Source organism: Phyllostomus discolor, chromosome 3 (genome assembly GCF_004126475.2).
Source record: "Phyllostomus discolor isolate MPI-MPIP mPhyDis1 chromosome 3, mPhyDis1.pri.v3, whole genome shotgun sequence".
NCBI classification, from domain to species: Eukaryota; Metazoa; Chordata; class Mammalia; order Chiroptera; family Phyllostomidae; genus Phyllostomus; species Phyllostomus discolor.
In genome coordinates, this window is record NC_040905.2 from 191379449 (window position 1) to 191621282 (window position 241834).

The following is a 241834-nucleotide window of genomic DNA, read 5'->3' on the forward strand; positions in this document are numbered from 1 at the left end:
ACCTCTTCACCCATTCCCCCACACCTTTCTCCCATCTGACAACCATCAAAACACTCTTTATATCCACGATTCTGTCTCAGTTCTTCCTGTTTGCTTAGTTGGTTTTGTAGATTCAATTGTTGATAGATTTCTATTTATTGCCATTTCATTGTTCATAGTTTTGGTCTTCTTCTTTTTCTTTTTTTTGTCTTTTTTAAAATTTTGTCATATTTTAATTGTTGTTCAAGTACAGTTTTCTGTCCTTTACCCCCATCCCAGCCCACTCCTCAGCCCTCTTCTTCTTTTTCTTAAACAAGTTCCTTTAACGTTTGATATAATAATGGTTTGGTGACAATGAACTCCTTTATTTTTTTCTTATCTGGAAAGCTCTTTATTTGCTTTTTGATTCTAAATGATAGCTTTGCTGAGTAGAACAATCTTGGCTGTAGGTCCCTGCTTTTCATGACTTTTAATGTCTCTTGCCAATCCTTCCTAGCCTGCCAAGTGTCTTTTGAGAAATCAGCTGACAGTCTTATGGGAACTCCTCTGTAGGTAACTAACTTCTTTTCTCTTGCTGCTTTTAAGATTCTGTTTGTCTTTAACCTTTGGCATTTTAATTATGATGTGCCTTGGAGTGGGCCTCTATGCATCCATCTCGTTTGGGACTCTGTGCTTCCTGGGCTTGCATGTCTATTTCCTTCACCAAATTAAGAAAGCTTTCTTTCACTATTTTTTCAAATAGATTTCCATTTTCTTGCTCTTTCTTGTCTCCTTCTGGCACCCCTATGAGGTAAATGTTGGACCTCTTGAAGTTGTCCCAGAGGCTGTTTACACTATCCTCATTTTTTATTCATTTTTCTTATTATTGTTCTGATTGGTTGTCTTTGCTTCCTTATGTTCTAAATCATTCATTTGATTCTCAGTTTCATCCAGTCTACTGTTGATTCCCTGTAAGTTGTTCTTTATTTCAATTAATGTATCCTTCATTTCTGACTGGGTCTTTTTTACGCTGCTGAGGTCCTCACTAAGTTCCTTGAGCATCCTTATAACCAGTGTTTTGAACTCTGCATCTGAAAGATTGCTTATCTGCATTTTGCTTACCTCTTTTTCTGGACGTTTGATCTGTTCTTTCATTTGTGCCATATTTCTTTGTCTCCTCATTTTCGCAGCCTCTATGTATTTGTTTCTGTGTATTAGGTAGAGCTGTTTTGACTCTGTGTCTTGGTAGTGTGGCCTTGGTACTATTGGCAGATCAATGGGAGGGATTTACCTAGGCTAGTCAGCTGCAAAGATCAGCTGTGACCACTTACCACCAACCTCTGCCCTCCGTGGTGGCTCAGCTGTGCAGTGGCAGGTTGGTGGTGCTCAGATGTGGTCTGTAGCTGTCCACTGGATGCACTGCTCCTGCAGTTTCCCAAGTGGTACAGGCCAAGGTCAGCCCCCACCTCTGTTTTGCCCAGGCTGCCCTTCCTGAAGAATAAAGCAATCTGAGATGGCTGCTACTTATGCTGGTCTTGGAGATTCCCAGGTGAAACCAAGCTATGGGCCTGAGGCTCACTGAGGCCAGCTACTGCTTATCTAATAGGGTTTAGGAAGTGGTGCAGCATGAGAGCCAAGACCAGCCATTCATCTGGAAAAGCAGCTTGGGTGGGCCTGTAAATTGGGTGGGCTGGAGTGTCTAGGAATCTCCAAGGGGGATCAGACAGTGTTAGCCAGGTTGATTGAGCCTCAGATGTGACACAGCTTGCTGGCTCAGTCTGGATGGGTGTGGTTTCTTTAATTCCATAGTTGTCAGATTTCCATTCAACTGGATTTCTGATGGTTCTGAGTGATGGTTGTTCTACATTTTAGTTGTAATTTTGGTATGGTTGTGCAAAGAGTGAGCCATGTCTGCCTATACCACCACCTTGACCAGAAGAGGGAATTAGGGATTGATTATGCAAAGCACCTAATATAGTTCTTGGTTCTCTTTCAATTTATGCCTCCCTATGTTTCTAAAAGGATTTAAAGTGGCTTAAAAGTTACCTACATTGAGTAAATAAATCTAAAATAAAGAGGTAATAATTTCAGAACAAAGGAAAAACAAGCATAATAAAAAAATAGAGTAAGCAAGGAGTTAGTTACAGAATTTTGCACACAATAGGCACAAAATAAAATGGTGATAATGTCACATGGTAGTTTATACTAATATTCATCACCATTGCTGCTGTCATCATCTCTGCCTGGAGAAGTCCATTCATCCCTCAAATCCCCATATGGGGACTAACACTACCAGACAGTTAAAACAGTGTGGCAATGGTACATGAATAGACAAACCAATGGAACAGAATAGAATGTCCATAAGAGATTTTAGTATATGATAAAGTTACAAGATTTGGAAAACCTCACATACAAGTGTAGAAACTAAAGCAATGAGAAGTTAAATAAATTTCCAAGTTCACCCATGTAGTGAATTCTACAACTGGGATTTGAATGCAGGCATTCTGATTCCAGAGTCCATTTTATTAACCATTAAATTATAATAATGAGTTAAGAAAAACAATATTCAGACCTATTAGTATGCTATGCTACCTTTGGGGTAAGAAGAAGGGAGAAAGGAAAAGATATTTATGTTTGCTCATGTATGCACACAAAAATTCCTCAAGGACACACAGGAAACTAACAGCAGTAGTTACCTTTGGAGAACATGGGGATGGGTGAAGAGTAATGGGGCTAGGGGAGGTATATAGTATATTTAGAAAATTAATTTTAAATATTTGCATATGTATTAGAACTATATGAACATATAACCTGATCCAAAATTAAAATAAATACAATAACAGAAAGAAAATTCTCTCCTTGGGCAAGCCCTTCCTGACTCCCCTCACAGGCAGCACTCCTCTTCTATCTTCCTTTATCACCTGTGCATACACTTTTCTCTGGTACATGTCATGTTGCACTGCTCTCATTTATGCTCTCACTCACCTGCTCACCTTTCTCCCAGCCTTTTGAAGGCAGGGCTGTTTCTCTCATTCTGCATCCCCAGCACCTAGTGCAGTCCGTGATGTGTGGTGCAGCCAGGACATGGGGAAGTGAAAGTGGGAAAGGAGAAGAAGGGGAGCAGATCAACTACGTTTGTGGGACCAGCACTGTGGAAAGGGGAATCAACTGGGGCCTTCATGTAACAATGGGAATTTGAAGAGGAAGTGAGAAGAGAGGAAAATACAGCAACCCTTGCAGAAAAGGTGTACCCAACCCAGCTAAGGCAAAGGGGTAAAAAGGGTACTGTGGGCCAGCGCTAATCAGGGGAAATGAGCTAGGGGAATCCCTACACGGAGCAGAGGTGAGAGCTGAGACTGACCCTGGAAGACCAGGAAATGGAACACAAGACTGAAACCACAGAAGCAGGACTGAGACTCCAGAAGTGAGGTTGCCCAGCCACCAGAGATTCAGCTGTAGACTCTCCTCCCCTCTGATGACTCAAAGTAGGGCAGAGGGCATGTGAAAAGATTAACACTGGAAGAGACTTTCAACTTGCATATGTCCACCACACCTTCGGTCTATTGCTTTCTGTTCATTTAAACTCGGCAAACACTCATCTGAGGGCTGAAGGGAGATCCACACTGGGTAAGGGATGTATTTTCCCCAGCAGAGTAAATCTCAGATTCCACAGGCAGGGAAACTGGCCCACTCCAGTGAGACCACACACACACTACCACCTCCCACCCCCTACAAGACTGGGTTTCTGTGGCTAATTGTGCACATCCTTACACTATGATCCACAGTAATATATTTCATTATTTTGATTGTGTTCATCATCAAAACTGTACAAATTCAATAGTCCTTATTTTAGAGATATACAAGTACACTGGAATAGGTATAAATGAAGTGAAACAATATTTTAAATTTGCTGCAAAAGAATAACAAAGTAACATGTAAAAATGAGAAGCTTGGATTGTCTAAACAGTAGCTCTTAGGAAGAGAATGTGCTTTATGTTAAGGGTGCTTCCCTCTAAGAGTCAAGCCAGTTAAATGAAATAAGTAAAATCCTGGCTAAGTATAGCAAATATTTGTAGAAGCAAATTTTATATCATTGCCTCACCCCTAAGTGACATTTGCAAATATTGCAAAGCAATGAAAAGAGGTCATTAGGAAGGAACTAGAAACACCTTCCAATGTTATGGAAAAAAATTCTGACATCTTAATTATATTCTGCCACCTAGTGTCAAAGGAAATTTAACATACTTGCTCAGCCAGGCGCCAAGAGCAGAGAGGGCTGCCCTCCAACACCTGGACATCAGGGCGTGGCCTGACCCCTTAGGGACAGCCTGACCCCCGCAGTGTGTGATGCAGGGCGCCCTCTCGGCTTCCGTTCACAGCTCTAGGAGGCTCTGCAAAGGTGGTCAACAGCCCAAGCCGCAGTGCGCAGTGCAGCCAGCGGCAGACACACGTTACCTGGAGCGGGGAGGTCCAGCCTCTGCCACTCAACACAGTCCCCTGGCCCCGTTGCCATTGCTTGCCCGTTGCTAAGGGCTTCAAGGAGAAACAAACAGCAGGACTGAAAAGACAGGCTCAACCTGGGCATTTTAATCCCGAAGTTCCACAGGAGAAGGAAGAGTAACAACTGTTACATTCTAAATGGGATAGCTTTTACTCTCCAATCTTTGAGATCACACAAGGTGATGGACACAAAAATTCCTATTGATTCCCAAATACGAACTGAAAGAGTGGATTTTTAAAAGTGCTTTCAGGTCCAATTGCACAAGGCCTCTGCGGCATTTCTTGTCCAGGGAGCTGCTCGTCTGAATGAAGGGGAGCCCCATAATGCACTGGAAGGCAGGTAGGTGGTGGGGGCGGAGCCAGGCCCTGAGGTAGAACCGCGGAGGCCATCCGGGCACGGAGGACCCTAGGGTTTCTATGCAAGTATCAGAAGCGCAGTGATTCCTCAGAGGCCTTCAGGTTCTCCTCTGTCATCCTGTCAGCTGTCTCATTTCATTGTGGAAGACCATTGGTATAACAGTAGCATTTAAGAAGAAACTTGATAGTGTGCATAAACTCTTCATGGACAAGATTAGAGAATATACATTTAAGCAACTGGCATCTTGAGGACCTTTTCATAATGGCCCATAGGATCAGCAAGAGCTGGAGAAGGAGGTGTCTAGGGATGAATAGATAGATATACGTCAAGTCAGATGTAAACGCCTTCCCTAACTTCAAATTTGAGGATCCCAAATTTGAAAGCAGTGAAAAACCCCAGTCCTAAAGAAACACCATAAAATCAATCTGATTACTTGTTGTGTCCGGATTATTTGTACAACTAGTTAGCATCAGACTAAACTTATATTTCACAATTGTAAAAGAAAAGTGCATTTAAAGTTATTTCTCTTAGATTTATTTCTATCTCCCCTCTCACCCCCTCCAAAGGATTTAAGAGAGTTAAAATAAGAACATATATAATGAAATTTCAAATTATAGTTTAAAGCAGAAACTAAGACCATGAAAAAGCAGAACACAAACATAATAGCTATGAGGAAAAACAGCTGAGCTACAGTTCAGTGATAACAATCATCTTGGGAGAATTTGCTACCAAAATATTGATATTCTAGGACCTTGCTACTCAAACTGTGGTTCCAACACCAACAATATCAGCATCATCTGGGAGCTTCTCAGAAATGCAGATTTTCAGGCCCTAACCCAGGCCTACTGGATCAGAATGTGTATTTTAACAAGATTCCCAGGTGACTTGTGTGTACGTAAGGTTTGAGAAGCACTCACCTAGCTCCGCCCCCTCCCTCCCCCGAGCCCAAAGAAGACAAGATTCAGGAACTCTGGGGTGGAGCTCAGCAGCCTGTAGTGTTTAAGCACCTGCAGTTGATTCTTATTAGAAAAGTTAGGAAATGACTATAGGTGAATATCAATCACAGTTTTGTGCCTCCTAGTATACAGAGTAAAATCAGAGAAAAGTAAGCATAATTAGTTCCTAAGTGGGAAGCCGTGCATTTTAAGAAATTTTTCCTGTGGAGCCTTACAAATGAAGCACATAATGACCCAGTGGAAAATGTTCTGACTTTTTTTTGTACCGAATGTTGCAACAAATATAATTTGGTAAATTTCTTATACCTTTAATAAAATCTAAAATTTAGCATCAGAGACCATTGTTAAGAGATGGGACTTAGCTAATAGTCTAAGTCGGGGGTGAGCAAATTACCACCCTGCTTGGTAAATACAGTTTTACTGGAGCCAAGCCATGGTCATCCATTTACATATTGTCCATGGGTGCATTCATACTATAATGGCAGACACAAGTAGTTGCAGCAGATCCCATATGGTCTTCAAAGTCTAACATATTTATATCTGCCCTTTACAGAAAACATTTGCCAACCCATGCTCCATATGAATTACCCAGGGGACAGCATCTCCCAGTGGCCTTCTGGTAGGAATTAGAGATTGATTGCACAGTAATGATGGTGTAAGAATTTATTTTGGGGGTTAGTGGTTGGTAAACTGGCACTGAAAAAAATGATCTGACTTGTTATGTTTGCCAAGTTACATGGTATAAACCAGAGTTTCTCGTCCTCAGCTGGTTTGGGCTTGATCTTTGCTATGAGGTGCTGTCCCTTGCACTACAGGATATCAAGCAGCATCTCTGGCTTCTGCCCACTAGGTGTCAGTAGCAAACCCCCAGTTGTGACAAAGTAGGTCTCTAGAGATTGGCAAATGTCTCCTAGGGGGCAGAATCACCCTCACTGAGAACCTCTGGGGTAAATACTCCTGCTATGACAATTTCAAGCTACGAACTTGACATTATTGACCATGGATGTAGGAAATGATGTACACAGTTTCAAGCCAGAGGAAACCATCACCAGCATACCACTGCGTTAGAGCATACTTGCATAGGTATTAATGTTGCTGCCCTGTTTTATTTATTTTTCTTTTTAATTGTTCTAATATAGTTGTCCCAATTTCCCCTGCTGCCGTATTTTAAAAACTGAGATACCTAGTAAGGATCTCCATCGGAACCAAAAGTTACCCCTTCTCCAGGGATGAACCCACTGGCAAAATTGTTTTGCTTTGTTTTGTTTTCCTTCAGGAAGCAGTTTGGATCCCTCCAGACAAAGTTATGTTCCACAAAGCATGCTTGAAATTATTCTGAACCAGAAAATATAGAAAGCAGATGTTACCAGTCTCCCCAATGGTTATTAAAAACTCTCAATAATATGTCAAGCCCATTTGTTTATTTTTTTCTTTTGTTTCCCTTGCCTGAGGAGATAGATCAGAAACAAATATTGCTATAAGCAATGTCTGAGATTTTACTGCCTATGTTTTCTTCTAGGAATTTTATGGTTTGGGTCTAACATTTAAGTCCTTCATCCACTTTGAATTTATTACTGTGTGTGGCATAAGAAGGTGGTCTAATTTCATGTTTCTGCATGTATTTGTCCAATTTTCACAGTACCATTTCTTGATTAAATTATCTTTAGCCTATTGTCTGTGCTTGTTTCCTCTGTTGAATATCAATTGACTATAAATCTGTGGGTTTATTTCTTAGCTCTCTATTCTGTTCCATTGATTGATGTGTCTGCTTTCATGCCAGTTCCATGCTGTTTTGATTACTATGGCCCTATAGTATAGTTTGATATTAGGTAACATGATTCCTTCAACATTATTCTTTTTTCTCAAGATTGCTGTTGCTATTCAGGACCCTTTGTGGCCCCACATACATTTTTGAAATATTTGGTCTGGTTCTATGAAATACATCATTGATATATTGATAGGAATTGTGTTGAATCTATAAATTGCTTTGGGTAGTATGGACATTTTAATGATGTTAATTCTTCCTATCCACAAACAGAGTATTTTGTGGAATTGCTTCCACTTATTTGTATCTTCCTCAATTTCTTCCCTCACTGCCTTACAATTCTCTGAGTGCAGGTCTTTTACATCCTTGGTTAAATTTATAGGTATGTTATTCTTTTTGAAGCAATTGTGAATGGAATTGTTTTCTTAACTTCTCTTTTGATAGCTCATTATTGGCATATAAAAATGCAACTGCTTTCTGGATATTGATTTTGTACCCTATACTTTACTGAATTCATTTCTCAGTTCTAGTAGTTTCTTGGTAAAACCTTTAGTGTTCTCTATGTACAGTATCATGTCATCTACAAATAAAGACAGTTTTACTTCTTCCTTTCCAATCTGGATGCCTTTTAAATATTTCTTCTTCTTGTCTGATCGCTGTGGTTAGGACTTCCAGTACTTCGTTAAATAAGAGCGGTGAAAGTGGACATCCCTGCCTTATTCCCAATCTTAAGGGGAACACTTGTGGTTTTTTCCCATTGAGTATGATGCTGACAGTGGATTTGTCATATATGACCTTTATTATGTTTAGGTATGTTCCCTCTATTCCCACTTTGCTGAGAGTTTTTTTTATCATACATTGGCGCTGGATTTTATATCAAATGCATTTTCTGCATCTTTTGATAATGATCATGTGGGGGGTTTTTTCAACAATTTTTTTAATCATTGTTCAAATACAGTTTTCTCCTTTTTACTCCCAATCCAATCCCCCCTCCCACCCTCCCCACTTCCCTCCCATTACTACCCTCCCCTTAGTTTATGACCATGTGTCCTTTAAGTTTGTTCCTGTGAACCCTTCCCACTGTCCCCTTAAATTCCCTCTTCTCTCCCCTCTGGTCACCATCAGCCTGTCCTCTATTTCAGTGTCTTTGGTTATATTTTGCTTGTTTCTTTGTTTTGTTATTTAGGTTCCTGTTAAAGGTGAGATCATATGGTGTTTGTCTTTCACTGCCTGGCATGTGGTTTTTATCCTTCATTTTTGTTTACATGGTGAGTCACACTTGTTGATTTGTGAATATTGTACCAACCTCACATTCCCAGAATAAATCTTACTTGATCATGGAATATAATCTTTTTGATATATTGCTGTGTTTGGTTTGCTAATATTTTGTTGAGGATTTTAGCATCTATGTTCATCAGGAATATTGACTTATAATTTTCCTTTTTTTTTTTTTGAAGTGTCTATATCTGGTTTTGGAATTAGGATAATACTGGGTTCATAAAGTGAGCTCGGGAATCTTCCCTCCTCTTGAATTTGGACAACAGTGTGGTGATTGGGGGTGGGAGGGGTATAGGGTAGATAAGTAAATAGTAATGGAAAAAATACAATAAAAAAGAAAAAGTATATATCAGTAAATCACATGGCTTCCCAGTGGATTTGGCAGGATGAATTAGCCCCAAGAAAACAGAAAGGCTAAACTTGTTACATGGATTTGGGTTCTGCTATATTGTAATTGGTGTTTTTATTTTGTTATTTATTTAAATCAATTGACTTTGAGAAATGTCTGCCAATGATAATGACATTAGCTTTGTAATTCTTTGCATCAAAAGCACTGATGATGGTTAATTACTCAGACAATTATCGAGGTCATTCTTAGGCCATGACATTAAAATCAAATCATCAGCACCCAAGAGGACACTAACCCTCTAGTTGTGGAAGGGCAGGCATCCATTTTTATTTACTGATTCAAATTATTAGGAATAAGACTATTTCTATCAATACTGAATGCTTGAGGAGTATTAAAATGCAGATTTTGTAGATTCATCAATAACGTAATGTCTATATTGAGCTCTTAATACTTGGCAGACCGATGGAAGGTCAATAAAGGCTGCAGTTACATTATTCTTGCCAGATTTCTGTACAAGTATCATTCTGTACATTGATCGATGTTACCACTTCTGGGATTTCCTTTCCCCTTCCTAGCTGTGGCCTCCCCAGCTTCCCTAGATGATTAAAGAGACTGAAGACAGTTTGGCTCACAGAATTGTACGAATTTTATCAACTTTTGTGAGAGCCCCTGGTGTCATGTGATTGGCAATGTAACCGAACAGACCCATCTCTAAATTCAAGATGCATGCACACGCCTGCATTCACACATAAAATACACACACACACACACACACACTGAACCATCTACAAATTTTAATTGCACCTCTAAGCTGGAGCTACCACTTTGTGAAGGTCTCATCCGATTATTCCATCTTTTTTTTGGATCTTGGCATCTTGTAACTTTGTTAACACCTGCTCACAAACATTGAGAAAGTGTCTCTGTGGGTCTAGCGGCTCCTGACATCTTGGCATCAAGGTATTGCTTACATATATTTGTCTTTTCCTATAGCAAGCAACAATGCATAAGATGTATCACAAAATCTATATATCAACTTTGGGAAAACTGAAGAATTCCAACTTGAATAAGACAGTACAACTAAAAAAGAGAGAATTTCTCCTTATAAGATGACCTTATGCAGTGATTTTGCATATCCACATAGGACATAGAGCTGCAAACGCACTGTGCATTAGAATATAATCGCAACCTCTGCCTCTGAGGGTGGGTGAGTGCAACTCACCCCAAATCCATTAGAAATCACCTTTGTATCTTCTCTCCAAGAAATAATGTAGAAAATATGCCTAAAACCCATTCACTCTACATATAAAATTCTGTCCTGGAAACCCAAACAAGCACTTTCTTGAGGCTGGTACAAAGACTGAAGGAAAATACAACAAACCGCCATAAATAAAAATGCAAATTGAAAGGCTACAAGGCTTCCCTTTATTAAAAAAACAACTGACTTTTGTTTTCAACATACCTAAATTGAATTGTACTTGAGAAGCTAATAATGAAAAATGTTTTGTAAAGAAGTCACCAACAATAACAGATATCACCTCACACCTGCCAAAATGTCTATCATTAATAAATCAACAAACAAGTGCTGGCCAGAATGCAGACAAAAGGGAACCCTAGTGCACCCAATTTTGGAAATGCAGACTAGTGCAGCCACTGTGGAAAACAGCATGGAGTTTCCTCACAAAATTAACAATGGAATTGCCTTTTGACTCAGTGGTTCCACTGCTGTGAATATAACCTAAGACTCTGAAACACTAATGCAAAAGAACATAGGCACCCCATGTTCATAGCAGCATTATTACAATAGCCAAGTGCTGGAAACAGCCTTAGTGCCCATCAGTAGACAAGTGGATTAAAAAAAAAACCCCAACTGTGGTAAATTTATACAACAGAATACTGGTTGAAAGAAGGTAAAGGGATTAGTCAAAGAACATAGATGGGTGATCCATGGACATGAACAGCGGTGAGGGAACTGACTGTGGGAGTAGGCGTGGGCTGGGTGCAGGGGGGCAAAGGGGAAAAATTAGGACAACTATAATAGCATAAACAATAAAATATTTATTTTAAAAAAACAGCCCTAGCTGGTGTAGCTCAGTGGATTGAGTGCGGGCTGCGAACCAAAGTGTCACAGGTTCGATTCCCAGTCAGGGCACATGCCTGGGTTGCAGGCCATGACCCCCAGCAACTGCACATTGATGTTTCTCTCTCTCTCTCTCTCTCTCTCTCTATCTCCCTCCCTTCCCTCTCTAAAAATAAATAAATAAAATCTTAAAAAATATACAGCATAATAAAATCTTTATCTAGGGCTTTGATATGAATTTGAGGCAAGTCATTAGCAGACCTTACCCAAAAAAGTAACATAAGATCTACAAAATCTGAGGGAGTTGGGAGAAATGATTCTTGTAGACAACAGTTGAAATCTTTACTTCCATTGTTTTCATAATTATTTTTATTATAGATGCTCATGCCCAAATTCAATGTCTTCTAGAACTTATAATACTCAGGTGTTTTTTTTTTAATGGTTGTATCAATAGTTGTACCACAGTTGGGGTATCAATAAGGATAGGATAGGTTGTATGGTGGTAACAACCCCAAAATTTCAGTGACTCAGTAAACATTTATTTCTCAGTCACATGACCAAAGTAGGCTGGCAGTGGGGGTTCAGGCATCATAATCACTCAGATGATGGAGGTCTCACCCCAACAAGTGTTTCACCATCTCCACAGTCAAAGGAAAGCAGCATGCAAATTGCACACAACCTCTTGAAGATTCTGTCCAGGAGTCTCCTGTGTCACTTCCATTTGCATTCCATTTGTCAAAGCAAATCACGTGGTCACGTTCAATGTCAAGGAGAGTAACGACAGAAAGGAGAACTGGAATAATGGTAAGCAGCCCTAATGACTAACACAATGACAGGATGTATCTTAAGATATAAACATCATGATACCTTGAGTCACCTCCCAGTACTTCCCCTCTCTAGCTGTGAAGAATTCCATATATATATTTTTATATATATATAATATATAGTATATATTATATACTAATATATACTAATATACTAATATATATTAGATATATTATATATGGCAGACATATAGACTTTAGATGCCATAAATCCTCATAAGCCTCACCAAAAGAACAATTCGGGTGACATTGGGCACGTTCAGGGTGGTATGGCCATAGACAAAAGAACAAGTCAAATGTGCTGCCAACAGATAAAAGTTGAGTCCCAGTTAAATATTCTAAGGGGAGTTTATTACTCAGGATTCTTCAGGGTCCCAGAGACAGAAATCCCACTCAAAATAGCATAGGCAAAAATGTTGTAACTAAATTCAAAAAGATCTATGGTCTACGAGGCCTCAAAGTGAGACTGGATTAGGGGCTTAAATATTGTTAGCCCTCCTTGTCTCTGTTTTTTATCTCCGCTGCTCTCTGCTTTGTCAGCATCTCTTTCTCAACCTGCCTTCTCCAAGCAGGGGAAGGGAAGGGACCCCAGGGAGCTCTAAGCTTACAACCAGAAAGGAACTGAGAGCTCTCACTCACCAGCTCTACTTAGGAAGATCCTAGGAAAATCACTGAAGTTGCAGCACAACCAGGATTGTGCTTTACACAGATTGCTGTGGCTGCTGTTTGGACAGCAAATTGGATAGAAGCAAAACTGGAAGCACCACTTGACCCCGTTGGTCAGTTCCTTAATGAAATTCTCTCCTTTCTTGCTTTCTGTGACACCAAAACATTAGGGGTCTCTCTGAGAGTGGTTAATAAGCCCTTCAAGTTCATTTCTGTTGTTCCTACAAATCACCTATTGGGTTCTTCATTAACTACAAACAAGGGGACAATAATCCGGAGTCTTACTCTTCTGATCCTGAGGCTGGAACTCAGGTGGAAAATTTCTGTGACTGATTCTGAGATATCTTTACTCCCCATACTTAAACCCAAACCATATAATTTCAAGTTCTCTCCTGAGCCTGCTACTACTACTCTGCTCAAAAACATCCACAGCTCCTTAGATTCATTGATTTAAACACAGACTTCTCCGGTCCTCCACAATACTGCCTCAGTATATTTTTCCAAGCACTTTTTCTATTTTTGTTACCCAAATATAGGTGGACACCTTTTTATAAAACACTAAAAATATTCAAAAGTGTATAGAGAAACATGGAGTAGCCTCCCCTTTGTTCAGCCTCCCCACTGTCCTCTCCAGAGGTGACTAGTCTCACCAGTTTGCAGGTATCCTTCCAGTCCCCTTTCAATGCAATTATCATATGAAAACGTGGAAGCCTGTTTGTATAAATGTAACAGGAATCATGTAATATGTATTGTTTGAGCATTTGCCAAGTAGTATAATGTAACTGGTATTATTACTTAACAATATGCCTTAACTATTCATTTCAACACACATAGCTCTGCCTCATTTTTTTCTAAGGATAAACTGGTATTCCTAAAATAAACAATTTACAATGCATTCACAGGTTCACAAACTTCTTTATATGCAATTCCAGATTCTAAAACATTCTGAACACTCAAAGTTCTTGGAAAGTTTGCAGCAAACTCACTTGGCGATAAAACGTGACCTGAACTGACCTAAATCTTTTCAGAGTCTTAATTTACTGCACTTGGTGAATATTCATAATTTTTATTGCAGAGTAATGCATTTAACCAAGTAAATGCATTTTCATTGCAGAAATAATAATGTATTTAACCAAGGAGTGTGACTCCAGACCCCACTAGTGATGTTGCATAATAAACAAAAAATTCTGAATTATGAAACATCTCTGCCCCCAAATTTTCAAACAAATGATTGTGACCCTATAGTTTCAGGGTTTGGGTCAGCGTGTGTGTGTGTGTGTGTGTGTTTGCAGTTTCTTAAGATAAATTTATGAGATACATAAAAATTATCACTAATAATAACATTTATTGTGCACATATCATATACCAAACACTGTTTCAATGTTTTCTGTAAACTACTTCATGTGACCCTCACAACAGTACTATTAATATTGTTATGATCTACATTTTACAGATAAGGAAAACCGAGTAACAGAGAGGCTAAGTAATTTGTATAACTTCTACAGTTAGCAAGTCATGCAGCCAAAATTGATTCAGAACCAGTTTGGCCCCAGAACCTGTGCACTCAATGCATCGTGCTGCTCTGCCTTTAAGCCCTCTGAAAACAACACAGCAAACACCTAATCAGATCTAAAGATTCTGCCCCATTTGCTTGACATCATTTTAAAAAAATAAATATCGGACTTCCGGCAAGATGGAGGAATAGGTGGACGCACCACACCTCCTCATACAACCAAGATTAGAAAACCAATAATTTACAACAATAATTTACTATCAGAATAACACCCAGATCCGGCAGAGGATTTATCTGAATGGAAGTCGGGCAGCCAAGAAGTTGAAGTAGACGCGTTCATCCGGACTGGTAGGAGAAGACGAGCCGGCGGGCGCGGGGCTGGCTCGGGTTGGCGGCGCGCGGAGGTCGGGGAAGGTTTGGCGCGACATCGGCGCAAAAGCCATCCGGGGGCGCAAGAGCGCAGCGATGATCCCTGAGTACGCAAGCTGTGGCTGGCAGACCCAGAGGGGTAGCGATTGTGGGCCAGGGCAGAACTCGCGGCCCGGAAGCCCAGACAAGGGTCTGAGTCCAGGGGAACGGAACTACCGCCATTGTTTTCTCCCGCCCCACTCCCGCTCCCGCCCCGCCCCCACATATAACGTCACAATCTAGCGACTGGGGTGCCCAGCCCCGGTGAGCACGTAAGGCTCCGCCCCCCACCGTAACAAGAGCAACCAAACCGAAAAAAAAAAGGAGACACAGGGGAAAAAAAAAAACAAAACCATGTTTTCAACAGAGCAGATCAGTCCCCCAGGACTCATCCTTTTGAGCGACCAAGAATTAGCCAATCTATCAGATGCGCAGTTCAAAACACTGGTGGTCAGAAAGCTCACGGAACTGGTGGATTTTGGACGAAATTTAGATGAAAGAATGCAGATTACCATAAAACAGATGCAGGAAGACACGCGGAGGAGAGCCAATAGTGAAAGGAAGGAATATGAGTCTCAAAACAATACAGTGGACCAGAAGGAAGATAGAATCAACCAAGCAGGAAAGCATGATGAAATAAGAATTCAAAAAATTGAGGAAAAGATTAAGAGCATCCAAGACACCTTTAAACGTTCCAATATCCGAATTATAGGGGTACCAGAATCGGAAGGGGAAAAGCAACAGATTGAGCACATATTTGAACAAATAATAAAGGAGAACTTCCCCAATCTGGCAAAGGGAACAGTCTTCCAAGAAATCCAAGAAGCTCAGAGAGCCCCAAAGAAGTTGGACCCAAGAAGAAACACACCAAGGCACATCATAATTACATTAGCCAAGGTAAAAACGAAGGAGAGAATCCTAGAAGCAGCAAGAGGTAAGGGGACAGTCACCTACAAAGGAGTTCCCATCAGACTGTCAGCTGATTTCTCCAAAGAGACCTTACAGGCAAGAAGGGGCTGGAAAGAAATATTCCAAGTCATGAAAGACAAGGACCTACATCCCAGATTGCTCTATCCAGCAAAGCTCTCATTTAGAATGGAAGGGCAGATAAAGTGCTTCTCAGATAAGGTCAAGTTAAAGGAGTTCATCATCACCAAGCCCTTATTTTATGAAATGCTAAAGGGACTTATCTAAGAAAAGAAGATAAAGAAAAGACATGTATAGTAAAAGGACAGCAAACTCACAAATATCAACAACCACACCTAAAGCAAAACTAAAAGAAACTAAGTAAACCATTAGAACAGGAACAGAACCACAGAAATGGAGGGCACATGGAGGCTTAGCAGCAGGGGGGTGGGAGGAGGAGAGAGGGGAAAAAGGTATAGAGAATAAGTAGCATAGAATGTAGGTTGAAAATAGATAGGGGGAGGGCAAGAATAGTATGGGAAATGTAGAAACTAAAGAACTCATAAGTATGACACATGGACATGAACTAAAGGGGGAAATGTGGGTGGGAGGGGGGTACAGGGTGGAGGGGAGAGAAGGGGGGAAATGGGACAACTGTAATAGCATAATCAATAAAATATATTAATAAATAAATAAATAAATAAATAAAACCTTACAGATGTAAGTGAAACCACGGTGTACGCCAGTCCACTCCCACTCCTCTCCTCCCCAGAGGTACCACTGTCTTTAATTTGGTGTTCATCGTTGTTTGCATGATTTTATACTTTTACATAACAAGGTATTGTATTGTTTTTCAAGTTTTAAATATTACATATAGCAGGGAGGGAGACGGAACTGAAAAAAGGCTCATAGGACTTCAGATTACTAATATTTCATTTCTTAAACTGGATAGTTAGTGTATGAGTTCATTTATTTCATTGTCACTCTACACATGCATTTGCATTTTATATTTTATATGTATGATGATTTTTAAAGTTTTAAAGGTTAGTATTAATATAAATAATATTATACTATTAAATATTGTACCCAGTTATTCAAGCAAACACTAATCTAGTGTTGTTGTGAAGGTATTTTTTATACGTGATCAATATGGATAATCAGTTGACTTTATATAAAGGAGATCATCCTGCATCATCTGGGTGAGTCCTAGCCAATCAGTTGAAAGGCGTTAAGAACACAGCTGAGATTTCCCTGAGGAAAAAAGACATTCCACAGAATACAGCATTCCGTCCCTGCCCCCAGAGATTCCAGCCTGCCCTTCTTGTCAGCCTGCCCTGCACATTTCAGACTTATCTAGCCAGGCTTCATGATCATTTAAGCCAATTCCTTGCAACAAATGTTTTTACACACACACACATACCTGTCCTACTGGACACATATCCTACTGTATAACCTAATGGTCTGTTTCTCTGGTGGAACCATGACTGATCTAGGAAATAAAGGCCAAAAACTCCCCAAACTTGTTGGAAAACATTAAGCCACAAATCCAAGAATGTCAACAAACCCCAAATAGCATAAACAACAACAAAACATACTTAACAGAGTTCAGAACCAAGCACCAGGAAGCACTCTCTCGACTCCGATGCAGAGGGCATTCTAAACGGACTGTAGGGCTTGGAGCGGCAAGCCGCCTGCCTGAAGTCAGTCCAGGCCCTATGGGTAAGTAGCAGGTACTTCCCCAAAATGGCAGGAAATTTAGATGTTGAAGTTTCAAAGAAGCATTCCGGGCCAAGATGGAGGCATAGGTGGATGCATCGTACCTCCATGCACAACCCAGATTGGAACAACAACAATTTAGAGATAGAATAACACCCAGAACTGACAGAAAATTTATCTGAATGGAAGTCAGACAGCTAAGAAGTTGAAATAGACCTGTTCATCCAGACCGGTAGGAGGGGCAGAGGCGAGCAGCCAGGCGTGGGTCACAGCACAGAGAATAGAGAGAGTTGGGCGCATAAGGCATCCAGGGGCACGTAAGGCATCCGGGGCACAAGAAGGCAGCAGGTGGACCCTGAGTACACAAGCAGCAGCTGGCAGACCCAGTGCGGCAGCGATTGTGGAGCAGGGCAGAATGCACAACCCAGGATCCCAGGGAAGGGACTGAGGTCCAAAGGAGAATGGAGCAACTGCCACTGTTCCCTCTCGACCCCGCCCCCACATACAACGTCACAATCTAGCGACTGGGGCACCTAGCCCTGGTGAACACCTAAGGCTCCGCCCCTCACTGTAAGAGGAGTGACCAGACCAAAAAAAAAAAAGAAAAAAAGGAGAGATGGCTCAAACAGAAGAACAAATCAATGCCCCAGAACTCATCTTTTTAAGCAACCGAGAGATAGCCAACCTATCAGATGCACAATTCAAAACACTGGTGATCAGGAAGCTCACAGAATTGGTTGATTTTGGTCACAAATTAGAAGAACATATGCAGGTTACCATAAAAGAAATGAAGGAAAATGCATGGGGAACCAATAGTGATGAGAAGGAAACTGGGACTCAAAACAATAGAGTGGACCAGAAGGAAGAAAGAAACAACCAAACAGGAAAGAATGGAGAAATAAGAATTCAGAAAAAAATGAGGAGAAGCTTAGGAACCTCCAGGACATCTTTAAACATTCCAACATCCGAATTATAGGGGTACCAGAAGGAGAAGAGGAAGAGCAACAGATTGAAAATGTATTTGAACAAATAATAAAGGAGAACTTCCCCATCTGGCAAAGGAAACAGACTTCCAGGAAACCCAGGAAGCTCAGAGAGTCCCAAAGAAGTTAGACCCAAGAAAAAACACACCAAGGCACATCATAATTACATTAACCAAGGTAAAAATGAAGGAGAGAATCCTAGAAGCAGCAAGAGATAAAGGGACAGTAACCTACAAAGGAGTTCCCATCAGACTGTCAGCAGATTTCTCAAAAGAGACCTTACAGGCAAGAAGGGGCTGGAAAGAAGTATTCCAAGTCATGAAAGACATGGACCTATATCCCAGATTACTCTATCCAGCAAAGCTTTCATTTGGAATGGAAGGGCAGATAAAGTGCTTCTCAGATAAGGTCAAGTTAAAGGAGTTCATCATCACCAAGCCCTTATTTTATGAACTGTTAAAGGAACTTATCTAAGAAAAGAAGATTTAAAAAACATGTATAGTAAAATGACAGCAAACTCACAATTATTAACAACCACACCTAAAGCAAAACCAAAAGAAACTAAGCAAACAACTAGAACAGGAACAGAACCACAGAAATGGAGATCACATGGAGGGTTAGCAACAGGGGAGTAGGAGGAGGGGAGAGGGGGAAAAGGTACAGAGAATAAGTAACATAGATTATAGGTAGAAAATAGAGAGCGGGGAGGGCAAGAATAGTACCGGGAAATGTAGAAGCTAAAGAACTGATAAATATGACACATGGTCATGAACTAAAGGGGGGGAATGTGGGTGGGAGAGGGTATACAGGGTGGAGGGGTGTGAAAGGGGGAAATGGGACAACTATAATAGCATAATCAATAAGATATATTTTTTAAAAAAGAAGCATACCTTAGGATGGGAATCAAGGGCAGAAAGTGGTATTAAGTGCCAAGATACAATGCACCCCCGCAATACTGGCCCCCAGAACTTAACCTACCCACACAGTCGCTGTGAGAGCTGGCCAAATACTGCTCTCCTTCTGCCCACAAGCTGCCCACAGGCCTACTTTGTGGCAAAGAATAGAGAAAGCCTGCATTCCCAGTGACCCTAATTCAGAAACAGAGAAGAAAGGTGCAGAGCCACCCGGCTCAGTCCCTTTGCCCAAGCTCACCAATCATATAAATCACCCCTCCTCTCTCAAGAAGCATGAGAAGAGGAATGGAGAGAAATATTCCACCTTGATTGTGGAGTAGAAATTTCTTCCCCTCTATAGAAACATGGGGAGTGAACGATAAATTGATCCCATCTCTCAACTAGATCGTAAATTTCTTAGAGTCAGGAAGCTGACATCATCAACTTCTGCATCTATCACAGTCGAGAGCAGAGAGCTGGACATATAACAGACAGCGAGCTAACACATATGGACTGGACCATTCTACACTTAGTGCGTGTGTGCGTTTTGAAAACTGAACACACTTTTAATACAGTCTGATTTTATCGAATATTTGAACAGTGACCTACAGTTTATAAAACATTTCCATATGCACGATCTCATCTGGGGTCAGGGAGCAGCATTACAAAGGAGGAAAACGAGGCTCCAAGGGGTGACACAAGCTGCTCCAAATCACACAGCGAAGAAGAACCAGAGCTGGGGCTCAGATCCACGTGATCTGTCTCAGACCCAGTTCAGTCTTGGTCATCACACCCTGCCTGCCTCACTGGCACTGTATATTTGTTAAGCATTCTACCTCCTCAAAGCAGAGAAGGCTGTTGCGCAGGAAGTCGGATGCAGCAGCTGCATCCCCGGCTGTCTGAAAAGCCTCCGCCAGGTTTGGCAACAGCTGTCTCAGCTTGACATCTCACTGGGTTCCTGCCAGAGCCCCACCTTGGGGAATGACAAGTTTAATGAAGAAAAATCCAACCTTCCGCCCCAACTCCCAGCTTTGCCAATGCAACTGACATCTGACAGGCTTGGAGGTCCTCACTGCAGGGAACGGGGTGACCCCAGCCTCTCAGTTCAAAGATTACATGTTTGGCAGCTTCCTCCGCAATTGGCTGGCAACAGTTGTGCCCTCTCCAGATCTCACTTCCCGGTCCCAATGCTAATTTAGATGCAGTTCAAACACTTTCTAAATATTTCCTATATGCCGGGCAGTGGGGATATCTAAAAAGATGAGTACCACGCCATTCCTGCTTTTGGGGGCACTCGAAGTCCTAGAGACGATTCAGGAACGTGACACTGCCCGGATTTCTATGGAGACAATACCCACTGCAACACCAAATGGGTCCCTTTGGAAAAGAAAAACTCTAATGAGACTGCTCAAAAAATTAAACACCATGTTTATTTCCTTTGGCAGGAGCAACAAATTTAAATGCCAGCGATAATTTCAGAAGGGCAAACGGGATTCCAGAGCTGTGGAAAGGGCACTTTGAAGTTAGTGTCTGAGAACCAGAGTCTCCTTTTCTTTAATCTTAAAAAATATGTGTGACAGTGATCGGCCTGAGCAAAGGCCGCATGAAAGCACACGGTGTCTCAGGGGCAAAACAAGCAGAGCCACCTCTTTGGAGGACAGGGTCCAGGAAGTGAGATTAGAAGAAAAGGTGGCGAAGAGGCAATATCACGCCAATAATGTTTAGAATATACAGGGTCCTGCAGAAGGAAGGCCTGCTTAAGTGTGGTTGGTAGGGTAATAATATGGGTGTGTAATTTATAGTTTTAACTTGAACATTCCACCTAAAATGGCATATGGTGAGCTTGAGTATGATATTGTTATGTTACAGAATTACATGCATATAATTTTGTAATAAATGATTTTGTAATTTTAAGAAAAGGGTGTTATTTGTGCTGGGCCCTGTATTTCAAATGGAGCCCTAGAAGATTTGTAAGTTGGGCTCGGGTTTGCATGATGGTACATGTGGCCTGGACAGATAATATTAGCACCCAGGAGAGGAACCGCCCTGGGGCCAGTCAGAGGGAGTATACAATGCCCCAAGGGAGAGGTGATGAGGGCCTGAACCAAGGAGGTGGGAATGGAAATGGGATGAACTGGAAAGACCGTTCCGAAGTGGCATCGTCAGGTCTGGGTCGGAGAGAGGTATAAGATATCCAGTTATGTGACTGGACACTGAGGAGGCTCTGAACTGAGACAGGAAACCCAGAAGAAGAGGTGGAGAAGGAGAAGCTTCAAGGAGAAGTCACTGAGTTTGGTTTAGGCCAGACGTGCTCACTGTGATGTACATGCAACATCCCAGTGAAGACACCCGGTGGGCAGAGAGAAAGTGTGGCCCAGGAAAGCGGAGCAGGTTGGCTGGTTTAAGTCGTGGGAATAGACCAGCCTACTAGGAAGAGCCCATAGAGAGAAGGAAAGCAGGTGAAGGACAGGGCCCTCGGGAACACTGACATTTAAGAGCCAGGCCAGGAATCAAAAGTAGGAAACAGAGAGCAGTGGATAGACAAGCTGACCCAGGAGACAGCAAGGGCAGAGAAGAAAAGGTGAGCAATGGTAGCACCTGCTGCAGAGAGGTCACAGGGGGTTAGACCTACGATAGGACCTCTGGATTCCCCCTGACATCGAAAGGTCATCAAATTTAGAAGAGGGAAAAAGGGGAATAGGTAAAATAAGGTTGGCAAATGTGGATCATTATTAAAGCTGAGCCATGGATACAATAGTGTTTATTATAATATCTCTACTTGTGTATATGTTTGAAATTTTTTTCCAAATAAAAAGTTGAAAAATTCAAAACAAATGAACATATTAAAAGAATGAAAATCAGATGTCATTATTTGCTTCTAAGATTAGGAACTCAGTTGAATGTGGAGTAAGTAGCAAATGGGAAACGAAGAATTGGGGCCAGCTGGTATCACATATCCCATTTTGAGCTTTGCTGGCCATGTGATATAATGTTGGGGAGGAAGTGGGCCCTGTGTCTGTATCATCCATTCAGTGTCACTACAGGGAACAGATGACACTCAAATTGGGATGATTCCCCAGGGGTTTAATGAGGGAATGTTTATGGTGTGAGAGCAGGGTGTGGGAGAGCATGGGAACACTGCAGCAGCCCTGGTGCCCCGCCCTTTGTCACACAGTCTGGGCGGAGCGCAGCAGTGAGCACGTACTTCTCACGGGCACGTGGGCTGACGAGAGCTCCTCTGGCTCAGTGTAGGGCTCTGCTTCAAGCTGCTGCCCAGCTGGGCTTGGCTCCCGGCTGCAGACTGCGCTCTGGTCTCTTCCAGATGGGTTCATCCCGGGGCCCAGAAGGACAAGGCAGCAGTGCCCAAGGAAAGTTCATCTTGTGGAGATGGCAGATGCACAAAAAGGCACACAGAGACCCGATGCTTCCAAAGGCCTGAGCTTGAAACTGGCAGAAACAGTTGGTTCTACCCACATTCCATTGACCAAAGCAAGTCATAGAGCCAAGCCCATGGGGAGGGGAAATACACCCCTCTTTTTATGGGAACAACTACAAAGTCACATCCAGGCAAATGGCATGGATACCAGGAGGGGCAAGGAATGGAAGCCAATAATCCAAACTATCCAACACTCAACAGTCAAGGGAGGGAGCTTGGCCACACTCAGAAAGAGGCCCGAGGAAAGGGCACCCCCTGGAGAGGAGCTCTGACCTGCCATCAGAGAACCTGAGGAGCTCCCACAGGGAGGGGGCCAGGGGACTGAACATCCTGACCTCCCTGGGTCCTGCCCCAACATTTCACCTGCTGGACCCAGATGGAAAGAAAGCAAAGGAGCCCTCTGATAGGGTCCAAACAGGTCCACCTCCCAGGGCAAGTAGCAACATGGAGAAGAGTGAGAGCAAGTCTGGAGGGACAAAAATAGGACATGGGCACAGCACTGGCCAGCCACTAGAAGACGACAAAGCGAAGTTGGGGTGTGGGCAGGCTAGGAGAGGCTCAGCATGCAAACAAACCCTCCTCTTCCTCCAGTACAGCCCAAGAAAATGGGGGACCTGAGGGCTCAGAAATTGCAGGAGATTCTCTCAGGGACCTGCACTATCACCCTGGGCATCTGATCCAGGGGGATGGGCAGGCACCAAGCCCTAAGAGAGAGGGTTTTTTTTTTTCCTCCTACAAGGAAGAGACACAGCTGGAGGTGGAAACAGGCAATTAAAACTGATTGTCTGACTCAGCAATAAAATTAGGCTGCGACAGTTAATGATTGTCAAGGGGAGGCAAGCTGCTGGTGAGAGCCCAGATCAGGCAATCAGTGCAGAGAACGGTGCTTGTGCACACCAGAGAGAAGATTCTGGGTCCAAGTGCTCAAGGAAGCCACATCCCAAAGGTGCACCTTTTACTGAGACCAACCAACACTCCCCAGCTAGGCTAGAAAAAAAACTTCTAGTGTTTGTGCTGGTTACATTTCTGGAAACAAATTAGTGTCGAATGGAACCAATGGAATAGTAACAATTGAGAACGTTTTCCAAATGCAATAAATGTATCATAAGCAAAAAGTGTCCTTACCATTGGGAGGTGGGATAATATGAGCCCCTCAAACTAAGGTCTAGGTTTTGCATGTCCAGAGCCCCAGTTCAGGGGCTGGCTTGCTTTATTCAGCCACAAAAAAAAAAAAAAAAAAAAAATTGAAGAAGCGCCACAAGCAGGCATTAGAAAGGCAGGTGCTAGGTTACAGTCATCAAGAGCACGGACTCTGGAGCAAACGGCCTGGATTCACATCCCAGCTCAGCGGCTTTCTCAAACCTTGAGCCCCAGCGAGTTACTTAATCGGTGCCCTGGTTTCTCCATGTGTAAAATGGAGCTGACATAATAATACAGAGTTGTGAATAGAATGGGTTCATAGGGGTCAACACACTTACTAGAGTAAGATCCAGGCAGCACCCCTGCCTTCTGCCCCGGGGGAGAGAGCACTCCAGCATCTCTCTGGAATCTCGCTGCTTTCACCTTGACTCCAGCCCGGCACTGAGCACCTCCAAGCCGAGTTCCGCTCTCACCTAAAGCCGGAAGCCGGGGGAAATGTGTTTTCTCCTGAGTGCCCTGACCATCCCATCCAGCCCTGGCTCAAGGTGGATGAGAACGATTAAAGGAGTGTGCAGGAGTCACTAGCAGCTGAAGGAGCCCAGCATTGTCACGAAAGCGTAACAAACCTAGTGGAATGAGTTTAGCCCAAGGAAAAGGAGGGTGTTGACAGAGGCCGTTAGTGCCCTGTGGCCCAGCAACATCAGGTGCTGAGTCTCCCTGTCCCCCGGAGGCTTTCTCTCCCTGGGCTTTCACGAGGCGGGGTCTCTCTTCCCTTTCTTTCTCCGTATTCAGCTTTCCCTCTATACCTTCTGCCTCAGCTCCCATGCACCCCCCTCCCTCTCTTTTTAAAACCTGCTTCCCTAATCCAGCGGGACTCAGTCCTTAGAAAAAGAGTAAAAGACACAGAATGCGTGCACAGAGGAAGGGCCAGGGAGAAAGCAACTATCTCAAAGTCTGGAAGAAAGGTCTCTCCAGAAACCAGCCCCGATCTTGGACTTCCAGCCTCCATAACTGCAAGAAAATATATCTGTTGTTTAACCCCCAAATGAAATAAAACCTGCTTTACATTGGTCTTTACATGTGTTTTGTTCCTTGGCTGTCTGTGGATCCCTAGTTCTCAGTACACACAATTTTTTTCCCTTTCCATTGCAACACTTGGGATCTATTTCAGCGCTGTCACTAACACACCGCGCGATGTTCGGCAATGCTATCAACAGGAAACACAGACGCTTAACGCGTGCCACTCTTCCGAGTGCACTATATATAAGATTAACTCATCTAGTTGTCAAGGCAACCAACACTGTGGGGACTTTCATTATCATTATCTTTGCCTGCGGTAAAGAAGATACTATTCACCAAATATTTTGGTTTCCCTCCCTGCAGTGCTCCCGCCTGTAGTAGCAAACTTAAACATCCCCTCCCTGTTGGAACGGGGAGTAACCATGGAATTTTTCTTTAGCCAATAAAAGGAGGACAGACATGTCGCATGTCATTTCCCGGAAGAAGCTTTAAGTGCAAGTAGGTGTTCTGCTCGGTTCTCCTTCCCCTGGCCACGGGGTCTGGCGGTGTGCCCGCTAGCAGCTGCTCCGTCAGCCCGGGTCTGAGGGTGAAGACGGCATGGAGCAAAGGGCCACAGCTGACTCACACGGGGTGAATGAGAAAGAAACCGTGGTCTTTGTCATTGAGATTGTTGGAGTTGTTTGTTACTGCAGCGTGACTTAGTCTCTCTTGACAGACAATACTCGATGTCAGGTAAGGAAACGGAGCACGTTTACAGTGTGTCAGGGAATACGGCTCCACAGCTCAGTGTGCTCTTAACCACCCCTGCCTGTTGTCTCAATAAGCCTCAATTCCCAGTTTGCGAGGCAGGGTAATCCGCACTCTGGCTGAAAGCAATGAATGCAATGTTTCTTTCAGGCCCATCATCTGGTTTTTGCTCACTCCATGGCCTGCTTTCTGTTTTTAGCTTTAAACATGCTAGGCATACTTATTTTACAGCTGGTGCTGGTCAAGCTCAAGAACACTGAGGAGTATACGGCTGCCTATGGGTGCTTCCATGATGTTTATAATGAGAGTTCCTCATTATCCGTGTTCCCAGCTCAGGACACCCTGAAGGGAAGAATGCCCAAACTTGCACTTCTCCCCACCAAGCTCCCCCACCTGTGATGTTTGGGGGAAAGGTGACAAGAACGGCTCTTCTCTATTAAGAACCTGCCATGGTCCAACAACCTTGTGCACAGGATTTCAAATTCCTGAAGGCGCACCCTAAAGCAGGGATTATTCCCAGTCTTCTTGAAGAGGAAATTGAGGTCCCATAACACTAAATAAAGTGTCCAAGGTCACATGCCTAGTATGTTGCAGACCCCTGATTCTACTGCAGAGCCGTCTGACCTAAGGCCTGTGTTCTTTCCACCAGGCTGACCGCTGTTGCAAGCACTGCTCCAGTTGGTCTTCTAACGGGTGCATCCTCTTGTCATTTGTGACCTTGAGGGTATCTTTCATCATAGTCTATGCTAACTAATATTCAAAATGCTTCTGAAGAAGGAAGGAAAGAGGTGGTGAGCTGAGCCTAGACAGATTCCTAGGAAAGCCTTAATGTAACAGAAAAAAGAGAGGTTTGACAAGCAAGTCAAACAGCCTAAGCAGTTTGGGGTTTTGTATTTTAATACTAAAGCCAAGCACAGTGCTGGAGAGTCTTTGATTCAAACTTCCAGAGCTCTCAACTAAACCTTAATGAAGCAAACCTCTGAGGGAGGCATCCCAATTAGCCTTATTTTCCAGATGATCTGACCAGGACCACAACGTCCGATTTCCTGTCCCTGATGCTCATCTTGGAACAAAATTATCCCTGTTGAGAAGCTAGGCACCAAATACCACACGTACAAGTAACTGCCCGATTTTTACAGCAGGCTTATGTTGAACCATTAATCATTGCTGTGTTTCAATAAATATTTTTTTTCTGATAATGAGCCAATTTATAATCTAAAGCCAGACATTGTCAGGCCTGGTCTCGTTTCTAGAAAATGTAGTATCATAATTATTATTATCTGGTGTGGCCATCTGGGTCACATTAAAAAAAATAAAAGTCTTTCTTGTGCCTCTGAAAGCTACTTCTTCCAGAATAGTGTGTCCTCCAGACACACCCACCATCCCCTTTCAGCATGGCCTCATGAATAGCAAGCATTACCGTGGCCTTCTCAAAACACTTTCTCCTGCGTGATCCCGTGTTGGAACAAAACCCCTGAATCAGAACCTGCCCTTATGCACGGGGCTGCGTTTACACAGAGCACCCACGGTACGTCGGGCCGAAGGCCGGGCACGGTGAAGGAGGCGAAACTGTGCAGGCCCCCATCCTGCCCTCACCGCTCAGTCTGAAGGGCATGAAACACAAATCAGCCCCATCGTGTGAGATTAACAATCAGAAACCATGTAGGGCATTTGGCTTTCTGGAGAAAAACCAAGGTTCCGTCCACTCTGCCAAGCCTCCTTCTATCCCCTTCGTCGAGGAAACGGTGCTGATAGGAATTGGTCAGATTTACTATTATTTGGACCACAGTGCAGAAAAGTGTTTTTAATGTGAGAAGGAAAGAAACTCAAGAGCACAGACCCCCCTGGGGTTCTCCCTGGCCTCCCTGCAATCTGCTCTCTCCCTAGACTTGAGGCATAAGAGAGGCCTGGGGCTACCTCCGCCTAGGGAGGACCTGCTGTGTCCTGGAGTGGAACCACAGGGGAGCCCAGCGGGAGTCCACCAGGCTGGCAAAAAGTTTTCTTGCTCGTTCACAGGAGATGACATGAAGGAATGAGTGGTTAAGAGAAATTATCCAAAACGTGAGAGAGTCCTCTCAATGCCACACTGTACCATTGTTTTACGGGCCTAGCCCAAATTATTGGATTTCTCAAGAGAAGGTACCATTCCATGACTATGCTATTTACTATTAATTAAGGGGCAGACTCAGTAAGATTGCATGTTCACTTGCAGATGTCTGACTAGCAGAGATGCAGAAGGTTTCTGAGTAGTGGATAAGATAACCCCAAAGGCTGTGGTTTCATTGCCCTGTCGGACAGTAAACCAGTTTTGTTTCTGACCCAGTGATCTCATTCTGATGGGGTCCTACATGAACCCTGTTCCTCAGTGGCTCTTTGAACCAGCTTCACCATCTCTCTGCTTCCCTCACTAATTAATGAGTTCAGTACAAATCCTTGACCCATGTTTATTCCATACTTTCTAAGAGAGTCATGTTTTCAACTTTTGGAACTCCTCTTGTACTTTGACAGAAACCAGATATCAATCTAGTGATAGGGAGAATTCCTTTCCTGGCCTTGACCTCTGGCATTTATGTCCTTCGGGAACCTTAAAAGGATATAGCTGTGGCAGGAAAGAGTTCCAGTATATGGGATTTTAGGTTCTGGTCAAATGCTATCTCCACGTCACGGAACCAAGGCCACAAGCAATAGACTGTAAAAAGCAGAAGTTTAAAATCAAATTATGTGCAACAAAATAAAGTAGTGTTGTTTAGTTACCCAAAATATAGAATAAATATCCACGAGTTTATACTGATATAAATAAATGATTGAATAAATAAATAAAGGGTGGAGAAGAAAAAAATCTCCTGTGCAGAAAAATTCCAAAAAATGTATGCAGTTACTCTGCTCTTAAGGAGGGGGAAGTTATCCTCAAACCTCTTAATTTTGACAAATATGCCAAACCAATGTATAATATTAATAATAGGAAAAACTGACATGGGAACTCCCTGTATTATTTTTAGAATGTTTTGATCAATCCAAATTTGTAAATCCACAGGAGGATGTGAGTCCTGGTAAGCAGCCCCTCATAAGCGGTCCCTTTTTTTATCCTGTTATCATTAATGTGATGTTACTGTGTGGGATAGGTTTCTCACTGCATGGTTTAGGGAACTGTAGATGTGGTGAACCTGTTCAGTTGGATCTGCCTTAATTTTAAAAGGAAGAGACTCCTGTGGTAGGTTGGCATCAATATCTCCACAGTTTTATGACTCAGGATTCAGGATACAGATGAGATGCTTTCTGAGTTTCGTAATACTTGCACATGCCTGTTTTACCAGAGTGCTACACCAGAGGGCAGTATGGGTGCTGTGTTCTGGAGACGCCCTTTTTTCCTAGAGCGTGTAGCTGAGTAATGGGCCTTCTCATGTTTTTCCTGAGTACTGAAAAAGGAAGTTTAGGTGCATTCATTTTCTATCGCTGTCACAAATTACCGCAAACTTAGTAGCTTAAAACCACACCCACTTGTTGGCTTACAGTTCTGTAGGTCAGAAGTCAGTTGCTTTCACAATCACAGATAGGAGGCAACAGTGGGGCGGCTGGTTGGGAGGAGTGATCCAGGAAACTAAGCTTTCTGCATTCCAGCCATAAACTTGGCTGGTGAACTCTCCCATGCTACAGCCACTTGATTCAAGGGAAAAAGAAGGACAGGATTTGAAGTGCTTATAAAGAACTCCAGAGAGCAGCTGAATTGGAATTTTGCTGGGTTCACAAACTTTTCCTGGGTGTCCCTGCAATTTGACTTCAAATTAAAGTTTTATTTCCTGCGTCAGAGTAGTTGGGAATGCATTCAATTCATCGACACACTGAAATTTTTCTAAGTCTCAAAACAACAAACTCCTGACTCTAGAACTTTTCTTCTGTGGTCTAGACTCCCTTGAGGCCATTCGAAGAAACCCAAACACTAATTTCAAAGAATACAAGCAGCCCTAGGTTCATTGCAGCATTATTTACAATGGCCAAGATATGGAAGCAGCCCAAGTGCCCACCAGTAGACGAGTAGGTAGAAAAGTGATGGGACATACATGCAATGGAATATTACTTGGCCATAAAACAGAATGAAATCTTCCCATTTGTAACAGTATGGGTGGACCTAGAGGGTATTATGCTAAGTGAAATAAGTCAGTCAGAGAAAGACAAATACCACACAATCTCACTTGTATGTGGAATGTAATGAACAAAACAAATGAACAAGAAAACAAACAGTCTCACAGATACAGAGAGCAGACTGATGGTTGTCAGAGGGGAAGTGGGTTGAGGGACTGAGTGAAAAAGGTTAAGAGATTAAAAGGCACAAACTGGTATTACAAGATAGTCATGGGAATGTAAAGTACTGCATTAGAAATATAGTCAATAATATTATAATAACTACGTATGGTGCCAAGTGGGTAATGGAAATATCGGGAACGCTTTGTAAGTTATATGAATATTTAATCACTATGCTATACACCTGAGACAAATGTCATAATGTATATCAACTGTAAGTGAAATTTTTTCTTAAAAGAAAAACTAAAAATAAGAAGAAAGTAAGGAAAGAAAAATCAGCCAAAATTCTCCCTCCATGTTTTATGGCTTTGGCAATAGGCCTATAGATTTTACTCCAGCTAAAAGGAGAGCACCCAAGCAGAACCAGGTTTATTTAGTTTTACTGGCCTAGCCTGTAAGACAGAGAGGTTGAAGGCTTCCTTTTTTGACTCTCTCAGACATGCTGCCTCTTCCATTTCAAAGAGTCAAAGCAGCTGAAGGCAGGTCTGGGTTCTGTCTTGGCTAGAGACTTTATTTTTTTGTTTATGAAATGTTGTTAACCAGTTAGGAAGCTTTATTCCTCCCTTGTTAAAGATGTAATGGGTTTTGCTATTCAAATTCCATGAAGAAGTGTGTCCATTTAAGTTGTATCTTTGGTTCCAGGATGTCAAGAGAGGCCGGAAACCTCGACTGACTGCTTGGGATCCAAGTTACCAAGCAGGCACAAGAGAAAGAGCGTGTGAACGGGCTCTTCAAAGAGAAACAGCAAATCTTCCTCTGTCTGCCTCTCCCAGTAATAGTCCCACTTAAAGGATATGGTTGTTAATCTACAACAAGAAGGGGTTGCTAAATCTGCTGGAGGGTGGAGAAGATGAGGGAAAAGGAATTAACCTATAAAAACTTTGTGGGAAAAGGCTTATTACCTTGAGCTGACTTTGAGACATTTCTTTGCCTACTTTTGTGCCGCCAGCTGGCTTCACATGGACCATAAAGTCCCCCAAAATACTTTGGGTAGGATTGTTGTCTGTCTTCATTAATTTACCCTGGTGACTCCAGGTGGGACATCGCTCCATAAGGAGAAGCAGAGTCCCAGCACAGCCATCCAGCCACTCATTGAATTACCAACACACAAATTGTCACAAATATCCATTTACCCACCACTTCCTTTTTGGCAGCCTTCCCTGTGTTTGAGGCTGCACCCGTCTCCCCTGTCAAAGCTGACTTTGTGTTTCTGACTTTTATCAGGGCATTTCCGTTCGGTAGCCGAGCTGTCCCGGACCAATGGTACTGTCTAGTCAATATGCCTCGCACATAGCAAGCACTTAAAATTCATTAACTGAATCCAACATTTCCTCCTTTACTTCCAAATTAACATTTTCTCTCAGCTGGATGGGATTTATTCCCTCTTCAATCCAGAGGCAGTTTTCTCTGACTCTATTCCAGGACTTTCCATATGAGGAGAGAAGACAAGCTAGCCCCTCTTTGGAAGCCATGGTCCCACCTGGGTGTCACAGACTTGTAAAGACCCTGGGCATTCACTGTTCCCACGTTGAAGGTAGCTGTACATTAAGCTGTTGCTTCTCAGTTCCAAATGGACAGTGGGCTTACTTAGGGCCTTTCTGACAAGGAAACTGTCAAAGCTTATGACTATTTTCCTTATTGATACCACAGCCTCCCTTCTTCAAGTTGACACCAGAGAAAACACTTTAAACCTCTGGATACAGGAGGGCCCCGAGAAGGAGAGAGAGGGCAAGAGAAGAAAAAGCAAAGACGGAGGTAGAGTATACTAGGAAAAAAATGGGACTACACTGAGAAATAACCGAAAGCAGAAAAATGCCAGGTATAAAAAAAAATTCTTGGCATTCTTTCCTTTTCAAATTAGAATCACCTAAATGTCCAATATTACAGGAATGATTAGGTAAATTATAATCTATTCATGCACTGGTCTATTTGCAGCAATTAAATGTTTATTTAGGAGAATGCGTCACAGCAAAGAAAAAGTGTGCGTGCAATGAAGTTATAAGCAAAACGACAGAAAATCATATTGTGCTGAAACCTACGTATCAATTTGTGTGTCTGAGGTAAGTGTGGGGTGGGGGCGCAGAGGTCAAGTCAAGGACAGAATCCTGAGGAACACGGACATCTATAGAATGTTCCAGGATGGGGTGCCTTCAAAGAAACAGAAAAGGTAAAGCAAAGAAACCAAGAGACGGAGTAGACTAAGAGAGCATGAGGCCATAGAAGTTGGAAAAAGATGGCATGTCCAAGGCGTCGGGCACTTTATATACATTACTACATTTAGTCCTCACCAAAAGTGGGAGATCTTATTTTAGCCATTTGCAATGAGCAAATTTTGAGCAAAGTTTCAAGGAGAAAGAAATTAGCGACGTTGGCAACATCCCAGGGTAAGAGAGAGAAGGGATTCAAGCTGAAGTCTGCCTCTAAGCAAAGCGCACCCTCTCTGCTTCACCCAGGAGGCTTCCCTGCCAGGTTAGAATACCATCTACAGGTATATGAGGTCTTGGGTTAAGAGAGATCAGTCAGTTGTATTTTCTATTCACTAAGTTCACCGCTGATGCAAGAACAGAGGTGGGAGTGAAGGGTGAGAGAATGGCCCCCCGGGGCGATGGGTTAGCATGGGGACTGCAGACTGCAGTGGGTAAAGAGCGTGTATGGTTGGAGGGAGGCAGTGTGGCCCATCGGAGCACGCATGCAATCTAAAGAGGGCCAGAATGCAGGAACCCCACCCCCTGTTGTCAGATACTCTGATTTGTTTAGAGGCACCAGAAACCTGGATTTAATCTTTTTCTGTCAAATTTTCCATGTTTAAATATTAGGAACTAGATAATGTTTTTAAACACTATACAGACAAATCTGTGGACAAGATTGGGCCCAGGTTTAGATCATTTAGTATTTTTCTGAAGATAGTTTGTCTTCAGGAACTCCACCCCCAGCTGTGCCGATTCGCTGACGAGCCAATCCTCAGGCTAAGAGGAAATCCCTGAGCAGGCTTGGGTAGGGGTGCTTCTCGTTCCATCTTCCTTTCCCAGCTCGTCTCTGTGGGCCCATCACTCAGTTTTCCATGATGAATGGTTTGTTGGGTTCTGTTCCATGGAGTTAAAGGAGCATGGAGTGTCTCTCATCACGGCTCTTCTTTTCTGGGAAAATAAATGGCTAGCTCCCTGGAGTTGGGGATTTTTTTTATGCAATGACTTTCCTCTACGAGATTTATTGCAGCAGCTTTGTGAGAGATTTGTAGTAAGTAGTGTTCTGGCTGTAGGTCTTAAATCCCCAATGCCACAGTCATAACTCTCCAGAAAGGAAATGATAGAAGATCGCAGTGGCTAATATTGCATTATGATGATACTGTCTCGGCTGAAATGATTGCCATCTTGCTGCTGCTGTCTTACTTAGGGAACTCGAGCTGAGCTCTTCCACTGTGCTCGAGATATCTACAGGGTGGGGCAAAAGGAGGTTTACAGTTGTGAGTATGCGAAACCCAGAATTCATTCTTGTATCGTTATTTATTAACTGGTGTATTATTTTCCATACAAACAACTGTGAACCTACCTTTGCCCCAATCTGTATCCTGGGGGTGCGTTGTGAGATCCAGAAGAACCTACAAGCCAGGCAAAGAGAAAAAAATGTTTATTGAGTGTCTTTCACTCCCCTTTTCACTGAGGCTCAAAGAAATTAAATAATTGAACAACAATAAAAAAAAGTCTCTTTTTTGCCCTGGCTGGTGTAGCTCAGTGGATTGAGCATGGGATGTGAACCAAAGAGTCATGGGTTCGATTCCCATTCAGGGCACATGCCTGGATTGCAGGCCCAGGTCCCCAGTAGAGGGTGTGTGAAAGACAACCACAGATTGATGTTTCTCTCCCTCTCCTTCTCCCTCCCTTCCCCTCTCTCTAAAATTAAATAAATAAAATCTTTAATAAAATAAAATGCATTCAACTTCCTTTGAAAACATTTTTTTGAAATGAAATTAAATAATGTTCCAAGGTCTCCAGATGTAAAACCTCTCTGGTTTCAAAGTAGATCTTGTCTACTATGAAAAATGGGACATATTTTTATATATCAGAGGATGTCTAATGAATGAATCAAAGTTGATAGGGCGAATGGTGAAACATCTTTATCACTTTAGGTGCCAGTAAGCCCAGGAGATTAACTTGTCTTTTTAATCTCTTTTAACCTAGAAGAGGATCCTGACATTTTTCACCTCTGCATTGACTTTTTGCAGTGACCCGGATGCTCGTCTTTATTCCACAGTCCGGGTCATCTGGTTGTTTCCTCCTGGTGTCATTCAGTCTGTTTATGACTGTAATATATAAACCTTGTAAAAATACATTTGCAGGTGGACAAAAACCAGAAATGTACTTATTAGGTTAGTGGAACAGTGGGACTACAGGTGATTATTTTATCAAAGTCACCCTTGCTGTATGATCTTTCCATTAACACCATCTCAGAAAGTAAGCTCGTAAGCCAAGGCAGAATGAATATTTTTCTTTTAAGAGCCGTCCTGGAAGCCCACTGAAAAGAAATATTCTGTGTTTTTATAATCAGTAAATTCATTGAATTTCTTGTGTTACTAATATCAAGCCATCATGGGAAGGAACTTCAGCTTCATAATTTTAGGATGGTTAAAATGATCTGGGGAAAATAACAGTAAGTGGAATTAGACAATTAAAGATTTAAAACAGCTTCAGAAAGTTAGAAGTTTGGTTCATGAATGGTCAAACAAATACTTTCATCTAAATTATAGGAACAATTGTCTAAAACAGGGATCAGCAAACAGAGCTGGCCAAGGTTACTTGTTTTTATAAATAAAGTTTTATTGGGACATGGCCCTGCTCATTCGTTTATGTATTGTTTACGGCCAAGTGGTTTCAACAAAGACTGTGTGTCATGCAAATCCTAAAATAGCACTATTTGTTCCAAAAAATAGTTTGTCCATCCCTAGTCTAAAAGTATATATGTATAGGAAAAAGGATTAAATGAGAATATGGAAAAATAAAGTTGACTTATTATTGCAGAGGTATTGTGATTTTTTAATTCATACTTTCAAAATTTACATCATTGTTACAATGTGATTTGTTCATTAACTGAGTATTTTTAAGTAACAATTTTAAGGGAGGAGACGGGTCTTTTGCCCGACTTTGATTGTCCAGATCGAGGCTGGGCTAAGGGGTGGGTCCAGAGGAGGAGGAACAGAGAGCTGACTGGGCCTTCAGTATTCAAATCCTGTGTTGCCAGGGACTTGACATTTCACAGATGGCTATCTTGGGTTTAAACATTCTTCCCCCTAGCCCCACCCTACAAGTCAATTAAGACTTCTTCAGAGAAGAGTGATCTGCCCTGCCCTGCTAGGCTGGAAACAAAGGCCTCAGCTCCTTGAGGGGAATGCGGTCTGTCCTCCTCTCCACTCACTAAGCAACCTGTTGACAAGCTTATAATTACCAGAACTGTGTGCTCTACAATGAATGTTCTTGGGAATTTTAATGATCGACGTGAATGAAGATGCTTCAACATTTGGAAACCTGCTTGAGGAGAATAATTGCTTTAAAGTGTTCCATAAATTGTTGCTAGGAGACCACATCAAGATGGACCTTTTTACTTACAACTTGAAGTTCAACTGGCAGGAAATTCTCCCATTCAAAATATAGATAAGCAAACAGAGCAATTCAGAATCTCCTGGCTGTTAGAGGAAATCTTTCACCTGGAAGAAAATGGAGACCAAGAGGCAGGACAATGCTGATGGCAGTTGTGGACTTGCATCTCAGCTCTCACTAGTTATGTGATCTTGAGCAATTCTTGTAATGTCTTTTAGTCTCAGTTTTATCATCTGAAAAATGGGGCTATCAACACATGGGATTAGAGATCATGAACATATGAATGTACTCAGCACTTAATATTTAATAATTTGTTTAGTTATTGACAATCCCTTGTTCCAAAAGATTTTAAAGTAGCTTACAAAATCATTTTGTCTCTTACTTTCTGTCCCCTTGCCTCGCCCCCCCCTAAAAAATGGTCCCTGACACAAGGACTTGAATATTGGTGGCTTATTTGCAGGCATACCAGGAAGTTCAAGTGAGACAGTGAAGAAAGTAGGACTGGGAAGGAAAAAAAGTCAATAGAAGGTTCATCAATGAGCAAGGAAATCCACTATGAATTAACCTGCTAAGAACTTCCTGGAGGACTGTGTAGAATACATCTCAGAATTCTCCTTCTGAGGGATGGGGAAGCACAGGTTATTCACCCATGGTCTCTCATCTCTCAGTGGTTGAGATTTGTCGCTGGGAGCCATAAATAACCAGCACCTTCACAATGCCCTAAGCAGACTGGTAATTTCCTATCAGTTCCTACCAGAAACCCTAACCCTAACCCTTCCTCTCTCTCTCTCTCTCTAAATAATCAATCAATAAAAAAATTTTTAAAGAATGGTATGACATTGTTACTAATTATGTGGGTCATGTGATAATGGTAAAAAGAATCTGTCTCCTTTAAAGATACATAATTAAATATTAGTAGTAAAATTGTATAATTTCTGGCATTTTTTTAAAAGAACACAGGAGGTAGAGGTGGATGGACAGGCCTGGTCATGAGCTCATTGATCAACACCCAGGGCTCTTAAACTAATGTGTCTACTTTTGTGTATGTTCAAGTTACTCCACAATAAAAAGGTAAAAATACAAAAACAAAGCAGCAACAAAACCCACTGGGGTTTTGTGAGGAAGCTGCTTGTGAGGAAGCTTTGGTTTCCCACCTCTGAAAAGGCTCAGGGTGAGGTCCAGCGTGGAGGGAGCAGGGTGCTGAGATTAACCATTGATATTAGGGATCCAGCTTCCCAACAGGTGTTGCATTGTAATCCAGCCCCTAACACCTGTGATTGATTCCAGACTCCACCCTTTTCACCAATAGGCTAAATTGCCTACCCCTGAAGGGTCACTGGCCTGAGTAAAATCACAGGTACATTCAATAGCTGTATAAGTTGTTGATTTGCATGGTCTAATCATCCTCTGACTCATGGCTGCCCAAGCCCTGGGCACCGTGCCCGTTTCTCCAAGCCCACTGATAGCCTCAGCCTACAATGTCACTGTGTGATAGAGTCATTCTCCTTTTCCCTGCCTCCACCCAGTGCGCCTTCTCTGTCACAATGTGTGTTTGGGGCAGGGGGGCAGTACAGGGGTGGGTAGGACGGTATGTGTGCATGTATGTGTGTGTAAGAGAGAGAGAGACTGCCTTAAACCTAAAAAAGGGAGGTAGTGTGTGGCTTTAGTCCAGATACCAAACTCAACCTCTTCACTGATCTCTCTAAGATATCCTGCAAGCTAAAGCTCCCTTTCATGTAGTATACATCTTACCAAAGCTTTGTGCATCACCACGAAGGGTTACCATGCAGCAGACACCAGTCTGGTGTGGCACTGCGGTTGTACTCTCTTTCCTCCACCTCCCGCCCTCGCCCCTCCTGCCGTCTCTTAGGAGCAACACTATTCCTCTCCTTGTCTCATGCAAAGCAGTTTAGCAGACATTTTTTCTTGATGGAGAGGGCCCCTGGGACTTCACCTTCCACTCTAGATGTCATTTCAAAGTATTTCTTCTAATCAAATAGAGAGCTCTCCCTAAGAGAGTTCTGGTGGCCACGTTTTCTCTACTTCATTTTCTCTGCTTGTCAGTCCCCACACTTGGCAGTGGATCAAGCGGAGAGGGTGACTAAGCGAGCACGGGACGGAGGAGCCTGTCAGTTCATCCCACTGAGTCACCACGCTGCCCAGAACAGTGTCCAGCACACATAATGGCTATTTGATACTGTTTGTGCAGTACAGAGTAGTTTGAGTGATTAACCAGCATCTTTTAGGGGGCAGGGAAAGGATCATACACCGCATTTGGAGAAAGGCAGGGCCCAGGAGGGCCTAGGAAACCCAGATGCCAGGCAAGGGAGGGTGAAGGGAGGCATTTACATGTCCTCCCTCAGGGTAGGTGGTTTCCTGTACCTAGAAAATGTGTCCATATTTCTGCATATTTCCTTGATGGCCTTGTTTTTCATTTTATTGTTTATATTACAACTACATATAGCATCATTGTGTTGTTTTTTTTTTAATTCATTTGTTTTGGAAATATGAGCCTGAGTTATTTAAAGAGGAATTAAGATGTTCTGAACTGATCCAAGCTTATTTGGTCACTCAACAAACGCCAGGACCTTTGGGTAGAAATCAGCTGTCTTAGGCGCTGAAATGTGGGTGGTGACATACATCCTCTACATTACAACCTCTATACCAAGTGAGGTCTTAGACCAAGTGCTGCCAAAACTACAAATGTTTTCCAGCCAAACAAGTACAAGAACAATCCTACAGTCAGTGCTTGAAGTTTTGGGGACCCATCCTCTGCTTTAGGCACTACAAGTAACGTAAGCATAATAGTCTTAAGGTGGACACAGGGTGGCGACAGGACCAGCCAGCCTTCCTAGGGTCAAGTCACAGCCTTCGTGAATGAGAGATACTGAGACCAAAGGAACACTGGACCTCGGTCACTGTGCCAAAAGGCAGACCAATGAACTTGCTGGCTCTGTATGCTCATCCATGCAAGAGCCGTGAGACTTCTGTCTCTCTAACCAGCCATATGTCTTGGACCATGGCTTATTTTTCACCTATTCAAAAATATTTCTAACATTCCTTCTATGAATTTAAAAACTTCAAGTGGAATTTTGATAAGAATATTTGAAGTATTATGTAGTCATCTTTGGGGAGTTAATTCCTGATAAGAGAACTTTTAAAACTAACCACTCTAATCTATAACTCTAATCTATAAGCTCACCTTATACATTAGAGTTCACTTTTAAGTACGTATACTACACCATTTGTACAAAGTATTTGTAAGGTAAATGACCACGCAGACAATGTAACACTAAAAGATAGTACCTATCCCATGGTGGGACGGGAGTTGTAAAGTTGTAAGGAAAAGTAAAAGGCCCCTTTTGGTAGGGGCAGTAGCAGGACTCCAAGTGGGAGAACCTCAGGGACAAGGGGAAGATGTATGGATGGGGCCAGACTCTGCCTGAAGGCCAGCTGACAAGCAGAACTCCTTTGCTTAAATATTACATGGCTCATTTTGTTTTCATATTGGAGGCTGTTCCATCCTCTCTGGATTTGAAAGAACTAATTTCAGCCCTCCTTTTATAACTCCCCTCTTTAGAAGGGACGGTTTAATCTGCTGCTGTCAACACAAATGTGAAAATTAGGAACACATCTGATCGCACCTGTAGTTACCCACTTGCAGCCACAATTAGCCATAAGCACTCTCCAAAAATGGCAAAAGCAGTTAAGCATGCCTGCAATTAAGTAATTGTGGGCATCATTAGTTGCATCATTAGTCACATGAGTAACTTTTATGGTCACCATGGCTACCTTCTGGTACCAAATTACCCATCCAACCAAGGAGCACTGGGGCTGAAAACTGACCCCTCCTTCTCCAATACTGCGAAAACTGTGTGCTTTGTAAAAAAATTACCCCACATAAGTGAATGGGGAATGTTTGCAAATACAAACTGTTTATGTCAAACCAAAAAGAAATGATCACCGTGGGTCCTGTGTATATCCACTCATCATTTTTTTTTTCATTCGACATAGAACAAATCCAAGTTAGCTTCTTTTTTTTTACTTTCTGGGAGAATAACTCACTTGTGGTGTCTTGGTGACAATATAATCTTTCATTTGTATATTCTGTCCAATAACAGCTTATTTTATACCTTAGTTATCATTTCCCAGTTGGAATATCTGCTACAAATTTTCAGCTGGAGAGCTTTCCTTCCTATTTGATTTAAAAAGATTAGATTGTTTTCCCCAGCTAGTTTCAATCTGAAAGGGAAATGGGCCCAGACCTAGAAAGACAGTTCCTGCTTGGAGAAGGATGATATGTGAGCATGTCATTAAGAAATATATTCTTTAATTTTTTTAAAGATTTCATTTATTTATTTTTAGAGAGAGGGGGTGGGAGGGAGAAAGAGAGGAAGAGAAACATCGATGTGAGAGAGAAACATTGATCTCTCATATGCACCCTAAACGGGGACTGAACCCGCAAGCCAGGCATCCAGACATGTGCCCTGACCGGGAATCAAACCAGCAACTTTTGCTTTGCAGGTCGATATCCAACCAACTGAGCCACAGCAGTCAGGGTAAGAAATGTATTCTCAATGAATCACTAGCCTGAGAATGAAACATCATATTCTTCAAAATCCTATGAAATCTATACTCATATAGTAGCACAGAGTAGGCGCTACTGTATTCATATAGTAGCATGTTTGTTATGTATTTACATAATAATTTCAAAATGCTTGATACAACAACAGATTAATCATCCCTCACTAAGTAGCATGTTTCAGATTTACGCATCCCAGAGATAAGTAGTTAGAGCCTACCACTCCCGTGTAAGTGTTTAGAGAGTATGGAATAGATGATTGAATGGCTCATAGTCCATCTCTTGGCCCTCCACCTATTGGCTTCATTTGCCATTTGGAGAGAGGAAAGATTCTGTCAGGTTTTCTGATACTAGTGACTTGGGACAAAGAAGGAAATCTGTCTCTAGAGCAAATGCTGTCCGTCAGAACTTTCTCTGGTAATGGCAATGTTCTATATCTGTGCTGTCCAACATGGCAGTCACTACCCACATATGCCTAGTGTCTGCTCAGAATGGGACTAGGGTAACTGAGGACCTGATTTTAAATCTTATTCAACTTCAATTGATTTAAATTTAAGTAGCTGCATGAGACTAGCAGCTACTGTCTTGTACATTGCAGCTCTAAAGCATATGGCTACAGCCAGAAAAGGGGTCAACGATCAAAAGTATGATAAATGAACAGCAAAGAATTTGAGTCCAGAATCTCAGGCCATGGTTTTAGCTTCACCAGCTCTTAGCTATGTGATCTTAGTTAAAGCACTTGTTTCTTAGCCTAAGTTATGTTTTAAAAGCATCAGCTGATGATGGCAGAGTGGAGATTAGAGAGAAATCAGGGAAAATCACCTTGTCTTCCTGTTACCTGGGTGTCTTCTACTGGGTGTACAGTAGAAGACTGTTTAGGAGAGAACACCAGAAGAGAAGCAAAGTAGGACCCCCTTGACTACAAGTGGCAGAAAAATTCAACCTAAACCTGCTTTAAGCAAAAAGAGATACTATGGGTTCAAATCCTAACCTTTACACCTAGTGCTGGCTTCAGGCAAGTGGATTTGTTGGCACCAAAATGGCACTGGATGTTAGACCAGTGAAGTCAGACCAGGCCTCGATTCAGCAACCTCAGCTGAGCCAAGACTCCAGCCAAGACTCAACCTCAGACTTGAGTCTTGGCTTAGAAAGAATTCAGAGGCAAGACTCCAACAATAAGAGAAAGTTTATTTAGAAAGGCACAGAGGTAGACGAAGTGAGTTGTAGAAGAAACAGGCTTAGGAAACAAGTTACAGAAGCAAAAGAAAGGACCCTTAGAGCTCAGGAGGGAGAGAGAGAGAGAGAAATTTAAAGGTAACACAAGGTGAGGGGGAGAAGAGGGGAACAGGAAAGGTGCAGGCATGCTCGCAAGAGGGAGAGTGAACTAGTTTCTCTATCCTAGGAACTTTTAAGGGTGGGAATTTTAGGAGAGGTCCCAGGAAGCATCTCAATAGAATATTCATCAGCTTTCCAGGTGTGTCTTTTCAGGATCATGGTCTCCACTGATTGTTCAGCGCTTGCCTGGTTTTGCTGCTTTTCTGGGTCTGGAGCTGAAACACAACTGAGGCCTAGATGTTATCTCTAGCGGTTAAAGCTTAAGGGAGTGGTTGTGCAAGGGGCTACAGGGAAGTCACATAAGCCCACTCTCTGGCCCCTTGTTCTTCCTACAAGGGGGTCTATTACATGACTAGTGGCATGCCAGGGGAGGAAAGTTCAGTGTATAGTCAGAACAGCATGACCAGCAAAACAAAAGGTCAGCGGGTCTAAACCATGTGACCCTAGAAATTTGCTAGGGGAGGAAAGGTCACCTTGGGGGTGAAGTCCTTGTTATCCCAGTTTTGCCCATTGCTAGGCACGATTGGCTTTCTGCCTTGGTGACCTTCTGACTTGGCCCATCATCCTTGCTCTGCTCATGCCTGTCTAACTGCCTACCACAGATTCAGGCTTCAGTTGAAATCATCTGGATCTAATTTCCTTCAGTCTCTTGGCTGCACCTTTTGCTATGCTAGTTTCAGCCTTGGAGTGTATGTGGTAGCAATATGGCAGCAGTAGGCCAAGTCCCTATAAGCTCTCAAGTCTACCTTCAGGGTAAGGAGTAAGAATCTCTGCCTCATGTGTCTTACAAAGATCCTTCATTATGACTCATTGACTCCAGGACAACTAACTAGCCATGTGTGAAGTCCAGGTCCCTTTTGTCACACATCCTTGCCTGAGGCAGACACCGGCCCGCAGTGTCCACTGCGTCTTGGATGAGACATGAGATAAATTCACATGGACTATCGAGTTCTGTGGAGGAAAAGGGACAGCCTAGCCACTCTCTCAAAGGAGAGCGCTCCGATTCTTCCTTTCACAGGGTTCTTATTGGCTTTTAAATTGCACAGGAATACAGGTAAAGTTCATTAATCATTATCAGGCAGTAAGGATCAAGCAAATAGATAATGTTCAAAGAGCTAAAAGGGCTCACACTGAGTCAGGGTCTATCACCTAAAAAGTTACAAAACTTAAGGGACTAAACTCATTTCCTGCCTGGGCCTTTATAATCTAATTAAGAGCATCCTCAGCAAAGCAGGCTTCACAGGATTTTATATATCCTTTCTCGGGCCTAATCACCATTTTCCAGTGCAGGGTTGCACTGCCCCTTGTCATTGTTACAGGCTTGAGTCAGGCAGAGGAGACAAGGCAGCTGAGAGATTGGAGACTTCTTGCAGGCAGAATGAGGACTCAGGCTTTGTCAAAGCTGAGGGGCGAGGGGCGATCACCCCCTTTTTCCACAGCCCCCCAAGCCCTTCCCTGGGGCCTCCACATGATCATGCCGGTCTTAGGTGGTTCCCCCCTTGGGGAACCTTACCCATCATTGGCTAACTGATCAAGCAATGGGGGCTAGGCAAGGAGCAGAAGCAGTGCTCCTGACAAGGAGATAAGCTTGTCTCCTTAGTGGCTTCTGGTCCGATGGTCTCTCACTCAGCCTTAGCCATGGGGGGTTACAGCTCCTGAAAGCAGACAGGGCAGTTCCCAACACTTGCCCACACCACAGAGGTGGAGAATTGAGGAGGGAGTTTCCCAGAGGCTGAGCAGAGTACTCCTAGGAGGAGGGTGAATTTTTGTACTGCATCAGAAAATAACAGGTGTCCTCTAGAGCACTCGTGCTGGTCCATGGCCTGTTAGGAACTGGGCCACACAGCAGGAGGAGAGCAGAGGGCTTCACAATACACCTGAGCTCACTGTCTTCCACAAAGCCAGTCCCTGGTGCCCATGTTGGGAACAACTGCCCTAGAGTCCTGCTCCCAGGACTTTGAAAGATTAAAGCTTTGACCCCTTGAGTAATCAAAGTAGCAGTGAATTACTTGGAAGTCTTCTTTTTCTAAGAAGATATATGTGCTAGCTGCAAAAATTATCTTATTTTTAAAGGTTTTATTTATTTATTTTTAGAGAGAAAGGAAGGAAGGGAGACAGAGAGGGAGAGAAGCATTGATGTGTGAGAGAAATATCAATTGGTTGCCTCTCACACACCCCCAGCCAGGGACCTGGTCCACAACCCAGACATGTGCCCTGACCAGGAATTGAACTGACAACCTTTCTATTTGTGGGACAATACCCAATCTACTGAGCCACACCAGTTGGGGCAAATTACCTTATTTTGGAAATGTATCTGACCTTCCACCTTCATATGTAATATTGCCTATACAATAGTTCAGATTTAGTTTTTTCTACCAGCTGGATTCTAGGATTTTATATCCTTTAGGGATTGTGCTAAGAATGGACAATAATTTTTCCAAGATTCAGTTTCTGCTTGATTGAATGACTTGAGTGGCAGAGATCCCAAAGTAATTTATTCATGCTGATAACGCTGTCTGAAGACTCAAAATGATGGGGAACTCAAGAGTTAAAAATGTCTAGCTTTAGTTATAGTTAATAGCCTTAGTGATTAGTGCATGTAGTAAGCGTGAACATCAACTCTTCTGGTTTCAAAAACACATTCTGTGTATTTGTTTTTTTTTACTCTCTAATATACTAGGGGGGAAAGGAAGAATTGGTCAGTAGAAGATCTGTTATTTCTTTATTAATTCAACAACAATTATGCTACTACTATGTACCAGGAATGGTGGTTGGTGCTGAAAGAACCACCGAGATAACCAGATATTATATAAGAGTGCTGTGGGTAGAAAAAGAACTGGGTATTGAGTCAGAAGACCTGAGTTAAGGTTCTGACTTTGACAGTAATTATCACTGTACTTTGGAGACAAAGGCCTTATTCGGAAGATTCTGGAAAAAAATCCCTTGAACTAGAAAACACTGTGATTCTGTGAAAGGTTAGATCTCCATTAGCATGACTAAGGCTTGCTGCCTGACCTTTGAGAACTAAGGGAAAAAACACTCCCTCACCCTCAGAATTCAACATACAAACATCCTCTGGGAATCAAGCTTACAGGATCAAATTAAAGTAGGAGGCACAAAAGCAGCTTTTCATTAACTCTTAGAAATTGTTTTCTCCTTGGGGCCAGCTCATTACAAAAATATCCCAAGGAGCTGGGACACACCTCTACTGCAAAGGGGCTCAAAGAGGGAAGAGCCTTTCACAATGAGCAGAAATTCACCAGCTGGATGCTGCGAGGAAGGACATCCCAGGCCTTTGATAGGCTGGGGAAAGGCAGAACTGGAGCTAGGAGGGCTGACAGCAACAGTGAGGGTCATTTGCTCCTCTGGAACCTCAGCCCTGACAGTGAAGAAGGGATGGTTCCCCAGAAGTAATGTAACTGTGCAGAAACTTCTTTTCTTTAATCTGGCCTTTTTTTTGGATGTTTTTCTTTTGACTCAAACTTGTCTCACCCAGCACCCTGACTCACCCACCTCCCTCACTCTTGCTTAATCATTAAGGCCTCAGAACAATGAGGTTATGATCAGCATCCAGTAGTCTTAGGAAAAAGGTCCAGGTTTATTGACTACAAAGACAGAGTTTTCAATCAAACTAAAGATAACATCTTGGCCTCAGTTGCATTTTAGCTCTGAACCCAGAAAAGTGAAATGATCCCACTGAACAAATCCTTGTGCAATCAGACAGGACTCCATGGTTGATATCAGGACCAAATGTAATAATCAATTAGCACCTTAGTTAATTGATTAGCACCTTAGCTCCTTACCTTAGCATCAACCAATCAGTAGAGCCCACAACCCTAACTCCTTTAGTCACCACAATTAATGGTTTTTTTCCTCCACGTAATCTGTCCCCTGGATGCCATGGGGGAGCCAGGTCTTTGAGCATTAGCTCACCTGTGACTCTGGGCATGGTGCCACTACCTTAATTAATAAATCCTTACTTTCTTGGCTGCAGACTCCTATTCATGTCTCATTGGGCTTTGATACATGCAGGCAAGTGAACCCCTTTATTCTGCCAACAGCAACCACATTTCTCCAGGTTGGCTTTGGATGTCTACACCCTCAAGTTAAAGAACTTGAGTTCCAGAATCCTGTATCCTATGCTTCTCTGAAATCTCTGTGAAACCACCCTGTAAACAAGCTGGAGCAAGTTTTCTGGTCCCCAGTGTTCTTGGCCTACCACGCCTTGGAGAGCCTCCACCCGTACGTGGGACCTGAGTGGAAGAAGGGGGCCCCTGACCTCTCAGCCACAGCCACCAAAGCTAGAGGATGGGAAATGCTAGTTTCTGTGTGGGGGTTCAGAATGAGTCACCCCAAGATTTGCCTCAGTGGTATGCAGATTATTTTAAGGTAAAGGCAAATTTAGCTTCAGGCTCAAGAGAAACTTCTGTCCCCCAATTAATAAAGATTTCTTCATTTGCCATATGTCTTTAGGACGATTTCCAGAGATTTTAATGTTTGGGATTGTTGACAAAATTTCTCAAAGAGATGCAGGAAAAGGAAAGAATTTATTCAGGTGAACAGTTTGCAAAATAGGAAACTGTGTAACAAAAAATGTGCTCCAGTGAGACAAAAGGGAGGCCACATTTTATTGAAAAAGTTCCTGCCCAAGTTCCCAATTGGTCCAATTTTATGCAAATGAGGTTTCCAAATTCACAGTTCTGACTAGTTGGAATCACACAGCTCTCATTCATCTGTGTCCTGTGTTCTGTGTGGTCTTTACAGAACACTTCTGATTGGTCAGTATACATGTAAATGAGTATACATGGTGCAGTTCTGATTGGTTGGGGCACATCTCAGTACACTGATTGATAGGTGAGACCAGGACATCCCTACAGTGGCTGACTCAAACAGCCTGATTAAGCAGGGTGTAGTGTAAGAAGCCAAGAGCCCAAACTGAAGTTCTTCTTGGCATATAGAGTACATGAGGAGCCCTTGTCCACAAATGGTTGCTCTAATCATTATTTATAAAATTTGGGCCCTTGATTGACCATGGGAAGTTCTTCTTAGCAGAGAAATTTCTCCTCGAGGTTCACATCAGATAAGTCTTTCTTCACAGGGATCACTCTGAGGAGTGGGTCCATAAAGCTCCTCACGTTCTAAAAGTAGAACTCCTGACAATTTAAAAGAGAGATTTTGAACATGATCAAAAAATTCTTCTGGCTATTGGGTAATGAATGGATCAAAGGGAGATCAGAGCACAAGCAGGAGATAAATAGAGTTAGAAGATAAATGGAGCTGCCCAAATGATACATAATGGTAACTAAATGGTGACGTGGAGATGGTGAAATGGATAGGGAGCATATATATCTTGTGCTCCTTGTTGCAGTCTCAGCACCTAGCACATTAGAAGATAATAAATATTTGCTGAATGGAAAAATGAATGACAACTGCCAACTTTCAGCTTGGGAATTAAATTTACACACTTTCAAGCTTTCCATCATTGAGTTCTCTTCTACTCTGATTCTGGAAAGACGTGTTTTATTTGAAAGAAAAAGATGAAAAGTTATAGTAGGAGTTCTGGTATATCAAGAAGCTTTTGTGTATGCTCAGACGGGTCATCTCATCTGAGGCAGAAGAGCTTCACAGAAGAGAATATATTTAATCAGGGCCTCAAAGGATAATACTGGAAATGCTATAAAGGAAAAAGATGTGGGGTGGGGAGTGGGGGTTGAGGGGGACAAGTCAGACTCTAATGACTACTTTTTTTTTGAAGAGGAAAGAAACGTTTTAATTAGCAGAAAGCCTCTGGAATATTGGCTGCATTTATAATCCTCATAAATTTATCTTTGTCCTTTCCTCAGTGTCCTTAAATGTAAATGAAGGAGGTGGGTGATATGATCAGTGCAGATCCAGCCAGCTCTAACATTCCAAGAGCTTGTGCACTCGTAAATGGAAGCCTGCAAGGAATAAATTATGAAAGAAACAAAATGCTCTTACTACCAGATGCTAAATTTGAACTGGGACCAATGCATTTGCTTGGAATATCATTTTTTTTCTTTCTTATCCTTGAACTTCACACATGTGGAAGTATAGTTTAAAAGAAAACAGAAAACCATATGATGTTATTGAGCAAATAATCATTATTTTGGTCATTGGCAGAGATTTTGAAAATTCAGCAATACCTAAATGAACAAGCACTTGCAAAATCTACTGCCCTTTTCCTATACTTGTTTGATTCCTAATAATAAGTTCTATTTTCAATTGCATCTTAAACATATTTTGAAAGCCAATGAATCCTTTGAAATCATATGAAATATATGGAATACAATATAGTAAAATACATATATTCTCCAAGTAACACATGCAACTCAAGGACATTCCCTAAACCTTAAAGGCCCAGGGCTCCAGAATAAGTTTATATTGTGATTTACAATTTACAGAGGGCATTTTAAATCTTGTTTAACACTTTTAACTCTGAGTGAAACAAAATTAGCCCCATCTTACATATGAAGAAATTGGACCCAGATTACTACTCATCTCTTTGCAGGAGGACAAGAGAAGGCAATAAGGCTGCTTAACCCACCTCCCAAATCTTCTCAGTATTGGTTTTCCAAGGCAAGGAGGAGGGAAATCAAAGCCCAACCCTTCCCAAGACTGATTCCCTAAGAAGAGACTCCTTCATCCTAAAGAAGTTGAGGCACCAAAGTGTTATTATACCTCTCCTCCACGTCAGGGGATGCAAGAAATTTGCCTTGTTGCTAAGCCCTAGTTCCAGGACGGACAGACTGAAAGTTGCAAAAAGTTACACTCAGATTTGCAGTCTATATTCACATCATTAAGTTTGGTTAGTCCAAAGAGTTGCAATTTCTGAATTTATTTTAAAATGGTGCCAAATTGGGAATGCCTTTGAGCATCTGACAGAATCAAATGTTATGTTCTCTCTAGAGGAAAACACCTTTGTCCTAGGCCATGAAGGATCCCCTGTATAATATTCCAAATATTTGAACAGTACACAGTGAAAAATAATCAAGTACACAAGCAAGGTGCCATGAACAAGAATCTTTAAAAATAGGAGAACAAATAGATAACACCAACAGACTTTCAGATATTTCTGATGTCAGAATTATGAGGCTCAGGCTATACAACAATGATGCCCACTGTTCTTGTTTGAATAGCTGAGTAAATTAATGGAAAAAGTAATCTAGAATATTTGAAAAACAAAAAAAAAAAACACAAGAATGTCCATAATAAAAATTAACCAAAATTAAGTACTCGGTAACAAATTAAGTGTAATTATATACAGAATAAGGGAACTAAAACTAGGACAGAAATCACCAAGCATGTCACGTGAGTGATAACTACGTGGAAAATATGAGCATTAAGATACATGCAGGATAGATACATGGAGGAGATGGTCTGATGTGTGCGCCATTGAAGATCCAGGAGAAAAAGATAAAAAGTTGTTTTGTCTCATATCTTTTTTTTTACCATAAAATTATTTAAACAAACAGAAAAGAAAAAAGTAAAGTATGTTACTATAAACCCCACATACTTGTCACCCAGATTTCATGATTATCAAGATTTTGCCTCACTTTTTTTGCCTCTTTGTTGCTGTATTTTAAAGCCATTCCCAGAGTTTATATTATATTGCCAGAGGCAATATTTGAATACTGAATGGCTGAGAATTTTCCAAAACCAATGAAAGATACCATCCACATAGATTCAAAAGTGTCAACCATTCCTAAGCAGGATAAACAAAAAGAAATCCACATCTGGATACTTCATACAGAAACCACAGAATACCAAGACAAAGAGATAATCTGAGAAGCAACGAGGAGTTTACATAACTTGCTCGAGGCCATGTAGCTCATAAATTACAGTCAAGCCTCTTTTTGGGGTCATTTAGTTCTAAATTCAACACCTTTCCTCCATACCACATTAAGCCTCTCTGCTATAAGCCCCTTGCTCAGGTACCATTCAGAAAGTTGATCTATTTACATCCTCCTTCAGCACTGGGGCAACCAGAATAAATACCCTGTTCTGTTTTTACCTGAGCATTAATTCTAGGCAGGGGCTTTAGAGCTCCGTGATTCTGTGTCTTCGTTTACAGATGAGAAAACTGAGTGCCACGTGATGAGACAGGCTGAGGATCCCACAGCTAACACATCATTGCCAGGATATCCAGGAAGCTTAGGTTTGTGATGGAAACTGCAAACCCTGGCCAGAAATTTCTGGAGAGAGCAGCTAGGGACAACAAGAACATTTTAGAAGATGAGAAAAAATACTCCTTCTGACTGGAGAAGGTTGGGCTGTGTAGCTATTTCTTTCTTTAATTTCCTAATGGGAACAAGGAATTGGACGTGCTTTAAGGAAAGCAGTCAGAGAAGTAAATAAATGCCTTCTCCCTGGGAAGGTGAGAGGCCATCAAAGACTTGGTAGAGTGATTATTTAAACATGCATGCAAGAAAAAAGCCACTAACAGTGGCGGGTTAAAGGAGACGGGAGAGAAGACAATAAAATGACATTTAATTGCAGCCTAGTCCAGACATGGTTAGAAAGTGTGAGCTGTACAGGACATTTTAGTCAAACTGTGTGTGAAAGATCAAGATTCAACGACTGATGAGCTGACGATTCACCAAAAACGTACCGACATTTTAAAAAATAAATTTATTAAACGTTTTTAGAAGATTTCACATACCAGTTTTGCATTTTCATTATGGAAATTTCAGAAAATAGCCCTGGCTGGTGTAGCTCAGTGGATTGAGCGCGGGCTGAGAACCAAAGTGTCCCAGGTTCGATTCCCAGCCAGGGCACATGCCTAGGTTGCAGGCCATAACCCCCAGCAACCTCACATTGATGTTTCTCTCCCTCTCTCTCTCTCTCTCTCTCGCTCTCTCGCTCTCTCGCTCTCTCACTCTCCCTCCCTCCCTTTCCTCCCTAAAAATAAATAAATAAAATATTAAAAAAAAGAAATTTCAGAAAATATTAGAAAATATATAGAATAAAATTAAAAATCATCGATAATTCAGTATCATTGGTAATGTATTATTGTTTTCTCCTCATCATTCTTCCATGTACATAAATATGTTTTTACAACTATAACTGTGATAAATATCCTCATTCGTACATTTCTGAAAGCAATTCTGTTTATTTTCTTGGACCATATTTCTAGAAGTGAGGTTATGAATGTATAAAATAGCAGAATTGTTAAGAGTCTGGGCTTCAAACAGCTTAATTTGAATACCGGCTTGCCTCTTAGGAATTTAGGCTTGTAACTATGGGCTACTTATATAACTTCTCTAGGTCTCAGTTGTCTTGCTCTGTAAAAAAAGAAAAAAATTAAAAACCACCAGTAAAAAAATGAACCCACTTCATAGGTTCATAATAAAAATTAAAAGGATGGAATGAATGTGCAGCTCGTAGGATGCATACAATAAGTAATCAATAAATCATTACTATTGTTGTCTTTGGATAACAAGACTACAGAGGCATTTTGCCTCTTGTAACTGTTTAATAATTTTATACTTTTTTTAAAATTAAAGAGGATCTATTGCTATTACAGAAAAACATTACTCTTTTTAAAGGATAATGAATGATATGTCTTTATTGGGAAATTAAGTCATATTTCCATGTCTTTGTTTTTTCTCTCTCTCTGCAACACAAAAGACCCTAGGAGTCTCTCTGGTTTTAAAAGACTTGTAGGGGAATAATAACAGTTGATGTGTGTTGAGTGCTTACTGTATGCCAGGAACTTTGCAATGGTATGCCAAGGGCGGGACAGTAGGAGTGGCTGTCTCTGGTACAATAGAAAATGCATTGTCTGTAAAGAATCCTTAACAATAATCAAGCCTAGCCTGTCTGTTTTTTATCATCATCATGTGCCTACAATTTTAAATAATGTCAGTGATAAAATGTTCTTCCCTAAAACATCTTTGGTTGGTCTACCTTCAAAATCATTAAGTTTTAATAATATGTATATTTATTACATAGTATGTATATATAAAGTTATAGATGTATAAGTTTATTATATAATATGTATATGTAATACTTATACAATTCAATACTTCAAATTAGCAAATATTTATTACTTACCTCTTAATAAACATTGTATTCTAAATGGAAGTTGATCCAGAGAACCCCTAGTTACACGGTCATGTGTAACCCTGGCACATGCGGACACAGCTTCATGGATTTGCTTCAAGAGCAAGTTCATAATGGTGAGCAATTGTTCAAACTCACTGAAGGCATTGTTCATGTCGCCAGCTGCTGTGGTAGGACAAATCCCTACACTTAACACAGTAAATATAAATAAACCACAATAGTACAGTGGTTCCAAAGATGAAGAAAGAAAACTGAACTCATCTAATGCAATCATTCTATGTGACAATTTTTTTAATTGAAGTTTACAACCTACAACAGTAAAACTGCAAGGTGTAATTGTTTAGGAAGTGTATATTTCAGTTCAAACTGCAGAGGAAGAAAAATAACTTTCCCTTTACCCTCCAAGGTTCTTAGCTGAGACAGTGTATAATACAAACACAGATTAACAGGAGAAAAACAAACAAGTTTAATAAGATGTATGCCCCCTGTAGACACCGGAGACACCCAGGAAAATGAGGAACTCCCTGCAATGGCGCCCAGCCACCACCTTAAATCCCATCTGCAGCTAAAGACAAAAGAAAGACATTGGGGGTTGGGGATCCACTTTGGGGACTTTACTAGGAAAGCACAGTAGACGAAGGTATGGTTTTTATGCAGATTTGTCAGCACCTTCTTCATTGATAAGAGTTTCTAGAAATTTGGTCATCCTCTCTTCCCAGTACAGTGAGAGAGGCGATACAAATGGAGATTTCCCTTGTACGCATGTCTCTTACACAGGGTAACTTCTACTTCATTTTCAGAGCTTGGCCTGTGCCTGCTGTTTCTTTAAAAATAATTAGATTAAATCAATTAATATGCCAAAGAGGTAATAAATTGTGCTGCCCTTCAATACAAAGTGTGCATTTAGTTCTTACAAATTAAATGTATTCTTTTAAATGATTAATTATTTTGAAACTAAACGATAAAGCAAGAAAACGATTATTACTGAAAACAGTTTTATCATCTAGAGGAGTTTAAAAATGATCTGTTCCAGGTGTCAGGCATGACAGGTACACCATTTGTAACCTTGTAAAGTGCTATCCTTCGGTTAATAATCAGGATGCAATGTCACAGATGAGGACACAGGTGCTCAGAGGCTGACGTAATATGCACAAGGTCCCACAGCTAGTAGTTTGCTGAGCTGGTAATCAAGTCTACCCTCGTCTGCTGCCAGAATCCAAGACTGCAACCAGAGTGTCAAGATGTCTGAGATGCAAATAAGAAAGGCAAAGTAAGAAACAAAAGTTGTGGTGCTTCAGGCTTCTTTTGAAAAAGGAGTCTGGCTCCAGGGAAGCTCATTACTTTTGCCATGAACCCTGACTCCTAAGATTGTAAATTATCTCACCAATAGTCTCCCAGGGGCCTTCTGAAAGAGTTCACACACCTCCCCAGAGGAAACCATTCATTTTCTTTTCCCAGGAGAAAAAAGCTCATTAAGCTTCTAAATAAGCCTTTTCTTCCCCTATTACCTGGTTGCTTTAATAGATGTTTAGTTTTTTTTCTAAATAACATTAAAACCATGTAGAGGACCTATTTTCAGAGTTTAGAAGAGGCTGCCATGATAAACCAAATGGGTTTTCTCAATTGGTTGACACCTGAAGGCGTTGGTGATCCCTCCATATTAATGCGCCTTGACATTTACTTCCTGGAGATTCCAACATTTACAGTGTTTTTGGATGCAAAACTGCTTTTAACTCAACTGTGACATTATGCTTTCCTTTTCCTAGAGTCATGATTGAGTTGTGCTTGGCAACACATGAAGAAAATTGCTGATATCAAGAAACAGGGAGGGCTGGGGGGGGCGCTGGGATGGGGGTAAAAGGCAGAAAGCTGTACTTGAACAACAATTAAAAAAAAAAAAAAGAAAGAAGGAAGGAAGGAAGGAAGGAAGGAAGGAAGGAAGAAAGAAAGAAAGAAAGAAAGAAAGAAAGAAAGAAAGAAAGAAAGAAAGAAAGAAAGAAAGAGGGAGGGAAGGAGGGAGGAAGGGAGAAAAGGACTGGTGACAGTACTTCCATGCTAGAAGTGTTGGGATCAGGTTACCAAACTCTTTCCTATGGCCAAATTTCAACAAGAAGTTTGAGTCGAAGACCTCACTACGGAAGTACTTACATCCTAGGAAGGCACTTGTGTAAAAGGAAGAGGGGAAGGAAAAGAAAGGATACAGAATTCGGAGTTAAACATTTGTTTTGGGGGTGTTACATGTCATGAAGGTTCTAATGTTTTCTCTTTTTTAAAAGATTTTATTTATTTATTTTTAGAGAGAGGGGAAGGAAGGGAGAAAGAGAAGGAGAGAAACATTGATGTGTGAGAGATACACGGATCTGTTCCCTCTCACATGCCCACAACCCAGACATGTGCTCTGACCAGCTATCAAACTGGAGACATTTCAGTTTGCAGGCTGTCACTCAGTTCACTGAGCCACACCAGCCAGGGCAGGTTCTCATATTTTCATCTTCATAATGATCTAAATGAGTTTTATTCATCCCTACTTTACAGATGGTAAAACTGTTCTTAGTACAGAGGCTAAGGGCCTTGCCCAAGGTCTCACCGCCAGTAAGTGGCAAAATCATGATGTAAACCCATCTGTTTCAAGTCCAGGGACGTTCCTACTATGCAAAAGCTGCCTCCCACATCACGGCCACTTCTATGCCCACAATGGCAGGATGAAGTTATGAAAAAGAAAGTGCAATGGTTGGGAGCATGGGCTTTAGAGTCAAACACCTTGGGTCTAGAGGCCAGTCTTGCCACTTGATAGCTATGTGATGGTGGGCAAACTATGACCTCATAAAGCAGTGATAGTAACACTCACCATTCATTCCCTCTCCTCTACATCTCCTCCCCCTTACTGTTCAGTGCGGACACATGAACAGTACTAGCTAATGAAACAAAACTGAAAGAACGTGTGTCATTTCTGGGCTGAAGAAGTGCAAAATCCTTGGCTAATTATCCTCTTTTCTTCTTCTCTCTGAGAAGCTGAAGGAGCTCAAGTTATACAGGCTGCAGCTAAAATATCTTGAGTGACAAAAGATATCGAATGACTGTATGGAGCCGATACTACCATCCCACCTCTCTCCAGCCGGTTCGACTCTTGTCTGACACATACTGTGAAGGAGAAATAAACCTTTGTCCTATTAAAACCACTTAGAGTTGAGGATAAATTTGTCGTAGCAGCAATTTTGTTACATCCCATTTCCTTAATCTCTAAAATAGTGATAAAAATGGTTGCCTAATAGAATTATTGTGAGGATAAAGCGAGACTTTTTATAGGCTACACCTGAATATATTGTCAAACTAGCAAAAGGCAGGAGGAAAGAGTTGAATATATGGCAATCTTGGTGAATCGTTGCCTGTTTTCTCCAAAAATAAAGGAAAATGGAGCACATGGTTTTCAAAAGTCCTTGGCCACCAACTGTAATGTTCTGTTACTTCTCACCTCTAGATTTCTCTTCTATCGCTAACCTTGGTTTTTCGATCATTTCACCCGAACTTATTGGTGACCATTTCTGTGTCGAACACTGTGTCAGGAGCTGACCTCAAAGGTGAGTCATAAGAAGGGGCAATATGCATTTTCTCTAAATCCAAAATGAAAATGGGCTATACATTCTCTGGGAATGGAGAGACAATGGCCTGGAGAACCTTGGCAAAGCCCCTCTCCTACTTTTGAAGAAGCCATAAATGAAACTCTATAGGAGGGAGCCTCGGGAGGCTGGTGATAGCTTTGGAGATGGCCCTTGGGGAGGAGAACAGCATGTCATTTTTACTTTAGTACTCTTTTAAATGTCTTTTTACATCCCTGCAACTAGCTGAGGGGGAGTAAAGGAGCAAAGCTGTCAGACCAGCAGCATCTTAATTATGGAGATTAGAAATATTTTATGCAATCGACACAGCCTCTACTAAATTACATAGTATCAGGGAAAATGACTCTGCCTAGCACCAATGAGAAAGGAGCTCTGAGGGGAAGAGCAGGTGGATTTTGACAGTTTGTCCAATAAAATAATAATAGTTGTGTGTGGCGGGGGGGTACTTTAAAAACCAGGCTAATGCTGCAATTTTTATAGTTTGCAACAAATCTCTTAACAAGACTTGAGGGGAGTTGGAAATGACTGTAGCTAAGCTTCACACTGCTAGTCCAGTCAGAACGTGTTGGGAACCGCCCTGACTGGTATCAGAAGCTGAAACCCCTGCCTAGGCTAAGGCTAAGGGAACGCCCTTGGAACCTTAAGCCAGCAAGGAGACAAAAGCTTATCTCCCTGGCAGGAATGCTGCTTCTGCTGCTCTATTCATAACTGAAACCCAAAAAGCTTGGTCGGTTAGCCAAAGACGGGTAAGATTCCCCATGGGGGGAACGGCCTAAACCAGGCACGATCACTTTGGGAGGCCCCCCAAAAGAAGGACTTGGGGGGGCTGCAGCAAAAGGGGGTGATGGACCCTCGCTCCTCAGCTTTGACATAGCCTGAGTTCTCATCGTCTCGGAGAAAATCTCCTTATTGCCTTAGTTCCCGTGCTAAGCCTGAAACAATGACAAGGTGGTGCAGCTCTGTGCTGAAAAGAGCGGATTCCCTGGGTGATCAGGCCTAAGAAAGAACATGTACATTACTGTGAAACCTTCTTTGTTTAGAATGCTCTCAGTTGAATGAGAGGGGTCCAAGGAGGAAGTTTGTTCCTCAAAGTCTTACAGCTCTTTGACCCTGACTCAATAGACCAGCAGAGTTCCTTGTTTTCTATAGTTCCTTACTTCCCCCTGATAAGTACTGTACTTTACCTGAATTATTATGCAAAATGAGCCCAATAAAAGCAGGTATGGATGGTAAATCAGGGCACTCCCCACTAGGGGGGGTGGCCATTTCATCCCTACTTCCCCACAGAAGCTGGTTTGTCTCTGTGCATGTTTTGTTCTCGCGTGTTTTTCGGCGAGCCATCCGCAGCATTCCGTGGTCACTGCTGGCTGGTGACCCACTCGCAACAAGAACGCATGGCCTCCCCTCCCCCTTCCCCTCATTGTGCTCTGCAGCACCACCCTAGGAAACAGCCTATTGGAGTGCTTGGGGAGTGAGTGAGTGGATGGTCAATTTGGGCTTGATTCCCAGGTAATCTGCGTCCTTCACTCAGTTGGAGAAATATCAGTTAGGAACCCCCAAAGTGGTCCCTTGGTATTCTCAAAAAGTTCAATTACCTCCCATGGCCTAGTAATTTCCTGCCAGGCAGAGGAGCATCTGGTCCTGTAAGAATCGAGGCCCACTGAGAGCATCCTGAAGAATGAATGCTTTGAGCAGAATATGGAAGACTGCCATAAATCATACTTAGGCATCATTTTTGTGAATTGAGCAGCAGAGTTGATGAGTGGGGGCAACAGCTTTAGTACCTGCTGTTTTGTTATTTAATCTCTCCTTCCTCTAGACCGCCCTGTAATATATCATTGTAGTGACTTTTTAAAGCAAAAAGCTCCCTTTCTTACCTCTTTGCTCCAAATCCTCTGTTCTTCTTGTGCATAGGAGGTGCGAACTCCAAGGCCTATGCATGCCAAGGATAGTGCAGATGGGAGAAGACGGCTGCTGCCAGAAGAGACTTCAGCGAGTGCTGGGTACTCTGGCAAACTGGAGAGCTTACGGCAAGATCTCCCATCCTACGTGTTCTTTCTACAACGTGACATTGACCTTTCTTCCATTGGGTGTAATAGGTGCTGGCATCCATGGTCCCTTCCCTTGAATGGGGGCAGGCACGGTGGCTGTGGATATAGCAAAAGTTATGCCATCTGCTTTCTGAGGCTGGGTTATAAAAGGTAATGCGGTGCCAGCCTGGGCCATTTGGAATGCGGCCACTATGCCACCAGGAAGCCTAGGTTCCCACAGCAAGGCTCTGTGTAAGTGTTCTGGCCGACAGCCAACAGCCAGCATCCGTCACCAGGCATGGGAGTGAGGAAACTTGGAGATGCCTCCTGCTCCATCCACTGACTACTACCACGCAAGAGCCTCCGAGTGAGACTGCCAACCTCCCTGAGCCTACTCGGTCCCCAGAACTGTGAGAGGCAGTGAAGTGTAGTCGTTGTTTCAAGTCACAGAATGTTAGTTTGATTTGTGATGCAACGCTAGACAACTGGAGCACCCAACAGATCTCATTCATTTCTAAGACCACCTCTTTTCTTAAGTCATTTTACGCCTGAGACTCCACTCCCCCATGTTCACTTATCAAAAACCTACCTGTTGTTTGAGGACCAGCTTGCTACTGCTTCCTTCCCAAAGCCTTTCCTAGTCATCCCATCGAATGGTGATCTGTTCTTTCTCTGTACTCTGGACACTTTGCATAATGTCACTATGATTAGTAAGTCATTTGGGAGACTCCTTTCCCTTACTGTCATTTTTATAAAAGTATTTTAATATGGTTTAAAAAACAGTGCAGGCTTTTGTCAAAACTACCAACAACATAGAAGTCTATTAATTCAGAAAGTGTCTCTCGTCTATCTCGATCTATTGCACCCCAATGCATACCCCCATCCATCTCCTCTCTGAAGGTAACTGCTCTAACAGAGTGCTATGTATTCCTCAAAACCTCTTCTACACCCACACACACAATTCATATAAACAGGATTCCATCTCAGAACTGCTTTGTAAAGGGCTTTTTTCCAGTCGAAGGTGTATTGTAGTTATCTTTCTATGTCAGTTAACACCAATTGACCTCATACTTTTTAATAGCTGTATAGTATTTCCTGTATATTATTTAAGCAACACCTTACTCTAGAAATTTAAGTGTACTCCCATTTTTCCTTATTGAAAACAAGACTGTATTGCTGTTGGATACATATCTAAAAGAAGAATTGCAGTGGTTAATAAAATGTACCTTTTAATTTTTGTTATAAATTCTTAAATTCCTTTTCAGAAAGAGGTAATTATATCCCCATCAATAGTATATGAGAATACTGTGACTTTCTCTGACACTGAATATTATCGAGATTCTACATCTTTGTGAACTAGTTAGAAGAGGAATGAAAGCTCCTGATTTTTTAACTTACAGTTTTGTTATTAGCAAGGTTGAGCTGCATTTCATATTTTGTGAGTCCCTGCATTTCTCCCACTATGGATTTTGTCTGCTATGTTCTTTGCCCATTTTTCTATGGAATTTTTAGTTTCAGTTTTTTTATAGGAGCTTTTTCAATATTATGGATAATAAATGTCTTAGCGCTCAGCTTGTTATAACAAAAGGCCATAGACTGGGTGGCTTATAAACAACATCAATGCATTTCTCACAGTTCTAGAGGTTACAAGTCCAAGGTCAGGGTCCCAGCATGCTTGAGTTCTGGTGAAGGCTCTCTCCTGGTTACAGACTACTGACTTCTCACTGTGTCCTCACATGGTGGAAGGGGCTAGGGGTCTCTCTGGAACCTCTTTTATAGGCACTAATCTCATTCATGTGGTCACCACCCTCATGACCACATACCTCCCAAAGAACCACCTTCTAACATCATCCTTGGGGGTTAGAATTTCAATATATGAATTTTCAGGTGATGTGGGCACCGGCCCGCAGTGTCCATGGCATTATGGATGAGATACGAGACAAATTCACACGGACTACCAAGTTCTATGGAAGAAAAGGGATGGCAGGCTACTCTCTCAAGGGGAGGGTGCCTTGGAGCGGCCTGGCCACTCTCTCAAGAAGAGAGCACGCCGACCCTTTCCTTGACAGGTTTTTATTGGCTTTCAATTTGCACAGGAATACAGGTAAAGCTCATTAATCATTGTCAGGCAGTAAGGATCAAACAATAGATAGCATAAAAAGAACTATGAGGGCTTATTCTGAGTCAGGGTCTCTTAGCTAAAGGGCTACAAAACTTTGGGAAACAAACTCATTTCCTGCTTGGACCCTTGTCATTTAACTGAAAGCATTCTTAGCAAAGCAGGTTTCATAGGATTTTATGTATTCTTTCTTAGGCCTGATTGCCCTAGGAAACCCACCCTTTCCAGCACAGGGCTGCACCGCCATCTATCATTGTTTCGGGCTTAAGTCAGACAGGGGAAGTAAGGCAGCCAAGAGATTAAGAGACCTCTCACAGACAGAATGAGGACTCAGGTTATGTCAAAGCCAAGGAGTGAGGGTCCATCACCCCTTTTTGCTATAGCCCCCCACATCCTTCCCTGGGGCCTGCCTGTGATCGTGCCTGTCTTAGGTTGTTCCCCTCTTGGGGAATCTTACCCGTCATTGGCTGACTGATCAAGCATTGGGGGCCAGGCAGGGTGAAGAAAAAGGAGCAGAAGGAGCACCCCTGCCAGGGAGATAAGCTTTGTCTCCTTAGTGGCTTCTGGTCCGAAGGTTGCTCACTCAGACTTAGCCATGAGGGGGTTACAGCTCCTGAAACTAGGCAGGGCAGTTCCCAACATTCGGGAACACAAACATTGAGACCACAGCAGCAAACCTCTTCTATATTGCTTTGCAAATATTATTTATCTGTTTGTTGGTTGCATTTATTTATGGTACCTTTTGCATCTAGGAGTTTAAAAAGGTTTATGTAATTAATCCTATCCATCTCACTAGAGGGTGTAGTATTTTCCAAAGAAAAGCCTTCCATATTTCCAATATTATATAAATAAATATATGTTTGTGGGGGGCCTCTACCCTCAGGGCCCCCCTGGCCGCCATAGATGAGAATAAGTCTACCAAGACATGATCTGCTTGGGGAGGAAAGGTGGCCAATCTCTCAAACGAGAAGGGCCAGGTGACTGTTCCTCAATGGGCTTTTATTGGGTTCGTTTACACAAGAATTCAGGTAAAGCTCATTAATCATTGCCAGGCAGTAAGGATGAAACAACAGATAAAAAAGAACTCTGAGGGCCTATTTTGAGTCAGGGTCAGATCGCTAAAGAGCTGTTAAATGTTGAGGAACAAACTTACTTCTTGCTTGGACCCTTATCATTTAATTGAGAACATTCTAGACAAAGTAGGTTTCACAGGATTTTACATATTCTTTCTTAGTCCTGATTGCCCAGAGAACCCGCCCTTTCCAGCACAGGGCTGCGCCACCTTCTGTCATTGTTTCAGGCTTAGGTGGAGGAAGGGATGTAAGGCAGCCAAGAGATTAGGAGATTCTCTTGCAGACAATGAGGACTCTGGCTATGTTAAAGCCGAGGGGCGAGGGTCCATCACCCCCTTTTGCTGTAGCCCACAAAGTCCTTCCTTGGGGGTCTCCCATGTGATCGTGCCTGCCTTAGATCATTCCTCCCTTGGGGAATCTTATCCATCATTGGCTAACTGACCAAGCATTGGGGGCCAGGCAGGGTGAAGTAAAAGGAGCAGAAGTGGTGCTCCTGCCAGGGAGATAAGCTTTTGTCTCCTTGGTGGCTTATGGTCTGAGGTCATTCCTCAGCCTTAGCCTTGGTGGAGGTTACACCTTCTGAAACCAGGCAGGGTGGTTCCCAACATATGTTATTCCAGATGTTTTACAGAAAAAGCCAAAATTTAAAAAAGAAATTATCAAATATTTTAGATAACCTTTTCTTTGAGACATTCTTAGGTATTAACAAATCTAAATTCCTAGGAACTTATTGATAAAATTCATTTATTTCTTGAAGAAATATTTATGACACATTCATGGATACCAAACTCTTTTCCAGGCTTTTGAACAAAATGGAACTTGTCTAGTGGAGGTAAGAATATAAGGAATAACTGGCCAAAAAACATCATGTAGCATTTTCATAAATAAAATGAATCAGTCTCTGTGGACCTCTGAGTTTGGATAGTGTGTGGGCTTATTCCTCTCATTACATTTCATCTTTGCTCTAATTCTTTTTCTAAGGTTTTATTTATTTATTTTTAGAGAGGGGAAGGAGGAGAGAAAGAGAAGGGGAAAAACAATCAATGCGTGATTGTCTCTTTCACACCCCCAGCTGGGGACCTGGCACACAACCCAGTCATGTGCCCTGACTGGGAATCGAACCAGTGACTCTTTGGTTCACAGGCCAGCACTCAGTTCACTGAGCCACACTAGCCAGGGCCTTTGCTCTAATTCTTGATTTAAATGTCTTTCCATCTCACTGAAATGTAAACCTCTTAAGGGCAAGGAATGTACCTCATCCATCTCTGAATCCCAGGTATCTGGCTCATTATAATGGCTCAATAACTATCCCTGCATTATAAATTGCCTCTTTCCTTCACAAATGAATATTCGTAGTCCAACCTCCTTTCCTCCCTTCATTACCCCACCACCCCAAAATAAAAACCAACACTAGTTTTATGCTGAAAACAGCTCAAATCCCCAAAGACTGATGTTTGCATATGTGATACTTGATCAAACACACTTATATTTTAAAAATTATTGAATAGCCGTAGATAAAAAAAAATGTCATTCAGAAAAGCAATAGGGGAATGCTATACCCTTCTAAAGACAAATTCTCAGAAAGTATTTTTAGAGAATTTACAAGTCTTCTGAACTTGTAATGAAAATCTAAGTGAAACCATAAACGAAAGCCAGAGTTATCCATTAACACTGGAGAAACATCAGCTTACAAGTGTGGGCAGAAACGAAGAAGCTGCAGAGCTAAGGATTTATGATTCTCACCAGAGTCTTGCTGGGAACAATATTGTCTTGTTCTGTTACACGCCTGAGTTCGGGGAAGCTCTTTCCAGGGGGTTCTAACTGCAGGGCTTAACTGGGTGGCTGAGGTACATTTCCATCTTCTGGAATAGAGACCTGCTCTTGCCTCTCTGGAAATGAATGAACAGTAACAGCCCTTGGTTACAATTAGTTTCCATTCGCTTTTGGAGCATTTCCCAAGGGTGATATGTGAATGCTTGAAGGAGGAAGTTGTGAGGCTGATCTGGAAGCTGGGGCTCCGCTGAGGTAAATGTGCTCTTGTGGGATGTGGCTGCGAGCACAGTATGTGCCCAAATGTAACTAACACAGCAGGAGCACCAAACACCCTCCCTACCCCATTCCCTTTTTAAACTGGAGAACTGTTCTGAGCAGTTATAGACATACTCGTATATAGATGCATTTATATTTATGTTACACAAAATCCTGAAATCATGTGAACAATGAGTCAGGCTTTATCACGGTCATCAGAAAGACTATTATGGCAATGTTTTCTCCCCTCCTCCCCCCTTGGGTGACCAGCACCAAGCCCTCCACCAGAAGCTGGAAATCCTGGAATCCACATGGCAAATTATGCAATACTAGACCACCGGGAAGCATTTCTGGTTGGCTCAGCTGGTGATCCGCTTTTACCCTGCAGCACCAAGATTGATAGACCTTATAATTTTATCCTGGTTAATGCAGATGCTGTTCTTACATAAGTTTTTATTTAAACACACACACACACACACACACACACTCTCTCTCTCTCTCTCTCTCTCTCTCTTTCTCAAAAGAAAAACAAACCTAAGCCTTTCCCAGGTGGTTTGCCTTGATGATAGACACCTCTTGGTGGTGTGATCAGTGCCCTGATCACTGGTAGGAAAAAAACCTCATGATTTCCAAATTTGCAGTAGTTTAATTTCAGTGAATGCTGTGTGTGCTTGTTTACCAGAACGAATGAAAAGGACCAGTAACTTGGCCCCCTCTAAATGACTCCCTTTTATGAGGCTTCTTTGGATATGAGGGAGGATGGGAAAGAGACTCGCTCTTAGAAGGTACAGACCATACATTCAGGAGGGTTAGTTTCTCTCATGCTAATGATGAGGTATAATTTTAAAACATTACATTCGTATGCATACATGGTACACACATACATAATTTGTATATTTGCCAAGCACCGTTACAGAACCTTTGAACCTGGTAGTTCTATTAACCCTTAAAGGGAAAGCTGGAGTTCAGATCACTTTAGCACAATGGAATATGTTCCCTTTCCATTACATTCACCCAGCATCCATGTTTTGGAAAGAGACCTTCAAAAAAGTTAAGTACATTTTTTTTCTGAAGAACTGCCACAGTCTGTTCCATATTTATCTACTTCTGCAGTTTTAATTACAAAATAAGCACTAGCTATTACAAGGAATAACTACAGCAGCCAAAAAGATTTTTATAATCTGAGAGAAATGCTCCCATATTGACTCTGCTAAGAGAAACAACTCCTCTTTCCTTGATTATAAAGAAGGAAGACAGATGGCTTCTTGTTTAAGACTCTAATTTTACTTTCAGCCTCCTCCCTCAGTGAAAAACAAGATGTACTTTGAGGCTTTGAGGGAAAATTTCAAGGGAATGTTTTTTATTCCTGGCTGTATTGAATAATTCAACAAACATTTGAGATTGCTAAGGGAGATAAAAAGGAGAAAATGTTTTCCCCTGTTCTCAGGGAGTTTGCAATCTAATTGTGCAGAAATGGGACTAGAGGCTTTGAAGTTTTATTTTTTCCCTTCTATTTAATGACCTAATGTTGCCGGTAACACACACTGAGGATTCACCACCCCAGCAGTATAACGGACTTTCCAATCAAATTTAAAGAGAACGTAGGGAGAATGCAGAGGAAAAACTAATGATCTCAAGCAGGACTTCTTGAGTGCTTACTGATGTTATTTAATCTTAACAATCTTTCTCGGTCATCCCTATTATTCGTGTTTCACAGAGGAAGAGAATGAGGTTAAGTGATTCATCCAGTCACAGACCTATGAATGACACTGGAACACACCAACTAGGAATTCTTCTATGGCCTTTTCTTTGGCTGTCCCCAGGTTCCTATCTTTATTTGCTTGGGTTCCCTTTCCAAAGCACATTAAAGCCAACTTACTTCTGTGCTATTCCCTCTCCTCCCACTCCCCCGTAGACTTTAGTGATCCTTAAAACTTGTCTTTTATGGTCATGCCTTCTAGAGAGTCTCATTCCCTGGCATTTTTGCAAATTAACCTTTTTTTTCTTTTTTAACTGATTCTGTCTTTGAGACATTCTTCAACAGGATGAAGCATAAAAGGCCTATAACAGTGCTTGGTACCGATCGTTCTCTTATTATTAACCACAGTCTTTAGTTTTACTCCTGTCATCTAATAACTCTTCTCATCTCACACTATTTCCCGAGGACTCCTTTGGGGCTGCAAATTTCTTGAAGGTAGTGACCACGTCTGCTTAACTTGTTGCAACCTTACAGGAACAACGGGGACTCGTAAGAGAGCAGAAACTTGTTTCTTTTGTTCACCTCTTTATTCCCAGTGCCTACAAGTTACTGGAACTTAGTATGCCCTCTGTAAAATTCAAAAGTATGCATGAATTAATATTCTATTATTGTGGACTATCGTCTGTATAAGAAAACTTAGTTCAGATCCAATATGACTCTGAGTTGAGAGACCTGGAAATTTTTATGTCTTTATAGCAATTTTGACCTTGGGGGCACTTCATTAGGCTCTTGGTTCCCTTCAAGGCTCAGTTTTCTCAACAGAAAAATGGGGCCGGCAGCAACAGATGCTTGTTTCTCCTGGTATTCTATCCCACATTCCTTCTTCGGGGAAGGTTTATTGTGAGCGCTTTCCTCTGGATAAAAAGCTGCCGTCGGAGCAGTAAGAAGCCATCGGGGACCTCGCGTTGCGCTCCTAGCGGGGACAGCGAGCAACTCCGCGTGCCTCGCGTGTGTCTCCCGGGTCCGGAAACAACCCGGCCCCATTTACTCTGAGAGCCCGCCCAGCCCTCGGGCGTCTCAGTCCCGGGCGCCCTTCTCGCCCCGAGGCAGCGCTCGGCCTCGGTGCCACCGCTAAAAGGGATCGGCACCGCGCAGGCTCCGACGCGCGCCAAAGGGCCCGGCCTCGTTTTGGCCGCCGCCGCTCGGCCGCCCGCGCGGCGCTGCACTGGGGGCGGGGAGTCTGATGGGAGACGCGCGAGGCGCTGAGGAGGCGGCGGCCCGGGAGAGGGAGCGGGAGAGGGACTGGGCGCGGGAGGCGGGAGGCGGGGGACAGGGGGAGGCGCCGCCGCCGCCCGCCCCTTTCCGCCGGAGAGCAGCTGCAGCAGCAGGAGCGGAGCCGGAGCCGCGCAGCCGCCGCCGCCACCGCCGCCGCCGTGGGATGTGGCCGGCGTCCACCTCGAGCCGCGCCGCCTCCTGAGTGCCCGCCGCCGTCCGAGCCGCTGCCGCCACCGCCGAGCCGTGCGGGGCCAGGCCGCGCCCTCCCCGGGCGCCCGCCGGCTCGCATGCCGAGGGGCTCCGGGGCGTAGCTGCGCGCCCGGCGCCGCCTCCGGGCTCCCCCGGCCCCGCCATGGGCTGCTGCAGCTCCGCCTCCTCCGCCGCGCAGGTGAGGGGCTCCCGCCTCCCGGCCGCCCTCCCGGATGCCTCCCCCGCGCCGCCGCGGCGCCCGCAGCCTCTCGCGGTCCGCGTTCCTCCCTCCAGCCCACCTGCGCTCCGGAGCCCCTGTCTCTGCCGCGCGCCTGTCCCGCAGATGCCCCCCGCGGGCTCCCCGGCTGCCAGCCCGCAGGGCGCCCTCAGCCCCGGGTGTCCCCTTCCCCACGGGGCCTCCTCCTCCCAGTCACACCTGAGCGGCCCGCCCCGCCCGCCTGCAGGTAGAGGCTACACTGGCGCCTCCTCTCTGCCCCAGGTGGCAGCCCCCTTCCCTCGTCTTCCGGGCCTGGCTCCTCTGCGCCCAGCTCGGTGGAGTCCCCTCGCTCCCCACCCGCCGACTCTTTTCTGTGCTCCCAGGAGGGCTGCCCCTACTCGGGGCTCTTCACCCCTCTTCCACCTTTTTCCAGTTTCTGCTCCATTAGATGTCCCTTTTCTCTTGCTCGCCGCCCCCCAGACGGGTTCAGGTGTTTAGGCTGGTCCGGGAGCCCTTCCACGGCCCGCTTCCCAGACCCCATTCGCCTGTCTCCCACCGCATCCCCCCTTTGTGCCTTGACCCCAGGCCCCGCGGCCTCTTTGCACACTGAGGCCCCTGCGGGAGCGCCGGGACCGGGCAGGGAAGGAGATTGGGCACCTGGTGGGTGACGGGAGCGTTACGGAAACTCCCTCTTTGTTGCCAGTGTAACAGGAGGAAGAGGTGCCGAATTTAGTTTTCTGTGGGCACTGGCTGAGTCTTGTCGCTGAGGGCTGAGATGCAGAGATTTCTCCTAGCTTCTACCCTGCCCCCATCCAAATTTTGCCAACCTCCCTCTCTTCTTGCGGATCGGAGCCCTTAACCTGGGTGGAAATGTTTAGACGACTGTATAAGGATCAAATGTAATAGGACTTGACTGCTAGCCACTAATAACTGAGAGGACCTGTTTGTAAATTACCCAATTTAGTGGATTAGTGAGTGTATTTACAAATACGATAAAAAGCAATCAGGAATACTGCATCAAACTGTCTGGTGGGGGTGCATGAAAAATAGGCTCTGACAACGCCTGGGATGTAATCTCACAGTTTCATTAGCGCAGAATTTAACTGTGGTCTTTGATTTGTTTGTTTTAGGGGGAGACAAGGGCTCTTGTTTTTAGAAATGAAGGCTGGTCGGTCCTTAGTGAAGAGAAATTCTAGTTTGGGAGAAAAAAAAATTCCTCCAGAGATCTAGCATCTGTGATAATGCCAGAGTGTTTTGCTGCTGCTAAATGACTATATATAACTCAGTTTTAAATAACCTGCATACTTGTTCTGAAAATCTGAGATCTGTTAGAAAATGACTAGAATTGCAGATGAATGGAGGACATTTATGCCTTATCAACTATCCATCCTATTTTTCCAGTTCTTTTCTTTCTTTTCCTTCCCCTCCCTCCTTCCTTCCTTCCTTCCTCCCTCCCTTCCTTCCTTTCTTCCTTCCTTCCTTCTCTCCTCCCCTCCCTCCCTCCCTCCCTCCTTTCATGTTTGCTTACCCATAGGTTTTTTCCCCCCCTACTAGGATCATAGGCTGATTGGTTTAGTTAAACCTTCTTATATTGTTAAAATAACAAAGAAAACTCTGTGTAGTGGGTAGACCATGGTTTTCATATTAACAAATAAAGGTGTGAAATTACACAATACCTTTCAACTGGGTGGGGATTCTTGGGTGGAGGGGCAATCAAGTTGGGTGTTATTCATCAAATATTTACTTAAATGTTATTGTCACCAAAAAGGTATCTTTTATATTTCCTTCCTTATAGGAACTGGGTAGTTTTACATCCTCTTTTGATGGTAAAATACCTTTAAGACAGGACAGTATTGATAGTTTATGGATAGCTTGTTCGGTCCCTGAACAATAAAATTAGGGAGGGATGGATGCTGCACCAAAGCTGTTCTAATAACAGGTAGTGAGTGAGTCTTGGCATTTGTCTAGCTTCCTATCATACTTTTCAGAATGCTGTCACATACATTCTCTTTGCTTTTTCCTCCTCCCGGAGACCTGTTTCCTTAATGCCATGTTCTGCAGACAAGACACGTGTCATGCACCCCAAGGGGTGCATTTTTTTTTCTGTGAATTCCTGTAACCAACCAGCCCCTGTCACATGTCTTTAAGTTCAGCTTTAGGGACTTGTTTTGTTCAGTGGAGCAGTGAGGAGCAGGTTTTGTGCCAAAGAGATCATTTTTCCCCCTTATTTGAGATTTTGGCATCATTCTTCATTTGTGAAATATTACCAGTCTGCTGACTTTTTAATGCTCCTTTCAGGGGCATCACCAGCTTTAGAATAATACTGCATCTGAACAAAATAGGGAAGCAAGATGAAATCTCAGTTTGCAGCCTCCGCACCACTTTGAACCTCTCTGAGGAGCCTCTATTATAGTCTCAGGCAGAATGTTTCTTTCATCCCTTCTGCTGGATTGTAAGCTTCTTGAGTAGAGGAATTACTTTTGTTTTCTGTATCTTTGTATCCACTGCAGTACCCTCTGTACCTTGTACGTAAAAGTTGCTCAGCAATAGTCAATGAACAGAATTGTATACACATATTTGAACATGTAGCAGCCAAGTAACATTGAATATGAATTCAGCCCTGGTCTCAAGTGTTGTTTCACTTTCATGGGCTGGTTGACTGATTCATCCAGGCATCCTTTTCTAAGCTCAGATATGAGCTGTTTAACTTGAAACTCACCTTATCTTAGTGGTAGTATCAGTTCGCAAAATTGAGCAAGTTTTTCCTTTTCTCCTGGGTGTTTTGCGCAATGCTTATATTTCAGTTGGAACAGTGGCTATACCATCTTGAAAGAGCTTGTCTGCAAGCGCTAATGATAACCTGCGAGGCACATCAAAACACTGTGCTCCGAGGTAATCTGCATTTCAACTTAGCTTTCTCAGTGGTGTTGTCAACAAAGTAAAGCCCTGGCAGGTTTTATCAATGTAAATATAGCGTGTGTTTTTTTCTTTTCCTAGGAGAGATTCGCTTTTGAAATACATTTGTTTTTGCTCATCTCCTGCTTTGTTTTAGACTCTCTTAAGAGAGTTTATGGTCTTCCAAACCGTTTCATCTTTTGTAGTCTGTCCTGGCATTATTTTCATATTCTTGGTAGTATCTAGATATCACAGTTTGTCACCAAAATAATTATCCTATTTTCAGATTTAGATCAAAGGAAAGTGTCACATTCTATACTAACTTGTATTTCATTGCCGAAGGAGTAAATTATTGGCAAAATAATTTGTGCTGTATTCGGTATGTACACCTAAGAATCTTAAGTGTGTCTAATAAGTCAGGGGTCTTTTTTTTTTTAAGAGTTTATTTATTTATTTTTAGACAGAAGGGAAGGGAGGGAGAAAGAGAGGGAGAGAAACATCAATGTGTGGTTGCCTCTCACGTGGCCCTCACTGGGGACCTGGCAACCCAGGCATGTGCCCTGACTGGGAATCAAACCTTGACTCTTTGGTTCAAAGCCCACACTCAATCCACTGAGCTACACCAGCAAAGGCTAATAAGTCAGGGCTCTTATAAGACTCTTAATTATGCTTTGTTTTCTTTTTAGTGACCATTGCAAGTTATTTGCTAATATTAGTACTTGCTCAAAACATGCCAACATATGATAGTTTTGACCTAAATATCTCTTTGAAGGGAACATAAAAGTGACACAGTCTTCTTGTTTTTTTTCAGCATTAATCCTCCCTAAGACTCCTAAAATTTATTCCCAACTCTCCATAATTCGTTTGTTCTCTTATAACCTGACATAATTTCTACTCTTATAATGTTAAACTTCAAAGTTCACTTGTAAATCTTCAGAATTATTAAATGTTCTTTCCCATTGACAGACCAGTTGGAACGAAGGAAGCTTTTGAAAGATTACTTAGCAAATTGCCCTAAGTCTTTCTTGTTAATGGCTAGATGATTATTTCTCACAGCAGTGCTTTGGAGGCCCAGAGATTTTGCAAGTACTCTGAAGTCCTCTGTCCTTCAGTTCTAACCTTAGAAATTGTGAAAAAGATGGAGGACAATCTTTGATTGAACAGACTGCCTCTCTCTGTCTGACTTTAGGAGAAATTGTACTTGTCTACTGTCTTGTCCCAAGGTTTTCACATGGAGAGCTATATATTTAACCGTCTCTTTAAAGGTTCCATATCTTGTCTTGGGAGTAATGAAAAACAATCAAGTGGTTCACAAATACTGGTTAACTTTTGAATATGCTAACTGTTTTTAATAATACTGTAGTCTTCCATCTGCTTTGTGGAATTTGAAGCCAGATGATCAAAATGAAATTGGAAGAGTGTGGCTTGAATTACTAGCAGAAACTAAGTTTTTCCCTTGAAGTACGTCCAGCAGAGTAGATTGGCTCTAACTGGAAAGACAGAGTCATAGCACGAAGACAGTTTTGTTTGGTTGTTTTTTTTTTTTTTTTACTTTTTCAGAATACTGCTGGTAGCAGAGAAGATCAACCCTCAAAATAAGTAAATGAAAGTTAGTGTTAAAATTGTCTGGAAACAATGTACAAATGTATTACTCTTTTTCACAGACCGTTTTCATATTTTAATTTCTACAGTAACTCTGAAGTTGATTTTACTGCCATTTTTATAGCTCAGGAAATCGAGACTTGGAGATTGGGAAACTTGGCTGAAGTCACAGAGCTTCTGAGGGATCCAGACTCCAACTCAGGTCTTTGAATCTGAGCACTGTGCCGCGCTTTGTGTTCATGTGCATGCTTCCGAGCTATTAAATTGCAGCTCCCTTTATCTTTAGATAGGGTCCACTCAATAGAATTTTGGATGAAGGAACTTCCGAGTTAAATTCATGCAACTATTGTGAACTTCTGCAGTTACTTACTACCTAGGGAGCAACATAGTAAAAGTAGTTTAGTTAGAATGTTCCCAGGCTTAACAAATACTATCAAATCCTCTTTGATGTGTTAATTCTATCATTAAAAATGTTACTGACTGCGAGGAAGATAATTACTTATAAAAATATATTCTATATTCTGCTACTGGTGATTGGTTAATAGCTGTTTTCTATTGCCACCCCCTCGACATCATGGGAAAAAAATATTAATTTGATAACGTTGGCTCAGATTTTTGGAATTCTGGGGGGTATTAGAGAAGAACTTGCCCTGCTACCTCACTTTTCTGTTAAGCTAAACTAGACTTGAAGAGATATGAAGTAGTTGAGGCAGCGAGCTAGATACTGTATGAGGCAGCAAGTACTAGCAACCTGGTTACTGTCTTACTCTTGATTTTTCTGTAGTACTGTTAATACTTAATGTCTTAGGCCTTCTCATCTTTGCATTTTTGGCTCCACATTGGCAACACTTGGGAACTCTAAAAACACTGATGCCAATGTCCCACTCCCAGAGGTTCTCATTTCATTGTCCAGGAGTGCTGCCTGGGCATCAGAATTTCTTCCAGTTCCCCTGGTGTAGAAACTGGAAACCTGAATCACGTAGGGAGCTTGCCTTTCATTAGCTCCTATCTAGTCGTGGCATCTCGACTCTTTAACCTGAACAGCACTGCCAGCACTCCATTCCAAGCCTCCGTCCTCTCTGGCCAGAACCTTGCTTACAGGTTCTATTCATTCATGTTCCCTTCTAATTTTTCTTTATACTGCCGTCTTAGTGATCTTTTAAAAATACAGAACTGATTGTGACCTTCTCCTAGTTGCAACTCTTGAGTGGTTTTTGATTGCTCTTGGGACAAAGGCCAGAATCCCAGACCCTAGCCAGCAAGTCCCTGTGTGGGTTGTTCTCTGTCCCTCTCCAGCATCATCTCATGCCACATTTCTCAGTCTTCATGTTTTAACTTCACAGATTCCTCCCTCAGTGGTGTTCCTTCTTTCAGGGCGTTCGCACATGCTGTTCATTTGTCTGGAAGGCCCTGTGCTTTTCTCCCTGCCTTTGGCCACTTAACCCTTTAAGTTCCAGCCTGAAGTTGCTGCTTTGGAAAGACTGCCTTGGCCATTCAATCCAGGCCATGTTTCCTCCTGAAACTCTCAACCACGGCCTTATGTGTTTTCTACTTGAGTAGTTAAAGCTATAAGCAAATAATTGCACAGTTAATGTTAATGTCTAAACAAGGAGTTGGCAAAACTCTATAGCCCATTGGCCAAATCTGGTCAGCTACCTGTTTTTGTATGGCTTGCAAGCTTAGAATGCTAAAAATGGTATCTATATTTTTTAAATGGTTGAAAAAAATCAAAAGAACACTATTGCATGAGAAGTTTATTTCATAAAAATTATATTCAATTTGAATTTTATTGTCTACAAATAAAGTGTTTACTGGGACATATACATTCATTTATATATAAGGGGGGACTGCCCCCCCCCCAATGGAATTATTTTCTGGAGGCCAGGCCTCTTGTAGTACAGGCTTCCCCCAGTAGGTGAGTGCTCTAGGAGCCCATCTGTATCAGTGCACCAGCTTGTGAGAGGCTGTATGCAGCTTCAGTGAATTTTTGGGGGGACTTTCAATGAGTTTGCCCACTTCTTGATGGGTGATTTACGAGCACACCTGCCCACACTGTGCTGAACGTTCAGCAGTTTTTGACCAAAAAACGGCATGACCCCAGTGCCCCACGCTCCGTACTCATTGGATGTCACCCCTAGTGACTTTTTTTGTCTTCCTGGATGAAAAAGTCCTCAAAAGGAAATATTTTGCCGATGTGGAAGAGGTGAAACAAAAAACAGCAGAAGCTCTAAAAGGCATCAAAATCAAGTTCAAAAACTGGTTTCAGCAGTGGAAAAATGTCTCAATAGGTGTATTGCATCAGATGGTGACTACTTTGGTACTTTGAAGGTGACTAAAGCTTAAACATGTAACAATAAATACACGATTTTTTATAAGTATATTCCGGGGGGGTTTGGGCTTCCCCTGGTATTGTCTGTAGCTGCTTTTATGCTACAAAGGCAGAGCCGAGTAGTTAGTTGTGGGAGAGCCCTTATCACCTACAAGCATAACTATTTACGGAAGAAGTTTGCTGACCCCTGGTCTTCTAGACGCAGCTGGTAATGATGGGCCACATCTGCTTTGTTCATTGCTGCTATTCTCTGGGCGTATCTGGTATATGAGTGCTCATGCAGTGTTTGAATAAATTCACATCTAGGGATGGATGCGGATGAACTTTTATCTTAGCAATTCTGCTGTTTTAAAATTTGATACAAAATTTTTTTTGTAGGAAAAATATTTTAGAAGGATCTGAACAGAATTTTTAGCAGCAATCTTAAGCAGCTTCTATGTTGCCGGTGTGTGATGAAGCAGCAGGTATGCTTTCTGAGGTGTTAGTTACCAGGTCAAGGTGGATGGGAGAAAACTAGTCCACTCCCATAATGGGCCCTTTGGATTTATAGTGCTGGTGTTTTTATAGCAGGTGCAGATTGATGGAACTTTATGTGTAGTGTTATAAAGAAAAAGTGTTTAAGCTCAGGAAAAGCTTCACTCGTTAAAGAGGCATTGTTACCTCTACTGCAGGAATTCACTCCATGAAAATGGTTCAAGTTTTCTGGCATGATGATATTTCTTCCCTTTTAGTACTTTTTGTTTTCTCATTTATTTGGAATATAGCGTAGCATAATGTTCCAATACGTTGTATCAAACAGTACTTTCTTAAGAGGTGATTTTTGAAAGAGATTTGCATTTTTTAGAATGTTTAAATATACTCTGGGGTAGGATGTGTTAGTTTTTTTCCCCTCTTGGCGGACTTCTCTGTGATTTCTTATCAGTCGTATTACAGGGTTTATTTAACAGATATTTAATTGTTACTTTATTTTTTTGGTAAAAATAATATTATTCTTACTTTTAGCTACTCTCTGCAACATCCCACAGCGAAATACTTAGACATTAATTTAGTCAGGAAACTCTTGAAAGTTATCTTTATTATAATTTTTAAGGTTGCCAGACAGATATTCTGAAAATTGTTAAACAGAAGTATTTGATTCCTGGATATATTTTTATAATGTAAAATAAGGAAAATAGCAAAAAGATGGAAAAATTGAAAATAGGTGGTTACTTAAGACATTCCAGTAGCAGTAAAGGTGTTAAAGCTTGCTTTTTTTTCTTTTGGTAGAACTGTAATGTTATAAGATTTTGTTCACTATGAACCACTTAGGATGAATTCTTCTGTAAGAAAGAAAACAAAACCCCTTAAATCTAAATAGCTGGAACTTTAAGGAAAATGTATTACTTCATATATGTTGGAGGTAGGGTGAGTTCCAGGTTGGTTAGTTCAGTGGCTTGGTGATGTCAACAAGGACCTGAGTTCTCTTTTTGTCACTTGGAGGTAGGTAGCTGTTCCTCCCTTAGCTCTCGTCATGATCCCATTGGGTTCTTCCATGCTATCTTTCGCTGAGCTGACAAACTCCAGTGGTTTTCCTTTAACTGGAGCTAGGGAGGGCTGCGTACTCATCCCTGAAACAGTTTCTATCGAGGGGGAGGCAAAGGACCTCCTGACTGCCTTAGCCAAACCAGGATTGTCCTTTGAGTCCTGTGGAGGGTAGAGCAACACGGGAACAAAACTAGGATCTGGTGACTGGGTAGGCGGCCAATAGTATCTGCTACATAGTTCTGCCATTTTCTGCTTTAAATCACACTTCTGTAGTGTTCCCTAGCATTTTGCTGATAGCTCCATTATAACACTTGTCACAGTTCGTAGTTGAAAGTCACACAATTATCTTCCTGTTCCCCCTGTGATACTGCTCCAGCCACTGCTGAGCCCTTTCTCTTTCCCCTACCGCCTCTTCCCTTCTCAGGCACGGGTGGCTTCAGGATAAAGAGGAGCATTTAAGGTTGGGATAATGGTTAAGTGGCTAATTAGTATTCCCACACACAGTGGGTCCCAAGAGAACCTTGAGGGGGTCAGTATAACCTTTTCCTCTGGTTCCCTCAGTCCGCCCCCTTTTTTTTTTTTTTTAGGAAAGTCCTCTTCTGACTTTTCCCTTCTGTGTGTATTTATCTTTGTTTGATTGTCATTTTTTCCTTTCATTTTTCCCTTCTTTTCCTTAAAATGTTCTTTTTCCTTCCGTTTTGTCCCACCCTATCTGATACACTTAAGGAGCCATAAACTGCTGAGTGGAATGTACCAGAAGAGAGAAAGCAAAAGAGAGTGCTTTTTTTTTAACCCTCTTCTCATTTATTTTTTTATGTGAGCAATAATAAAGCTGAAGATTCACATCGCCATTTAGAATATCTACAATATAAAGAGCTGTCGGTATAAAAATTGCATTTCTGCAACAAATAGCTAGTTTACGGAAGTGGAAATAGTAAGCTAGTATTTAAATATGTTCAGTCTTGCTGATAACCAGATTAACTCAATTTGAACCACTAAGAGACCCTTTTACATCTGTAACTTTGGTAAAAGTTAACAGAAGGATATTAATTGCTCATGTGGTTTTGACTCAAGTATCCTTTATTGATTTGCTGGATAGATTGGAATGACCCTGTCAGGCTGCTGTCAGCACACATTGAACGCCATAAAAAGTTAGCACCCTTTAGTAATCCCAAAGTGTAGCTATTCCATATGCAAGAGTCTTTCCATATGGCATTACTTGTAATAGCAAAAAAGTTTAATTTTAAACATAATTGTTCCTGGTGTAAAATTTCTTAAAATAAAATTTAATTGAATTTAGCCTATTATATGTGTCTCATTTCGCCATCATCCACAACTGAATGATCCCCCCTTAATGGACCTGCTGTCCTAACAAGAAGTTCATTCCCCACTGCTGCTCTAAAGGGCTCCTGGAATTCAGAGAATTGAACACTATCTTGTACTGTTGTACTGGCAAGAGCTTGGGCTGTATAGCCAGACTCAAAGGTTTTGAACCTCAGCTCTGTCACCAGTTGGGTTATTTGGGCCAAATCCATTAACCTATGGTGCCTCAGTTTCCCCAGCTGTAAAATGGGAACAATGATAAAACCTACCTCATAGGCTTGTAGCACACTGCATAACCCATGAAGATATCTCAGACATTACCATATTAATATAAACTAAATCTTTTGGATGTCCTTATATTCATTAATCCTACCTCCATCCCCCCAAAAATCCCATGTTTGGGATTTGGAAAAGGGACCCTGACTTTTAAATTGTGTCAGGAAGATGAATGCCATGGGTGAAATGAATAGCAATAATAAGAGCAGGCTAAATTAGATGGTTAGGAGTTCAGGGAATGGAGAAACCAAGAAGGATGGACTAGTTGGTGAGCAGCCTTCATGGAAATGACCCTTGATCTGGCCTTGAAGTACGGGGTTTAGAAAGAGTAGGGTAGCGAGGCTTTAGTGGAAACCAGGGAGAAGAGAACATATACCAGTAAAAGGAACAGTTAGAGCAAAGGCAAGGAAGCCTTTAACTTACTGTCAGTTTCAAAGGTAGCCAGAGTAGAGAGAAGTTATTACATGTAGAGAAGGCATGAATATTTGAAGGGGAGGGAAATAGGCTGATGTGGAGGGTGTTTCAGGATGATTTAAGGGAGATTCATCTGACAGTATTGTCTGTGCGGGAAGTGGTAAGAGAAGTGACCTGGGGAGTTCACTGACTGGAACCAAATAGTGTAAATGAGAAACAGAAGAGACATTATGGAGTTGAAATAGGACGGGCTTTTCTGAGTCTGGATATGTGGGATGAGGAGAGGGATAAAACCAGTTTAGAATGTCATAGAATTGGAGAAAGGTATTATAATTGACAGACACAGAAGTTGAGATGGAGACTAGTATCTGGGAAGGAGAAGATGAATTCAGTTTTGTAGAGACTGAGTTTGAGGGGATCTTGACATTAATGTCTCCATGCAACAATTTCCCATAGGCACTTGAAGACCGAGTACTAGATTTCAGAAAATGCTTTGGGTTATGTGCATGGAGGACATGGTTTTGAGGATGGGTGGTCCCTGAGGCAAAAGACAGGGCATGAAATAATGAGAACAGACAACTGGGGAATGAGTGCAGGGAACAGTGGTGACCAGTAGGGCTTCCCTGCACTCACTTCTCTACTTGTCTGCTCTTACATAATTCCATTTTATTCTAGTAACTCACATGGGTGCCGGCGTCATCCCCATTTTACAGATTAGGAAACAGGCTCCAAAAGTGTCTCTAGCTTGCCCAAACTCCCCCAATTAGGGTAAAGCCAGGATAGTTGCAAGTCTGTCATTTCCTGCTACCCTGCAATTTCCCTCTCTCTGCTGTACTGAGAGGTACTACATTTAAGTAGCATATTGAATATGCCTAGATAATCACTTCTCTGTCACTTAAATTAAGAGATTGTGGTTGTAGCATTTACTGTCACTTCAAAGAGTGTATGTGTGAGTGCATGTGGGTATTGTATAGGGGGTTGTTGGTTTTAAATCAGTGCACTTCAAACTCGAGGTCAAAGTGTGGACATTTGGAGCAGAGTCCGTGTAAGTAATGGTTATAAACTTCAGACTCGGGGGACCCTCAACCGCTGTGCATGTCCTCTTGGGCCTTTCTGCATTTTCTTCTAAGAACTGCAGTTTGAACCAGTCTATCATGGCGGTGAGTTTACTCATTGTGACTAGCGTTGTGTCCTTTCCCCTTAACTCAAGTTTCTTGAGACTACAGTTTTAAGTAAAGAATGTATGCGTATATTTAGTCAGTTTTGGAGATCCATGGTCTCTGAAAGGGTTAATATAATTGATACTAACATCATTGAATAATGAATACCAACAAGGCTCTGGAGGGCTGTTAGGGAAGGGAAGGGTGAAGGAAATGGCCACAGTGAAGCTGACTGGCACGAATGATTAGCACGCACATTAGGATTAACTAGGAAGGCAGAGGTTTTTGACCACCCGGGAAAAAAATGGATTTTTTTTTTAAACTGCACTTTAAAAATTCAGCATATTTATAAGCACTTTATTCCTTGCTTGTTAGGCCCTGAAGCTTTTTCACATCCCTTCTGCATGTGATTCTGTGTTTTCGTGACAATTCTAAAAACATCGAGTGTTGTAAAAACAGTCTAAAGGCATCAACTTTTAAGTCTAGCATATTAAATATATTTTGAAACTAGCCATGCATTTACATCAAGAAAAACATTTTGGATTTCAGTTATGAAGGACTAGAAAGAATACTTTCATAAGACACTTCCTTTTAAAATTGAATGCAATACTAGTTTTGATGATAGTTTTTAAAAGTCTACAGTTGATTCTGAGAAAGTAAGCCAAGGTCAAGTGGAGACACGTGCTTCTGTTGTAGTGACCAAGAAACAGAAGCAGGGGGCCTCCAGGGGGGTGGGGGGGGGGGGTTGGCAGGAACAGTTCCCTGGGACCTGCTGCTCACCAGGCTCTGTACTCAGGGGTGGTGGTCTACATGCCATCCTGTTTAAGAGTACAGATGTTCTTATGTAAGATACCTGAATCAGTTTCCCCAAGGAGGTACTCCCAAAGCGCCAGGACTCCCCTCCAGGATGGTCCTCCAAAAAGAGTCTGGGCTCAAGAAAAAGGTGAGAAGTTCCTGCTCATTCCATACCAGTTTCCCGACACCTCGCACTCACCTCCCTTCCTCTTCCAATTTGTAGGGTCACCCTGCCCACTAGCATAGTGAGGGTTCTGCTCCTTACCCTGACCTCCGGGAAACCAATTTAACTTTGCTTAACTGGGCTTCATTGAATTTAAGTTGTCCTTAACTTTTTTTCATTGTATCTTGAACTGTTCTGCAGAGCACATTTTGAGACACAGTGCTTAATATACTCAATTCCATTATTTTAAGCGACAGCAAAAGTGAGTGTGGCAGCAACGCGAATGTTACTGGACCAGGTCACCTGTGGGCAGGAAGCACCGTGCAGACCTGAAACAGCACTTCAGCGTGTTCTTGAACACGTTGGCAAAATGATGTCAATAAATGTCAGGTCGCTTGAGTATATTGTGATCATTTAAAAATGTTTTGTGAACTGTTTCTCAGATTAACAGTTTTGAGGTCTCCACGAAGTCAGGGCAGAGTAAGAGGTTTACAAAAGGATCCTTCTCATTTGAAACTTCAGAATCTGAACTGCTGGGAGGGCAGCTGGGCCAGCAGTGAGTGGGAACCAGCCATCTGTGTTGGGGGGGCGTTTTCCTCCTTCCTCTGGGTCTGCGGTGGAGACACTAGGGGCACTTGTGTTACTGCTTAGCTCTCCAAGTGGCCATTCAGAGGTGGGACCTGCTGAATGAATGCCGACTGTCTTTTGTTGGAGAAAGAATCAAGGACAGAGATGATGTTATTTGGGCTAAGCAAATAATAGATCCCCAAGAAAGGTTTATTGAATAAATGTGGGGGATGGGGTATTCAGAGACTAAAATTTTAGTTTATAATGCTAATGATACTTGTCAAAATGGCTGTTTTGAAACAAAATGTGTCAATGGAGAGCAATAGGGGTGAACCTGAAAGTTAAAATTAGTGACTCTTCCAAATGTTTTAAGTGCATACTGCTGCTTTTGAACCTGACCTTGAGGCGGTAGGAGGGCACTGCTAAGAAAAAAGTACAAGAATCAAGAATGTTGACAGAATAAAGAGAAAAGTGTTGGCCCATTGCATGCTTTGGTTCAGTTCATCAGGCTGCGAAGTACTGGATTCCTCCAGAATGAGGCTTTCCCTCCAGAAGTCTGCACTCTGTTAGGGAGACAGTGCGGAGGGGAGGAGGGGCTTCCACAGAGTGTCAGAGCACACCTGGATCTCTTTCTTAAAGAGCCAAAACTTATACTGGTTTACAGTGTATTAAGCGCTGGTGATTTCTTGGTAGATGCTCAACTAATTTTTAAAACTAAGCTGAAAATAAAGAAACGCCCTAAAGGAACATAGACGTTATTTTGGAGGTGTGATCTGTGTCTATATTTACCTGATGAGGATGGAGTTCAGTAAACTGTAGGGTAAATATACTGTATCTGTAGGCATGACAGTATTTTATTATACCAAGTGAAAGAAAAAAATACTGTCCTTGAGTAGAAACTGATAAAGTTTCAGGAGCCTATAGACAAAGCATATTGACTGTTGAGGCAGTCCCATAGAAAGGGTAGTACCTGTGCTATGTTTAATTTTTTTTTATGTTGAAATGACCACCATTTAAGCAATGTAATTAAGCATTTAAGGTGTAATTTTTGTTCTTTAATGACACAAAATTCTAGAAACTTTAAAGCAGAGCAAGTCAAAAGTATTCTTTTGTTGTTCACAAATGTCTGGTGGCTCTCTTGCTACTCATCTGCCTCTGTGGACTGAGTCACAGGTCTCTGCTTTTTCACCCTGTCAGGAAGCCCAGGTGCTCTTGTCATGCTCCCAGAGTCTCATACCTGACTGGGTACTGTGACCTGTTTAATGTCCTATGGCTACTGAACCACAGGGTCCTAGGTGATTATTTACTTCTTCTCTGACTGCTACATCAGACCACCTCCTTGTTTAGGTGTCTAGGCATGCATTTCTCCCTCTATTCTTTACGTATGTATACCTCATTTGCTTTCAAAAATATTTAAGATGATTTATATTCAAATATAAACGTACTTGAGACTTAAAATGAAAAATGAGAAGCTAAAAGGAGATGGAGGTGGGGGAGAAGGAAGAAGTTTGTGTGTCCTGACATGCTTGAGCTTCCTTACCTATGAGTGTTTCTCACCCTGTTGTACTGTATACTATCACTAATTCAAAGGAGATTATTACATGGAATCCTCTTACAGAGTCCCAAGCAGACAAGGACTTAAGAGGTCTGCCGTACAACCCGCCACTAAGGTATCACATCCAGTAGGTGGATTTTATCTAGGCTCAGCTTAAATACCTCCATCAGCAGAGAACTAACTGCTTGCTGAAACAGTTAAGTCTGTTTTCAGGCAGTTATTAGAAATATTGTTTTTTGCACAGCTGAGCTCTGTGTCTGTATAACTTTATGGTTGGTTCTTATTCTCTACCCATTAGCCAGATAGAAGAACTGAACAACTGAAGAACAGCTGAAATCCACCTGTAGTGCATATCAAGTTTTGTGTGTGGGTACATTTTAAATTTAAAAACTCTTCATTTATACAACCATCTCTAAATGTTATGATTCCAGATCCTGTACTATTCTTCTTATGCTTTGATTTTTAAATTTATTTAATTTTTATTTTTATCCAAGCTATGCCTACGTATATTTTTTAAAGAGTCCGACATTTCTATCAGGATTGTTACTATATTTTTAAGAAATGCCTCTTCCCCATTTGTCCAGAGGAACCTGAAACACTAATTCAAAAGAATGTATGCACCTCTCTGTTCACTGCAGCATTATTTACAATAGCCAAGATGTGGAAACAGCCCAAGTGTCCATCAATAGAATGGTGGATAAAAAGGCATTGGTACGTTTATACAATGGAATACTACTCAACCTTAAAAAAAAGAAGGAAATCTTACCTTTCGCAGGAGTATGGATGGACCTGGAGAACATTAAGCTAAGTGAAATAAGCCAACCAGAGAAAGACAGGTGCCATATGATTTCACTCATATGTGGAATCTAATGAACAAGCAAAGTAGAGACAGACTCAGGTCAGGCTGACAGCTGTTGGGGAGGGGGTGCTGGGTGGGGGATGTGGAGGGATTGGAAAAAAAACTCTCATGGACACAGACAACACTATGGTGATTGCTAGAAGAAGGGGCAATGGGGGGAGGTAGAAGAGGGTATGGGGAGAGTAGATGGTGGTGGATGGACTTGACTTGGGGTGGTGAACACACAGTACAGTATACAGATGATGTGTTATAGAATTGTGTACCAGAAACCTGTATAATTTTGTTAACCAGTCACCCCAATAACTTCAATAGAAAGGGAAAAAAATGTCTCCCCCTGTTTCTTCACTGCCCCCAGGCCATCAGTTTTAAATCTTGGAACTGTAAGTCTTTTGCTTTTCCCCATTGTGTCCAGACATGCTGCCTCCTGATTCTTCCATTTTGGGCATTAATTTTGGCCTCCACTAGGGAAGATAAAGATCTTGCTGTCTTCCAACACTGTTATTTGTCCCTATCCCATGTACATATTTTATGCCCCCCTTATTTTTCTGCTGTGGCTATATCATAATCTTGTTTGGATCAGTGTTCAGTCTTTATGACCATGTAAATGTTCTTGCAGCCGAGTCATGTAATAGTTCATCATTCCTACTTAATCTTTTGTTGCTTTAGTGATAACAGGTACCTGTTTTGCTGTTTACCCATACTGACCTCTAAATGCTTGCCTAGTGTGTGAATTTGAGTCTGATCAGACACCTTTGATACTCTCCATTTCAATTTGTGAGTGCATGCAACATCGGTTTCACTTTCTTGATGGGATCTGCTCCCGTAGGTCTCATCTGGGCTGGCCCCTTTTCAGACAGTTGTCAGTCTGGAATCTCCCTTCACATCATAATGGGCATTCCCTTAGTCTTCATGTTGGACAAGTCCGCAGGCATGTAACTTGTCCGGACCCCCAGGGTGTGAGCTCTTCCTTGGGAGACAGGAGAAGCAGTGTCTTACCTCTCTGTGTTCACAGTACTGCACTGGTCTACCATGTAGAAGACATTCTGTAAATGCTGGAGTAAGCTTGTTTATTTGCAACACTGTAGGGTTCTTTCTGAATTCTCTCACCTATTAGGGTTTCACTGTTTACCGACCAATGTTGAGTCTCATCTTAATACATTTTGGTGATATCTGTAAGGGTATGCTTTCTCCCTTGTGTTGAAAGTGTCAGGATTTACTGAAAAAAGGTTTTTAAGAGAACCTGCTAGTTTTCCAAGCATTATGCTGGGCTTTGGAAAGAATAGCAGCAAATAAGACAGCTCGTGCTCTCCTGGAGCTCACAGCTGAGTCATGTAATAGTTCATCATTCCTACGTAGTCTTTTGTTGCTCTGGAGATAATAGTTGTCTTGTTTTGCTGTTTACCCGTTTTTCTATGTACTTATGACTAACCGACCTCTAAATTCTTGCCTAGCTGTGTGAATTTCTATGAGTCAGCTCAGACACCTGAGATACTCTATCAATTTCCATTTCCGAGTGCGTGCACAGGGAGGGTCACAAGATGCCAACAGCGAGGTTTTGTGCACAACCCATCCCACTGAAGTGTTACAGTGACATTGAGGGCCATCCAGGCGATGCTTCCCTTTTTTCCAAAAATTTTCTCCTAGAACTGCCTCTAGTTCTTCTTTACGTATCATATGTGACACATGCCAATTTTACTGCCACCACCCTAGTTCAAGTCATTGTTGTCTTGGGTTTAGGTGTCTGCAGTCTTTCTTCCACACAGCCGCCTGAGTGACCGAAAAACTAACTCGGATCCCGTCCCCTGTGAGCTCAGAGCCCTCCAGTAACTTTCACCACACTTAAATATGCTTTCTCTCCACCTTAATCTGTCTGTGTTTACCCCCTCACCTCCGCTCCTGCCATTGTTTTCATTCATGATGTTGTGGCGCAGTTCACTGTTCTCAAACATGCTGACGGTCTTCCTTCTTTGTCAGGCCTGTCCTCCCTTTGCCCAGCTCTACCTTCTGATCCGTCAGACCTGCTCCCTCCGTTCTGAATAGCCCTTCTACTCCAAAGCCCTGTCATTTTCCTTTTCTTTACCCGGCTGCATTTTTGGGGGGGTGGTTGATCATCACCTGACATCATTTATGTATTTTTATTGCTTTTCTCCCTTCATAAGTTCCATAAGCACAAGGATTTGTCTCTTGTCGATTTCTGTCTCCCTTCTGTTGGACTGCCTTCTGCCTGGCACCTAGAAGATGGTCAGCCAGTATGTGTTTGTTGAGTGAATAATGCACTATGGAATCAGTTCACATCATTTCTTCTGCCTCCACCTTTTCACGTCAAAGCCGTTCTGTTCAGATAGGCCGGTTTCTTGGCAGAGGCATTCTTCCAGATTTAATTAGGCGCCTCTGGTAGAGTTAAGTGCTTCATCTTTGCAGTGTCTCAAACCTGTAAAACACTAAATTCTATTCTTTGATGCCATCTGTGTAACCAGTAGTTAATTTCCCACATGCTTCTTAGTCCTGTTTGAATAATAGATAAAAGGATCCACTGTGGCTCTGAGTCCTATGGTTTTATAATTCCTGGATTCATTTCTCAGATTTCTGCTGCTATTTTTTTGTTTTGTTTTATGTTTGTTATTTCGTAATCTTGACAGCCTTTCTTTCACCTCTTGGATTCTTCTTGTCAGACCTTGTTAAACTTGTTAATTTTCTATGAAGCATGCATGGTCTGATGGTTTTCTGGAAAGTTCTGACAAATCCTTGATCTCATATTTATGCTATAGCTCCACTGGTCCACTGGTACAGATATTTTTATTCTTTTCTTCTTCTATATTCCCTGGTGTCATTTAAAAAAAAATCTCTAGTTTCAACTGGGCCTGGGAAAGGCTTTGTGAAGGAAAAGGAATGGGATTTGGCTTTGAATCATGAGTAATAACTTCAGTGGGACATAGGTGAAGGGACTGTAGCCTGCAGGGATGGCATGAGCCAAAACATAGAAGCGTCAAATGCAAATGTATTTGGCAGAGTGGTTTGGGATGAATGGAGCATGTTTTATCGATAGTGTGAGATCTGGCTGAAAAGGTAGATTGTAACCTTAAATGCTAGCCTCAAGATTATGGAGGTTCTGTCCTCTGGTCTCATAATATTTTTGTATTTCCAGTACGAGAGTTGTTTTATTCTTTTTTATATTGGCAAGTTGAAGATGAGGGCCTTTTCAATTTTTTTTCCTATCTTTAATAGCACCAATACTGCACTTAAGAGGTGTTAAATGTTGAAATGTGTAAGAAGGTTTTATCTTCCCAGGAATCTGTAAGGCCAGACTTTTTCTTCTGAATTAATCTTAGAGAGAGAGAGAGAGAGAGAGTGTGTGTGTGTGTGTGTGTGTGTGTGTGTGATGCCTCCTATGAGTTTGCATTATGGAGATTCATCTTCTGCCTTTGCATCTCCCACATCACTTTTTCCATTTATATGTGTGATCTTCACAACAAGCAGTGCTGACATTAAGGAGAGGGGCCTGGGAGATCCTTAGCTTCCTCAGTATCTTTATCAAGTCCTCATCCTTTGATAGGAAAGTTAATATTTACACAGTCTTCAGTGCAGTGCCGTGCAGGGGCATCTGCATGTACACCCTCCAATGAGAGAACTACCTCTGTGTCCCTCAAAGAAGAAAACCTAGAGCTACCATTAAGAACAACCTTATGTATTATGTATAACTATCCTGTTTACAGATGAGAAAACCAGTTCATCAGGTTAAGGATCTAAGATTATTTAACTGGCAAGCAAATGAGCCAGAATTGGCACAAAGGTGTTATGTTATCCCTTCATCCTGTATTTTTTAGGTATCCCAAATTCCACTTCAGGTTAATGAATGGTCTATTGGCCAATTAGAGAGAACGCGATTTGTTCAGCTTTGGCTAGTGCTTATGTATTTACCTCCCCAGCTGCTGAGGGATGTAGGCAAATACGGAGCCTCTAGTCTTGTGACACGTGCAAAAAAAATATAATGGAGAAATAAGTATTTTATATACCACATTAAATATTATGTTAAAATAATTTCATTCATCGTGTTTTTTTAATTTTCTTGCCTATATTTTCAAAAGTGATGTAATTCTGAAAAGAGCTTTCTCAACTTGGAGTAAACTATTGCTACTGACTGATAATTTTAATTAGAGTCAACAAAAATTCATTTCTGAGACATACAGTGTTGATACATTGGAGGCAGGGGTGTTGCTCCTTATTGTCACCACGGTTAACATGCTGGCGTGGACTGTGGAGATGAGCGGACTACATTTGGATTTCATTAGTACTCGTCAGCTAGGGCTTTCCTGTTTTGTTTTGCAAGTTCTGATTGAACAGGTGCTCATCGATTTGAAAAATCCATATGTAAACTCAGGATGCTGGGCTCTTACACCGTATCATGGTGGGTGATTTGTGTAAAATCACAACTAAATGAATTTCATTCAAGCCACAGGAAGCTCGAAGATGCGAGTCCACTGCTAAAGTGTTGCGTTCTGCACACACTGTGCCATCCCTCCCTGCAGTCCTGAAACAGCGATAATCCATACCCTCGTGCGTGTCAGCATCACTGTCCATTAACCAGTGCGGTCTTGCTCCAGAGTTACTGTTTTTGTTTTTTCCTCAACAGAATGTGCCCAGTTCTTTTTGCCCTTGGTAATTTAATAACAAACTGCATTTCCTGGCTCTGACTGCCCTTACGCGAGCAGCATTTTTGAGGTGTAAGGAACCCTTAGCCCTGTTGTCTGTCTTCCGCATTTTATCCACGCCCACAGTCTCATGTGAATGAATATGAATGACTATGATAGTTCTCTAAGTTATTTCTTTACACATACAAATACATTTCACAGTGCTAAAGGAATACTGACATAGATGTTAGTGATAAGAATAGTGACTAAAGCTAATAAAAGACAAAGGACGTATCAGTAGGATTTTGCTTATGTTCCTTAGAGCAAACTCTTGTTCATGTATTCAGTAGCTAAACCATTAATTCTCATTTAACTGGGTGTTTCCCTATAAGCGATATGAACCTTCCCCTTCCCCCCTTTCATTCTATGTAGCAGTATTTCTGTTCGGCCAGCATTAGATTCAAAATTCCCTCTGGGCTGTACCCTCAGTTTATTCACCTGGCCTTTGCCCACTGAGCAAGAGCTGTACTGGAGGCAGACTGTTTGAACAAGCATCTTTACTCCTGCCTCACTGCTTTTTCTTATGATACTTGTTTGGAATTTCCTCCCTTCTGTCCAAATCTTGTCCTGATGAACCAGCTCATATCCCTTTCAAGAAGCCCTTCTCTTTAGTCCACACTGATCAGTCCCCTCTCTGAACACTGACACTGAATTACACATTAGCCCGGGTATCCTTATCTAAGTGTTTCATGTTGTCTGCCTATAGAAATACTGCTTTTCTGAAGGCGTAGAGATGAGGTCCTGTCATTCTGGGCACGAAACAAGTCCTCATGGCCAGAATTTAGTAACAGTGACACTTAAGTATCTATCAAGTGTTCAGTTTCCTAAATGTAGGGCTAGATGTGTTACACATATTATCATTAGTCTCATGATGTTACAGATGAGGAATTAGGGACACATTGTTAAGTGAGTGGCCCCAAGATCAGAAAGCTTCTTTGTAGTCGAGCCAGGATTTGTAAACAGGTTTGCCCAGTTTCAAAACCTGTGTTCTCTGTACTGTGCCAAATTCCTTGTACCTCTGGCCCAGACATTTGTGTATGTGTGAACAACTGAAAGAAATAAGTGGAAGTTTTTGTTTCTCCGAACATGACTTTCTTCTTTGATAGACACTTAACTGAGTACTGCTACCCACCTGGCACTGTTGTGGGTCCAGGTTGTGAAGGGTAATAATTTAGCAGTTTCTGTCTTCAAAGCTCTTGAATCTAAATGGGCATCTATATGGCAGGATGAAGTAAGATCTAAAAACGGAAACTAAGTAATTGTGTGGGCCTTTGGAGAAGACTGTCATTTCCAACTGGAGGAATTACTGGTGGTACCAGGAGTTAGCATTTGTTCTCAGTCTTGATGGGATGATAAATGTGGGAAGGAAGATTATAGTCAGGTTTGGACTTTGGAACTTAGAGATTGGGGTTCCTGTTCCTACCCCATCACTTACTAGCCAGGTAACCTTGAGAAAATTAGCTGATAGCTCTGACTTTTTCTTATTTAGTAGCATTTACCCCTGAGGGTTGCAAGAAGACTGTAGGAAAAAATCACACGTAAATCTCTTAGCATTATGCTTAGCACATAATAAGTGCTTAGCAAATGTTAGCCAAAGTAAGTAATTTTAATAATGGGAAAGGTGTGAACAAAGGCTTAGAGACAGCTTGGTGGTGGGTGTTCAGGGTGTAGAAGGGTTTAGTCTCTTTGGGAGTAAGTATGATGGGACATAGTGGGAGCCTCGAAAGGTAGATTGGAAATTACAGCTTCAGCGAATCATTTCACCCTTAGAATATTATTTCCTCTCCATTAGACAATAGATAGAGACATCAGAGTTTTTGTTTTGACAGAAATAATGTGTTATAACATGAATTGTTGGAAAATAACGTACAAGAATGGGGAAAATAGACTAAAGAGGAGTGGAGGGGAACAGGGAGATTGGCTGATGGTGGAGCAGACCGGGGGAGACTTGGTCCGTGCAGGTAGGTGGGGACGGAAGGGCAGCGAGAGAGAGAGAGCTTGCAGGAGCCGAGATGACCTCCTCTCGTGGTAGCTCAAGATCACTGCACCAACACTAAAATGTATGTATGTTTATGGTTTAGATAAAAAAATCTTTGTGTGCTCATTGTAGAGAAAAGTTTAAAGAATAAAATAGTCATTTATAATTCCAGCGTATAGAAAGAACCACTACAGGCTTTAAGTTCCTTCCAAATTTAGAATGTCCTTCATACCCAATATTAGTTGAAATAATGGCTTATTCTAATTTTCATATCAGTGCAAGTCTGTGAATGTGATCACTATTACTTTTTTGAGGTAGTTTTCCTTTATTTGCTCAGGTGTTCATATTTTGTTGTGCTAGATCAGTGGAAGAGTGTGGTTTTGGTTCAGGGTATCCATTTTTTACAATTTGCTTATTGAGAAGAGCTGAATTTCCAGATTTCTGCAGCCCTTCTATATTAATAACTAAATGAAACCAACTTTGTGGAATTGGTTTCTTTATCAATCACCCTAAAATGGCTAAAATTTGTGTGTTTCTAGAATTAGCACCCTCTTTTCATTTTTATTTCAAAATAATTGTCAGAAGAGTTTCAAAGAGTACCGAATGTTCCTGTATTGCCTTAATTCAGCTTTGTCTAAGGCTGGCACCTTATATGTCCACAGTACATTTATCAAAACTAAGAAATGGACATTGGTACAATGCCACTAACTAAACTTCAGTCTTTATTCAGTTTTTCCCAGTTTTTCTGCTACCATCCTTTTTCTATCCCAGGGTCTAGTCCAGGAGTCCACATTGCATTCAGCTGTCTTGCCTCCTTAGTTAAATCCTCAAACCTGTGATAGTTTCTCAGGCATCCTTATAGTTCATTACCCTGTCCCTTCAATAGGGACAAGTACGTGCCTATGCTTTTAAAGTCATGCCGTTATATTGGGTTGGCCAAAAAGTCCATATGGTTTTTTCCATAAAAGACACATTTATCATTTTCACCAAAAACTTTATTGATGTGGATATTTTGAATATGTCAACTATCTGCCTCTATTGGCTTCTAGTGGGTAGCGGCTGGGGTGCTGCTGAACGTCTTCCGATGCACAAGACAGACCCACAGCAAACAACTGTTGGGCCAGAATATCAATATTTCCAAGAAACTTCGCAAACCACTTTTGACATGTTCAGTCAGTCACAGCACCTTCTTCATACACTGCACAAGTCTTTTTTCACATTTCAGTTGAGTTTTTACATTTTTTGAAGTAATAAAGCACAATAGGCCGAAAATATTGCATATCTTCTGTCTTCAATATTAAAATGGCTACACAAAAATTCACCAGTTTTGATTTTTTTGAAAAAGGCATGCTGATATGAGAGGTGTCACAATACAATCTAACGAAATTGTTTAGCGTGAAGTTAAAGACAACTCAGCACTTCTAGGGCCGTGGTACAGAGAAAACTAAACAAACGTTTTGCCAACCCAGTATAATTTGAAGTCCATACATGTGTGGGCCAATGTGAAGTTTAAATTCTTTTTCTTTATTTTGTGAAGTTTAAATTGTTAACAATAATGATATAAACAGGTCTATAATCTTAAAATTTCAAAATTAATTCAAGAATCAGTAAAATAATGAACTTGTTAACTCCCAAAGTGCAAAGTAATGGGCCTGTAGCTAGTCTGAAGCGTTCTTGATGTAATAACAGGTAAGTGGCATTTATGAAGTAACCATACTCTACAACTGTGGGTGTATAGTCCGGATGTTTTGATTCATCATGAGTCTAGGTTTACATCATAGACAAGTAACTCCAGTGTTGATTTCAGGTCTTTCATGAAAGTGAATGTTTTTATAGTGCCAAGGATAGTAAACCTGTTCCAGAGTTGAGTACGTGTCAGATTGCTTTGCGCTTTGTAATTTCATCTTTAGAATCTCATGAAATTGACTTTTTGTTGGTCAAGTTTTGTTTTTAGCTATTGCATTTTGTGAAACTGTGAACCATGCCAGCGGGACAAATACTTGATAATTCAGGCTTGGCCCTGAAGGGTGTACTTCAGAGGCAACCTCAAACACTGGTCGTGTACGTCGTTCTTTCAGAAACTTGTGAGTTTCTTTTGGGGTAGACGTTCTTGTTTCTAAATTCAGTGATTCCATTGCGTGTGGCGGCTGGTAAGTGCTGGGGAAGGAATGCAGTCTCCAGTTGCGTGATTCACGTGTCTGGTTTGAGTTGGAACACTCGTATCTCCGTGGCCGTATCAGCAGAGCTCCCTCCCCGCTGCAGTTTCACTGTAGTGTGTTCAGATGTCTTGTCACTTCATGGAAGAACAATCTCATGAGTCGCCAGGGGGCCTGACAAGTCAAGCCACTCAAAGCTGTTTAATTCCAAGTGTCCTTGATCTGCGGAAGCTGCTCAGTAAATCTCATGAGTAAGTTTGCGGAACCTAGCCATACAACCGCATTAAAATAAATTTCTGTGCACTGCCTCAGCTTCCAAATATGCCTTGAATTTGTGGTGACGAAGGCCATAATCTCAAGAGTTATAATTTGTTGCTGCCTTCATCACATCCTGCTGTGAACCTGATTCATTCATTCATTAAGTAGTTACTGAGCATTTCTATGTGCCAGGAACTATTGTAGGTATTGTAAGTACTGAGAACCAAGCTGTTCTGGTGGACAAGACAGGTACTTAAATAAGTAAAATATACAGGTTAGCAGAGTAAGATATTGCTTCTATGGAGAGACGTACGTTAGTGGCATGTGATCTAGTGTGACTTATCCCTTACACCGGTATCATTCCTCTTTGGCCAGTTGTGTATGAGGTAATGCATTCCAAAGGAACTCGCTGCAGCAGAATAGACTCTGCTGCTGCCGTGGGACTCCTGAGGGCTGACACAACCCCAGGACCAAGCTCACGTCTGCCTCCTTCTTGGATAGGCTAGAGTTTTTCTGTTTCAAAGAGGGTATCTGGTAGAAAAGACCTAAAATTATCTCAATAGTATTTTCAAAAAACATTTGAAAAAAACTCAACCTCTATTCCTTTAAAAAGCTATTTAAAAAGTGGAAACTAAAAACTCCATCTTTAATAAGATCCACTGTCTGGAACCAACAACCAATATCATATTTGACCATGACATGCTAGTGAATTTTCTGTTTATTTTGGTAACACATAAGCAAGACTTTTTATCACCATTAACATTATTTTAGAAGTTCTGAATAGTCCAATTAATCCATAAAACAAAAATAAGTATAATAATCAAAAGGAGGTAAAATACAATGATCAAGAAAATCAACTAAAATTATTAATAAGGGCTGTATATGGTAAATATATATATAAAATCAGTAGCTTTCTAAAGTATCACCAAGAACCAATTAGAAACATATAATGGGAGAAACATCCTATTTACCATAGTAATAACAAATACAAAATACTTAGAATGACCCTAACAAGAAATATGTACAATTGAAATGAAAAACACTATAAAGCTTTTCTTGAGATGTGTAAAATAGAACCTGAATGAACCAGAGGGACATACCTTGTTGCTGGATGTAAAAATTGGAATATTGAGATATCTTTTCTTATTAATTTGTAAATTTAACGTGATCTGAGTAGAAATTACACATATTTTTTCAGAGGCTTTACAAAATGGTTCTAAGCAATAAACATAAGGAGAGACTAGTGTCAGATAAACCAGTGCCACAGCACTCAGGTGTGTAAGGTTCTCACAGTGGTTATAACCGTCGGTGCTGAGGCAGAGTTCTTGGGCTCCAGGCGTGGCACTTGCCAGGAGTGTGACCGTGACCCTGTACTTAATCTCTCCAAGCCTGAGTTTCCTCACCAGTAAAGCATGAGATTAAATGAGATAATGTAAATGAAGAGCTGAGCAAATTTCTGGTACAGGGGAAGTATTCAAAAAAAAATGTTAGCTGCTCTTGTTTTGTTGACACGAGAGTAAAATATGTCAGTTGGAGAGAAGAGTCTAAACATAGACCATAGTATAAGTAAGAATTTATTATATACTAAAGGGGCCATTGTGAATCTACAGACAATTGATTAGGTATTTAGTTAAATTTTTTTGATAATTCATACTATACATCAAAATAAATTCCATTAAACCATGAACAATAAACAGGAAAAAAAACAGTAGTTGACGAGTTTTTAGAACCAGTGAGACATGGACATGGACAGCAGTGTGGCGATTGTGGGGGCAGGGGTGGAGGGGACTAAATGGTAATGGGAAAAAATATGATCAAGATGAAATGAAAACAGGAAAAAAGAAGCAGTGAGAAAAGATCAAAAGTCAAATTTGTTTGGCTATACAAACATTTATTACTGTTTGACAGGAAAACTCACAATTGGATGGCAAACTGAGGTACAAGTAGTGGTACATTAGTAAATGTTTAACCATGAGCTCTGCAAGGGAAGAAAGGCGATGCCCAGATTTGTCACATTGGCAAATTTCCATGGTCTAACTACTTTAGGCTTCCAAGGTAAAGTTGTGAGCAGGAGTTGGGAAGAGATATGCATTGTTGGTTCTCATGAGCTGGTGCCAGCTGGCTGCAGCCTACCACTTACGAAGACGTGGCAGAGCATGCCGAAAACCCACCTGGAAAGCCCAGGCCAGACCACATTCCTGCTTGAAGCCGCCTTCCCTGGGAAGCATCAAATAAGCATAATTGAGCATAAAAATCCACTGTGTTTTATCATGCAGGGTACCTTGAGCTGGACCGGCACCAGCACAAGGGTGCTGGACCTATAAATGGTCTCTGGGGTGGAACACGCCCTGTAAGGCGGCTGGGGCATGCCCTGGGAGCAGCCTCCTTGGGGCCAAATTACTCACTGGCTGAGAACTAAGGGAGAGAGGTGTTGCTAGGCAAACGCTTAGCAAAAAACCAGTTACACCAGAACAGAGGGTGTCTCACCCTTGGTTTCTTCTGAAGCCCATGATACTCTTGGCAGTGGTGTGTGTGTTGCTGTCTTCCTCTGTCTCTGCATACTTGTGTTTTTATCTCTATTTCTTATTTTCCCTTCGAAACTGTTAAATTACTCTCTCTAATAGTTTTCATAAGTGTGGTCACCAGAAAGATCAATCATGGAGGGAGGGGTGATGTGCAAAAATATGAATGCTTGTGTCTGGGCAATGGTAAGGTGGCTGAAGTGATACTTTATAATAGACCAGGAAGCCAAAGATATGTCCCATCATGGCCAGGGATGAGGTTTACATGGTATTGACACGGAGGGAAGCTTCAAGATATGGAGCCTTGGGGTCCTTATCGTGTTTATTGGATTCCATAAGGAACATGTACTCTTATTCCACAGTGGACTACAAGCTGGTCATTTGGTAAGCCAGGGTTACAGGTACCATTTTAGACTGGATTATTTTTCTTGTGACCATGTCTGTAGTTCTAATAGAAGAGTGGTTTGTTATAAGGTCAGTATTGTGCAGGAAGAGATATTTAATTGGGTTACAGAGAAGTGGGGACTTTCTGAGCATGGGGGCAGTATTATTAGAAGTTGTGTAGTTGTTTGAAACCTGTGGTTGAGAATCATTACTTTGGGCAGTCCAGAAAGAACTAATTGGAGTGGGATAGGGATGTAGTTATTTTTAAGGCATTAATGAAAATTAATGTTATAATACGAGAAAAGTAGCTTTAACAGAATCATAGAAGACTGCCTGGGAAAGGTAGGTTGACAGAATTGGATACAAACCAGTCAAGATACAGACAAGGTGTGCATCAACTTGAGACGGCTTTGGAGATGGACAAAAAATGGTTTCTTATGAGTGGGATGCTTTAGTGACTCACTGGGTGTGGAGATTTACAGATGCTAATGTTTTTAGAGTGCTTATTCAAGGTTGGCCCATTAATGGTCATTTTTTTATGGCTGATTTAAAAAAATTTTTTTTAAGATTTTATTTATTTTTAGAGAGAAGGGAAGGAGGGAGAAAGAGTAAGAGAAACATTGATGTGTGAGAGAAACATCAATTGATTCCCTCTTGCATGCCCTCAATGGGGGACCTGGCCCACAGCCCAGGCACGTGCCCTGACTGGTAGTTGACTGGTAATTTCGATTTGCAGACGGATGCTCAATCCACTGAGCCACACCAGCCAGGGCTTCAGCTGATTTTTTTAAAGAGCAAATTTAATATCTGTCATTTACAGGGCTATTAGTTTGATGATTCACTGTTTCTTCTTACTTAATTTGGATGTTTCTCATCTTTGTGTGTGAGTTTTCTCTAATCGTTTTAGAACTTTAGCTGGTTTCATGAATTTAGCTTCTCCTGGAAACCTTTGATGATTGTGGAATCATTAATTGTGTCTTAGGGTTAGAAGGGACTGTAACAGTTTTCTAATCCAACTATCACTTTGATGCTTGAATCCCCTGTATTACTCTTTTCTATTTCAGACTTAAATACTTGACGTCTTAATTTTTAGTAATTGGATTCACTAAAAAGTAGAATTTGGGGGCTTTGTGATAATATAGCAGTCTTGGACCCAGCAATCGTTCAGAGTTAACCTATTGGTCATACTTTGTGGTGGCTGCTGGGCCAGGTAGTTACCTGAGGCAGAAATTTGGCCATCATTCAGCGGCCCTTGCTACAGGGTACTCTGACCTCTAACTTTAAACATTGGCTTGGGGATAAGAATGTAATTGGACTTAGGACCCAGATTCTAGGGCCAGGCTAAGCCCTGGACTTTTCAAGTTCCTAAGGCTTCCTCCTTGTTTCTGATCTAGTCACGGGCAGACAGAGAGTGGTGATTGGTGGTGGTGTGAAACCAGTCTCTTTGCTTCCAAAGCTAGCTGGCTAAGGCCAGTCTATAGGTCCAGGAGCTGCCTGCTCATAAATTATGCTGAAATGCTGGGAGAAATTATCTGAAAAAAATGTAAAGTATACCTCTTTAATATTTTCTCCTTACAGATTTGTAGGCAGAATACTTGGTGTGGTTCAGGCTTCCCCAAGGAAGCCCAGCTGATGGCTGCCAGGAGGCTTTACCAAGTGTCACATATCTTAAAAGCCACCAAGCCCTAGGGCTTTGGAGACTCAGAACTTAATTTTGCTAATACATTTAGAGTGCATCCTTCTGTTAAGAGTAGATTCGTGTAAACCAAAGTCATAAGACCACATGCATTGGCTCAGGAGGCTAACTTATTAAACTGACATACAGACCATAAAATTTTTGTGAGATTAGCTAGTATTAAGTTAAAGCCAAATTATTATTTAAGATTTTTCATATTTATTTCTAATAGAAAAATAGTATGGTTAATTTTTTAAAAATCCAATCCGAATACAGAAATGTGTAAGGAGAAAGTCCTTTCTGATCCCACCTCATGAGGTAACAGTTGTCCACTGCTTAGTCTGTATGTATTCTTCTAGACTCTTGGCACATGCGAGAACCTCTTGGGCTCTATTGCTTTACTTCTGTATAGACCTCTAGTCAGCAACTTGTGGGAAGCCAGAGGAAAGTCAGGAGGCTGCCTAGTGACGTGGAATCGGATAAAGGGGAGTAGGCCGTGTGACTCAGGGGAGCAGCGGTATCCAGACTTGTCTATTCAGCAGTCTGGACTCTGCTGCCTGGAACCATTTCCCAAGACGGTTTGGAAGGGCAGCTATCAGTGTATGTCTCTCACTGTTATTTTTTAGTGTAACTGGCCAAGTACACATCCTGGCACCTAATAGGTCTAAATAAATAGTAGCTGTGCATACACTGCCTTGTCCAGTCCCTTTTTTTCTGACAGGTCCATTTTTTCTGTAGCTGTGTTCATACCACGGTCTAGTTTTGCTTCAGCATGTCTGTCTGTCCTCAGGTCTCTTTAACATGACTTTTCTATCTCTACTTTGTTCCATTTTGTCCTATTTTAGTTCTCCGCGACCTTATTTTTCTTATCTACTGTCCTGCCTACAGAGGGGTGGAACTATTCTGTGAAAACCAGCACTTTGCCTAGTTATTCTTATACTTCTGATTTCTCAGAAAAATGCTTTCTTCCATCCAATTTCTTTATTATTCAGTTTTTTACCTTAGTTAAAACTGTTCTGCTTTTATTTTGTTATATACATAGTGCAGCTGTATTAAAAGGGTTCACATGGAGTCTGTCATGAAATCAGTCGAACACCTCCATGTGTGAAGTGGACGACGTGGAGCCCTTTTAAGTGTTTTGTGTGATTTCTTTTATATATCAACTCGATTGAGATAGTATTCACATACCATGCTGTTCACGCATCTAAAGTGTGTACTAGTCAACGGTTTTTAGTATAGTCACACAATTGTGCAACCGTCACCACAGTCAATTCCAGAACATTTTCTTCATCCCAAAGGGAAATCCCATACCTGTGAGCAGTCATCCCCATTTCCCTCAACTCTCATCTAGCCCTAGACAAGCACTAATCCACTTTCTGGATCCATAGGTTTGTCTATTCTGGATATTTAAATTTTTTATTTATTAATTGATTTTGAGAGAGAGAGAAACATTGATTTTGTTTCCACTTATTTATGCATTCATTGATTGACTCTGGTATGTGCCCTGACCAGGGATCAAACCCACAACCTTGGCATATTGGGACAATGCTCTAACCAATTGAGCTACCCAGCAAGGGCTATTCTGGACATTTTATATAAATTAAATTAAATCTGGTCTATTGTGTCTGTCATCTTTGACTCATAATGTTTTCAAATTTCCTCCAAGTTGAAGTATGTATCATTACTTTGTTCCATTTTATTCCAGTATTTGTATTTCATGATTGGGATATACCACAGTGTATTTATCCATTCATCTATTGGGCATTTGTATATGATTTCTTAATAGCACAGTAGCACTTTAAGTATTATTACTGTTTTTGAAATCCTAACAAGTGTTATATAAAATGCAGATGGATGCTATAGACGGCTGGCAGGAAATACCAGTTTGTTTCTACCTGTTAAATAGGACTGCAGGTGTTCTCTTTAGATATCCACAGTAATAGTTGGGCATTTGGAAATTATCTTTGAAATCAAAGTACAAAATATGTTAATGATATATTATTCTTGGTTATGGCCTACAATTTCCTTGTAAGGAAAATATTAACCATATAAATAAACAGTTTCCAGATAAATAAATCCGCAGAGTGTGCTATAGTGTTTGTGCTGTAATTCTCGTGTCTCTCATTTTCCTTTTGTTCCTCCCCTCTCCCACGCGCATCATCCACAGTGCGCACACAGGGCATGGGAGCCATGGGCAACGCAGCAGAACAGGGTGGCCGTGCTGTCTGGCACCCGGCCACCTGCTGCACGTCTCTGTGTTAGTACTTTTTGGCTGTGTGGCTTGGGCCAGTTACTAAACTCCTTTGTCTCAGTTTCCTCATCAATAAAATGGGAATACGATGGGAATATCAACTGCATAGGCTTGTTGAGAAAATTAAATGGATTAGTGCAGGTGAAGTGTCTGGTACTACATGGAACATGCTCACTAATATTGGCTGTAGTCAGCAGTTAGTGTTACATAGTTACTAAGTTGTGTGCGGCTCACTTGGAAGTCACTAAGGTTAATTTGGTGAGCTACTTAATGAACATTGATCCATGACCTTTTTTACCTTAAATAAATATGCACATTTTTGTCTGTCATTTCACCAGCCTTCATGAGTGAACTCAAATAAATTATGTTTATAAAAGGGAGGAGAAATGTTCGAACCCAGAGATGAGGAAGGTGAACTTAAGAGGAGAACAGTAGGAAGTCGAAGGTAAAATAACTGAACTTCCTAAGTTCCAACATACTTCCTTTCATGTGGTAATAATTATTTTTTGAGTGAATGCATTTTTTTAATAGCTTGTTGGGGATGAGTTTTAGAATTGAAGTTTCCTTCAACTCCCTTTAAAATGTTAAATTTACTGTATTACCATTTGAAAAGTGCTGTTAATGTGTTTCTTACGATTGCCACCATTACCTAGAGAACCATGTACTAGTTAGTATACACTCCTGATTGTATTTCCTCAACAACTCATTTTTCACCTTTCAGACTTATTTTTTTTTTAGAATGTATACAGTATGGGAGCAATTTTAAAGTGTTGGAGATGAATATTTGTAAGAATTCACTTTTTAAGATGCTCATAGAGAATACTGTCACTACTGCCCATTTGGAAAGGGCACTAACAATGGCTTAGGGCCTGATCCTAGCTAGGAGCTTTACTTAAAATAATTTAGTCCTGGAAACAACAGTGCAAACAACAGTGCATGGTGCAGGGATAATCATCTTTACCATACAAGTGGGAAGTCAGGGCAACTGATCGTACTCTTATTTAGAGGAGTAGCCAGCATTCAAACCCAGGTTGTGTTCCCCCCTCTCACCACACCAGGGTATTACCTCTCCAGCTTATTAGAGCGCATTCCTCTCTAATGTTGCCAGTTTTCCTGTGTCCTTCAGGAGAAATCATGTTCCTGCCTAGTTGATCCTCAGCATATAGCTTTCTAGTGAAGTTTGAAGTGTTCTGATCTCCTGTCAACAAATATCAGATAGAATCACTTAAACATTTGCTGGTGGTTTTGAAACTTCAGCTCTCTCTCTCTTTTTAATGATTTTATTTACTTTTAGAGACAGGGGGAGGGAGGGAGAAAGAGGAGAGAAACATGAGTGTGGGAGACACACATCGATTGGCTGCCTCCCACACACCCCCAACCAGGGACATGGCCCGCAACCCAGGCATGTGCCCTGACTGGGAACCGAACCTGAGACTTGTTGGTTCACAGCCCAGCACCCAATCCATTGAGCCACACCAGCCAGGGTGAAACTTCATCTCTTTATACCTGGCATTATACTGAGGAAGTAGGAAAAAAAAATCTGGAAAAATGGGAGCCACTATTTTTTTTCTTTGTTATTTCTTCCATAATTAAATAGCATTATTGGGAATCAAAATTAGGCAAATGCATTACAAGTCAAACTATTTAAACATTGTTAATCATAGTAAAAACATCTATGTACTGTGTTTTAAATAGTTGGATAAACCAGAGCATAAATATTATACCATGTTTTCAGACACAACTTTTTATCATAGCCACTTTTATGTTACTATGCAAAATCTTTATAATTATTTTTATGTTGCTGAATATTTCATTTTCATATTTAACTACTTTCTATTATTGGATAATTTCTAAGTTTTTCTCCTAGTAGCACTGTATTGAACATCTTACATGCAGCTATTTAAATATTTTAGATTCCCTGAGTTTTTGAAATGTATCACCAAATTACTTTCCTAAAGTGTCTAACCAATTTACATTGCCTTCAGTTTCAGCATAGTCTTAACAGGTGTTACCAGCCTTTACTTCTGAATGTGGGAATATCATCCTAACCATGAACGCCCTATGCTCTGGTTTCCAGAAATGTACCGCGAGAGATACATTTACTGCCTGTATTCGTGCTCCCACTGAGTGCATGACCAAATGAATTTTGGAGAGGCTTACAATAGGCTTCAGAGAAGTCCTGCTCGAAAGACTAGACTTTGTTAATCAGCACTTCTAAAACTTATTTAAATCTGGAATTTATTTTTCTTGTAGAACCTATTAACAAACATCTTTGGGAAATGCCATTCTATATAATATCTCTGGGGAAAGGAGCTAGCCTTTGATTCAATAGAATACATATTAGGGAAATGATCTCATGCAGGAGGGACCGTGGGATGTTTTCTCCAATGGTAAAAGACCTAGCCTTGTTCATTCACTCACTAAATAAGTGTACTGTGAGCCTCCTATGTGTCAGACACTGTTCATCTTCTGGGGTTATAGCAGTGAATAAAATGAACAAGGCCCTGCCTCCAAGTAGGGGGTAAGGTGGGGAAATGGATATGACACGTTTAACCGCTTCGGGGAAGATTCCACATACCTGGCTTTGCATGGCATAGGCTTTCAGGTGAAGAATTTTAAAAGCCTACTGTAAACAATGCTGGTTCCTGATTTTAATGAAAAACAGACACATCATCGTTACCTCAAGAAGTTAATAGGCTACTGGGGAAGCAAATAATTATAAAGTGAGAAGATGGTGGTATATGCATAGTGTGCTACAGCAACATAAAGGAAGGACATCTAAGTCATACTTGGGGGGTTCCTAAATTATTTTTTAACTATAATGGGGATTTGGTCACTTAAGTGTTCTTAGGCACTGCCATCGACTGAACATGTGTTTGTTTCTGTGCAAGATTGCTGTGGACTACAATATCTGCATTGGCAAAGACAATATCTGCTTTTGTTTTAAAACATAAATTTCTTGCATTTGTCACTGGTTAGCTGTGTTGTGATCACACACAGTGTAAGCTTCATGTTCCTTCTCCATATGTCAGTATAGTCTTCATAAATCAGTCTTTACCTATTGCATTATGGAAAGGAAGCAAGACTAGGATAAAAATCCTACGTTGGGTACCTGTGAATTTCTGCTTTAAAAAAGTGACTACAGTATGGCAAGAAAAGTCAGTAAATCTATTAGCTATCCGGAAATGGCTGTACTGTAGCAGAAGGAGTTGCAAAGTAGAGCTTGGGCCCCATCCACCTGTCTTTGGTACCATCAAGTACTGAACAAGTTCTGACAGTCGTAGGATGTGATGGGGGAAAATGAAGCCCATAAAAACTGTGTGATTTAAAAAACAAATAGTAATTTAAAATTAAAGACATTGCTCACCACTGATTCAGAAGAAAGACAAGTTAGAAATATTGTCTGAGGGGAACAAGACAAGTCTTGGCCTATATAATTTTGATCGTGTTTCGTTGATGATGGAGGTAAAAGATGCTGTTAGCTCTGTTGCACAACAGGGTGAACTTGTCCTCTGCCCAGTAATTATCATGTGCTCATGTGCAAGAGAGACAGTCACCGAGAAGTCTGATGTAAAGACATCTTTCTGGGAAGCCCACAACGGTTATTTTGGGAGCAGAGGAAGAGTGAAGACATTGACAACTGTCTCCTCATGACCTTTCTGTCACTCCGCAAATCAGCTCTAGGTGCCATTTCCCCTTTTCCCTTAAATGGATGAATGTTTGTGTGATTTAGCATAAAGTTCATGCACTAAGAAAAGCAGGTGGACACAGATGCCTGTATCTTTCCACTCCATGTATCTTATTACCTTTAACTTCCTGCTAAAACCATGCTTTTATTTTTACCTTTCAAATATGAATTGCCATCACCGGGCTTAGCAAATGAAACGGATTACTTCAAGTAGTTTTGCACTCCAAATCCTTGACAGCTTTCCCAAAGGACAGGCAGTGTCTTTCAAAATCCTATTACAAGATTTTATTTGCAGGTGCTTACGAACAGACGGCTGAAAGCCTCCATGTTTTATTGCTACCCAACTTCATCAGGTCTGCTCGCTCTATTGAAAATTGTGGCAAAAATGATACACATCAGCTCTTTTATTCTTTTGCTACTACTCTGCACAAATAAAAGCATATTGGGGAATTTAATGAAGCAGTATGTCCTGGGAGGAAGCTTTGAGGATTTGGAGTGTATGACTATTTGTCTTTAATACTGAAGGTTTTCGTGTAAAACAGATGGGCATGAACAAAATAAGGATCCTGCAGATAGGCCACTGCTTGCCATGTCTGTATTTAAATCACACAAATGTCTGTGTAAGCAGTGACTGCAGATGCATTCAGTGATGACGTTAGAGGATTTCTGAGTGTGCCAAGCAGTAATCGGGACAATAAAAACTATGGCAGAGCCCCTGGAACTGTGAGACTGTTTTGGAGGAAGTCTGTTAACTCAGGAAGTAGGGACGGTAGTAGTCAAGAAAAACATCAGGGAGGGGGGAATTGGATTATTCAACAAATTAATGCACGCTTTCCAAGGACACATGCTGGGGATCTGTGCTGCGTGGGAGGCCACATCTCAGCTTGCTTTGGCCTTTACGTGCAGAGCTGGCTTCTCACTGGGATCCGGGAAAGGCAGCGTGGATCTGCATGGCAGACACCTCAGCTCACACAAAAGATGGCGCTTATATGCCGGTCATTAGGTGTGGGCTTCAGGTTATTGTAATTCCCAGCCAACCAGTTTTAAGTCTCCTGTATTCCTGGCCTGTAGGAGTATAAGCCTGTGTCAGGGATAATCTTGATTCTGCTTAAATTTCTAAGCTTCAATACATCATTATTAGTAATGAGTACTTGCAAACCAATAAAAACACATACGTGTGAACAGTGCTATGGTTGTGAATTTCTGGCCTGCGTGCTATTGGAGTCGACTCTGGTTTGTCCCTTTTTTTTTTCTTTTAACACTGCCTGTACATGAGTTCTCTTGGACCAGCCTCCCAGGTTGCCACTTATTGGCTCGAATGTAGGAGAAGGCACGTCTCTGGCTTACTCTGGGGACATGAGAAGGGAGCCTGTAGTCATTTAGCTCAACAATTCCAAGCTGCAGCAATTCTAGATGTATGTGACCAGTTGATACTTAGTATTGGTAGGACTCTTGCTAATAACATCAGTGTGAAAATACTGTTCTAGTCGCTTAGTAAATACAGCCCTGCGTTAATTGTGTCAGAAAACAAAGGGAGCTGTATTTCCTGTTTCCCAAGACAGAATGCTCCCTTCCTAACTGGAGCAGTCATACGTCTTTAGTACCAAGGAATCTCAATGGATATGACATGAGAAATGACTGATTTTTTTTTTTAACCCAACCCAATGTTCTATTTGTTTACTACTACTGAGCGTTTCTGAATAAGATCATTCTTGTTTGGCAGTCAGGATTTCCCCATCGCAGCTAGCAAGAGTTTTAGTATGTTCTGGGCACAAAACGCATTCTATTTTAGATACCAAAGGATCATTTTTTTAGTGTTTGCTTCAGAAGTTTTACGAGGTAATTTAAACATATCTCACAACTGTTCGCTCAATGGTCCCCCATCTCTATTCCTGCAGTACTTTTTTACACATCGCCGTTTTGGCGTCACTCGTGATCTCATGAAATCTGCCTTTTGTGACAAACTAGAGTTCAGTGAGGGCCGTGGCTTACCTCACCTGGCCTTGAATCTCAGGGACTTTTTATAGCACTTAGTGTTTGAAGAATCAACAGGTCTTATTTGAAGAGCATTGTCTGAAAATCAAGTAACTTCTTTGTTTAATTGACTTCAACTGTTTTGTAGTACATTTCCCATTATTTTCACACCATGGCTACCAAACTCTGGTGTATCAAGGAAAGATTCATAGCATTAGGTAATACTGTTATTAGATTATTATAAGTATCTTTTGGGAAGCTTTGTACCTCTATTTTTTTCAAATTTCTATTTATTGGTTATAGAAATAGAAAGGAGGAGAGAGAAAGAGAAGCATCAATTTGTGCATTCATTGGTTGATTTTTGTATGTGCCCTGACAGGGGATCGAACTCACAATCTTGATTTATCAGGACAATGCTCTAACCAGATGAGCTATGCAGCCAGGACATATGTGTCTGTCCTCTTTGGAGAAGTGTCTATTCAGATCCTTTGTCTATTTTTTAGTTGGACTTTTTATGGCGTTGAGTTTTATAAGTTCTTTATAAATTTTGGGTATTAACCCCTTATCAGATGTATCAGTAAATATGTTCTCCTATTCCATGGGTTGTCTTTTTATTTTGTTGATGGTTTCCTTTGCTGTGCAAAAACTTGTAGTTTGATGTAGTTAATTTTTTTATTTTGTTTTTCTTGCCTGAGGAGATAATATCAGAAAAAAATATTGCTACCAGCGATGTCCAAGATTTTACTGCCTATTTTTCTTCTGGGATTTTATGGTTCAAGTCTAACATTTAAGTCTTCAATCCATTTTGAATTTATTCGTGTGTGTAGTGTAAGAAGGTGGTCTCGTTTCATTTTTCTGCACATGTCTGTTCAATTTTCCCAACATCATTTATTGAATGAACTGTCTTTAATGTATTGTATGTGTTTGCCTCTTCTGTCAAATATTAAGTGACTATAAAGTCATGGGCTTGTTTCTGGGCTCTCTGTTTTGTTCCATTGGTGTATGTGTGTGTGTGTGCGTGTGCATGTGCGTGTGTGTATAAGAAAGAGAGAGGAAGGGGGAGACAGAAACATCAATTGATTGTCCCACTTATTTATGTATTCATTGGTTGATTCTTGTATGTACTTTGACTGGGAATCAAACCCACAACCTTGGTGTATCAGGACAATGCTCTAACCAGATGAGCTATGCAGCCAGGACATATGTGTCTGTTTTTAATGCCAGTGCTATGCTATTTTGATTACTGTGACCTTCTAGTATATTTTTATATTAGGTGGTATGATTCTTCCAACTTTGTTCTTTCCTCAAGATTGCTGTTGCTTATTCAGGGTCTTTTGTGGTTTCATATAAATTTTTAGAATATTCCAGTTCTGTAAAATATGTGATTGGTATCTTGGTAGGAATTGCATTGAATGTATAGATTGCTTTGGGAAGCGTGGACATTTTAATGATGTTAATTCTTTGTATCCATGAACATGGTATATGCTTCCACTTACTTGTATCCTCTTCAGTTTTCTTCTAACTGGATTTTGGACCCTACTCACTTACATATTTGAGACCTAGTAGACTCTTTTTGTCTTAAGTATAGATTATTACTGTTGCCTGTCTGATCTTTTTCTGTCTTCCTAATCCTTCCTGCCCTGCCTGTTTTTGTGAAGTAGAATCACATCTGTTAGACCTCTTCCTGCCTGATTGGTCCCCTGTTTACCCTGTTATTTGATGCTCTCCAGAGATACCTGATCTCACCTAACTAGTTGTAACATACCTTTGTCAACCTTTGTGTGTTACTGTTATCTACAGATACTTTTACTTGGCGACTGTATCTTCATTAGAAATGACGTGGAAAGATAGGGTAAAACTTTATAGGTTTATTTCCTTAAAAACACATGCCCCAAGTAGAGTGTATCAAATTCACTGGAAGGCCTTGGGTTTAACTATTAGGGCTCATAGTAAATGTGGAGACTATGACATAGTTGCCTGTACTTTGACTTCTGTAAGAGATATTATGGAAGTTTGTTTGTTTGGTTTTTTTCTCTCTGCTGTATAAAATGGTGCATATTTCAAAGTAGTGAAGATGTTAAACATTCTTCCTCCTAACCTTAAGGGTATAAGACAAACATGAGGTAGATGTCAGCTGTGTTCTGACTTAGAATTTTTTAAATGTTTTCTGGAGTCTATTACTATATGAAAAATTGTAATTCTGCCTTCTACATTATTAACTTTGTGTAAGTGTACAAAAAGACTGTATAATGTGAATGTCACTATAAACATATTCACACCTTTATTTTTTAAATGAAAACAACTTCATTGTGGAAAATTTTAAACCTCCATTTTACCTATTGTTGGAAATTTTTATTTCTTTGTGTACATCCAAGTTTGTCTGGTATCATATTCTTTCTGCCTGAAGAACTTTCTTTAACAGTTTTTGTAATTTTGGTTTGCTGCTAGTAAATACTATTAGGTTTTGTTTATCTGGAAAAGTCTTCATTTCTCACATACTTTTTCTCTGGGTACAGAATCTGTGTAAATAGTGATTTAAAAAATTCTTTCAGGCCCTGGCTGGTGTGGCTCAGTAGATTGAGCTCCATCCTTCAAACCAAAGGATCGCTGGTTTGATTCCCAATCAGGGCACATGCCTGGGTTGTGGGCCAGGTCCCCAGTAGGGGCAAGCACACATTGATGTTTCCCTCTCTTTCTCCTTCCCTTCCCTTCTCTCTAAAAATAAATAAATAAAATCTTTTCAAAAAATAAAAAATTCTTTCAGTAATTTAAAGATATCATTCCATGTTTTTTTGTGTTTTTTTTGCTTTGTATAGTATCTGACAAGAAGTTTGCTTAATTTGTGTTTCTCTCTATAATGTGTCTTGGTCTCCCCTTTTGCTGCTATCAAGATGATCTCTCTCTCTGCTTTTCCGCAGTTAGAATACATGGAGAGTGTGTGTGTGTGTGTGTGTGTGTGTGTGCTCCTGCATCCATGTGTGTTGATCCTGTTTGTATTAATCCTGGATTCTTTCTGAGCTTCTTGGGTCTCTGCTTTGATTTCTTTTGTTATTTTGGAAAATTCTCAGTCATTATTTCATCTAACATTGTGTCTGTCTTCTCCGTCTGGGATTCCAGTGACACACATGTTAGATGCTTTGGTATGGTCCTATAATTCTTGTATGCTCTGTTCTGGGTTTTAAATTTTCACTTTTTTTTCTTTGTGTTTCACTTTGAATAATTTCTATTGACCTATCCTTGAGTTTATTGATTCTTTCCTTGGCTATGTGTATTCTACTGATGAGCCTGACCATGCATTCTTTACCTCTGTTACCATGTTTTTTAATTTCAGCATTTCCTTAACTCTTCCTTACAGTTTCCAACTTTCTGCCAGGGTTTGAGGACTCAGGTTTCAGAAATAGGTTTGCCAGTTATTTTCTCTGAACTGTGATTTTCTCTTTTACTAACTAAAAAAAATTGGAAATATAGAATAATAACAGAATTGTTTTGAGGATCAAAAAAGTTGGAAATATAGAATAATAACTAACAGAATTGTTTTGAGGATCAAATGAGGTTCCTTGGGCAAGTACCCTCTTCCCCTTCCCTGAATCTCAATGGCTCTTATTGAAAGGCTTGGACTGTGTTATTACTTTGGTCCTATTTAGTTCCTAAATTGTATGATTCTGTGAAGCGAAAGGGGCCTAACACTTATTGACAGCCTATATTAATCTCATGTAGCATTTGATAAGGGGATAAAAATCACATTTAAAAAATGCTTTTGCAAAACATTTTACTTTTGCTAGGTCTATGTGGATTTTAATAAGAAGAAGGAGACAGCACTAAATGCAATTGCCACTTGGTTAAATCTGTTAAGGAATCATTCAGCTTTTTCAACAGTGGGTTTCTTGACTCGTTTGAGAAATTTTATGGTTTGTAAAACATCTCACTTTCTTTCCTGTACCTATAGGATTTTAAATTATTGGGTTGGCACCCAGATTTTTCAATGTGAGAAAAAAAGCTAATGGACCTTTTTGCTCTTTACTGAGTCTTGCAAATGAATGATATTCTCATTGGATTTAGCTTTGCAACCACACTCTTGGGTTCAAATTCTAATTGCACAGCTGTGAACCTTGGGCTGATTATTTACCTTTAGAGCCTGAGTTTTCTGTATCTGTGAAATAGGGTTGATACCTACATCAGAGAGCTGTTTTGAAGGTAGAATCATAATGTATGTAAAACTTTGGGTATAATTCCTAGTTAGTAGCAATCGGTGTATTAAAACAGTAGCTAAAATGAAATTTGCCACCGTTGTTTTTAGTTAAATGTTTAGTTCATATAAGGGGAAAAGCAAGGTTTACATTCTTTTTATTCCTCTTAGTGGAAAGGGTAGTTTAACAATAGGGAGAGGGTTAACCGAAAAGTCAGTGTTGCTGAATGAGAATAACAGCCAAGAATTAGTGCGTCCTGTGTGACAGGTGCTCACATTTAATCCTCAGAGCAGCCCTATGGAGTCAGCTGCCCCTCCTCTAAGGAGCTTTTCTTCGTCTTCGTGAGGGTGGCCACCCCCATCCTTTGTGTTCTCCTCTGCTTTGTCTTCTGCCACTGACTCTTAGATGTAACCCCTACCCCCTCTCCATTTCTCACCCCCACTGACGGGGTCTCCGTCAGTATTTGGCCCAGCAGTGGCCCCACAGTAAGTTGAATTGAATTGCTGAGATGTTGAATCTTTGTGTATTTTCTGGTCAAGGCTGAAATCCCATTTTCTTTATGTTACAGATGAAAATTAAAGCATTAAAGGTCAAATGTTGTCTGAGGCAAAAAAAACCCCACAAAGAAAATAGTTTGGTTAAAGAAAGTGCTCAATCCATAAGTGGCCCTTCGGACCCTCCTCCCCAGTACATACTGTTTGTTAAGAGAAACAAATGTAGTATTTTAAAGGAGCTGTTGCTCTGGAAATTACCTTTGAGTAAATGTAATGCATTTCAAAGAGGTGTCGAAATTCGGTGTTTCTAAGCAGTTTTACTGTAATGGGTATTATTGGATGTAGAAATTATTTAATACAAAGAAACATTCCTTAGTCATACCGTGAGCAACTGTCATCCAAAACACAGCCCATAATATAGGCCTTCTTATTTGAATGACACAGGAAAGAATGCCAAATTATGTTTACAGTTCCTTTTCTTGTCATGACAAAAATTGTCACAAAACTGCATCCCTGACCGTAGATTTTTAGAGTTGGAAGGAACCAACCAGATCCAGTCTAATTCCTTCCTGCCATGCAGAGGTATGAAGCAGTTCCTCTAAAGCCATGCAGCTGACTAATGACAGAGCCGGGCAGAGAACAGAGCCCCTTATCCATTTGCCATAATGTTACGGTCCTCTGGAAAAAAACTGCCTACTCACTCTTGGTTTTTACTGCTAGAGTCTCGGGGTAAGGTTTTTTCCATGACTAACTCATGCTCTTTGGTTTTCTTGTGTGGGCGTCTGGGAGCCAGCTATCAAGGGTGGTGCTTTTTTGTTGTTGTTGTTGAACAATTGAGCCATGTAAGGCACCAAACAAGGAAAAGACATTTGTCTAGTTAGCACTTAAGGGGTCAGGAAGAAGTGGTTGGAGCTCAAACTCGCCACCCTCAATGTTGACGGGCAGGTGTTCAAGGTTGAGTTTCTTAACCTGGAGTCTCAGTTCCCTAAATATTTATGAAAATTATGCAAATATATGCTTACTTCCCAAGAAGTGCATCTGCAGCTTTCATCAAGTTATCAAAGGGTACATCATTAAAAACCATTGTTTTGAGAGAGAGGAAAAGCGAAGCAAACCTGATTAAGGACTGGTTCCCCACTCTTGCACTCTCAATTCAAATTATACTAGAGGACTTCCTCAGCTCCAGCCGCCTCCCTCTTGGGCCCCTTCCTACTGATAGGCCTTCCCCAGATGGCGTCCTGGATCTTGCCGTGGAAGCCACCGGAGGCCCCAACCCTCTTTTTGCAGGACTTCTCCCACAGGTTTCCCAAGCCTACCTTCTCTCTCCCTTCTCTGCTTACTGCTTCCAGGAGAGGGTATGAGAGTCAGGCATTTTTGTTCATTAGAAACCTCGAGTGCTATTTCAGCTACAGTGTGGTTCAAAGGAATGTATGAGCTGATTTAAGAATCTAAGACAGTAGCTGTAAGAAAAATGTCACCCAAATTCCAATCTAATACTTTGCAAATGAACTCTTAGAATTCCTCTAGTTCTTTAGTTCAGCAAACTCTGTGTTTGATATAGAAGCTCTTGACATTTTCCAGGAACAGAATGAAAATTTGTGGATGATGATTTCGGAGTTGCCCAGATCTGTCTATAAAATTGTCTTAATTTAGTTTTTCTCCCTGAATTTTATAAGACTTAGAAAAATCTACCTCTCAATGGGAATTCATTTTAATGGGCTTCCTTCCTAGGAGAGAACATACAGAACGCACATTCTAAATTTTCGAATCTGGCATCTGGACACACGGAGAAAAAGCTACCACTAAGGTTGAACTTGGAAGAATTTGCTCATTTGTTTATTCATATTAAAAACCCCATAATGAGTACCTGTCATGAACCCTCAGGCACTGTGTTAGATGCTGAGAAATGAGAAGTGGTCTCTTTCGAAGCTCATGATCTGCTGACACAGCTCAGCAAATAACCGTTCAGCATGCTGAGTACTCGACTAGAGGTAGCCACACAGCACTGGAATCGGTACTGCGCCTGGCCAGGGAGAGGGGTGGGAGTGAGGGTCAACTTCACAGAACGCTGACAGGTATTGAAGGTGCATCTTCAAGGGTTAATAGAAACTTATCAGGCAAAGAAGGGGTCTAGGTACAAATGGTAGGTTTACTTATGCTATCCTAATTTTAACTGAAGTTAACACTTGCCACTCTCTCATTTTATATTTTTGATTAGAGCTCCAAACGAGAATGGAAGCCACTAGAAGATCGTAGCTGCACAGACATACCGTGGCTGCTGCTTTTTATCCTCTTCTGCATTGGGATGGTAAGGAAACCCCCAGGGGATCAGAACCTGCACTAAGATCCGAGGGAGTGATGGGGAAGTGGTTTAAAGAGGAAGCTTGTTATCTGTCTATTTACTTATTTAGTTTTAATTCCACCTGAATTGCTTCTACAGCTGGAGGTTGTAGAATACCACTGAAGCACGTTATTTTTCTTCCATACAATTTACTAGTACTATCTGGTACCCTCTGATATTTTTTTTATACATCAAAAGAGATCAAAATTTAAGAAGCAGGTAGGACTCATATATCTCTTTGACCATATCATTTCAGAAAGCCAGATCATTTTACATATATCTCTGCAAATTCTGATCTTAAGGGGGTGGTGCACTGGCCGTGGAAGTCAAGAGTCCTGAGTATTTATCCAACCTGGTTACACACACCTGATGGCTATTTTCGTGTCAGTCAGTCTTCCTCTCAGGGGCTCGGTATTCCTTTGCATAAAATTGGAGGTTTTGCTAGCTGGTATCTGCAGTGCTTCCAGGTCGGATATTTTTTTAGTTCTTCCTGGAGGGGGAGGCTGTTCGCTCACTGCCTCTTCCTCGTTCTGCCCACACCGGGCCCCTGCTGCCTGCTGTGTCTACTGTAGTGAGTGGCACCTCTTAGCTGAGATCCAGGAACCTGGTGACTTTCCTAAGGGTGTAGAGGTGTAGGAGTAGAGTCCCAGGTGCAAAGTGGTAGGAGTGTCCTCATCCCAGTTGCCACACCCACTCTGCCCTGCAGGGGTTTCTGATACAGGCTTCCCAGACTTCAGAGTCACTGCCTGGGTGCTGGGCTGGAAACAAGATAGAAAACAGCTGGTGTAGCGCTAACTGGTGTTTACAGCTAGAAAAGACTTGGAAATCCTCACGTGGTCCGTGGCCCTTGTTTTACAGATCAAAAACATCAGATGCAGAGATGGATAGGACCATCCTAAGGCCACGCTGCTAGTTAATGACAGAGCTGGGGACAGAGCCCCAGTCTCATAGCGTCCAGGCTGGTGCTCTTTCTGCTGCCTTGTTTCTTCTTCCTCAGAACTGAGCAGGCAGGATTGTTCTCTTCCATAGTCTTTACAGCGCAAACCAAAATCAGGCTAGCTCAGGCAGCCCTTCTCCATTGTGTGTAGTATGTTTACCCTGCCCCCTTTTCATAACTTTCACAGAGGTTCCTTAGGAAATTCTTAATTCTGTGTCTCTCTCTATAACTGTCCACTGCACAAATGCCATTTGAGAACCACAGAACAGCCCAAACTGTGGCTACGAGGCCTACTGGTAGGTACCGGTTCTGCCCTTGAACCAAGGGAAAGAAAGTAAATTTTAATTAGATATAATGAATTCAGCAAGATAAGGGGTATTCGTTTTAAAGAAAGTAGTTCAGTTTCAGCAAACCCAGGGTATTTGGAAAAGTCATAAGACCACTTCCTAATTCAGGACTTCTAAGATAGTGTTCAAGAGTCTGCTTCGTTTAATGGAGTGGCATCTGAAATGCAGCATGCATGAATATGCACGGAGTGTGAAAAAGTCTGTGCTAACTTTTAGAATTAGTCCGTGACCTGTCCCCACCCCTGAATTTAACTCTGGGACAAAAAGCAGCTGGCCTTTCAAAATTATGTTTATAAAAACATGTAACTGCCACCCAAGATGCTTTTGATTTCCTGTGCTAAAATAGCTCAGGAAAATGCAATTACTAATGTTAATAGACTGACTTGGGAGTAAGGAGATGTTTGCTTACTGAAATGTTTTAATGCAGCGGTAACAAATATAATGTTGATTTCAGTGCGATGATGATTAAGACCCACTGTGTGCACTTTTTAAGTGCAGAAATAGCGTGAATTTGGAATGATGTTTTTAATGGATTACCTTCATGGAGGTGAGCCAACCTCAAATTTTGTCATGTGAAACTAGAGAAATCTCAAAGTTCTATTGCCCACCCTACAGGCACAACAGTAGTTCAAGGTTTGTCTTCTATTTATTTTTGTCTACATATATTCATATATTTCAAAGATTTTTTCCTTTGATTTCATTCTGTTACTACTGTAAAGAGAAATGGTCAATAAACATGGAGCATTAACACATGCTTGAGGCTCTCATACACATATTTACCTCATTCAATTCTCCAAGCAGCCTGTGAGATAGGTTTTGTCCCCAGTGTACAGACAAGGCACGGTGAGGTGAAATACTAGCCTATCTAAGAATGCACTGATGGTCCTAAGTGGCAAAGACAGAGTAGGACCTGGAACTTGCTGCCTGTGTTCTTGTCACATTGTGGCCCAGCAATGCTGCTTTAGTCTTTCTCAGTCATCGTGCAGCCTAACGTTCAACCCAAACCCTTACCCACTCCCTTTACCTGCAGTTCTCTGCCAGTTCTCTGCCAGTTCTCTGCTCACCTCTTGGGAACTCACCTCCAGCTCTGAAATATCTTAAGATCTTGTCTTCTTTTACTCATCCTCTCCATTTAATATTTTTATAAATACATGTTCATTCTTCCATAAATATTTGTACTGCTCTTTTATTTCTCCCCTTACTTCGAGGTTTCTCCATGCTTGAATGGCCCAGAACTTAGGGTATTTTTCCAAGTAAATTGCTATCAGCCTGCTTTAGAGCTATCGCTTTCCACATAAACTTTCATCAATTTTTTGAAATTATTGGGCATATGCTTAATGTGCTGTAAAAAGAATTACATGTAACATTGTGCTTCTAAATTTTTGCTTTTCACTGAAGTTGTAAAAAAGGGTCTTCAACTTTACCTGCACATTAGAATCAGCTGAGAGCTTTTATAAAACACTCGTTTCTGGGTCCCACCCAGAGTGATTCTGACTTAATCTCTGATTCTGTGCTCCGCCAAGGTTGAGACCCACTGTTGTAGGCGCTGGTAGACCACTGAGGAGTTTTGAGCAAGAAATGATGAGATTTAGGTTTAGAAAGATGGCCCTGGTCGTCAGGAGCCATTGTCCCGGAGACAGAGATTTCAGGTGGTCCACTGTGGGAGCTGAGGCAGGAGACCAGATCAGAGGTGAAGACCTGAAATAAGAAGAGGAGGAGAGATTTTGAAAAGTAGAATCTGGCCCTCACTGGTGTGGTTCAATGGGTTGGGCATCACTCCGGGGACCGAAAGGTCGCCAGTTTGATTCCTGGTCAGGGCACGTGCCTGGGCTGCAGGCCAGGTCTCTGGTTGGGGGGCATGCGAGTCTTTATCTCGTACACTGATGTTTCTCTCCCTGTCTTCCCTTCTCTCTAAAAATAAATACACAAATAAATCTTTTTAAAAACTTTAAAAAGTAGGATTTGGTGGCATCAATGTTGCAGGCAAGTGAGGGGTTGATTAAGGGTGACTAAGAGGTGCTCGTGTTAGAAGTTCTGGGTAGGGTTTTCAGTTCAAACCCTACATCATCTCCTCATAGGTTCTAAACTGTGGCCTCTGTGCACCTGAGGAAACAAGGATGGGGTGGATGAACAGTATTGCCGTATTATGCCTTGTATAATGCACTCCTGAATATAATACACACCCATGTTTTGGGCCCAAACTTTCAGGAAAAAAAAATCCTTCGTTTTAATTTTTTAATCCAAGTATTTACTTATTTATATTTAGAGACAAAACTGATTATCATATTCCGTGGTATTATTTGCATACAGATATCATTATTGCTTTCTAGAGTTACACTTTTAACGCATAGGCATAAATAAAAGAATTAAAGACATTTATATAGATACAGAATTAGTACTACCCGTGTATAATGTGCATCCTATTTTTCCCTCTAAAATTTGGGCAAAAAGTGTGCATTATACTTGGCAAAATATGGTACTTTACTAGTAGCCGAGCAGATACCTGATTATATCCTTAGTGCTCCATTGTCAAATGACTTGCGGAATACAGCTTGGGCTAGAGGTCCTGTCTCCATCTTGGATGGTCTGACCTCATTCGGTCTCAGGGAGAAGAACATATGAGAAGAGGAGAGAAGAGAGGTCTACCTGGACCAAATCAGCCCAGATCAACTACTATAAAAAGACAGGAAAGTTTAGGAGTGTCTGCCATGGAAAATGAAAGCTACAAAAACCCCCAGCAACTTACCCTTGATACTGCTGCTTACTGTGTACTGGGTACCTTCTCTGCACTTGACACAGAAACGTATTTAATTTTCATAACTGCTCAATGAAGCAGACATTATCACCATTCCCATTTTACAGATAAGGGAACAGAACCATCAAGATATGTTATAACTTGTCTGTGGCAACGTTGAGCGCAGGAGAGAAAAGGAAGGTGAGGCTCCAAGAGATCTCTTTTTGTTGCCTAGAACTGGGAACAGAAGAAAAAGTTCAGAATGTGGGCCTGTAGCACACACCTCAACTACCAGTAAAGTGCAGTCTAATTGATATTTTAGACTCTGGGCAAATAGTTGAGCATTACCACTTCCTCCAGTAGAGAGTTAGGAATCTAGGGTGATGGCCAGAGCGTGGGTAGAGGAGAACTGAAAAATCCTCTCACTCCGTACCTTACATGTGCGGTCTGGTAAATAGCAACACTTACATGGGAGACAGGGTATATACAGGAAAGGCAAACGGTTGGGCGAAACGAGGGATCGAGAGGATGACGTTGGCACCTAAAATGTATGGGTAAGGATAAGCAGTTGGAAATGCAGGGTTGAAATTTGGAAGAATGGTCTGGACTTGGACTGGATTTTTAGGAGACTTCATTGCATAGTTCTTCCCTTCACACTGCTTTCAAGGACCTTTTTTATTTTATAGCGTGAGCCAAGTTCCTGGAGCACAGTGTTTCTACCTCATTAACTGTTCTTGATAGCAGCGCAGAGTGAGAGACCCAAAGACTCACTGCAGTGTTTTGTCATTCGTGTGATGATGGTCTGTGCTTTGCAGGATGGTAGACTGGGAAGGGAGCGGCACCCCACAAACTGCTTTAAGGTTACCTGATCGAAATGACTACCTACTTCCTGTTAAACCTTCTTATTTTCCCTTTTAAAAAATTGTGGTAAAATCTACCTAACATAAAATTTACTATTTTAACTATTTTTAAGCGTACAGTTTAGTTAAATCCATTTTGCTTTTAGTCTAGTTTATTTTTTCCTCAGTCACCGTAGTGGCCCAAATGGGTTTACACTTACTTCTCTCTTCAGGTATACACTGGAAAAATTTAATCTGTAATGCCTTTCTTTAGAATCGTAAAATTGTGGAAGTGACAAAGGCTTTTGAGATTAATCTAGTCCGATCCTTGTTACAGGTGAGGAAACGGAGGCACAGAAGATTTAAAGTGATTTACGCAGGACCATAAGGAGTATTTGCAGCAGAGCTGGGCCCAGTTCCTAGCGTTCCTTGTGTTAGTTTGTTTAAATTGCTTAAGCTGCTCGTGAAACTGAGCCTCCCTGATTTCACTCCCTCACACCCCGTTATTTTCTTCTGAGACATTTCAGTTCTTCTGGGCTAAACTTTATGTATTATAACCCTTTTGTGCCTTGCCTGACATTGCTTATCAAGTGCTTATTGAGTGGATATTTCCTAGACTTCCAATCATTATTGCCTTCCACTCTCCTCTTTCTTACAGTAATGCATCCTATTTAACTTTACAGAAATCTAGAAGTGTACCAGCACGGCAGAAATTTTAAATTGGCTTTTTTAGTTGGCTTGCATAAACCATAACTCTGCATCAGGTATTCTAATCCTACCCTGTCTGCTGGGCTCAGTGGGAGCAAGCCAAGCGTCGCTCCAGGGTTTGACAAACTGGGTATTCAGGGATTGATGGTAAGCATTGGTTGAGATAAGAGATGTGTGGGGCAGAAGGAGGTATTTGAGAAAAAATAGAATCTGGAGATAAGTCCATTACATCCTGCGAAAGGGCTGTAAGCATGTCTTTTCCCCCATCTTTTTATTTTGAAACACTTTGCCATATTTTATTCCCTCTCCCCCCTTCGTGTTTCTGTTGACTTCCCCCCACCAAAAAAAAAAAAAAAAAAAAAAAAAACTAAACTAAACTAAGGCTTTTGTACAGTAAAGGTTCTAGGTGTGAAATTCAACAAGCTTGTGAAATAAAACATGTCTCTTTTTTTCAACTAATAATGAATGAAACTGAGCAAAGGCTCTTAAGTTGAACCAAACCTTGGGATGTGAAGGGAAAATGAACACAGTTCATTATTTAGCAAATCGTCTTTCTCCCACTTAGCAGCAGGTATTTGTTAGTCGCCAGATCTTGCCCGTGATGCACCATCCCTGTCTACCCTCATCTGATTTGCATCACCTCCTGTTTGTGACCAGGTTTGTCTGCTTCTCCTCTCTGTCTTAAAATAGCCATTGTGAAAGCACTTCAGTGACTAAGTCACTTTAAGATTTTAGCCATGCTTCTCCTTCTTACTAATAGGCTTACTTTTTCTCTAGTGATTGCTCCCTGTTATAGTAATATGAAAGCTTTCCTCACCTCCCTTATCATTAGCTTCATTAATGCGATTTCCTTCTGTTGAATGCCTGCCCCACCCCACCTTCTGTGGAGCTATTAAGTTAGTGAGTGCATTCTGTAAAGTTTCCCACCCTATTCTGATGTCATGTACCACATTTTTTTTTTTTCATCTGAAACTATAGTGCTTCCTGCACTTGGATTTCAGGACTTTTTAAAGAAGAGATTGTGTTTTTAATTACCGTATATTTGGTCTACTTCCCCATTATCAGTGTTTGTACCATGTGGGAAGTCCCTGGGACAACAGGCATGGTTTCTTTCTAGCTTACTGTCATATTCTTTCTCCGTTCTCCCCAAAGCTTCTCACCCTCTCTATTCTGATGCTTTGGAAGCTGCCAAGAAGTTTACACAGGCCCTGTGAGAACGTGTCAGCATCCCGTTTTACTATGTGTCTGTGACATTTATCTATACTCTGCCTGCATCCCAGAGGGATGTGGGGTGACTTATGATGAAGAAAAAAAACACCTAAACCACACGTCCAACAATACTGTTAAAAATAGTCAGAAAAGGAAATCAGAAATTATTTAAAGGAACCTGGAATGCAAAGTACTTATCAAGCATAAGAAGAAAATTTCTATGAAGAGTGAAAGAAGAACATAACCTTTTTAATTATGCGAGGGCTTTGCTGTTTTAGACTAGTGGTGAAAGAGGATTGTAATTGTGATCTAAATATTTCTGTGAAGAAGCAAAATTACTGACACTATTTCTCACTTTTATCCCCCAAGGAATTTTTGTTCTGTAGTCAAGAACTGAAAGGGTTTTTGGTTAGTCCCCGATTACCACTGTCAACCTCTTTACTCTGATTTATTCAGATGTTTCGCTGACAGCTACCGTATATTGATTACCTGCCACGGGCCAGACCAGCTAGGGGCTCGATATGCATCACCACATTCAGTTCTCATCGTTAGACTGTGAAATAGATGCTACAATAGCCCTGCCCTTATTCACAGGAGACACCTTCCAGGACCCCCCAGTGGATGCCTGAGAACGTGGCTAGTACCAAACCCTGTGAACAGTATGTTTTCTTCTATACATACATGACTTTTCACTTAAAGGAGGCCCTTTATAGTTTCTCTCTGTTGTATCTGAATTGCCAGCATCACTACTCTTGCACTTTGGGGCCCTTATTAAATAAAATAAGGGTGACTTGAGCACAAGCACTGTGATACCGTGGCAACTGATCTGATAACCAAGAGAGCTCCTAAGTGACTGACAGGCAGGTAGCTTATACAGCATGGATGCCCTGGACAAAGGCATGATGCACGTCCCAGACAGGGTGGAGCGTGGAGTGAGATTCATCATGCTTCTCAAAACAGCATGCAATTGAAAATATATGGATTGTTTACAGCCATTTAATGTTTTCAGACCATGGTTGACTATGGGTGACTGAAACCTCAGATAAGAAAGTTCAGTATTCTGTGTTAGGTACTAGGAGAAAACAGTCTAAATAGATAGTAGGATCAAGGTCACACAGGCAGGAAGTGGCAGAGTGAGGGTTTGAACCCAGGTCTTTCCGGATTCCCTTTCTATTACCCATGATGCTTCTTGTTAAAGAGCCACATTGGAAAGGTTAGTCATCAAACCTCCTATTAGTTACCTCCACTTACAGGTTTTGCCTAGTTATAGGGTTTCCTATTTTGAGGTTCAAGAATATGCTTAAAATGATGTGTTGACTTGTATGTGTATGTATGTGGAGGGTTAAATTTTTTCTCATGTCTTAGTGTTGGCTTGAAGTTCTGAGATGGGGCTAACTGCCCTGCAGTCTCCTTGGAGAAGTCTGGGGTGGGGGAGAGGGGAGGGCAACAGGGTGAGGATGCAGGAGTGAGTACTGACCATCTGTGCCTAATTTAGCACTCACAGTTAGCTTTGAGGCAGAAAGGGTACTATCATTTATTGAGATAGACACTTTGCCTGTATTATCTCATGTAGTTCACACAGGAGCCTTTGCGGTAAATGGTTTCAGCCCCAATTTGTAGCTGGGTAAACTGAGGCACAGAGAATTAAGCAAGGGTGTCCAAGTTAACACAAGGCAAAATTGAGTCATCCATGTACCATTGATCAGTACCGGTTTATCTGGCCCCAGAGCCCATGGAGCTTCCCTTAACAGCATGTTCTCATTTCAAGCAACAGTAATAGCTACCATTTATTGAGGTCTTCCTTTGAGGAATCTGACCACTTTACTGGATTATTTCATTTAATCCTTATAGACGCCTCATGAGCTACCATTATCTCCATCTTACAGGTCAGTAAACTGAGGCACAGGGAGTTAAAGTAACCGGGCAAGGATCAGAGAGCAAGATAGTAGCAAATCAGCAATAGTACCTACCTGCTGAGTCTACTTTCTTACAAAGTATAGTTTCAAGAAGTTTCTCCCAGCTAGAGGTATACTCTGTACTCTTCCCCCCTCACTTTCCTTACTTGAATTACAGAAATAGGTTATTTTGAAAAGAAAAAAAAGGAGTTTGTTTGCCTTTTTAGGAAAGCGTGTTTAAGAAGGAAATACTTCCTCTGAGGGATTACATAGGAGTATCATTCTTACCACCGTAGGCCTGAGATCAGCCAGGGCCACTTAGTGCTCTCGGGATGCTTGGCCATCCTGGGCCAACACTGTAATCTCTGCCTGTGTGCATTGGCCACTTTGATAAAGGTAGCAAGAACTCAAGCTTGGAAGGACCAAGTTGCAGGAATAGTTCTCAACCCCAGTCTCTCCTCCGACTTTAATCAGTTTATCCGTAGTGATTCACCTTACCACCTGTCCTCAGGCCCACTAACCTGCTTTTGCTGCTTTGTTTTGGTCAGCATGTACCATATTTTGCTGTGTATAATGTGCACTTTTTTGCCCAAATTTTTGAGGGAAAAATAGGGGTGCTCATTATACGTGGGTAGTATCTCAAATACCTTGTATTTGTTCTTGTGTTTTATAATCATTTGTTACATACAATTTCTTGTACCACAATATGTTCAGAAATAAATGCTAAGATTTCTTTATAATATAAAAAACAAGTATCTAAATATAAACACATAAAAAATTGAATTAAACAGTAAAACAAAAGATTTTATTCCCCTGAAAGTTTAGGCCAAAAATGTGGGCATGCATTGTACACAGGAACGCATTACCCACGGCAAAATACCGTACTTGATCTAGCAAGCATGATGTGGTTCTGAAGCATCTACCATTTGCCTTTGGCACTGTGATGAAGCATGCTCCCGTGAAATGGAGTGACCTCTGTGGCACGCAGACCCGGTGCCTCACTGTCCTTGACTGTCCAGCATTAAGAGCAGGGCAGTGCTTCATGGCATCATTCTTTGGCTTGTATACAGCTTTATTGCAGGAAGCACACAGAAGTGTTGTGTGCACTGAAGTGTTCATTCAAAACCCACATACCTATTATTCTTTGAATTTTTTCTTGTGTCCATTGTTACTGTTCATTTAATAGGACTCCTTCAACCAAATAAAACTAAAAAAAAAAAAATGAAGAAAGGTAGGTTTGATTCTATGCTCTGATCTTTACTAGCTTCTGTGGCCTGGGAAAACTTATGTAACCTCCCTGGGCCTCAGTTGCCTCGTCATGAGGATTAGCTATAATGCAGGGTAAGCGCCCAGTACAGAGCCTGGCATAGAGCAGATGTTCCATACAGAGAAGCTGCTGTTATTAGAAAATGCAGAGACGCTCTTATGATGTAACAGCTTAGAGATTTTTTTTTTTTGTTATGGTAGTAAATAGTGTTTCCCTGGGGACTTCTTTGGGCTGCTTATGTGAAAACCAAGGAAAACAGTAGAATAGTGTTTGCAAGAAGGAAAGATAGCTCTTTGTTCCCTTCGACAGACAAAGAAGCTCATTATCGTGTCAAGTGGTGACTGTTGCTATTGAAATGGTTTATTTGTATGTTTTTTTTTCTGTTTTTTTCCCTAGGGATTTATTTGTGGCTTTTCAGTAGCAACAGGTGCAGCAGCGAGACTAGTGTCAGGATACGACAGCTATGGAAATATCTGTGGGCAGAAAAATGCAAAGTTGGAATCAATACCAAACAGTGGCATGGACCACACCCATCGGAAGTGAGTAGAATGTTGCTGAATGACGAACACAATGGAAACTTTGAAGTGGGGGGAGAAAATTCTGCTTTTCGTACTGTTTGTTATAAGGATATCTTACTGAATATTATTTTTATATAACTCCTGGGTTTTTTTTTTTTTCAAACTGTCCACTTGAATCATTGCTGACCTATAAACTCTCCAGGAAAGAAAAGTAGCTGCCATGTTAAAACCTTGAGGTTTTAATGAGTTAAAGGTGTGATTTGAGTGTTGCTCTTGTACTTTGTTTTCCCATTAGCTTTTAGGTTGTGCACTAAGTTTTAACCCAGAAAAATAACATTTTTCTTCCTATGATTATATTTGATGGGAGACAGAGGGATGATAATGGATTTTGAAACATTAAAGTTATAATGAAACATTTTATAATGCATAATTTATAAGTACACATCAATCCAACTTTATAAAAGATGCATTTGCTTTTTCAGACGTTAAAATTTGTTTTGGGCTCTCAAGGTTCATCTTTTGGATTTCATGAAATTCCTGACTTAATTGCCTTTTTTTTCTTCAACAGAGCTATTACTTCATTTTTAATGTCTCTGGGGAAAATATATTTTCTCAGTCATGTTTTATGTATGATCAGTATATTTGTTTAAACGGCCTATTTATGCCCCCATCAAACTTTATTACGCTAGTCTAATAAAGACAGGACTTCAGAATTAACCAAACTAATTTTAAGGTGACAAATTAACCAGTTCAATTAATGAATTTTATAGGAAAGGCGAAGTAGATTTTTTTAAAACATTTTTTATGGCTGTATTTCTATTGTGAAGCATCTCCCAGGATGCAATAACTATATTTATTATTGGATAAATCTGTTGCTTAAATCTGGGCCCCTACTGGAAAGTATAAGATTAATTTAGTAATTTCACAAATGTAAAGTTACCCAAATAGTTAATCACATCTCAGAGAAATTCCTCCATTGAACAAAGAAATAATAAAATTCAAATAGATAAAAATTTAAGTAATAATGAATATGTGTATAGCACAGTGGAGTCAACAAGGCCATGCTCAGCCACCCTGTGTGGTAGGGGTAGTAGAAGCCTGGAGAGATGAAATGACTTTTCAAAGGTCTGGTGGGCAGTGGAATAGCCAACGCAGACCACGAGCTTTTCCCTTGCATGCACCTGCATCCCCTGACGGAAGTGAAAATTGGACTCTTACAGAGTAGTGTGAAGGGTTGTTTCATTTTTCCTTTGTGATTGCCTCATGCAATTAACACAAATTTTAGGTCTCGTACAATATTGTTTCTTATAGCAAGACTACCCATATATTGTTTGCTTTTCTTTTTTATTTTGAAATAATTTTAGACTCACATAGAAGCTGCAAAGAAAAGTGCAGAGTTCCACATATCTTTTTTTGTATCTAGCATCCCTGCTGTCAAATATTGTTTAATCTTTAATGCTGTTGACACGCACCGAACGTAAAGGGTTATCACTTAGATAACTGAGGAGACAGGAGGAACAGGGCTCTGCTCCCGCAGGTCGACTGCTCACGTGAGGTTGTAATTATTTTTATGGCTCCCTTTATAACTTGCTGAAGACTCCAAGCATATTCTCACTGTTCGGTTTGTGTAAATGTCACCCTTCACACGTGACTTAATGGGGGTTTATTTGGTTAATTTTTAATTTCAAATCCTTGGGTTATTCTATGTGCATTTTGACCTCTGACAAAGAGAGTCTGCTATGATTAAAAATAAAAGCGGTTACTGTTCCCTGAATGCTGAGGTTAGTCAAGAGCCATTTGCAGATAGCTTAACTGTGGGGAAATACCATATTTGGCCATGTGTAATGAACACCTATGTGTCTGGACCAAACTTTCAGGGAAAAAAAAACCTTTCATTTTGCTTTTTAAATTCAATTATTTATTTATTTATATTTAGAAACCAAACTGATTATCATATTCTAGGGTATTATTTTGTATACAGATATTGTTATTGCTTTTTAGAGTTATATTTGTAATGCATAAGCATAAATTAAAGAATTAAAAACATTTATATAGATATGGAATTACTACTGCCCATGTATAATATGCATCCTTGTCCTTATTTTTCCCTTAAAAACTTGGACCAAAAAGTGTGCATTATACATGGCAAATACAAGTGTGCATTATATACGGTAGTGTCTGAAGTATAGAGACACCCTAACTCATGTATAGATATTTAAAATTTATTTTTAATCTCTGCTTGCCCCTTCTCTGCATATGAGCATTTTAGTGCTGACCCATCTAAGTATTTCTACTTTAAATGGTAATTTTAATAACCTGAATGGTACATTTTAAACATTTTTCTCAGGTAAGTGTATTTGGATTTGAAAAGAGGCAGAAAATCTTTATTACCTTTACTCCATCCTCATCTTTTTTTCTCTTCAGTGCATTGGTTTTCTCCTTTTTCACTCATTTCCTCACATCTTTAGCTTTATTATGAATATCAGTCCCTTCCATAGCTATAGTATTTTTTACACCTGTTTTGTCTGCTATAACCTCAACTTGACCTTGATCACATTCTCCTATCCCTCATCCTCATCTCAGTACCTAATACTTAACTAGGATCTCCATACATATTTTTTTGAATAAGTTAATGAATGGATCTTTTAAAATCTTAAATACAATTAACTCTTTCTTGCCTTCGTGAATGTTGTTTTCTCTATCAGAAAAAGAATTTCTCCCATTTTTCACATGACTACCTTCTATTCATCCTTCAGTTCTCAGTAGAAATGTTACTTCCAAAAAAAGGTCTTTTTTGATCTCACCAGTTAAATCAAGTATTTAAAAATACTCTTTCAATGGGTCCTGTAATATGTGTAATTATACATTTATTTTGCGATTATTTGTTAAATGTTTGTCTCTCCTAATTTCCGCAAGAAGAAATGAGATCCGTTTTGTTCACTTCTGTAGCCCCAGTATCTAGAACATAGTTGGCACTCAATTCAGTGTTTATTGGATGGGTAAAGAAAGTTATTTCTGATTGAGTGCGGGCTGCGAACCAAAGTGTCGCAGGTTCGATTCCCAGTCAGGGTACATGCCTGGGTTGCAGGCCATGACCCCCAGCAACCACACACTGATGTTTTTCTCTCTCGCTCTTTCTCCCTCCCTTCCCTCTCTAAAAATAAATAAATAAAATCTTAAAAAAAAAGGAAAGTTATTTCCTTTTTAGAATATGTTCTAAGAAGTGAGTTACTGAGGCTGAGGTTCTGAATATTTTAAGATTATTAATGCATATTGTTGAATGGCTTTCCATGAAGACTGTTCCATTAACATTCCCCCAACAGTGTCTGGGATTACTTTATTTTTGTTAGTATTACTAGTCTTTAATTTTTACTAATTTGATCAACTAAAATATGGTGTTTTATAGTTTTAATTTGTGTGCCTTTGATTATTTGTGAGACGCTCTTCTGCTAGCCTGTCTATTCTTGTCTTACCTCTAATCTTCTCTATGCTTTATACTGTGATAAGATTAAGTTCTTTAAAACACTGTATCGTCCTTTTCATGCCCAGGAGCCTTTCTTTTGGTGTAGTTGCCTGTAGCATCAAAAATGAGCCTACTCAGTGCCCACCATTCCAGGCTTCCCACCATCCAGACCCAGGGTACCTATTTGGCCTTCTCTCCCTGCTCCTCAGTGGAGTGGTATTGATATTCAGTTGATTCTCCCTCTGTGTTGTTTCCTCTTCCTCTCTGCCAGTGATTCCTGAAAAACTTTTAAGGTCGTCTCATAACTAACTTCTTTATGAAATATTTCAAAATTAACTTGATCTTGTAGTGGTCTTTTATTTATTATCAGAACATTCATTCCTCTTTCACACTTGTTTTTCTGTTGCCTTTAAATTCTTCTCTAATTATATTCTGTATTTTTACCTGTATTAATTATCAGTAGCTAGGCAACAATATTACCATAAACTTCGCTGCTTCAAACAAGGTGAATGTAGCCCTGACTAGGTAGCTCGGTTAGTTAGAGTGTTGTCCTGACACGCCAAGGTTGTGGATTTGACCCCTGGGCAGGGCACATAGAAGAATCAACCAATGAATGCATGATTAAGTGGAACAAATTGATCTCTCAAATCAATCAATAAACTAAAAAGTAAATAAAAAACAAGATGCAGACACATTTACTGTCTCACAGTTTCTATGATTCAGGAATCTGGACGTGGCTTAATTGCATCTCCTGCTCCAGAGGCTCTCCCTGGCTGTAGTCAAGGTATTACTCAGGGCTGGGCTCTACTGGGAAAGTTCCCCTTCCGAGCTCATGTAGGTGTTGGCAGCACACAGTCCTTGAGGACGGTTGGACTGAGAGCCGTAGTGCTTGACCGGCTGTCAGCTGGAGGACGCCCTCCGTGCATCTTCCATGGGCCTCCCCACATGGCCTGGCCCTCTCCATATGGCGCCTTACTTCAAAGCCAGCCAGGGAGAGCATCTAGAGAGAGTCTGCAAGCAAGATGGAAGTTACAGATTTATATAATGTTTTTAAGGAAGTGCTATCCCATCACCTTTGCCATAGTCTACTGTTGAGAAGCAAGTCATAGGTCCTACCCAAGGTCAAGATGGGGCAATACACAGAGGCATGAATTCTAGGATGTAGGGATAATTGGGGCATTTTAGAGTCTGTCTGACGCACTGGCCAGCTCTGTTTTCCAGGAGCACCATGTTTTATGTAACTCCCAGGTTTGAGCACCCAAAAGTTGCTTCATAAGGGCTTATTGAATTTCAATAAAATAGGAAGGAGTGAAGTCTGGAGAGAAATAAGAAATGGAATGCCTTTGACCTCTTCTAACTAGAAAATTTAAGATGCGAAGATAACTGTAAGAATCCTGTGAGTAGTAAAGAAAAGGCAGCATTTCCTTTTTTTACCATTTTAAGGTGCTCTTTTTCTCCAGATAATATTTTTGACCTGATAATATATTTATGCTGGTAATAAAGATATATGGAAAAAATGGCATATACTGTCTTTTGAGAAAAAGGAAGGCCCCATCTTCATAGATTATGTTCCCAAAGTTGATTTTTAAGTTGGTTGTTTGAGATGTATAAAACTTTTCTGCATAGAAACAATTTAAAAACCTTAGAACTTTTAAAAAAGGTTCTAAGGCTGGCTGGGTTCAGAGTAGCTCATTTATCTTAAAACCATAAAGTGTCAGAGATGAAAGGGGCCTTTAAAACCACCTAGCATGTAGCCTCCTTAAAACATCCTATCAAATATTCGTGAGTGCCTGCTAAAGCCCAGAGAAGAAAATGACGTGTCTCTCTCACAACTGAGCTGTGGTGATTGGTGGTAATGGTACTGTAGGACGTGACTAGGGCTTACAGCCAGTGCTTTTGGTTCTGGGGAATGGGGTGGTAATAACATATTTGGAACCATGATTGACAATTCCAAAAACATCTCTTCTGCCACATTCTAGATCACCTACAATTTTCCAAACTGTAATCTAGCCTTAAAGTGTATGTGTCAATTTGGAGACAGATGATGAAGATGATGATAATTATAGTAGTTGTCCCCAGAGAGGAAGCCCCCCCACCCACCATCTTCCATGTCAATTTTGATAAAGCAGGATTGCGTTTGGTTCTAAGATACCTGAATTAGTAGATAAGGGACTCTGCTAGGGCAGAGCATCCAGCTCTGTTGGTGCCTGGGGAGATGGTGATGATTGGAAGATACTCCAAAAAAATTTTCCCATCGTATCTTAGTTATCAATATTGACTTTTCCATAAAGGTTTTAAAAATATCTCTTGACAAATTTAAGTCTCTTCTTTATCTTTTTGCCTTTTTTTTTCCCTAAGGAATTCAGTTAATGTCCCAATCACTGATAAAGTTCCCCTAAAGTGCCTCTGAGATTTCAGATAATCAGTGGTAACAGGATGTTCAGGCAGTACAGGTAGGTCTGAGGAGGTTGATGGCCTGCAGCGCCTCATCTATAGGGGGCATTTCATTTGAGACCTTTTTCAATTCCCTTCATAACCTCCAGCAGAGGATCTAGTGAAAATCGTAGTGTGAGTTCTACTGCTTTTCTTTAACCGTCTCCTTCCCCAGAAATCCACAGCTTAGCATGTGTGTGATGGAAGGACCTGTAAGGTCCCTGAGCCCCTTCATTTCACGAGCGAAGACACTGGGGTGTAGGAAACCTGAGTGACATGATGAGGACCACACTCTCAGGACGAGCCCCGCCCTCTCCAGGCTCTGACTGGTGCTCTTGGCATTCCGTGCTGCACTGTCGCTGATAAGCTGCACAGAGATCCGCTCTCCCACCTGCTGTCACCTTTGGGGCCTCTCCCTCCCAGCATTTAAAGATGAAAGGGAGTTTGGGGAGAACATGCAGAGAAGAAGGGGCAGGTTATATAAATTAATAAAGTTCTAACTACAGACATTTAGAAAGGAACCAAAGCCCTTAGATATGTGATCTATGAAGGCTTTGAACAGTTGGAAGGCAATCTTTGTTTCTTTTTCTGTCAGATAAAGAATATGAATTTTAATGATGAGATGCATTATTCTCATTTCACATTTGGATTTTTTTTTTACTATTTATGTATTTTAAACATTCAAAAACATGTAGCTTAAACCAATAACGTTACTTCTAGTAAATGACTGATCGTTTAATAGATAATAGTCTTATTTTTTTAAAAAACTCTATTTTTAAATGTTTTTAAAACTTTTATTTGTTAATTATAGTTTGCATTCAGTATTATTTTATATGAGTTTCAGGTGTACAACATAGTGGCTAGGTAATCATATGCATTACAAAGAGTTCCCCTCGATATTTCCAGTACCCATCTGGCATCATACATAGTTATTACAATATTATTGACTGTACTCCCTGTGCTGTACTTTACAGCCCCAGGACTGTTCTGTAACTGCCCATTTGTACTTCTTTATCCTTTCATCTTTTTCACTGAGCCCCCTAACCTGCCTCCTCTCGGGCAACCATCAATTCATTCTCTGTGTTTCTGAGTCTGTTCGAATTGATTTTTTTGCTTGTTTTTGTTCATTAGATTCCACATGTAACTGAAACTATATGGTACTTGACTTTCTCTGACTGACTTATTTCACTTAGCATAATACCCTCTAGGTCCATCCATGCAATTGCGACAGGTAAGATTTTGTTCTTTTTATGGCTGAGTAATATTCCATTGTATATATGTGCCACAGCTTTTTTATCCACGCATCTACTGATGGGCACTTGGGTTGCTTCCATACCTTGGCTGCTGTAAATAATGCTGCAGCGAACATAGGGGTGCATGTATCCTTTCAAACTGTGTTTTGGGAAACCCCATGATTGCTAATTAGTTTATTAACTTTTATAAAGGCTTGTTTAGGGGGTTGGTAGTGATATTATATCAATTTGGAGATTCTGTTCACTATTTAAACTATTGATGAGAAGATTGCCAAGTTTTCTTGCCTACACCATGCAATATAACTGTCTATTTTAGGAAGAATGTTTTCTTGCGTTAAAACACACCTCTTTTGAAGACCTTTTAAAAAATTATCAAATCTTGTTGACTCTGCATACCTGTCCCTGTTTGAAAAAGAAAAAGAAACTAGAAAAGTACAAAGTTTGGTAAAATATTCATTTCAAGAATTCTTCTCCTAAGTAGTATAGCTCTTCATGTTTCCATCACTAAGACTTAATTTCTTTTCCTCCTGATGACAAATCAAATTATTCTTTACTGAATGACTCTTTCACCATTCCTGAAATTTTATTTATTTATCTATCTATTTATTTATTTAGTCCTCAGCAAACATTTATTGAAAATCTGTGTGCAAGACACCTGTAGTAGGTGAAATAAAATAAAATACAACCTAAATGGCTGAGAAAAGAGGTTCGGTTAAAATCATTCATTTATTCACTCATTCTTGAATTATATTCCTTGGTCATCTTCTTCGGGTTAAGCGCTGGCAATTATGCAGTTGAGCAACATGTGCACACTCTTTTATTTTATGGAAATCACAATCAGTGGAGAGAATAGAACTTAATAAGATCGTCTTGCAGTCACAGTGTTATTACAGCTGTCAGGAGTGTTGTGAAGGGAGAGGTATGAAGGCCTGAGAGGCACTAATAGGAAGGCCTGGCCCTGTCTGGGGAGCCATGAAGCGGTAAAAATCATGGTATAGAATTATGTCCATTGACTTGGAGTATCTGCCTAACATTATTAATAGAAAATAGGTTGAAAAGCAGTCCATATCGTGTGGTTTTTATTTACATATATAAGTATGCGTGTGCACAGAAAAGTATAGGATGACAAGAAAATGTTAACAGTGTGGTTAACTGTTGAATTGTGGGTGGTTTTAATTTTCTTTTATACTCATTTCTCTTTGAGTTTTCTACAGTTAATAAATATTACTTGGATAATGAAAAATTTTAAAAGAAAAGAAGGCATTCACAATGTCCTTGAAAGGATTGCATTCTAGTGAGGAAGACAAAATGCACAGATGAAACTATGACAGTGCAAGGTGGGACATCCTATGAATGTGTTGCATATTGAAAGCCAGGCGACTCTGGTTTCCTGGGTTCCTAACAGCAGTCTGGTGGGGAGAGGAAAATAAGGCAGTTTGATGGTAGCGTTGCCATCACCAGTGTTAGTATCTACTGTTGCTGTAACAAATTGCCACAAACTAAGTGGCTTAAAACAACACAGTTTTATGAATCAGAAATCTGTGCATGATATGGCTCATGAGGCCAGTTCCCTCCTCCAGATTTCACAGGGCTGAAATTGAAGTGTCCTTAGGACCGTCTTCCTTACCAGAGGCTCTGGGGATGAATCTTGCACACTTCCTCAGGCTGTTGGCAGAATTCAGTTCCCATGTGGCCGTAGGACTGAGGCCCCTTTTTCGTGCTGTCAGTTAGGGGTTCTCAGCTGCTAGAGGCAGCCTATGTATTCTGCGTGTTATGGTCCTTTTTCTTCAGTCACAGTAGGTCAGATCATTTTCATGCTTCACTGTCTCTGACCTCCTCTTCTTCACAGTAGCATCTTGGTTCTAGATTGTCCATGTGGGTTGAAGAATCTCTTAGGCAATGACTGGGGGTTCGTGGACAGAGTCATTTTAACTAGGGCTTTAAAGCCCCATGTAGGTAGCGGGGTGGTTCAGAGAAGAACTTGCATTCCAGCAGAGGAAAATCAAATGAAATAGGTCTCTTGAAGGAGGGCGCACATAGAGATGATGGAGGGGGACCTGGTGAATGGATGGTCCTGTGGGTTCTGCAGCTGTGGCTCCAAGAGCCCATCTCGAGTGGCGATGGGATTTGATTTGATGCCAAGCTCGGTTCTTGTTGGCTGAAGGACCACATAGGCTGAGTCTACAGATTGGAGTTCTGTCGGTCAGGCTAAAGCTGAATGAAAACTGGTAAAAACAGAAGGAGCTTCTGACTCTGTCTTGTAGAATTGCAGAGGTTTATGAGAGGAGCGGTAGTACATTTATCCATGTACTGCACTAATGCTTGAATTTTACTGAGTGTTTGGGGTATTCAGAGTGGCCCAGTAGATCACTTGCTCATTCCCACACTCAGGGATGAGTCTGAACAAATGGAGACACTCTAAGCCTTTGACTATTTTGGCTTTACTTTGAGGGAAAACACTCTCCCCTATGTCTCCTGTCAAAAAATTCTGATTCCAACATTAACCCACCTCTTGTTGTTTGACTCAACATGGAAAATAGCAGCCTGGATATGTGGACCCATTTTCCCACAAATTTATAAGCACTTGGAAACAGTAACATTTATAATGTTCTAGGTGGAAACGTCTTGTATTATACACAATTTTTCTTAAACTTTTATTTTCTCTCTGGCAAATGTTAGAATTTGTAAGAATGATAGCTAAATTTTCAGAAGGTGAATTTATGGAGTCATCTTTAGAAAAAAAATTTTTTTTTTCAATTTGTAACCATAGCACTCTTTAGCCTAAATTTTTTTAACATCTTTACAAAGGTAACATCTGTATTACAAATGTAGTTCTACCTCTAGAATCATGCTTGCTATGGATGATACTGCTAGCAATTTGAAATCCAACTGCATGCCTTAGAAAATGCAAAAGCTGAAATTTGAAATGTTTTGCAGATTCTGAATAGGAAAGTAAAAAGCTATAAACAGAATTGGATGACAGGCATGTATGTACCAAAGCAAGGATAGGAGGGGTGGTTTTTCTCTGTGTTACCTGCCTCGGTGTATACCCTGGACATAGCTAAGTTAAATGGCTGGTGATGTGTGTTCAGGCCTGAAGTCTCCCTACTTGGTTTGGTTCCCGGTTAACCAGGCTGCTGTAAAGATTCTGAAAAATCTTTTGTCATTGTAAATAAGCTCATAGATTTTGATAATTATTAACTACTTCAACTATGAATTCTTTTTCAGCTATGAATTTTTAGTCACCAGTTGGCCACCTGTTTATGTTACGTAGTTGTGAAAGTTGAGGGCAACTGAGAAGTCAGAGCGTACGCAGTCACCACATAACCACTCTCATTTCTGACGCCAGTCACAGGTTCAGGGGTCCACAAGGCAACCTAGAGGTTCGATAATTTGCCAGAAAATCTCTCAGAATTCATGGAAATCTATTATACTCACAGTTAATGGCTTATTACTAGGAGAGGCTGCAGATTCAAATCAGTCAGTGAAAGAAGTGCATAGGGCAGAGCTTCCGTTGTTTCTTTCCCCAGAGAGTCAGGGCATGTTACCTTCCTGTCATTGATGCGTGACAATACACACGATGTACTGCCAGCTGGTATGCTCGCCCGTACTTCAGTGTTCAGAATTGTGAACCCCTAGGGTTGGGGCTCCAAGACTCAGTCACGGTTCATTGCCCGTTGGTTTATTCAGTCTCCTGCCCCTCTTGTCAAGCTGTTGCCACGTGATCTAAAACTCCCTGTCTGCATGACATCACTGACCTAAGATTGGTCAACCCACACCCTAAATTCTACCTGCTATGGCCTGCCCCCACCCTCAATCACCTTGCCAGTCTCTCTGCTGACCCAAGGCCCTGGCAAATGAACACTCCTGGAAGACGTGGAGATGAACTCCCAGAAGCCCAGGGCAAAGTCCAGACCTCTTGTTGAGCAGTTAAATTCTTTACCCAGCATTTTAAGCATAATGGAAAAATGTTACTGAGATTCACTCATGTTGTTAAATATGTCAGTAAGTTGTTCTTTTTAAGTAACTGAGAAGTGTTGCATTGTGGGACTACCCCATTTTGTTGATCTCTTCACCATTTTTTGGATAGTTGGGTTATTTCCACAGTTAAAATTATTTTTTTTCCTATTATGAAAAAGAGTGCTTTGAAAATTTGTGTGCATGATGTTGTATGGACATATATTTCATTATTTTTAGATAGTTACCTAGGGTTGGGATTGCTGAGTCATATGGTGAGGTTATGTTTAACTTTATAATGAATTGCTGAACTGTTTTCCAAAGTGGCTATACCGCTTTGCATTGCCACAAGGAAAGGAGGAGAGTTAGAGTTAGCTGCTCCATCTTCTCACTACCGTTTTGTATTGTCAGCCTTCTTAGCTTTAACTGTTTTGGTGTGTGCAGTGGTATTTCATTGTCATTTTAAGTCACACGTTTCTGGTGGCCAGTGATGTGAAACACCAAGGCTTGACCGTGTATATATCTTTTGTGAAGTGTTTATTCAGATCTTTACTACTTTTTCAGAAATAAATTAGTATTTGATTGGGAGTAAAAGGGAGAAAACTGTACTTGAACAATGATTAAAATAAAATTTTAAAAAAAGGGGGAATCATCTCTCTCTCTCTCTCTCACACACACACACACACACACACACACACCCCTGTAACTATGTGAAGAGATGGAATTTAAATAAACTTTCTGTGGTAATCAGTTAAAAAAAGAAAGAAAGAAATTAGTATTTGTTTTTAAAGGTTATTGGAGTTCTTCCTACATACTGGATGCAAGACCTTTCTCAGGTATATGTTTTGTAAATATTTTTCAAATATTTCTCTAACCTGTGTTTGCCCCTTCATTTTTGTAATAGTATCTTTTGACATGCAAAAGTTTTTGATTTTGGCGAAGTCTAATTTATCCATTAGATATATTTATGTTTTTTCTTCTTTTAATGATATTATTTGCTCATTTTTAGAGAGAAGGAAGGGTGGGAGAAGGAGTTGGGGGAGAAACAGCAATGTGAGAGAGAAACATCAGTTGGTTGCCTCTTGGATCGGTTGCCTTTTATTTGCTCCCCAACTGGTGACTGAACTGGCAACCCAGGCATGTGCCCTGACTGAGAATCAAACTGGTGACCTTTTGCTTTGCAGGACAACACCCAACCAACTGAGCCACACGCGTCAGGGCTCTTTAGACACATTTAAAACCATGCACACACAAAAATGTATCTTTTTAATGCTTTTTGTGTTCTAGCCAAGAAATTACTGGTGTATTCCAGAGTCTCAAAGATTTTTTTCTGTTTTCTTCTAGAAGTTTTTAGTTAGCTCTTATTTGTATGTCTATGACCCACTTTGATTTCATGTTTGTATATAGAGTGAAGAGATCAAGGTTAATTTTTTTTCTGATACAAAAATTAAATTTTTCATCATTTATTGAAAAGGCTATCTTCCTCATTGAATTACCTTGGCACCTTTGTCAAAATAGATTTCAAGTCTGAGGGCATGAAAGGAAGTTGATGGAATTTCTAGTCATGGCAAAAAATAGTTGATTTAAAATTAAACAAAATAAGGATATCACATGTTCTATACCATTGTTTTAAATAACTAGTTGCAACAAATCATCTAAAAGAGATCAATGAAATGTGTGTAGGTCAGTAGAGAGAAAAATAATACTATTAACCAATTACAAGGGATGATATAACCTATGTGTTTAGGAGACAAAACAAAAACATATCTTGAAATGAGATGCTTAAATCATGGGTTATAAAATGTACACCTAACTGAATTCAGCCATTTATTTTATCAGTAGACGAAATAGAAAAAGCTAATGCTTGTTTTATTAAATAATAAAATCTAACAAGACATGGGGTCAGGTGCAGAGAATTACATATAATATTTTAATAGAAAAAAGGAAAACAAATAATAAGAGATGTATGATCTACTCCTTGCTGAGTAGTCTTACTGTAATAAAGATGGCAATACAAAAAAGTCAATTTATGGATTTAATACAATACCAGTTAGATCCCAATAGGATGTTAAATTGAACTTGACTGACGGCATAAATCACAGAGTAAAGGAGCAGGCAAGAACTTCAGGGGGAAAGCCTTTTTAAAAATTATTCTTGTTCACAGAATAATTTGTGACGATTAGAATTAGGTGCATATATTGTAAGACAATTAAATGGGGGTAAAATATCAGGAGTCATGCCAGGAAGTAGAGAAGAGATTATACCAGAAATCTAGGCTAAATTAGTTATTGAAGTTGAGGACCAAATTAACTGCGAACTTTCTGGCTTTGATAGTAGAAAGAAAAACTGAGTTCCCCAGAGGTTGCAAATCCAAAGACCTCTAGTCAGAGAGTGTAAATCACTTACATGGACTGTCAATAAGACAAACGTTGGGCACTTAGAGCTTTATAGTCCTGGACTGGCTGATTTTTGGCATGTGGATTGATGCATCCAGTGATGCTGATTTTTTGAGAGAAGCTAGAAGAAATCTATTGATGGAGGGAGAGTAGGGGTACACGTGTTTGGGGATGCTATTACAAAACAGCACAGAGCGGGTGACTTATAAACAGAAATTTACTTCTCGTAGTTCTGGAGGTTGAGAGTCCAAGATCAAGGCACCAGCATGATTCCATTCTCATGAGGGTGCTCCTTCTGGTTCAAGCTGGCACTGACTGACTGTGCCCTCATGCGGTGGAAGGGGATGGGGATCTCTCTGGAACCTCTCTCACAGGGCACTAATCTCATTCACGAAGGTTCCACCACAGTCATGGCCAAATCACCCACCAAAGGCCCCTGCTACCACATCTTTGGAAGTTACAATGCAACATACGAATTTAGGGAGGACTCATTCAGACCATGACACCTATTGATCTTCTGTTTTTTAAATATTGGCAATTAGTGTGCCGGCCAAACCAAACATGTAGTGGGGGAGGGGTTACTCATTGCCTGAGTAAGGGTTACGTATCTATACTTGTCACTGTCTAGTGATTTTGTAGTCTAGCGGGGAACAAAAGGAGTTTTGCCATTTAAGACCAAAACCTATTCCAAAGTATATTATTAACAGGACAACCTGAATGTCGATTAATTACAGTGATGGAAACAAAATACAAATAGCAGAATTAAGCTGATAATGGTTTAATGAATGTATGAACAATAAAGTAAAAAAAAACTGAAAGCAGTTGGTGTTTAAATAAAAGACATTGTTGAGTGATGATATGAAGAAGACTACACTTAGATCTATTTTAATCTTGTACCATGCAAAATAAATCCAGATGAGTTAAATATTTTAAAGCAAACGTTATACGGTGCTTACCTTTGTTGTGAAGAGGAGATCATTTATGCATTGTTGAAGCTATAAAGAAATAAAGTAGTACAAGGTGGGTATGTTTGATCAAAAGGCTTCATTCTCTGATATAAAGATAAAAGCAATACAATGGGAATAGTATTTGCATTTTTTCTGTGATGGTAAAATTTGTCATGTAATTGGGGATATATCTATAAGGTTAGATCCAGTAGACAGATAACCAATGGCAGTTTACACTGGAGAAGATAACAACAATAATATGTTTGGCCTAGAGATCTTCACTTGCAAAATGAGCATAATAGTAGTACCTACTTGCTAGGGTTTAGAGAATTTATAAAATAAATAATGCATACTCCTTAACACATTTCCTGGAACCATAAATGTTAACTGCTGTTTATTATAATCATCTTCATTATTGTCATTGTCCAAAATAACTTTCAAAGTTACATATGGAAGCTTCATTCTTTTTTAATCCAGATGGGGCAAACACAGCTATTTTAGCCAATTTTGCATTTGTGTAGTTCACAAAGAACTTTCACAGATTCTGTCCCACTGATTTTCACAATAGCCCTGGGAACTGTGTGAATTTCTTCTCAGTGGGGGCTTTCAGGATTCACTCTTTCATAGTCACAGCTTGGGCTTTGTCATGGCCCTTAATTGTTCCACCTGTAAAATCGGTTCAGACTAATTATGGAGGAATTCCCCATTCTGACCACAGCCCCTCTCCTTCCTGGTCTGTGTTCTTCGCCCACTGGAGCCTTCTCTCACCTCTAGTCCTTTGATGTTTACACTGCCTGAGTGCTCTTCTTTCTCTTCATTTATCCTTATTTTCTCTTGTAATATGATTTTTTCATAATCTTATGACATTATCCAGTGCCTGTCTCTGCCTTATTTTGTCTTTCTCAAAGGTTAAGAAGAAATCTAAGCAAGCCTAAGGATTCAAATTGTACATGTGCCAATAAGCGCATGAAAAGATGCTCAACATTATTAGTCATCAAGGAAATGCAAATCAAAACCACTTCACATGTCTTACTTTACTCTTAGTTTTTATCTCTTTGGAGCCCTCAACAATCTGGTCAAATCTAGGAAGTATGGAGTCTCTCTCTAGAAAACTACATGTGAATTTGTACATGGAATTTTGCTTGCCATTTCAGAAAGGTCACAGATTTTTATCCAGGATAAGAATCTCATTTTATACACTCACTTTGGTAAACTCATGCATTTCACTTACACATTGATAATTCCAATTACACATCCACTAGTATACTTACAATAAAAAAGGCATATAGTTACACATGTTGACAAGGATATAGAGAAATTGGATTCCACATACATTGCTGCTGGGAAATTAAATTGGTGTACCTGGTCCAGGAAACAGACTGGTAGTTCCTTAATATGTTAAACATCATATAACTATATGACCCAACAGTTTTACTCCTTGGTACCTACCCAAAAGAAATAAAAACACACATCCATACAACGACTTGTGTGCAAATGCTCACAGTGGCATTATTCATAATCACCAAAAGGGAAAACAATATAAATGTGTACCAAATGATGGATAGATAAACAAAAGTGGTATATCCACATAATGGAATATTATTCAGTCATGAAAAGGAATGAAGTACTGATGAATGGAGTACAACCTACATGAACCTTGAAAACATTATGCTAAGTAAAGGAAGCTGGTTACAAAAGACCACATATATAACTCCATTTATGTGAACTGTCCAGAGTAGGCAAATCTGTAGAAGCAGAAAATAGATTAGTGGTTGCGTAGGGCTGGGGATTAGGGAATGAGGGGTGACTGCTAATGGGTATGAAGTTTCTTTTTGGGCTAACTAAATGTTCTAAAATTAGATTATGGTAATAGATGAACAACTTGGTAAAATGTACTTTAAAACATTGAGTTGTAGAAAACACTGAATTGTACAGTTTATAGGTGAATTTTAGAGTGTATAAATTACATATCAGTATAGCTGCTGAACTAAAAAGAAAAGCAAATTTCTGAGCATTGGCTCTTAGCAGATATTTCTCAGGATCAGTATTGGAACATGTTGATTTTGGGATGACTTCCTTTGAGTATGTTAGATTGACAGTGGACTTGGGTTAGGAGTGTTCTTTCAGTTAACTAGGTTAAATAGAAAGCTTTTTCTTTTTTGTAGCTCTTGTGAAATATTTCTGAAAGGTGTGTTAATTTGCTCTCTTGTCTCAGTTTAGTCTGAGAAACACAATGATATCTGACACTTGGTTACCATTCTGGCAGTTACTTCTCCCTTTATAGTATATGTATAAGGAGCAGAGAGTTGCAGTAGCTGCCTAGGAGAATCACTTTTGCCCCACACATTTCCAGTTTCACGCCTTTGTTTCCTGATGTTAGCATCTGTTTTGGCTCTTTGCATATCTTACTTTACTCTCAGTTTTTATCTCTTTGGGGCCCTCAACAATCTGGTCAAAGCTACGAAGTGTAGAGTCTCTCTCTAGAAAACTACATGTGAATTTGTACATGGAATTTTGCTTGCAATTTCAGAAGGGTCACAGATTTTTACACAGGATAAGAATTTATACACTCACCTTGGTAAACTCATGCATTGCACTTACACATTGATAATTCCAAAGTCTCTGTCTCCTGCTGGAACACTACAGCCAGCTGTCTAAGTCCACTTAGACACTCCACAGACACCCCGGATCAAACTGTCTAAAATCGGAACGTGACCTTTACCCCTTTATACTCGACTCTTCCTCCCGAGTCCCCTGTCTTACTGAACGCAACAGGAGTCCACATCAGAATAGAATGCCCTCGCCTCCCTGGTCTAAATCAGATGCTAAGTTATCATTCTTAATTTATTCTTTTTCTTTCACATATAATTAGCCATCAGGTTTTAAAACTGTGCCTAAATGCTTTTGACATTTCCTTTTCATTCCCATTCCACTCTAGTCTAAGTCATCATTCCTGGGTAGAGATTCAGCAGCCTCCTGAGCGATATCTCCTTAGTTTCTTGCTTATCTTTAATTCAGTCTCCACATTGCAGCTGGTGAACTCTCAGTGGCTTCCCAGTGTCTTTGGGATGAACCTTCTAACATCTTTAATATTGCTTACTAGGCCCTACATCATGTGGCTCCAGCTTGCCTGTCCAGCCATCTGTGTCCTTCATCACAGTTCATCTCAACTGTCCTGACAGTTTTCATTTTCTCCGTTATGCTATGCTCTCACTTTGTAAGCCATTGCGTGCTCTGTGCCCTCCCGGCTCCCGCCTCCATTCCTCCACACCCACTAATTCTTACTCATCCTCTAGGCCCTGGCTTTAGATTTAACTTCTGTATTCCTATCCTGACTCTCCATGCATGGGGCCCTTTGATGCATCTTTGGCTGTCCTCTTTTCTCTGCTGTTTCATTTCCATGCTCTTTTATAATTGCCTCACTACTTTCCAGACGGTAAATGCTGGGAAGGGAGACACTTGTTTGTGTTGGTCTTATTTATCATGATATCGTTAGTGTTTATTTAGCCCTGCACCTGGCAGAGACGTTAATAAATTTCTCTTGGATGAATGAAAGTTATTTCATTCTACCTAATATATCTTCTTCCTTACCTCCCCTCTGCCTCTACCTCACTTGGCAAAATCCTACACAATTACCATCCCTTTATTAATTCAACAAATAGGAAAGGAGCTTCTTCCTTATTCCAGGCACTATTTTAGGATCTGGGAACGTAGTGATGAATTAGGCAGTCAAATACCTCTGCCTTCAGGGAGCTGGCTCTACCTGTGGAGACAGATAATAAACAGATAAATTGAGTAGATTGTGCAGCGTGGTAGTGAGTGTAAGTGCCGAGGAGAAACAAATAAAGCAGGAAAGATGGATAAGGCACATCAGAAGGGGGAGTTGGCATTTTAGATAGGGAGGCTGTGGAAGGCTTTGTTGACAAGATGACTTTCGAGTGAAGACGGGAAGCAAGGGAGGGAGCTAACAATTGCTGCGCTGCTTCTCCCGAGAAAGAACATTCCGGGCAGGTGAAAGTGCGAAGTCCCCAAGGTGAGAGTGTGCCAGAGTGTTTGAGGAGCAGAAAGGAGAGACCAATGGCAGGTGAGGTCAGAGGGTAGACATTGTCTGAGTGTAGGTGTCTTGATCTGACCCCTGGGCTTCCTTCACGGGTTTGTTTTTAGCTCTCAGTGCTATGGATTTACTGGAAAAGGCTATAAAAGTTTCTCTTCTTAGCAGTTACCTGTCAATCAAGGACTATACAAGGGCTAAGGTAGAAAGGAGGCAGCTGTGATGTTTAGAGTTCAGTTGCTTCATTGGAAGTTGGGGAGGTGCGTGTTTAGGTATTGTTGAACAGCTGCTACCTCTGTCCCAGGATATTTCGGCGTTTTCCTCATTGGGATCAGGGAGGCAGTGGGAAAGTGGGACATCACTGTCATCAACCTCAAAGGCCTGGTTTCTCGCGCCTGATTTCACCTCAGTCCTTTTCTTCCAGTCTCAGAGCTTTTGAATATTGTAGAACGCTCTCAGCCACTATTGAGAGTTGTGATTTTTAAGATAGATTGTTGCTGTCAACTTGTTTCTCTCTCTCCCCTTAGCTTCGTTCCAGAAAGGTGAGGGCTGACAGTTTTAGTTGATTACACTTTGCATTTGGTCTGGTCACTTTGGGTTTTATCGACGTTAGTGTGCCGGCCCCGTCGTGGGGGCCTCTTCCCACCCCCAGGGCATGACCGGAGTTGTCCTGCTGGCACCCACAGAGGAAGCGGGAGGCCTTCTCCTGGCGCAATTCCATGTGGGTGGTGTGCAGGTCCCGACTGTCTACGGTCTATATTTAGCAACAGCAGAAAAAAGCCTCTGTTAGGCTGTCGTGTTTTTCCTTTTGGAATGATTAGTGAATCATACCATCCTCTGTACAAAGGAGCTATAAATTGTAAATTGATAGGAGGCAATAATTGGAAAAATGGTCAGACTCCATCTTTATTCCTCTCTGGGGAATGCACCGGGGAGGAATCACTGGAGCAGAAGGCGACAGAGGGGTTTTGCGGCCTGCTTCCCCGCTGTAGTACTTCTGTCCTGATTAGAGAGGAGAGAAGCCAAATGCGGCAGGAGGCAGCCTGCACCCCTAGTACCTGCTTGCCACCTTTTGCTCTAAAGAGCCCTGCCACAGAGAGTTGCCATGGCAGCAGGAGGCAATTTAATGGCAAAGGCTTGTCTCTGGAGCAGCGTGGTTGGTGTTCCAGCCTTCCCCTCTCTGGCCCTCAACCCGAGGGGCTGGCTCTCCCAGGCCATCACTGTGCCACGGCCATTTGAAAGTATGTTGCCTAATGGAATAGAGCTGTGAGATCCTTCAGGTTCCTTCCATGCCCTGCTCCTCCTTGGCACACGGCCTTTTGAAGTGCCATCCCAGAGTCCGCCAGAGTCCACCGTTTCATATTATTTGCAGTTCCTTAAATAATGCTCTTTCACAATTCTGTACTTTTCTTAAAGATTTTATTTTTTTTTTTAGAGAGAGGGTAAGGAAGGGAGAAAGAGAGGGAGAGAAACATTGATGCGTGGGAGAAACATCTATTGGTTGCCTCTCGCATGCCTGTGACTTGGGACCTAGCCCACAGCCCAGGCATGTGCCCTGACAGGGAATCAAACCAGCAACCTTTTGGTTCACAGGCCAGCACTCAGTCCCCTGAGCCACACCAGCCAGGGTGATTCTGTGCCTTTATACATGGAGTTTCCTCTGCCCAGGATGCTCCCTTCCCCATCTGTCTAGAAAAATTCCTGCTCACTTTGAAAATGTGGCTTAGGTACTGCCTCCTGCTCTGTGAGGCTTCCTCTAACCCCTTATCCTCTGTGGTCTCAGCCTTGCCACACAGCGCACAATTTTGAAATGACTGTCTTTGTCTTTTCCTCTCTAGACTGTCAGTTACTTGCATTCAAGAACTGTTTTTATTTTTTTAATGAATTTCACATCCCCAGGGCCTCGCCCAGGAGTGGGCCCACAGTAAAAACTTGGCGATGTTTGTTGAACGGCTGATTGTCATATCGTCCTATTCAGTCCTTATCGTGGGGTGTTGCCTACCACACAGAGGACAGCACTGTCACGCCAGGAAGGGCTTCATCTGCCCTGGAGTCCCAGAGGACTGACCCAGTTTAATCAGCTGACTCGATGGCTCTGTAACCAGCTCTCCATTACATTTATTCTCACTTTCGTGTTGGAGCTGGAATGAATGGCCGTGGTGGGAAGGCAACACTTGGGAGTCAGTCTCCCTGGGGTGCAAGTCAGTCGCCCAATTTGTGAGTCTGTTCCCTCTTGTTGAGTTAGGAGGTGTGAAGACAGCGCCTAAGATGCTTTGGGACCCAGACTAAATTCTTAATAAATCTTACTTTCTTTACCTTGCCTTATATTCCATGAAGGAAGTGAAAGCAAGATAGGAGTTTAAACTCATTTCTAGTTTTGAACCTTTTCTTGTATCTTTATCTACATCAGATCATTCAATGTTAACTTTTTTCCATTTTTTAAATTTTTATTGTTGTTCAAGTACAGTTGTCTGTCTTTTCCCCCTACTTCTCCCCGCCACCCCAGCCACCCCCACCTCCCTCCCCTGATTCCAGGTCAAAACACTTGGTTTTGTCCATGTGTCCTTTATAGTTGTTTCTGAAAACCCTTATCTTCTTTTAAAGATTTTATTTATTTGTTTGTTTGTTTATTTATTTTAGAGAAAGGGAAGGGAGGGAGAAAGAAAGGGAAAGAAACATCAATGTGCTGAATCACTGCCTCTCACAGGCCCCCATTTGGGGAGCTGGCCTGTAACCCAGGCATGTGCTCTGACTGGGAATTGAGCCTTTCACTTTGCAGGATGACACCCAGCCCACTGAGCTACACCAGGGCCAGTGTTATCTTCTTGCTCAGAGCACAACTTTAAAGGTCACCCCTTTCTGCGCCCTCCTGTCCGTTTTCCTGAGCTCCTGTGCTTTAGTGCCCTTTCTTTGCCTCATGGCCCTGCTTTCATCTTTGGTTATCTGTCCCCTGGAGTTCTCTGTGTAGATTGACATTGTATTTAGATATCGCTCCTGTCCTGCCTTTTGGGGGATGACTTGTTACTGTTTTTCAAAAATTTCAATTTGAAACGAATTTACCTTTTTCTCCCATTCAGTAATTCCCAGAAACCACCTCTACTGCAATGTTTTCTTTGCTCCACGAGTTTTCCTTTTTTGTTTGTTTTCTTTTTCATTTTGTCTTTTTTATTATTTTGTCTGTAATATAGGTATTTATAAGCCTTAGCTTCGGTCTTCTATAGTGTTTGCTTTACAGTTTAGTCCAAGCATATTTTTCTTCATTACCCTAACTTTTAAGATCAAAGCTAGCGTAGGCTGTTTTGGAATTCTCTTTGCAAATGTTGTTGATATCATGTGATCATGCCGTGTGCGTGTTGTATACTCCAGTGCCTGCAGGTGTCAACCTGTTTACTTGGTGGAATATTTTTCTGTTGTTTCTCTTCCTTCTTTAATTCTCACTTTGGGTATTTTATTCATTCCAACTCCTAAAGGATGTGAAACATCAACAAAGTTGTTTTTATTAATAGATGTAGTAAGAGATTTAGTGAGGATAGCAATACAAATTTACTTTACCTTAGGTTTTTGGGTTGCCTCTGACCGTGGGGCCCCACCCTGCAAGGATAGGGCACAGGGGCCAAGGCATGTCATCCGAGTTCCTCAAGGTACTGTTTCAGAACTCATATGCCCCATCCCTTTCCCAGCTGTCTGCCTGGTGGCACAAGGAAAGTAGGCTGCAGGTTTTAAGAAACCTGTCTAGAATGTTTTATGGCCTCTCACCAGCTGTCTGTCACCCTCTCAGTTGAAAAACACTCATTCATAGACTTGTTAGTTATAATAATCTGGTCTGCCAGTGCCATGCTTATTTTAGAATTGGGTTTTTGTTTCATTTCAAAAAAAAATAAAATTGCCACAAATAGTTCATTTCATTTGAAATGAAAACTGAACCTAAGGATTTATTTGCCTGGGTACGTGCATTTTCAAAACAAAATGCAAGAAAGTGAGATTTTAGTCAATCATAAATTTGTCTGTTTGATGCAAGCACTTTTCCTCCTCTGAAATATTCAGTTAAATACTAACTAGTTGAACTATAACTACTTATGAACATGTTGCCCTGGATTGGATAAACTTCGTAACGCTGGACACAATATGCAAAGATAATACAGAACAGTTAAGATTATCGTGTTTGTAGGAAATAATTTGGGAATCGGGCAGACTGGAGGCAGAATGAAACTGAGAATCAGAAAGACTCGACTTGAATTTGTGCTTTGGCACCAACTAGCCTTCTTGGCCTATGTAGTTAATCCCTCGAGGTCTCGGTTTTATCTTCCCTGGAATGGTGATGGCCTCACTCTCATAAAGTTGTTGTGAGGATCAAATAAACCCGTGAATGTGACAGTTCCCAGCACCCAAACATCCAGTCAGTGTTGATAGAATCTGAATCTGACACCTATAAATTATTTAAAACATCGTGTGGGCGGGCGCACGCCTGTGTTGTATGAATGTGCCTGGGAATACGTGCGATGTGTGAGGAATTGGGTGATGGTTCTGAGTGTAATGGTTTATGTCTATGAGTGTATTTCCTGAGGATACCATTTAAGATGGGTTTTTTTTCCAGTTCTGCTGAAATAGATTCTCACAAACCACAAACAGGCTGAAACCTGAGCGATGTCAGTTTTACAGTGTCACAGCCACTGCAGAATTCTCTCCTGCTGTGCCATTCTCCTCATGCCAGATCAGTTCTGGGGGCACCCTTCCTCCTTGTCCAGGCTAGTGAGCTGTCAGTCATGAGCACTCCTACACAGATATTTCTTCCAAACAAAAGCTGAACATTAGTATTTAGCCCTGTTTCATGTCCATATCAGAAAGTGTTGAATTTAGTGCCCTACTATCAAATGTAGAGTGTATGAAAGTTAGTTTCCTTAATGGTATACATCACTGAATGCATACATAACTGACTGTTAGGTGCATTATGTACATTACCAATAACCTGACAAAAAACTATAAAATTGGTGATATGCAGTTTTACATATAAGGAAACTGAGGCTCAGGAGGATACATGTATTTCCCAGAGTCAGACAACTAGTAAGAAAGCGAACCAGAAAGCAAGTCCAGATTGGTCTGACCCCTGTGAGGTCTAAGGCTGCCTGCCACCCAGTCACTATGACAAATCAAAGAAGTTGCAAAGGTAGTGAGAGCACTTTTGGCTTTGGTTTGGGCAGAGCCTGCAGGACTGTCAGGCACAGCATCTGTTCTCAGTGAAAGGCACTGTTTCTGATCCAGCTGCAAGGTCCTGGCAGCCTCTGGCTTTCTCTTCTTTGCCTCAGACCCGCTGTTCTATTGCCGTGTGGGTTTTCCAGGTATTTCTCAAGGCGTTGCTCATCACTTAGAACTGTGCACTTAACTCCTCTTCCTCACCCCAGTTCCACTGCCCCCGTCTACCTTCCCCTACAGAAATATAAAACGGGGCTGTCTTGAGGATAAATGTGTAAATGTGTGTACAGGGTTTAATACAGTGCCTAGTACATAGTAAGTACTCCATAAATGTTGGCTACCATTATCATCATCATTATTATTATTAGTGGTGGTGGTGGTATATGATTCAAAAGTTTTATGACACCTTCATCAAGGATCTGAGTGTGTCCTGGCCAGGGGCTGGCTTTGTATGGTTACACACAGGGTCCCAGGCATGGGCGTGCTCAATAAGATGGACGGGACAGCTGGAGGGAGAGTCAGTAAGGGGGCCATGACTCCCACAGACAGGCTGACAGCATTTTCTGTGTGCTCTAGCCCCCCCGTCATCAGCCCAGAAGCGGTCTGTGAATCCCACTTGTGGACCACATTTTTCTGCCTGACTTCTTTCCTTGCCTTTTATCTATGCAGACATTAATGGTATTGAAGTCTCTAACAGGGCTACAAAAAAATTTTTTTTTTAGTTTGGTGGTTTGTAGCTTATACTTGCACTTCACCCCGAGTCCCTGGTCCCCTGCTCCACCAAAGTGTGCAATGCTAAGTGTTATTCTACCTGCAAAGGCCGCCCTAGCCTACCCCACCCCCACCAACACACACATACTGTTTTTTTCTGTTTAATTTTTTCCAGTATCCCTTTATATTGTTTGTCCCTGCACATGGATTGTATTGACTTTATATTTTTAATTAAATTTATTGGGGTGACATTGGTTAAATAAAATTAAGTAGGTTTCAATTGATTTTATATCACTATTTTTGCTTTCCAGTTTTCTCACCTAATTCTTATATTTTGCTGTATTTTCTCATTTGAACTGTAATTTGTATAGAAACAGAGTTTAACAGTGCGAGGAAGGCGGTTGGCGGATGAAAGATTCCATGGACCCAGTAGACTGGAACCCAGGGCTGGGGTTCTTTAACTGTTATCTCGCATTTCTATCTGTACTCCCTGTCTTAATCAATATTAGACTTGGCTGATCTCAGTGAAGAATGTTTGGCTCCTACTTTCTCTTTCAGCAAACGGCAACATCTGCAATCTGATACCTCTTCAACTTCATCACATTAAAAAACTGTTTCAGTGTCATTTCTACTTAATCTTGCCTTTTCTAAAATACAAATGTACAGTATACAAAAGGGATAATTTACAGTTTGGGGGTTATTTTGTTTATATGAAGTGGGCCATTTTAATAAGTAATATTTATTATAGTTATCAATTCCAAAGTAATTTTCATTTTTTTCTAGATGATAAGAATTCTGAAAAATAAAAGAAAATTAAAATTACTTTATTCTAATACTCATAAATGACTATAGTTAAAATGTTGGTATATTTCCCTCTAGTCTTCATTCAACTTTATTTACTTAATAATGCATTTTTATAATTATATATTCCTTAGCCAAAGTTTTATATATTCATTTTTATAATTAGACAGTTTATATAATTATATATTCATTAACTGAAGTTTGCATATAAACTACAATTTAATAAAGCAGTATTGGGATTTTCCAGTAATTTTTAATGCAAAAAAACCCCTAAAATCAATTATTTAAAAAAATGGCAAAGTACATAATTTCTAATTGTAAAATCACATGACAAAAATGTAAATATTATAAAAATAATGAAAAATGTGAATCCTACAGTTTATTTATTTCTGCTTTTAACAGTATATTTATAAGCAATTATTCTTTTTCAAATTTTTTTATCCTCACCTGAGAACATTTTTTTCATTGCTTTTAGAGAGAGGAAGGGAACAAGAAAAAAAGGAAAGGAAAGGGGGGTAGAGAGAGAGTTAGTTTCAGAGAAACATTGATGTGAAAATCATTGATTGGTTGCCTCTCATTTGTGCCCCTGCTGGGGACCGAACCCTGAACCTAGGTATGTGCCCTGACCAGGAATCAAACCTGCCACTTTTCGGTTTATGGGACAGTGCTCCAACCAACTGAGCCACACAGGCCAGGGCTAAGAAATTATTCTTTTAAAAAAATTATCTGTGACTACATTTGCGAAATGTTTGCACATCTATGATTAAATTTGTGAAGGAGTGCGGAATAGATGTTCTTTGCTTACATGCAGTGAACCAGAATGTGTTCTGCAAAATAGCATCTCAATATTTTTCTCCATGCTTTAGGTATGTATTCTTCTTGGATCCGTGCAATCTGGACGTGATAAACCGGAAGATCAAGTCTGAAGCACTGTGTGTAGCAGCATGTCCGAGGCAGGAACTGAAAACCCTGAGTGATGTTCAGAAGTTTGCAGAGATGAATGGTGAGACTGGGGGCTGTTTGAGTCAGTGCCCCAGACACTGTCTCGCTGTGAAATTTCATGTGTTTGCATTCCAGTACAGATTTGACCTGGTGTTAAAAAGAAATCATCAAAGAACCTTAGAAAGAAAACGAGACTGGAAAGTACTTTTGGACTTCCTTGATAAAAAACAAATGTTATAGTCACCTAGGGTGCTTGTTAAAACTCCAGACCCTGAGCCCCACCCAGGGAAATTCCGACTAAGTAGGTCTTTGGACTCTGGAAATTTATATTTTTAACAGATGTCTCAGGCGATTTTTATGTGTCCTGTTTGAGTATTTGGGAATTACTAGACTACTCCAGGTAAAATTGGGAGGGGTGGTATTTCTTAAAAGAATTTCAATTAGTATATTTATTTTTACCTCTGGATAACAATGTAATATATGTCTTTTATAGGAAATTTGAGAAGTTCACCAAAAAATGAAGTAAAAACCAAGGTTCCACCATTTTTCAGTGTGTTGATGTATATAATTTTGTGTTTTGCCTTTTTAATTTAACATTATGTCTTAACCACTTTTCTAAAAAATGAAGTCTTGAAAAACTTTGAGGTTAAACATGGGGAATTTGCTGAGAAAACCAACAGTCAGTTTCCTGAACGGAACTCTTGGGTTTCTAACCCCCAGGTGCCATCCTCAGCTCCGTGTGAGTCCCCCAAGTCTTCTTCCAAAGATTTTTCAAACCTCTTTGGGCAGAGGGCCCCATTATTCGTGGCCCCCAAAGCCTGTGTTTGTGAACTTCTCAAGGTGTTACGTTTGTATTTTGTGTGTAGGAATCCTCAGAGCTGCCTCAGTCCTGCCCAGATGCAGATGAGTGTTAGTTTCTTTGAACAAGGGTTGTCCCCTGTCTACTGTGTCAGCACCCTGCGTGTGCCCGGTCTCGTTTGAACGAGGGTTGACTCAGCTATAACTTCTAGCTGGGTGGAGAAGCAGCTTAGGGGCATAGCTGTACCCACACCAACATGGCTCCGAAGTCTTTCTGATGGGGTGCTAGCCTCTGAGGACAGAAACACCACAGACTGGAGGTATTCCTGTCCACAGCTAAATGATGGTGGGAAGAGCATGGGATTTGTTTGGATCTGAATTCTAACTCTGCTTCTGCCACTGACTGGCTCTGTAACGAAGGGCAGCAAGTAGAGCCTCACCTGATAGAATGTGGATTTAAAATAATTCCCCTGTCATAGAGTGTTGTGAGGATTAAGTGAGATGATGAGTGAAGAGTATTGGATACTTACTGGATACTTGTGGGCACTGAATAAAGAGGTATCGACTACCCTTTAAGATCTCATTTTCTATTCCCACACAGTATCCTCCGATGTGTCGATGTGCTGAGTCTGATATCAGAACTATTGGCCTTGTATTACCAGGTTTCTTAGGGAGGGATGAGTTATTTAAGGGTTTTCCTAAAACCTTAGACAGTGTAAGCACATGCCGTGTACTCTGGGAGGTAGTGTCACTGAGCAGTTAGAGTATGGCCTCTAGAGCTAGATTATCTGGGCTCACACGTTGGTCCTTCCACTTAGTAGCTGTGAGACCCTAGACAAGTTACTTGATCGCTCCATGCCTCACTTTCTCCATCTATGAAATAGGGATAATGTATGTACCTAAACTACCTCATAGCATTGTTATGGAGAGTTAATGCAGGAAAATGATTAGATCAGCGTCTGGCAAAAAAGTACATTGCTTTTAAAAAAAAGTGTTGGCTGCTGTTGTTGAAATATTTTTATTATTCCACCAGTGGAATGTAATGGTCTTCCTATCTATCTCCAGTTTCTCTCTACTTCTAGCTCTCTTACATACTGTTGCCATATTACTATTCCTAGAGCTTCAATCATGTTAATCCCTTGCTCAGAAATCAGTGGTAAAAGTAATAAAATGAAAGTTTATGTGTCTTACCCTGGCATCTAAAGCTATGATGTAGTGTTGAACTATCTTCTAACACAGGGGTCCCCAACCCTTGGGCCACGGCAGGAGATGAGCGGCAGGCGAGTGTATTTACAGCCACTTCCCATTGCTCACGTTGCCCCCTGAGCAGCTTCGGGACACAGCTGTACACACAGCAGCATGGCTCCTGCCAGGTCAGCAGGGGCATTAGGTTCTCACAGGAGCTCGAACCCTACTGTGAACTGCGCATGTGAAGGATCTAGCCTGCGGGGCCCCTTATAAGCACCTAATGCCTGATGATCTGAGGTGGAGCTGAGGTGGTGATGCCAGGGCTGGAAAGCACCTGCAAATACAGATTATCATCAGCAGAGAGGTTTGACCACAGAGACCATAATAAATCAATTACTTGCAGACTCGTTATCAAAACCCTATTAGTCGGTGACAAGTAACAACTGACCTGCATCTGGTGGTAGGCTATAAAGCCATCCCCCACCACCCCGCCTGCGTCTGTGGAAAAAAATTGTCTTCCCTGAAACCAGTCCCTGGTGCCAGAAAGGTTGAGGGCTGCTATTGTAACATGTTCTCTTGAACCTACTGGATCTGAGTCTTGGACCCTGAACCTGGCATGTCATCTGGAAGGCCCAAAGGGAGCTAGTTCCTTGTTGGCTGTGTTTCCTACTGTGTGGATTCATAGGGAAGAAATGCCCTTGTTGCCTGTCAGCATCCTTCTGAGCAATATGATACTGAGTGTGGCCTAGTAAGGTCCTGTTAGAAGACCCTCCTGGTGAGTCTTGCAGCTTTGTATTTCCCACAGCGTCTTGCACAGAGCAGGTGTTCACACATATTAATGAATAAATATTATTCAGGAAACAGACTTCTTAAATTGGTAACTAGCAAAAAAGGCACCCTCAGCCTTTTGAGGCAGCCCTTTGCAAATAGTTTAGGCATTAAAAAAGTAATAATAATGGCAACATCAAGAAGCCCAGCAATGGAAGATGGAGAGGATAATCATTTTTAAAAGCAAATAGAAAAACTATGAAATTATAATAGAGAGGAGGTCCCTGGTGTCCACAGATTGTTACAGCTATACTTCTATTAGAAGATGCATAGGCCCTTTGACCTCAAATAGATACATCTCAATCATTAATTTCAGAAATATCTTTAAGAGATCATTTAGGTTTAAGTGGGACATTTCCAAATCTGTATGAGAGAATTGGTAAAAGTTGACGAAAGAGCCCAAAGTGCATGAGCAAACTCCAAAGCTCTCAGGAGAAAACACAGAAGAAAGCTTCATGACATTGGATTTGGCAATTCTTTCTTCAATATGAACTGAAAGCACAGGCAACAAAAGAAAAAATGGATAAATTGGACCACATCAAAGTTCAGAACTCTGTGTAATGAAGGGCACAACAGAGTGAAAAGGCAACCCACGGGATTGGAGAAAATATTTGCAAGTCTTGTAAAGGGTAATGTCCGGGCAAGGAGTTAATACCCAGATTATATAAGGGACCCCTACAACTCACCACCAACAACAAAAACAGCCTCATTAAAAAATGGAAATGACTTAGACATTTCCCCAAAGCAGATATACAAATTGTTAGTAACAAAGACATTAGAAGATGCTGAACTTTAATTTGCATAAGGGAAATGCAAATTAAAACCATAGTGAGAGACTACCTTACACCCAATAGGTTGGCTACAATCAGAAACAAAACAAAACACCCCACAAAACAGAAAATAATGAACATTGGTCAGGATACAAAGAAGTAGGAATACTCTTGGTAGGAATGTAAAATGATGCATCCACTGGAAAACAGTATGAAGTTCCTAAAAATTTAAAAATAGAATCACCCCAGAGGATTGTTAGGACAGTAAGAATGCTTTAAGGATGGATACGTGGAATTGTACATTTGGCCATGCCCATAAAATGTACAACACCAAGACTGAAACCTAATGTAAACTACAAGCGGGGACCCCAGAATTAATTTATTAAAAATTGTGTATTTATTCTTACATGTTTTAAACTTCAGTCACCTTCAAAGTACTCTCCATTTGATGCAGTACACCTATTGAGACATTTTTTCTGCTGCTCAGAACAGTTTTGAACTCTTTGATTTTGATGCCTTTTAGTGCTTCTGCTGGTTTTTTTTTCTAATATTGTATTTATTTATTTTTAGAGAGGGGAAGGGATGGAGAAAGAGAGGGAGAGAAACATCAATGTGTGGTTGCCTCTCACACGCCCCGCACTGGAGACCTGGCCTGCAACCCAGGCGTGTACGCTACACTGGGAATTGAACTGGCAACCCTTTGGTTTGCAGGCTAGCACTCAATCCACTGAGCCACACCAGTCAAGGCTGCTGTTTTTTGTGTCACCTCTTCCACATCAGCAAAACATTTCTCTTTGAGGACTTTTTTGGTCTGGGGAAACAAAAGAAAGTCACTTGGGGTGAGATTGGGTGAATAGGGAGGTTAGGGCATGGGGGTAATACTATTTTTGGTCAGAAACTGCTGAACACTCAGTGTGGTATGCGCAGGTGTACCCGTAAATTACCCATCATGAAATGGGCAGAAGCATTGACTAAAGAGTTTTCAAAAAGATTCACTGAAGCCAAACGCAGCCTCTCACAACAACACCAGCTGGTGCACTGATACAGGTGGGTTCCTAGAACACTCACCTAGCAGGGAAAGCCTGTACTACACAGGGTTCAACCTCAGAATATAATTCCGGGTTTTTTTGGGTCCCCCCTCATATAGACTTTATGATGTGTCATTGTGGGTTCATCAGTTGTATCCAGTGTTCCACTCTGTGGTGGAGTTGATAATGGGTGAAGCCATACATATGTGGGGCAAGAAGTGTATGGAAATATCTTTGTTCCTTCCTCTCAAGTTTGCTGTGAACCTCAAACTGCTCTAAAAAAATAAAATTCTTTAAAAAAATAGATCACTGTATGATCCAGAAGTCTCGCTTTTAGGTGTTTATCCAAAAGAATTAACAGCAGGATTTCAAAGATATGTTCGCAGACTTACGTTTACTGCAGCATTATTCTACCAAGAGGTAGAAGCAACCTAACGTCCGTTGATGAATTAACGAAGAAAATGTGGTACATACTTAAAATGGAATGTTAGTCAGCCTTAAAAAAATAGGGAAATCTTGTTACATGTCACAACATGGATGAACATAAGGACACTTTGCTAGGTAAAATACACCAGTCACAAAAAAACACCAATATTGCATGATTCCACTTACATAGGTATCTAATGTAGTCAGACTGTTGGCAGGGAGAATGGTGGTTGCTGGGGCTGAGGGTACAGAGCAGTGGAGAGCTGGTATTCAATGGAAATAGAGTTTCGGTTTTGCAAAGTGAAAAATTCTAGAGATCTGTTGCACAACTATGTGCAGATAATTAACACTACTATACACTTAAAAATGGTTAAGATGATACATTTTGTTGTTTTCACCACAATTTTTTTGACAAAAGGAAGGAAAAGATGAACCTTGAAGGCGCTATGTTAAGTGAAATAAGCCAGTTACAAAAGGACAAATAGTGTATGAGCCCCCTATGTGAGGTACTTAGAATAATCAAATGTGTATACGCAGAAGATAGAATGGCGGTTGCTGGGGCTGTGAGAGAGAGGAAGAAGTTGTGTTATTCATACAATACAGTTTCGTTTTTGCAAGAAATGAAGGATTTTGGAGGTGGGCTGTGGTGATGGTTGCTCAACAGTGTAAATGCACTTAGTGCTGCTGAACATGGGTAAGATGCTAAATTTTTATCATGTGCCTTCTGCCACAATTAAAATGTTCAAGAAAGAGAAAGCATGATAGTAAATCTTTAAATGATCATTTTAAACCTTATTTTAAAATGCAAGGTAAAGTAATATCTTTTTTACCAGAATGAAAAGATAGTATGCCCTTTTCAAAGAAGTTTAAGTTTCCATGACAGCATTTGAGAGTACTTTTCAGCCCTTACAACCATTTATTCATACGAACTTCTATTACCTTTACAAGTTATTAAAATTTTTCATAAAGGAAAGCTATTGGTTCCTGTAAGAAATGCATGTAGTAGGCAAATAAAATATTTCTCAATTCTTTGTTTCTTTTAGACAAGAAAGTGGAGTTGGTTTCTTGGACACGTAAGCTTGTGGACCACACTGCCAAGTATGCGTGACTAGAATAGAAAGTTGGCAGGAAACAGCCGAAAGTTAGATTGGTTATGTCGAGATGCTGCCATGCTGCCAAGAGCTTGGAAAGACAAGCAGAAGAATTTAGATGAATATGAAAGTATAAGTTCTTGTACATGAGTTGTGTGGTAGGTCAACAAATGTGCATTTTATTATGGTTCCTAGTTTATATATGATACAACTCATAATATATGATGCTAGGGAATACAACAGTTTCAAAGTTGCTTTAAAAAAATTTAAGTTGCCAAAACCACAAGGACCTCAGTATTAAACTTCTTTGTTTATCATTTTCCTGCAGTAATGCATGAGTTTCCTGGGAGCTAGATCATACTGTATTCATCTCAGAATATCCCAGCCTTAATATAGGACTTCACACAGTAGCTATTCATAAATGTTTTCCGAACGAATGATGGACTGAATTTCCCTCCTCATCGCTGTTGCCACTTAGTAATTTCCCATTCCCTCAGTGTACTCAGTTCTGTATCCGAGTCATTACCAGCAGGTAAATTGTTTAGCTTCAATGTAACCAGAACTGCTGTGAAATCAGTTCTTTTTATTCATCTCTTAAATAATTCATCTTATTTATTCATTCGCCTGTCTTGCACGTACCCTCCAAGTGATTATTCATGCCACTTCTTTTAAGCCCTCTTGCTCTTCCCCTTTCCTAACCTTACATCTGCCCCACAGAGAAACTGAGATTGGCTGGCGAGGGCTCCCGTCCGAGTTCTTATTTTCAGCAGAGCATGAATTCCATCAACTCTCCTTCTCTCCACTTTTGTTGAACTGGTTGCTGTCCTTTTTATTATCATTGTTTTTGAAAGCTCAAATAATGTGTGCATTGTAGAAGGGGAAATTACCCTTCTCCCTCCGTTGCTAACTTCAGCTTTCATGAGATTTTCATCACAACTCAGCCAGACCATGACAGGTGGTGAAGAGAGGGTGAGAGTGTGGGCTCAGACAGTTCTCGCCCTCCCCTCTCCCTTCTCTAATTCTGGCCTGACCACCACCTCTGGCCGACAGACCACCCTTCACTCGACCCCACTGCCCCATTATTCAGCATGGGCATCCAGCTCTGAGCAGATAAGTCCTACTTAAGACCTGCGTTTTCTTTCAGCATATCATTTATTGGTACCTGCTTTGGGCCATGTACTGTGCCAGATGCTTTGCATGATTTTTTATTCTTTCCACTGGCCATCTAAATTCTAAACAGCAGCTTAGAAGTGAAAATAACCTGTGATTCAGTTGGGGACATTAAACATGTTTTCAGTGGGTGCTAATATTTTACATGGAATTCCTTATGACCTTTTGCATTATTCCTATCAAACTATTTTTATACATAGGATAAACTATTTTTCTACTGTATTTTATAATGTATGTATTGTTTTTGTAACATAGTAGTAAACTGGCTGAAATTTTATTTTCCTTTTGTTTTGCCCCATTTGCAGTTTGTAAACAAGCATTCCCATTTAACAGCACCTCTTCGATGTACTGTGGATTGTATACATTTTGAGAGCTCTGTGACTTGGCACTTGAACCATGCTCTCATTTTGAATTGAGCCATGCAGCTGGGTGCTTCCTCGGTGGTCATTACTTTGAAAACCTTGACAGATTAACTGATCCGTTTAGATGAAATTTGTGAATATTAAGACTTTTGATAATCCTTATCTAGTCAGTAACGATATAGCTTAAACCACAGAGTCATTATGGATTTTTTTTGATGCAGTGAATCAAAAGATTGTACTTATTATCATTCATAATGAATGAAGTGATAAACCCTACCAACTGACTTGATTGCCACCAAGTCAGAGATCCATAAGGGAAACTTGATTGTTAAAACGTGGGGAAAATTCTTACATTTGGTAATGCAATTGAAACTAACTCTTCATTCTACAAATAATTAAATGACACTCATTAAATATGTGCCAAAAAGACAGAGACAGGGTACAGTCCTCATGTTTAAGGAGCTTGCATTATAGTAGACAGGCAAATTTCCCTTCATCCTCCACGATATGTAGTAAAAGTCTCGCACATAGATGTCCGAAGTTAATTCACTCAGCAAATAGGTATTGTGTGCCTGCTGTGTGCCAATAGTGGTTGATATGGTGTCACACTATCAGCTGGTTAAAGGGTGCTTTTTGGAAATTGCAAAGATGTCCATCCTTTTCCTTAGTTACTCCAAATTGAAACTGAAAACTGCCTTGCATTTTTCCAGCATGTAAATATATAATGCTTTCTTAATTAGAGAAAGGAATTAAATTCATTGGACTTCGCATGGCAATGCAGTTTGTTTTTCATAAGGAAAATTGTTCTGCATTGAGAGGTTTTATTTCTTTTATTAGCTAGAATTTTCTAAATCATGTTTCTTAAGGAATCTTTTGATCTTAATTTTAGCATATCTTACAAATATTACAGTAATAGTAAATTAAACAAAATTTTAAAGCAAGAAGAATTAGCCTCTAACTTAACCAGCTTTTGGCTTTGTATCTTTGTTTCAAATAATTTGGTGTTTTAGACCAGTGGTTCACGAGTGAGGGTCATTTGCCATCCCTGCCCTGGGACATTGGGCAATGTTAGGACACGTGTTTGATTGTCCCCACTGGCTGAGGAATTAGGGGGTGGCCACTGGCATCGAGGGGGTAGAGACCAGGGATACAGCTGACATTCCGGTAATGCACAGGACATCCCCCCGTAACAAAACATTGCCAAGCTTGAGAAATTTTAGATATTATATTTTGTAGTGCGTAGTGAAAAGCATATGAACATTATATATAACACGGAAGACTAAAATGTGAGATTAAACTAGGTATTTTTCCTTTTTTATGTTTCTTTAATTTTTACTAAACACATTGGGGTATCGTTGGTTAACAGGCTCACATAGGTGTCAAGTGTACATTTCTACGATACTAGATCTGCGTATTGCACCGTGTGCTCACCACCTACAGTCAAACCGTCTTCTGTCACCATGTATTAGGCTTGAATACCACCTATGTGCCCGAGATATGGGTTCCAGATATTTTGAAGCATAAGACACCAGTCTTCAAAGAGACCACATTGTAAAATTAGAGATGATATATACTCTCATAAATCTAAAAGTTACAAAATAATATGCTACCTCTCTCATGGAGCTAAGCGGTATATATCCTTGCTTGGGTGAGTCGGAGAAGGCTTGACAGAGGAAGTGAAGCTCGAGTCGCTCATAGAAGTTCTTGTCGAACTTGAACACTCACTCAGGTACTGGTTAGGAAAGGACAGCCCGTGCAGAGGCAACAGCACGTGAAAAAGCCTGGCAGTTGTTAAACTGTAGCCACTGTAGGTAGGTAGTTAAGTATATTAAGATGAGGCTGGAGTTTTAAGTAGAGGCCTGATGTAGGAGGGCCTTGAAGCTGAGGAGTTTGGAATCTATCCTGAAGACAGGGATGTCGTACAACTCATGCCCATTTTACAAAGACAGTCCCAAAGGAAGGTTGTGTGCAGGATGGAGATGGGAAGCCCTTTGGGAGAGGAGCTCATCTGACTCAGTAAGAGATCTGGAAGGTCTGAGACAGCACAGAAAGGTCTGATTGCCAGAACTTGGTACCATGAATATCTTGAATGGTATGGGGGGAGACAGCAGATAAAAAAGAGAAGGCATGACGTCCACATTTCATCTTGGGGATTTCATGGTTGATGGAGCCAGGACTGAAGCAGTATGGGAGGAGGTAGCGCAGATTTGGAGAGTAGGAGATAAAAATGTTTTTGGGTTTTTAAAAATATGTTCTTTTTGAGGTATCTGTGGGGCATACATCGTTTGCCCAGGAGCTTATTGAATACTTGTCTGATTATGATTATTAGGAATGACACAGAAGAAACATTGTGGCCTAGAAGTAAAGAATTCTATTTCTAAATTTTCCAGTGAATGCTCGTAAGGCTTGAAAGAGTTACTAATTTTTTTCATCTGTAATGTTTAGAGTATGGTGATGGAAACATACCTCTTATGGGAGTTATAAGTGATATGGAGCTGAAGAATAAATAATTGAATATTATAAAGCATTGAAAAAATTGTAGTAGTTAAACACTCTGGGGGCTATACAACCTTTTACAGAGACAAATGTTTATATACCAAAGTTAGATACCTAAGATCATTCATTTTGATGGCATTTGATTAACATTGGCTGAGATTTCTAGTGTGGTTTAGATAAGCTTTTTGCTCTTTGTTTTAGATTTTTCATTACTCAAGTATGATTTTTTCCTAATTTTGCATTAGAAGAAAAATTTCATCTTACTGTTTGTGACCAAGCCTCTTCTGCTAATATTGTTTATACTTGCCCTATTAAAAAAATAAGAAAGATACTACCTTAAAAATGTTTGCTGAAAATGTGTTAGCTAGTAACATGAAAGAAAAAACAACCGTACAATGTTTGCCACGACGGGGTTGTTTTAATGTTCTTCCCTGAGTCTTCTCTGTCCAGCAGCCCTTTGAGCAGGAAGCAGTATGAAGTTTCTTATAATTGTTATGACGAACACATTGTAAAGATCTTTTCCCTTTAATCCATTTAGTACAGGATCTATTTTGTACTGGCCAGTGTCCCAGAATACCATCAGAGATAAAGCTATTATCCTTTCATTGAGCATTATCCTAGGAAAGCATTTATAAGATTGAACTCTGTTGCACCTGCTGACCTCCTTTTTGAAACAGAGGGAGGGTGGGGATGGAGATTATGTTCGCTGAATTCAGATGGAGCTGGGTGTTTGACAACGCGGAACAGTGCTTTAGTTAGGACCTTTCACACTGTGCAAATCGATTCCATCTTGGACTCGGAAAGAAGTAAGTTGACAATTCAGATCAGGAAGTTGATGATCGCACTGGGCGCTTTGCAGTTATTGGCACAGTTGCTATTTTTTATCACGTGCAGTTCTATAATAGGGGTCCCAGCTATTTCAGGGATTAATCTGAAGTGTTTGCTTGCCATTGCTGTACATGGAATCAAGTGGCATTATCTTCACACATGCAAGACTACTTTCAGAAGAGTTAAGAATTTTAATATTTTGCTAACCTAAAAAAAGTCATTACAGTGGAAAAGAACACTCAAAAACAGTTTCAAAACCTTAGTTTCCTATTGAGTCTTGTTTTAAGAAGTTGAAGAAATTTGAAGAACAGTGCCATATAACTTTCAAGTCCCTCTTTAAAAGCATTTTACATTGTTAAGTTCCTTGAATTATCTTTATGTAAAATAGATGCTACATGTGTTTATGTAAGTATGCTATTATAGTCCAATATTTAAACTCTTGACAAGTTGGTTGCTGGTTTGGGAGCAGCATTCCTGAAGTGAATGAAGGCCTTGTGGCCTGAATAAAATAACATCGCTTCTAATGGTGTTACCCCAACAGATCTTTCTTCTATATTCCGTTTCAATTTCTTCTCACATCCTCACATGACATTTCTATAATTATTTCAGTGTTAAAATCTGCCATTTTCATTTCACATTATATTTTAAACTTTTGCCGTGGCGGTACATTATAAAAGTTCATGTTTTATGTAATGCAAATGGAAAGCTGTCCTATCTGTATTTAATAATAAAGTATTTAACCAAATTAGTAATCTGGTAGGAACATCATTTAATAAAATATAAGCAATTTACCTGATATAAAGCTGTGGATCCTTGGCAAAATTAGATTATAGCTTAGGTTGCCTCAGTTAACAATATCTATTGTACAAAATTAACAAGTCAGTAAAATAAGATTTATCAACACCTTGGCGGACTGTATTCATCTGAATTTTGTATATTGTTTAGATACATATTAGCTGTATAGTCAGAGAACAGATGTTTGCACAACCAATCCAGGCCTGAATTTAAGCTCTTTTAAACTATCTGAAAACTGAGGATTGTTTTATCAGTTTAGCAGTTTTGTCAGTTTGTTCAGTTTATTTAGTTAGTGTTTCCTGCCTTTTAAATAAGAAAAAAGTAATATCTGAATGCACGTGTGCTATGTGCAATAATTTTAAATATTCAGTCATAAGGAGCATAGAAAAGAGAGGTTGCATATGTGCTTGAGTGTGAGTTTTGTGGTCAAAGAGATCTAGAGTTTAAGCCCACCTCTTCTGCTGGGGAGCTCGTTTACCTACCTCTTAGCCTCTATTGCCTTCTCTATAAGTGGATTTAATAATACATACCTGCATTATAGAGTTTTAGTAAGAGATATTAATATTTATGGGAATAGAGGTAGAGACTTAGCCTACCAGTAACTTCCTAAAAGTTCCCAGCATAATGGGAGGAGGGGACAGACCAGCCTGGGAATGGGCTGCTCAGCCTCATTCTCAGAAGTCGTAGTGCTGGCAAAGACTCTTGGTTTCTTCAGCAGGAGAATTTTATCATGTTTCTTTTTCTTCAGTTGAGTTGTTTGGAGGCATTCCTGGATGCAGCTTGGTCAGTTATAATTAAAGTTGACTCTTTAAAATACACACACTCACACATAGCCTGATATATAACAGACAATCCCTTAATAAAGGTAGCTCTAGTACTTATTACCCTTAATAGTATTAATTAAAATTTGTACATAAGTTACTGCAGAAGAAATGTTTTAAATGATGGACTGGTACCATGGACCCAATCAGGTTCTTATTAATCCTATAAAGTTCTATAATGTTTGAAAGTTATATATGCCGAGTTAATATTCACATATAAAATAAAGTGCATTAATAAGAGAATTTATTCACACTCTGCTAGCTAATGTATAACTTTTCTTTCAACAGGCTCAGCACTATGTCGCTACAACCTAAAGATTTCTGAATACACATCTTCAAAAGCTCCTCCTCTTTGCCCCAAACTTCCAGTTCCAGCGAGGTAAATTTTATTGCATATTGTTAACTTGTGGTTTTTGTTTTTTTGTAGGTAGATTTTAAACTGTACATGTTATTCTGAGAAAAGAGTCACTTGATGATACCGGTTTCCTAGGTCCAGTACTTTCACATCAAAGTATTTAAAGTAATAGTAGACATCATAACATGTTATTTATATCTTTTAAAAAAAGCCACACAGGCAAACAACTTTTCTCATTATCAGGTTTTTAAAATTTCTTTTGGGGGCTCACTGTTTTTTTAAGTGACATTATGTTTAAGTGTACAAAACTGCTGAATCATTGTAAAATCTACAATAAACTTACAAGCCAAGTCTCACAGCCTTTAAAGATTCTTAGAAGTTGATCCCAGTAATACTAATGGGGACATTTTTAAATTTACATGACAAATTTAAAAAATATTCCAGTGATTATTCTCTATAGTTTATTGTAGGCTATGTCCTTTAGATCCATTCTCTGTAATAGATTGTTTGCATATCTTACCCAAGGTCTTATTCAACAAACATTTGTTACTAAATACCTATGGCAGGTAATGGATGCAAGAATGAGGAAAAACCTCATGGTAGTTATAAGTAAAGCAAATTTTAAAATTATAAATTGATTTTTAAGAAAGGAAGGGAATTTTCAAGCACTGTAAATACATCCTCAGACTGAGGTTTATAGGATTTGGAGCATGGCTGATCTCAAGAACCTTAGCGTGTATCTCTGACCCATGTATGACGTGAGTCAGCGTCTCCAGGAATACTGACTTGAACTCCTTTTGTTGCATCTCAGTATATTATAGAAAGCTGTTGGTCAAAATTTTGAGACTCATGTCTACTTTCCTTTGGATTACTTATGGGTGTAACTTGTGCTTTATTAACTTGAATTTGAAATTTTCTATTGAAAAGTAGACAAAGGATATAGCAGTTAAATTGGTTTCAGCTTTTAGTCTTGTCAAGTTGCTATTGGTGTTAAAATGTAAAGCCTTTGGACATAAAAATAAAGGAACCATTTTAAACCATACTAAGTAAAAGGGATCTACAAATTATGGGCTTAGACTGATAGATAAGGAGATGCCATTTCTGAAAAGTGAGAACATCAGGAAGGCTGTGACAGTAGAGAAAAGGAGGTCATTTAAATAGAGTCACTGGAGAAAATTTATCAATATAAGAAGAAGAAAAGCTGTGTCCTCCTGAATTGCTAAATTCTGTTTTAAATGCATATTTTGAGTACAGTCACTATGTTAAGGCATAAACGTATTATAAAAGCATAACTAGAAAGCTTTGGGAATGAGGTTGCTTTGCTCCTGTATAACATGGGTGGGAATCCAGGGGTGTGGGGCAGCTAATACTGCAAATCATCCTCCGCCTCTCACCTCTGACCTACCTCATTGAGAACCACCTGTTCCTGGTTATTTGGGGTGTTTTAGTCTTGGCCGCACATACACTCACATCTCACATACAGCATCCTAAGGGCACTCACCAAAAGACAAAGCGTAGTATTAGGGGCTTGGAGTGTAGAGATGGACAGACTTGGCTTCTAACAAGGTTATCCACTAATGTGTCAGTAATCCAAGCTGCAGTGACAAACCTGTACCATCTGAAAACTGAGTATATGTAATGTTTGTACCTTAAAGATCCTTACAATCTAAGTGTCTTATCACTTTTGTCTCAACTCAGCCTGTTGGAAAATAAAGAAGAAAAAGTTGATAGGAGGAAGGCAGATTTGGACCCTGTAAATAGCATCATTTAGTATTTGGCATGCAAAATGAAAGGATCAGAAATCAGAATAAATTTGTTCTAATAAAAAACTCGGGACACTGCCTTGTTTCATACTAGTATTAAATACCAAATCTAAAACGATGACTAAAATCTAGTGTGTCCCTAAGAAATTCTGTCTTTAAAAATATTAGGGACTATTTTTTCTTTTTTTTTTTTAAGATTTTATTTATTTATTGTTAGAGAGGGAAGGGAGGGAGAAAGAGAGAGAGAAACATCAATGTGCGGTTGCTGGGGGCCATGGCCTACAACTCAGGTATGTGGCCTGACTGGGAATTGAACCTGCGACACTTTGGTTCGCAGCCCGTGCTCAATCCACTGAGCTACGCCAGCCAGGAGGGACTATTTTTATATGTGACTTTTTTTTTAATGTGTCCAAAAGACTAGCACTAGGCAAACTTGTGATGCAGGCAAATGGCCCTTGGCATCTTTCACGTCTCTTTTGCTGTCCTCCTAGGAGCACCCTAGTGGGACAGAAAGAGCTGAACTCTGACCCAGATAGTCCTGGACACGAGTTCTGTGCCACCACTTTCTATTTGTCAGCTTGAGCAACTCTCTTAATCTCTCTTTAAACCAAGTTTCCTTGTATATGAAATGAGAATTTACACTTCTATCATGGAATTGTGAGGGTTAAATAAGGTAATATGTGTTCACATCCATTATTGTGCTTGGTTTTTGACTTGAGAGTAGTATCCTTTCGATCTTGAGCCTTCCTTCTTTCCCCCAACTTTGCTGGGCACCCAGGCACCTTCTGCAGCTGAAGGCAGTGCCTGTTTTAGAGAAAAGCACTTGTAAATTAATTTTCAATAAACCACTAGTCCCATGTAATTGCCAAATGGTTAGTATTCTGGAGAGCTTTTGAATTTAAAAACAAATGCCTAGAAAGTGCCATATTTATCCAAATTCATAACTCTCTATTAGTGACATGGTAAGCATGGTAGCAATAGAGACACTAGCTTAGTCTATGTTCTTACACTGCTTAAAGGTTTAGGTATAGCTAGAGAAAATTGCAGTATTAGAGCTAGATTGCATAAATTCAGTTTATTCATCAAACATTGATTGTGGTATTTCTGGATGTCAGAAAGCATGCTGGATGTTGGAGAATTAATAACATAATATGGAAATGAGATACTAACAGCCAAGAAAAACTTGTTACCTATTTATATTTTTGAATGAAGGATTCAAGGTAAATTAACATTTATAAATCACCTACTGTGTGCCAGCCACCATATTAAGCTTCTCATATGTATTATCTCATTTAGCCCTCACAAAAGCCTATAAGGATATTATCCCAATTTATAGATGAGGAAATAGAAGATAAGAGAGATTAAATGAGTTATTCAAGGGCACACAGCTAATTGTTGGGAATTAGAATTTGAATCTAAGTTCTTGTAAAATCTATAATACTTTTTTTTTTAAGAGAAAGAGAGTACAGGAATTAAAGAAGAGAAAAAGATAAAATAAAATATATGAAAACCATTGCATATTACCATCAGATTCTTGACTTTTTTCCTGTCTTTTCTGTGCTATGGAGATATTGCCAGAACCCTCTGTTGTTCCTCTTTCTGAAATAAAACTTTTAATTAGAAATCATGTGTAATTGCTTATTTAGAACCCGGAGAGTTTTTTAAATTGAGTTAAGATTGGTTTATAATGTTATAAAGTTTCAGGTATGCAACATGATAATTCGACATCTGTATATACTGTGTCATGCTCACCATGAAAAGCCTAGTTTCCATCTGTCACCGTGTAATTCACCCCCTTCACTCATTTCACCCTCCTCCACTGGTCACCACTGACCTGTTGTCTGCCTCTGTGAGTTACTGCTCTTGTTTTTTGTTTTATAATCCGAAGTCCTAAAATAATTATGTGAGGTGCCTACTCCTGTCTTCTCTTATAAAGGCATAAGGATAAAAGATACTAGGCATTGTTTGTCCCCATACTTTGAGGGGGCTCATTAATCGTGATAGTCTGGATGGAAAGGCAAGTAGACAGTATGTTTTCCAATGAATGGCCAATTTAAAAAGAAAAGTCTTTAAAAGACTCATTATAAATTCATTTTGTTCCTGTTGACTAATGTTTCAATCATGTGAAGCAGCATCAGTTCCTGATGGAACAGCATTGACTTCTTAGAGATTCAGTGTTCTGTGGGCTTCAAAAAGTAGTGAAGCTTATAAATAGAATTCTTCATGCTCGTCCTCTCAACGAAGAAGCACAGGCTGTGTTGTGTAGGTTAGCCACTAAAATAGAGATCTCGTATACTGGGCTGCCAGAACTATTATTTTCTGAAAGGTATATGAAATCAGCTAACTCATCTTAAATTCATTATATCATGGGATTTAAATGGTAAAGTATAAGACAAACTGTATCAATGCCATGATTACTTAGATATTGTAGTAGTAAGAAAATAATTCAAGCATTAACTCATGAGTGGTTGAATTGTTTTCGTTTGGGTAAGAGTTGAGAAAAAGAGTGAGGTATAAAGGGAATCTAGTACTTTTTACTTAAAAGCTAAGTATTTAATTTTATTTCTTACTCTTGTGTCCAAAGATTATCTTCTCTTTTGCCTTCTATTTCTGTTATTCTGTACCAGTAAGAGCATATTTTGACCATCAGTTAAAAAAATGTAGCTAATCAGCTTGTGCTGATTCTATAACCTTGAAATTTAGGGTTGTCAGGGTTTTTGTTTTTTTTTTTTATTTTTAACAGACACAGATAGAATTATAAGTCAAGGGACTATGGTTTTTTTGCTTCATTTCTTTGAGGGATACACATAAAAAGTATTCTTTTCAATTGGTCATATATTTATGGGCATATGTTTATACACACTATAAAAATGACCTGAAACAGTAAGATCAGAGCAGATATTACAGTATTTCCTCTTTGAAAAAATGAAGGACTAGAATTTTAACAGTAGAACCCTTCCCTTTTCAAATGATCTATTCTCATTCTAAGATGGAAAAGCAGAGCATACTGAAGATATTGAGCTTGCTGCTCCTACTAATTTAGAATCATTGATTTCTAGGTGGGCATAATATTATTGTTATTATCATTAATATCAGAAAAGACAGAGGACTTTTCCTATCCTTTCAACTAACAGATGGAAAAGCAGAGAGAGAGAGAGAGAGAGGGAGAGGGAGAGATGGAGTGATATGCAACTGTGTAATGTTAGGACAATCTCTCATGGCTTTTGAACCCAAGTCCAGGTTTCTTTCCTTGATTTCTTTTAGGAATGATGTGTGTTTCTTTGAGTATAAAAACACATCAGCATCCTATTAAGATATGAGAGCTATATAGGTGGAGTCATGTCTGTTCAGAGGATCAAGTTTACTATGGTTACTTGACAGGAACAAGGAAACAGGAAAGCAGGCCAAAAAAATTGGTGGCTATTAAAAATAAAGAAAAAAACATTAGTGTCCTTAAGGCAGTGTATTTTATGTTTAAGGTCAGAGGCAAGTGAGTTAAACAGAGGCTACACCAGAGATGATAGGCCAATAAATAAAGCAGGGGAAGATGCACGTAATCATGGGCCAGAGAGGACTTCAAGGCCAGAGAACCAAGCCTTAGTTAAAAATATGGTTAGACGCCCTAAGATGGGGACATTAATCTGGTAGGCACAGTATCTAGACAGCATCCGTTTAGAGGTTTCCTTCCCAAATCAGCCTCCATTGACTTAGGAACTTAAGGTTAATCCTCTTTGATTTCCTTTCTTGTATGTAATATGCCTAACTAAATCCATTTCACTTCAAAGTATCTTGTAATTTAATATCTTTTTATATCATTAGTGAAACAACTTTTGGTGAAACAATGATGACTTGCATACCTGCAATTAAAGCATTACTCAGAATGCTTTGGCTTTCTGCAGTTTCTGACAAAATATCAAATCTTTGTCATCAACTTTCACTAAAACTTTCACGATCACCATTTTAGAGGTATACACAAATACACCCACAGGTGACAAGATGCAAATTTTTTAAAATAAACATCCATGTCATACTGTCACATCATTTTGGGATACATTTTAATGAAGCGTAACTAAGGTAAGGCTGGATCTTTAAAATTATATTATATTATTTTATTGTTCCATGAAGTTTAACAGTATGGAAGAATTTGCTTGTTCTTACTCACAGTGATACCATTTACCAACATTTGAGGAAGGAAAATAGGGTAGTATTTTTCTTGTGTTTATACAAAGTTGCTTCACAGAGATTAGGAACCTTGGAATTGGATGTTTGACCATGTAATCTTAACTACTGATGACCAAAATACAGTGCCAACCAAGAATAAAAACATACTGTATCATTCCAGTCAAAATGTTTTATGAGAGCTGCGACTGACAGTCCTACAAATAATTCTGAAGATGTGGGATTTATGTTAGCAATGGCTAAATTTTAACGTAACACACACACATAAGTGTGTCTTCTTGCATTGATACACATATAGGGTCTCTTAGAATCTCAACAGATCGCAACTGAGGGCATGTTCATCGAGTTCTGTTTGAAATCTCTTCCGGGTTAGATGTCTACCGTCTCATAACTAAAGTTATAAATCTGCCCTCTCAGAAGCTAAAGTAGAGCCGTGTCAGTAACAAACCTGATTAATGTCATGCACCATGCATAGCTGTGTTCCTTCACAAGTAAAAGCTGCAGTCCGACATAAGATTATTTCTTTTGTGGATGTTAATAATCTCATGGTAACAACATACAAAAAGAAAGCAAGTAGCCTCAAATTCGATGACCCTACTGAATGAGAGATTTTTCATTTATTTATATTTTTGTTCTGAACCATATATATATATATATATCTTTTATACAGAGATATAATCATCACATTAGATATAAATAGGGGGGTTCCCCTTGTTCTCTTATGTCATATATACTTCCATACATTATTATTCATGGCTATTGTTTTATTTATTTTTTTAAAGATTTTATTTATTTATTTTTTAGAGAGAGGGTAAAGGAGAGGGATTGAGGGGGAGAGAAACATTGATTGGTTGCCTCTCACATGCCCCCAACCAGGGGACCTGGCCTGCAACCCAGGCATGTGCCCTGACTGGGAATCAAGCAGCAACCTTTTGGTTTGCAGATCAACGCCCAGTCCATTGAGCCACACCAGTCAGGGCCATGGTTATGGTTTGAAATAGCTGCATATTATGCTGTACTAAGTCATGCTGAGACATCACTTATTATATGAGAGTTCCTAAGCTTGTGCCCAAACACCATTTTTAACATAAGGTTTTGCATGCTGTTCTGATAGAGGAAACATCCTACTAATGGTGGCACATTTCAAGCAATAGCACATGTGTGTTTTTATTTTTAAATAGCTTATGGCAAAACTTCATTTTCAGCTCAATGAATATATGTTTGTAAGCTTTGTCATCTGCCCCTTGATTGACAGATGTGTAGGCTGAGGAGTTTAAGTGTTTGGTTTTGCTTTCGGTGGTTTTATATGTGTGTGTGTATATGTGTGTGTGTTTCTTTTTAGAAGGGGAGGGTAATGTCTTCCGTTGGAATGTGCACTCCACCCTCTCTGATAAGGTCTGTGGTAAGATTTGCGTCACTACCCATGACGATCATCCTCATAGCATCCAGCTCACAGCTCTTAGCTCCCATACGACGTGTGGAGGGTGGAGTGTATTGCAGTCATATTCACCCTTCATTTGTGTGTTTGATGTGGCATTTATATTAAGTAGGAGTAATTTTTTTTCTGATTTTTTTTTCTTGTGTCACCAGTGCACCTATTCCATTCTTCCATCGCTGTGCTCCTGTGAACATTTCCTGCTATGCCAAGTTTGCAGAGGCCCTGATCACCTTTGTCAGTGACAATAGTGTCTTACACAGGCTGATTAGTGGAGTAATGACCAGCAAAGAAATTATATTGGGACTTTGCTTGTTATCACTAGGTAATTGTTTTTCTCATTATTAGCTATTGGGTAGTAATGCAGCAGAAGACTGTTTTGTCTTTTAACCAAAATATGAGTACAACTGGGGATACTTGTAAAATGTTTCACTTCCCATAGCCAAATAACTGTTTCAGATTATATATACTTATACATATATATATATATATCTGAAACTCATTTCTTTTTTTCTCATTGGAGAAAACTGGTGTGTTCCCAAACTTGGGTTACTAAGTCTATAATAACCTTTAACATTCTAAGAAGAGGCTTCTTTTTAACAGATCAACACCCCTTTGTTTTTAGTTATGAATCTAATCTTTGGCTTATTTGCTTATAAAAAGAGGCCACATATTTTTATGTATATTTCCACCAAAAAACATAGAATTTCTGATTGATTACTTTTGAAATATTTTTTCCCTTGCAATAGTTCATAATATCACTGTATTGCTGGAAAAATGAGGAAATCTCCACTTGTTAGCCGTTGAGTTTCCTTGTCATCGAGTAGACAATATACTCAAATAAAACTGTTATTTTCAAGATATAAACTCCCTGTATTATCCTAGAACTATATGTAGCCATGTCAGAATTTATAGACCTTTTTAGGTGGGAGAAGTAAAGTGGCAGGAAGCAAACAACCATTTCATTTTATGAGTAACATGAGTAGTTATGTCTGTTAACCACCAGCATAGTTGTTGAGAAGACCGGCTGTATGCCCGTCTCATCATTAGAGAGTATTTTCTTTTTGCTTAGGTAGTGCTTGACTCAGTTGAAATAATGCTGTCCATGTGAAAAGCTATTTCTGTGATATTTGAACTGCTCCTATCTGGTTTTGGTTCCTGTACATTTATTGCAAAAGTGAGTACCTTAATAATGTTACCTAGCTTGACTATTGGCCTAGTTTTACATACGAACTATTTGGTTTCTGAAATAGTTGAATACTTCACCAAGAAAAAAAACAATGTAAGCCTTAAAAATAGCGATAATAATCTTGTGAAGCCATTGGAATTCTATCTTTTTATTGGAATGGTTCTCTTGAGGCTTAAGTTCTTTGTCCATTTGTCTGTGAGGTGGGCCTTTGATGATAACTAAAGATGAACAAATTATAATTTTGGAAGTGAGTTTCCCCATAAAAAAGCTAAACTCTCCCACTTTATTTTTTGACATTTTTTTTTTGCTCACTATTTTAGCATGTCAGAATTTAGCTGGGGATGGGTGGAAGAGGTAGCTAAGGAACTCACACCAAGCTTTGCTCCTTCTTGAAGAGCTTCTTCATCAGGACCCTGACCCCAGCCGAGGAATCTTTGGCTTCATTAGGCTTCAGGATGTTATCCCGTAGGGCCAGACCATCTCTTGGAATTTCAGAGGAGACACAACCAGAAAAAGATAAACTACCATTTAGTTTGTTAACCAACCACCAGAGAAACTGGTGATGATGTAGATGCGTAGATGACTCAAGGAGGTTTAGCACCTAACTGAACTGATCTGTCTGCGTGTGATAATTTTTCTGGTCACCCACATGACATGTCATTCTCTGCACTTGGTGTGTCGGCATGTGTGTTTGCATGTGAGTTCTGACGCCTTCCTGTGGCGAATCCACAACAGTCCTGTGCTGTCTTGAGTCACCGTGTGCATTTGCATGTATTCTTTTCTGTGTTTGTAAACCCACAGTTAGGTGCCTTTGGGTTCAAGTGGCACTAGTACCAAGGTCAAAGTGCAAAACCAGCCAGTTTCCTTTCTTAACTAAATCGGGGTCATGAACTTGTCAATAGCAACAAATTATTTCCCTAGGAGAAAACAGTTGAAATAGTTTCTCTTTATGTTTTCTGGTGTTTTCAAGTAATATTCTACATGTTCTCTATTTATCTTCCCTGCAGTTCTATCCATGATTTTGATGGTGATAATCAGGTATATATCAAGAGTGCTTGTGTGGATCGTAACAATTCTGGTCATACTGGGTTCACTTGGTAAGCTGCTTATTTCCTTGTTTTTCAGTAATTAAGAATTGAGACTTAACCATTGCTTTTGTCACTCCCACAATTTGGAACTACTTTGATTATTTTTTTAAAATTTCTGCATGTGAATTAATTTTAACTGTAAAAAGACTGGTAAGTGGATTACATAGACATTAGGTCACTGTGACAACACTAAATCAAGTAACATGGTAAGGTTATTAGCAAATGGAGATTTTTTTCCAGGGGCTACCTTTTCCTTTTTTTTTTTTCTTTTTTTGGTCAGTGTTAATTTTGGGGGAAGAACCCAAGAGAAAATATAACAACTGAGGCTCTGTTTTGTTTCTGCCTCTTTAATTTTCACTTGATTCTCCCAGTGTTCCCTGCCCTGCAAGGGAAGGATTCCCTTCCTTGTGTCTGGCACTCTGTGAAGGCCCGAATCAGCCATTCTACGGTGTTGAGTTCTTTCTGGTTGAAGAGTGGTCCTGGCAGAATAATTGTGTGTGTGTGTGTTTAAAATTTTGTTTCTCATTTTTCTGCCTGTTGACATTCTATTTTATCTTCTGTTTTGTGTTACTGTTTGTAATGAAACTTTCTGGGATTTGTGTTTATTGTCTACTTAAAAAATAATAATCTTCTCTTCCCAGTTATAAATATGACACCTACTTATGGTATCTAACTACTTTCATGGTGGAAAATAGAAATATGAAAAGAAAGTAAAAATTGTACTTTCACATGCTACATCTCCTCTTTAGATTGTTTACTTTTGCCTTTTAGAATTTTTTTTTAAAGATTTTATTTATTTATTTTTAGGGAGGGAAGGGAAGGGGAGAGAGAGAAAGAGAGAGAGAGAGGGAGAGGGAGAGAGTGAGAGAGAAACATCAATGTGCGGTTGCTGGGGTTATGGCCTGCAACCCAAGAAAGTACCCTGGCTGGGAATCGAACCTGCGACACTTTGGTTCCCAGCCCGTGCTCAATCCACTGAGCTACGCCAGCCAGGGCTTGCCTTTTAGAATTTTATAATTATTTTTACCCCCTCCTCTCAGTTCACTGTTGTTAGCATGTGAAATCCATACCAGTTTCCTCTTGTGTGTGTATATATATATGTGTGTATATGTGACATATATGTTATTTCATTTTTGGAGGCTATTAAACAATTTTAAAAATAATTTTCTTGTACGTTCAGGATTTCAAAATAGAAGTATTTTCCTTGCTCTGAAATATTTTTCATAGACTTACAGTTGTTTGGGTTTGTCTACTCATCTTCAGTAGAAGAAAACAATTTATGTTCAGTACCTGCCTACAGGTGTGGGTGTAGACTTTCCCTTTGACGCCGTTTACTCTTTACTTGAGTGAAGATAGATGTTAGGTTGACTTGTGTAGAACATAGCTCAGTTTTTTACCTTCCAGGCATTTCTACACACACACACACACACACACACACACTCACTACTCTAAATCTTCCATTTCCTTACCATGGCCTGCAAACCCTTACCGTGTAATCTGGTCCCCAGCTACCTTATTACCCACATCTCTTATCTTTGCTTATTGCACAGATACAGTGGCCTCCTCCTAGGTCGTTTGCCAGGTGTGGTCCTACCTCAGCATCTTAGAATTTACCTTTTGCCTGGGGTATTCTTTTCTTAGTTTCACAGAGTTCGCTGTTCCTGTTTTTGATTCTCTTGCTCAAATTCACCTCACCAGTGAGGACTTGCGTACCCATTTTGTATAAAATCACAATACTTTCTCAATGTCCGCACTTTCCATCCCTCTTACCACATGACTTTCTTCTTAATATGTCTAGGTTTTTACTCTTTTCCCTATTTTTTTGTCTCCCCATTACTGTGTAAGCTCCATGGGGGTTCAGGGTGGGGACTTGGTTTTGTTAACTCTCTATCCCCAACACCTAGAACAGGGGGCGCTGTTAGGCAGTCAACATGTTGGCTGAATGAGTCAACTGCAGGGTTTTACCTCTGTCTTCCATCGAGTTCTCAGAATCTCTGAGCCAGTAATGGAGATAGGAATCTCCGGCCCTCGCACCCACCGCTATCAGGGACTTTCTCTTTGTTTTCACCTTTGGTGGGAGCTATTCTTTTGATCTTCATTTATTCACAGTATGAATATTTCATCAACTGCATGACTGTCAGTGCTGGGTGCTGGGGTGACTGTGAAGAGTACAGCAGAGGAGATCTGTGCCTTCCTCGGCTTTGTTGCTGATTTCTATGACCCCTGCTTGCTCCTTGCAGGCTCCCCAGCTTAAGCCGAGGCAGAGGTTCTTTGTGACCAGTGCCTCTTGGGAGTATCTGTCTTTGCCAGCTCTCTCTCAGCTTCAAAGTCAATAACAAATACAGTTGAAGGAAGTTTATCTGATATACTGAAAGATTGTGAGTGTCTAATGTGGAAGGGGATAGTGGAATAATTGAAGCTCCCTTTAGGCTGGCAAAAAGAAGTTATAGCTACTGTATTAGTCCCTTGGTGATGCACAGGAAGGGTCCAGGAAATGGAGGACTTATTACACATTTTTTGTGCACTAATTATTGCAAAAAACAATTGCCTCTGTTTCCAGGTGGCACAGGTGTACTCTGGTGGCTGTATGCAAAGCAAAGAAAGTCTCCCAAAGAAACAGTTATTCCTGAACAGCTTCAGATAGCTGAAGACAATCTTCGAGCCCTCCTCATCTACGCCATTGCAGCTACAGTGTTCACAGTGAGTATGGGCTCAGCGCTGCATCTATTTACAGGAGATCGTTCACAGAGCTGAAACTCACCTCTAGCTATCGCTTGCCTGACCTTGATCTCCGTTAGATAAAATCTCCGCCCCACAGAAGGCTTCCTTCATTGACATATGCAATGGATGCAGTGTTTTGTTCTGCACTGCCTGCTTTTTTTAGAGGATTTTCACCTACAATATTGACATTATTATTTACTAGAAGAACGCATTTCTTATTGTCACAAGATAATGTCATCACTTTTTACAAAGCCGTTCCCTTTACTATAAAAAAGTATGTCAAGAAATAAGTCACCTTGTGTCATTTCATTTACTTGTCTGCTAAGTACTTCCCAATTTTCCTTTTAAAGTTTTCTTTTCACAGCGTTATTTTGAAAGTATAGGTGAGCTTCATTGCCTGGCCACTATACAATAAAATTACTGACTAATGTGTGGTTACATAATCTATACTCATATCTTTGGCTCATCTCCTCCTCTCTGAACAAAAGAAAAAAGACATTTCCCTAGGCTTCTAGGTATAAACCCAAGTTTTTTATTAAGCATTGAAACAAACACTAAAATAAAACTATCATAAAATCATTGGTGCCAAAAGATATTTGTTACTATACAGATTGATGATATATTAATCATCTTTTTAAGTGCGATTATCTACACCAGGTGCCAGGGCAGGAGGGTGGGGGCTGGTGGACAGAGGGTGAATCTGGCACAGACCCTGTTCTTAAGGAGCTCTTGGCTCCATATGGAGGGTGAGGTACAAATTCCTCAGTGCTTTTGTGGTGATGGCACGTGGTCCTCTCCCCTGTTTTTCAAAGTGACAAGCACGAACTATTCAAATAAAGTGTCACATCCTGTCTGACAAACAACACATTTTGATTTATAATGAGTGGAGAAAGGAAAAGTAGAATTCTAGGATTCAGTAATAAATTGAGAAATCCTTTTATTTAGCTTTAAAGGGCATTTCCAATATGCAATTGAAAATGGTAAGTGTTGCGAGAGAGACACAGGCCAATAAAGAATTATTGGGACTCAGAATGAAACTCTCAAGTTTTCGAGTGAAGGGGTCACGATAAAAATTCCCACCATTGTTTAGTTTCCATTTTCACTGCTTCCAGTAGTGACGGAAACCTCTCCCTCCACTCTCTCCACACAGGTTATCCTGTTCCTGATAATGTTGTTCATGCGCAAACGTGTCGCTCTCACCATCGCCTTGTTCCATGTGGCTGGCAAAGTCTTCATTCACCTGCCACTGCTGGTCTTCCAGCCCTTTTGGACTTTCTTTGCTCTTGTCCTGTTTTGGGTGTACTGGATCATGACCCTTCTTTTCCTCGGCACCACTGGTAAGAGGACCTGTGGCTTCTTTCTGTTAGTGTTGAATCGTATTCTCATTAAAACATTTAAAACATCAGGTGTAATTCTTCAGACATTTGACTAAAGTCTAAAAGGCACCAATACTACCAGTGGTTATGGCTCTTCAGTAACCCACTTTCTAACCACGATTTGTAGATCATCCTAGCGAAGTGGGCAGAAACCAGGTAAGGCCCGGCGTTCCATCCTGGTCATGGATTTGAAGTGAACTCCTGTGCTCACTCGGACACTCGGATCCATGCTGAGTTGAACTAATGAATGCAGTGCCACTGCACAGTTGCCCCAAACCCCAGTTATAGCCAAGATCAACTTGTTTCCGTGCGATTTTCTAGTTTGGGAATGAACTCAGTAATGTTTCAGTTCACATACTCTGGAATTTGCTTGTAGCCATACTTAATATGAAAGGTTACACCTAAGTGGAATTAACTGTGGGGAGTAACATGAGGTTAGTAAACTTATGTGTAATTTCTCTGGCCATTCAGCACATATTCACCAATTGAATAGACTATGAACTTCTAGACTTTGTTAATAATTAGGTCTGTAATTATTAGACAAGTAATAGCTCTGAAAAAAATTTAAAGTATTTGAAAATACATGCCTAAAGTAAATGACTGATAATGTGGTAAGAACTATATTCAACAGAACAAAATTTAAAAGCTACATATGATGGCTTTGGGGAAAACAAAATGCTGAATCGTATGATATTTGGCTCCACAGCTTCTCAAGAGATAATTAATTTTGTCCCTTAATGCAATAGCACTGTGATCATAAGTTTGTGGTTTTGGGGGTAGGGACCTATTGTTGGAAATTAAATTAATCTCTTCAACTTAATAGCCATGTTTTTGGTTTACACTTTATGTGGTTCCTCTTTCCTTCCTTGATGTTTCCTAGGCAGCGCTGTGACGAACGAACAGGGCTTTGTAGAGTTCCGACTGTCGGGGCCCCTGCAGTACATGTGGTGGTACCACGCGGTGGGGCTGATCTGGATCAGCGAGTTCATTCTGGCGTGCCAGCAGATGACGGTGGCGGGAGCAGTGGTGACGTACTATTTTACTAGGTGAGGATTTACGCTTGTCAGAGAACCGAAGGCCATCTAAGTGATTGTGCCTGAACGGAATGGCACCCAGCCTTGTAAGAAATGTCATTTCTTTAAAAGTAGCTGGAAGTGAATAAAAAAAATGTGATAGTTGCTGATTCTGGGAGGTGGGAAAATGAGAAATTGTTATTTTATTCTTTACGCTTTTCTAAAACTTTCTCAGAAATGCATCAGAACAGCAGACCATCATATAACAAATTATATTTAGCAGAAGAATAAATCTTGTAGTAGTGCCTTTTGTACATTTCTTTATACAAAAGTCCATCAAAGGACAACAAGCCTTTTTAATTTGTTTGGATTGGAACAGTTGTGTGCCTGCCTTTCCTAACTTCGGAGCTGCATGTAAGCTGTAGGCCTTACCGTTTTCTGTTGTTATGAGGTGCCGGGTTCAGATTGAACATTTTTTTAAGTTCTATTTCCTTTCTTTTTTAAATTGTATTTTTCCATTATCATCTGTTCCCCTTAACTATTTACTAATAAGGACTTCCAAAGCACACTTTTATTTAACTTAAAATATTAGAGCATAGGAACCCCATGAAACTACTATAGAGAAATGAAACATTATTTTTTATGGTACCTCTGTAGTATCTACATTAATTGTGCTATATTACTTTGCCATTTTGTCATAAAGCTAGAATAAGAAAAATGAACCAGTTTTTCATCCCATGGGACTCTAAACCGTTCCTGTGTTTCCATCCTTGTCTAGCCTCTGTTTTAATTGTCTTTTTGGTCATCTTTGAAATAGGGATAAAAGGAATTTGCCATTTACACCTATTTTGGCATCAGTGAATCGCCTTATTCGTTATCACCTTGGTACTGTGGCCAAAGGATCTTTCATCATCACCTTAGTCAAAATTCCACGGATGATCCTTATATACATTCACAGTCAGCTGAAAGGAAAGGTAAGGAGAAAATAGTTTCCTGGACTTTCTGTGGACACATGCCAGACATCACTTCTGCATATAGTAAATGATGTCATGTCCAAAGCTGTGACAAAGCTTTCTTCCATCCTGGCAAAGAGGAACCCAGCCCTTCCTCCCTTGTACCCCACTCTTGCACTCATACACTCTAGCAAAATCCATGTCATCATTGATTTCCAGAAGTGTCCTGTGCTTCTCTTCCTGTGTCGAGTCACACACCTTCCTCCTTAGAACCTCTTCCCTGTCCTTGACTATGGAAATAACTTGCATTTCAACATAGCATTGCTCAAATGCCACCCCTTCCAAGAAATCTTCCCTGATTCATCCCAAATAGTGTCTCTCTCTGTTCTCCACTTTCATAGCTCTAGTATCTATGTCATATTCAGATTCTAACCTTTTTTATGGTCAGGAGCATTTTTTTTTCTCCTTCTAGATTGTAAAATCCTTGCTGGTCTACTATACCTCACTATATCTTATGTGCAACAGGTGCTAAAGATGTGTTCAGCTGATGAAAAATAGTTCAGCCATTACATTTTAAGGGAAATGGGGGTGGGTGGGGAGGCTTTGGAACCTGGGTTAGGATTTTTAAGCTTTTTGTTTTTCTAACTTTTGGAGTATTCTTTATGATGGTTTAATCCTTTGGTCTTTAAAAATTATCTCAACTGTGCCTCCTTTCCAGGAAAATGCCTGCGCCCGATGTGTGCTGAAATCCTGCATTTGTTGCCTTTGGTGTCTTGAAAAGTGCCTAAATTATTTAAATCAGGTAAACTATTTTAAAAATAAACCTAACATTCATTTACAACTCGATGTTGGTCATTTCTTCTTCCAAGATAAAATGATTGAGCCTAATAGAAAGGCATCACGTGTTCTCATAGTGTTGTACATTGTGCCTTCCTTGATTGGGTATCTCTATTCCAATCATACTCTTATTTTTTTAAAAGTAACATACGTTCTTACCAAGGCTCATTATTAATTCATTGTGATGCATTAATTAATATCATTAGAGTTTGTCTCTCGGGAAAGACATTCGTCTCTTATGACTTAATTTCCATTCTTTTCTCTTTGATTTTCCATAAGAATTTGTTTACTGTAGGCATAGTCCTTTAATTCTTTAAATAGATAGGTAGATAGATAGATAGATAGATAGATAGATAGATAGATAAAACAAGCTCTGAGCGAGCCAGAACAAATAGGTCTTTAGGCCATGCAGTGTCAGTTGTCATGCGCCACCAGTTTGTTGCCTCTGCTTTGAAGAATTTAGACGATAATAGTAAAGAAGAGTATTGATATGGAGGCAGAATAGGTCAGAGTCATTTTGTAGAACAATATGGACGTCCTAATCCCAAACCATGCTCCAGTGCCACACTGCATGGGAAATGCAGCTGGCTTTAAGAAAGCTTTAGATTTTCGAAACGAGCCATTTTATTGTAGTATTTTCAGCATAGGTGTTAAGAGTTTTGCGAATAAACAGGGTGAACTCAGAGCTGCTCTTTGCTTCTGTAGGTGCTTATCTAATGTGACGTGAAGCTGATTTTTTACATCTAATCTAACAGGTAGAACTCACTTCAGGTGGAGAGATTGTTTCAATCAGAATCTGTTTCTCTTGGGCATTGGATTACTCAGGCCTTGGTTTGCTGTTTGAAGATAGTACATTTAACCCTGGATGGTGTCTTCTCTCTGGCTGATAAGCTCTTAAGATTATAAAGCTTTTCACTATATAGTATTGAGTGGGAATTGTAGAGAATATTTTTATATTTTTTGAGCACCACTAACTGATACTATACTAAACACACACACACACACACACACACATAGTCTGTCCAGAAGGTACCCAGCCTTGTAATATGAAAAATAGAGACATTTATTGAAGAAGATGTAAGATACAAGAAACACTGTACCTAGGACAATGACGCCTCAGTCCTCTTCAAAGTAGGCATCTTGGGACCTTGCACAGCTCTCCCAATCACCATCAGCTGCCCCATCGTATTTTCCTGAATCTCATCAGTGGTCTGAAATCTTTTCCCTTTCAAACGTGATTTTAGTTCTGGGAAAAGCCAGAAGTCTCAGGACCCCAAATATGGGTTATAGGGGGGCTGAGTCCCTCAATGATTTGATGTTTCGCCAAAATATGCTGCATGAGATGTGATGCATGAGTGGGCGTGTTATTGTGATAAAGCTGCCAATCACCAGTTGCCTTCTGGCCTTCTGAATCATCCAAATAGTTTCTGTGGAGCAATGTTCAAGCTTAATGCAAAATTTGATGCAGATTTGTTGCTCTACTCGCTCAGTCACTTTGAATGTGACGGCCACACAGTACACATGCTCACTCAACAGCCTCTACTGCCCCCACTGACTGCCGCCCCCCAGTGGAGTTATCATTGTTCACACATATGCATTCCAGTCCACTCTCCTTGGCTACCAGGTTATATTGATGTTGCACAACTGTTTTCATTATGTTAACAATGGCTGGCAGGACTTTTTCTGGACAGACTATAGATATAGATATAGATAATAGATATAGATATAGATACTTAGTCTCTTTCTCACTATAACTCTGTGAGGAAGACTCATTTCCTCTGGTTTATAGGTGAAAAATTGAGACTGGTATCTCATGACAGATCACAAAACCTAGAATGGAGGAAATTTTCAATCTAAGTTTGCCCAGCTCTTGCCGTGATACCATGCTGCTTCTTGTATAAGTATATACACACTTTGTGCAATACAAAGAACACTAAACTAAATTATAGTTTATTATAGAGAATATGTAAACATCTCAAATTTCCATGTATGGTGCTGCAAACTAAGACAAGTGATGGTTTTAAAGACAATCTTATTTAAATTATGATTTGCAACATCAGTTTGATTCTGATGAACCCCTAAAAAGTCAAAAATTTACAACCAGACTGAAATCCATGGTATAAGTTTGATTTTGTGCCCCCTCCATCCCTCACTCAAAATAAGAAAGGGATCACTTTAATTGCCTCTTCCTGTATTTAATTTAGAATGATCCACGCATGTCCTGTTTCTCTTTCCCTACCATTACTGTCTAGCTTGTCCTTATTGAGTTATTATGTAAGATTTTAAACTTTAAGAGAATTTCCAGGTCCTTAAGCGGAGAAAGGAAAGGAGGTGCGAAGCTGGGGAGGCTGTGCTCAGGGACAGGTGGCCAAGCAGACCTGAGCTACCTACGTGGCAACCTCTGTCCCAACACATTTCTGCCACGTGGACACTACTTTTTCGCTATATCCTGTCCCACTACAATGCTACCAGAGACCACTTGTGCTAATAGGTGTTGCGCATGGGTCACCGGCCAGCAGTGACCATGGAACGCTGTGGGTGGCTCACCGAAAAACGCGCGAGAAAAAACACACCATGCACAGAGACAAACTAGTTTCTGTGGGGAAGTAGGAACAGAATGGCCACCCCCCTAGTGGGGAGGGCCCTGATTTACCGTCCACACATGCTTTTATTGGGCTCATTTTGCATAATAATTCAGGTAAAGTACAGTACTTATCAGTGGGAAGTAAGGAACTATAGAAAACAAGGAACTCTGCTGGTCTATTGAGTGGGGGCCAAAGAGCTGTAAGACTTTGAGGAACAAACTTCCTCCTTGGACCCTTCTCATTCAACAAAGAAGGTTTCACAGTAATTTACATGTTCTTTCTTAGGCCTGATCACCCAGGGAATCTGCCCTTTTCAGCACAGAGCTGCACCACCCTGTCATGGTTTCAGGCTTAGCACGGGAACTAAGGCAATAAGGAGATTTCTCCGAGACGATGGGAACTCAGGCTATGTCAAAGCCGAGGAGCGAGGGTCCGGCACCCTCTTTTGCTGCAGCCCCCAAAGTCCTTCTTTTGGGGGGCCTCCCAAAGTGATCGTGCCTGCCTTAGGTCGTTCCCCCTGTGGGGAATCTTAACCGTCTTTGGCTAACCGACCAAGCTTTTTGGGGTTCAGCAGCAGAAGCAGCATTCCTGCCAGGGAGATAAGCTTTTGTCTCCTTGCTGGCTTATGGTTCCAAGGGCTTTCCCTTAGCCTTAGCCTAGGCGGGGGTTTCAGCTTCTGATACCAGTCAGGGCGGTTCCCAACAAATAGGCATCCTTTTAAAGAGACTCCTGGTGTTCAACTTTTACCTTGCTCTGAGAGTTAATTAGTTTGAAGCCTGTGTCCTGCGTGAGCAGATGTTGGGCACCAGCAACATGTGAATCAGTGGTGCCTCTCTGTGCATGGTTAGCTCTAGATCAGGAAGGCTGTCTGAGAAGAAGGTGGATGGGCTCTAAAAATCTCAACTAAGTAGTCTGAAAAAAGCCCAGAGAGCAATTCCTTCAGGAAGCTACGAAGGACTCAGAATTTCTTGAGAATCGTAGCGTGAATCCTTTTAGACTAAGGAGGTGCAGAAGCAGAGAGAAATGTTATTGACTTGCTGTGATCTGGAGCACATTTTTCTTTCTGAAGAGGTCATCGTGACCTTCGTGTATCACACGCAGCTCATCTAACTGCCCCGGAAGTGGGAGAAAGCTTGTAAAATAGCCACCTGGTGTTTTCAGTTAGGTTGGGTACAGAGGCGTGGCACAGACCTGTAGGAATATTGCCAAGAAGGCCACATTTCTGTGAGCCTAGCCTACCCTGGGGCTGAGGAGTGAAGAAGAAAATCATTCCTTCTTCCTTCCATGTCTGCAGATAAATAGGCTTCTGCTGTAAAAGTGAATGCAGTCAGTGGACAGGGTCAAGAGGGAAGAGAGACGCAGCACACAAGGAATAATGATAGTTCTCAAATAAGCTGATGCTTCTGAAACTTAAGGAGGACAACAGAAAAGCTTTTATAGTTTGCCTTGGAAATGTTGGGCCTGTACCTGGAGTCAGCTGGTCTGAGGACAATGGGAGAGGTCAGAGGTGTATGGACCTTCTCTTCTGTCTCCTCTTTCAAAGAACGTCAAGTTCAACTGCAAAGGATAGAACAGCGTAATTAAGAGAAAGTTGTCTGTCCTTATTGAGGAGATGGGATTTAAGGCTACATAGTTGACTTAAATGGGTTGTTCGGTATCCTTGATTCTAGGCATTATAATGCTTTTTATACTTTAGGAAGCATCTCATTTTATATATTTATATATATGTAAATTATATGTAAAATATGATAGGGTATTTTTCTCTGAAAACCTGTTATTAAATACAGTTGGCCCTCTGTGTCCATTTGTTCCATATCCACAGGTTTCATATCTGCACACTTAAACACTGTGGATGGAAAACATTTTTGTTGGGGGGGGGTGTTATGTTGCTCACGTGTACTGTGTAGTTAAGCCCATGATGGTTGCATCTATATTTAACATGTACTGACTTTTTTGTCATTGTTTCCTAATAAAACAGTGTAACAACTATTTACACAGCATTTACATTGTATTAGGTATTATAAGTAATCTAGAAATGATTTAGGTATACAGGAGGATGTGCATCTGTTACGTGCACACACTACACCATCGTATGTGAGGGATGTAAGTGTCAGATTTTCGGGAACCAAACTCCTGCAGATACCGAAGGATGGCCGAAACTGGTTCATGAGTCTCGTGATCATGTCTTAGAATAGGGGAAGAAACATTTTTGGCTCTGTGGGCCGTATAGTCTCTCACCATTCCGCCGTTGTAGCATGAAAACAGCCATGTACAATAGGTAAACAAATGAACATGGCTGTGTTTCAACAAAACTTTATTTGCAAAGGAGGCAGCAGGCAAGATTTCGCCCACAGGCAAGTTAGAGGACCCTGTTTTCTAATACATTGCTAAGTGGGTTTTTCTTTTTTTAGTGAGTACAGAAGGAACTGGTGAGAAATGGGAACTGGTTTTGATTTTGGAGAAGAGTTCAGACAAGGGCAGTTTTCCATGGTTTTTCAGCAGAGTTACTATTACACAAGATCAAAAGTATGGTTTATTTTGATGTCATTGAGGCATTTTGCAGAATGTTTCAAAAGGAGCTTTGTAAAAATGAAGAAATGTGGGGCGCTGCAGTGAGGCAGTTAACTCCTTGGTGCCTGCTCTCTTTTAACTGATAAGAAACACTGAGGTGACAGTAGAAGAGACCAAGCAGCAAATGAATCCTAAGAAAAACTTGACAGGATGATTTCTTTATAACACTGTATATATTAGCTTTTGAGATAAAAGGCTGGCAAACATAATACAGTACTATAATCTGATAATAAATGACCCCAATTTGTGCAATGGAATTTCATATATTAAAATCCTAACTGTGTTTCTCAGAGAGCACCATAATTTTCTACTGCTTTATTGCTGAAAAAGTTTATGAACCTTAAGTAGTAATCTGCTCAGTACAGTCCTCTTTCCTTGGCCCTGGAATGCTCTGCATTTTTAATCAGCGAATTTAATCATATAAGGGCAAATTAAATTTTTGATAAGTCAAACCTCATCTCCATAACAGGTTCCTAATAACTAATAAGCATTCGGTTGGAACATTCATAAATTAAAGATTGTCTCTGTCTAGCTCGGTGCTTAAAGCTTTGTGGACAACACAGTGTAAAGTCAGCCCTCGTGTCCAGCAGTTTTCTGGCAAATTGAACATTTTGAACCCACCGATAGTTAAGTGAGTTTAAACCAAAACCAAACCAAACATTCCTCAGGACCAAAAATTGTAGTCACAAAATCCATAGACTTTCCTAAGAATCATGCACATTTGACTTTCTAGTACTTACTCACATTTCCCAGAAAATGCCAATGCTATTCTAAAATGCAATATAAAAAACAGGGGGGAAATCAGTCTGTGATTAGTGGGTCAGAGACGACATGGGGCAGCAGAAGCAGGTGTAATTGAATAAAAGTGGGTCATCTGGGACTCGGCACTACAAGGAACAGAAAGCCAGCTCAATCTGACCTAAAAAAGAGGAGGGGAGGGAGGGAGAGGGAGAGGAGAGAGATCCTTAGCAATGTATTAGCTGAAAAGTCCAGAAATCTGGCTAGTTCCTAACGATGCAAAATATCGTCACCAAGTGCAAGTACCTGGTTTCTCTCAAGTGTTAGCCTCACTCTCAGTTTCACACTGTGATCTCCAGCACCTCTAGGTTCTGCCCATTGTGTTGGCAAAACGTCCTTGGCAATTCAAACCCTCACAGCTCGTTACCCAGGAAAATGAGAGAGCCGCTCTGTCAGGAGCACCGATGGATGAGAAAGAAAACTTCTTTTCCCAGAAGTCCCAGGGAATGTCATTTACTTTCATGGGCTCTGATTAGCTTACGTGCCAGTTTCTGAACCTGACTTGCCCACCCCGATAACAGCTGAAGGTGGTATCGACTCCTCTCAGACTCTGAAGAATGGGGGAAGGGCTCTTTTCTCAGATGACAGTTCAGGTCCTGCTCCCAGGATGGAGGGTGTAAAATAATTGGGCAGCAAACAGCTATCTGCTAGCTGTGGGAAGTGACAGCGTAGGAGAGAGCACCAAGGAAGAGACGGTGGGTGGTCCAGATGAAACAGCACAGCAATCTGATGCTGTTACATATTTGTGCAGCTTTTAGAGCATCACTGAAATGGTGATAATGCATCCCTGATACTCACAGGGGTGCACCTCAGACATCTAGGAAAGGTTCAGTTATGTTTGATGTACTAAGACAGGGAAGAAGTTAATGGATGTTGGAAAGGTTAATACGTATTTTAATAAATATCGGTGTTTTTAAAGGATAAAAACTAAGCCAACTGAAAAGTTCATTTTATCATATCAGGTAATTTTTAAAATAGCTCATATTTTCTTGTGCTTCATCTTAATCTATACCTCCCCAAAGCCATGGGTTTAATTGTGAAATATTTTTTACAAGCTAGGCTTAATTATGCTCGATTTCTGTCTTAACAAAGCGAGATTGCATTTATTGATGAAAATATCATTTTCGCTTCTGTCCAGAATGCATACACAGCCACAGCTATCAACAGCACCAACTTCTGCACCTCCGCGAAGGACGCCTTTGTCATCCTCGTGGAGAATGCTTTGCGAGTGGCCGCCATCAACACAGTGGGGGATTTCATGTTATTCCTAGGCAAGGTAAGGCCAAGTATGTTATCTTGAGGTATACAGTAAATTTTTGCATATAGACATATAGATATAGGTAATTGAATTTCAAAAACATCTAGGCCACCAAAATACCAAAAGTATTGTAATTTAATATCTAGGAAGCACTTACAAAGCCCTTAATACACATGAGGCACTTTTCCAACTACTCTACATGCATTGTGCTCATTTAACCCTCACAACAAATTTGTAAAGGAAGCTCTGTTGTCATCTTCATTTTACAGGTGGGGAAACTGAGGCACGGGGTGGTTAAGTGTAACTTGCCTGTATTTCTGCTTACATATTTTGAACTGTAGAGAACTAAGTAACAGCCTGGGTAGGTGGTTAGGGGCACTGCGTCTGCAGCTTGACTGTCTGGATTTAGATCCCGCCTCTTTCACTGACTAGCTGTGTGACCGAAAGCAGGGCACATAACCTCTCTGTGCCTCAGTTTGCTTCTTTATACATTTGGGGTACTAATAATGCCCGACCCTTAGAGTTGTGAGGATTAAACTGGTCAGTACATGTAGTATGCCTAAGACATTGTTTGTTACAGTGTAAGTTCTCAATGAATGGTAGCTGTCATCGTCACTGTATGTAAGCCACTTTAAAATAGAGCTGTTGGGGAGTGAGACTTAAATGTCCTTAAAAGTGTCTGAGAAGAGGTAATTTATTCTATACTGCTATTAAAATCTGTAAAATAATAAAGAACATTATAATTGGATTTTGTTGTATCTGTATTTCAAACCATAAAATGCTCAGACAATTTGAAAGAAATAGACACCACCTCTTTAACTTAATAATTTATTGGTGTCCTATGTTCCCACCCAGTGTTTTGTCGTAGGCTTGTATTTCTACGGTATAACAATCATAGCATACATACCCGTTTGTTCTGCTGTTTTCACTTCTTATTATATCATACATTTTTCATATTGCTTTGATAGTCTTCATAATTACTCATTGTTATTATGGTCAATATTTCATCCAATGCTATTTTTAAAATATATTTTATTGATTATGCTACTACAGTTGTCACAGTTTTTCCCCCTCCGTCCTCCTCCACCTGGTGTACGCCCCATTCCCTCCAGCATTCCCCCACTTAGTTCATGTCCATGGAACATGCATAGAAGTTCTTTGACTTCATTTCCTATGCTGTTCTTAACATCCCACTGTCTGTTTTGTTCCTACCAATTTGTGCTTCTTAATCCCTGTACCTTTTCCCCAATTCTCCCCCTTTCCCTTTCCAACTGACAACCTTCCAAATGATCTCCATGTCTGAGATTCTGTTTCTCTTCTGCTTGTTTGCTTAGTTTGTTTTTTAGATTCAGTTGTTGATAGATATGTATTTGTTGCCATTTAATTGTTCATAGTTTTGATCTTATTTTTCTTAAATAAGTCCCTTTAATATTTCATGTAGTGATGGCTTATGATGATAAACTCCTTTAGCTTTACCTTGTCTGGGAAACACTTTATCTGCCCTTCAATTCTAAATAATAGCTTTACCAGATAAAGTAATCTAGGTTGTAGGTCCTTGCTTTTCATCACTTGAATACTTCTTGCCAGTCCCTTCTAGCCTGCAGTTTCTTTTGAGAAATCAGCTGACAGTCTATGAGAACTCTGTCATAGGCAACTCTGTCTTTCTCTTGCTGCTTTTAAGATTCTCTCTTTATCTTTCAACTTTGGCATTTTAGTTATGATGTGTCTTGGTGTGGTCCTCTTTGGGTCCATCTTGTTTGGGACTCTCTGTGCTTCCTGGACCTGTATGTTTATTTCCTTCACCAAATTAAGGAAGTTTTCTTTCATTGTTTTTTTCTAATAAGATTTCAATTTCTTGCTCTTTATCTTCCCTTTCTGGCACCCCTGTGATTCAGATGTTGGTACTTTTGAAGATGCCCCAGAGGCTCCTTAGCCTATCCTCATTTTTTTATTCTTTTTTTTATTGCTGTTCTGATTCAATGTTTTTTTCTTCCTTATGTTCCAAATCATTGATTCTCAGGGGATTCTCAGCTTCATCCCCTCCACTGTTCTCTGTAAATTTTCTTTATTTCATTTACTATAACCTTCATTTCTGACTGGATCTTTTTTATGCTGCTGAGGTCCTCACTAAGTTCCTTGAGCATCCTTATAACCAGTGTTTTGAACTCTGCATCTGATAGATTGCTTGTCTCCATTTTATTTAGTTCTTTTTCTGGAATTTTAATCTGTTCTTTCATTTGGGCCATATTTCTTTGTCTCCTCATTTTGGCAGCCGCCCTGTGTTTGTTTCTGCATATTAGGTAGAGCTGCTTTGACTCCCTGTCTTAGTAGTGTGGCCTAATGTAGAAAAGTGTGCCAGTAAGTTGGATGGGGAGGAACCTTAGGTAATCACCAGGGCAGAGCAGCCCGAGTTGCTGCTCTGTGGCTCTCTGTAGGGGAGGACTCATGGAAGGAACAATGCCACTGCCTGGCATCTGGGAGGAAGCTGTCTCCTTGCATTTGCCCTGATGCCAAACCCTTCAGTGTCTCCCCGTGTGCCACAGGTGCCCTTCCAGTTCTTTCCCTGGTGCTATGTCCCAGAAGGGGTGAGTCTGTGTAAGTCCTAAGTCCATTGTAGGTCTTTTTAGAGGAGACTTTTGAGAATCCTGCAGTTTCTTCCACCACCCCAACCCCCACTGGTTTTTATAGCCAGAAGTTATGGGGACTTACCTTCCTGGTGCTGGAACTCTGGGCTCAGTAGTCTACTGTGGTCCTGGGGTCCCTCAGTTCTGAAGCAGCTCTCCCAATTTTTATCTACGGCACATGGGTGTGGGAATAACCATGCTGCCTCTCTGCACATCCCCACACATCTCCGCATCTCCGTGCATCTTCACGTCTCCTTCCCTCCTGCCCGTCTGGATGAATGTAGCTCCTTTAATTCCTTCATTGTCGCACTTCCAAAGAGCTTGATTTTCTGATGATTCTGGGTGACATTTGTTTTATAATCTAGTTATAATTTTTGCTGTGGTAGTGCAAGGAGGCACCTCCATCTTGACCAAACTCAAATGCTATTCTTAAATATTCTCTCATGGCCCAACACTCAGGTCCAGCCACTGTGCTTTTAAAATGTTTTGAAAGGAAAAAATATTTGGTGTAAAAAGGCAATGATAGCACTGTGTTGGCTTAAGTTCTTAAGCAACTGTCATCTAAAAAGAATCCTAGAACTATACTGATAGTTATTTTGAAAATATATAATTAAACTTACATTATGACTGTTGGGTTTGTTTCATCATGTTTTTACAATAAGCGTTTTTTTTAGTAGTAAGGGCTGAATGGATGAGTCCATGTTAAAGACTGACGAGTACAGTGCCTGACACTTAGCAACTCAATGCTATTTATATGCTGTATGTTCATTTATATGCTATAGGACTAATTCTGGAACACTTCACATTTTTTGTGTTTATGTTTTACATTTTTATAATTTATCCATACTGCTAAGAAAGATATGAAGTGACTTGAAGACATATATACACAGAGTAATAAAAATACAAGGGAAATTAGAAGCCGTATAGGGAAATAAATTGTACTCAGGGAGAAAATTATACTAAGTGGCAACATTTGGTCATGATGCTGGTTTTAGTGAACTCTGACTGAGCCACTGCTGGGGATCGGGTACTGAGGGAAGTGCATTATGGGAAGGGTTATGTTTGGCCTCCTCTGTAAGGTGATCTGTTATTATTATCCTCATTTTATAGCAGAAGAAACCAAACTTTAGAGAACTGAGCAGGTTGTCCAAATTTAGAGACTTAGAACATGACAGACCTGGAGTTCAAACTCAGGTCTGTCTGCCTTCTACATTTTTAATCACTATGTGCTATAATCGCTTCCACTGACATTAACTTGACCCTTAGACCTTTTTTTTTTCTTTTAAGTCTCTTGATTCAGTAATCCAAGTGATTGGGAAACCACTGCTAAAACATAATTTTAAATACAGAAATATACAGCATTATTTATAACAGTAATCAATTGTAAACAGTGTACTACCTAACCACAGAGAAATGGTTGGAAATAATGGTCAACAGACTATTATTCATCTATTAAATCATTTTTTATTCAGAGTTTATAATATGATAATGCCTGTAACACAGTAAGTGAAAATGCTGAGTAAAACTGCTAGACTGCCACAGTACTGTGTTTAAATGTGCATAAGAAAAACAATGAAAATGAACCCCTCTCCCATTTTACAATAGTAAGAGAAAGTTCTATACGTTAAGTATGCATTCGTTTTATGATACAAAATATATATAAATGATAAATACTACGTCTTAAAATTGGCTTTGAGTTTTTCAGCAGAAAAAAATTTACACCAAAATTTTTTCTTTAGGTTTATTGTATCACAAATATTTATATTCATTCAACAAATACTTATAGTAATGTCCTAGGGACTATTCTGGGTGTTGGTCATATACTAGTCAATAAAGAGAATTTAAAATCCACTAGAAAAGGCAGTTTTGTATTCCTCTTTTCATTTTGCATTATATTATGAACATTCCTATTTTATTCAAAATGTTTTAAACATGATTATACAATTGTTAGATCATTTTTTAAACCAAGCCCCTGGGGGTTTTTGCAGTTAAATTGTTTTTCTTTTTTACTGAAATAAAGTGTGCTGCAGTGAAACCTTTGCACACAAACCCGTGTCCCCGTCAGTGCTCCTTTCCTGCGGCCAGAACCCTAGAAGTGGGATTAATGAACCAGAGTACATAATAAGGTTCTTGATACGCATTGCCAAACTGCTTTCCAGGAAGATATAAATTTGAATAATATAATCATAACATTGTAAAAAAAAGGACTTAAAACCATGGGAGATAAACATTTCTTAATTAAGAAATCCAAAAAAGGACAAAAATAACAAGAAAAATCTTCTGCATGTCCAACATATTAAGATAAATTCTGCAGTTGAACTTCTTAAAAATATAGTGTGATCACGGTAGAGTACATCTTTTTGAAATGAGTTTGTTTCCATGCAATTATGTGGCTGCTAGTGTGCAGGGATAGCTTCTGATCAGGTAGCTCAACTAGGGAGATCGTCTGAAAGGCAGTGTCAGGATCGAACTGTTGATGTACACAGTGACTTGGGTGAATCTGGGGGTAAATTTGCTGAGTGAAACATGCCAATCCAGAAGATTAAATAGTACATGATTCCATTGACAGAACAGGCATGAAATGAAAGCATTATGGACATGGAGGGCAGATCTGTGGTCACCCAGTGAGGAATGGGGTTGGGGATGCAGGGGTAGCTATAAAAGGCTAAGGTGAAGGGTCCCTGTGATCATGGAAATGCCCGGTGTCTGGGCTGTATGGGCCTCAGTGTCCAGCTGTGCTGCCGTTCTATAGTTTTGTAAGATGTTGTCCTTGAACAGAACTGAGTAAAGGGTACTTGGGATCATTCTGTGTTATTTCTTACAACTGCATGCAAATTCACAGTTATCTCAAATTTTATTATTTAACTTTAAAACCCTGAATATTTTCAAAAGAATGCAAAAGAAAATGTCCTGGATTCCATTTCTGTGGTGCTTAATGGGTTCATGGAATGGTAAATTGGATTTGGAGGGGACCGTAGCTCCTCTGGTTTAGTGACTTGTGACTTGTAATCAGTGACTCTGAGTCTCAAAGGTAAGACTTAAGTCTAATAGACATTGCAGATTTCCCCCCATAAAGCTATAATAAAGAATCAAAATCTCAAGTTTCTTTGCTTCTATGTGAAATTACTTTTACCTCTATTTTATAATATTTTTCTAATAACAATTGCACACTCTAGTTGGCAATTTATTTGCCTTTGGATTAATAAAAATGAGAATATGAATTATTACTTGCAAATGCTATTTTATTGGTAACCTAAGTCTTTCAAATCAGGGGTTCCGTGGGGAAAGGACACCATAAAAGGCAAGATTTATGGTGGCAAAAATAAAGGAACTGAGATAACCAGACACTGTGTTAATGCTTTTAGAGTGCTGATCGTAACAGTTATGGGATGTGTTGTGTCTTTTAAAGATGGAATGAAAGGCTCAGAAGGGGTACATGAACTTACTTAAGAGTCACACAGCTAAGAAGTACTCACTCACTCTGATTCAAAGCTCCATCTGTCTGACACCAAAACTGTAATCTTCGCCTTCCCCTTCTTCCTACCATGATCCCCTTCCTCCCTCCTCTCTGGTCACTGTCCACCTGTTGCATGTTTACTTGTCTGTGATTCTATTTTGTTAGTTTATTTTGTTCAAGATTCCACCTACAGGTGAAATCGTACGGTATTTGTCTTTCACCACCTGGCTTCTTTCACTTAACATAATATTGAAGTCGTTTCTCACGTGACAATATCCACCTTCCAGCTCTACAGCTTTTCTCTCAACGTCAAGGGTTTCCTGAGCTACACCTTCTACCGAGCTTTAACTTTAACATTCCAAATGTGTTTTAACTTTTAGTGGCATAGTGAGAGCGTAAGGAACCTCAGCCCTTCCATCGGGTGGATATCAAAAATTTGAGCAAGAGTGTAAGAAATAACTCATTCTAAAATAGCTGCCAGTAAAGAAGAAAATGAATGTGGTTAGCTGTCTGTGGAAATCACCTCAGGAAAGTCACTAGCAGGGAACAGTCATAAGAGCTGCCCACGAAAATGTTGTATATGGAGGGGGGTCTTCCAAATCATGGACAGACCCAGATTTGCCCCTGACATCATCTGAGAGAAAGATTAACTGACAGCTTAGCCCGTGTGTCACCTAATGCATTATAACTCCTGGTTAAGTTAATGATGAATGAGAGGTGCTTTGGTGGTGTTGATAGATAGTAGTAAAGAAAAGCCAAAAGAAGAATTCTCCGGCAGACTGTCCTCAGCACTGGTCAAGGAGAGGCCGATGCAGTTCTAGAGGACTCTTTTCCTTTGTTACTTAAAGCTGGATGCTACACCAAGTAAAGGACTGGGCGGGAGTGTGCCTGGGATTCAATATAACCTGTTACTGCTTTGTATCCGTATCCAAGTGTTTGCTGAGTTTTTACCTGCAAAGAGCAAGGCCATTATTTGAATGGTATCTGCTCTTCTACTCTGTGACCTTGGGCAGGTTGGCTGGCTAGCATGTTTCCTGGTCTAAAATGAGAATGATCATGTTTGCCATAAACCATTCATAAGGTTGTTGAAAAGCTGAAATAAAATGTCTCAGAAGAACCACAAAACATGGGAAGTGCTGCCTGTGAGATAATGAAGCATCAGAGTAGATGGTTCTTGACAATAATCAAATTGCTTATTTCTTTTATTCTTATGGGTGTTTTTGGCAACCCCTTTTCTAAGAGATGGTCCAAATCTAAACTGTAGGACAAATTATATTAAATTTGCCCCATATTCTGTTTGAAATAAAATATGAAATAAAGAAAAAGCTCTTAGAGATGTTTGCTGCAGCCTTATTTATATCTGAAAACAATGTAAGTCTCCAGCTGTAAGAGAATGGTTAAATAAATTTTAAATCACCCATAAAATGAAATTATGTAGCTGAATTAAGTATTTATGCAACATTTATAATGATACTATACATATTAATGAAGAGCTTTTAATGATTTGTTTCTAGAATACTATTTCATAAGTGTAAAAATGCTTAGGAAAATATCCATAGCAATACCCTGAAATGTCAGTAATTTTCTTTTGAGGGCTAAGATTATGCATATTTCTTTAAAAATATGTATACTTTAATCTTAAGAATTGCCACAGGTGCTAAATAAGGGAAGCTTTAGGAAACAAGCATAACATTTGGAAAACGTGATTATTTTTAACATCAGCAAGGGTTTTTTAAATTGCTATTATGCAATTATACATGTATAACTGTGTATATGATATATATATGGATTATACTGTGCAATTTGAGACACAATACTCATGTAACCATCTTATATAAGTAGTAAAAAGAGTTTGAATCTGCAGAGGGTGAGGAAGCAGTGGTTTTCCATAGTAAGGTATTAAATGTGGTCTTTTGTTCTCTCTGCTTCAGGTGCTGATAGTCTGCAGCACAGGTTTGGCTGGGATTATGCTGCTCAACCACCAGCAAGATTACACAGTATGGGTGCTGCCTCTGATCATCGTCTGCCTCTTTGCTTTCCTAGTCGCTCATTGCTTCCTGTCCATTTATGAAATGGTAGTGGATGTATTATTCTTGTGTTTTGCCATTGATACAAAATACAATGATGGGAGCCCTGGCAGAGAATTCTATATGGATAAAGTACTGATGGTAAGTATTTCAAATGCTCTCCACTGCTTTAGGGATAAAAGTAGCAATGGAATGAAACCTATAACACTCATGAATGAGGTTAGTCTTGGGGAAACCAGGGAAGAAGGCCCTCTTGGCATGGATATCACCATTTCAAAATGCTCCTTGGGCAATACCTTTTACGAGTCCTGAGCTCACACTAACTGATCCTGCTGCCCCCCTCCCTGCAGTTAGATGGCTTTGAATTGACTTTTTAGACCTGGCTTTTGGCCCTTCAGTTAGAACCTTGGACCACTGATGTTCTAAGTGCACTTTCCTGAGTGGGGCTCAAGGGCAAAAAGCCTTATTTCCCAGATTGTAGTTAGTACCTACCTGTGTTTCTTTATCCACCACCTTTCCAAGTATTATTGCGGTCAACTCCATTAAAACTCATTATCTTCAATATGCCAGGCTAAATTGAAAGTATTTTGTGATGAATATAGATTAACAGACCCATGACTGGTAGATTGTATTATTTTATATTATTCCAGATGTGAACCTTTACATGGGAATTATATTCCGATTCTTTACAATTATGTGGCCTCTGTAGTTTCCCTGGATTAGAACCTCAAACTTTTTAAAAATTAAAAAACTATATTAAAATGGCTTAAATACTATCATCAGTGTCATATGCTACAGAAGTAAAGATGCTTTTTAGTAATAATACATGACTATTAAGCTATGAAATATTCTTAGGACTGAATAATATTGAAGACTAAACATTAGATATAGTAAAATAATTTATCTTCAGGAACATGGACTTAAATTAAATTTATTCATTTAAAATAAATGTGTTCATAAATAGACTAGATTTTTTTTTTTCCAATTGCAAAAATTCCAAACGAGTTAACTGACCTATCTGGTACGAACACAACATCAACTAAATTTTGGGCATTTTCATAATGTCTAAATTATAATTCTAACTGATTATTTTCACAATGGAATTTGGCCCGTGACAATTGCATCTCTTTTGTGATTAAGGCATTTAGGAGAAGAGTTCATTTTTGTTTTTAAGCCACTGATCAAAAGCAGAGTAAAAAGTAGTACGATTTCCCTCGTTTTCGTTTTCTCTGTAAGAATGATGAGGACTTTTAATGAAGAAATGCTCGCCCTGGCTGGTGTAGCTCAGTGGATTGAGCGCGGGCTGCGAACCAAAGTGTCGCAGGTTCGATTCCTAGTCAGGGTACATGCATGGGTTGCAGGCCATGACCCCCAGCAACCGCACATTGATGTTTCTCTCTCTCTCTTTCTCCCTCTCCTCCCTCTCTAAAAATAAATGAATAAAATATTTTTTAAAAAATTCTCCATGAACTTTGACAGCATCGAAACATTTCCTTAGGGGCGTAATTCCACCTTCCATGCTTCTGACTACAGGGTCTGGTCGTTACTCCATCTTCCTGCTTTATGGAGTAATTTGAAGTTCAGATAGACTTTTTTTCTAAGCAACTTATTTATAGTTTGGTAAAAACAGCATTTTGTACTCAGCAGTATCAATGCTTTCTTTTACCTTCTAGGGCTATTTTAGAAAGAAAGCTATAGAGTAAAATGTTCTTGTTGTTCCATTTAACCATGATAGGGAAAAAGTAAATCAACAAATAAAATTATATTCTAAGTAAAGGAAAATTGTCTTTTTTTTAAGTTAGGTGTTTTCTCTTTGGGCTAGAACTAACATTACCTCTTAACATTATTATAAGTAATATCATCACAGTGAAATGGCTGGAGAAAAGATTTTCTATCAACAGATTGCTGTTTATTCCCACAAATTTAGCACCTCTTATGTCTGATACTGAATGTTGTTATCGCTGTGGTTTTAGGCCATCCATTTTACCAATATTGAGTCACATATGTGACTATTCTTTAGAATTTCTCTACCATCCGAAATGTGAAAGAACCTAAGAATCTATGTCCTTTGGTCCCTATCTTGCAGGAGTTTGTGGAAAACAGTAGGAAAGCAATGAAGGAAGCTGGTAAGGGAGGCGTAGCCGATGCCAGAGAGCTGAAACCGATGGTAGGTGGAGATGAGGAGGTGGCCTCCCTCCAAGAATTTCACTTTCACTTCCTCTCTCTCTCTGTCTTCACTGACTGCACTTCTTCTGGAGAAGCTTTTGTTATCTGTATCACGCAGGACGTGCTGCTCTTTTTGTTTGTGTGTTTGCCCATCACTTGGATGGCTGAATTTTTATCACAGCTGAGACCACCTTCTGTAAAAGTAAGCTGAAAGGAACACAGCATTGTCACAAGGAAGAGTGGTCATGGCAGTGTAGGGGATATTCTTGTCCCTAAGGTGAAATTGCTGGGGGGTTTTGTTTTTGTTTTGTTTTTTTCCTTTTTAACTGTCAGTGGCTAGTTTTCCTTGGGCTGAATGTTTGGCTGTGTGCTCGAACTGACAGTTTGATGTTTATCATTTGGAAGGTGATAATAGCAATTCCTTTCAACTTGCTAAAATCCATATTCCCTCATTTCTTAACATTGGTTTGTTTATGTTACTGTCTTCTTCCCTTTGCTGACTTTTTCTTTTATTGCCTGGATTGTACTTTGTTTCTTAAGCTGTTTTTCAGTAGCAAACAAATCTGTTTTCATCAACACCCACATTTCCCACTAAATAAGACAGCCTGGTCTTCACCACCCACAGCTGAATTGTAAGAAGGATAAATTACCTCTGGTCAGTGACACATATTTCCACTTTTATTTGAAAAAAAAAGCAACTTATCTGTATAGGACAATCAGGAGCTGCTTTTCCCATAGATGCCTCATCACCACCTAACAACAGATGTCTCTAGCGTATATTCATCTAATTACTACTTATTTTATGAATGTATTATTTTTAAATGGTGTGCTTATTTCAAAATATTATATCATTGCCTATATCCTTAAACAGTTCATTTTAAACACTGCAACTTCTGATTGCATATCATGTCCAAAAGTATGAGATAAAGACTTTCTCTTCTTCTTTATAGCATAACAGATGGTCTGATTCATCATTTTCCACCTTAAGAAATATATAGAACTAGCCCACTGAAGTATTTAAGAGTAACGGAAATGGGTTCATTTAAGGGGGGTGAGAGAGACCATATATGTATATGGAAAATAATTGCATATCCAACCTAAGTTAGAGTCTCGGCAGAATGTTCAGATATAAACCCTTTCCTTTGCAAACCCCTTCCAGTACCTATTTTGCGGATGCTCTTAATAGCTTTGATGATAATAAAGTAAAATACCAATGTTCAGATTCCCAAAGCACAGATCACTCTAATCATAAATAAAAAGATGTGGACAGTGGTTATGGCCCTTAGTTTAAAGTGTGCACTAGCTGGAACTGGACTGAATGGGCAAGGGACACCATTCAGCAGTCCCTCCAGTCAGGTGTCTTGCCTCCTACCCCTTCTTTCTGCACCCCTCTTACTTCATGAAGGCCAGGGCAGCAGCATTGGAGGTCCTGCCAGCCCTATGGTGGCATGGAAAAAGTGAGAAAGACTTCTTTCTTGCTGCTGCTTCATTGTCCTAATTATTCAGGAACTCAGGTTCCAAGCCTGAGACTTAAAAAGGATATAGAAAATCTTAAAATGTAAACCACCCTTTCCCCCCTTTTCTTTCTGTCCAGTGGTGGAAGCTTCCATTAAATTGTTGTGCAGTAATATGCATTTAAAGCAAGGGAGAAATATTTGGAGATTTAGGACTCACTAGTTTGACCATGAATTGGCATGTAGTTCTGTATTCTTAAGGCAGAGACAGATGGATTGTGGTAGACCAGAGTAGCAGTGTATCTTCTCTTACCTAAACCCCCAATTCATAATTAATAATACTAGGAGAATTGCCCGGGTTATGTGGCATTCTACCAGAAGCCAAACAATTTAGAAAGATTTTATCCCAATATTGCTTTCCCTTAACTCAAACAATGCATTAAAATCTTCATTCAGTCTTCACTTTTATATTTTTGTTGTTCATCAGTTCATTGCTTGCAAATGAATGGCAAGTCCCCAGATACCTCTTCTGTGTGCATTGTTCTTCTGGTGTTTTGGACATGGTAGCATTTGGTACCTAAGAATAATGCTTTTTAAGTCATTAAAAAACTCCTCAGGAGAGAAGAGTGAAACGTTGCTCACAAGGTAGTTAAATTTTTAAAGCACATGGTCCCTCTAATTCTTATCTCTTTTCTACAGCATGGTAAGAGCTGACCCCTACTACCCCCAACCATAGAGTATGTGTCCCTAAAGAATTACCTGAGAAACTCCCCCCTAAAGTTTGGGAATTGGTAGACTTTGTATTGCTTCTTTGTATTTGCTTGGTTCAAGTCATGCTATTCCCATAAATGAAAGTTCTTTAAAGCTTGTCATACCTAGTTTGCCATATCTGGAGAGACACTGCTGTTTGAGTTCACTGTCTGCCTTCCTCCTTAATGGGATATTTTAATTTAGGGTTTATTTTTAGCCTATAAAATAATGTTCAGGAAAATGAGGTTTTAAATTTTCCTTTTGACAGGGGGATCATTGAACTGGATATAAATATTCCCAGTTATCCTCTTGGACTTTTTTTTTTTTTTTTGAGAGAGAGATCCTACTAGTTAAGGAAACTTTAAAGGTTGGTGAGGTCTCTCTCTAAATGTTTGAAGATGATTTAGAAAACTTTACCAAATGCAATATAGAGGTTTAAGAAAGAGACATCTGGCCACCTGCTTATACAGGAGAAAAAAATCTACAGAGGAAAGGGAGAAAAACCCTGGCCGCTATAGCAGCTTAGACCAGAGAAGCATTCTCTGCATATCTCAAAGATTATCCAGACTAGCAATGTGATTGCCACCGTCCATACAAATTCCAGCCCCTGCGATGTAGTTTTGGGGGAGAGGGATTCTCAATTCATTTCGCCTTGTTGCTGTTTGTGACCCTCCATCTATGTATTTGTAACGTCGTTCATAATCTTCTAACAGTAATTGTCTAAGATTATACTCTGTATGACTTTGTTTTCTAGGCTTCGGGAGCAAGTTCTGCTTGAACCTAGCTGACCGTATGGAACCCATTGACATTCCAAAACAATATATACACATAACTATGTATCTGTGTGTGTGGGTGTGTGTATATATGTATATGTATTGCGTATGTATATGTATATACACACACACACATAATCAGCCAAAATCAGAGAAAAGGAACAGGGATTTAATACCTTTTTTACGCTTATTTTTGTCGAACATGTACTCCTTTCATACGGGTGGCTTTTACAAGGCAACTGCCGTCATTTAATGTTTTCAATTGTAATTGTCTTAATGGAAATGTTAAGATTCATATCTGATTAACATTTTTAATAACTTAGAGGAGATTTTTAACTTTAGTTATTTAAATGAGGTAAAATTGTTGTACCGAATTCTCTGTCTAAAGGGTGTGTCAGGGGTGATTCCCTGATGTGTACATAAAGTCCAGATCCTGTTTCACTGTAGCGTAAGTGCTAGTGGGACGAGACTAGGCATATGCTGCCAGAGAAATAAGGAGTTACTCCAATCAGTTTCCCCCAATCAAAGAAGCCATGCCATTTTTATTTTTAAAAACACACAAGTGGGTCCACTATGGGAAGTTTCGTAACTGCTCGCTCATGCATTTGTCAGCCAACATTAAAAAGGAACCAACTCCTCAGGTATTTGTAGTTTACCCTAACGCTTCTATAAGAGAGTAGGTAAAAAAGAAAAGGGTAGATAATCTTTCTTATGCAAACTTTGTTCTTATGGTTCGTCTTTCATTTTTGGCTTTAGTAGCATCTCTCACACATTTTGTGCCTGATTTGAAAGGAAGCTGGAGCACCCAATGAGTATAGCCTTTAAGTTCCTGTGTATTGATCTGCAGATAAAGTAAAGCTGGGCGGGGTAAGGGAGGGAGAGAGACACACGCAACACAGAGCGTTGGAAAGTCCAGCTGTGGGCTTCTGCTCCAGAGGGCCATGAGTGGGTCAGGGCTGAAGAGCCGTTTTATTCCAACGCTTGCCGTGAAATCTGAACGCACGCTGGCAGGTGCTCCTCTCCTTGGCAGTTCATGAAGTATCCAGAGTTCTACAATGTTTAACTAACTGAAGAATTGATCAATATTCTGATCCTCAAGTGTTGAACTTTTTTGTTTGTTTGTTTGGGGCTGGGTTACCGGGTGGTTTTTTTTTATTATTATTATTATTATTATTATTCCTGAAGCTTACCAGATATGAATGGCTAATATTCCATTGTTCTGCTTATTGTAATGGTGAATGCTTTAAGAAAAAAAAAGTGTAATTTGCTAAGAATAATTCATGATCTGTTTATGCGATAACTCCTTTTTGTTACAATTTTTTTAAAAAAAGGCTATTTTTGTTAATGTAAAGTAACTATTTCAGAGCAAATTTTTTAAACTTATTGCACTAAATACAGGCTCTGTACAAAAAAAAAAAAAACACGCCTCAGCATTTTATCATTCCATGGAAGGACACTCTTTTGAAAGAAAGCATTGCTTCCTACCAGAATGAGACAGCGAATTAGACCGGTGTTAGGGAGATGCACACAATTACTGTCAGTAGGGCTTACTGGGCAGCTGTTTGCTAATGCGCTTCCTTTCAAAGGGTTGGACCTTTAAATTGCTGCAAAAGGTAAATTGTATTTTTTTTAAGTATTCGTGTTCTTTAGCTAGGCTAATATTTGCTAAATGCCTTGGTTTCTTTTCAAAGCTCATGTAATATTTCTGACTTTTCAGAATATCTGCAATAAGAGTCTGATTTTTTTTTTTTTTTTTTAAGAAAACACACAGTTAAGAGCTCATGTCTTGGCAAAATCTGGGAAACCAACATTGTGCAAGTAGCTATTTTGAAACAATAATTCTCCAGAAGTTAACATCTAACACTGACAAACTGTATCATTGTACTCTTTTATATCAGTTGAAAGGAATAAATATAATTATGTAACTAACAGTTATCCAAATAGATGAGAGAGCAAATCATCTGAGAAAGTTCAGAATCCCTTCTGTTCCATAGCCACACAAAAGTTTGGACGTTAAGAAACATTGGGAACTAAATTTGGGATTGGCAAAAAGCTGGAAGATGGGTATCGAAACAGAAGACATTCCAGGAGCTAGCTCTTGTAGGAGGTGTCCCTCCAAAGTGACCTGATGGAAGTCCTGAATTTGGGAATCAGGTCCTGCCCACTCGGACAAGCCAGCCTCATGGACTCGTGCTGCTCCCTGTTCCACATGCTCACAATCTCAACTATTTGGAAGCCACCAGGAATGCTTTCTAATTATCACTTGCAACTAGAACTGTAACCAGAAAGAAATTTTGTATTTTTGTATAACTCGACTGTGTGCCATTTTATATAACAGGTCCTGTTTTACAAATAAATTTTGTTTTACTAACATGGTGTTTAGCAACTATGATCTATGTGTAACCATGTCATTTGAGTTCCAGATTAATTGCCAGGCTGTCTCCCCAGAGTGAACTCGTGTGCCGTCTCGGTAGACAGGTGCAGGTACGCATACGTTACACAGGCACGCACAGAGAGATTTGATATGTGTAATATCACTCTCACATGAGCTGCATTCTCTGATTCGTTTTATAAAGCCTCACATAGGATTTTTTATTTTTTAACAGTATTTAAATGCTTTGAGGTTATGTTTGGATACTCCTGCTGCCTCTCTCATCCATTGTGAGTCATTCCTCAGCTAGCTGTGGGCTGGCCGCCTTGTTGCTACTCACTCACTGCCTCCATCGTCTGCCCAAGTGAGAAGAATACATGAAAAACAAAAATTATCTGTCAAATGGGGCTACCTGAATAATTTTATAAACCATTGACTCTGTGTTGTGGTTTTGTGTCTTTTCCTGTGGTGGATCTTCACCATTGCATCTAGGACTCACCTTAACGCCCTCTACTGGAAATCATGGCTGTGGTGACCTCATTATTGCCGTGGTTTCTGCCATCAGATAATCAAAGCTCCGGTGCATGATTTGGAGTTCCTAGGCTCCTGCCTCAAGAGTAAGCTCTGCTGTCATCTAGTATGGAAGGGAAAATGTTACACTTCTGTATAAATTTAAGGAGCTCCATCTTTTATGGGAAGCTTACCAGTGCTTCCGGCAAACATTAGGAATTTAGGGCATTGAAATTGTATAATCCTTGCATGGATGAGCAGAGCTCAGAGGAGGTTGTTGCTTTAAACCGTTTAATGTAATGCTTAACATTTGGGCGAAAGCTTTTACACTGTCCTATAGCATAATTAAGTCCTACGTAACTGTGGTGTAAGTGGCTTAGCTGTGTGTTGGTCCTCACCTTTTTCCATCATGGTTAAGGAAGGGGCAGTCACTGAGTCTATTCAAAAATTATCCTGGAAATAAGTTTTTCCTTTGTAGAGATGCTTTTCTATCCTTACTTTTTCCTTCCTTCCCTCCCTTCCTTCCTTCTCTCCTCCCTTCCTTCCTTCTCTCCTCCTTTCTCTCCTCCCTTCCTTCCTTCCTTCCTTCCTTCCTTCCTTCCTTCCTTTTTATTCAGCAAAGGGCATTAAGCTGCCAATTCCCAATGCCACGGGCCTTGGTATCTGCCAAGGGCTCCCTTGTCTTCCTAGGGCAGTTATAGGAGCAGTGAGGAAGCGGGCCCTTCCTTCACCCTGGTCTTGAGCTGCTTTAAACCAGAGTAATACTTCTCTCACCCCCTTCCTCAGAACAGCTAAGGGAACTACAGGCACCAAATACTTGTGAGGCCATATCATTGCCCCTGAGGCTTCAACCATTCCCCAGATGCACCACCACTACTAGCTACTAAAGGCCATTTCAGGAGGTAGCCCTCCCTCATTTGCAGAGTAGAATTCTGGGGTCAGCTCCCAAACCGGAGCTGCCAATTATAATGACCTGAACATTATTTTATTTTTGGTCAGTAACCTTCTCATTTGCATTCTGGGAATTTCCAGTAGCCTTAACAGAGCCTCTGAGAAGTTATCTTCAGAAAGGTCTTGCAGCTTTCGCCTTTCAGTAAGTTCTCCACTGCTTTTTTTCCTGCAACTTAAAAAACATCCTGAGTCTGGAAGCTTATCAGTGTATCTGCCACAGTTAATTTCTGTGCTGTTTTCATATATTCCATCTGACAGACAGGAGTGCACTGTAATGGCTTGCCTCGAGTTAAGATGTGGTCCTTGAATACATATTGGAAAATTGTGGGTTCGTAAGTAAATGCATAAAGCAGAGGTTTGTGTATTATATATTCATAGCATAGAATGCCTTTTGCTTTAAATGCATATTCATGTACCTTGTGTACTAGGGACGTGTGTTAGCCTCTTTGAAAAGTGGGCACCATTCAGATGCAGCGGCTGCTTTGGGAATTAGCTCATCGTTGTTCAGTGGCATGCTGCCCAAGTTCTGAGAAAGCAGTCTGGACTGGGCCAAGAGAAAATCTAAAGCTAACAACCCTAACGACAAAACAAAAGGCTAAACATGATGTACACCCATATACATTTAAAGTAGTGTGCTTCCTCCCATTCAGGTTCCATACATTGGAGCCAGATTTTTATTCTCCAAGAGGAGAATTTTAATCTAAGATCTAAATCTTTGGAAACACCTTGCTTATAAAAATCTTTAATGCAAAAGGTTTTAAACTTGAGCGTTTCTGTGGAAAACCTTTCTTTTCTGTGGAAATCCCACCATACTCTTCCTCTTCGTCTTGATTTTCATGTGTATGGAACCAGACACAGGATGCTCCTGTCTCAGCATGGCAGGACAATGACCACTTTCATAAACTACGTGGGCAGGATGTAAGTGTGATATTTTATGAAGGAATTCATTAGTAAAATTGTGGAAAAGATAAGAAATTGTTTGGGGCCCAAATATTAGGCTATTTTATTCAGTTTTACAACTTAAGTGATTTCCTGAGGGATAAACACTCCCAACTAGGGAAGTTCAGAATAGGAAAGCTTTCAGGCTACTTGTAGTCCAGTTAAGATCGAGCTGAACATGAACACCTTGTAATTCCCACATGTTTCAGAAACTTTTCACTTTTACTTGCTAAAGCCTGAATTCAATATTTGATATTTAAAAGCAGGTTCTTCATCTTTCCCAGGGACATGGGCCCCTTTGAGATGTGAATAAGCATTTCAGGGCCCTCACACTGCCAGCTCTCACCCCACTGTGCCCTCAGGGCCTAATGAGCACAAGTCAGAGGTGTTTCTAAAGGTGGTTTGCTCATGTGTTTTGAAATAAGGTAGTGATTAAACCTCCACCGAAGATATTTTTAAGATGGTACTTACCAACGTCTGGCCTGAAGTCATTTTTATAACTAGAAGACTTTGATTTAGTGCTGGCTTTGGAAATAGAAACCACACTAATCTGAATGCATAACAAGATTGCCCACACTGAATCTCCAAGACAGTAAGATTTCTTTCCTTGGAGGCGTGAAGGTGTATGTGTCTGGTGGGCAGAGGTGGATTTTGGGCAAGGTACCAACTTATTTGCAGTGGACAAGAAAATCCAAGAAAAAACAAATAGGAAATCCTGTAATTTTCCATCTACCAGAACACTCCATATTTTTACATTGTAGCTCAGAGATGTAGTGTGGTGTGGTGTTATCAGTAGATTGCTGTCCGAAAATATATCCGTCAGCATGATGAGAACAGTCGGTGATAAATTAGCAAACTCGGTGTAGTCTAGCAGCTGACAAGAGTTGTTGTAGTGGAAAGTTGGAAGAACAGATGCTGGGGTAGAAATTCAAAAGGAGTTGTTTTTCTCTCCACGAAAGTCGAGTTGTTCCTGCGGTGAGTGCTTCTCAGTCCCCACCACAGCGGCCTCGACTGCTGCCCACGGGGCTGTGCCTCCACTCGCCCCCCCTCTGCTTTCTGTGGGGAGCGCGTGGGTTTCTTCCTCTCTGGACCTTGCTACTATTAGGAAAGGCTGCTGTGTCGACAGGGAGAACTCATGGGGGCCCCGAAATAGCTGGCAGAAACCCTTAAAGGAGTTGGAATTTCTTTCAACATATGGGTCATTACCAAATGGTCAGACATCAGACCATCACCTACGTTGTCAAGCTCAAGAAAGCATAGCAAATCCCATCCCTGGCTGGTGAGGGAAGGAGGAAAGTCAGCCCCCTCCCCACTCCCCCATCCCCAGAAGAGCTTTAATAAACCACCCACAGAAGCAAATGCAGAGACCACAGGTGGAAATTCCCCCGTGGGGTGGGAAAGGGCCTGCGTCCAGTGTACTCATCTACATTTGATGTGTCCTTTTGTCATGGGCGTGTACCATCTCAGAATGTCCTGACCTTCGCGTGTGAATCTGACCCACCCATTCCATCTCTTAGAGAATTCATCTGAGAGTTGCTTTTTGAGGAGCATGTGTTAAGCCATTCCATGTGAGGAAAAGGAAGCCTTGGAAAGGAGAGAAATCAGTGGGCACGGGTCGGGGTGGAGTCAGTGCCAGCACCCCGAAGACCATCCTGCCTGCCACAGGAGTGAGACCGAACAGGGACAGCTCCAGGGTGAGGGCTGGAGGCAGACGGGGTTCCTGTTGTCTGTGCTCCGAACTTCTGGGCCCCACTTGTTCTTGCTAGTTTTGATTTTCAGAGAAAGACACCCCATGGAGGAAGTTGCCTTCTACTGTATTTCCTTAGTCGAGGTTTTCTGATTTCTTCCCTCCCATAAATGAGTACTGGGAGCTCCATAAGGAAAAAAGTCTCAATTATCCTGGCTCAAAAGATTCTTGGCCACTGGCTCTGCTTTGAACTGCTCCTGTGGCCGATGATGGCAGTTCAGTGGGTTATTAGCTGATATGATTATAGGAGTAAAAAAACTTTGCAGCTAGCAGACAAAAAGGGGATGATAAGTGTGGAAGGCACCTCATGAAATGATGGAAGCTCTGGGAAAACCAAAGACAAAAGTATATCTTCTGAAGACCAAAGGTCTGACTTTGGGTGTTTGGATGACAGCCTCTCCGAGCTCCTGGAGTTTAGGGTAAAGCTCCTAGAATAAGGCAGCCATGCTTCACAGACCAGTCAGTGCAGCAGGGGCCACTCAGGCCTCCACATTCAGTGTCAGGCCCTGCCCGGCACATGGGGTGATACGAACAGAAAACACACACCGGTGGGTTCCATGTCTCGCTGCCGTGCAGTCCGCCATGAGAAGTGTGCCGTGGTGTCGCATATTTCTCGACTGAATGCATTTTTTGTCTTCTTACTTCCCCATGCAAATTCTCTTTCATAACATCAAAATGGATTTCATATCATGTCCTGCCTTTGTCCATTCAGAACTGTGGGATCACCGGTAAGCTTTTGGTGAGTTCAGTAGGTCAAGGCCTTGTCGTTAGCGTTATTTTGAGTTTTTCCTTGCTGCAGCATCACTGCACTGCATTTGGGTGGGGAAACACACGTGTAGGTGCTCAAACATGCCCCCGGACAGGGTCGTAGCCCTCGTCATGTTTGTGACTTGTCATTGTTGACGCAGCGCACACATTACAGATGGGGCACTGTGCTCTCGGAGGACTTTAAAAATATGTACATTGAGCAATTAACTTTCTGGAGTTACCGCATCTTGCTGGGAAATTAACTTCCAAGAGCTCTGAATTGGATGGCATTCCATCCAGCTTCAGAGTGCAATGAGCCTGTAGGAAATGGAGCTTGGAAATGTTTTACTTGTGCAGAAATATGAACTAGAAAAAAAAAAAGTGCTGGTCTAATGCTAAGTTTTCTCTGTGTACTGACGCAGTTGCCAGAATTATAACGAGAACTGTATTTTAGTCTAACAAATGTATAGAATTTTTTTATGTAATAAATAAAATTTTGTAGGAAAGAATGTCATTGTCTACTGTGTTGTGACCCTTTCCCGGGGTGGTGATGAACAGTATAGGGGAGGAAAATAGTTCTCCACCTACCCTTCTGAGCCCTTAGCTCAGACCTCTGTAATCACAGATTAATGAGAGAATATATTAACATGTGTATGTGGGAGATACCCAGGGAGAAATGCGTGACTCCCGGAGGTGGCTTGGAGTTTGGGTTTAAATACCATCTTAATAGGGAACAGGGAGAGTAAATGACTTTTAGGAAAGAGGAGTGGACCCTTAGAAGGTAGCTTTTGAGAAAGTTTGTCCCTGTGTGGTGTCAACTTCTAGTCTCCTCTCCTGTGATAAGAGTCGATCTTCCTTGGTGGATGAAACTCCCAAGAAGGGTGTTGGTGACATCCTAACTCCTTTTTGGAGGATCTGTCTTTAGGCAGATAAGGAGCATTCGGAGAAAGCCTCTCCCTGCATTTGCTCTTTTTCCAGTGCCTACAGCTCAAAATGATCAATATACCAAAGCAGCATTTTTTTTTGAGGTGGCATGTCCCAAACTCCTACAGTCATATTTTGGGGGTGGCATGTTCTGCTGCTCTTCAATAGAAAGTAATCGTGAATAGCATCTCGGTTTCCAATATAGTCAGTATGCTGCAAAGAAACCGTGGAATTTCCCAGTTATCCCCTTCTAGCATGGCCTAGGGGCCTTGAAGTATGAAATATAAATGTACTGAGAACTAATTTCTGAAGGACCAAGTTTATCCACTGCCCAGCCAGGCTTCCTAGCTGGAGTCAGTCATCCTGTGTAAGCTAAGGTTACCACCGAGTTCATTCGCCAGGCAGAGTGGAAAAGCCTGTTAGAGAAGGTTTACCACGGAAGACGCTTGTGCTGGGTGCCCTTCACATAAATCGAAGCTTACGTCTGTGCTGAATTAGTGGGTTTGTGAGGCTTTGGCCATAATTTAGGCAGTAGCTGTGCTTCGTTGAAGTTTGGAAAAACCTAACTTGTTTAATCTGTCTTCAAGGATTTGGGGGCTAAGGAAAGGGTATTATGAAGTAAAAGACTTTTAGGGATACCGATAAAGCTCTCCTGAGCTGTTCTGTAAATTGGGGTTTTTCCTGAGAGGTCGCTGTGCACAGGGCCCTTTATCACCAAATGGGAGTGATGCCCTGATCATAGCCCCAGGGGTTTCTCCACACTGTCTTGCCAGAGGCACTTGTTATAGAACGTTCGTGAGGTGTCCTCAAGTACCAGAGGGGCCTGAGATACTGAACAACCTTAACTAGTCTGGACTCTTAATTCTTTGGTGGGGGCGGGGGGGGGCAGGGGCAGGGATTCTGATGCTGATGCACACAATTTCTAGTTATAGAGACCATCTAGTGATGAAAGAGCTTGTTGAAAAGCCTCACGTCTCCTGAAGCTACCCAGAATTTTTCTGCCTTTTTGGCTATTCAATCTCAAGTTTTAGAAAATAAAGAAAAACCTAGGGGATTTCTTTTATGAAGCATACTATTTGTGCCCTTTAGATTTATATGCAATTATGATTGAAATTTGAGCTTCTGCAAGTTGCAGTAAAGCTCCTACCTCTTGCAGGTGTTGAGAGGCATGGGAAGAACCCAGTATCTTATGAGGTTGTTTGGCCTTATAGCCTTGAACGAGCTTGCTGTGGGACTAACCCGTAAGACTGCACCTCCTCACATTATTACGTGTTTTAGTTGTGGCAAGTACAGTGGAAGTAAGAAATACTTTGTGCCTTTAATTTGACACTGTGCGTGCATTTACTGTCCAAAAAGAATGTACAAGATGCACCTGGCTTAAATTTAGGATTCCAGAAAATGCAGAGCTAGGCTGTTAGACCATGGCCTGGGCTTATCCGCAATTTCAGTAGAAGTCTTAAAGCTCTCTAGGTACTGCCAGCTAGGCACTGTGGACTGAAGAGGCGACAGTAAGGCATTGCCTTCAAGGCAAAACAGAAAGGCTGTCAGCCTTCCATACTCATCCTACATCCTCTACCTTACACTCGGGCACAGGGTATTAGGGGGGTTGTGTTTGGTCTAATTCTCCATCTGCTGGAAAGGATTCTCACAGCTTACCCCCAAATAAAACAATTTTAACACAAAAATAGAAACTGAATTTTAAAGAGAGGCAAGTGAAAATTGAGAAGAGGAAATTAGCTGCATAAGAAAACCTAGGCTGAGCATACGAGTGAACTCTAACTTTTCTGTCAGTCCTGAAGGGTACATAGTTTTACGTCTAATAAAAAGGAGCATTGAATTTGAACTTCAGAGACTAGAGAGGCATTAAAAATGATGTAAGTAATATTTAATGACTTAGAATAATGTCTACAATAGTCAGTGAAAAAGGAGATAAAGCAGCTTTTATAGCATGATCTCATTTATGTAAAATCATATTTGTATACAGTTTTAAATGACAAAATGTGTAACAGATGCTCTCTTAACCAATTCTGTAGGCACCAGTAGTTGTTGATGGGTTAATTGAAATTTTGGTTAAGGGAGAAAATCATTATAAATGAAACATTTTAAAAACCTACAAGTAAGTATTCATTGGCCAATCCTTGACCCAGGTATAACTCTTTTTTTTTTTTATGTCTTTTTGGCCCCTCTGAAGTTGTCTATTGTCTTTTTTGCATTAACCACACCAATAATGCAGCCCCCCCAAAAGATAAAAATGTGAAATATTGATTCCTTTAGGTCAAGAATTCAGAAATGTTTATGAAGCCAACTGATGAGCATAGACTCCCAGATTTTTATAATTTCTTTCCAATGTTTATCATTCTCATGCATACATAGTTCGAGAGTCATATATTTTGTATCTAAAGTCTTTCCAAAGCATTCAACTTAGTGTTCATAGAAATTACTCTCTTCGTACTCATTTTCATCAATAGACTTAATACTGAAATGATTACACCATTAGAATTTAACAGCTTCCCCTGTTGTTATGTGTTGGAATAAACACGCCTGCTAAGCACAGTCCACTGATGCTCAGAATAGGACACGGGGCCCTGAGCGCAGGACCTGCTGCGGGATGCTCAGCCTGCTGTGCGCGGCAGCCAGTACGTGCTACAGGGGGCTGGAGAATGTCAGCTACTCTGATGGTCAAGCACAAGTCAGCTAAGGAAGCCACCCTTTTTGAATAAGAATTACGGTTATGTCTGTGTTATGGGATTGTGGATAGTTTAGTTATTTAATTTTTTTGTATCTGTCTGTTTAAGGTATTCCTGTATAGTTTTTTTAATATAAAAAATTTATAGTTACATTAAGGAGAAAATAGCCAGGTAAGTACAATAAAGCAACAGTAACTAAACTCACGTGGTAATAGGACAATGGAGTGGAAGAGATCGTTCCCAAAACAAATTCTATTATTTGTAACGTAATAAAAGCTAAGAACACCTCAAATAAACAAGAAAAGGAAAGAATCCATTTAATAAATGGTGTTTAGGATAATTAGCTTTCAGTTTGAAAACAAATCTAAGTCAAATCCAAATGGATTAAGGAATTTTTTTTTTTTTTTTTTTTTGTAGTTAGGGAAGGGTCGGGGGAAGGAGTGAGGAGGACCTAACAAATTTAGAAGTGTTAGAAAAACAATAGAACCAATAGACTGGAGGGAGCTGGGGAGATTCACATCTCACACTTTGTTGAAAATGTGGTGAGTGGGGCCCCTTCCTGATGCCTCTATGCCGCCTCCTTAAGCAGTGTGCTGATCATACCCACTTCGACCCAACCAGCATGTCCTGAGACCTCCTCTGGTCAGCCCAATTTATATTCCAGGAACTCGGGTAAATAGTCACTCCCTGGTCCTAAGTAGCTCACAGCCTAACGAGGAGATAGACAGCACTGGGGATTGTAAGTACAGAGTGCTTTGGGGGAGCACATAGGGAGGTGTTAGGGCCATTAGCAGAAGCTCTTGGAGCTAAATCTTGAAGGTTGAGCAGGAATTAGCCAGATGATGAAAGGCGAGGTGGGGGCAGGAGAGAGTTTACCCAGAGGAATAGCAAGGGCAACCATACAGCAGCATGAGGAAACACCAGTGGTTCATGATGTCCAGAGCCAAGGATTTGTGGATGTGCAGCAGGAGGTGCCCCTGGAGAGGATGCAGAAGTCTGGCTTGTGCCCTCAGACCTACCGAGAGGTGCCAGGAGTCAGTGATGGGACTGCGGGGCAGGGCAGAGGGCGGGTGGTCACAAAGAGGAAGACTTGGGGAGAGGATGCTGGGGGAAGAGGAAGATTCCAGTAGCAAATGGAACAGGGCGGATGACTAATTGGTCTGGGAGGAGGGGGAAGAAACCACGGAGGCCTCTACTCAGCAGGCGAATGCCACTTCTTCATTTAAAGATAGGGGCTTGTGCCAGGTGTTCGATTCCTCCAGCCTCCAATTCTCTAAGTCGCTGAATATTGGAACTGTTTACCTTTCTTCTCAATGTTGTCTGAGGCAAAGTCTCTGCAGTGATAAGAAGGAGCCAGTGGGAGAAGAGTTTGGGAGTCTGAAAATATTCCTTTGTGCCAACAAATTTTTTTTCTACTCCCTGATGAATCAAATCTACCTAATTTTTTCGAAAAAGAGGTCCCAACCTAACAGTGGCTTGGGCAGCCTAGGCAACTGCAAACCCTTTCTTAATGGCTCTAACTCTGCCTTTGCTATGTTGTCACCTTAACATCTGTGCGCTTTTATGCTAACAATAAACATGCAATGTGTTTTTACTGTGTGTACATTCACATATTTGTGTTCCATTTTTATCTGAACAGGCTTATATACAATAAGATTATTAAAATAAAAATAGAAAAGCAAAAACATAAACAGGAAGAAACAAATATACTAGACTCTGGGACTATTATGGTCACTATAAAGAGACATTAAATACTGTAAGCTTCCTAGCAACCTGAAGAGGAAGGAAAACACCAAGGTTTATTTGTATTATCTGATGGAAGAAGACATGTATTCTTCAAGTTACTGTGAAAGCAAAAATAATCTGTATATGGATCTCGAATTGGGGTTTGGTGGTGCTGAGCTGGTGGAGCCCAAGCATGAAATTTCCTGATTATTTTCTATTTTATTTTTGACTTCTTGATTTGATTCTTTAACTTAATTTGTTACCTCGTCCTTATTCAAATATGCCTCAATAAGGGCTTATAAGTCACATAGTTAAGTACTGGGTTGGCCAAAAAGTTCATTTGTTTTTTTCCGTACAAAGGCTCTAGTAGCGCTTAGCTATCCTTAAGTTCACTGAAAACCATTGTATTAGATTGTATTGTGACAGCTGTCATATCAGCATGCATTTAAAACAACTTATCAAAATTGGTGAATTTAATATTGAAGATGGAAGAAAATACACAACATTTTCAGTATGTTACGCTCTATTATTTCAAGGAAGGTAATAATGCAACTGAAGTGCAAAAAGAAGAAAAAGAATTGTGCAGTGTATGGAGAAGATGCTGTGACTGATTGGATGTGTCAGAAATGGTTTGAGAAGTTCTGTGCTGGAGACTTCTCGCTGGATGATGCTCCACGGTTGGGTAGACCAGTTGAAGTTGGTGGCAATCAAATCGAGACATTGATTGAGAACAATCAGCGGTGTGCCATGTGGAAGATAGCTGACATACTCAAAATATCCAAATCAATAAAGTTGTTAGTGACAATGAAAAATATGTCTTCTATTTCATGGAAAAAACTAAATGGACTTTTTGGCCAACCCAATATAAGTAAAACAGAAAGGCCGTCTTCATTTATTCTGAAGACATTTACCAAGTCCTATATTGACTAACGATGCAGAAATGAGAGACCCAGTCTTTCCCGTTCCAAAACCTTACAGTCTGTTTAGGGAGCAAAGGGATAAGTAGACGATTGTAATATAATGTATCAGCTACTGCAACAGAGCATGGAGACTACCTGAGGGGGGAGGGGCAGGGAAACAGGGATGTGGTGAGAAAAAAAAGAAGCAGCGTTTTGGAAACAGCATGTGTGCAGATGTCTTTATCTGTACTGTACTGTAGAAGCCATGAAATTGCAGAAGTCACCAGCGATCAGATCTTGAGGGGCTTGTAGGCCATACTAAGGGGCTTGATTTTATGCTGAAGAAGATGGGGACTCCCTGAAGAACTTTAAGCAGGGGAGTGCTTGGTGATGTTTGCATTTTAGGAGGCAAAAGTTATGGATAGCAGTGGAGGGAATGCACTCAACCTGGCAGAGCATGTTTGTGAAACCGCAGCTGACCTCAGACTCCAAGGAAAGCTCTTCCCCGCAGAGCAGCAGCAAGAGGAGCATGCCTGCTCCTGTCATTCCTACTCCGTGTTGTGCTGCAGGCTTGAGCCAGGGCAGTTAGGTAGGAAAAAATAGACAAAAGGTGCCCAAATTAGAAAGGAAGTAAAATGATGTCTCTTCTCAGGTGACATTATCTTATGTAACAAAAATCATAAAGAATTCACACACGCAGTCAGAGTTAAAGGAACTAAGCACTGTGTGGGTTACAAGACCAACACAGAAACCGTTTCATTTCTATGCGCAAGCATCTCTTCCTGATTCTCCGAAACGACCACTCCTGGGGGTGGTTTTCTAAGACCATCACTGCTTCTACATTTAGTAAGTGGTGTCCTATCAGGAAGCGTTCCCCCTTCTCTCCCACTTATTTATTCATTCACTGAATAAATACTTAATTATGGGCCCTTATTTTCTTTCTGTTATCATTATTCTTATGGCCAAGTCGTGCCACATTTGGCCAATCGGAGCCCATTCGTGCTGGCTCATGCGCACTTTTGACCCACCTTCGTCGCCCTTTGAGCATTTTCCTGTTCCCTGACACAACCCAGGTGTACCGGGCTCATCTCGGGCTTCTCTGTCTCAGCTCTGGGACCAGTCACGTCTTCAAGAAACCCTGGTTTCCCTTCATGGAACTTGGTATTTAGAAACCGAGATCTGGGCACTAGATGTACTCATGGTGGCAGCTGTTCCTGCAAATACAGAAAACTGGCTTTCAACCTACTGCCACTTCAGAATGCTATTTTTATTGTTTTATTGAAAAAGACAGTATGAAAATATTGAAAAAATCACACCCCTCGCCCACATCTTTGTATCAAACCTGTTTTTATTTGAACAGTTCTTCAGTTCTATATAGGAATGAAATATATATATATATATATATATATATATATATATGCAGCCATATGTCAGTTCCTTATGTCCTTTTCTTACTTCCATCAAGTCCTAAATATTTCTTTGTGCTGCTACAAAGGCCCACCCCTCTCCCCTTAAATGGCCCCCATAGTCCCACTCAGCAGTTGGGCCCAGCACACTAAGTCATCTTCCGCCTCCAGTGTGGGCGTGCAGTGGCTTTTAGATTTTAGCTGTTCAGAGAGAGACCTGAAAATCTAGCATCTATGTTTTTGCTTCAGCTGATTTGTTCCTTTGGATAAGTTCCCAGGAATCAGAAGAGATTTTTTTTTTTTGTAAATAGCAGTTTATTTTCCTCCTTATCTTTTTTACCTTTAATCTTTCACAATTCTTTCTCCTTCACGGATGCCTGAAACTCCTGCAGGGGGTTGGGGTCATCATGAGAGGAATAAAGCAAGGAGTGCCCCCCAGGTGCCGGATTCCGTGCTACGTGGCGTGCAGATGTGTGCTTGTGTCTGCACATGCATGTGTATTTTACTCCTCACAACAAATGTACAAAGTAGCTCTTCTCTGAGGAAATTGAGAGCCAAAGAGGTTAAGGAGTGTGTCCGGTGGCAAACGGCAGATCCAGAATTTGACCTGAATTCCTTCTTGCTCCAAAGCCCTGAACGTTCCCGTGCTACAGCTCTCTGCACTGCCGAGATGTTTGCTGGGCTGCCTCCCTTGCTCCCCCACTCCCCCACTTAGGTCATACCTTCCGTTGTCTTTAGCACAGCCTGGGTCTGGGATCCGATCCTGTTGATCCACATTACAAAGGACAAGGCTCTTAGGGAGCTAAGCAGACTGAGAGGGAATATGAGTGGAATAGTCATTAATTGAAGGACTAAGCCTAAAGCTTGCTAATTAATTTCAACTCGAGGGAGGACTCCCGTAGAAGAGGCAGACTCCAGATGTGAGGAACAAAAATAAATCCCAAAATAACAGCTGCTGAAAAAAGAAGTTTACATCTCTCGCCCACTGCCCAAGGGCAATGCGTTAGAGTGATTCATTGTCACGTGAGCTCCAACTCCGGCACACCCGGGTCCCAAAGGAGCTATATGGCTTTGGCCTCAGCCTCTCTGGACCCCTGCCTTCCCTCACAGGTAATAGAGTAATGGTGCCCAACTGAAGAAAGCTTTTGTGATGATTAATTCCTTTATTATAGGTAAAGTCCATAGGGCAATGCAAGTGCTCAGGAAGTATTAACTCTTGTTGTTGTTGGTCTTTTGCCTTAGTCTTGGACAGTTTAATATTTTCACCACTGATGCGGCTAAAAAAATGAAGTTTGTGACCGAGACTACAGTTTCTCTCAATATCCTTTGTTTCAGTCTTTGATAGCCAGTCCCCTGATTTTTAGACAGATATCTAGCCATCCTGAACAAAGGGCATTTCTCAGCCCCCTTGCGTCTAAGTGATACCCAGGTGACTCAGTTGCGGGATATAAGTGGAAATGACATGTAACTACCAGAATATGTTTTAAAAGGGAAGGGTCATTGTCCCTCTCTTGGTGTTTTCTTCCCTGCTAGCTGGAATTCAGACATGATAGGCAGAGGTCCGGTATCCAGCCTGGACCACCAGGACCTTGAGATCGAAGCCGTGCATTTTGGAGCAAGAAGATGAAAGGCACCTGTATTCCCAGGCACTCAAGCACATCTCGTCAGCTCTGGGCCGAGGCCCTTCAGACATTTTAATTATGTTGTCTGTCTTATGTTAGCAACTGTTATTTGTTTTTTTTTAATTACAGCTGAACACAATCCTAACTGTTTCCAAAGATACATTTTAAGGTGACTTAGAGCTAAAAACACTAGCTGTATAGCTCATTGGGCAACGAGGAAAGCTCGGGAGCAATGGACTAAGTCTGAGAGCACGGAGTTGAGTCATGATAAGGTAAAGTGCTTCCTTGGATCTATCAAACCAGCCTTCAGTGGCCAAATGAGCTTGGGGCGGGGGCGGGGGAGGTTCTGGCTGGCTGTCTTGTAAAGGAGATGGCAGAGGTGTCTGTCACAGGGTAGGCATTCAGTGATGTGTGTCCCCTCTGCCCCGCCCCTTCCCCACAAGCATCTGAGTTCAAAGCGTGCTCTGTATGAGTGGAGAGTGGGATGTTTCAGTTCAGGGGATTTTAGGTTCTGTTAATAGCATGGTGTACCGCAGAGGAAGGGGGTGACTCTGCATTACTTTTTATAGGTCAGTTGGACCCAGAATATAAACAAATGGGAGTGTTTTCCCTGTCACACCTGGAAAAGACATCTACTTGGAAAAGAGACCTCTTGGGGTGGGGGAAGGGAAAAGAAATAATCACCGTATTCAAGTGTCTGCGGGATGCTACAGAAACAAAAAAGTTTCTATAATCTTGTCCTAAGCCCCTAGAGAGTTCTAATGATTAATTGGAAAGACAGATTTCATCAATCAACTTACATGTTAATCACCTCCTGCTATCAGGCTGAGGTGGGGACTGATAATTGCCTTACCCGACATCTGTTCTGCCCTTGTTTCTCGAGAACATAGCCCAGATGTTGTTCTGGTCAGCCAAGTGCCCAGCTAAAATTCCCACCTTCCCAGACTTCCCTAAAGGTTGAGGTGGCCATCTGACATAGTTCTGGCTGACAAGATGTAAGCTGACCTATAAGGGGGAGTTCCAAAAAGGCTTTGCCTTCTAGACAGAGGTGCCGCCCATCCTCCTGGCTTTCCCCTTCTTCGGCCTGTCTGGAATACAGACATGATGCCTGGAGCAGCGGCAGTCATTTAATTAGCAAGAAAAAAACCACCTGAAAACCATAGCAGAACAGAAAGACAGAAGCCTGGGGCCTGGAAGACATCCTTGCACAGCTTCTCCCACTTGAGCTTGCTGTCTTCTGGATTTCCTCTTACATAAGAAGAATTCAGTCCCTTTCCTGTGTAAGGCACTGTGACCTGTTTCTGTGACCTGTTTCTTGTCAATGCAGCTGAGATGCAGTCCTAACCCAGGCACGATGCTAGGTTCTCGAGGGGGAAAGGCTTTCTTGCGGAGCCACTGCCTTTTCCTGCTGAGCTGACGTGAGGAAGAACATCCTAAAAGCTGGACCAGTCCCAGGCTGGCCTGAGCTCCAGGGGGAGAAGGGCCCCCCTAACCCCAGAGGAATGTGCCCAGCGGCTGTGGGGCTCCTTCGCAGCTGAGAGGTTGCAAAGCAGTATTGACTGTGGAGTCAAAGGGTAGAGTCGATGACCTTTATACACTGTTCCAGAGCAAAAATTTTCCTAATGGTCTGCCTACAAAAAAATAGATGGACTCAGTTTTGGTCGCTGAGCGGACAGTGTTTTCCAGCTGTGATCTGCAGGGGAACACACCACTTTCACTGCAGCTTCCAAGAAGGCACTCTCTGGCGACCCCCCAACCACGTCATGGCAATTTTGGCTTTCCAATGGCATTTTGGCTTATGTTTCATTTGTAGCAATGTAATTTATCCCACTCTTTTTCCGCTACTAGGATTTTTATTTATCTTGAATTTATAAAGTTCACGTGGCAGTGAAGCAATACTCAAATACTAATGGATTTATTTGTTTTGTCTGTGTTTTAAAGCCATGGATTTATTATTTTTTGTCTGTGTTTTACAAACGAATCTTAGTAACACAGTCGCCTTCTAACTGTATAAGTGGAAGTGTTTACATCCTTTAAGCCACGTGTCTCTGAACTAACCATTAAGGATCGGTTCACTGGCAGTAGGGAAGGGTGGCTCTTTTCTTCTCAGGGTAGAAGCCAGGTTCTTAGATGGGGTGAACACAGGAAAGGATCGGTTGCTTCTGTGTTGGTCCCCTGTGGTTGCTTCTGTGTTGGTCCCTTGATGGTTATCTCTCGCCTGAAACAGGAGGATGAGCTGCACCACTTTGTGAAGGAAGGTACCCACTGGAATGGCATGCTGCCAGGGCTCGATAGATGTGCAGTGAATGAATGAACAAAAGGGTCCTTGCAGCAGCCTGGCTGTCTCTGAGATGGTATTGCACAGTCTGCCTGGGTACCAATCAGTGTTTCTCCAAGTGCATCACCATGGGAGAATAAGAAGGTGGGGCTTAGAAGGGAAATCACTCGGGGCCCCATCCAGATCTGCTGAATCAGAGTATCTCAGGAATCTGCATTTTAACACCCCCCAAAAGTGATTCTCCTGTGTCATAAGCTTTGAGAACTACTGTGTGTATACTGGCTGTTCCAGCTGACGCTTCCACAGAGGGACAGGACCTGCAGCGGCAGCCAGATTCCAGGGGGAGCAGGATTTCTGGTGACTGTCCTTGAGAGGGTGGCCAGAGCAAACTGGCTTATCTCTGACGACACCTACTGGTGGAGAAGAACTATTAGCAAATGCTCAGCCCCTCCAACTACAGAGGTGTTTTTCTTATGGAGCCTATGATATTGAGGGTGTTGCATTTTAGTGTGTGAATTCTAACAGCTGCGATTACCATACCCAAAGCCCCAGGGACCTGAGGGACACCTGCTGTTACATCTGTATTCTCTTTTCACTTGCTGCAGGGAGAATTAATAGACACTCAAAGAATATTGTTCTTCAGTTATCTTGCATGGTTCTTAGAACACGTGTTCCTATTTTATACTCATTTTGCAACACTACCCACTTTTAGATTTCCTCTCAAAGGGTTTCCTGAACCCTTCAACAAGGGAACATATTTTTTGTGGTTGTTTTAAGGAAATGATGAGAAGCTAACTTCTGTCTGTCATTGAGGACTCCAGGCAAAATAAAGGAAAAAATTTCATATCTTAAAGCAACTGGTTCCTCTCCTTGAGTCAGCACCCAATATACACCCGCCCTCTTCTCAAGGAGGGAGAGGGCAGGTGTGTGTAATGTGCAGAAGCATTCGGGGAGAAGGGTTGGGTTTTGAGTCTTCCAAATCCTACACGGGCATCCGCAGGTCAGGAGCTCCCTGAAGAGAGACTGCTATGTGCTAAGATGCAGAGGTGCAGAACGGCTTATGGGGTGCTTGCGCCTAGAAGGCAGTCCCATCGAAATAATTCGCTCTTGTCAAGTGTGAGTCTGGAAGTGGTAAGAGATGGAGCCAAGCAGTCAGGCCAGGCCTCACCTACCGGCCCAGGTCAGATTTCACCCCAGAGGTGGTGACTAACACCTGAAGAATGTGAATATGCTTAAAACTTGCTTTTTATCAGATTGTTTGTCAGATATTCCACTGGAATATCAATGCACAAAGTATAGCACCTTCTTTTTAATTGATTGGTGGTCGAACCTGAGTCCAAATTCCTGATGAAGGTTATATCTAGTAGTTGAAAGTTTTATGCAGATTCAACACAAAAGTCCCAGTTGGTTTGGAAAGTCTCTTGGCAGTGTGGTAATTAGATCTGGCCTGTGTGCTGTACTAGCATATTCTTTATGTGTATGGATTTGGCAGAGCTGTATCTCTGTGCCTTTTTTTTCTGAGAATTTTGAGGGGGAGCATTAATATTGGCCCGTTACTGACACCTTTAATTTGAAAGCTCGAGTTGTCAAATATGTCTCAAGTGCCCTACTGCAGCTAATCAATACGGCACTTGTTTTGTTTATAAAACCTTAAGAAATATTCAGGCAAGAGCTGGAAAAGTCACAATAAAAAAATGAAGCATGGCCTAGATACATTCTTTCTACATCACCCCAGGCAACACTTGCATGAATTAGTTTATATAAACACTTGCATGCATTAGATTCTGCACTGCCTCCATTTCTGTCCTCACGGGGCCCCCGCACAGCATTGCCCGTCACGCAGACGCCAGGAAAATCCCACAGGTGGCCTCATTAGAACCAAAAGCTGAGCACCGGGTTCATAGCCAGGGCCTGAGGCATGACATAAATCAATTCATTATTTTTTGCATAATTTTTCACCTTTTAAAATGAGTAAGTGATCATGGATCTATTTCCATGTTGCCTTTCACAGTGGGGAGAAATGCGGCGATGCTACCCAATCAAGACCTTCCCTCATGAAAGATGGGGAGACAGAATCTCTCTGCCTCTCCCCACTCCCTTCTGCTTGGTCTTCAGCCACACTGTGCATATCCTTGCACGCTTGGCATGGTCCCCCTTCCCCACTTACGTTGGAAGTCACTTAACTTTTCCTGTTTCTTTATCTGGCAAAGGGAGCTAATAATACCATCTCTTGAGGATTAAATGAGAAAAATATGTTTAAAATGCCTGAGACCAGCACCTAGGACAAACCAGGTCCTTCATAAAAGTGAACTCCCCTTTCCCTTCTGTTTCTATCCTTCTCTTCATTTGAGAGTCAAGTCATCAAAACTCCAGAAAGGCCCTGGCTGGTGTGTCTCAGTGGGTTGAGAGCCAGCCTGTGAACTGAAAGGTCACCAGTTTGATTCCCGGTCAGGGCACATACATGCCTGGGCTGTGGGCCAGGCCCCTAGTTGGGGGAGCATGAGAGGCAACCGCACATTGATGTTTCTCTTCCTCTCTTTCTCCCTCTCTTCCCCCCTCTCTAAAAAAATAAATTAAATCTCGTTTAAAAAATCCTCCAGGAAGCACACAGCCTTTAGACTACTATGGTGATAAGTAGCCATTAGCTCATGCTGTTCTGGGCTGTTCTATAAAGCTTACCTCTTAAACTGGTTAATTCAATAAGGTACTTTTTCTTAGCTTACCGATTTTCTGCCCCAATCGCCCTGTAAAGATTTTGAGTTTTTTCAGGTATAGAGTCCGACGGTCATTAACCAGCCAGCCACCCACCCTCCCTCCCCAGTTGCTGTTCTGAGAGGAATCCAGTTCTGTCAATATTGGCTCATCACTGGACAGGGCCCACAACCTTGATGTGATTCCCAAAGCCGAGAGGCCCTGAGCTATGGGCGGGGCTGCCCCATCTGCATAGATAGACAGCTCGTGCCCCACAGGCCTGGCCTCACATCAAGCCAAGGTCTCCTCGTCCCTGGTGCTGAGTGTTGACTGTTCTTATTGGCAGATGTTACCTAACAGACCTTGCTCATCAGTCAACAGTCTAAAGGGCATTACTCTCAAAGGCTTGGTTCAAGTTAATCTTTGGCTGCAAGGGACAACAGAATGTGTGCAATGGGACAGTCCCTGTCGCACATACCCCATAACGCTGCACTCACCTACTCTTAATATCCTGGAAATGCCAAGGGTTTGGCAAGTTGTGACAGCACAAAGTTTGGCAGTGAACATGACAGTCAGAATAGAGCCAAGTGACTGACACAAGACTGAAAAGCCACAAAAGAAAAAGCTGAAGAACCCTCGTGTTGGCGCAGAGACCTGTGATGGGGAGCAGGCTAGTTGGCACAGCGTCAGTGCTTCTGAGTAGCAGTGATGCAAATGCCGGCCTATGACAGGCTGCGAGACAAAGCTGGTGATGGGCATGGGGAGATAATAATGATGCCGAAACATTGCCCTGCTTTATTCATACTTCCAATTTTAAAGGGTGTTCAAAATAATTGTTATTTTAGTATTTAATACACTCAAAGGGTAGGAAAGAATTGTACCTTCTTTGTAATTTTGCAAAGGGAGTATTTTTCAGGAAATACACATATCCAGGGAAAAAGCCTTCAGACAGACAATGTTCCAGTCTGGGATTTAGATGGTTTGAACATCCTACACTGCAGGAAGCTTCTTGTTTGCCCTGGATCACCTAAGTTGCAGGTGCGGACCACTGTTCATTGCTAAGAGAAATTAATTTAGTAATTCCTACCTTCAGGCCAGCTCGGAAGTCCTCTTACGAGACAGTGTGTTTCCGTGCTGCCTGTGCTGGTGGTCAGAGAGCACAGCACCTTCCACAGGGCTCTCCGCTCTGTCTCCTGGAACAGCTGGTGCCTGAGCTGTTTGACAGGCCTTCAGACCTCAGATCAGAGGTCTCGTTTGTCTGCCATTACTCAGGACAAGTGCCACCATCTCCAGAGCCCTGCCCATCCAGGATCTCCTGATGTGGATGGAATGCACCCCACTGCCTGCAGCCCCCCAATGTTCTGGCAGGAAGAGAGAGGAGAGACTAAATGCCCTATTTGCTTCTTGTGAGGTTCCAAGGAGGAAGTTAAAGCACTTGATTAATTAACAATCACGGTCATCTAACATTTATTATTTAGGAAATGTTGGCTTCCTATTGAGAATCAAACATTAAAGTTATTGCAACATAATTTTTGCTGGACACTAGAGGGGGAGTTAGAAAGATGCTTTCCTTTCATTGGGAAAACCTTCACTTTTTGCCCATCTCTGTCTTTTCTTCCAAAGTCAGTCAGTCTGCAAAGTGCCGGGAGGTTGAGCGGATGAAAGTCAGCGATGCTTATTTGACTAGGATGGCCTAGATCGATCAGCTGTCGCGTTGCTTCAGTATCCTACTGAGCAAAGAACTGCAAGAGCCTATTCAGAAAGACACAGACATACAGCATAATTTTGGTAAATAAAATTAAAGTATTCAGCAAATGTTGAATAAACTGACACATGTCTGAAGTTCCAAAAGTTTAACCACATCATATATTTTTTTAAGATTGTATTTATTTATTTTTAGAGAGAGGGGAAGAGAAGGAGGAAAGGGAGAAAAACTTCAGTGTGGCTGACTCTTGCATGCCCCCTCACTGAGGACCCAGCCTGAAACCTAGGCACATGCCCTGACTGGGAATCAAACCAGGGACCCTTGGTTCACAGGCTGGCACTCAATCCACTAAGCTGTGCCAGCCAGGGCCACATCATATAATTTTAGAAGGCAGATGTTAAGCCTTTTAGAAATCATTTTACTTTTAACTTATTTTTCATTACAAAACAATGCCTGGAAATACTTCCTCTGGTTTTCAAATAGGTGGTTTGATGAATAAAATGCATCGATATTTTATGAATCAGATGTGTGAGAATGGTGTACATTGCTCCATTTACAGAATTCTTACTAAGTGAAAGCTACTGAACTATGGGCTTTATGGATTCATCTCTTTCAATCATTTTAAAGATTGAAAGGATTTAAAGGATTGTTAAAATCCTTTTAACAATCATGAGATGTAGAATTTTAAAGGTGAGAGCACAATGACTCAGAGACTTAAGGAACTTGTTAGAGGGCAGAGGGCCTCTAGCAGGTTACGTAAGTGCCAGAACCACAGTTATTAACAGAGCCGGGGATTTCAGTGGCTTGTATAGCAGCCAATGGTCAGAGAACAGAGCAACCATACTCATAAAGAAGTCTTGCACTAGGTTCACAGTACTCCGGGAATCTCCTTTTACGTCCGTTGGCGCAAAGGTGCATTGTCACTATTTTCAGCCGTGTGTAGGGCCTAAGTCTTCCAACAGTTGGCAGTACATGGCATTGTGCATGCTGAAGTCTTTCTCTGAGTGCCAACTGAGAGGGGAAAAAAGATCTTGTTGGGTCAGACTCCTTAACTGAGTTACAGCAATAAGGAAGCCCACCAGTGCCTGGCTTAACTCGAGGTCAGAGTCAAATCTAGCAACTTGGGTGCTCAAGCCAAGTAGTATGACATCTACCCTCAATCAACAGGGTGGGGGCTGGCCCTAGTGTGCACCAAGGGGCCTTACGCTGGGGAGCGCCTGCCCTGACCTGGGGTCTCCTGCTCCTGGGGTCTTTCCCTATCAGCTGCCATGAGACAGACCCCTGGCTAGGGTGCACCTGCCTCGTGACCTGGAGAGGTAATGTGGCCACTGTTCAAGAGGGTAAAATTGGCATCATATTTTAAGAACTTGTAAAATCAGACCCTCAGATTACAGTTCCTTGGGGCAAAACCTGGTCTCAGTGTCCTGTTTGTGGTCTGCACAAAGGCAATAATATTTTCTTCTGCCAGATCCTCAGAGAGGCATCACCAACCTAAATGAAGAAGGAATTTTAATGCGTTTGGCTTCATAGAGAGAAAAGGTGTGTAGGTAGGCTATCTGAGCCATCCACTTCAAAACTCTGGAGTCTTCCACAGCTCTCCCTCCTCCCCAGTCATCTCCCAGCCCCACAAAAGAAACAGAGCTAGATTGATCTCAAGCCCTGTGTAGGACATAGTAGGTGCTTGACAAACGTTTCGTTACTGAATGGACAAAGGAAAAGTGAGAGGGAGGGAAGAAAAGAAAAAGAGGGAGGGAGACTTAGAAATTCAGTATGCAAAATGCACCCTAATGTCAGGAAACAGTTAGCTCTTTTAAAAGTTATTTGGCAACGTGTATTAAAAATCTAAAGAATGTGCACATCTGTTAAACCAGCAATTCTGTATTTAGAAAGGATGTATGAAAAGATTTTTGCTGTAACTCAGCATGTTGTTCTAATTATAAAGTATTGCAATCAACATAAATGTCCCACAACAGGGAATAAGGTCAATGAATTACAGTACCTCAGTACCCATTTCTTCCCCTGGTCTTTCTCAGTCATAAATTAATTGTACCACTGTTAAACCAGTTGCTCAAGCTGCAAACAGAATCCTTTAAAAATGTCCCTCCATCTCTTTCAACCTGTCATTTCAAGTCATACCATTTTCCAAAATGTACAGGGAGTCATTTTATAGATGTATTAACTTAAGCAAGCAATAGATGGCATCAAGCCTAAAAGCCAGCGTATACAGAAGAAATGAATATTTCCAAGGGTTTACTCACCATGGACACAGAGGAAATACATTGGTTAAGAAACCAGGTAAGTGGCTGTTGATGATGTCACCAACATCAGGGAGGTGAAATTAATTTAACTGAAAGCTATAGAGAAACATGGGCAAGAAAGACTTAGAAAATAATGATATGGGATTGTACACATAAAACATATATACAATACTATACTTTATGGATGATTTAAGAGATTTTTCAAAGTTAATTTTGACTAGATGTAGTCAGTACCACCTTAATAACCTGAGCACCAGGGTCCTCCCTCTCGCCCTCCTCCCTCTGGACCCATCCCAAAGGGCAAGGAGTGTACAAGTCTAAGAATCTGTGCCCACCCAAAGCCCACCTCCTACCTCCAAGACCACAGTAGAGAAACCCGGGACCCTAGCACTCCCTTCTCAAAGCAGGCCTGCACAAGTCTCTTCTCCAGGCACTCCCTCCTGAGGGTGGATCCTGGCTGTGGCAGGTGGTGTGGATGGAGCTTGGACGAGTGGGCTCAGGTGTCCACAGGTGAGTGTGAGAGAGAGTTGCAACTCACCATGTGGGCTGGAGCAAAAGATGGGAAGAGGAAGAAAGCAGGGTTTTCTTCCAGGTGCTCTCTTGCTTCAGACCCATAAAGGGTAGCTAGCAGCCACCCTGGACGCACTGATTACTGCCGACTGTCTGAACAGTCTGAACCAACTCCCCCACTCCGCCACATCTCACATGCAACTCGTTACCTCTACACTACCCCGCCCCCCATCATCTCCCGTTTGGGTTATTGCTGTACTCCCCTGACTGGTCTCCAGTGTTATACCCTAGACTCCCAGTCCATTCTCCTCCACAAAGCAGACAGCGTGAACTTCCTAAAATATAAATCAGATCATGTTCCTGCCGCTGAAAATGCAGCACACACTACTTGCCACGGCATAGAAGCCTTCCAGCTTCATCTGTCTCAGCCTCACCACGTGTGAGCTCGCTGGCCCTCTTTCCGTTTCTAGTGCTTGCTAAGAATTTTCCCACCTCAGGGCCTTCGCACCTGCTACTCCTTCCTAGCATGTTTTTCAGTGTTCGCATGCCAATTCTTCACCCTTTGAGTCCAAACTTTCTCTGTTCCCCAAGACGGACCTTCCACAACCGACTCGTGTACCATCATTACTTTCTGTCCTGGTATCCTGTTCTTTTCCTTTATGGCATTTCTTTACAACTCAGTCTTCTGTATGTATGTGTTTCTATTTGTTTAATGCCCCACCAAACCATTGGCACTATGTTTAATAAAGTGCATACTAGGACTTAGTACTTCATAGTATGTGTGTGCAGTTAATATATCTGTATAATGGAATACCACTTAGTCAAGTTTTCTATGGGTATTAGTGGCATAGAAAAATTGCACAATATAATGTATTTAAAAAAAGAAAGGTCATATAGTAATATAACTCCACATTTTAGTGACCATTTTATTTTATTTTTAAATATATTTTATTGATTATGCTATTACAGTTGTCCCATTTCCCCCTTCATGCCCCTCCACCCTGCCCACCCTCTCCCACCCACATTCCCCACTTTAGTTCATGTTCATCTGTCATAAGTTCTTTAGCTTCTACATTTCCCATACTATTCTTGCCCTCCCCTTTCTATTTTCTACCTACCATCTATGCTACTTATTCTCTGTACCTTTCCCCCTTTCTCCTCCTCCCACTCCCCTGTTGCTAACCCTCCATGTGATCTCCATTTCTGTGGTTCTGTTCCTGTTCTAGTTGTTTGCTTAGTTTCTTTTGGTTTTGTTTTAGGTGTGGTTGTTAATAATTGTGAGTTTGCTGTCCTTTTACTATACATGTTTTTAATCTTCTTTTTCTTAGATAAGTCCCTCTAACATTTCATAAAATAAGGGCTTGGTGATGATGAACTCCTTTAACTTGACCTTATGAGAGAAGCATTTTATCTGCCCTTCCATTCTAAATGAAAGCTTTGCTGGGTAGAGCAATCTTGGATGTAGGTCCTTGCCTTTCGTGACTTGGAATACTTCTTTCCAGCCTCTTCTTGCCTGTAAGGTCTCTTTTGAGAAGTCAGCTGACAGTTTGATGGGAACTACTTTGTAGGTTACTGTCCCCTTATCTCTTGCTGCTTCTAGGGTTCTCTCCTTCATTTTTACCTTGGCTAATGTAATTATGATGTGCCTTGGTGTGTTCCTTCTTAAAAAATGTGAATACATACTACATATATATTACCCATATATATATGTGAGTTTTAAAAATCTGTTAAATGTCCCTGGCTTGTGTGGCTCAGTGGATTGAGCGCCAGCCTGCGAACCAAAGTGCCACTGGTTCAATTCCCTGTCAGGGCTCATGCCTGGGTTGAAAGCCAGGTCCCCAGTGGTGGGTGTGTGAGAGGCAACCACACATTGATGTTTCTCTCCCTCTCCTTCTCTGTCCCTTCCCCAGCTCTAAAAATAAATAAATAAAATCTTTAAAAAATAAAAGCACCTGCAAAACAGAAAATCTGCAGTGTTACTATAGTGGTTATCTGGGTTGGGAAATTGTGAGTGTAGTTTATTTCCTCAATTTGCTTTTCTTTTAAAATAATAATCTTGTATTATCTTTGTAATAAGAACACATTTTAATTTTTATAACTAAATACCACATGCATTCTGTTTGCCCAAATTTTTGAGGGAAAAATAAGGATGTGCATTATACATGGGGAGTACGTGAAGTACCTGGTATCTATCTTGTGGTTTATAATTAGGTATTTGTTACATAAAATTTCTTGTACCATAATATGTTCCAAACTAAATGCTAAAATTCCTTTATAATAACAAGAAACAAGTGTGCAAATATAAATAAATAAATAAATAAATAATCAAATTAAAAAATTGAAATGAAAGATTTTTTTTCCTGAAAGTTTGGGTCAGAAACGTGGGTGCACATCATACAGAGCAAAATACGGTAAATGCACTCATATCCACCTGTACAAAAACTGTCACAGGGACCTGACATTCTACTGGGCAGATGTCTGGATGGCCTGCATTATGGGGACGCGGAGCCAGGGGTTGGCACATCCCCTCAGTAATATGTTAGGCACCTGTTAAAAATCATGGTGAAGAGCACCACTGCATGGGAAATGCTAATTATATAATATTAACTTCGAAATGAAAAGGAAATGGGATAAAATAATAATATAATTTTAGAATAATGATATTGCTTTGCAGTGATAGAATTATGGTGACTTTTTGTACGTTTGCCAAACTTTCTATCATATTACTTTCTACATTAAAACTTTTTATTTTATATTTAAGCATGTGCTCGAACAATTTATTTATGGTCTCACCTTGTTAAATGTTAATATTTTTTGGTAACAGTATTTGTGTAATTAGCCTGTCTATATAAATTCAAAATAAAATCTCAAATTTCCTGGTATATGTAATACATCACTTATTCCAGAAGATGGCAATATCATAGTTATTAAGAAGCATTAGAAAATTTGCAGGGCTGTATTTCATTATTCCTAACGTTATTTTTGCTTAATTATATTTCAATCTTAGTTATGTTTTGATCTTTGATTTACAGTGATATTTGCATTCCTTTTAAGTCTCAGAAACATAAAACATTTTATGTTTTAAGTGTAAGTTAAATAATTCCACACATTTTTAGTTCCCTACTATACTCTTACGCTTCCTGGATCTTTTCCATTTTAAGAAATAATAGTCAAATAATATTGTTACTTCTTGAAAATATTTTGTGGGTAGGTCATTGTGCTGGGTGTCTGTATACATTATCTCACTTACTGTTGCAGAGTAGATGTTATTCTCCCCATTTTACAGATGAGAAAAGGGAGGCTGAGGGAAGATTGTTCATTTGCCTAAACTCAGTTATTTTTTGCCAGAGTCTGAATTCAAGCCCAGTCTCTGTAAAGAAATCATTAAATGGATAAATAAAAAATAATAAGCAAATAAACAAAATGACTATACAGAAATAAAAGAGAATGTGTGTGTGTGTATTCAGCTATCTATCTACTATCTAATTCAGGTCATATTAAAAAGAAAAGGTTATAATAGTGCCCTGGCTGGCGTAGCTCAGGGGATTGAGCATGGGCTGTGAACCAAAGTGTTGCAGGTTCGATTCCCAGTCAGGGTACATGCCTGGGTTGCAGGCCATGACCCCCAGCAACCGCACATTGATGTTTCTCTCTCTCTCTCTCTATCTCCCTCCCTTCCCTCTATGAAAACAAATAAATAAAATCTTTAAAAAAAAAGGTTATAGTAAATAAGATACATGTTAAATCATTTCTATCTTCTTTTTTCTCTTATAATGTATGAGAATTTCCCCCCATGTTATTAAAAATTCCTTGGAAACAGAACTAATAGATTTTATGATATTTCTTCATTTGAATGTACTATATTTTATTCAGTCTTTCTGAATAAAATATATTTGCTATATGTCTTTGAATATAGCAATTTCCTCTCAAAATTAAAGCATTATTAATAATGCTAAAATGATCATCTTTGTATAGAAATCTTTGTCTGTATCTCTGTCCATTATTAAGGATACATTCCTAGAACTTACATGACTTATGAGACCAAAAAAATGAATTTCTAAAAGGCTCTTTTTAAGAAAAAATAAAGAAAGAACTCATGAACGTGGACAAGAAGTGTGGTGATTACAGAGGAAGGGGGTGGAGGGGGAGAGAGTTGGGGGTACAAATGATGATGGAAAAAATTCAGTTAACTTAAAAAAATGGTTTTAGCAAAAAAGCTTCTTTTTTAAATTATAATTTTAACTCAATTATTAATCTAACAAATTCCCATTTTAAAATATGTAGAAAAGTTTTCCAGAAAAAAAACTGTGCTGTATCTCTGTAACTAAAATAACTAATTTATTATTTTTATGTATTTTCTACTAGATTTATATATTTATATATCTGTATTTATTATATGTATCCACATACATGCCCATTTTCAGAGTTGATAAAAAAAATACATACATTCAGAAACTTTGAATTCTTGTCCTTGTCAATTAACACTATATAACATTATATATGTAATATATATAGTAGGCATGTTTCATATCATTGAATATTCTTCAAAAATAAGATATTTTAATAGGGGATTTATATTCCTTTATGCTAATTAAATTTTTAGATTATTTATAATTTTTTATTATTGTAGAGAGGTATCTATCACACTGCTGATTATTTCTTTAAGTCAGACTTCTGGAAATGGTGTTACTGGAACAAAAGGTAAAGCTGTGAAGACTGATACGCATTGACACATTGATCTCTAGAAACATTCTACCAGCTTCTGCTTGTACTAAAGTCTGTGAACCTCCCCATTTCCCGCGCCTGGCAGACACTCAGGACATCCCTCTCATTCAGCGTTGATAGCCCTAAAGGCAGAAGATGGCAGTCCTTTTTCATTTGCATTGTTTTTTTAGTAAATTAAATATGTTGCATTAATTTATCAGCACTTTGTATTTCCTCTTCTCTAAATTTTCCATTCACGTTCCGTGCCAATTTTGCTATTAGGATATCACTGCTTTTTTACTGTTGGATAAAAGATTTTTATACATTAGGGATATTAAAATTTTTCAATCACATTATGTCATATACTTTTGCATACCTTTTCATTGGGTTAGTGATATTTTATCTGTAAATGAATTAAATTTTTATGATAGATAAATTATATATTTTGTGTTATCTTTCCCTTTTTTTGTTCAAAAGTCTCTCCTTAGCCCCCTAAATCAATAAAATACCTACATTTTATTGTTTTTTTTCCTCCATTTTTCTTTTTAAAATTAAGGTATAATTTGTGTCCTATTTTAATGGTTTTATCTCTTTCCTTTTTCATATTTATTAACAACTGGAAATAATTTTGTTACATAATGCATAGTAGTGGGGGCCCTATTGAATACTTAACAAATGTTTACCAATTTATTAAGTACTTTGTTTCCTCCCTCACTAATTTGTGAAGATGTTTTATCATATGTACTTATTGCAAGTATTCCAAGAAGTATTGCAACAGTAGCTAAGAATCTGGATTTTGTGATCAGCCACACCTGGGTTCAGATTCTGGCTCTGCTATTTTTTTGGCCCTGAGCAAGTTAATTAGTCCATAGAAATCCAGTTTCCTTATCTGTAAAAGAGGGATGGCAAACGGTGCAGGTAGTGCACCTAGCATGTGGTGTACCACCAGGGAAACACTCAATACAGTATATATTAGCTACTATGATTATGATTGCAACATGGATAAAGTTGTTTATACTTTAATAAACCCTGATGTTCTCGAACAGTGTTGAAAGCTTTAATGAGGTGCTGGGGATGTGAAAAATAAAACAAAACTCTTTCACATCTCCACAATGGGCATTAGCGTGGCTCGCTCACAGCTAAGTGATGGACTTCCACATCCACTGGGCACACGGCTCGTATTGTGCCTTGGAAGGAAGGTCTGAAGGGATAGAAAACCAGATGATCTCAAAGGTTAGAGGGGTATGAGGTCAGGGGTTTTCTGCATTATGTTAATTTTCTGACAGTAATTATGTGTACTGAAGGAAAAACAGTGAAGATGTTTACTAAAAACGTGCATACCTCCACAAAGTTATTTAGAGATTGATCATCATCCCATATTTCGCTGCAGACAGTAAAAACATCATTGCTGAAATCTGCAAATACACGGGCCTTTTAGGAGCCCTTTTAAGGTATACCTCTTGTTTAACCAATCTGTTTGTTTCCTTGAGCCAGTTTTATTTATTATAGCTAATAAATAAATAAATGGATGGCATTTATTTATGGCATTATGGAAATAAATGCCATGGATGGCATTTTCATATCTGTAAGAGCAAATTCGCTATGTTAATCTTCATTTTGAAATTTTACTTAGCAACACTTGCCCATTTTTTTCTTTCACATGAAATTTTGATTTACTTCAGGCCTTTCCAGTGGCCTGCCATTCATCAAATAACCATGTCAAACTTAACATTCCCAAATCGAACTCCCTTCTCAGTAAATGGCAACACCGACAGATTTGCTGAGAAGGAAAACCGTGGAATCATCCTTGACTCTTTTCTCTCACACCCACATCCATTCATTCCATTGACACTTGGGACTCTGTATTTCCAGAGATTCATAATCCAATTACTTCTCACTCTTTATTTCTGGTTTGAGAAATAGAAATAGGTTCTTAAGTTGTCTTCCTGCCTCCAGCTTTGTCTACCTCCCACACACATATTATCCTCAACACAGAAGTCAGGGTGTTCCTTGAAAAATCTAAGTCATATCTCATTATCCCTTTGCTCCAAACTCTCCAACAGCTTGCCATCTTACTCAGAATAAAATTCAACATACCTGCATGACTCACCCCACCGATCCACCTAATACTGCTCTCAAATCATTTCCTCCTACTCTCCCTCCATTCACCAGGCTCCTGCCGCAGACCTACTGGCCCTGGCTGTTCTTTGTGTAACCAGGAACGTCTCAGGGTCTTCCTACTCACTTCTACTTGTCCCATGCCCTTAGCTGCTTCAAGCCATGGGTACCTAATCAGTGAGGCCTTCCTTGAGCTACTTATGTGAAATGGTAAATCCACCACCACATTCTCTGTCTCAATGAATGTCCTTTATTTTTCTATATAGCACTTACTATCCTTTGCTATATAAAATCACTCATTAACTGATTACTATTTGTCAAAAAGGTCTCTTCAATTTTAATGAGAAGACTATATCTAATAGTCATAAATTAATTTGGAAAAAATAATTTTTAAAAATCATTCTTCCCATGCAGAATTTTAGTGTTATCTCAATTTTATTTCAATTTCATTTCCTGTCTCTTAGTGTGTGCCTTAAGTACAGTTCTTATTATGTGAGGCTAAATCGTTTCTTACCAATGTTTTTCATAGCTATTTTCTTTCTCTTTTTAAATTGAGATATATATCACATATCATAAAATTTACCCTTTTATTAAAAATGTACCATTCATAGTTTTTAGCACATTCACAAATTGTGCAACTGTGGCTACTGCCTAACGCCAAATCATTTCATCATTCCCCAGAAGAACCCCATGCTTTCCAGTAGTTAGTGGCTAGTCCCCTCACTCAGCTCCTGGCAACCATTAATCTTTATTTCTCTATCAATTTGTCTATCCTGTATATTTCATGTAAATAGAATCATATAACAGGTAGGATTTTTTTGTCTGGCTTCTTTCACTCAGCATAAAATGTTTTCAAGTTTCAACCAAGTTGTAACATATGGCAGTACTTTACTCCTTTTTGTGGCCTAATTATATTCTGCTGTTTAATATGCCACATGTTGTTTACCCATTCATCGGTTAATGGTAGTTAGGTTGTTTGTGCCTTTTAGTTATGAATAGTGCTGCTATGAACATTTGTGTAAGAATTATGGTGTGGACCTCTGTTCTCAATTATCTTGGGTGTGTATACCTGGGAGTGGAATTGTTAGGTCATATGGTTGGTAACTATGTTTAACTTTTCAAAGAACTGCCAAACTGTTTTACACGTGCACCAGTTTCCATGCCCAACAGTTACATAGGAGAGTTCCCATTTCTCAGCATCCTCACCAACACATGTCATTTTCCATCTTTCTGACTATAGCCCTTCTAGTGGGTGTGAAGTGGTATCTCATTTTTGGTTTTGTTTTGCATTTCCCTAACGACTAATGATTTTAAGTACCGTATCTGTATTGGCCATTTGTATATCTTCTTTTTTTAAATGTTTTTATTGTTGTTCAAGTACAGTTGTCTCCATTGTCCCCCCACCACTCACCCCCCAAGCCATAGCCAATTCCAAAGAACCTATGCACCCCAATGTATATCTTCTTCAGAGAAAGAAGTTTATTTTCTACCAGTCTGTGGGTTTTCTTTTCACTTTCTTATAGTGTCCTTTGAAGTATTAAAGTTTTTAATTTTCATGAAGTTCCATTACCTATCTTACAGAGGGTAGCTTGTTCTTTTGTTGTCATATCTAAGACACCATTGCCTAATCCAAGTTCATAAAGACTTGGCCCTATTTTTTCTTCTGAGAGAAGTTTTATCTCAGAAAGTTAGGTCTTTGCTCTGTCTTTAATTACTTTGGTACATGGTATGAGGTAGGTGCTCAACTTTCTTCTTTTGCATTGTAGATATCCAGTCTTCCCTTCACCCTGTGTTGAAAGACTATTCTTTCCCCACTCGATGGTCTTAGCACTCTCGTGAAGGCCAAAATCGGTGGACTATGGATGTAGGGGTTTATTTCTGGACTTGCAAATCTATTCCATTGGGCTACATGTCATAGTTGAGCTTTTGGTAAATACAGGAAAGAAGTGAGTACATTTTGTTCTCTGACAAGTACCTGGAACATAATTGAACACTGACATATACTTTTTACCTGTTACCTGGCATGGGCGGGAGATTGATATTCACCTCTGAGACATGAGTATCAAGAAGAAGGAAATGCATCTGAAAAGTGGGTGGAAATCTGATCAGTTCCAAGAGTCTCCTTAAACACAAATTGATAAATAAGGCCCAAATTCCAGTCCATATAGTGTGGCTTAAAGATTTACAGCCTAGTAAATTTCAGGTAGACATAACCCCGTACACACATCTTAATGCCGTTACATAAATCTGGTAAATATTTACTGAGCCCCTACTCCATACTGTACACAATAAAGCAGCTTTGATTTGAAGACTTTTATTTCTGGCATACTTCTGACATAATCTATTTGCAAAGTTACCAGAAACATTAAGTTGATTATATAAAAATTATCTTTTTATAAGTCAAAAATAGTCGAATGGTGGATCTAGTTTGTGAACAGTGGATTTGTAGCCCTTCTTTTTGCCAATAATTCAATAATTAGCTAGTAGGCCAACGATCTCTAGTCAGGCCACTCCCTGTTAAAGGTAATGGAACTTTATCATCCTTGCATAACAGAATGCTTGCCTTTCTGTTTCACTTTGTTGGGGGGCGGGGGGCATCGGCAGGATGGCATAAAACTTATCCAAAATGATTTCAGATTATTAACAAGCAATGTGTGAAGAAATGGGTAAAGAAAATGATTTTCTGGGCCTGGAAGCTTTAGGGACCAAAGCTCTGTGACATCGTACCAGAACAACCAAGGATGGACCCCTCTCTTCCTCCTAGCTGGCCCCAGAGATCCTACAGTGGCATGGTGTGTATAGTTTGTGTCTGGCAATGTTTGATCTTGATGACAGTGGAGCCATAATCAGAACCCTGGACCCTGGGACAAAGGTAGTTTTCTGCTCAGCTCAAGTTCTATCCCAGGGCATTACAGCAAACTCAGAAAAATAGTCCAGACTTTTAAATAGAATTCTTCCTTTTGAAGTTGTTTCAATTGAGCTTTCCACTTGACATAATAAAAATCAAGAACTTTGGCTCATCAAAAGACACCACTAAAAGAGAGAAAAGACAGGCCACAGACAGGAAAAATAGTATTTGCAAAACACACTTGATAAAGGACTTATCCAAAATGTATAAAGAACTTCTGCAGTCAGTAAGACGGACAACCCAAATGGGTAAAATACTTGAGTAGGCATTTCACAAAAGAGGCTGGTCAAATGCCCAATGAGCATATAACATGATGTTTAACATCGTCAGTTATCAGGGACATGCAAATTAAAACCATAATAAGGCTCTGCTGCCCACTTGCCAGCATGGCTAAAATCCAAGCTGTTGTCTAGGTTGTGGAGCAACTGAAGCTCATACACTGCTCGTGGGAAAATAAATCAGTGCGAGCACACCAGAAACTTGTTTGGCTGTACTGTTAAACCTAAAAATAAATCTATGTCCTTAGATCCAGCAAGTCCACTCCTGGGTAGGTACCCAAAAGAAATAAATGCATATGTGCAGCAAAAGACATGTTCAGTAGTGTTCACGGAATGTTTCTAAGAGCCAAAAACGCAACTGCTCAAGTGTCCACAAGAGTTGAATGAATTCATAAATTGTGTTATACACATGCGATGGCATACTGCACAGAACCAGAAAAGAATGAACTACAGCTAACTTGAAATGACGTGAATAAATCTCACAGATAAAATGTTGAGCAAAAAGCTAGACACAAATGAGTACTCACACTGTGATTCCACTTAAATCAAATTTAAAAACAGGCAACACTAATCTGTGGTAAAAGATCAGAACAGTGGTTACATTAGGGAGTGCTTTGTCTGGGAAGGGGGCATGAGGGAGACTTGGGTGCTGGAAATATTCTACAGATCAGCCTGGATGGTGTTACATAGATAAATACATGTGTAAAAATTCATTAGCCATTCTTGAGCTAATGAAAATTCAGTCATTAGCCTGAAATGCATTAGCTTAAGATTTGTGCACTTTATTATACGTTAGGCATAATTAAAACTTTTAAAGGTATATTAAAAAAAAAAAAAGTTCTCCAGACATCACCATTTGTTCTGAGAGGCCAGGTAACAGCCCCTTCATGTCCCCAGCAGACAAGTGAAGGGGTGACCTCTGAAGAGGGTGTGAAAAGAACGAAGTTCAGTTGAACACATTGGACAGCTAATTGGCCACGAATTGGGTAGCATCCCACCTAGCAACTAGAAGCATTCTCCAAGGAGTTGTATGAAATGGAAGGTCTTCACAACAAGAAGAGTGAGGCAAGGGAGCTGTAACAAAAGGGAAGAAGGGATTATTTTGGGCCTGGACATCTTTTTTCTTGGCGGGGGGGCGAGGGGGGGGGGGCGCCCAGGTCAGTGAGAGAACAGGGAAGGCTTTTGTTATGCAGATTGCTTCTTCTTTCTATTTGGGGAGACAGAATGGCAGAATGGAAACTACACACTTTATTTACTTTTGGCTTTTAAAATAACATATATGTTAAAACTTACAAATGGGAAGAAAGCTAAATGTACTCTGGTCTCCTGGATAGAAAGAAGCCTGAAGAGAAGAGGACACTAGGGAAAATTAATGAAATCTGAAGGAAAAGCGCGGAGTTTAGTGAATCGCTGTGGACCAATGTGGGCTCCGTAGTTGTGACGATGTACCACCGTGGTGATGAAAGGGGTTAGCAATAAAGGAAGCTAGGTGTGGGGTGTATGAGACCTCTCTGTATTATTTTTGCAGTTTTTCTGTAAACCAAAAACTATTCTAAAATTTGCAAGCTTATGCAGATTTTTAAAAAGTGGAGGAAAGAACTTTTATCTCAATCTCAGATAAAGTGAACCTTGGCATGAGCCCAGTGTCCAGGCTACAGGACTGTAACTAGGCCTCAATCCCCATCAGCCTAATCATTAGTTCTGCTATTTTCAGTGACAGGGAAAAAACCATGAAAGTTGGAACTGCCAGTCAAAATATGTAAAATCACAAAACTTGAAATGGATTAGACAGGAAGGTTTAGATAAGCTGTTGTGGAAAATAGGAAGCTTTCATATAATTTCTTGAGAAACTGATGTACTGAGAGCAACAATTTAGGGATTCCTTCTGCAAGCAGTTTGCAAAATGGATTGCAGTTGGGGGAAAGTTGAGGCAGGGGGATCAGCAAAGAGGAAATGACGGACATGTGAAACAAAAGTCTCAATTCTAAAGCCCTAAAATGAAACTTAAGACAAGGGTTGCAAGCAATGTTATTCTAGTGCCACTTACAACCTGTTTTAGGTCCCTGCAGACAAGTCAAGCCTACTGCGGAGGTGGGTGCGTCACCCAACCTTAGCCTGACTCCATTGGGCATTTGAGTCATGAAACTCCTGTAGGTCCCCCTGCTCCAAGTCCACACTACCCTGGTGTTTTGTCAGGACTGCGTCTTGTCACTCTGCTGGTCCTGCAGCAACCCCGTGTTTGTGTGATAGTCAAACGTGAGAAAAATGCTTCTTTCTTATTTTTAACTCGTCCTTATGAGTTTTTAAAAACTTCTTATTTTGAAATGAGTCAAATTTACAAAAAAGCTTCAAGAATAAGAATACAGCACAGAACACCATAGGCCCTTGTTATGCCTATTGTTAAACTTTTCTTTCTTTCTTTGTCTCTGTGTGTGAATATATATGTGACTGTGTGTATATATGACACATACATGACTATATATGAATGCATGTACCATGTTTTGCCATGTGTTATGAACACCCATGTTTTAGTACTAATTCCCATCATACTTGGGATGGACAAAAAAGTGTGCATTATACATGGCAAAATGCAAAACATCTAATATTTTTTAATTATTTGAGAATAATTTGCATACAGCATGGTCCTTTAGTACTAACAACTCCATCGTGCATTCCCTAATAGTGAGGATAACCCTTTATAAACCTCGGGACACTTACTCCGTCACCGCTTCTTGAGTTGGACTGACCTATGGAAGCACTCATGACTCTGGTGTGACCTGTCCCACTGCCTACTGAGTCACAGGAGTGAAAAATCCCAAGTGTCGTTTGAACTGCAGGTTCGGGTCTTTGAGAGGACCACAGAATTGGATATTTCAGATTAGTCTGAGTTTCATTCATTATGTGTTTGTGTGATTCAGTTGTTCAGGTATTCTAAATAGCATCTTTGTCAAAGAATAATACTGACGCCAATAATGGCAAACACTGATCTAGCATTTGTAATCATGTGTCAGGTTCTGTTCTAAGCACTTTGTATGTGCCAATGTGTTTAATACTCACAATAACCTTTAAGGAAACATACCGTGGTTACCTTGATTTTACACATGGAAAAAGGTGGGCACAGAACTTAAATAACTGGCCCACAAATAAGCAGCTGATCAGGGGGTAAAATCAGGATTTGAACCTAGGCTCTCAGGTATCCTTCTCCTGGGTTAATGTGTGTGTATGTGTCTGTATGTGCATTCAGCCTTCTCACATTTCACAGTGTCTTCTCTGAAGAGGATCCCATGGTATTTTTTGTTATCGATTGCGTCTCATTGTGTCCTGTCCCCCCAGGAGACAAGCATTCATTTTCTCAATGTGCTTATTTTTCAGATGAAGAAAAGGTGACTGGTCCCCTGAGCCCGGAAGAATGAACTCCGAGGAGGCTGTTTACACTGTACGAGGCTCTCCCACTCACCAGCTGCCAAGAGTCCGTGGATGGGGAGCAGGATCCTATTACTGCAGTGGAAGCAATGGGAGCCCGTAACCATGTTTCCAAACCACAAACAGCCAAGTGGATTTGGTACAGTGGGGCTGCCTAATAAATAATTAACCAGAAGCATTTGACACAAACCTGTCTGGCAGCAGCGTCTCCACATTTAGTGTCGCCTTCTTAGTTAGCCTTGGGTCTATCAAAGTGATCCTGCTGGCCTGCAGGCTGGAGTTCTCTTCGTTCAGTCTGTGTCTGTCCTATTCGAGTGTATTTATAGAGCCAGTGTGGGTTAATAACTATTTATTGAGTGCCTGTTCCATGCCAATGATTAGGCTGAATGCTTTATAAACATTTAATCTTTACAAAAATTCTGTTAAGTTGCACCTCTTCTCGCCATTTTGCCCCCAAGCAAAAGGAGGCTCAGAGAGGTTGTGTGCTCTGCCTCAGATCGCACAGTTGGCAGAGTCAGGGCTCAAATCCAGGTCTAAATTCAAAGCCCCTTCACTTTAACACGCTGCTTTGCCCACCACTGCCCCAGAGATAATTAACCAGTCATATTATCACCGGCCTTCCTGTCATAAATGGAGGTGGGGAGGGCAGAATACGGGAAGTGTCTCAGGGGGATCAAGGTGGCGTTAAAGGCAACAGAGAATCACAGAATTATTTTTTAACAAAAATAACACAACGTTCTTTTAGATCGAGGTTGATTAGCCATGGATTTGTGAGTCAAATCCAGCCCCAAACCTGTTTCTGTAAATAAAGTCGTATGGGAACACAGCCAGACCCAGTCCCTTGTGTGCTGTCTATGGCAGCTTTTTCTCCACAATGGCAGAGTTGCATAGTTGTGACAGAGACCACAGGGCCTGCAAAACCTACACTGTTGGCTATATGGGCCTTTCCAGAAAAAGTTTGCTGACCTCTGCTTTAGATGACTTAGGAAGGAAGCCAACCGTTTTCATTAAGGCCAAGTTATTATTCTTGTCATTTGTCTGAAAAATTACTTAAAGGTGCCCTGACTGGTGTGCCTCAGTTGGTTGGGCATCATTCTGTAAAGTGAAGCATCACCAGTTTGATTCCCGGAAGGGCACATGCCAGGGTTGTGGGTTCAGTCCCCAGTTGGAGTGTGTGCAAGAGGCAACAGACAATGTGTCTCTGTCACAGTGACGTTTCTCTCCCTCTCTTCCTCCCTCCCGTCCCTTCTCTCTAAAAATAAATACAATTGTTTTCAAAAAAGAAAAACTACTTAAAGGTTTATGATGCTAATATAATCATTAATGGTGGTGGTGGTGGAGGAGGCATGGGGGATGGGGTGGGGGCTGTAGGGAATCTAACTAGGGAAGGTGAAGGGACAGGGAGCAGAAGGGACAGGTCTGAGCCTTTGGGTCCCCAGGCAACTCCTCACCGCAGGCTCATCCCACTCATTCTTCCTTTTCCTCCTGCCAAGTCAAGTTTCCTAAAATAACTCTTTGCTCATACACTTGCAAGTGGCTTTCCGGTCACCACATGCTCAAATCCCAAACCCAGCCTGGAGCTGAGAGACCATAACACTCTGACCCCTACAACTCTCTCTCTCCACTCCCACTTTCCCCTTTTCTTGTTTTCAATCATAAGAAAGTCATGCCAAGTTTGAGTGTATGTTTCAAAGCCAGTGTACTTGTCTTTGATTCATTTTTACATATGCAGAAAAGTAAAGGTGTAATATCTGTAGGTGATGCATTTGATGTATGGGATAGCAGGAAACCAGGCCAAACTTCCATCGATGATGCCACATCAGCTAAGGTAAAAGTTATAAACAAGAGAAAAATTTATAAATGTATTACTTACTTTCTTACCATAGACATTATCCATTTGTGTTTAGAAAACAAAATTCTAAGGTTTTATTTTAAAATTGTAATACTGTAAGCTTTCTCTCACATGGCTATGTATTTTTCATAAAGATAATTTTTCATGGCTGCTGACTATTCCATCTTGTATATGTTTCAAAGTTTTCTGAATACCTCCCTGGTATTTGGGCATCAAAGATTGCTCCTTCAATCTTTGCTTCGCCTCCCTTCCGGGGAGTTGTTCTCGGTGTTTCCCACCTTTGCCCAGGGTCCCATCTTCCCTTCTCATCTGCTTGTCTGAAGTCTTACCCTTTCTGCAAAAGTCCCTTCACCACCTTCCCTCTAGAGAAAAGTGCAGACTGACCTTCAGAATGAGAGGTGGATTGCAGGAGTCTTGCTCCCCTGGGAAGTGTGGACATGGTGGTACCGTCTGAACCTTACAGCAGTCATGGCAGTACCAGAGGGTGCACAGCCGCCATTGCTTCCTGGTGCTGCATGCAAGAGATGATTTATTTACTTTAGAAAACAACATTACATAACTGACACATTATGTACTTTCTATATCTCAGGCATTATTCTAAGCACTTTACATTGTCATTTATCTTCATGACAACGCTTTCGAGTGGGTACCATTAAGACTTTCATTTTACAACTAAGGAAATTGAGGTGCAGAGAGGTTAATGCAACATGACTGGTAAGTGGTAGACTTAGTATTTGAATTCAGACAGTCTGGGACCAGAGGATGGGTGCTCAGCCAATGAAACAGAAGCACATTTAATTCACTACGGCCCTGTATCTGCCCAGTATCAATCACCCCATCTCAGTGGGGCCCATGCCCTTTTCAGAGGATATGCAGAGGAGGGCAGGCTGCTCAGTTCTCACTAGGAACACTGAGTCTGTACCTCTGTGCTGGAGAGGGGCTGGAGGCCAGCATCCTTTCACAAGGAGGAGCTCAACAGGCAGATAAATTTGCTTTGTCCTTGGTTGTTCTCTGACCAAGAGGCATTTCCAGAGCCAAGGCAGGATGTGATGGAAAATCCAGACCTCACTCCTCTCAGTCTCCAGTGCCTAGCATAAAACAGACCCTCATACACAGAGAAGTATGGTGACATAGTAACATCACGATGGCTACAGTTTTTAGTTAACTGCCCCTCTCATGTACCCTCCCAGGAAGGAATAGGACCTCCTGCAATAAGTCATATGCAAGTGGGGTTGGGGAGCAGAAATTCAGAGTGCATTCCAGAGGTGAGTGCAGTTGCAAAGCTAAGTAAGACAGGGAATGAATAGTTATTGGCCTCTAGTTCGCAGAATGATAGAAGCTCAGGCTTCAGAAAGATGTTAAAGGTTATCATTGCCAGCTACCTTCCATGGCCTGATTCCTCTGGTACAGCTCTGCCAAGCAAATGCCCAGCCTCTGCTTGAATACCTCCACTGATGGGGACCTCACTTACCAAACAAAGTCCAGTTCTGTATGGCTGTTAGAAAGTGGGACTTTTGCTGAGGGAAAATCTATACTCCTGTAGCTTCCCTTAAATGGGTCTAATTCAATCTGTGGGATGCTAGAGAACAAGTCAGCTCTCTTCCACACAAAAGTCCTGGAAAAATTTGAATTGAAAGATCATGTCTCCCTGAGTTACCCCTCTCCAGGCTATACTTATAGGTACTTGAATTGAGTCTCCTCATATGGTTTCCAGACCCTTTGCCAGGTTTGTGTGCACTGACTGACTACTTCTTACTTTGGTTAGAGTTCTTCCAGTATGGAGCTAGACCAGAGAGCGAGCTCAGATCAGAGTAGAACTGTCCTTTCCCTAATAGGAGAATTTAAATGCCTATAATGAATTGGTAGCATCAGAAATTAGTACTCTGAGTTCCAAGGAGTTTCAGGGCTTTTCAGTGAGTTTGTTTTTACTCAGAAGGGAGCAAAGGAGAAAAAAAAGGTTAGGTTTCTATGGCTGGGAAGAGAAAGTAGCTATATATTTTTGAATGCTCATTACATGCCCCATACTCTGCTAAACATGTGACATGGATTGTCTCATTTAATCCACTCAACGTCCCTTGTAGGTGGTACTGTTATGATGCTTGTTTCACAGCTGAAAAAACAGAGGCTTAGAGCACCTCAGGGTTTCCCCAGGCTAGGGAGTGTATGCTGACTCAGGCCAGATATTAACAGGGAGCAGCGGGTGAAGATTTTGGACTTTGACAAAGAGCAGCATCAGGGCAGTGATTGTGCTTCAGTCAAGACAAGTAGAACAGTGCAGACGAGGAGTTAAAGGTGAGAACAGGACTTCTATGACTCTGGAGACAGAAAGGGAGAAAGCCACGGACAAGTGGCACAGAAGGAAATTACGTGCACGGGAGTAATAACAGTAACAGTTACTATTTGTTAAATGAGTGCTAAACCAGACGTTTTGCATACATGATCTCCTTTAATCCTCACAACAAACCTACGGGGGAATTGCTTTATGATCCCTATGTTACAGATGGGAAATTGAGGCTTAGCAAGATGAAATGACTCACTGAAGTCTGTGCAGCTGGTAAGCAGCAGTGTCAAGATTGAGATTCAGACCGCTGACTCCAGAAGGGAAGGAATTTTCTCTCTCAAGAAATGGGGGAATCTCAGAATTTACAAGAGAACTCGTGGCTCCAGGCAATGTTTGGCAAGAGAAGATGGGGAACCTGGTTCTGAATGAGATGGTTTCACCAGACTCTTTACATCTGCCGTGCCAAGCCTGCAGCTTTCCTAATTTACATCAGAATCAGAAACCTAAAAGGTGAAATGTCATGTGCGTTTATGCCTCGTGGTTCCTTTTTGAAAATTTTAAATAACGTGCTCTTGGTTCAATTGATCTTAAACTGGAGGACTTGTTAAGACAGAATTACAGGACTCCACTCCCCCAGTTTCTGGTTTAGTTGGTCTGGGGATGAAGCCTAAGAATGCACTTGTAACAAGTTACCAGCTGGTGCTGATGCAGCTGGTTCTAGGATTACATTTGAGAATGGCTTTAGTGTATCAGTAAAGCTACTTACGAACTTTTCTAAACTGACTTGGCTGTGAGAAGGTAAGTACAGAAAAGGCAAAGGACTTGCCCATAAGCCAGAAGCAGCGAGAGTGCTTTGGGGGTGTAGGCTACATGACCGAGTGCCTATGTGGGCTGGGGAAGGAAAGTCACAGCCAGAAGAGATGAGCTATTCCTGGATGGAAATGAGGGGAAGCAGGAGGCCAGGGTGAGCTGGGCAGGGGAACCAGGCTGGCTACTGAGACAGAGATCTGGCAAGGGCAGAAGTCAAATAGGGTAGAGCTCTTATTAAAGGCTGCAGGCTGCTGGTCGGGCAGCAGGAACAGAACAGGGTAGGAAGGACACCAGCAGCCAGGAGTGAGCTCCTGGGATTGAGCTTGTGACAGAATCTGGTGATCACATTTCAGCTGCGACTCACTGTCTCCAAAGCCTCCTTCTGCCTCTTTATGCCCATCAGTCGTAAAGTGCCCAGGAGTTGCCCTCTGACAGTGGTGAGGTGAAGGTCCTGCAGCAAGGGAGCCAAAGACAGCACTGAATGCTGTTTCTTCCCCTTAGTGGTGGTCAGAGACTGGCAGGCAGGGCCAAAGCTGGAGAACTCCCAGGTGAGTGGTTTGACCTCTGATGTTCTCCAGTCCTCAGGCTGCTTTTATCCTTCATAGGAAACTGACTCAGCTGCAGAGTTTTCATAGTGCAGAGTGGCCTCTTGGCTGCAGCAGTGGGCTAGTGGCTGGGTGCCTGGCTGCTCTCACTATTCCTGGAATTGGGACGGCTTGGATAGGCGCCTCCTTTCTCTGGGTACCAAGAGAGGGAATATCTCTCTGCAATACTTCATTCCATCATTCCTTCCAACTACAGGAACAAAGTGGGGTTTGTAGGCCCTTCCTGGACCCCGACCTTCAAGCGCTACCCACCTAGCCTGAGTCAAGTTCGTTTCCCCTTTTGTTCCCTTTATTCCATTTCCTGCACATGTCTGTTCAGTTAAAAAAGGATAGAGTGCATATTAGATGTCAGACCCTGTACTGGGGAGACAGATGTGAGTAAAAGAAATCTCCACTGTCAAGGAAACAGCAGTATAGTCAGGGAGACCCACATACAGACACAATTACAATCTTGTAGGATGAATGCTGTTTGTTTTCTTTTTTTTTTTAAGAATTTTTTATTAAGATTTTATTTATTTATTTTTAGAGAGGGAAGGGAGGGAGAAAGAGAGAGAGAGAGAGAGAGAGAGAGAAACATCAATGTGCCGTTGCTGGGGGTCATGGCCTGCAACCCAGGCATGTGCCCT

General features: G+C 40.8%; 1 protein-coding gene across 3 annotated transcripts; it reads left to right on the top strand.

Moving 5' to 3' along the window:
• The first annotated feature begins 65435 nt into the window (after positions 1–65435).
• On the top strand, positions 65436–237314 carry SLC44A1 (solute carrier family 44 member 1). Of its 3 annotated transcripts, none has more exons than XM_036021993.1 (16): positions 65436–65612; positions 109566–109655; positions 120021–120163; positions 146211–146347; positions 159176–159266; positions 166775–166944; positions 168816–168905; positions 171457–171596; positions 172768–172954; positions 173874–174039; positions 174824–174980; positions 175678–175761; positions 182889–183026; positions 191021–191257; positions 193203–193283; positions 235610–237314. In XM_036021993.1, exons 1-16 carry the CDS (start codon positions 65577–65579, stop codon positions 235622–235624), a joined length of 1962 nt encoding a protein of 653 aa, XP_035877886.1. In that variant the 5' UTR covers positions 65436–65576; the 3' UTR covers positions 235625–237314. The 3 variants fall into 3 exon arrangements, with proteins under 3 accessions (XP_035877886.1, XP_028362029.1, XP_035877885.1); XM_028506228.2 differs by lacking the exon at positions 235610–237314 and adding an exon at positions 196241–198630; XM_036021992.1 differs by lacking the exon at positions 235610–237314 and having other exon boundaries at positions 193203–193976.
• The last annotated feature ends 4520 nt before the right edge of the window (positions 237315–241834 follow it).

Coding starts and splice junctions, on each gene's coding strand:
- SLC44A1 (XM_036021992.1), top strand. CDS start 65,577: ATGGGCTGCTGCAGCTCCGCCTCCTCCGCCGCGCAG. Junction 159,267..166,774: donor AAACTTCCAGTTCCAGCGAG/GTAAATTTTATT, acceptor TTGTGTCACCAG/TGCACCTATTCCATTCTTCC. Junction 174,040..174,823: donor GTGACGTACTATTTTACTAG/GTGAGGATTTAC, acceptor TCTTTGAAATAG/GGATAAAAGGAATTTGCCAT.